This window comes from Leptosomus discolor, chromosome 17, assembly GCF_034619465.1.
Source record: "Leptosomus discolor isolate bLepDis1 chromosome 17, bLepDis1.hap2, whole genome shotgun sequence".
NCBI lineage: Eukaryota > Metazoa > Chordata > Aves > Leptosomiformes > Leptosomidae > Leptosomus > Leptosomus discolor.
The window spans coordinates 17,023,148-17,296,179 of NC_141407.1; the positions used below are offsets into that span (position 1 = coordinate 17,023,148).

Sequence of the window (273,032 nt, forward strand, 5' to 3'; positions counted from 1 at the left end):
ACCCACCTCCAAGCTGCCAGTTTTCGGTCTATTCATTACACTAGGGCTACGAGGAACCGCTCCCCCCCAAAAAAAAACGGAGTTCTCAGATGAATCCCACAGCAAAACCCAGAAGGCAGAGAGCAGGGGAAGCAATTTGTCGGTTTAACCCAGCACGAGCCTCTCCTGCCTCGCCGGGATGCGCTCAGGACCCTGCCTCCGCTCCTGCTCGGCAGCTGGCTGCCAGCACAAGCCGCAGCTGACGGCGGGATGTGGGGCTTTCGAAGCGCCCCCTCGGCTGGGTCGCAGCCAGCGGCGCTAGCCCCCGAGGGGCTACAGGCTCTGGACGGAGGTGCCACCGCAGCGACACGAGAGGAAAGAGGAGTGCAAGACAGCAGAGAATCGTATTTCTTGCAGCTAGTCCTTACACAAGGCTCAGGCTTGCTGAGGGCTGGATGGGGGCGTACTCCTCCCCGCTCCCAGCAGAGCTCAGAAGCATCAAGTTTTAGAAACTGCTGCTTTTCAGCCCAGTTTTCAGGCTGGGCAGCCTGAGGGCCGGAGGAGCAGGCTGGCTCTGAGGCCACGAGCACGGGGGCTGGCCGGAAGGCCAGTCGCTGCAGTCCAACGCCTTCCCCGGAGACTAGAACTCGGTCATCTTCTTGTGCGTGTCTGCCTTCTTCTGCTCCCGCTGCAGGCTGGCTTCCTGGGCCTGCAGCTGCCCCAGCTGTTTGTGGGCGTTCGCCAGCTTCTCCTCCAGCTGAGCTGCAGCCACGCTGTGCCTGAAAAGCAAAAGAGCATCACAGTAGTGTCACCCTGCACGAGAAGATCAAAGGCTGGTCGTCATCCCAGGAGGGTTTGCCTTTTCCTGGGGGATTAGTGCAAGGGACCTGCTGAAAGCCAGCAAGAGCCTGATGCTCGGCACAACCTGGGCTAGAAAACGTCCTCCCGTGATGCTCCACAGCAGGGCTGCGGAGAAGGACCCTGGCACCTTTCCTCAGAGAGCTCCCCTCTTCGTCACAGCCCGAATCCCAGCCAAAGGCCCCCCAGACACATCTGCCGGCGTCCAAGCTGGGCTGAAGCACACGCCAAAGCCCCTCTTCTCCCCCACCTCCCCCGAGGTCTCATCCAGACACCTTCCACTTGTTCCTCCCATACCTCACTTCAAGCCCACCCCTTCCCAGAAGCGCCAAGAACTCTCCGTTCATCCCGCCGTCCCAAAGAAAACGTTTTCCTACCGCCCCACGTTGCGCGCCAGGGCCTGCTGGATGCCCCTGATGTCCTTCTGCGTTTGCTCGATCTTCTCCATCGTCTGGAAGAGGCGGACGCTCAGGGCCTTCTTGGTGCTCTTGCTGGCGTGGTAGATCTCTTTGCTGTTCCTCTCGGGCAGCGCCACCCCTCCAGCCTTCTCCCCAGCGCTCTTCCCTCGCAGTTTCTCATTCAGGAAGTCAAACACGTTGCGGGGAGGCTGCCGGCCGCCCGCCGGGGACTGTCCAGAGCGGTTTCCCTTCGCTCGGCATTTCCTCGCTTTGCCTGGCTCCAGCTTCCCCTGCTGCTTCCTCTGAAGCACCTCAGCACACTGGTCGAGGGACTTCCCTCGGGGAAGGACCACAGCCTGCACCGGCTCCACTCGGCCCTCAGAATTCTTCCCTAACCCTGAGGAGAGAGACCCCAAGGGATCACCGCAAGCGAGGACAGCCCCTCTCGGGCCACCTCCCGCCACAAGCTCACGGTGACAGTCGCCAAGCTCGGCACGAGCCAACAGGCTCCTGAGGTACGAGAAGCCGTCCCTGCCACCCAGGTCGAGGGGAGCAGCCCAGGGGACGCTGCGACAGGAGCCTTCTGCGGCGGAAGACGGGCGACAAAAAGCCCGAGGGCATCCGTCAGGGCGGTGTCTGAGAAACTGGGCTGAGCCTCACGTTCTCAGCTTAAGCCAGGTTCCTCTTGAAACTGGTTTGGTTTCTCCAGGAGAACCAGAGAGATACCCAAGTACCAGACTGCCCTCCCAAAGCCCCCAAGGCTCCGCACAATTTGTGTAGGGAGAAGGTGGTTCAGCAGGCTTTGAAGTCTGCGTCTAGAGCCAGGAGATGCTTCCACACAGACATCAGAAGCTTCCTAGATCAGTTCCCTTCTCCCTAAAGCCTTTGAACATCTCGCACAACAGTTCTCACGGCTTTAATCATGAACTTGGCCGTGGTGCTACCACCATAGAGGGCTCGGAGCACACACATGCCTGCACTTCCATTCCATACGTTCTCCCTCCTCGCCTTCTAACAGAGCTGCGACTCATCACACAGCTTCAGCCTTATCTATCGGGCCCTTCAGTACCAAAGAGTTTGAGCTTCATCCAAATCCTTGTTCTTAACCAGCTCCAGGACCCACCGAGGCCGTTAGGCTCTCCCAGCACCACGACCGCCTCCTCCCCTTACCTTTTCCAAACTCGTATCCCATCTGAACGAGCAGTTTGGAGCCGATACCACGAGTGTGGGCTTCCCAGCCCCCAAAAGAGGAGCTGCACGCAGGCGTCCACGCCCCGTTCTCTGGAACTCCCGAGTCTATCACTGTGGCACAGAAGAGAAGAAGCAGTGAGACGCAGAAACAAAGCTGCTCTGCAAAAACCTTCGCCCGGGGCACCCACGCAGCAGGAAAACCCCTCACGAGGCAGCACGACAGACTTCTCCCACCCTAGAGCCATTCGGCCGCTCCTCCAGCCTTACTGGGCTCCCACTGAGCTGTCACCTTCTACGAGCACTGCAGAGCCGGTCACTTAAGCGAGAGATCTCACTCGATTTACTGCACATACCATCTCACAGTTCCAGGCAGGGTCATCCAGAAGTTTTTATGCTTCCTTTCCTTCCTCCTGCGGTGATACAGCCGGACATACAGACCATCAGGGTAAAATCTGACGCGATGGCACGCAGCACTTACTCTGTGCCTCCAGCTCATGTCTCTGGTATGAGGCTCCTCTAGGCCACCACGCTAATTTTGTGTTATTATGATCCAACAATCCCTATTAGGCTAAAGGTGAAGAGCTCTAGGACACGACTTTGTCCCTGTGGCACTGGCAGAGGGACAGTGCTGGCTGCATAACCTCAACAAAGTCACTCGGGCTCTGTCTGGGTCAGCTCTCAATAGCGGAACAGGGCACGGCTGCTCCTGCGACCTCACCGAGGCGCTGGAAGGATCAAACCCAAGGACTGGGGCCTCGTGCTCCTGCGTCGCGGAGCTCCCAGAGATGGGCAAGTCTCCCGATTCACTTACTAGCTCGGCTCAGCCAGCCACAGGAGGAACAGACTCAGAGCTTGGAACTCGGCTCTAATGAAATATCACACCCTCTTCCTTCACACGTTGGAAGTTCCTGCGGAAACCTCCAACCTTCATCAGCCCCGTAATTTGCAGAAAACACAGATTTCAGTTTGCAATTGTAACGCAAGAGCTAACGGCTGCTCTCTATCTTTCAGCAACGTACGAGGAGACCAGCTGCTCTTTCACCAGAGGGGAGACACTTCTGACGAAAGCCCCAGCAGAGCAATCCAGCAGGTCCCAGGGAAAGGCAGACCCGGATCACACGTCGCTTCTCCTCACGCCGTCCCCCCTCTCTCACCTTTCGCGTACCCAGAGTCATCCACGCTGTCTTCATCCGACTCGGCAGATTCGGCGCCATCTTCGCTCCGCAGCGGGGGGATGACGCTGTCTCCTTCCACCACGGCCTCCTTGAGCAGCAGGGAATCAAACTTCACCGTGTAGTAACCGCTGTCGATGTCTACAGAGGGACAAGCAAGGACAAGAGCTCCAGTAGGTCTCCAGTGCGCAACTGGCAGAGGGCTTCCTAAAACAGAGTCAGCTCCAGGGGAACGACAGGGGAGAGGTGCAAGGCCCAGGGAACACGCGCTTTTAAAAATCCTGGGTTTAATTTGTGCTTTGGGTCTCTGCCTGGGAGGCAGGAGCACCCACCGCAACGAAAAGCCATTTCCACAGCGCCTGCGCTGACACTTAAAGGTTTATTTCTAAAAATGAAGAAAGACGGGGCTGCTGAGAAATGGGATTAAAGGGAAGCGAGACTTGCTCCCCGTCACGGTCCAGGATCAGCAACTGCTGCTCAGGCAGGCCGCTGCAGACTCACATCAAGGCGTTCGCCCCACTTTCAGAGTCCATATTCCTGATGACAGGGGTGAGACAATGCTGTTTTCGGACCGACTCTTACACTGCCCCCCTGCCCCAGTACCAGACAAAGATGGAAAGAGAGACTAAACCCTCCTCCTCCCGGGGACTCCTGTCCCAGCAGCTGATGGGCAGGACCAGCTCCCCTTGGCTTTTGCTGCTTCACCAAGAGCGGATGATTCCCATTCTAACCTGCAACCCCTGCCTCTGCCCTTTCGGCGCAGGTAATGCCACCGTTCCCTTCCCACATTCCTGCCCTTCAGGTCTCCCTTTTGTCCAACGCTCTCCTGTTTCCCAGCCTATTCCCTTGCCAAGCCTGACAAAACCCAGAACCTTTCCCCAGGCACAGCAAGGTTTTCAGTTTAGGGCTGCAGCTAAAAACAACTCGTGTTTTTCTGCCGTTAGCCACAACAGTCAAGTTTTCGATTCACTCAAGCATCACCCTTCATCTTCCACACAGAAGCCCGGCAAAGCCCAAACCCACCGGTGATTTTGGCGGTGTACCATATCCCGTCGCTGTGTTTCGCCAGGCAGGCCGAGCCCACTCCCAGCGCGCTCAGGTCGGGCTCCTGGAACGGCTGAAGTTCTTCCACAGAGACCACCTGCCCGTGGGAAAACCTGCCAGGGAAGGTGGGAGAGGAGTTAGCTCCGCCTCAGCCGAGCAGGCTTTGCACCAAACCTGCCCCTCTCCGTAAAGGAAACGCCAACAGGTCGTCAGCGGGGATGAACCTTCACCGGTAACGACGGGACTTTGATGGTGCGTTCTTGCAGTTACACAACTGACTCATTTTTCATCTTAAACCTATTATTTATGTCACGTATCAAAGCACACATCAAGCCCCAGAGAACGAAGCTCTCCTGGCTAGTGGCACATCCAGTATAAAAGTTTACGGGTCCTTTGAGATTAAACAGGATCACCCAGGCACCAGGCTGGTCTCAAATCCAACCTCCTGCTCAAAGCACAACTTCAAAGCCCGACCAGGCTGCTCAAGGCCTTACCCAGCCCTGAAGATCTCCAAAGACAGAGGCTCTACAACCTCTCTGTGCATCTGGGACGTACTGTCGCTATCGACAGACCAGCTTGGGTGGGTTATTTCAAAACAATCCGGTTACTAATTTAGCCACTCGATGGATTATGTAAAACCTCTGCACCCTTTCCATGGGATTTTCCATTTCAGCTCTGCATTAGCTGAAGAGGCAAACTGCTGCCACTGCCTACCAGAACTCACTTTAAGAACATAAACAAAAAGGCAAAGTTTCATTGGGTAAAAAAGCCAAACATGGTACTTTCAGAGGAGGCTCGTCCCTCTGAAGGACAAGGCCGCTGGCTACACGAAGGACCTAAGCCCCCTCCCACCCCTTTTTGTTTTTATTTTACCGACAGTTCTCTTTAAATCTGCATTTATCATCCAAGAAGAACGGGCACGGCTTCAGAGACTTGTGGGTTGGGTAGAGATACAGCACTCTGACTCCTGCACTGCCGTCTTCCAAGTCCTCTGTCCCCACAATCATGGCGTTATGGTACTCCAGGGTCCCCCAAGAACTGTAGTAGGGGGCTTTAACCTTCATCCCACTCAATTCCTCTTCCTCCTCCTCTCTGTCAGACTCCTCCTCCTCTTCACTGTACTTGGATTCATTTTTGTCACCAGTTTCTTCATCTCTCTTCGACGATGTCTCATCGTGACCAGCTGAAGGCTTCTCGTCGGTTCCAAGCTCAGCAATGGCTTCCTTAAAAGCAGCGTACTCCTCATCTTGGGCAGAACCGTCCGGGTTGGTGTCCCGCTCCACCGGGGAGGGGGACGAGGAGGAAGCATTTGTATCTAAAGTAGCCAGAAGTTTGCTCTTTCTGACAGACACCAGGCTGGATTCAGTCAGTTCTATCAGCTGCTTTAAATCCTCCTGCAACTGAATCAAGTCCGACTGCTGCGACGGGTCCAGGCCCGCCCCTAACGCCAGCTCCACTTGCTGCAGCTGGGCGTTATAGGTCTGAATGGCTGCTTCCAGACTCTCTTCATCCATCATCAGCAAAACAAAGGTGTTTAACTGTCTCCTTGCCGGAACCTCAGAACATATTCAAAGCGTTTACTTAAGACGAGCAACGTCCCGGCTAACAAGCCCTTGCCCGCAGAAGCCACCATCTACCCCGCCGTCCCGCTTCTTCCCTCACAAGCAACCAGGCCGACGCTCCTGCAGCAAACAGGCGGCGAAAGGCGACGAGGGGCTCCGAGGAGAGGCCGGGCCCTGCCCTCCCCCGCCACACGGCGCCCGCTCGGGGCCCACGCGCGGCACCGCTCCTCCCGCGGCCTTGGGCGGAGCGCGGCGCGGCCCCTCCGCCACGGGGCTGGCGGCGGCCCCCCGCCCGCCCTGACCCTGCCTCGGCCGCCCCGCTCACCCCTCGGCTCCCCCTGCCCCTACGGCGCCGCCGCCATGACACCCCGCCAACTTCCGGCTCCACCGCACCCCCCACTTCCGGCTTCTCTCGCCAACGCGTTACGCCACTCAGCAGCGGGACCGCCCCCTCTCTACTGCGCTTGCGCACCGAGCGGAAAGGGGGGTCCTCCCAGAGGGCTGTTGCGCTGAGCATTCTGGGAGTTGTAGTCCACCGACCCCGCTTCACCCAGCCCCCGCCCAGGCGCCAGAACTACATTTCCCAGAGCGCCGCGCGGGGGGTGGCACCGGCGGCCGGTGCCGATGGGGAGCGTTGAGGAGCTGTGTGGCGGGAGGTGTCTCCGGTACCTGGTGAGGGGTCGCGGGCTTCGGGCGCTTTCCGCCGCCTTCCGCGCTTGGGGGACGGCAAGGGCCGCGGCGAGGGGCCCGCAGGGCACGGCTGGGCTTGGGGCGGGCCTGCGAGGCGCCGCCGGCCCGGCCCGGGACCTGGCCCCGGGCTGCGAGGGGGGGGAAATGGCGGGGAGGGTCGGTTTGGCCCCTTTCCCCTGTCAGGCTGATGCAGGGGAAGGAGCGGGGGCCGATTTCACAGGTTTAGGGGGAGCGGGCCGGTAGTTGGGCACGCCTAGGATTGCTGGCCGGCCCGAAAGGGGGGCGGGCCGGGGGGGTTTGTCCCCAGCCTGCGGCCTCGATGCCTTCCCGGGGGACGGCGTGAGCCTGCGCCTCTTGCAGAGCTGGAGGTGGAGGCTCCCCACTCCTGAGGCGCCCTGTCCTCACGCTGACCGGCCCAGCCTGAGAAATCCCTTGCTTCTGGTCTGGAGCGCTGGTTTTTTTTTTCCTTTAGGTAGTGTTGTTTGACTTCAAAGTGACTGTTTATCTGCCCGCTTGCTCAAAGCCAGTTGCCTCTTGAAGTTTTTGCCTTGAGGTTCCCTTTGTCTGTCTTTAAGCAGCAGAGCTGTTGTGGGGTTACGTGCGTCGGCCGTAGCACTCGGTACCGAGACTTCCTGCGTCTTCGCAAACCTCCTCTGCCTCGTTTGTGCCAAGCCAGCAACCCCAAAAGCGCGGGCTTCTGCAGGCATCACTGCCACTTTGACTGACTCTTTAAGTCTTGTGCTTTTGGCTCGTTAACTTACCTGCCTTGTCTTTGTGGCATTGTAAGATGACAAAATACTTGTATGGTGGATACCATAGCAGAAGATTGTTGCTGGATAGGGCTTAAATTCAGATAAGTAGGGTTTTTTTTTGTGCCTTGAAGATATATTGCACTCTGTTCAACTGTTAAAAGATCCCAGACTAGTGTTACGTATGTTGGGAACAAGGAGGGGAGGGCTGGCCTCTACATTCTTGCTCAAAATACCCGTTCTGTGTACCCTTATGAAGTTGACTTAGTTTTCTGTGGGTCTTACATGTACTGCAAAAGACATTCAAGCTCTTTGACTCTCCTTTAAGCCCCAGAGCGGACAGGGCGGCTCTCAAATGAGGGTTGAGTTTGCAGGGGACGCTGGGCACCATGTGCAGAAACAGAGGTTAAGCTCTTTGGAAGGTAATCCCTCACTTGTACGCGTTTGAAAATTAGACCTTGAGCTGTTTGCGTGGATCTGTGATTTGTCCTGGGATTGCCCAAATGTGAGAGTTACTGATAAAAGAATAACGTCATTTATTTATCTGCTGTTGGGAAAAACTTGCGCTGTGGCACGAGAGACCTTTGGAAATGACCCGTTTGTTAATGATTTCCTGGTACTTGTTGCAGGAGCAGGATGTATACGCTGCTGTCCGGCCTCTATAAATACATGTTCCAGAGGGATGAGTACTGCATCTTGATCCTTGGTTTGGACAATGCTGGTAAAACCGTAAGTGCTGTTTATCACTGATTGCGTGGAGGGCACACGCAATTCTAAACATCCCACCAGGCGGGTCAGTCTTCCTTCAGCTGTGTCACGAGTTGTTTTGGTGATGTCACAGCAAAGAATCGACTTTTCCCTCTTGCTTAAATTTAGCATAAGCTTTCAGAGATGTAGCTGAGGCTTTGGTAATCCAGTAATCACCTGTGATCCCTTCTTTCCTTGCTAAAACAGGGAACAAGAAGAGGGGTTTGTTCCAAGGTTAGGTAGGGCAATATCTGTCGGATCAGGACTCTGCAGAAATGAAAAGGCAGGTTTGGGTTGGGATTACCCCAGCCAGGAAAATACTGGAGAGTAAATACTACTTCTTGTTTCTTTCCAGACCTTCCTCGAACAGACTAAAACTCGATTTAACAAGAACTACAAAGGGATGAGTTTGTCCAAAATCACAACCACTGTGGGATTAAATAGTAAGTAAATCTGGGATTTTTTTCAGCTTTCCTGCACGGTTCGACAGCAGCTGGTTCTTGTTTGGAATATTTAAGAATTCACAAGTGCAAAACAGTTCCTGGAAGTAGAGATTGTGTCTCCCAACTCCCCATGTCTTTTTGTAAGGGAATAAAAGGGGCTTACGAGGGGAAAAAAAGCCCTGAAGCTTTAAAAAACCAAGTATCCCCTTTCAGTGCTGCGCTGAGGGGTTAAGCTAAATTTCACCAGTCATTGGCCTGATTCTGGTGTTACCTGCACTGGTACTGCTCTGCCTGATGTCACGGTCACTCTCTGCCAAAGTGGTGGTCTGTGGTTGAAAGTAGCCCCTGTATGGGATTTGCTCCGCTGGGAGGCTGTTCTGCCCCACGTTTCTCGCGGGGGGGCAGGGGATGGTGCTCGAGAGAACACCTCTGGTTGTCCTTGGTTTGTCTTGTCTTCTTCCCCTCTAGTTGGTACTATCGATGTTGGCAAAACTCGGCTGATGTTCTGGGATCTCGGCGGACAGGAGGAGCTGCAGTCTCTTTGGGACAAGGTTGGAGATGTTTTTTCTTGTTTTTTTTTTCTTTTAGAAGTGTTTTTGTCTCTTAGAATGGAAGCAGTGGGCTCATTTAGTAACCCTACAGGCTTACAGGTAACCCCAGTATTTAGCATCAACCCTTTTCCAGAGATCCAACTCTCTCTGCGCCAGATGAGCAAAGGTGATGCTTAAGATTTGCGTTGCTGTTCCCAGACAGCAGTTGCTTCACCAGCCCGTGCCCGAGGGTTGTGCCAGCAGAGAGGAGCTTTTTGGGCGGCCGGCTGCGCTTTCTCGCTGTGGTATTCGCCAGGCCTGCAGACGGGCCGGGCCCGTCTCTCCAGCCGTGTCCCACCGCAGCAGCTGGCTCCAGCTGGTTGATCTCTTCCACGTGGATCAAAATTTTACCCGATTTAAAAAAAATCAAGGAGAGTAACAAGTGGACAGGTACACTAATAGCTGTGTTTTCCTTTCAGTATTACGCCGAATCTCACGGGGTGATCTACGTCATTGACTCCACGGATGAGGAGCGGCTCTCGGAATCTAAAAGAGCTTTCGGTGAGTTCATCGTGTTTACCCACACTGTGATTTCGTGAGGTTGTGGCCCAGTTCTCCCCTCACTGTCGTGCCCGTTGCCGTGTCCTCACAGGTAAGCTGTGCGCCTGGTGACCACACGTCCGTAGTGCTTCTGCACGTTTTCGTTGAAGTCTGTCTTCTCTGTAACACAGGACTCGCTTTTGCTGCCTGCAATGACCTCGAGTCTCTTTCTGTGCTTGTGCTAATGACTTTGAAACTTTCATTCCTTCTTCTTTATTTACCACCTCATTAAATCTCAGTAACGTGCTTGTTGATCGGAATAAAATTTGGAGTTTGATCTGGAAATAAATTCTGTGAAACAGACCTGAAAGCTCGTATCAAGTGAAACCATAATGCAAGAAGGAGCCTCTTGCTTCATCCCTGTGCCCAGATAGTCCGTGCCCAGATAGTCCGTGCCCAGATAGTCCGTGCCCAGATAGTCCGTGCCCAGATAGTCCGTGCCCAGATAGTCCGTGCCCAGATAGTCCGTGCCCAGATAGTCCGTGCCCAGATAGTCCGTGCCCAGATAGTCCACACAACTTGATTTTCCGGGACTGGCTGAACCTGTTTGTGTTTCTGTGCTTTATAGAGAAGATGATCACCAGCGAAGCTCTGGAAGGGGTTCCCATTCTGGTGTTAGCGAACAAGCAGGACGTGGAGGTAAGGTGGTTGCACATTTACTTCTTAAGCGAGCCAGTAAGCCTTGGGAGGTGAGCTCTGTCTTCACGTTACGTTTGTTTCACGTCCCTGGACTGATCCTACGGCGCTTTCCCGCTGCTGGAAATAATTGCTTTGAATTTAGATTTTTTTCCTTTCTCCTCCAGCCCTTTCCCAGTGGCACAAACGAGCTCGCTGCAGGCACGTCCCCCTCGGCTGTTTTGAACTTGTTGTGTAAACAGGACGGACGACGTAGCTGACGCGGTTCTGTCTTGTGATGTGACTTGGTATCTTGATACTGTTTTTTCCTGTTTACTCAGCAAAAAAGTGCTCGGTGCCGTTTGTTTATGCTGCTCTACTATTACCTGGGAACAGCACGACAAATGGATGTGAAGCAATACCGTGTCCTTTCCCAGTAGCCAGATAAGATCTGTTCAGCAGAGCGTTCTGTTTGTCCTAGAGCTGTCCAGCAGGGACAGCAGCGGATGTCAGGGAATGCTTTTTCCTGATCTTATCCTTTGAATTCTCTCGAGGGTATCCAGAACCGCAAAACTCTTGGTTTGTGTTTGACAAGTGAGTGGGCACTGCAGCGTGGCCCTCCTCGTCTCCCTGGCGTGGAAAAGAGGAAAGAGAGGGCCTGAGGTCGTGGCATCTTCCCGTGTTTTCCTCCTCCTTTCGAGCATTATGCCTGGGATTCCAGTGCTGCAGTTCGAGTGGTTAATCTCTAGATGGAACCAGAGACTTGCAGTAGAGTTTGGAGCAGCAGCCCTGGCGGCTGTGAGCGGTAGCTGTTTCAAAGTATGCAAATCCTTCGCAGCTTCTCCCCCTGGACCTCAGGCCCGTCTCACTGAGTGTCCTTGTGGGATATACTCGGGAGTTCGTAGAAATCACTCTGGCTTTAAAGGAGGATTTAGTTACACTTCATGTGTACAACACAACAGGGTTTTGGGAGGATTGTATGATTATCTAGTCGTAGAAATAAAAGAAATGTAGTTCCCCTTGAAAGGCAGCGTGAGAGTGACACAAAACTCCTGATTTATGATCCTGACTTTGTGATCTCTGCTATGTGGGGAAACCAGAATATTGACTCTCGTGTTTCCGTGCAACACCACAGCTTTACAGCAGGGAGCAGGCTGCACTCTTGCCTTTAGCTGTTGAGAATTATAGTTCTAGTGACCTAGAAAGCTGTTCCAGCCTTCCTTTTGGCTGTGTGTGCGTGTTTTGTTGCGGGCCTGCTGCAGGCCCCAGCTGTTCTGGCACACTAGCCAGACTGAAGAAAAATGAGTGAACAAGTGGACTTCTTTATATGGCTAGAAAGAGGTATTTGGAACAGGCTCTTAAGAGAAAAGCTATGGCTAACTCCTCGCCCCTTCTGGAGGCTCCAAGACCAGCCCACAGCTTTAGAGCCTTTATGCAGCCCAGGAACTGTGGTGTGAGATTAGCAAACCTGTACCTAGCGTTAAGAAATACATAAGTTGTGTATTTTGAGGTCTGCTTCTAGTGTATGATCTTGGGTATGGACCCAGAGCAGAGACATCAATGCTATTAACAAAATATTAAAGGGACTGTAGTATAACTTATCTTTCAGTCATTGTTCCGGTTCACTTCAGCAAGGTTTAGAAAACTAGAAAGCCTGTTTCTCTTCCACTGATCTAGCGTAACTGGAAGAAAATTGATCACTACAGGATGATCATTGGTAGAGATTTTTCTGCTCTGGATCTCCAGACATACCACTGTAGTGGGGAATTCTCAGCGGCATCCCTCTGCCGTTAATGTGGGTCACGATGAGGGAGGGCGAGTGGTATCTTCACCTTGCTGGTATTTGTGGATGCGAGATAATTCGTGACGATTGCATCTTTAAAGGCCAGCAGAAGACTTGTGGTGAAATAGATCCAAAGTGGTACATCTGTCATAGATTACTCTTATTTATTTTTTTTTTTTAAGTTTACATTCCTCACAATAAGTTAACAGAAGTTCTGACTCAATGCCCGAAATGCCTGGAATTGCATAAACGGTAAGAAATTTTTGGTCCTGATGCTAAATTGCTTGTAGAAAAGAATTCTGCTGTTACCAGGCACCGCTGCCCTGGGGTGGATTGCACCCGCTCGGCACTGCCGAGCAGGAGCGGTGTCTGGCCGTATTGGGAGGCACAGTAGAGCCACAGGCTGCAAAGCACCAGGTCTGATACCGTGACGAGGCTGGGTGTGATTAGTTGGGTTTCGTAGCAGGAGAATGCTCTGTGTTTAGCGGGGCCTTCAAAACTGGATCATCTTGTAATTAATTAGAAGAATGTGTGTTGTGGGAGGGAGTTTGTTGGTTTTTTCTTTTTCAAAGGAACTGTTGCTTTGTAGGGGAATTAAATGTTTAATCTGTAATAATTCACGTAGACTTCCTTTCAGGTCAGAACGCCGCTTTTGAGAACATCAGGCAGTTTTGCTGACCCATTGTTTGCTGCAGAAAAAGCTGCAAAATTGCAAAATAAGTATTTATATTTGCCGTTTTGATGCAAATGCAGCTGTTTCAAGGTTTATAAAGCTCTATATTTCTGAGCTGTGCAGTGGACTGTTAAAACTTAGGGACAGATTGGCTCATTTTGGGACACTATTAAAAACACTGGAAAAACTGAGCTGAAAAAGGAGCATGTGAAAATAATCAGGTGTTGTATGATGTCTTTGGGAGGAAGATTTGCCTTCCTGATTGTAAGATAACTTTTGGAAATTTAATTTGAAATCTCCATGGTGTTGGAAAGCCTCCTCGTGTCTTTGGAAAATGAGAGGAGTCATGGTGAGTGGTTGTGTGTTTGAAGACTCACAGGGTTATCTGTTTTCCACACAGTTGTTAAAAAAAACCCTAGGCCTCCTGCATGACGGCCATTCTAGTTTCCAACTTAAGAAATATCACAGCTTCCCTGTAAAATTAGTTTCAGTTTAAATAAGTTTGTTTTCATTTAAACAAGCCCAAGTTTTGATTTAAAACAAGCTTGTCAAAAAAAAAAAAAAAGGATAGCACAGAGCATAGGTCAGGGTCGTTAGGCTTTTTTAGGCTGCCCGCCTTCCTGTCATTTCCAGTTTAGGTCCGTTCTGTCGACTGGTTTCTCCCGAGATGGCTGAAGAGCCTGAACTTCAGGCTTTATCCTGATGTGAGACCACGCAGCCGCGTTGTCTTTCCTGCGGTGGCAAACGGACGGAGAACTGTACAACACCACAGGTTTTTGCCTAAAACAGCCACTTGTGCATTACCACAGGTGACTCCAGAAATGGAGCCTGGCTGCTTGCTGTATTTGTAGGTGTGCTGTGCCCGAGCCTTAACCTGGTCCTGCTGGTCTGAACCCCTCATAAAAGGAATGGTGGTGTGGGCAGGCCAGTCCTGGCCAGACTGTGCCTTGAAGAGCCTTCGAGAAAGGATGGCTTGCAGTGCGTTCTTTTGGGGAAGTCGAGTTAGAAACATGACTCGTGCTGTTGTGTGAGTTTCCTCCGAAATGTATGGGAGATAACATCACTCCAGAAAGGTCAGCTGGTGGTTTTATTATTGTGATGGTGCTCTGTTTATGTGATCGCAAATCCAGCTTTCCTAGTTTGCCCTTGGTTTGTGTGGTTTCAGTTGAGAAACAAAATGCATCTGTAAACAAACACTTTGTCATGTAGAGAGGGAGGTGGAGAAGAGGGGAACTTGGAAGCCGCAGCTGACATTTTCTGCTGAGCACGAGATGCTCAAATGCCGCTCGTTGCAGTGGTGGGTGATCTGCCTCATCCTCTGCTGGCGGACGAGATTCCAGTTCATGGCTTCCCCTTGAGCACTAAACCAAGGCTTCTCTGAATCGATGGCTCAGGGGTGTTCTCCGCTCTGCTGTGTTACTGTGCTTCGTCCCACGGGGAAAAAGACGTTCCTCAAGGCAGGTGTAGTGCTGTGGTGCAGAGACATCCGACTGCCAACAGTGTAAGGAGTGCAAAAGCTCCTGGGAAGCAAAACTTTCCGACGCAGGTCCCTATGGAGAGCAATGGCTGGACAGCTTTGGGGGGGGTTAGGGCAGGCCATGATTATAGCAGAGGCCGAGAAGGGGAAAGGATTAGAAGGGGTTAAGCTGGGGGAAAAACCGGCTACAACAGTTGTGAGCTGCGCTGGGAAAAGTGGACTTCTCAAAGATGGACAAGGTGAGGGAGGTGGCTTCTCGGTGCCGCTGGGTACGTGCAGGGGTGCTGGTCTGCTGGCGGGTTTGGGGAAGTCCGTTGCCCGACTGCTTTGCACGGGCCTGTGCGAGTAGAAATAAAGGACCACGTGACTATGCTCTGCGCTGTTGTTTCCTACCTTGAGCACTTTCTCTCAGATTTTAAAAGATACCATCATCCAGACAAGGAGAAATTGTTATACGATGATATTAAACTGGGATAAGCTTGAAGTGTATTTCAGGAACCATTTGCTCAGTTCCGGCTGCCTTGGGGTTTAACCTTCCTGCTGCCAAGTCGTGTTGACTGAAAAAAAGCAGCAGCAGGAAAAACAGCTCATGAAAAATTACTGACATGAAGTGACATGAGAAAAGGGAGCAACAACATGGAAAAATGACTGACATGCAGCTCTGCTTCCTTCCCACTTGTTGAGTAATTGACTCTTCTAGAGCTTTGGCTTAAATCAAGAGGCAGTCGGACCTGCCTTTCTTATCTGACAGCAAATGTCGTACCGAAAGTGCAGTAGCCTCTTTTACAGACTGGTAGAGGATGGTCTGGTGGTAGTCATGCCTTGCCCATCTTCCAGACCTGCTCGTATGAATTCCAACTCCCAAGTCCGGTCTGACCCCCTCTAAAGTTGGTATTCGGTTTTTAAAAAGTTACTTGAGCTGTCATCCACAGGATTAATAGTTATCTTTATGAATTGCAATTTTTTCACCTGGCAGAAGTCCTGAAGTAAGTTGTTAGGGCTTTGGTCCAATGAAGTTAGTAACATTTCTGGATATAGTTTCCAGCTCATTGATTGAAACTGCACGTTTGAAATACAACTTGGGTCATAAGAAAGTACAGTCATCAAAGGTTGCACAACTACTGGATTCTAGGCCCTTCACAGTGGAAAATCACAAGTCTGGATTCAAGGGGACTGGGTGAATTGGGTGTCATTAATCTCCTCTCAAGCCATTTCTTAAGAACTCTTCTTATTTATAACCCCTGAAACCTGTTTTTTTTGTCATATGGTCATCTCCACGGTAGTTTCCTGTGTTTAAATTCTCCAGAAACAGTATTTTGCAAAATGGATAGCTGGTATCATTCATTTCCATCTTTCTGCTAAGGCCCAGACTTGTAGAAGCCTGAATCCCAGGTAGTCTGTTCTTTCAGCGTGTACATCCACTTGGACTAATCCTCAGGACTCGCACGGGTCCTGTTCGGCGTTTGAGTAAACACTTGCCCAAAACGTGTGTTTGAGCCTCGCTGAAGGTCCAAAGTGTCTTTGCAGAGAGTAGAAGAAAGCTGGGCCCGTGGCCAGCCACAGGGCTTAAACGGCTCGTCCGAGGCTTCTGAGGAAAGCGTGAGCCCGGGGTCAGGAAAGGATTTGAAGGCGGACGGCTTTTCTTGTACCTGCTTCCCGTGTGCAGGGAGGAAGATGCAAGCGTAGACTTCAGTAGGGCAGGTTTGCTTTTGTTCTGTTTGTCACTCCTAAGTATAAAATTTTGGGGATAACGCTGTGGTTTCTGTCAGGAAAGTAATCCACTGGTTTATCGGGAGGTTTATGCATTGGCGTGTTTTAAAACCACTTCCCAGCCATCTCCTAAGCAGCTTTACGGCTGTGCGAGACCCGACGGTGAGCAAGAACCAAGGGACACCGGGTGTCAGGAGATGGGCTGCGTCCAGCGCTGTCAGCGGTCACTCCTGCACACCAAACGCCAGCAAACGAGCCCGGGGCGGCGTTGCCTTTGGTGGCAAGGAGCGTGCCGAGAACGTAGGAAAAATCCAAGCCCTTCTCTTAGAGCGTGCGTGTAGGAAAAGGTGACCCAGACCTTTGTCAGAGAGTCAGCTACAGGAACTGATTTGTGGGGCTCTGGCGGGTACGCTGCTTCGAAAGGCTTTGTGAAGGGATGCGCTCGGGTCGCGTGCTGGAGACGGGACTCGTGTGTGAGGGTTGGGGCGGGTCGGAAGGCGCATCCCGAGGGTGCGCGGGTTGTGCTCGTTTTCGTTACTCTTCACTTGGAAGCGTACATCTTGAGGATCAGGGAGGTGCGGCAGTGTGTGTGTGTACTGCCTGAAAGTAGCCTTCTCTTTGGTGAAAAAAAGAATATGTTTGGGGTTTTTTGGAATGTAAAGAGGTGAATTTGGTGTTAGCGGGTGAGGGGGTTTACCCTAATGCTTACCCTGATTGTGCCATCCCGACTGAAGCAGAGCTGTGGATGTGGCAGGGTTCGTTTTGGAAGAAGGTCACAGTTTCATGTCGCTCTCCTGTGGTTTCCCTCGCAGGCTTGTCTGTCAATACCTGACATCAAGACAGCGTTTAGCGACTGCATTAACAAGATCGGGAAGAGAGACTGCCTGACACAGGCCTGCTCGGCTCTCACGGGGTGAGTACGAGGACGGATGGCGTGTGGGTTGACTGAGCAGCGGCAGGGTGTCACGTGCAGCCGATAGGATCTAGGATTTAATAACCTCCTGAAACGGAGGGACACCTTCCCAGCAGCCACAGATACTTGTTTGTGAACCTTGGCCTTGCCTCCAGGCCTGTAAATCCCACCTAGGAAATACGGTGAAAATGTGCCAGTGGCTGAGAGCAAGAGGACTTGGAGGCACGTGGAGCTGTTGATCCTTGTCCTCCATCATCCCTACTCCACACCCATAATCCTTGCAGTCAGCGGCTCGCTGCTCCTGGCTCTTCTGTAAGAAGTCGGTTGAAAATACAGCTGTTGATGACAGTGCCAGAGAAATGAGTGGTGATCCATTGTTGGCGGAGTAGTTGCGCTCTTGCTTTCATATTTTGAGGCATGCAGATGAGCTTTTTTATGATAGAACAGTCTCCAAGAGTGTTCTCACACTGGGGACACCTGTGGTTTTAAGATGCAATGACTAGGACAGACCAAAATCTGGGAGACTGTGATTCTTCTTCAGGCCTACACAGCTGCACGCCATGACTTTGGCCCAACCACTAGATTCTTGGTATCTTCTCATCGCTATTGCACGTGGGGTCTTGCAATGCTTTGGTTACGCTTTCAGTTCTTTGAATTAAGAGTGCTATTTGGCATAAGTCGAAAGTACTGTTCCAGATGGCTAGAAATGCTCCTGTCTGCGCTGAATCCAGAGCTTTGAGGTTTCTTCTTTTTTTTAAATCTAGCGGGAAAGCTGTACTATTATAGAAGCTACTGCAAATCAAAATCAAATGCCGTTGAGCAGCTGAATGACCACAAGCACAATGGTTAAGCAGTGACTGGAAGAGAAGTATTAGATAATAATCTTATGAAATGCAGCCTTTTCAGTTGCTGTGGGTTTTGTACGAATACTTCCAGTTTTGATCTGTGTGGAATTTCCTTTCCAAATTTCAGTTTGAGTTTGCCCTAAAAAAAAAAAAAAAAAAATAAAAAAAAAAATTGTGGAAGTTGTGGCTGGGAAGCCGTGCAGACCGGTGCGCTGGTGACTCGCTCGGCAGCCCCGGCACAGCTGCTGACACAAAGCTGGAGCCAGCCTTGGGAGATCTGATATGACTAGCCAGAGCCTGGTGGCAAAATAAGCCCAAACCCACTGTCTGTGGAAACCTCGGGGTGAACAAGCCTCAAACCCGCTGTCAAGTGCTTTGAGGCGCGTTCATCCCAAGGTTTCCACAGAGTTGGTGACTAACTTGGATGTAGGTTTGTACAGACACTAGGGAAATAAAGGCTGGAGTTTACTTACCGAGTTAAAATAAATCAGATCCCTGTTGTTTGCATGTGTGAGAAACCAACGTAGAGATGCCGATAAGTAACTGCAGGGCAGAGCCCTCGCCTTGCTCTTGTAAGGGCTCGGTTCGAGACTACGTGAGCCATGGGTTTGTTCTTGGTTGCTTGGGTTTTTGGTCTTTTTGTAATCTTGTCTGCTTACCTTATTTCTTTAGCAAAGGAGTGAACGAGGGAATTGAATGGATGGTGAAGTGCGTGGTGAGGAATATTCACCGGCCCCCAAGAAAGAAGGACATCACGTAAGAGATTCCAAGTCGGCCAAGGAACGGACAGTCTCTTTCCACACAGCTTTGTGTTCCCTTTAAAGAAGGTGGTCCACTGGATTCCTATTACACCTGATTCTTTCCTAAGTTTGGAGACAAACATGATCTTTCCGTGTCTAAAAAAAAAAACACTTGATCAACGGATTCCAACAGGGTGGGGGGTGGGAATCTCTTACGTTAAGTATTAAGCCGTTGGCCTGAGAGCATAGACCAAGTGGCAATCGACAATTTGTGGCAGATGCAAAGGACTTAATTTTCTACTGTATTACTTTGTGATTCTTGGTTTGTTAGTCTAACAAGCTGGAGGCCAGTGACATGAAGGAACTCCTGAAGGAACTGTGCACGTGAATATGAAAGGGGAGGGAGAGCCCGGGGCATGGCTGTCCCTCCTAACTGAGAAGACACTTTGCTGCTCCAGCCCCCTGGCTGCTACCGGTGGTGTTTCTGGCCCTGTTATGCTGCTGTTTGTGTAGTGGGGAGAGGCAGCGTTGGTTATAACTCCCTTTCCAGTCGGCGTGTTGATTCGTGACTTTGACCTGTGATACAGGCAGGTAGGGAAGCCAGCGGCGGCGCGGCGGTGCACTGTTGAAAGCGGGTGTTGTTGGTAGGGCACGAACTCCAGCAGCACTGCCTTGCTTGGACTGCCAGTCGCTCTGCTGTGCGTTCTCTAATCGTCACAATAGTTGGTATCTTCTGCTACCGGAATGAATTGAGGTCCTCTCTGTGATCTTTCCAGGCCAAAAGCGAGAAATCGGTATGCAATAAAGCTTCCTACTTCTTTGAACTTCTCTCGCTGACACAGCTGATGTTCGGAAGTCGCGGTACTTGCCCTCTAGTTCTTTGAAATGCGAGGAAGAGCAGGAGGCAGCTCTCGCGGTCAAGTGGGGCTCGCTTCTTCTGTAGCCTGCCCAGCTCGCAGTTCTGCTGAGGTGTCACTAACACGTCTCCAAAGATCCCATTTTACACGTGTTTCACAACGGTTTGGCGGTGGGGGTTGCTTTCTGCGTGTTTTAGTCACTCCTGGCACTCGTGACCATTCTGTGCTGTTCCCTCACATAACTAAGGGGACATTATTCAAGCTCTGTTTGAACAAGTGTGACAAGTATTTGTTTTAAAGATGTGCTATTTGGCATCTGTCGAAGAGCTTTCTGCTAAATGATGGCATGCAAGTCACTGCAGATATTTTAATGGGAGAACATAATTCATTCCCTTGCATTTGGGACAAAGCGTGAGGGCAGCTGGTCTGTGTCATTAAGCCCATGAAGTCGGTGGAAGCAATTGCACACTGGAAAGCAGAACCTTGCTTGTCAGTAACTAGGATCAGAGAAGGCCGGGCAAACTGTCAGGTCAGCTATCAAATCCCTTTCGGTTCCTCGCTGCTGTTGGAACAGGGGGTAGTTTGGATTTGAGCGGTGCCAATGCCACCACCATATCCCAGAGGAATTAAACTGCAGTAGTTTTAATTATTTATTTAAAAAATTAAACTCGGAGATGTCACGAGGCTCCTTAAGACCTAGTGACCCATCTCGGGGTTCTGGTGCACTCTGTGAGCGCAGAGGATCCCTGGAAGATCGCTCGCCTGCTGTAGGCAGTGGCACTTTCTCTGGGTGCTGCATGTGGTGTAGGGCTGAGAGTTTCAAGTGTGCAGAAGTATTGGTGACCCAGTGGCCAGTGATTATAATGGGAATCTCTCCACTTGGCCGTCTGAAAGCCTACGTATTTTTCAAGGTATCTTTGTGGTCCTGGCTCTTGTTTTGGTTGGCAGGGCTGGTGCCAACAAACTGAAGATGTAAAACAGTGACTGGTGGATGAAAGTGCCTTGCTGAGAGACAAAATACTTCAGTCAAGTAACTTGAAATGTCTGTTTTGTGGGACACCAGGGGTTTTCCAAGCTTTCCACATACTTGTCTCGGATCTCTCCTCTCCCTATTCTCTGGGAGGCCAGGAAGGAAAAAAACAGTTTGGAGCTCGAGGCCATGGCTGTTCTCACAAGTTTCTAGACACAAAGACAGCTTTGTGGCGCATAGCGGCAGGAGGTCTTAAATTAAAGCAAACCTTTCGATTTCAGAATTCCAGGTTCTCAAGCGTGGGAGAGTCACCCAGAAAGATGCATCAGCTGCGATACATAAGTATGAGCATGCTCTAATGGCCACAAAAATGAGGCAGGATTTCTCTGAAACCGGCAGTGAAAAGCTCGGTGTCATTCAGAGTTGGCTTCCAGGGTGGTAACGGCAGTCGCAGCTGCAGCTGCTTGGCTCCCGAAGCCTGTTTTGGGAAAGAGCTTCGCAATCTGGTTTTTCCACCATCTGTGATAAGGCGCCCTTACCTGATGCTGTCAGAAGATTTCCTGAGCGCTGGGGCAGCCCAGCAGGCACACGGGCCAGCCAGTTGTTGAATCGCTTCGGTGGGTCTTCCACGCCGCAGCACGACGGCAGTGGGGGAATTCAGCTCGATGGGCTGGTCGGTGTGAGAGGAAGATCTTGGCGGAGTGAGCGCAGCCTGGGCTTGGAGCTCACGGAGCAGGTACCCGGCGCGGTGACGTTACGTGAAGCACAAGGACAACAGGGTGCTGCTAAGGCAGCTGGGGGGTCTGGCTGCCTCTGCTCTGTAGGGTCGTAAATGGCTGCACAAGGGCATGACCGCTTCCTCCTGCGGTTGGTTTTATGGCACCTTCAGCCTCTGTAAGCAGGTCAGTTCTGCTGCTGCTGCCTCAGACCCATGGAATAGGACGGACTGACGTGGAAAAGCACTCTGAAAAGGGATGGTAGTCAGTGCATAAGCTCCACTGAAATAAAAAAAATCCCACTGGGACAGTCTAAGATGCTGGTAGCTGATCAGTGGTTTAATAATTTATCGTATTTTAGACTTGTGCGTTATTTAAGCCCTTCCAGGAAGCGCAGGCTTTTATTTAAAATGCTTTTGCATTGCCAGCGACCCCCCCTTCAAGCCCTCCAACCCAAGCAAGGACGTTTCTGTGTAGTTCGGACACCATCAGGTTTTCAGATCTTGGATACACGTGAGAAGGGCCTGGTGTGCCCAGGCCTTTTACAGCGGTTTGTCTCTCTGGAGAGGTGTTTTATCTTCCCAAGGTGAAACAGATGAACCATCTGTACTTGGTAACCGCTTCTTCCTTCAGCATGCTTTACACTGAGATAAAGCCAGGTGTCTAATAACCGTGGTAGTTTTTCTGCTTGCCTTGTTTTGAACAGTGGTGGGAGATTAACTTTGTCTCACCCATCTGGAATTCTGTGGTAAGCACGCTTTTATTAGCTGTTAGCAGCAGGAGGCAAGCACATTCCTTAAAAATAACACAACCCCCACTTCTGTGAATCACCGTGCTGTCCACGCGGTGGCGGTTTCACCTTCATCTGGAACTACAGAGAGACACAGAATAGCTTGAGTTACAGCACTGCTGCTGGTACGACCCAATCCCATCCCAGTGCGAGGCAACAGCGAGTTAGCCCCGCTGCAGCGGCCTGGTGGTCTGCTGCCCAGCGCTGTCGGTTCTTACCCCACCTGCTGTGACGTCCTGCCCACAGAACTGGGGAAATACCAGGGTAAACCAGACACGATTTGGCTAAGCCCAACATATTGAAGGCTCTGGGCAGCGCCGTCTCCTTCAGAGCAGGGTGAAGCACCCAGCCGAAGGCACGTATGGGGTGTATCCCAACATGTCCAGCGCATCTGTCAGCTCGTTTGAGGTAAGAATCTGCCCTGACGCACTACAGAGCAATCTCGAGGGAAAGGGCACTTTACTGCACGTCTGGAAGTTTGCTTCTCCTCAGCGATGATGTTTTAGCTGGGCATGAGACTGTTGGGTTAGTCATGATTTCCAGAAGTGTGTGATCATGAATAACGTAACTATGAGGTACCGTCGGGGGTTTGGAAAACGTAAGGTTACAAGAGTTCTCGGCTCAAAACCTGGAAGGTTTCTGGTTTGATTTATGCGTTTCTTTGTTTTTTCAAGTAGCGTCCTGGGACTTCTCTGCTGCAAGTGGTCTTAGTTCAAGGAGAGAACTTCTAGAGGGACCTGCAAAGGAAGGCAAAGAGTGGTCCTGTCACTGCTCTGGACCGTTACGCCTTTCAATTAAAAACCAAACCTCCAAACCCATCGGATTCACGTACATTGTAACTGCTTTCAGCAAAAGAAGCTCCATGGAGTTACTCTGCCTTTGGTCCTGGGACCATCTTCAGAGACTGTAAGAAGTTCCTCCCAAATGTGTGTTTGTCTATAGGTTCCCCAAAAGCCATTTGGACAATCCAGAAAACCAGGCTGAGCTGGCCCTGCCACGCAGATGGGTTCCAGGCTCGATGCCGTCTCAAACCCCTTTTGGCACAGTTTTCTATTAAAATTTGGCTCAACTCTGTCTCCAGAGGCAGTGGAGAGGTGGGAGCGGCCTTTGTCCTCTGCCAAGCTCTCCTCAGGACAAAGGATGACCAGAGAAACTAGAGCAGGTGCTTTTTCCCCACTGGAATTTTATACAAGTTGGAAATCCCACACGAGCCATTCCTGGTGTGTAACACAGATTGTTTGGTTTGCTGCACCACAGGCATTTCCTGCAGCGTTGCCCTTTGGTTTTTGGTTCTTGGGCTTCTGAAAGCCCTTAAAGAGTTGTTTTTCTGCTCCTCTGGTGAAAGCAGCTTCCATGACAACTACTGGGGGCTTTCCGTTAGTTTCTCTCTGCACGCTTACGTTTTTTATATCCCAAAGCACTTCCCAAGGCTCCAGTCCCAGCTACCAGCAGCGCCTGCTCTCCTACGACTGAAATCTGCTCACAGGCCTTCACCCCTGGCACTCCTCACCTCGGAAGGGGGGGCTGATGACATTTGCTGATGAAAGGGAGGAACGCGTTGGCGCTGAAAGCAGCCAGAACCTCGCGGAGGAAAATGACTGAGGAAACTTGAGGGCAGCCCAGCATCCCCATTGCCAGGGGAATAGTGACCTGCATCTCTTCCATAAACTAAGTGCTCATCAATTAGAAACAAGACGAGGAGGAGCATTTGCAGTGAATTACTCAGTTGTGGAATTCTGCCTGACATTTATTTTTAACCACATAAAATCACTTTCTGGAGGCAGGGAGCTCCTCATTCCTTCGCGCTTGCACTGTCTTTCCTCGCAGCTGCTGACTCCAAACGAGTTTCCGGGTTTCGGGTTTGTTAGCAGCGGCCTCTGTTGAATACCACGCTCCCCACGTCCTTTTGGGAGGGCGTCTTTGCCGCAGCCTCACCTTTCCCACCGCCGCGTTGTCACGCGCTGTCAGAAGTAGCTGTGGAGATGAGGCAGCAGCTGTATTTGCGGAGGAACTCGCAGGATGAAGCAGCCTTGCCTTGAAACAAAATCCTGGCTGGCCCAATGTGTGGTGAGCTTTACCAACGCTGCTCGCTCACGAGTAATGACTTCTTTTTGTGCCCCTCCAGGGGTAGTGCTGGCTTTTTGCCATCCACAAACTCACAGCTTGTGCTTCCTCCATCCAGTCCTCCCTGAACGGCCGTTCCCTGCCATTGTGGCGGCGACAGGAGCGAGCCCCCACCTCGGGGGACTCCGGCGCTCAAAGCCTTGTTGCTCACAGAGCTGTTGGCCGCCAGCCGGGCTGTGGAGCACGAGCAAGCGGCTCTGCTGCTCCGGGAAGGGCCCCGCGGCCGGGGGAGGCAGCTGGCAGCGTTATTTGGGGAAAAGCTTCATCGTTTGAAGTGCACAGCCCTCAGCTGCCGGACGGACGGCATGCAGGCCGGCTGGAGGAACTCATTCAAACCTCCGCTCCAGCGCAGCCCTGGGACATCTGTGTTCAGCACATACCCTAAGCACTGCTCTGAGGCTAAACGAAATTCCCTGTACAAGTCAGTGAGTCCTTGAATGCTTTCCTGAAACAGAAACCTACGGAGCTGTTTCTGTTGTGTTCCAGCTCGGTTCGCAGCCGGGAACTCCTCTGCTGGTTCTCAGAAGTCAAATAACTTGATACCGTCTTATCTGTAGATATCCCTTAGCAATTTTTTTTTTTTTTTTTTGTCACACTCCCACAAAAATATGAGGGTTCTATAGGACAGTCATAACGAGGAGCGAGGAATTTGTTGATTCCGGAAACTGGCATTGCAAATAACACCTCCTCCCGGCGTGCCCCTCCGAGCAGGAACGGTCGGACGAGCCCCCCAGGCAGCCCCTGTACTTCACTCCCAGCTTTCACTCCCCATTTTGTGACCAAAGCCCACTGCTCCTTCCCATGGTCGTTTCTTTTAGGGGAACAAGGTGACCCGTGAGACGCCAAGGTCATCCTGCCCTGTGGAAAGATTGTTTTTGCTCCTCTGACACCAGCAAAGCTGATCTTTACGTTTGAGATCCCACATAATGCCCACGTCTGTCTCGCACCGCGCTGCGAGCGGAAGGTCTTTGCCCTGGAGATGAAAGCAGCGGGAGCAACAGCCACCCACGGCAGCGGGGAAGGACAACCACTGCTCCCACGCAGCCCCAGCCTCTGCAGGGCTTCAGCTCTCCCAAGTCTGCGCCCACGTCTTCAGCGCGGTGGAAATTTTGACAGCTCATCCCCATGCCCTGAGAAGAGGTGGGATCACGGGATAGCCTACACCACACGCGGGGAAAGACCTAGTGAGTGCCCCGTGAGCACAGCGGCTGGATCACAGGGCAGGGGACCTCTGCGAACAAGAGGTGCTGAATCACGGGCTAGGTCGTTCCTGGGTGATGTCACGCCAGTGCGCAGCACGCGAAACTGGGTGAAAGAAGAACTGGGGCTTGGTCTTGTCAGAGCTGGCTTGTTCTTTCAGGTTCAGAGTCATGAGGTGGGGAATGTCCACTCCTATTCTTATCTTCCAAGTTTACCAACTAAAAAGTCCTCCTCTTAACTTCTGGGAAGATCAAGAGAAGTCCAATAAAATCACCTACCAAGCTCCCGCAGCACAGAAGGAAGTAGAGAGAGAGACACAAACAGAAACCAGCATCGGGGAATCTGTGCGATCTGGGTCTGAACAAGCACGTTGGAGCACATCCCTGAACTTTCCCGCCCTTTGTCTAATCCCTTGTGCTTCGTAGCCCTTAAACCCCTGTGCCCGAGACTCGGCGCCGCACCTGGACCACCCCATGCACGTCCTCGCTGAGCTCCCGCCCTCGTGGCACCAGCGTAGGGAAGGTGTCGTTCCCTGCACTTCCACGGAAAAAGGCTCAGGTCTCCCGGCTCCGCTCCCCCGTGTTACAGCACAGCTGGAGCCCCGCGATGCTCGGGGCAGCTGGGGAAAGCCCCAAACGGAGCTCGGGCCGCTGCTGGCGCTTGGCGCGTTGGAGGCCTGGTGCTCTTCCCGCGGGGAGCGGCGATGCGGGACAGCCCGTGCCACAACCGGCGCCTCGATCCTTCCCCGTGTCGATACGGCACCGCCAGGTCTCTGATCTCCAATCCTGCTGAGTCACTCGGGCACAGCAGGCTGGTCTAGCCCTCTCCCAAAACGTTGTGTAAGATGGAAAAAGCCGTTGCTTTTAAAGGGCAAGCAAACCGTTGCTTTGGGAAGGCTGATTTTATGCTGACCCGGATGATGCTACATAAAGAACTTGTGGTGCCGAGCAGTGAGGGTGTTGTGTAAGGCCATCGTAGCTGCAGTCGTTGCAAGCTTCCTGACCCCGTTTCCCAGAAAACTGATGTAAGCTGAAAGGCATCAGAAGGTTTACTGATATATTCTGGTTTTCTTCAAGCTAGGAGGAGGCAGTGCCCAGATCTGAGCGCTACAGGCTCAATACCTCGGGAGCACATTCAGGGGAGCCAAACCATGGCTGAACAAACAGAAGGCATGTGCTTCAGCTGAGTGCGACCCTGACGGGTGGATGAACTCCTGTGAGTGACCTTCTCAGTAAGTTTCGCAGGGCAAAAGCAAGCGTTTCTGTGAAGGACAGCTGTCCTCCGACACTTGCTTGGAAGCGAACGCTGGAAATAAGTGAAAACTGCAGCGGTGTGCTCTGGAACCACCACGAGATCCAAGGTTTTGTTAGACAATTCCATGCAAGCGTTTCTTTAGCTCCCTTTTTATCGACTGACTCGGTGCTACAGCCCCGTCTGAACAAGGCTGCTGGGTCCTAAATACTCCCAAATCATGGGATGGTTTGGGTTGGAAGGGACCTGGAAGATCATCCTAGTCCAACCCATGGGCAGGGTCACCTTCCACTAGACCAAGTTGCTCAAAGCCCCGTCCGATAACTGCATCTACGTGGGGAGGTGGTGGATGAAAGGTGCCGCCACCGGTTCTCGCCTTGCTCAGCGGCAGGCAGCAATAATTTGCTTTTTTGGAACACGCTTACTGCAAAGACCTCTGAACACCTCCGAAACGTGGAACCTAGAAAGCTTGTCACGTTTTACGAGGGGGAAAGAAGGGCCCTTCGGCTGGGCAGTGAGGGAAGGGGCCGGAGGGGGGGAAGCAACTGCACCCTGAGGCCAGACGTGGCTCTGAAGCGGGGACCCTTCGGCGACACTTGCAGGGTCAGCAGGCTGCCAAAGCCTTTACCAGGAATAATAGCGCCAAACCAAACGGTTTCCTTTCCATTAATGTTTTTCATTAAAAGGATTTATTGGTCAGATTCTGGTTTTGGTCAACACGAGGCAAAAATTAAAAGCAATAGGAGGAAAAGTGAGGAGGAGGCAGAGTTTCACCCAGCTCTGGCCGGCTGCAGGTCGGTGGTCATGAGTCGCGCTCGGCCCGAGAGCCCTCGGTCCATCTCCTCGCCGGACATGCCGAACCGACACCAACCCGCCGTGGGGCTGCCCGCTCCTCACCTCTCGGTTCCCCCCGCCCGCCCGGCCCAGGCTGGGAACGGGTCACACCGACTGCGCCTCCTCGTGCTTGCTCTTTGGGACGTCCCGCGCTCGGGAAGCTCCTTAAACACGGAAGGGAACAGAAACGATAAAGCGAGGAGGGGAAGAAAGGAAGGCAGGGGAAGGAGAGGAGACCCCCATGGGAGAAAAGCACTTTCCAGGTCCCACACGTGTGGCCAAGCCTGGTGGCACCGGAACCCGGCCATGGTGCTGCGAGAGGAGACCTCTGCGCAACGCCCCGGTGCGGCCAGCACCCTCGCCGGTGACGTGGAGCCGGTCGGTGCACCGCAGTCACCGTTTTCTGTAAAAAAAGGGATGAATTTCTTCTGCTCCTCCTGCCCGTTTTGAGCCTTCGCCCCCTGGGAGCCGATGGGAGGCTCAGACAGGAACAAACGTGTACGAGGACCTGCAGCAAAGGAGGACTGGGAAATAATAGCGGGGTGAGCGAAAGCTGGGGGACTGCGTCCAGCCCGGCAGCATCGCCACCGCTGCCGTACCGGGTGGGGCTGTGGCAATGGCTTTGTCCTGAGCACCACGGCCCCTGCCCGTGGCAGGGGACCTCTCTCAGGTCACATTCTCTGTCACCCCAGTTCGGGTCCCCCTGAGCTGAGCACAGCTCGGTTTGCCCTGCACCCTTCGGCTGTCGCTCAGCTCCCGCTCTTGGACGCGACCTCTGCGTCCCCGGCGCGGCTGGCACTCGCCGCCCGCAGCGCTGGCGCCGGGGCAGCTCGGTCCCATCGTCAGGTCACCGCAGGAATAGCACACGCGGCAGCCAGAGACGAGTCGCAGCAGGGAAAGCCTGGGCACGCAACACAGGGGATTAGTCAGAAGGGAAAAAAAAAAAACCCCAAACCCTACAATCAGAAGAAAATCGATGTATGTGTCAAAAGAAGATAAAATTGGTGCCTCTTTGGAATAGTGATGGGCGAATTCAAACACGTTCGGTGTGTGCTAGTGCTCCCCCAGTCCTCTCCCACAGCATCCGGAGGGCTCGGCCCCCTGGCAACCACCGAGCACCGCGGGAGGGCCGGCGGTGAAGAACCACTTCGAGCAAAACAGAAACGGGGGGAGGGGGACTCTTTTGACAAGCAGGATTACGCGTTTGCGCTGGGCACCGCCCCTCTGCACACCTCCAAAATTCCCCCCCTCGGCTTCCTCTAGCGATCCCGGCTCTCCTCCTTCGCGACGGCGAGGCGTGAGCCAGCTACGCGTGATCTCACCAGAAAAACTCCCGCTGACTCCTTCAATGACACCATTAGTCACTCACCTAGCCCCGTTTCAGACCCTCCAGCACTGGGCCGGCGCACGGGGTGTTCTCGCTGCATTGAAGCGTAACGTGCCCGAACCGCTCCTGCGGCGAGTGAGTCGGCTCCTGCCGGCAGCGGTTTCGTGGCTTTGCGGCGCCGCCGGCACCCTGAGTCATCGCCACACCTGGCTGCGGCGAGAGGCGCCGGAGTCAGCCCCTGGCACAGATGGAACACGCGGCCGTGCCTCAGCTGTTTAAATAAACTAGTGGTTTTGTGTTTTTTTGTGGTGGTGGTTTTTTTTTTTTTTTTCCTCCCCATTTCAAGTATTTAACAGCGTAGGGTGACAGGGAAGCCCGACTCAGAGACCAGCGTGGGCTTGGCCTTCTGACGTAGTGCTCATAGCACTTGGGAAGATTATCGTCTGTGTTCTAAACAGCTGAGTCATCCCCGGGAAAGAGCTACATCCACATTTAAATGTTACCGTGAACTTGTCCTCAGCTGCAGCTTAGAAGGAAAAAAGTCATTTAAATTGTTAGGAAGAAGCTCACGCTGCCGACAGTTCCTCTTCTCTCGCCGGGCTTTGGAAACTTCAGTGAAAACCAACTGGGGTTTTTATCCTTTTCAGTTCTTTCACCTTTTCAACTCATTAAACTCGTGATCAACGCAAGGTTGGTCTGTGACCCCCCCCCTCCGTGGCTGGGTGCGGGGAGAGCGGGGGGGTCAGCTCCGCTCGGTGCTCATGCAGGCTTTTGCAGCAAAGCTTTTCCTGGAAACCAAGCAGGACTCGTGTGCTGGGGTGTTGGACGCCGTTATAAAGGTCAATATTTACCAGAAAGATCCCCCACTGTCACATTATCCACGAGTCCCCGCGAGGAGAAGCTTCGCTGGGCAGAAATTCCAACTAACTCAGCACAAGGGGACCTGGGTTGGGGGGCAGCTGCGGCCAACGGCAGCTGAGGGACCTGGGGAGAGATAAACCGCCTGCAAACACACCGGTGCCCAAAACGTCACCTGCATGGGAAGGTCCCAAAGGGACGCTCCGACCTGCCGGCGCTGGGTTGTAGCAGACCGACAGCCACCGCCAGGTCCAAACCGCCTGGGCAGAGCAACGTAACGACACGTGGGTGCTCACGGGACGTCCTGGAAGAGCGAGTCACGCTGGTAGCTCTGAGCCGGGGAGCTGCCGGATGGCACAGGGCAGCACCGCCGGTCCCAGACCCTCCCTCCTGGTTGCTCCGGCCGACAGCGGTGGGAGCCCGGCAGCGCAGAGCTCGTCTGACACCGGCTGGGCCGTCCCCAGTTGTTCAACCGTCCTCTCCCGCTCCGGCGAGCTGAGGTCTGCAGCCCCCCGCTGCAGTCTGGCACGGCACGCGGGTGACGGACGCCCGTCGTCTCCCCTCCAAGGAGAAGTCGGACGCGGTTGACCCGCGCTGGGTGCCGGCAGGGCCATGGGGGCTCGGCAAGGCTTCGCTTCTCAGCGAGGGAGCCGGGCAGCTCCTCCCCCTCGCACCACCTACACGTGGGGGGTGTCGGACCCCCTGGGGTCACAGCGGTGGGACGCGAACCCTTGCAAACCTTTGGGTGGGGGCAAGCCTACGAAAGCATCCGCTGCGTTTGCTGTATCTGAATGGACAAAGGATCTGGGCAGGCTGATGTCCAGATGGGACAGAGCACTCATGATGTCGAATAAAACCCCCCAAACCCCCCTCCTCTGCACCGGCATTCATCAGGAAAGATGTTTCTTGGGGCTGTTCTCCAGGCCAGGGCTGGCCCAGCTGGGAGGACACGTGCTGGGGGAAGTGGGCGATCGCTGCCCAGGCCGTTTAGCAGCCGCGGGGCTCTGGCACCGCTCAGTGTGTTGACACGGGGAGATGAACTCGGCCAAACACGACTCTGCTTCGGCCCCTGCCAGTGCCTGGTCGGACCTGGACTCCCGTGGAGCCCCCAGCCACGGGAAGCTGCCGGTGAGCAGAGCCACAGCTCAGCCGGGAGCCCAGGGACCGGAGCTGGCTGCCTTCTGGCAGCTGATGGCAGCCTCCAGCCTCTGCCCTGGGTTTTGCTGGGCTGGTGAGGAGGGCAGCAAGCTCCGGGGGCAACAAGCTCCGAGGGCAGCACAGGGTGTCCCAAGACCCCGAGCTCAGCCACAGTGCCCCACGGGCACTTCCATCTCAGGACTGAGGTCTTTTATTACAAAAGAATACACAGAAAAGGCACCTCTTTCTCTGGAAAAATCACCCAACTAAACGAGCATCCAAGATAATGCTTATCAGCTTCTTGCCCATAATACTTACATTTTCCCTCCCCCTCCTGCCCGACTCTCATGGTCAATATGTATTTCAAGAAGCCAGGATGGTGTGGACAAAGAGCAGTTCCCACCCCAACAGCCCTCCGTTCCTGCTCTCCTTTAGCCCAAGGACACCGACTCCTTCGCGCTGAGTCAGGACCCGCCGCAATGCAGCAGGACGGGAATCCCTCCGGCTGCTCCAGCCATCACCCCATCAGCGCTGGGTGACCTGCCTTGCCCTCTGCCTCGGAGCAAAGCACCGCGCTGCAGCAGTACGGGGTTTCTCGCCGTGCTCCGATGGAAACCCTCCTCACCTCCTGCCCCGGCTGCTCTCGGACCGTGCCATCGGCACTTCTCTGCTGCCAAGGGACTGGGAGTAGGTCACGCCTGGGGATGGAGCTGCAGCTCTGTAGGGCAGAGATTAGACGTGGTGGTAGCCGAGCACTGGAAAGGGGAGTTACGGTCCCTTGCGCAGCCTCCTTTGTAGGACCGCAGGGCCGGGCTTGGCCAAGCCGCGAGGGGAGCGCCAGGCTCAGCCCTGGCTCGCTGCAGAGGTGCGAACGAGGGGTCCCCTCTGCTGCTTTTCAGCCGCTCGCTTCTCTTTGTCCCTGGCTCAAGTGACCCAGGGCGATGTCAGGATCTCTGAGCTGCTTCATCCCCCGAGCCCAACACCGGGGTGAGGCAGCTGCAAGCCTGGGATCCCCAGTCGCAAGCCTGCAGTGCCAGGCAGAAGCGAGCGGACACCCAGGGACTCTGGAGCAGTGAGGAGCAGCGAAAAGGCGAGTGCTGCCCCCAGGATCAGCCCCGTTCGTCCAGCCTGCCCTGGGTGAACAGCTTACTGCAGCAGGAAGAGCCCAGATGTGGCTGTGGGCGGCAAGGGGAGGGTAAATTCCCCTCTGGTACTGGGTTATGTCAGCCTTCCTCGCAGGGGGGGAAGTGTGGGCGCACTTCCACAGAGCACGTGTTTCAGAGTGCTTCCTAGCTGGGGGAAAATATTCTTCTTTTGAACCACAAACTATTTCTGGTAACTACTGAGCTAAAAAAGAGCTATAAAAATGTCAAGTTCATGCAAGTCAGAAGATGCAGGCTCTGTGTCATCATTGCCACAGGCTGGAAAATGCCCAAGGCGGTCACCCTTGTCCACTTCCCCAAGTGACATCTGCAAAGCCTAAACACCCCCCCGCCCCGCCCCGGGGCCTGCAGTCAGCACAAGCTCCCCGAGGCACGGCTCTGGGCTGCCTGTGCTCCCCTTCGCACGCCGCAGCATCCAGCCGGGTGTGGGGACAGACCTGGGGCTCAGGGTGACACGGTTGGGTCGACCCAAGAGACGGGAGGTTCACCCCGGCCGCACCGGCGGCAAATCCCACCGCAGCCGGGCTACGTCCCGCTCGCACGCGGCCTCGCCGTGGGTCACAGAGGCTGGTTTGGGGGGGCCACTGTGTCGTGTGGGTGGCTAATGCGGTGTGATCGTGGGGCGAAGCACTTGCCAAGAGCGGGCGAGGGTGAGTGGAGTCGGGAGATGATGGTCTGGGACTTGCACCCCCACCTTTCTCCTCCAAATGAGACCAGGAAAGGACTCTGGTGACAGAGAATCATGTAATAAAATAACTTCTTTGGTTTCTTTCTTTAGAAAACATCTCTCAAACACCGTATAAAAGGTGTTTCTAAACAGGTAGTTTAGAAATAAATTTAAAGCCGGCTGGACCAGCGACATCAGGGGCGCATCCTACACCCAACATGTCCCAGAAGCAATCAAAACAAATGCAAGTGAATCCTCTGTGGGAAATACTGTTAAGTAACTAAAAAAACCCCCACCAAACCCAAACCCACACAGTTTAAAACAAAGCCAGACAGTTTTCTAAAAAGGGGGAGCTGGGTTCTTCCCCAGAAAAAAAAAAAAGACCCTGGCTGCATGTTTCTCTTCTGGTAAAATATTGGCCCTTGCTGAGTGCTGGAGACCCAGCAGCCACCACCCAGGGAGCTCCCAGGAGCTGCACCGGCCATAGGGACGCTGCTGCTGACAGCATCCCATCCTGGAGACAGGGATGCACCCGCCCGCAGAGCGGCGCCCACCGCAGCTGCCGCAGCACGGCTTAGCCCTGCCCCACCGCTGCTCTCTAACGCTGCGTTTCGAGTTAGGTTTGGAAAGCTTAATAAATTAACGAAGCCTCAGGAGAAAAAAACAAAAACAAAACGAAAACCACAGGGAAAGTTCAGTTCGTGTTCTCAGTGCAGGTGGAAGCGCTTGCGGACCTTCTCCTCGATGGAGTGCAGCTTGGCAGTTCGCAGCGCATCCAGCAGCTCCTTGGTGAGCTCGTAGTGCCCCTCTTTGAGGTGGGTGAGGAAAGCCCTGAACTTCTCCTGGTTGGCCGCCCTGGTCCCCAGCGCCTGCTTCTTCGGTGAGTGCTCCAGGATTTGCTGCAGGCGCTTCAGCTTTCTGAGGGGGATGTTCTGGTAGGCCACGAAGTCTATCATGGCTTGCTCACAGTCGTCGTCTGCTAGAGCTGGTGGGAGAAAAACGCCCAGAGGTTAGAGGGAAGGTGACCATGACACCAGGAGAGCAGGTCACAGGCCTCCCGAGCTTCTCCATGGGACATCTGCCCAGCGAGGCGGTAAAGCCCCATCCCTGGGGACATTCAAGGTCAGGGTGGATGGGGCTCTGAGCAACCTCATCCAGCTAAAGATGTCCCTGCTGGCTGCAGGGGGTTGGACTAGATGCCCTTGGAAGGTCCCTTCCAGCCCAAACCATTCTGTGATCCCGTGACATTGTCCTCATTTGGGCATCGCTCTCCGGCCGTGGCTCAGACGAGGGGGCCCAGCCCAGCGAACCCTGCTGGGAAACCCATCGCCCAGGGTCGGGAGGGTGTTTTAGCTCACATGGCCACGTCCGTCCATGAGGACGAGCTGGGGACCTCCTGCCCCGCTCTGCCCACACACGCGGGCACCCGGCACATCCTTTGCCTAAGTCGGGGGGAAGCGGGAGGGCGGCCGGCTCCGGCGCCGGCACGGTGTGGTGGAACGAGCGGGTCAGAAGCAGCATTTTGCAAGTGGGAAAAAAAAAAAAAGCGTTTAGGAGGAAGAAGAAGGAGGAGGAAAGCATCAAATGCGGCATCGTTAACTGGCCAAAGCCCTTCTCTGCCAGCTGACTGCCCTGGAAGGCCGGGTCCAGCCCTCGCCGCAGGCTGGATTTCCCAGCAGCAGCCCATCCTATAAGGGGCAGTTAGAAAAACAACATGCAAAAGTTCCTGCAGCTGTGAAAAAAGTAAATATACCTTTCTCATGCTCCTCCCTGCCATGGAGTAGGGGAAGAGGGAAACTCCAGAAAAATCTGAAGTGATCGCAATAAGTATTTACTCATGTTGTTTTTCCTGAAAGTTTCTGTTTTCCCACACAGAGTTTTACATCTCAGGACAGGACCAGCCCCCAGGCACAGCCCGGGTCGGGGCTTTTGGACAGACCTAGTCCCAGCTGTTAAAGCGCTGCTGGAACGCAGCGTAAGGAGTGAAATCACAAAGAATTTTTCAAGAGCTCAAGGCCAAACGGTTACTCAATCCAGGAGAGACTAACCCAGTTTCATGCCATTGTAAACTGGGAATGGTTTCACTGGTTACAGTGGGCTGGGTCGGGCTCCTTTGCCCTGACTCTGCCCCTCCTGCAGACTCAGGATTTCTACCAAACTGCTCCTGCGCTCGCCACGCACATGCCCGTGCGCCTCCCACGTGAAATCATGACGAACCGGCCTTAAAAATGCCCCTCGGCTCCCGTTGCTCACCTGCCTCCTCTCGCCCTATAAATAGCTGAAAGGCCGGTCTGGCCGCGGGTGCCGTTGCCTAACGAGCGGCAGCACACGTGCTGCTGCTCTCACCTGACCTCCCCCGGTCCCCGGGACCGCGTCCCACTGATGACAGAGCTTTCCCTCTCCTCTCGCCGGCAGGATCACGCTCCTGGCAAGGAGCTCGTGGGGTGAGTCAGGCTCCGTCAGGAGGAATGTCCCGCGTTGGCGGTGCCCGGAGAGGATGGAAAGGCAAGAGCTCCACTCGCACGCTGCTGGGGGGAACAGCCTCCTTCCTCCGTCCCCACGGAGGAGAAGCTTTTATTGAAGCTCTTCTATCAACCTTCGTCTTGGTGGAAGGAAGACCTTTTTTTTTATACTGGAACAACCTCCCCAGGGACGCGGCGGAGTCCCCATCACTGAAGGTTTTCAGGACGTGGCTAGACATGGTCCTGGGTAATCTCATCCAGGCTCCCTCTCCCCTGAAAGGCTGGACCAGCTGAACTTTCCAAGTCCCTTCCAGCCTGGGCTGTTCTATGGCTCTACGGCTGACTTTTTTTTGGAAGCTCGAGGGTGCAGGTTCAGTGTCACCCCGATCAGTCTCGTTGAATTTGTCTCCCGTCTATCTTGGCTGGATGCTCAGGGTAGAGCGGGTGGTTCCAGTCAGCTGCCTGCCTCACCCCAGCCAACATCAGGCCCTTGAGATGGTTTTCGGTCCCTTTCTCATCCCCTGACTTGTTGGGGGACATGTCACAAAGCACTCCTGGCACCAGCCCATCGCTCTCCCCCGCTCCTCTGCCCTGTGCTTTTCCCAGGAAAGGTTGGACCAGATGATCCTTGAGGTCAAACGATCCTTGAGGTCGCTCCAACCTGCTATTCTGTACTCTACGACCTGTGCCCGCTGGCAGCTCCGGCCCAACCTTCAGCCTCCACCGAGGCTCAGCGCCACGTTTGCGCTGTCACGGTGACACGGTTGACACACGCCTCTACTCTTCACCTAACCCCGGGTCAGAGTCCACCCTACGCTCAGCTCCGACGCACCTTGGACTCTGCTCCGTCCAACCAGCACGAGACAAGGCTGCAGCCGTGCCAAAACCTTCCTGGAAAACAGGCTGGAAGCCCGGCAGAAGCGAGCGCAGGAGGCACAGCCCTTCCCACCGCGCCTGTGTACCTGACCGCCAGCCCTCGGTTATCGCTGCGAGCCGCCAGTGACAGCCGAACGGTTACCAAAACTGTCCTCGTGTCCCGGCATCCCCAGTTATCCCAGTCCCTGATAAGAACTGGCAGGATTTCACCGCCAGCTCTTTGTTCTTGCTGAGCAAGGAGCCTGCAGGGGCTCTGGCTGAGCAGCGGCCGTTGCTTAAGCCCTGCGCCCTGCCCTTGCCCTACGGGACCGACCCTGGAGGGAGAAGAAGGCAGATGGTCTCTATTTTATCCAGAACTACTACTAATTTTGGATCACTCCATGCTTTCACAAGCTATTTCACCTCATTTTGCACCTACGTAGAAAAAAAGTCGCCAGAAAGTTCACTCTCGCCCTGGCAGCATCACGGCCCTGGCATCCCCCCCGGCTCCGCCCGCAGAGCTGCGGCTCACCTGGTCCCTGCGTGCTGTTGCTGCTCCCCAGTCTGCAGGAGGTGCAGAGGGTGTCGTGGTACTGGTTGCCCTGCACGTTGGTCACCTTCCCCTGCTGCTCGCAGTCCTGGTGCGGCTGGCATGGCTTGGTGCTGGAGTTGGAGGAAGAGAAGAAGCCGCGGGGGCAGGCGCGGCACTGGGTGTCCTCGAAGGGGGTACCTGCGCGCGGGGAGGCAAGGGGACAGTCAGCCTGGGGTGACAAGGTGGCAAGGGAGCAGGGGATGATGTCAGCAAAGAGTGCCAGAAACCATTCGAGCACGAGGGTGACGTTTTGGAAGGGATTGTTGCCTGCAGCTCCCCTGGGAAGCGTGTGTCTTCTTGTAGGGCGAAGAGCGGCGCTTCCCCCAGCCATCTCCCAAGGCAAAGCATTTGGCACGTGCTGAGAAACTGCCACCAGCCTCCAGACCCAAGAGGAGATGTCACCTGCTGCTGAAAAAGGGCCACCTCCCAGGCAGGAGACACCAGCTGGGACGGCGGGTAAGCCGAGTGCCAAACCAGCCCTTTGATTCACAGCAGAGTCAAGTGAAAGTAAAAGTTGCCGAGAAGGTGAAAGCTCCGCTCACTTCTGCAGCGCTGCCGTTTCCCACCCAGGCTCCGGGCCAGACCCGCCGCTGCTTCCCCAGGACGGTGCCACGCGAGCAAGATTGCACCCGGGCGTCTTGCACATCCCCTGGGGAAGGGGGAACGGCCCTGCCGGGAGCAAATTTCAGACCCCTTTTCATCTCCTCTTCGCCTATCTAGTTAAGAACAAGGTTTCTACCCTGTTGCAACCCAGGCCGTTGCTTTGGCTTTACCAGGAGAAGCCCTGGCCAGCCCAGCCGAGCACCTCAACACCCGAGCCAGTGTTTGCAAATGGGAAACCCAAAAAAGCAGCCCGTGTCCCCAGAGGGGCCGCACACGGATCCAAAGCACCCGAAAGCCAGCGAGGTCTGCCCCCAGCCCTGCAGCCACCGGGTCCACATCGTCCCCGGCCGGACACAAGCGCTCCCAGCATCCGGGCTGGATGCTCGGTCCTTGCTGGAGGGTTCAGATGGCCGAGCTGGGGCGGCATCATTCCTCACACGAGAAGCTGTTTGTAAAAAATAAATAACAACAACAAAAAAATCAGCTTCCCCTCAAATGCCCCAGCTTGCTCGCGTGGCTCCTCAGTTCTCCAGCCAAATCAGATGTTTAATATCAAAGGGCTTCCCCGCGTTGTTTGCAGACCTAGGGCACCTTTGGTTGCGTTATCGCATCTTGTAAGTCACGCCCCCCTCCAAAAATTAAATCCCAAACCTCAACCATAAGCATCGGCTGAAGACAACAGGTATTTCACCCGGCCTGCGAGCCTGGAGCTCTTCTGTGCCGCACATGGAAGGACTTCAGAAGCCTCCACGCTTCAAGGCACGAAGCTGGTTTTGCGGATGCTGCCCCACACTGTTCTGTTCTACCCAGCTGCGGTTTCCAGACAGAGCCTGGTCCTCGGTGACTCAGGAGACAGCGAGAGAGAAACCCGCTCGTAGGCAACTTGTATTTTTAGAAAGTATATGCACATGCAAATGGGGGCAACCAAGGGACCAGGGAAATTTGTGCTGGGGAAACAACCGAAAAATAACCCCCGTAAAATCTCTCGTGACTTACATCTCACCAGGGGACGGAGTTTCGGACTCGTGAGTCTCCCCCAGGCGTGAGTCGAAACAAGGCTGATTCTGTTGGCTTGGAACCCGTCCCTGGGCTGAATACAGCCTCTCCAAATTGCTCAATAAACCCCACAAAATCCAGCCCCAGAGCTACACACCTTCACCAGCCCTACCCTTGCATCACAAGCAGCCTTCTTCAGTCCGGATAATTCACATTCCCTGCTCCTTGGCTCCCTGCCTGCAAGGGGAAGGGACCTGATGGAGGAGCAAGAGCCCCTCGGACCTTTCTGCCCACCGAGAGCCCCGGCAGGGCGAGCTGCTGCGGCTGCGGGGACGGGGGAACCACCGCCCGGCCCTGCCTGTCGCGGCAGGTGAAGCAGGGAACCAGGATGGCCACGTCCCATCCAAGCGTGGCGCTGGGGGAATTCGAAGGCTCTCAAAGCGAAAGCGGAGGGAAAACCCAAACAAATCCCTCCTTGGAAAAGACGCCAGGGGCAGTTTCACACGCCAGCAAGGACGGCGCTGCGCTGGTGAGCAAACAGGGAGTAGGTCAGGCCATGGGCAATCACCGACCGCTGTATTTCTCCCCGATTTTTAGCTCCAGAGGAGATTTCGGGACGCAACAGCAGCCTCACAAGCAGGCACACCGCTGCTGCAGCCGCCTGGCTAGGGGACTTACCTGGTTTCTCTACCCCGTGGCCCGGCGGACACTCGGAGTGCCTGATGCAGAACTCCAGCTCCGAGTAGTAGCCCTCCCGGCACTGACAGACGCGGTTGTGGGTGGAATTGCACTGCTGCACCTCCACCTGCTTCTCCTCGCAGATGACGTTACAGTACCGGCACTTCTCCAGGTAGTTCCAGTACTGCGTGTAGTGCAAATCCGGGCAGGGCTCGCACACCGTCTGCCTGTCCCTGGTGCAGTGCTGCGCCACGAAGGTCCCCGGCGGGCACTGCTGGCACGTGAGCTTCTCGCTCGTCGCAGCATCTTTCCATTGGTAAGTGGGTTGGGCGCCGCAGCCGAGCTCAGCCAGGAAAAGGAGGAGAGGGGCAAACATCCACTACGGCAAAGACAGCGCAAAGAGCCCTGAGCTCCTGCTGCCTGACAGGATTTGCAGCCGTCAGAGGCGCAAGAAATTATTCCCCCACCTCACGCTCTCCCCAGCCCCAGGGGTAAAACGACGGCGGCGGCGCCAGGGACCAGCCACTGCCCCCCACGTGCCTCCCCATTGCCCTCCGCTTGCCACCCCAGGTGACAAAGCATCCTTCCCAAACGGTGCTGCCCAAACCTGTTTTGGGGCACCTTCACAGCCCCCCGTTTCCCTCTTTCAGTGCTAAAAGCAGCTCCAACACATTCCCCTCCTCTTTCCACCCCAGGCAGCTCCCCACCACTTGGGGTGAGAAACAGAAGGGACATTTTCTAAACTAGCAAACACATAGCGTGCTCTGTAGGGACCCTAAACTTTATCTGGAACCCCCGATACTTGTTCTAGGAGCAGAGAATCCCGGAGTCCCATTTATCCTGCCTTTCCTTTTCAAAGCACACACGCCCAGCCCCTGAGCAGACAGTACGTTACCTTGGATGGATGCCTGAAACTCGGCACGTGGCAGGGCAGCATAGCACCGGGGGCTTCCGAGCGCCGTAGTTAGACGGGGGCTTCCGAGCGCCGTAGTTAGAAACCTGGGGGGACAGAGAGGGTTCCTCAGAGGCTGGTGTTGGCTCTGAGGAGAGTGGCTGGGTTGGAGCTCCTCTCTGTAGCAGCAGTCCCAGTCCAGCCTCCAACTTTAAAGCAAAGAGAGAGAGAAAGAGAGAAAGAGAGAAAGAGAGAGAGAGAGAAAGAGAGAGAGAGAGAGAGCACAGGTAAGGGCTGTTAGGAAAGGCTGAGTTTTCTCACGTGCTTTTCAGCCGGTCCTTCCTCCGAGGGAGATGCCGGCTCTCCCCAGCCCAGGGACAGAAGCAGAGCGCGGCAGAGAACCGGCTTCACCGCTGGAAAGCTGCGACCGTGCTCCCAGCGCACTCATCGCCCCGACACACGTAAGCGCTGGGAAAAGGAAAGTCACCCCCGGGAGGGACCCGCAGCAGCCGGGGAGGGAGCAGAAAGGGGAGAGGTGGCGGAGCAGCAGCGGGAGAGGTGGCGGAGCAGCAGACGAGGCCTCCATCCCTCCCCAACCCATCCCCATCCCTCCCCAGCCCATCCCCATCCCTCCCCAGCCCATCCCAGCCCCCGGGAGCGGCTCCTCCCCGGGAGCAGCTCCGCTCCCCACCCCGCAGCCCCGTACCGCTCCGCTCCACGCCGCTTCCCGCCGTCGCCACCAACTTTATAAGCCCCAGCTCGTTGGGAAAGACCCCTCTTGCGCAAGCCAAGCGCCGGGATCCCAGCCGGCCCGGCCCCCTCACCCCCTCCTGGGCTCCGCCAGCCCCGCAGCCCGGCGCTCGCTGGGCTCCCAGCGCGGCTTTCGCTGCTTTTGCAGAGAAAAAGTGGAGCTGCGGGGGCAATAGAGGGTATTTACCTGCGGGGAGGGAGGTGGGCTTTGCGCCACCGCGAGCCTTACAGGGGGATGTCGAGGATTTTTCGGCTGGGGAAATGCCCCCGCGCTCCGTTAGCTGTAAATGGTGAAGAATTTCCCCGGAGCAGCGTTTGTCTCTCGCTGCTGGGGGCACAGTTTGCCCCCCAAACGCAGCGTGGAGGTGCCGTTTCTCGCCGGGGCTGTAAGCAGCGAAGCTGGTGCTGTGGGGCTGTTCCAGCTGGGAACACGAGCAAACCCCCTCTGCCCCGTGAGCCCCCCTGAGACCCCGCGCGCTGCGAGGGCACCAGCCCCGCTAGAACAGCCCAGCTTTAGCAGGCAGGCAATTGAAACCGGCTCAGAGCGTCAACCTTCTCCTTGCAGGAGGACTGAGGACGACACTCTAACTCCAACTGTCACACTAAAACACTTCGGGTTTCCTTTGGTGGGATAAAAACACCTAGCGTTTAAATATCTTACAGAGGACACTTTGCCCTAAGCCTCGGACCCCAAGGATTTCAGGGGGAACCGAGCTCAGCCTTGCCAGCACAGCGCTCAGCAGAGCCACGCGGGAGCATTTACCCCTCGCTCTGCGCTGCCCCTGCTTAAATACCTCAGACTCGTCGTGTACCTCGTCCTTCCGCCTCATCTCACCAGATTCCCTCTGAAGGCAAGAAAAACCCAAGGGCACCTCTGCGAAGCGCTCTATGAGCCAGGAAGGCACTTGCTGGCTCTTTGCTCCAGCTGCACCCGCTCCGGTCCCCCCCCCTCCCCGTACCACAAGCACAAGGGGAAGGAGAACAAGCACAGAATTTCCTGCTTTTACACCAAAGAGCAGGTAGAGCTCCTCACCGAGCGCACGGAGAGCGCAGCATACTCTGTACCCAAAAACCTGCCTTTTCATTCCTTCCCAGACACCATCTCCCCTGGGAGCCACAAGGCAGAGAAGAAGGGTGAAGCTGCAACCGATTCCAAAGAGCTAGCTGAGAAAAAAGTTCAGCTTTTTTCTTGTTTTTAAACTTTAGAGTCAATGGAAGAGAGGCAAACGCACCTCCACCCACATCACACCCTAAGGCACGGAGCACGCAGCTGGGAAGTCTGATGGGTTTGCACTGCCCCTGTTAACGACACCTTTTGTCATCCTCAGCTGGGAAAAGGGCAACGGAGCGCCGTGACCTGTGCGCTGGGCTGCTGCCACTGCCTGGCACACAAACCCCGCCGGTTCCTGGGTCACAGACCCCTCACACAAACCCCGCTGGTTCCTGGGTCACAAACTCGTCGTGGCCTCTCCTGCTGGCACAGCCCAGGGTCCCCAGCCACCCCCTCGCCTCAGGCAGGGCTCTGCCACCCCTGGCTTGGCATGTCGAAGAGCAGGTTTGCAACCGGGGAAACCCCCCAGCTGGTAGGTTTTATACCAGCAGAGCACCACCACCACCCGGAGCATCTCTCAAGACAAAATCGGGATAAGAACCACCAGCCAGCAGAGCCTTGCTTGCTCAGAACAAAAGCCCAGGGTGCAAAGAGCAGGCAGCCCACAGACACGCTTGCTTAATACGTGCAACTTCTCAAGCATCACGTGTGGAGACGCCGAAGGGTCTCAAACATCCTCCCCCAAGGCATTTTCTGTGGAACTGCTGTTTACAGCCTCGCTGCTCTCAGGTCAGGCTTTGCTGTCTGCTCCGAAGACCTCCGAGGAAGAAGACACCCGCCGCCGCCTCTGCACACAGCAGCACTCGGTACCCTCGCCTGCCCCGCGCTGCGGCTCCCAACGAATTTCCCACCATTGTTTGAGCTGCAAGAAAGGAATTCCACTTGGGAATGCAGCTGCCCTAGAGGGATACAGACGGTTGTTACAAGCCAGACCAACATCCTCTGAATAGGCCCCTCTGGCAGCTGTCACCATTTGTGTTTTCTCAAGCATCTCCCATTCCCAGATCCACCCTCCTCTCCGTCGGGTAGCTCGGGCCACCGAGCGGTTCTGAGTATCAAACACCAAATACAGGATCGCAGAAAAATTTCATTGGGAAAATTTTACGCTCCGCTTTGTGTCGGGAGGCCCAACACCACAAGGAGAGGCGGTCTGTAGTTTTTAGAGTTGTTACACGTAGGACCCAGCTGTGGGTCTGAGCTGCCACCCTACAGAGCGGCATCTCTCTCTTTGGCAAGAGCTGGGCTCCTGCTGCCCTCATCTCTCAACACTCCGTGGCCCCAAATATTCTTTTCCCACTTGTTCCCTCTCTACAGAGCCACGTCTATCCCGTTATCATCACCCCACGTATACAGCCCAGGCACGAACACCGTGTTTACACCCAGACACTATCCAGGAGGTGCCCTGGAGAGTGACGTGTGGCTTACCTAGAGCTTGGGCACTTGTGCTTGGGGAAGGGGCAACAGAGCTCGTCCCTAACAGCCTCCCCTCACCCTCCATCAGCCCCCCAGGAGGAGGCAGCAGCTCAAAGAGACTCTGAACAGGAATTCGTGAAGAGTCAAGACCAGGCCCCACGCTCGAAAAGCAAAGGCAAAGTCTCTGGAAAGGTGAAGGAGCCACAGGGCGGTGGTGAGAGGACATGGAGGGTTTTCTCCTCAGTGGCCAAAGCCTTTTGTGTATCATTACAGAGAAGTAACATTTGAGCGTTTGTTTCCCTTCTGCACCACCCGAACGAGCCTCTCGCCTCCCGCTGCCAGTCACTGGCTCTGGGGATGGTGAAGCTCTCGGGCTTTATTCTTAATGCTGCCAAAGATCAAAACTACAAGAGCTAAACACCCAATTCCACGTTAGGAATTAGGTTCCACGTTAACATAAGAAAAAACTTTTTCACTGTGAGTGTGCCAGAGCCCTGGAACGGGCTGCCCAGAGAGGTTGTGGGGTCTCCTTCTCCGGAGACACTCAAAACCCGCCGGGGCACGATCCTGTGTGACCTGCTCTAGGTGGTCCTGCTCTGGCAGGCGCGTTGGACTGGATGGTCTTTCGAGGTCCTTCCAACCCCTGACATTCTGTGATTCACAAAGAAAATCGAACCCAGCTTTCTGCTACCCAGAAGGAGCAGCAACCCCCCCAGGGCCAGAAGGAATCCAAAGCTCCTGCCAGTAGGATCAGGCTAACTGACTCTAGCTGGAACCAAAGGGGCTCCGTGTTTTGGTCCAACAGCACAGCCTGGGCCGTGTGCGTTTGTGCTCCACACTCGAGCACGAAGCCCCACGCTGCAGCTTCCCCAGCAGGGAGGTCAGGTGAGACCTTTTTTCGCCGAGGTTTGCCCCGGCCGCCGGCAGCTCGGTTGTTTGGAGCAGCCTCAGCACAGCAGCAGCAGCGGTGCCTTTCCTTTCTGGCCGGCGGAAAGGCGGCCTCGATTTTCCTACCATGGATTTTCACGTGGTTCTTTAGCCCGTTACCAGCCCTCCTGCTGCCACGTCTAGACTTTGCCAAGAAGCTGCAACAGGAATCAGGTCATCCAGCCTTTTGCAAACCTGTGAGTCGGTCTCAGTGATCAACAGTCATGCTGCTTGTGAAAGGATTGCTCAGAAAGAGTTGACCTGAACGGCTTCAGTTCTCCTCTCTCTCCCTCGATGTTCTGCTTAGGTTGAAAGAAAAGCACCGAAGAAACCTGCTTGCACCTCTCAACGGCTGGAGGGACCCGCAGGATGTCCAGAGCCAACGCAGGTGGCACATCCTGGATGGCACCTCGTGGTGGGCCCTGTGTCCTGCCCAAGGCAACGGCTGGGGTGGCCGTGATACGCCAGGAAAGCCTCACCCTACCGCAACGTAATGTCATCAGTCAATTTTGTTCTCAATTTAGCAATGACAAAAATGAGTCAGATTTATAGTTAGAGAGTGAAACACCGTGGTAATGGGGCAGAAAGGGCTTCCCCAGGGAACCTCTATCTTTTAGGGAGATAAGAGTCTGGTAGAACAACGACCTTCCATCACTTCTTCTGTTCTTTTACTTCCCAACGAACCTCCCAGAGCAGGTTTGTGGGGTCATGGCCTGGAAAGCAACAACTCGACACACTGCTGACTTTCTGACCTGCGGAGGTAGCTTAGAAAAGGAATTTGGCATCATGGCTCTGATTTCACTTCCCCACTCAGGGCATCATCTCACACTTCTGAGAGCTTCACGGTGTCCAGCGGCACAGCTTTTTGAAACGATTCTTGCAAAACGAGGTTTCTCACCATCTCCTGAGAAAAGTCTGAGAAGCAAAGAAATCCCTCGCTCTCCATCAGCAGCCGCTTCTCCAAGCAAAGACACAGTTCAGCTTATTCCTGATAGAACAGTTGCTCTGTTATTTTTGGCCTCTTTCCCAAGTCCTTTCAGCTTTATTTGGGAAAAAACAGCGGGAAAAAGTTTTTTTCAGTGACACAGCACTAACACTGGAGACAATATTCCAGGTATAGTCATAGCACTGCAAGGCAGGGGCAATAGACATGAATATCTACTTCCTTCATGATCTGTAACTCATGTGTCATTTGCTTCCCAAAAATCAGCAAGGAGTGTCCACGATAAGCTTTCCTCTCCCTGAGCACCCGGGTTGGATCAGTTCCTCTAACCACTTAGAGCAGCAAAGACTTATTTTCTGAAACCATTCTTGTTTTCATTTTCTGTTTGCCACAGCGGATGTACCAACCTCTGTCCCTCCTTCTTGTAAATTCAGCAGCTGGTTCCTGGAGACCCTCTTCGAGGTTTCATTGGAAGCAGCTTCACGGCTGGGGCAGGGGCGGGAGGAAGCAGCCCTCCAAACACATCCAGGAGGACCACACCGAGGTCACGGCCGTTTCGGTGACACACGAGCCTCTGCACGTTTTGGAAGATGGGGAGTGGAGAGGCGTGCGCAGAGGAGCCCTTTGCGAGAGGGGATCCTCCAGCAGCCTGCCCCGGGGAACGGGCGGCGGGTGGGAAGGGCCAGAGCTCTGCTCGCAGCTCGGAGAACATCTCCCATCAGCAGGGAAGGGGCCCCCCGGGAGCCCCAGCCCAAACACCCTCCTAACAGGTCACGGGGTTACTATAAGGTGACGCCGGGTGATCTACAAGGGTAGAGACCTTGAGACCCACCCTTGAGTTCGGAATTGCGTTCTCCCCCAGGAGTCCCCCCTTTGGGTTTACAGCAAAACCCGGTGAAGGACACCACCACAGAAACGCCTGTTGGCTCATCCCTGCTCAGGGCTGCAGCAGCTTGCCCCCCTTCTTTTAATTGACAGGCGTAACTTTTGAGCAAACTTCTCCAAAATAGGTCAGGAACAACAGAATCATTGAATTCTGTTGGTTATTAAAACGGAACGAAGCGATGAGCAGATAAGCTGCAGACAAGGACAACCTCCTGCAGGCTGGATGCTCTCCCACCACGGCGACGCCTTCGCATCCATCCGTCCTGCCCGAGGCGCTGACGGGAGGGAACCAGACTTCCAGACCCGCCGCAGCGACACCCGCACTGCACCAGAAAGCAGCAACGAAACCAGCCCAAGTGCAAATCAATCCCATCTGCACGCGGCAGATCCCCTGGTGGGAACAGCGAAGGGTTCCAGGGCTCGTCGGGGCGGGCGCAGCTCGTGAAGGCACAGAACAGGAAAACTCCTCAGCAAGATGATCCAGCTGCTGAAGGGCACAAGGAGGAACGTGTGGATCTCTTGAAGGCACCGAGATATTTTTAAGGTAGTTCCTCTGCCCCATCTCGCTAACAACACAGCGTTCCCAGGTAGGAATGGTCTCCAGAGCTAAAAGAGCTCCAGGGACAAGGAAAACGCAGCTAGAAAACCATTTGAGTTGGGGGGGGGGAAACCAAGTGTAATCACTTCTGTCCCAGTGAATCACATGCAGCTTTGGAGTGCTTTGTTCCGTCTTGCTGGCTCTTACAGCACTTTTGCAGTGCACGGCTGATCCTTTCCAACAGGCAAACCCAAAGGCATCCCTTCACTGCCTCTCCAAGATGTTCAGACTCCTGTCCTGTGCTGTGGTTTCCCTCCAGTGGCACGAGCAGAAGCTGCAGTTCTCCCCGCGCAGCGGTCTCCCCAGAGCAGACAAGGCACTGAACCATCTTACCACCAAGTAGCACGCTCACTGCTCAGTGTTCCCGGCCTTTGCTCCCCTCTTCACCTTCCCATTCCACTCCCTGCCCAGGCCAGGAGGGAACGCACGGAGAACTCCAAAGGAGCACCCAACAGAAGCCGCAGGGTCCTGCTCAGGAGCCTTGTCCCACACGGGGAACTCGGATCAGCCCAAAACATCAGCACCAGCCTGACCCGCCTTCCCCTGAGAGCACCAGCTTTTTTTATTTATTTTTTTCTTTTTGAACTTCTAGTTATTGCTGTACGTGCTAAAAAAGCACAAGAGAACGAATGGTGATGAAGACAACTCGGGCACAACTTGTGAAGGTGCAACCTCAACAAAGAACCCTCGACCAACAAATAAAACTGAGCACGTTTCAGGTATGGAGTTGCTTTGGTTTCGGGAAACAAACGCTGTCGTCTTCCACATTTCTGACAAGATTCCAGCCCAGCAAAACGCGGCTTTTCCATCCTTACACACAATGCAGTCACCGCGCCAGAAAACTCGAGAGTCCTTTTGAAGGCCACGAGCTGAACACCACTGCCAAGAATGACACCATCCCTCCACACCTTCTGGTCATTTTTACAACGCACAGACACACGTTTTTCTGGAATTTTCCCCACCTACATTTCAAACACCTAGGGCCTCCTCTGCATTGTTTATTCTTGTTTTCAGAATCTAAACCGCCCCCAGTAGCGCACTGGGTACGTGAACAGAGAGAAGGCAAAACTCACTCACAGATTTAAGCACGTCAGAATACATGCTAGCCCCAAATTCCTGTCCAAATCTTCATTATTTCGAATTAGCAGCAAATGACGCCCAGGAAGTTCCCGTTTCGCTGCCACCGAAGAACGACAGCCTGACCACAGAGAACCCCGGCCCGAGCACACACGTTATTCGTGCACGGGAGGCACGGTACCGCACCCACGGTGCCAGGTTGTTCCTTATCTAAAGTGGATTCCAACCTGAAGAAAGGAATTTCTCAATGAGGACCAATATCCCAGTACCGATGAGATTTGAAGTGACACCTGTTTTGAATTCCATAACCGGGGGGAAATAAGAACCTTTGAAATTGTTGTTAAAACGCAGCTCACTTTTCAGTATTGAGTTATCCACTATTAACATAAAATTTTCCAGAATTCCATTGCTATGAAATCCACCTCCGGGCTGAGGAGAAACACATCGCTAAAACTGCTAAAGAATATATTCTCCCAGAAAATTCGGAAAACATACGCTATAGGAAGCATCTCTGTCATCACAGGAACCCCAAAACTAATTAGCAAGAGAGAATAGAGTCCTCTGCTCATTTTTGTCAAAGAAAACCCTTTCAGTGTCAAAAACCCCACAGTGTGAACCTTCCCACTGACTCCTACCAGGGCCATTAGGACTCAATACCTTTTTTTTTTAAAAAAAAAAAAAAATCAAAGAAAACCCAATTAAGACAAAAATTGTTTTATTTATAGTTTAATTTACAGCAGCTACCAAAGATTGAAAACTGATGCAATTTGTCAGGTTAATCACTGATATCCACTACTCACAGAGAGCGGAAGTATTAAGGAATATTTGTTTTAACCCACCTAACTTGATTTTAAAGTTTTACATCCATTTGTTCCTTTTTCTTCTTGGAAAGTAACCATCAGGTAACACAGGCACAACGGAAACATCAGGACTGAGCAGAAAACGAAGCCTCCTTAGAAGCACGTTTCAAAAAAATCCCAGCACGAGGGAAGGCATCGGGCTGGGGGGCGCCCAGCAGATCCAAGGGAGTGTTTACACTCTCTGTCCAACTGCTGGGATTTGTTTTGAAAGAAATCCTCCTTTCAGGATCTCCTGCTGCTGGAGACAGCAGCTGCTGCCAAACACCAGACAGCGAACGTGAATCACTTCTTCCAGGAACGCCAGCGCGGTGCGGATGGGCAGTCGGAGCCCACTCCTTGCGGAGCCAGCTCGGCTCCACCTCGGGCTGCCCCGGGGGCTCCGCCAGCAGCCGGTACTACCTGAAGGGCCCAGGAATGACGGCCGCCTCCAGGATATACAAGTTGGGCCACGGTAGAATTTACAGGCTAAAATAAGTCAGAAATTCACCTTCTCAGTTCCACCAGAGAACAATATCCTGCTTTGTCTCCGGCCAGCGGTTGAACAGGGACCTTTCAGACTTGATCACCTTTGTAGAAAGAAGTGACAGGTGGTGGTGCAGGGCACGTAACGCAGAGCCAAGGATCAGGGATATTTAAATGGCCCATCATCCCGCTTCCCTTCTGCTCAGGCGGTTCTTTCTGCTGCCACGACGTACTTGCCCCTTCTGTGGGCGAGATTACGACCAGAAGAAAACTTGGATCAACCGCTGCTTCTTCACATCACTGTGGCACCCTGGGCACTTCTTCACCACCTGCAGGAACGAACAGAACACATCAATCACGTATTACATCTCTCTTTCAAGTTTGCAGTTGTCCAATACAACCCAGAAGCCGCGCTGCTCATCCGAGCCCTCGAGGTATTCTATCGCCTGTTTTTAAACGCAGAGTTACTGGGCAGTCAGTTATTTAGCTGCTAGGAATACTGCTAGGAATACAAGGAGGAAAAAGCAAGCTTCCCAGTGAAGGAGCCACAAGCTTTGCAGCAGTTGTCTCAGGTTAACCACAGCTGTGACAGATCTGGAAGACAGGAACGAGGAAATCCAGAGCCTGCGAGAGCTGTGGTGAAGCACAGGCGTACTCGTTATTAGTAAAATCCCCTCAGACGGCTGACGAGTTCCCCGAACTCCTGCTTCCTCTTGCACAGATGAGAAGGAAGCAACCTCCTGGGCATACCAGGGCATCGGTGATACACGTGGTCATGACCAAGGGCCTTGTAGGGGAACCAAGGACATTTATTTCTTCATACCACCCCACACCTTTCTCGGTTAACAGCAGAAGGCTGGGTACACGAGGCAACCATTTCTCCACCCAGGTTTCAGTTTGTTTCTTCACTAATCTCAAATTTTGAAGTCTGGTCTTTAGCCATGTGACCTGTGGATGAACCCAAACTGTTCTTTTTATAGCTTGCAAATCGCAACTAAAACGCTCTGCTTATTTCGTAACTGAGAGAGTAAAAGTTTGTTGAAAAAATGAACCTTTGTGGTAAAACTGCCAGCTCAGGAGGCTAAAATGATGGTTACCTACTGCAGTGGCACTGTGCAGGCTGCCCTACAGCATGGAAGTCAGTCACTGCCACAAAAGGTGTAAGCTGCAGAGTAGGTTCGGGCATTAGTGCTTTGATTGTAGAAACATTAATTGAAATACCATAAATGGAAGGGGAGAGGAAAACTCATTTTGCCTCCCAGTAGACAGCAATTTGTCAAAGAGCTCTGCAAATGTGAAATGTAATACATAATTGTCAAATCTTAGATTATTTGCCCATTTTACAGACAGTCCAAATGAGAATAACTCGGTCTCTCTGGAAGACCTGCAAAAAGAGGATGAATAAACGAAGCATTTAAACCTTGAAAAGCAGCACCAGACCCCTGCACGGAAAACCAAAATCAAAAGCAGAGTGTCCCGGCACAGCCTCTGCGAGGCACCGGCACTAATCCCTCTGTTACCCCTCCAGCTGCGGGGAATTCTGTCTGCTCCTCCGAAAGCTTCTAAACCGTTCCAAAATTATTCACCACTTTTCCCCACCAAGCTATTTCAGTAAAACAAAACCAAAAAAAAAAATGGAAAGGACATGGCAATTTGCAAAACCCAAGTCATGGCATCTTGAATGACAGGCTGTTAGTCACTTCCTCATAGGACAACACGCACCGAAGTGCTTTTGAGCTGAAGAAACACAGTGAGTAACCTGTTAGTAAAGAAAAAAGATGAGTTTTCAAATCCAGCCTGGTCAGCGGTGACAAAGCCCGATGCCATCAGGCACAACGAGGGTGGTTGCTCATTTCCTGCTGGTAAGGGGACCTCCATCCCAAGCACAGCCCTTGCCATGAACGGAGCCAACGCACGGGCAGGAATATGGATGGAAGTGTTGGGAGACGGTTCCTCCGGGATTCATTTCGTTCGGAGAAACACGGAACAATAATCATCTTCCTGGTTGCAATCCTGTGCTCTCAACCGAGCTGTTCTTCCTCCTCATCTGCACGACTAGCAGGGAACAGCTCTGCCTCATCACTGGGGGGAGTATCTCTCTCACATTGTCCTTAAGTAACACCCCAGACTAGAAGAGATTTGACTTTTCACTACCCGAACCACAGGAGGAAGCTGACAGGACTGTACACTGAGAGCCATTCGTCACTAGAAAGGCATGCGCCAAGGAAGGTAAGAACAGGTGAGGAGACCACTTGGTTTCTGTTCCCCATAACAAAGGCTATAGAATGTCAGTCATGCTGAGCCTTGAGAGGTGCTTGAACAGCAGAGCCAAAGGTCTCAGCTGGTGAGAAGACGCCTCTTACATCCCCCACGCTCAACAGTTTGGTGTTCAAGAGAAGACAGGTTCTTAGCAAGAAGGATTTCGATGTACGTTGCCTATGGAGGAAGCGAATGGATCACACTTGGTGGTGTATGTAGGAGTCCAAAGGCGCGCTTATGAAGGACAGGGTACCCACCATGCCTTTTTTCTTGAGAACTGGAAGAATATTCTGTTTGTCCTCTTTAAATAAGCAGAGCATTCAGCTGAACTAGCAAGAAGCAGGTTCAGATGGACAACAAAAAATGAGACGGTTCTTCACACAACATCTGGCCAAGCTGTGGAAGTGCTTGTTGTGGGACGTGGGTGACAATTCATTTGTGTTCAAAGGGAATCAGACAACGTGCTGGAGATGCACCAGAGGTTTCTTAATGAACAGAAACAACCTTTGGCTCAATGGTTCTTGTGCTGCAAATAGGTTCGGGGCTGAGAGGTCACCTGCAAGAATCATCACTCACTCACGTTGGCCATGTTCTTTCACCCTTCCCTAGCCATCCTTTTTTGGCCACTGTTGGAGACAGAATGCTGGGCTGGATGAACCTTTACTCTGACTCAGTGTGTCTGCTATGACGGTCTGACTATTTGCTTCAAACTGTCTCTGTCCTTCCTGATCTTTACAAATCACAGGACTCTCTTCACCTCGCAGGGCTGTGGTATGCTACCACAGAGCAAAGCTCTGATTCACCTGGCTAAGGAAAACAGATACTTTCCTTCCCCTGCCATCACCTGGAACAACGTGGGATGAAGTTTCACTGTAACTAGAAAGATTATTCAGCGAAGTGGCAAATAGGGAAGTCATTAATAACAAATGACCCATGGGGAACGACTCACTTCCCCAAACATGGCTTTGTATTGGGTATCTGAGCAGAAAGAATTATTCCAGTTAGAAGGGACCTACAATGACCACCTAGTCCAACTGCCTGACCCCTTCAGGGCTGAAGAAAATTCGTCACTAGAAAGGTCAAAAGCATATTATTAAGGGCACTGGGGCACTGACCATCTCTCTAGGAAGCCTGTTCCAGTGTTTGACCACCCTCTGGGTATAGAAATGTTTCCCAATCCTTAGCCTGAACACCCCTGACACAGCTTTGAACTGCTCCCACACATCCTGCCCCTGGATCCCAGGGAGAAGAGCTCAGCACCTCCCTCTCCATGTCCCCTCCTTGCAAAGCTGTAGAGCAACGAGGTCACCCTCGGCCTCCTTTCTCCAAAGAAAACCCAGAGTCCTCAGCCGCTCCCCAAAGGACAATCCTTCCAGCCCTTCCACCAGCTTTGCTGCTCTCCTCTGGATGCATTCAAGTACTTGAATCCGAAATACAATCAAATCTGGTAGACCAGACTACTTTAATCCCCAGTTCAAGAGATGTGTAATCACATAAAGAAATGATTGAAAAAAAAAATAAATTTAGGCTGAGCAAGGTCTGTGGTTTATATACAAGCTACGAACATGTCCATTAACCGGGCGTCTAAGGAGAAAACCAGACCTCAGAATTACTAATTCAAGACAAAACCCACTGAACAGGGCAGTACAATTGCTCAATGTACAACAGTTCTAGTCTTGTGGATTCTCAAGCTGATGAAACAATTACAAGTTACATTTTACTGGCAAAAGGAGAGAGTTTTTCCCCATTTAGAAGATAAAAATTTATGGGCTGAAATAACATAACCTCCCTGTAGAATAATAAATGCTTGTCTAACCAAACCCAACAACTCCCCAGGGAGCTCCTCCTTTTCCTTAACCAATTAAAGTCTCAAGTAGCAGAGATTATACACACAGGCTAGTAAAATTCTTCTCATGACTTCCCTAGAGTCTTTCCTGGAGCGGAGTAAGCAGACTGCCAGATGCTCATCCCCATTATACTTCAGCATACGAGGAAAAACGGGGCACTCGGTGGTAATGCCTACTCAAGGTAATTGGTTTGACTGCCCAATCTGCGGCAAACGTGCGATGCCTTCCTTTGGCTTCCTTGTACTTTCTAACATATAAGCTTTATAATCCAATACTTTTGGATTTTAACATTTTTAAAGAAATATGGCATAGCAGACTGAGGGTGAAATGTAGCTGAACAGCTATTCTGAATCCCCTCCAGGAGATTCATGTCCGAGAGCAGCAGTCTGGACATTATTCCACATTCCTCTTGGACCAAGTCTGTCTCGGTCGTTAACATTTTATTTGGATGTTCGTATACCGTTTATTTTCTACATCCAGCTGACATATTTCCATGTCTTCTTCCTGAGAAAAAGGCCTTTCTCTGGAATTTGGAATGACTGCTTGTTTTGTACTTGCTTATAGAGTCACAGGTTGAAGAAATTTCTTTTCCTTCTGCAGCATTTTTATAGGTTCCTGCGCTCCATTGATCAGCCGCCTTCCTCACCTATGAAGGTTTAGAAGCCGCTCAACGCCTGTATCAGCCCTCCACACACAGGCTCACAGGTCAGTAACACCTGGCTGACGAATCAACCCTCGGGTAAGACGCTACCGAACACAGGCTCTGTGGGATCGGTTACAGCCTCTTACCTAAAGAATTTCAACCACCACTTTACTCAGCCAGGAAAACCAAAGGGCAGGATGACACAGGAGATACTTGAGCAGGAATTTAGGATCAGAGAGTCATAGAATTAGATAGGTTGGAAAAGACCCTCAAGACCATCAAGTCCAATGGTTAACCTGATACCACCAAGTCCACCAGTAAACCATATCCCTGAGCACCACAGCTACATGGCTTTTAACTGGAGAAAATACCTCCAGGGATGGTGACTCGAGCAGTGCCCTGGGCAGCCTGTTGCTGATTTGCCACATCTCATGCTAATGCTTTACGGCACGTTTTCAGACGGGGGAAAATGATGAAACTAAGCAAGAAAAAAAAAGTTCACATGTTAAAAAAAAAAAAAATTTCAAGTTGACTCCACAGCTTGTTGCCTGCGTAGCTCTAGATGGGAAAACGTGGCGGTAGCTCAGAAGGAGATGCAAAGGAGTGAAAACCACAGCGTAAGGCAGAGGTCTGCCTCCAAGCACACTGCGGAGCGCAGAAAATAGTGAAACAGGTGGTAAATCTTCCAGCGGGATTTGGGGGTTCTCTCTGTAAACAGAGAAATTCTGTCTCCAGGGCTGTCCATGTGGTTCTCCTGAAAAGTACAAAAGCCTTCCAGCAGTTTCAGGAAAAATCTGAACCAAATAAACAAGATGACCTTTAGGAACTGCTCCCAGCATGTTTTGCAGCAAGTGAAGTCACACAACGGACATTTAAAAGGCACATCATCCTCGGATCTGCAGTGAGAGCACTGGAACCTTCCTAGAGCAGAGGGGGGGCAGGGAGAGGGGACAGAGAAAGAGAAGGAGGAAATGACTAAATTCCAGTAAGCACCCGTGAAGTTTTCACACATACACGTTTCCAGTGCAGCCCAGAAAACAATGACCATGGGCTTTACGAGCCACCTCAACAGTGCAATACTGGCCCTGTTACGTTATTTCTTTCACGTGACCTCACTCAGTCTCCCTGTGCTCCAGATCCCCATTTAGAGAGGCTACATCCTCGCTTTACAAGGAAGTTGTCAAGAAAAATTCGTAAGTTCTCGGGAAACTATTACGCCATCGTGATAAAGACAACGAAGTACTTTGAGAGAACATATGCAAATGGCAGAAAGTACAAATTCTACTTCTCAAACCCCACTAATTGTTATTGCACCTGAGCAAATACAGGCATGAACCAGTCATCATTTAACAGACCATCATCACGATTCTCATTTCTGTAACTTTTTTTTTTTTCCAAGTAGTAGAGAATTACACCCAAAATCTCACCTATACCTACCACACTCTGGCTCCATCTCCAGTGGAAAGATAGGCACAGCTCCAGAGCCTGTGGGTGCTCTCACGTTACTGGGTTTTTTTGATACTTTGGTCTCTGGCAATTCACTGTTGCTCTTCTGGTTAAAGCAGAAGGAAGAAATCTTCCTCTGAATTTTCTCTGGCACCTCACCCTTAGAAGTGGCTGCATCTGGTTATAAAAAAATGAAACAAACAAACAAACACCACAACAGATTCAAAAGTTTAATGCAGAACACAATCCACAGACTCCACAAAACACAATTAGCAGCAAGTTCAGTGAGTTCTCATTGTATAAGAAAAACACCATTTGAATAACTGTTTTTTCATGCCATACTGCTTGGTAACAGAAGGTCCCGGTACCAACACACACGTGATTACTGAAAGGGACCCTTTAGATTGAAATAGTTCTGTGGAAATTCTTTCTAGACCGAGTGGATCTCGATCTGCTCCTGCTCCCACCCCACTTAGATGCAAAAATTCTGCCTGCACCCATAACGCGCTTCCCTGTTTAAAGAAGCTGGCACTATAACTACGTATTTTCTTGCTTGCTCGCACTGCCCCACCTCACGCTGCCTTCTACCTCAGCCCTGTTTCGTTTTGTTGTTTCAAACACAATTTGGACACGGCCAATTGCTCCCATCTTCCCTTCCACTCCTCGCGCAGGGAGGCCCTCGCCCACAGCGACGGCTGTCGGACACGACCCGCCACCATCATAAACGAGACTCTCAACTTCAGACAAACGTTCATTCCCAACCTTGTTGGTGGCCGTTTTCTCCTCCCGTGCACCAGCTCTCCAAACTCAGGGGGCTCCCTTCTCCTTCCACCTGCTGCTGCAGCCGCTTCTCTCCCTCACCGCAGAGCGCTCCAGTCAGGTCCCTGCACAGCTCTTTGAACCGCTCTTTGTGATGAGGGCGCACAAACATGTAAAACCCTGTCCAAAAGAAAGCACAGTCAAACGTGCAGGAAAATAAATGCCTGGCCACGGAAGACTCCTTGCTTTGGAGGGCAGAAATGCTTTGGAAGCTGAACAACACCAGCCGTATTCCTCAGAGTATCGTCAGGTTGACGGAACACTTGATGGTTTTGTTGATTTTGTACTTACGGGGTTTTCCTTGCCAGAAGACAGATGAATATTATTGAAAATAATCTCAACTGACCGCAAAATTCTTCAGTTCTGTACAGCTAAGCATAGATGCCTGATCCAGCCCTTCACCTGACAACTGATCTAGCAAAATCAGGTATGTACTCGATATCCGAAAAGGAAACCTCCTGTTACTGTTTGGTTGACAAGGATTCACAACACATATACAGAAATTCTAAAGCAATCGCAGCTATGACCTACTGCCAAGCACAGACAACTCTATTACAAGGTCCTCTGAGGTCAAAACATTCGCTCAGCAAAGAGCCTGACTCTGTGAGAAAGAACGCTCAGGGGGAGGTCACAACCCACAGTGCCGCCCAGTTCACCTCCCTCCCATTTTCACTGCGTCAAGACTAACCTGACTAGCTCGTGCACCAGAAAAGAATTATTTTCTAAAAATTTGGAGACTGACCTCTAAGGTCAACGGGATACTTATTGTCACTTCCTAAAGACAACAAACGAAATTACATCAGCGTTTCCCAGCATACACTGTGTGCCTCATTTCCTGCAGAGGCGTTCACACCAGCGCCATGGGAGAAGGTGGAACCGAGGTGTTACATAGCACAGGACAAGATGTCTCCAGCAAGGCAATCAAGACCAGCATATAATGCCTCTTCTTATTCTTTTTCTTTTTTTTTTTTTTTAAAGAAAAAAAAAAAAATAAAGCCTGATTTCAGACTTTGAAAACTTGTAGCTTCCTAAATCCTTTCATCATTAAACCCATGAAAGAAAAAAAAAACTCAAAGCAAACCACTTCTGAGAAAGTAAGTATCAGCTTGAAATTTCTAGATTGTTATGTATGATAAAGGTACTAAATGATGACACAGCTCCATAACCATTCCCAGGTAAAGCTCTGTAGGAGAACAGTGAATCCAAAGTGTGACTGCTTATCCCAAAACCTGGAAGTGACCCAAGAGCTTAGCACCTGTATAGCGGTCAGTGGTCATGAGACCAAAATTCCATAGTCAGCACTGGCTCTTCTAAAGAGCAATCACTTGTAGTAATTGAGGAGAAAAAAGGTAATGAAATCGTTTGACTGAAGTTAGCTTGACTGAAGGTTAGGAGTGGAATTATTTATCGGATGTTTTAAATGGACAATTTCTAACCGAACAGAGATAACATTCTATAACCTTGACATTTTTTGCTCTCTGAATGATACTCATTTAGCACATTGTCCCTGCTGCTCCACTTCTCTGGTTTGCTAAGCCAAAAGATGGGAGAGGTGAAGTTTACCAGCGCTAAAAGTTTTTCCTGAAAGTGGAGAATTTGCAAACTAACGACCGGTGAAAGGTTATTGCTCACATGAGACCACAGCACCTACATCTTTTCAACTAAATAAATATGATTTAAAAAAAGAAACCAACAAAACCCCTTTACTTTGTAGGAGATGAAAGTCTTCTGGCCTCTCAGTGGTGAGGGCTGCTATCACTGATATCATAGCGTCATAGTTATCTGTCTTCTTGTAAGCCAACAGCGCTTCATAGAAACGGCTGTACGTGCTTTTGCTCAAAGCCCTCTTCACGTCGTCGAGATAGGCAGCCCTGAGGACCTGGTGGTGATCCCTCCTGGAGCTTGAAGCTTTTTCGGTGTCTTTCCTTGGAGCTCGACTGGCAGCGTGTCCTGGGAGACAGAGACCACGTGTGAGCGGGGCTTGGGGAGGAACAGAGACAAAGGGGTCGCTCCTTTGTGTCGAATCCTCCCTTTTAAAGGGAGAAATGGGTCAGATGGTCACTAGGGAAGGAGAAAAAGGTGGCACAGAAGGTGCTGTGCAGGGAGCTCAGCAATAGGTCAGGTTTTGTGCTACACTGAAGGCGTAGAAGCTTTTTAAACCAATGGCTTGAGCACCTGTGCTGGCCTGACAGACGGTTGAGGGCAATTTTAAAATTTCTCCCTCCTTTTTCATAGAAGGAGAAGAGGCACGTGCGTGTGTGCGTTTCCCAGCAGGAAAACCTAATGTCAGAAAAGAATAACTAACCTGAAATAACACACAGGACAGCACAAGAGCAACGCAGGAGCACAACAGAAGGTAGGAGCAGCTGTGAACTTCCTGCTGAACTCCAAGTGGACCCTCATTCAAAACCTCAGTCTGTGGTTTCTGACATGTTTTAGAGGAAAAAGTTCTGGTTTGCATCTTGCAGGCATGCAACTATGGATGAAGTCTATGATAAGAAACTGATTTGAATGAACCAGCCACATCTTTTGGTATTTAGATCTTTATTGTCCACTAAAGAACATTTAAAGATAAAAGATGGGCTTAGTTCAGCTTCCTGAAAGGGGAAAAACATGGGTGTGAATTTTATAATCATTACCTTTTATTGTCACAGACTTTTCTGACACTTTCAGAGGAGCAGACTCAAGGAGTGAGTAACAGAAACACCACATGCAGTTATTGTTACTATTTTCTCAATTACTTTTAGTGGAAACAAGTTTCTGTGAAAAAAAAAAATCAATCTCACGGACGTCAGGACAAAATAATTACCAAAGACTCTGTTTTGTTCAAGTGTTCTTAAAATACAAAATAAAACTGGAAAGCAAATCAAAAGAAACCACATGGCTTCATACATGAAAAGCTTTAAAAGCCTTCCAGGAAACATCGGCTGGTTTTTTGTTTGGGTTTTTTTGTTGTTTGTTTGGTTGGTTTGTTTTGTTTTTCTAAGAAAGGATTAGCTTTTGACTATTCTTTACCCTCTAAAGAAAGCCTTCTAAGCTGCCCAGCTATCCTACTCATTTCCTTGTGAGAAACACAAAAAATTCCCCAGCTGTTCTCAGGAAGATCTGTAATCAACTCGTAACCGAGCCTTTGACTTCAAAAATAAATACTGGGCAGCGTGAGATTAGCGGGACGCACACAGAGAGCACGGGCAACTGTGAGGATACATTTGCTGGTCTCTCCTCCTGCAGAAAAAACAGACTGTCCACACGAGGAGCGTACGCATTACCAATAGCAAAGCAGGAACTGTTCTTCATACCTGGATTCACGTTGACATAGTCTAAAATTACCCTCCTTAAACAGCTCTTTCATGAGCCCTGGACAAACAGCAAGCCCAGCAGCTTTGGGCTCAACTCACCCCTTTCCCCCACTGACGCACGCCAGGTCAGCCTCTAGCGCAAACACCTTGCTTTAGCTGGTTTCTTTCGCAACCACCTCGTTTTAATTTATTGGCTTTTGTGTTTCATTTTGTACAATCCTTGACGAAAATTCTGAAATACCTACCTGCAGAGAGCGAGCCACTGTGCCAGGTGAACACAACCCCCACTGGTTCCCACCAGGAGAATTTACAGCCAGTGATGAAATGAAACATAAACACACGTTACCTTGGGACTGTGTTTTACTTAACACAAAGGGTACCTGCACTATTCAGTCCTGTTGCCAAGTGGGATCCTCCCCGGTTCAAGTGGAGCCCAGGGTTCAGCTGAGCACACGAGTCCTTCGAGAACACAGTTTTCTGCTGACTCTGGTTTTCTCCTGTAAAATCAAACCAGTCCATTAGAAGTGAACCCAGGGAAGAGTGAACACAGAACGGTGCAGTTCGAAGCAAGCCGTTCTGTGCTGAAACCAACCGAAGATGCAGATGCATTCCTCCGACAAGAGGGGACGAGCTAACACCCTGCTGGTTTTAGGACTTCACTGTCGCAGGGTTTCAAAGATTTCACGAGCTCTGTGAGGACACGATTACCCTCTATTCACAATTCTGGCGGCACTAGGTAGGTAGCAAAGATGACACACACAAAGTTTTTAAATCCACAGACTAGATTCACGATTTACGTAGAGCTGTAAAACCCCTTTTGAAATAAAATGGCATCATCACTAACCCTGCAGCAACCAGCGCTCGGGCATCTGCGCGTGCTCCTGGGAAGGCAGGCAAGAGCACCATGCAGAGTGGAGACTTGGCTCAGTACTGAGTGAACTAAAACTCCCTTCCATCCCTGCACTTCTACATGTTAGATGCATCTTGCTCTACGACTGAGTAACGTCCCTCAAAGGACACAACCGCCTGCACAGGGCCGAAACAAGCTCCTCACCCATCTTCTTGGCTAGTATCTCTCGCTCTTCCCGCAGGAGGCTGTGCTCAGGTTTGTAGCCACAGCCCACGCCCGTCAGATTGCAACATGCTTCGTCAAACTGTTTTTTATGTTGAGGTCGAACAAACTGGTAAAATTCTTTCAGAGAGAGGAAAAAGGAGAAAAAAGGAAATTAAAAAAAAAAAAAGGCAAAAAAATCAGTCCACAACAGGTAATAAAACGTACAATGGCAGGACTTCTAGGTTAGGTAACATGAAAATAAAACAGTGCAGCTAAATAACTCACAATCGAAATGTTATGTAATATTTATTCAAAAAGCACACTTATAAATTACACAAGGTCAGCCATCATGCAAACCTTCTGCCATATTATGACCAGTAGGTAATAACTGTAATTATCTCACTGCAAATACAAAGTAGCTTCTCTCTCAACAAAACAGGTACTTGCAGCAAAAGGTCAGGAGCTACCTCATAAAGCGTAGGGTCAAAGTATCTGTTCGGCTGATCCTTTGAATACCTGACACACTGTTAATTTTACACCTCATCCTGCTTTACTGACCATAAAATACTCTTTCTAGCGAAAACTAGACGAGGAAAAAGCCTCAGATAAACTCTAGGCTTCGGGTGCCTGCCACTTCTGAAAACTAGACTTGGGCCTTAATTTGATGAGCAAGTATTTTCTTATGTGTGTAGTAAGATGAGCAAATAGGGAAACAGACTGTGGCTACTATTAGTAATAAGTGCTCATACTGAGCTTCCCATTCCTTAACATTAAAATTAACCTTAAACAATTTACAAGACATGTAACTATGCTTTTTTATTTTAGTAGATCAAAAAAAACCCAAAATCACAGAAGAATCTGCCCATTTGCTCACAAGTTGAGAGAGAAACGAAAATTCACAGAGAAAACAGTGTTAAACTAGAATAAATGCTGGTGGGAGTCAAGTTCCTGTCAATGCAGTTGTTGAAAGCCAAGGAAACACCAGCTCCAGCAGTAAACTACTCACGCTTGCCCAGATCACTTGCTTTACACTCACCAGTATTTAAATAGAAAATTTCTCGAGATACTCTGTCTACTTTACTGCTTTAACACTGAACCCTTATGAACGCATCCATCCAACTCCCACAACCACACTCTTGATCTCACCTCCCAAATCACAGGAATAAGCTATACTAGTTTAGTTTAAAATAACACAAGCTTCCATGGAATGTGACTTCTTTTTTCCAGGCCTGATGCAAACTGACATATGATGATTAGACAGTGGAGATTTTCTGTGTGATCTGGGGATACAAAGTGATGAATGCTCATGACCATCATCCTGATTGATCTGTACTTCACAACTAAACCACTTAACCTCTGAAATACCCACGTCTATTTAAAAGACAAAGGTCACATCATATCAATATGCTGGGGAAGGCACCATACCTCGTAACAAGACATGCTTTTTTTCATCCTCTATAAAGAGAGAGCTCATTTGAGATAACATAGCATGGAAGTCATCTGTCTTCTTGTAGTGCTGAAGAGCCTTAGAGAAGAGCTCATAGTTCTGCTGGCTCAGGGTCTCCTTCACCGTTGCGATGTACAACGTAGCTCGGGCCTTCTTTGGCTCCGTCGGGTCTGCTTTCTTACCGGCTTGCTGCGGAGACAGGAAGACTTTTCAGTAAATCGTAGGACTTGAGGAGTTACTCTCGCATGAATTCAGATGGAAGCAACATTTACAATTCCACCAGCCCACAGAACACCGAATGCTTTCAACCAACAGGTTACTGTCTCTTGCAATTACGTCATCACACCCGTATCCACGTGTTATTCCCCCTTCCCCCCCACAAAAAAGCCCCAAACAGCTTCAGCGCCACAGAATAAACACAAACCTAACTAGCATACCTCCTGGAAATGTCCAATTAACTGAAAAACATAAATCTCTGAAGTGAGTGCTACAAAGAATGGAAGGTGTTCAAGCATTTTGGATCCTCTAAGACATTTCTTGAAGACACTACACACATGAACAAGCCAGAGTACTCTCTGGCGCTGGGAAACATTCTTCTTGTACAATCACAAGCAGAAGGGACTTGGAAAAGATTCAGAACAACCCTTCCTTTACGAAAGTGACTGTGCATTACAACATGCTCTCGCACTCGGAACATCTAAGCCGCTGGACTCTCGTCACGTGTCTTCAAGACAAAACCCAGCATCAGTGGGGCAGACCCCGAGGCACAAGCACATTGCTCAATTCCCCAGCTGATGATGATTCCTCAAACATCAACCCCGCCAACACCTGTGCATGTTCATTCCCTCACAGAAGAGCAGCGATGCTAGTCACCTTCTCCGCTGACAAGGCTGCTGCAGAGGAGTGTTCCTGGAGAAGGCAGCCAAGTCCCATTGCACAATCCTATTCTTAGGAGAAGGCCTAAGAGAAATGACATTGACTCCAAACCTGGAGGGCTAGGCTGACTCATCATGACATCAGTCAGCAACAAACTGCAAACACAACCTTCTGCAGTGAACCTGCTCCCTTCCTCACACCTTGGGTATCACGGCCTTCGGGATCTAGGACTGTTTTAGGAGTTTTGGTTGGTAGGTAACTGGGAGCCTGACAGACAGCACCCGGTTAGGACAGTACCTTGGACAACTACAGTCACCCAGGGGAGTCTCATTAATTTATCACGACTCTTAAGCAAGAAGTTGCACAATGAATTAACGGAGTCTGGAGACAGGGCAAAACAACAATGCCCAACCACAAAGGTAACACACAGCGATGACCCACCACCACAGGCGGGGTTAGGGTGTGATCCCTTGCCCAGAACTGGTCAGTTACACCACTTGAAGCTCTACCAGCAGGTGGACTAGACAATCGTTGGAGGTCCTTTCCAACCGAACTATTCTGTTCTAATCAAAAAGAACGAAACCACCCACCACCCCTCATCAATGGGAGAAGATGGTCACAAGGTAGTCCACGTCAGAGAAGAAATCTTTTCACCTATGGCCCTACCTGGACCTGTGCTTGATTGTGTCTGTGATGTCTGGATTTGAGAAAGAGCACGACAGAAAGCTGCGGGAAACTGTGTCAAAGGCTTTACTGAAGTCCAGCTAAACATCATCTACAACCTCTCCCTCACCCCGCTAAAGATTTCAGATGTGCATTGATGAATATTTACAGTTTGGAGAAAAACCATAATTGTTTTGGCATCAGTCATCTGTCCACCTGGAAATTTCCAATTCAAATTAAAGCAGACCACAGATCAAAGGGATGACACAGACACATGAAAACACATACTGTGTTGCTGACGAGCTTTATTTTCTTCCTTCCTCCTTTCTGCTCATCTGTTAACCTCTTCTCATACTGAAGGGAAAGTGTTGACAGACGTTGTGCCTGTGAAGATCAAAAGAAAAGAAAGGTCCAAAAAATGCTTTTCACACTTATTGTTCATTTAATTTAGTAATTTCCAGTAGTAAAGCTTGTTAACCCAGTTTGTGACACTGAAACAAGGCAACCTAAATTGTTGCAACAGAGCCTGGGACGTACACGTGTTTCTAGAAGGTAATCGCTTACTGGACAATTCAGAAAGAGAGACCAAAACAGAGGAAATGAGATAAAATTGGTCTTGAGGGTGCAGATTCCCAATTAGCAAAGCTGGACTTAGAGAGAACTGTTTCAGGGTAGCTCTGGGAGCTTACACATACCTGTGTGTACCTGACGCCTCGCATGCCCCTTCACTTCCCTGCCTGGAAGTACTGCTCTTCTGAAGAAAACCTATATCAGGCTTTTCTTGGGGTACTGAGAAGGGAAGCCTAAGCAGCCTTGTAGAAAATATCAGGGCAGATGGGATAAAATAGCAGACGCAAGCTCTTTAGCATCTCCCATTCCCAGTAACAAAGAATTGCGCTTGTACTGCAGCGACTGGGAATACTGGTATGTACAAAGCTCCAAAAGAGAAGTGGGCATAAGCAAGAGGAGTGGAATGGCTTAACAGCAGAGGCTCTAATATTAGAGCAAGCCGGTATCAACCACATTAAAAACAATCACCTAAGTAACAGAAGAAACCGGGGGACAGCCCCCTGCTGCCAGCTGGTTTCGACACACCTGCCGAGAGAGCAGATGTGTGATGTACTTCTTTGCTCTTGCCCAACGGAAGAATTTCATAGGAAGCATGTGACGATCAGTGCATTACGAATAGGGGGGTTCATTTGTGAGAGGAACCACTGAAACACAACAGCACCCCTGTATCCCACTGTGACTTCTAAATATGTCTATTCCGATCACCAAGCTTCAGAGTCAAGTTTAAACTAGCTACAACTAAAACACCACGGCTAAAAAGAAACAAACCCCTAAGCCAACCACCTCAGATCTGCCAGTTTGCAGAGTCAGTTGCTGATACGGAAAATACCACTTTCAGTGCACGCATAATACTGCAAAGATACAGAATTCCAGACAAGCCTGACCACGATTTAAGTGCACATTTGAATATATTTTCTTTAAGCATCATGTAACAAAATGGAAGAATTGGAATACAAGCAGCAAGTCAAACATTTATGATACACGCAGTCAGTCAGAAAAACAATCAAAATCATCTTCTTCCTCCTGGACTATGTCAAGGTGCCACCTTGAGTAGCATGATCCAGAAGAAATAAGGCTTCTGAAAGACAAGTTTCCATAAGGCGTATGTCACAAGGAAAACCGATCAAAGGGAGCTGTCAAATCAGTCTTTAAATGGATTGAGAGACAATTTCTTGTAGTTTGATTTTTTGAGATGAAAAGGCATCTTTTCTTCTTTTGCAAGCAAATTGTTTCAGAATGACAGCAGCTAAATCTCCATTATTTAGGGAACAAGGGTACAGTATAACCCTGACACAAGAAAAAATCGTGACACAGATGCTATGATGGATGGTGAAGAAAGATCTGAAAGCACAATGACCCCGTTACCAGTCCAAACCCAAAATCAGCTCAATACCAGACTCCGGGTGAAAGCTGGCTCCCTCAGAGAGGCCACATGTCTCAGGACTACGCTCCCCAGATCTCTGGTGCCAGAGGTCACCAGTTTAGCGGCAGCACAGGCCGACCTCACAGCTCCCTGCAAGCCACAGATGAGTCATGCCAACTACAGAAAGCGGACAGGAGCTGACCGACCGCCCAGCCATTGGGACCACCAGTTTCTCTGCCTCAAGGAAGCGCTGCACGCTGCCAAAGGCAGCACAGCTGTTTTCACAAGATTCTGCAGCCGAGTTACTGAGTCCCTAGAGATGCGCCAGGCGTTCCGAAGAATAAGTTCTGCTGTCTATGCCGTGGCGGCCCACGGGTGATGGAGCCAATTTCTCAATCAGCTGCACTTCAATGTTCTTTACCCCCCTTGTTCACTTCTCCAAGTTTGTACACTCCCTCTGCTCTGTACACATCTCCCTTAGGCCTCCTTAAATATTCCCCAGATTCTCCTTACACCTCCACACCTTCCCTCAGGCGTTCTTCCCCCCAAGCCAACCGCTCAGGTATGTTGCAACAGGCAGTGCTGGAGTCCACACGCGAGTCAACAGCCAAACCGAGCCTGCAAGCCAGCAGCCAAGTGCTCCTGGTGACGGTGGCCACGTAAGGGAGCCACCCCACCAGCAACTGCAAACAGGGATTTTTGGGAAAGCAAGAATGCCACGGTCTAATCACTGATGTATTAAAAATACCGACCCAAGAGGAAAGAAAATGAACAGCACAGAAGCAGCTTTGTTGATCTTCATGCACTAGTGGATGTTTGATTCGGGTAAAATATTCTGCATGTCCGCAATATTCGCTCTCAGAGGCAAGTCAAAGGTAGATTTTCATCTGAAAGTGCAATTTCTAATTCATAAACCCTTTTTTAATTCAATATCTGGTCACGTACCAAGCATCGACACCGATTCCACCCAGGAGGATCCATGTATCCACCAACCTCTTTGAGAGCTCTTTGCTCTCCAGAGGGCATGGTTAACTTCCAGGGACTCACGTGGTCAGCAGCTACGGAGCCCAGTGCAAGTATGAACCTGTTGGTCATCTAGTTGAACGTGGCAAGGAAAGCCTTTGATTAAGGTTAATTATGAGAACTTGCAGTTACCCTTGCCGACTATAGTGAGTTTTTCTTGAGCGAGGGTTGAACTGGTACTCTTAAATCAAGGCCAAACTCTTATTGCTGCAGAGCCTACAATTTTTACTTATAAGCAAGTGTTTTGCTACACCACTGCCATTACCTTTTCCTCTCCTGACATGTCGCTTTCCTCCTCTGCATCTTCATTGCTCTTCTCATTGCGCTCCAACGCATCCAAGAGCCCAACACATTGTCTTCTAGGTGAGGCGAGCTCTTGTTCATATTCCATGCACAGGCTGGACGCTCCCTCTCCATTTACTGGCATCACAGCATAACACAGATGACAAGTTAACAGTCCACATTATCTCTTGCATTTTCTTTGACTTAGTAATACCTCAAAATCTTACATAGCAATCCACAAACATGAGTGGGTTTATTTAATCTTCCAGATCTTGCACAACTGCATTATACAACTTAGTAAGAAGACTGCCTTGGTTAATCACTCCCAAAATTGCTCAAGCATTTGTTACCACAACCTGGTGGGCTTCTCACAAACTTTTCCTGAAGTGATGGTCATATTTAACCTCAAAATGGCTTAGGATCAATGGAAAAAAAGTCTTACTGCAACAGTTGTCTGTGTTTAACTACTTTAGCTTTAGGGGTTTCCCAAAAACTGAGTTCCTGTTTTTAAGAGATTCTGGCATGAAATATGATGTATTGTTTTTAAACAGAGTAAGTTTTTTTAAAGCCTACAATTTTCACAGTATCAATATCTCTAAGACACAGTTACCCTCAGGTCCCAAGAATATGCATTCTCACTAATCAGCATCCAGGTATACTTGGTTTTAAATAAAAGAATTTAGAGCTGTAGGTAGCGTTAAATTAGTGTCAGTTCACTAGTTCTAAAAGGCATCCTCTTCAAAATAGATTTCCACTATCTTGTGAAACTACTTCAACAGTCAGTTACTAAGAAAAGTCACTATTTTGAGAAGAATACAAGAATATTACGCTACAACTTAAAAAGTCAGTACAAGGCGCTCTTTAGCCAAAACTATGATCACAGCTGCAAATCTGACGTTACAGCTAATGCACCGCAACTGAAAATCAAGAGGCACAACGCAGCTTCTTCCCTTCACCTTCCGTTCCAGCCCACCCTGCGAGATGGATCTACCAGCCACGTGGCTGAAAGGTGAACTGGTTCAGAAAGCTCATCTGCAGTTGCACAACAGATGGATTCAAATCAAGGGCAGGAGCACATGTGCATGGTTGGAAATGCAGGGAGAAAAAAGTGGTGGCCAAGGTAACCCCTTCCAACAACCACCTGCCGTCACACTGGCTTAGATGTAATGAGACATTACCCTCATGCTCAGCCATAACTGTTTGGGAATCAGAGTTTTAACACAACTTCATCGGTCTGTCCCAAGCCAGCAAGCAACCTGGGAGTGGAACGTTCCAAAAGAATATCTGACATGAGAAACACTTTATCCTTTAGTAACCACAAATTGTAAAATACTATTTTGTTCCAAGGTCAATGCCCTCTTTCGGTTTTCTTAGTCAGATTACTGTGTAAGAGTCATTTATACAAGAGGATGGAAGGACATACGAAAGTCAGTGCTAGTCAGTTCCTATTTTTTAAACTATCTATGATATTCTACCAAAGTCCTCCTGTTCTGCAGGACACTTTTTCCAGGCCCCATCCACCTCTGCTCTGTCATTGCAAGTGGTTCTCCCATTTTCCAACACCGAGCTATGTCGCTTCTGATCAGACCTTTCCTTCAGTCTTTGAGCTCTCCTTGCTTTCTCTCCCATTCCAGTTTCTAGTCTCTTGCTTCTCCTTTTTTGGTTCAGCTTAAGTCAAAAAAGTGTACCTGTGAGGACCCAAACCTACCTTTTCTTTTCCTCTTCAAACTGGGAACGTGGTCATCCAAGTTTTTGGCTTTTTTCAGAGAGGGGATCTGCTCAGATGAAGTAGATGGCGCCGCATCACTTTCACTTAGGGAACCAGCAGAGCCAGAAGGGCGTTGTGGCAGGGGTGGGGGCATCTGCAAGCAGTTGACAAAACGTTACAGTAGGCAAAAGCTACTCTCTCACTCCGCTTCCCTTGCAACCAAAAATCTCAGCAACAACCCAAAGACATCTCCTTTTCCTCAAATAACCCCTGACAGCAAGACTGCTACGTATTCTGGGTTTATGTGCATGAAAAAAGGATCAAATCACTCGGAAGTGACGCAGACAGATGAAGTGTAGTAAGCTGGCTTAGCACTAAGTGAACTGCGCAACAGAAAAATGGTCACAACCCTGACAAAGAACAACTGCTTCCTAACGCTGTCCCTGCAACACTGCTCCTGCTGGCAAAGCACATCGGGTCGTGGCTCGGATTTACCATGAATCTTGCATTCACGATCAGGAAAGATCATCAAGTCATTCAGGATCTTCCATCTGTAGCTTCTTATTTTGAACAACTTGTATTTGGCTAAAGCACCTTCCAGGAAGACGTCGAAGTCTGTCTGTGAAATCGTGTTTACTTTAATCTTAATCTCCATTTTGGGGACAAAGAATTCCCCATTCAGGCTTCCAGCCCATTTCTTGCTATGACTTTCTCCAGTCAATTAGAAAGTCTTTTTACACTACTACCTTTTAAATCAAGGAACTATTCCTGAGAAAAAGAGCTTCCAAATGCTAAGAGAGAAGTCCTATTAGTAAAGATGACCCAGTGATGAACTCTAATAATAACTGATGGGTTTGTCTCACTCTTTATACCAGTCTGCTTCGATTTAAATTCAAGGGTTTGACCGAATCTTCCACCCATATGCCCTCTCCCTGAGGGTGAGGTAGAAAGGGTTTTGACGCTAACATCAGTTCCAGTATTTGCATCCCATCCCATGAAAGCTGTGTTTATTTAGGAGGAACCAGAAAAGGAAGTTATTTTTGTGATCTAACCTAATGAGCTGCCCAGCATGACTACACATCCTGTCCCAGCTCACTCTTGGGGAAAGATGAGGCATACCTCCCTTTTCTGTAAAACTTCCGATGTTCGGGAGTGACAAAACAAATGACTCTGTCACATCTCTCACCTGGTTTGGTGTTCCCAGTTTCCAACACTATCAATAAAACCAAAAAAACAACCCAAAGAAACTTTTAAGACACTTACAATTTCTTGAGCAACACGGAAGAAGAGGGAGACACTTCGGACTGCGTGCCCAAAGTTGTCATAAACATTCACGTACGGGCGGACCCACGAAGGCAGCTTGCCTCTCACATCGCCAGTGGTGAACCTGCGTAGGATTGGGAAAGGAGGGAATGATTTGCCAGGTTGGCCTGAAGGAATTAAAACAAACACCAGACCAGGGTCCCAAAGGCCAAGGGAGGAGCAGCAAGACAACAAAAGATGGAAATAGTGCCGTGAATATCACGGGGTGACGTCTTCTCTCAGGGGAAAAGGGCTCTGCCACTGTGCACCACACAATCAGCCAGTTCCTGTCCTTCATCCATGAAACCTTGCAACAGGATCAGCAGTGCTGAACAGTGCTGGGCTCGCTGTCCCCTGTCAAGCCTCAGCATTGAAGGCTATCAATTCAACTCTTGTTCCCTATTACATACATGTTACACTAATTAACATTAATGTAGTATATTATTATATTTATACAGACTATATTGTTTCAGCATATCATCTTCCCTCGTTTTCATCCTCCTTCTCTCAAAAAACTGCAGCGCTGGTGACTGCCTTCTCAAACGGGAGATGGAGAAAATGCAAAACCCCTAAGTTATCACCACAGAATTTCCAGCAGCGTTACAAACGTGAATTCAACAAATTGGCTTTTTTTGCATTAATACCATTAACCTCTTGTTCTGCAGTTCCAAGACAGTATATTTTGAAGATAACAGTCTACTTACTTTCTGAAACTAGTACAATATTTATATAACCTGCTACATCAAATAAGTAATTACGAACTGTAGCCTTCTCCAAACGCTAACACCAGCACAATTTTATATAAAATATAAATACCCATGTTGGGACATAAAGGTGTTGATGCACGTTCATGTTCTAGAGCCAAGGTTTCACCTGTGGTCACAGAGGAAGATAGCACCATAGTCTTGGCGATGTCTGATGACCCTGCCGATAGCCTGATTAACAGCCCGGGAAGCTTGCTGACTGTACCACTCACGCCCAGATAAATACTGCAAGAGGTGGGAGGAAGAAGTAACATTATTTACCAGGTAAAATGATTCTCTGTACAGTCACTGTTTCTTTCTAGAGAAACTAAAAAAAGTACCTAACAAGATCTACTGACAAATCCCTAAAATTCTGGGAAAACCAAGCACAGGTTGACTCAACTATCACACCTGGCTGATGGCGCACAGACAACTCAAGCCACAACATCCACCTCGAGGGGCTGCTTAGTACAGGGTGCACTGCCGGCCTTGGTAGTACAACAGACTCAGGATATTATTTAAGACCCAATAGCTGTCCTGCAGGACAATAAACTACACTTACAATGCCTTTCATCCTCAGGCCTGAAGCAACAGAAAGCCAAACCCAAAGCAAGCCAAAAAGCCCAAACCCACAGACATAGACACCACCCCACAAACCACCAAAACACAAATCCCCAAGTGAGCCAGCACAGGCAATTCTTCCTGCCCACCCCCTCTCTGGATGAAATTAATTCCCTCAGAAAGACAGATGGATAACATGCATACAAAGATTTTGACTGAAACTTTAATTACACCATCCTTTGATTGAGACCGTGCCACTGGAGACAGAATTTGGAGCCCTTACCATTATTAAAAAAAGGTGGCTGTATTTGTGACAAATTCCCGAGGCGGTTTTGATTTTTTGAAATTCATGGTGCCATGAGGCTGGGAGGATAACAAAAGCCAAAATCCAGAGAGACAAGAAGGAGAAACAATGATGTGAACCTGCAAACAGCGAAAGGTTGCCCAGTATTACCTGTGCACCCGCACCACTTCTTCGCATTTCATCCAGGAACTGCATCTTTAAAACGACTCTGGGCTCCATACGAGGAGGAAACGGAAGCCCAGTAATGATGACTCCCCGTCCATTTATGTCTGCGAAGTCCAAGCCTTCGCTGGCCTGAAGAGACAGTGTTTTCCATTATCAAGAGGATTTGAAGTGACATTTCAGAGCAATTCAGCAGTTATTGGCCTTTTTTTTTCTCCATTAAATTAAATCCCCAGCCAAGTGTAGCTTATGAATAGTTTCAACTAGAGTTTTTGCTTCTATTACCAGGACTTTAAAACGTAGGTTTTCCCTTTAGGCGGCCCTGGACAAAGCCTACATCAGCCACCACCATTCGTGTGTATGTCTTATTCCTGGATGAGCAGAACAGCCGTATTCAGAAGACAACTTAAATGCCAGTCAACACCTCTGTTTAAAACTTCCACACCCCGAATCGTTAACAAGACGCGGTAAGAACGCAGCAAACCTTCTCTGACATCAATAATGAAGACAATCATTTCAAAGCAATAACGGAAAGCTACCAGAAATCTGCTCAGAACCAGTGTCACATTCACCAGCTGCGCTGCTTGCAGCCCTCAAGCATTTGTCACTCCCGCCCCCGGTACACGCTCACGTCCCATGCTGTGCTGGCAAATCGCTTTGTGCAAAACCGGCGGGTTGAACAGACTGAAAAATAATTTGAGGGTGGGTGTGGGAAACTGGCTGGGTTTGCAGCTGAACCAGTTCTCCCCAGTCTCATTGACCACACCGCACGGGGAGCTGTGATGGAGTGTAACGTCAGGGATGGACGGAGGGGTGGGATGACCAACTCGACTCAGCTTAAGCCAGCCCCGCCACCAAGAGCGGCCGCAGCGTGCGCTGCAATCCCTCTGGAGCTGGTGATCACAGAGCTGTGCCTATGGACATTTCACCGCGGGCACAAAGGAAACCCCTCGGGCTACTAAAAGCCTGAGAAGACCAACCTTAGACAAAAAGAAAACAAACAACCAGAACAAGCCTGCCCTTCACCCCCCAAACAGGAAAGAAAATCCCAGTGAACTTCTAAAGACACCCCAGGGCTAGACACAGCTACCAAAAGAACTCCAGCAACTGGGACAGAATCTGCTCTTCACAAAAAGGACTGGGTTTCTGGGTTTCCTTCAGGGAAGAGAGAACACAAAAACCTTGCTAGAACCTATTGCCAACGTATAGGCTGAGCAACCACCTGGGAGGGAACCTTGAAGTGACGGCTGAGAAGAGAGCGAGTTTTAGAGTTTGACAACGGTTACGTTACCTTCCCCCGACACACTGCCAAAAAAGCAGCTCCGTTGGACTTAGGACAGACAACTTTATCATAGTAGGCATCCATTACCTAAAAGACAAACTAGTTTAAGCAAGAGCAGGAATTGCCCTTTGCAAAGGCACAAGTAGAAAGCCGTACCACCCAGATTCGACTTGCACAGCAAGAGCTGAAGTGCAATTCCTTTGGCTTAGTATAAATTTTCCTTACTTTTACTAATTGCAAACGTGAGAAACCATTTGCTTCGCAAAATCCTGATGTTACTGTGAAATCTAGAATACATCTGGGTAAGCATAAAAGATTAATGTCAGACACTTCTGATGAGAGGGTAGAACAGGGACTGTCCTGTGTTTCTGCAGATCCTCGAGCAAAACAGGCAAACCAGGAAAGCAACTCAAGGATATTATTTACTCTCCGAAGCAAACAGAGCGGCTATAAATAAACAAGATGACACTGCACAATTCCTTAACGCCCAAAGCACAACAAGCTGGGAGGAAACATCCCACAGAACGTTCAAAGATGGTGATTGCTGAAGGGACAGCTTTCCACCATCTCGGTTACTCAGTATGTACGGATGTCAGCCACTCAAACGAAGACTGTGCCCTGCACAACTGGCCAAAAGCATAAAGGACACAGAAGAACTACACTTTCAAGAAGCTCTCAGAGAGTTTTAGTTTTATCCTAGGATAAAATTCGGGCGTTTCACACCTTTTACACACAGCTTAGAGAAGGTGTTTAAACATTAAAACAGTTTCTGAAGACGTTACAGGTATGCAACGCAAATAGCCAACCTCTGCAAAGCTCCCTTTGCTCCGGGGTTCCACAAACATCGGCTTCACTTCTTCTATTCTTTTAGCAAAATCATGTTCCTGTTGAACAGATCATGGACGTGTCAGAAACGGGCACGTGAAAGTAAGCACAGACCAGAAGTGCCCGCCAGAAAGGAAATGCTCAGGAGGGGTCACCACAGGCTTTTGAGGGGTCACCACAGGCTTTTGAGGGGTCACCACAGGCTTCCCCAACACAGCCTGTTCCCCTCTGGCCAAACGGAGGAAGGGGGAAGCAGAACCACGCAATCCTAACCCCGCTAACAGCGGTTGGTGCAACTCGGGCATTATGCGGACGAGAGGTTCGTTTCTCTTCCTTCCGACTGGCAAGTTCCCGACATCCACCCGCTGGAGACGCCCTCCGTAGTGGGACCCACTGTCCCAGCACCCCCCTTTAAAGCAGAACTGTTCCACCAAGTCTCACCAGGGACACTCATGTCACCAGCGCAGCAGTTACAAGAGTTACAGTTGCAACCGTTACAAATTAAAAATAAAATGCTCATATTGGGATTTTTTCCCCCCCAGGAGCTGAAACACTTAGGCCAACTATAATTTGGAGGTTTAACAAAGAGAAGTGCCGTGAACTTAAAGGAACTCTGAGATCAGATCAGATGAGATAATGTATTAAGATTCTTTTGGCTTTGGTTTCTACAACACTGCGTTTCAGTGTATTGTAATCAAAATAAAAGAAGCCTAATCTGGGTTTTTACTTTCCAGATTTCATAATTTACTTATTAATAAAGAATTTTTCACGACCATGGTTAGGTAGCAGAACTACAGACTGTCTGACCTGTGTGACCCAACCACCTAATAAAGGCAGAGCAACTAACATACCCTCCAGTATTCCAGGCTCTTATCCATGACGGGATACGATGGGAAGAACACCAACAGTCCATGTGGCACGACTCGCACAAGGTTACCTGCAAGGAGACAGGCAAGTGTACAGCTGAGGGCATGTTCATCCTGGGAGGGAGTGCACAGACTGCAGAGGGAAAACAGCGCCATGGGCTCCTTCCAAACTCTCTTCTACTTTCTTGACACGAATGTTAGCGTTTAGAAGTTGTTTCAGTTTTCAAGTAAAGTTTATACCTTGATGACAAGGCACAGATGCCTAACTAGCCTTCTAAAGCGCGGTCTTAACAGGATGAAAGGTATTACGAGCTACACTGAACACTACAGATGAAAGAGATACAACATCATCTGCCATGTTTTCCCTTGTGACAGCAGGATCTGTTTTTAATCCTTTTCTCCACTCTGTCCACTGCAGTCTGAACATTCAGAGCAACCACAAGGTGGCTTTTGAGTTTTCTAGTCAAATAGTACACACTTTTCCAGTTGAACAGTACACACTTTACTGAAAAAACCCCAACCAACCAACCCACAAACATTAATCTGGTATTGTGTGAAACCATTTTCTTAATTTCACCTTTTAGGCCAAGCTGAACACCTCAGAGCACTCTCCTCCATTTCCTTCAAACATTTCTAGATCTAACAAATTCCTTTCAATCATATCTCAGCCCAGCCACACAAATGCTCTTCTTTTATCCTGTCCTTACGTGCTACAATTCTGTAGTTCTATTATATCTGTGGAGCATTACCAAAACAATAAATGCTGACTCAAGGCAGGCTCGACACAGTGCCTTTAAAAATATTACAAGACACTGCATTGGCTCCTTGTGATCCTTAACCGCTCTGCAAATGACACGTGGCTGCAGCCTCTCAGATTTTCCAGTTCGCGCCACTTTCTGACCCTGTTCAGGAACTACGTTTTTGACCCAAACAAACACCTGACAATAAAAGCAAACTCTTAACTTGGAAATACTAAACTGAAGACTCAAACTCCCCACTGTATGCAATGCCAGCGGCCAGCTGCCTGAGCAAACCAAAGCACACAAAACCAGAGGCCTTCAGGTACACAGTGCAATCCCTCACCGTTCTCGGTCTTATGTCTTCTTCAGTGTTGCTCCTTCTAGGACATTCCTAAAAATTCTGTGTAACAACCCATTTCCGATATCCACACACTTCACTTACCAATTGTTTTCCCCAGAGAAGATAAATAATCCTCTGAAAACCTACAGAGAAGAAAAAACAAGTAACATCATCGTATTTCCTTCTCCGGTTTTCATACTTAATCTTCCTCACCCAAACCAGCATATCCGTACTCCCAGCTGCTCTCCCTCCTGTGGCAAGCACCCACACCAAGGACACAGAATTAGTAATACCTTGACTACACATTACTATTGCTATTAAATATTCTTTATTGTTAGCACTGAAGATGATCTAAGCTTCAACATTACCAAAACCTAACACATGGAAAGGAGCAGCCATACGAGTTTTATGATTAATACTAACAATTTAAGGGGGAAGGTTTTGCCAGAAAAGTCTGCAGCTGCTGCTGAGCCTGACTAATGTTACAACTATTTAAAATAATTATCGATGAAATAGGTGTGGCGAGGCTGCAGGGCAGAAAGGGTGCATTTGGTTACTATGGTTATTATTTACTTGTGGCATAAGCCAAGTAAATCCCTTTTGCTTTGACTGAAAAAGTACTGCTCTACAGTGAGCAGTATTTAGGTTTCTTCCAGCCCTGACTGAAAAGTCACCTGCCCTCTCATGCCTTCATGTTCCTGTCTTTTTAGTGTCCCGTAGCTTTGCATACTGTTTTCCCAGGAAACGTACATATGCAGGGAAAAAAAACCTGAACATATTTATTTTTAAGACCTACAAATATCGATATTATCACGCAGACGTTGTCAAAACACTGTGAATTCCCTTCCTTCAGAAAAAGGGTTGGGGATCCCCTCCTTTGAAAGACAGTATCTTCAACAAGATACACTGAAATGCCACACTAAGTTTCTGAAAATGAAAAATACAGTCCGAGAGGGTTTTCCAGACTTCTCTGTAAAAATCGATTACAATTGCCAAGTCCCCTTCCAGCTCTGTGGAACATCTGGCATTGTGCCCTTTTTTTCCTCTCTCTTTTCTTCAGTACAAGCTCTTCAAGATCTATTTATTTTTTCATATTGCTAAAACCGAGGAAGTCAGGCCCGCAGCAGGCTAAATAATAATTCTCAGCCAGAGGTTTGCCTAGAACGTTGACACTGAAATAGATCTAGGAACGTGTCAATCCATAAAAATGTGAGTACTACAGGAAGGGAGTTAAATGGAGGACCACGTGTATCACACATGAAGAACTGATCCTCATTTCCAAATACCACAGAAGGATTATTACATCCCTGAACACAGTGCTAGCACCAACGCGATGCCACTCTTGAGGAACTTCAGGGAGCTGGCAAGCACAGAACCTTCTGCCATGTGCACCAAAGCATGAAACTGCCTTTCAAAACTACACGCAGAGATGCCAGACGTGTTGCCCAACAGAAGTCAGCACGCAATGAAATCAAGTTCTGCCCTTCCTCGCTGGCAGTATATTCCGCTGGCAGCAGACGCGGCGGCAGAAGCATCGACTACTCTGAGGAGCAGACACGGAGAAAATGATGAAAGACCAGAGGAAAGCAAGAAAAACAGTGACGAAAAACTTGACAAATATATTTTTCCTTAAGAAGGCAACAGAGAGGTAAAAGAGAGGCTGGTCATGGTGACAAGCTTTAAACATAAAAAGAGCTGTTGCAAAGGCCAGTCAGGTTTCAAATCCATTAAGCCTTCAGCAAAGAAATTCAGTATGGGGCTCCACACCCGCGAGTGGACTGCTCTGTAAGGGCCAGGGAGGTGGTACCTGAGCACGACGCGATGGCACGCAGGGCAGGGGTCTCGCCAGCCAGGGCCCAGACCCACGCTAACAGAGCAAGGCAAGCAGGAGAGACTCGGATGCAGTAGCTCGGCTCAATCACAAGTCCGGCTCATCAGGCAAAGTCACAGTGATGAGGAAGGGCCAGGGTCAAGCCAGGAATGCAAGTCAGCAAACCAGGAGCAGGGCCAGTGACAGTCAGGAATGTCCAGGGATGGCAGGTCCATAGACAGGCAGGCCCAAGGGCAAACCGGGAAGTCAATCAGGAGGTCAGGGTCTGATCGACAGGGTCCATGGTGGGGTTACGGTGGAGCTGGAGACAGATGGTCCTACAGCCTGGGCAGTGACTGAAGGCCTATGGCGGACCTCAAGTGGAGTTCCTGAGCAATGGGTGTGGGTGGAGGTCCCTGCTGAGGCTGGTCAGGGCCTTAAGGACTACTGGCACACTCCGTGCCCTGACAGCCGATTCCTTCCAGCCCTCCAGCTCTAAATTTTCAACAGTAGTGGCTAAAGGGTGTTGTTCAGCAAAGTGTTTATCCAAGAACTACAGAGACCACTTGTTTCACTAGCACCCTCCTGTAAGCAGAACCCAAAATGTCAGAACCCAAGACTTCAAAGCAGAATTCCACATGGAAGTTCATTACCTTCTTTCATAGGTAGAAGTAAGCACAGCTCCATCAGGTCCCTTAGGAATGATCCCAACCCAGAGCTGGTGCTTATCAATAACATGAGGATTCTCCAAGCAAACAGGAAAAGGGCTAAAGAAACACAAAAGTAAGATCCCAGTCATGCTCGTGATATGATTCCCTGCTGGCTACCAGGCCAGAACACTCAAAAATCCCAAGAGAACACCCAAAATCATAAGAGCAGATTGTGCATTTTCAGTAACGCTGCACTGTTCCCACATGTAGGCACTTACATCTGCATTTCCATCGTAAATGACGAGAGGGGAGAGAGAGTCCCACTAGTGAGGATAATTGTCCTGACTCCCTGTCGAACAAGCTCGTGCATGCTGTATCCAGGGCTGAAACACCAATAGCTTAAGGTCTTTCCTGTATCAAATAAAGAGAAAACACTAAGAAGCAAGTTTGTAAGTGGAAAAATTAGAATATGACTGGCACATAGCACATCGCATCTGAACTTCTCGGAGTGAAATGGCCAGCACCTGAAGCTGAAATTGGTGCGTTCAGCTTTGGTCCTTCCCCGATTTAATAACCGTGCCCATTCACAATATAGTTTAAGAGGTCATTGCTCCCTCACACCTTAAGCAGATCATACTTTTAATCAAAAGATGGTTATAGAAAAGACAGAACATCAAGTCTTTTTGTTGGCAAGTAACAGGCAGATGGAGCAGACAAAACTGCTCAGCCCTCCATCTACTGATTCACTCCTTAGTGTCAAGGACAACTGGAAGGGGAAGCACAGTAGGAGGACTGCAGAATACTGGGATGAATGAGAAACAACGGAAGTTACTAAAAAAAAAAATAAAGAAATAAATATCTCCACCCCTGCTCTTGCTTGAAAAGAGAAAAACCCCTTATCCATCAGGAATTTCCAACAGCTATAAACCTTTCACCTACACTTTCCCTTTTCCCCAGCTGCCAAACCTTTCAGCTTCTGCTCAAGTCTTTTGTGGGCTGTGGATACACAATGGCGTGACACTGGAAGTCTGGCATACTATAAATTATCAACAGAAAGGATATAAAGAAAAATGGATAAATCACACTAATCCTTTCTTTCATTGCTCAGGTTATAGTTGTACCACTGCTGGTCTTGCTGAAAACTTAGCATGAGCTTTTCAGAGACAGTCAAAGGAACGAGGGAATGAAACCATCACCCGTGTCAAGAACAAGCCCAATAAAACGTTAGCTGTTGTTTGCGATTCTGATTTTGGTCTGCATGATTAGTTTCAGTAAAAAAAAACAAAAAAAAAGTTAAAAATCTAGCATCCACCTATCACATCCATGTCTTAAATGTACAGGCTTCATTCAAAGACAGTATTTCCAAAAAGCAGCTGAGAGCTTCAGGAAATCCCCAACAATATGTGCCTAGTGAGTCACCGCTTAGAATTACAAGAACATTTATCTTAAGCTAAAGTTTTATCCTTCTGTTATTTTAGGCAAATCCATCCAGATGATGTCCCGACTCTAGAAAGCTCACATTCCAAAAGTTAGCAAATTCTGCACCTCTCTCATTCACACTCAGAACTGGTGCAAGTGACAGTCGGGAGCTGCATATGGACAGGCCATAAGTATCTACAACAAGAGCAAAGTCAGCAGCCCAAGAAATGCTGGTGTCAAAGCAAACGGTGCTGACACGGGATGGCCTAGAAAAGACCACTGACCCCTGACATCGGCCTCCCCGATGCTCAGTTTGAAACACGCTTCCCCGTAACCCTGTGGGACGACTGCCAGGCACCAGCTGTCCAGCTCCTGGAGAAGCTGGAATTGTAGTACCTTTTCAGCCTGGTGTCCTGCAATGACGTCTGTCAGCTTAACAATATTAAATCCGTTTGAAAGGTCCCATTCACCAGCAGGAACTGTTGGATGTTACACGAAGCAGCTCTCCGCAGCAGCTTTTTCCATTCCTGGTACAAGGACAGCTAATCCACGCAGAAATGGTTTGCTAATAGTTTACCACATGGTGATTTAGAGCAAACCAAGAGTGAGAGCACTTTATCTTAACATAAAACTGCATCAGTTTATATCGTATGTGGCATCTGTGCACAGAAGGGACAGCCAGGGCAGTCCCCTCATCAGCCATCCCAGGCTCTGCCACTTCTCCTCACAGTTTACAATTAGTTTGTAGAGAATTATGCTGGAGCAAACAATTCCCACAAAATCCTTTGTATAGAAATAACACACACCTTTTAAGAATAGCTGTTTTCAATCTGCTACCCCACTACAGGAAACTGGAGACTTGCTGAGTCTTGCCTGGCCTCTGCTAGGTTTGCACATAGTGTGAGTCTCAACAAATTGCTGGTCTCTTGCACAGGTACTTGCAAACACTGGATTTATTTGAAAAGCAAATATATCAGTATGGGTCTACTGAATCACAGAAGAATTCTGTGACTCCTTTGTATTGTTTTTGTACACAAATCCTCCAAATTATGCAATAAATCTGAAGTGTTTCTGTTAGTCTTTTCCTGCACACACATTTAACAAAATCTACTTAGAATTATTCCTGGAACTTCAAACTCCAATTGAGCAATATCTCAGGAAAACAGTATTTGCAGATTGCCAAACACCATGCTTCTGTTCATAAACAAAACAGAACTCACTTTGTGGAAACATTTAAGGGGACGTTATGTGGCAAACCCACTAAATTCATGGAAACCTGTTCTTCGAAAAATGTGACTTTTGTCCTTAAGGAGAGGACTTGTGTGAAACAAATAACTTGCATTCTCCAGAGGATTTAACCGAGTAATTAAGTACATAGTGGTAAGGCAAGGTATTTGCAAAGATCCTTGGAGAGTATTTTATTAAGAAGGCTTAGGTAAAGGGATCTGCATCTGTCTTCTCTAATCAGAAAATGTTTTATTTTCCACCTAATTGTATTTATTCAAAATAAATAAAAATATCAGAAAGAAGGAATGTTGAAGTTCAACAAAGCCAAGCTTGGTGCTGCTTTATAGGAGCCTTTGATTCAGAAGCCAAGCTTCTTTTATTCTAAATATGCTGGTTTGAAGCATGGTTATATCAAGGTAGTTTCAGATACCAAAGCATAAGGGACAAAATAGGTGGGAGAAGAGAGACAAGGAGAGAGAGAGAAATCTCAATGGAACAAGGAGGACTGAAAAGTATAGTTGAAGCTGAAACTATCAAGAAGCGACGTGTCCTGAAGAACTTCACAAGTTGCTCAAAAAAAGGTGGTAACTCCGAGAAGGTAACAGTGCCCCGAGGCTGTGAGCTGGCATGGCATTCTCTGGCTAAGCTTACTGCCCTGGCACATCACATGAACCCTCACTGCAGAGCTTCCCAATGACCCAAGCAATTATACCTCCTCCAGTACACATGAGTCATTTCAACAGAGATTAAGAACTTTCATGGAATTCACTCTTACAGTACTCTTGGCACACGTTTTCAGTATCATATCTATACATGAATCTCCTTCTTGTAAGAGGTAGTTACAGCCTTAGCAACACCAATTTTGTGTTTCATACAAGACAGTCATACAGAGAAACAGAGCTGATAGGATAATAGAACATCTCATAAACCTCAACATCAATCCTGAAGGAGGGTTTCGCATTCTTAGGCTGGTCTGAAGATCTTCTCTACACCGATACAAGCAACCATTCCATAAGGATGGCTTTTTTCCACTGGAATAATTGCACTAGAACTCCAGCAGTGCACAAAGCAGCACTGGCACAAGAATGTTTTAGGTTGAGATTGCTTAACTTGCCTCCCCTTTGACAGTATCTACAAAAGTGAAAAGCACCTCCTTGACTCATCCAATCCACAATGGAGCTGTACTTGGAAACATAAAACTGCACAGGGACACCCTCAAGCAATCCTAGAATTTTCCTAACTTTAAGTCCCAAAGACTCAAAAACCTACCCTGTTCCAGAGAAAGGGAGCTCTGGGGCAACACCAACTCTCTGAGTCTCTTCATCTCACAGAAAATGACCAAAAAGCCCTACCACCAAACCACCCGCCGGTTCTCTGCTAGCAAGGGGAGCAAAAAAACCCAATCTTTCCCAATCCCACATCTGCTGATGGTTTTAACTTCGACCATGGCAACAAGGCAGACTAATCACGCACATAAGACTTTCCAGCTCTGTGAGGAAGACTGCTACGCCCTTTGGGTTTAAAAAATTTTTTGCATAGAGACAGATCTGGAGCGGGCCCTCACTGAGGTATACTCTTCAGCCCTTTATTCCTCAGAACCATTCTTAACCTTCCAGATAACACAGGTGGTGTTTCACTCAAAAGTCCTACAATGACATTGCAAAATTTGCAGAGGACTCCCTGTCCACAACTGAAACCACGCACGCTGGGATGGCTTCAATCGTTTTCTCTCATTTGAATCCGAAAACAGCAGTCGAGTAGTTTTCAATCCAGCTTTTGCACGAGCCTCCCCAAGACCAAAGTCCTGTACCTCGTTTTTTGGCAGATGATGAATTCCAGAGATCTGTCCTTTGTTTCTTCTTATTATTACCGTTATCCAGATGAATATGTACCTGATGGAAAAGATCAGAAGCATTTCTAGAGAAGGCTACAGAAATGAACTTGCACCTCAGCTCTCAAAAAAGCTAGCCCCTATGAAGGGTAGTGAACGTAATTAGTGTCACTTTTATAGCGTTAGTCCGGTCGTGTTATTTCCTGCCTGTCTTTCTGCCTCTTCTATTTAGAGTCTTTCATAACGTATCTACAAGGAACAAAGAAGTGTATCACCATCTAACCAGCTGTTTTGAGTCAGTTTACGGGAGCAGCTTTTCATGGGTTGCCCTGAGGAAAGAACCCAACTATTTGGGTATTGTCCAACAGAATAAAACATGCAGACTAGAAAAAAAAAAAATACTGCATTAGAAAGACTTGCTTCATTCGACTACAAAAATAGTATCAAGTTTTAAACTTAATATGCAAGTTACCTTTTATCTAAAAAAAGATCTGTTCCTAAAATTCATTACAGCATCATAAATTCCAAACTCTAAGGACTTTGGGGGGGAGGTTCAGTGGCTTTACCGTGCTTGCTTGGCATAGGCTAAACTAAAGTCAAGAGAACACATTATTGGAAGAGCACATCCATTCCGGCATAACAACCGTAGCAAAGTTCTCAATAATTCATATTTGCTGCACTTCCCTCATTTAATTTAGAGTTTCCTTAAAAACTATTGTGTAACTCCCCTTTTTCCTTGGACCTGAAACCAACCACAGTTCCTTTGGTGGATTTCTGTTTTGATTTGGTTTTTGGGGGTTTTTTTTGGGTGGGATTTGGGGGGGGTGGAGGGCAGTGGGTTGGTGTGTGGTTTGGGTTTTTTACTGGTGGCAGGGTGGGGTGGGTTGTGGTTTTTTTTTTTTCCTGGAAGAACCAACATATCAACATTCTGAGTCTTGGATACACTAAGCACAGTCAAAAAATGCCAGCGAGGACAAACGTTGAACACAAAGCACCCCACACCTTGTAGTATTTGGATATCGACTGACGTGGCAGGAAACCTGTTGTGCCTTCTGGAGGATCGATGCTGAACACTGTCTGGAAAACAGATGTAAACAAATGCAAAGATTTGAACACTGCAAAATCCCTAATGCACCTTTGCACCGAGAAGCATCTCCACAAAAGTTACTGCTGCGATCACCTGACATCATCGCCTTGCTCCTGTCAGTAAATAACAGCAGGGAATCTTGAATAAATACATTTTTTACAGGCAATTCCTGCTAAACACATGGCTTTCTCATTGCTCCAAAAAATGCAAGTGAGTATCTAAATACATTCAAACTATATAAACGACACTATTATTAATCACACTGTTCATGACTTCTGGCTGTGGATAAACATAAACACACTACACGGTCATGAGATCAGAGACACCACCGAGTGCAAAAGAACCTCTTGAATTCCCTTAGTTTAAAATTTCAGCCTTGATACCCTACCCTAATAATACTCTGCTTAGGAAAAAAAAAAAAAAAAAAAAAAAAAATCAAGCTGTCATCATTTCTAGCTGTCCACATCTTAAATTAAAGGCTTCTGTCAACGCTCCTGCACAGAGTTCTGCTTCTTCCCCTTTCCTGTATGTGATGCCTTATGACTAAGGGTGATGCTCTTTCAAACACACAGCATTCCAGTGCAGCTTCAATGAAAACAGCTGTGATTTTCAAATATTTAGAACTTCTCTTAATTTTTATAAACAAAATTTCTTCAGACATTTAAAAGGAATTATCCAAGCTCATAAAAGTATCAGCTAGTTGCAATACGAAAGATGTTCTCCACCAGTCAAAAAAAAGTACAATTCCTGGAAATACTAACTTCTGGAAAACAGCCAAAGATAGCGTGCATGAAAAGGATTTTAGTAATTGTTCTTCTCAAAGGAGGAAAAAAAAGGTATTATCAATAAAACCAAGCTAGTCATAAATTAAGCCTTGAAGACAAGGCTCTGTAACAAGCAAGCCCTGCGTTTAACCAGCGAAGAGGCTGGGTGACCTAGTCCTACTTAACACCACCTCAAGGTAAGAACCTGCCACGTGGCAGATGACCTGCAGTCGCTGCCCACGTGCGTGTCCTCAGCAGCAGCAAAGGGAGCTTGGCTTTCGGCGAAAGACCGCTCTTCCAGTTCCAGCGACCCCTCGTCTCTCCAAGGCGAGCTGGGCGCACGCAGCCAGCTGGCCCCAGTCCTGCGGCGCACACCGAGCTGCGGGCTCCGGCCGCGGGGATCAGGAGACCTGGCTCCTGCTTCTGAATCTTCCCATCGCTCAGCGCTGAAACCCTGGGAAGCTAATTTAAATAAAGCGGGGCTTGCCCTTCCCACGGAGGGCAGCGACACTCGCCTCCCAGTACAACTCATTTCGGGATCAGCGTGCTCAGATCTGCTGTCTCGGAGCACACAGGTGGGTTTTGCTGAGCCACTGCTATAAAAACAAACCGCTGTGCTCGCCCCTGCCAATCCCCCCTCACCAACACCCGTGCGTTCGACGCGTTCAGTGGGGTGAACCTAGCAGGGCTGTTCAAAATACAGCCAGATAACTTGTCCTTACCATGCAAGTCTGCAAAGTGCGAATACATCTCTTAATTGTTCGTTTTACACAGGGTGTTATTCTGTGGTGCCCTTTTGGACGCCTACGCTGGTCTCCACCAGCGTAACAGGCACAACAGGATTTCATACACTACTACTGCACAAAGAAAACACAAAAAGTCTTATTAAATAACAAAAATTAATCATCTATAGGAATTACTGTGTTAACTGGAGCTGGCCATTCACCTACAAGCATCGAGCAATGTTTCTAAGGAAAATGTTAAATTCTAAAGATTATCCTTTTCTATTAAATTCCAATTCTAGAAGAAGAGGATTCACAGTCCAGCTAAAACAGTAAGTAAATCCTTAGGTGAAAAGCAAAAATACTGAACAACTCACACTTCCTCTTTGTAAGATCTAGCAAGCAGCAGGAAGACAACCTGAATGCTGCCAGGAGATTTTGGTACATGTGACAAAATAGTCCTGAGCAGCGTCATTCAAAATAAATAAAATCCAAGACTCAGGAGAGGACTCTTGGAGAGCACAGTTACATTCAAATCCAGATGATCTAATCCCTCCTAGTTTACTTAAAAGGGACACTAAAACCTATAATCATCTCAGGTAAAGGGAAAGGTAAGTGGGAACGTTACAAATCCTTCAGCAAAAAGGGAAAACTGAAGTACGCAGTCGGTACCACACCCACGCAGAAAAGAATTTCATTACAAATCTTCTAACAAGTGGCCTGGAAATACGCAAGAACAGCGAGGAAGGAAGGAAGAGTTAATTGGCTGCTGCCAAATGCAGAGCTGGACACAGAAGTCATTCACTTTCCAGACTAAATAAATTCCTGTGTTCTTCCTCATTTTTGTTCTTACATAGATTTTGCCTTCCTCCTGCCTGTGTTCTTGTTATTTTATCACCTTTTTTGACACTGCTGTGCTTCCTATAACCATAAGCTACACTTGTAAGCAGAATATTTTTCCAGAGGAATTGTCTACGATGTCAAGGATTTCTGAAAAAGCCTGGCAGCTAATCTGTTAGGCAGCTACCAGTGATAGAACAAAACCAGGAGATCTACAGAGAGACTGAACATTGCCAGCCACAACAGACTTTAACGTCATGGAATTTCTTGCATCAGTGGCTGAATAATAATTTTTAATTAAAAACCCAAATAATTAAACCAAGACAGAAATACAATTATTAACACGGACTACAATGTCATTATTATTATCACTCAGCAAATACAGATGGGGAGAAAAATATCTTTTTGATCCAAAACCCCCACAACTATTTGGGAAGCTCTTACTTTACCATCAGAAAAAGGTCTAATTCAACCTGACACCCAGTAACTCAGGTCAAGACGATGCTCTGACATCACCAAACTCTGGGAAAGCAGTGATCCTAACCCCAAGCATCAGCAGATTTTCAAACACCTAACACTACGGCTAAGATGCTGTTTTCTTTGAACTTGAAGCTGCCCAAACATTACCCTCTTTCAAGTATCACTCAAGAATATTAGAGCTTTGGTGACCTTCAGAGGGAAGCTAGAAATTTAATTGAAGGCCACTGGCCCGCTGTACCTTTGAATTTTATGGGGCCCAGGTTTTTCATAATCAGTGCTTTGTAAGTGCACAGCAGGGAGAGGACTGACAGCCCCGGACGGATACCCACGAGTGTCATACTCGGCTCCTGTGGCACTAAAGATTTTTACTTTACAGATCCCTCAATTTAATAATTAAATTTTTAAAACCCCAAACAGTTAAATTCTCCTTTGTTTACTTTTTTCCTTTATCCTGTCCTGTTCTTTCATAAGGAGATCTCATTCCCAAACATTGCTGCTAGCAAGTAAACCGCTCAAGAACCCAGCTCCACCTGCTGGAGGCTAAAACCAGACAAATTCACATCGAGCATCTCCAAAAAGGGCCATCAAAACTGTACGAGAACAACCTGGGTGAAAATCAACGTAGACCCATTAGACAGCAGCTTTCTCCTCAAAACCCACAGACTTCCATCACCGCACAAGGGCACATATGATCAAAAATAAAATGGAACCAACGTCTTCCCACGTTTTTTCAACCAATCTTTTCTTCCACCCTTCAGACATATATAGAAGCAGCGTTAATTACGTACCTGGATGATATCCAAGAGCTTATGCAAGCCAGAGGTATTGACAAATATCCCAGTACCTAGAGAGAACAACGCAGGATTACTTTTACAACACAAACACACATCTGCACCTTATCTGAACAGTACAACACTCTGAATACAACAACGTCAAAGTTTTATCTTAAACAAATAAATTATTTCAATTTTTTCACCGTTATTCAAGCTGCAAGGAGAAATGTAGAACTGGCATTCCTTGGTCTCATGATAAAAAAAAGAACAGAGAACTGTCTGACTACCCTGCTACGCGGCGAGACAACACCAACCTGTGCTGCAGCGATAAACAGCCCTTCACAGCCACCTCCAAGCTTGCAGAACGCTTAAACCAGTGACAACAGAGGAGCAGTTGAAAGAACATATGAAACACGGCAGTGAGGAGGATTTGACCATGGAAACGGTAAAGATACACCTGTTAAGCCAGATGCCAACAGCCTAAAAGCAGAAGAATGCTGGGGGGGGGGAAGGACAGATGTGGACAGAGATCTTCTCAAGGGGTGCACATGCAGGACTGACAGCCTCTCCTCAACGCTTTCACTGAAGAGCCTGCTACTAAGAACTACCAAAATCATTTTCTTAGCACATGTAGAAGCTGGAGATGTTTTTTCTTTGCAGAAGGGCAAATTAAGAACGAGCTGCTGACAGACAGAAGAACAGAGGCGTGCTAAATCAGGAAAACACAAACGCTCCTGTTATTCCCAACATTCAGGGAGAACTCAAGACACCAAAAGCGCCATCAGCAAAATGTCAGCAAGCTCCACCCCACGATCCTTCTGGTTTGGGAGACAAAAAGGTGGTGTGTGCAAGAATCCTCTATGCACACACATGCACGTGCACACACATGTTGGTGCGTGCTCAGGTTCTGACACAAAGCTAGTTCTGTGCACAGACAGACATAAAACGTGTTTCCCAGCAGAGGACCTTGCAGCAAGTCTTAATAAAAAGACACACGTCCTCAAGCTCAGATTTTAGCTTTTAAAAGCTTTGTAATTTAAATCTAAACAAAGAAGCCTTTCTCCTCCTTTCCCCAAGCAATACAAACTTCCAGTTACTTCCACGACAGAGAAAAGTCCAAGTGAAACAACCAACACATTTACACTTACGGCCTGAAAGAAATTGTAAAATCTGCTCCAGCGACTCCAAGAGGGAGGATTTGGTCTGGAATGTTATTTGGGCCTCTGCAAACAGATCAAAGATGTAGCTGCAATTTACAAAGAGAAAGCACAAATGGATAAACACTGTAAATCACCGCAGGGACACAGGACTGTTACTCTTTTATAACAACACCAGTTTCACTACCCAGTAGCAAAACATGTTCTTGTCTCCATGAGAAAGAAAAACATACAGGAATAAAAATGAGTATTTGGTTGTAAAGACAGCAGCCGATACAGATGCGACAGAAAGCATACTGACCTCGTCCTTCACGTTTTCCGTGATTTCTCTACAACAAACGTGCCAATTTAGAAACAGATTTGTACGCAAGTTCCATGGTTTTTTTACCACGTACAGTGCATTAGTTTAGCAATAGACTTAGAGAGCTCTGAGGCACCTCAAAGCAAACCACTGCAGCACCAGTACCTCTGTTTAAATCATGACACGAAATCGGAAGCAGCCCAGTGAGGAACTTCTTCCAGTTCAGAACACCCGACAGGCGTACACACGGCACGGGGTTTGCCACGCTTGAAACACTTCACAAGGGAGTTCCACCAGAAACAGCAATTACTACGAAAGGGGATTTAAGGAAACCCCAAACCTTGAAGCAATACTATTCCCAGGAAGCAGAACAGTGCTACCAAGCCCAACAGCTGAGGCAGCTTCCCACGGGTCTAGGATTTGCTGTGCTTTTAACATGTAAACATTCCAATGAGAAGAAATTTACCTTCCCTCTTTGGTGACTCCACTGTCATTCGGTGGCAGCTCCACTGCATCGATAGCACTTTCTAGCTGAAGAAGAATTTCTTTAAGAGAACCAAGAGGGAAAGAAGTGAGGGTTCACAGAAACTCACTTGTGGGACACATCTAAGCCTCTTTTTCAATGTACTTTATTACAAAGGCTGTTACCAAAGACAGCAACTAGCCATTTTCTTGATTCTGTGAACAAATCTAAATGATCAAAACCAAAGATGTCATCTCTAAATATTCGTATTCAACTTTAAGAACTTTATGACCTCAATTCTCAGATGAAGTTTAAGTTGGCAGATAAATGTTGAACTCTCCTCTACAGACAGGGGAGGCTGTTCTTCAAAATGCTTTGCAAACATGAGACATCTCAAGTTCTTGCTATTAGCTTTATGTCACATCATGTTCCTACAGCAGAATGATGCAACTAACACCATTCCAGCACAGTGAAAAGATTATAAAACATGGGAACTTCCGGCAAAGAAGGAAGCGACACATTCATCTGCCAAATCTCTCTTCTCAGAAAAAACTGTAACTAAACATTCCACAAAACTCTGAAAAAAGAGACAACTTAAACTTCCCTGAATTTCTCAGTTATGAGCAATGTCCATAGAAACACCACATGAACCAGATTTATACTTGTTGACCTTTTGAAACTGTTTCAACAATTTTCAACAACACAAAAAAAATAACCTTACTCTTTATCTTTGCTATATCTTCAAGTTCCATGTTCAGTCCTGTTGAAGAAAGGAAAGATTTCAAAGAGGATGTTTCATGCCTGTTTCATTCCTGGTTTCTTTATGCCTTTTCAGAAGCTACAGCTATGAAGGCTACAAATGTGTATACGGAAAGACATCTTCTGTACCCCACTTGCTGTTCTCTTTTATGGCCCCTCATGGCACATTGGTTTGGCCAAATCTTTTCATGTTTGTCTGGCAGCGATTACTAATGAACAATAATTTATCTACTAATGAGAGTAAATTTTCCAGAAACGGTTAGGAAAAGTTATTTTCCAGTTCTCTGTAGTGGCACCCTATAACCCCAATGAAACAGTTGTTTGGGGTTGTCAACACACCTGAACTGGCCAGCTCCATATTGAATTCAGCATTGATTTCGTTCTGTTGAACCACTTTGGCTTGTTCTTCCAGCACGACATTCACAGCATCCATTGCCGAAGCCAAATCGTAGGGTGTCAGGTCAAAAGAAGACGACTCCTCACACAACTTCTCCTAAAATGCCAAGGAACGGAGCATTACCCGGCCTGCCCAGCACGCTATTTGCCTCAGAGGTGACAAAGCCCAGGTGACCAGGCTGGGTTTCATTTCTAGCTCCAGCTCAGGCCAGAGATTTTACAAACACCTGAAGACTTTGACTATTCCCAGGCCTCCTTTTTCTCTGAAATGGAGAACAGATTTTGTCTCTCCCGCGTTATCAACATTCTGCCATCCCCATCCAGTAGCAAATCACCATCATCCTTAAGATCCCTTTTGGTTTTAATAGGTGTCACCTCCTCTGTGTTCTCAGTGTTGCTGCTAATTGATTTTTCCTGACATTCTTTTGTTTCTCCCAGCAGTGCCACATAGCTGGCCTTGCCGTCTGATGACAAACTGTCTCAGTAGCAAATGTCTTAGAGAACCAGTCTGGCCTTTCCAAGAGCTGCTTCCCTCTCACACTCTTAAGAATTACTCGTATCCCTACGTTCACTCATACGAGACACGGTCCTTGCCCCTTGCAGTCTGGCAGAGATGGGGACACAGAGAAAAAGGGAAGTGGGGCCATGAAAAAAAAACCCAAACAGTAGAATAAATATTATTCATACATAAAATTTGGGCCAAAATGTATGCCAAAACAAATATCACTATAGAGGAGGAAGGACACACACTAACTCTCTATTAAAAAAAAAAAATAATGGTTTGAACACTCACCAAATTCATAAGTTTGACAAAACCCTTTATGACCTTGAAAAATAAGTCACATATTGTTTTGTCACAAATTTTTCCATTCACAAAAAGAATCATTTTCCCTGAGGAACGAAGAGAAATAGCGAGGACTAACCTACACAACAACTTGACCACAACAACTATGAAGGGAGAAGTTATAAAGCCCAAACCACTGAACTAGCTGCATGCAGAAACAACCAAATCAGAAAGGAGTCAGTTTTATGTCAGAGCAATTACTAAGTTTCCACGTATTAACCTGGAACACCCAGTACCAGGGGGGAACTATTGCAAAAGGAGCAGTTCTGCAATAGCTGTTCCAGGTAATTTCTGCACGCAGGCGTCAGCTGATACTATTGAAACACGACAAATCAAACCCAACAAAACCCAAACAACTACCACTGGATTTCTACCCATTTTTCACCAGAAAAAAAGAGATGTTCCGACGAAAGGAGCACACACTGGACACAACTCTCTCTAGCCAAACACAGCACACCCGCCGGCGGCCTGTTTACTGGAAGAACACCACGCAACCAGAGAACACCCTCCGCAGCAGTTCAGGAGAAATCCCCCGGGAGGTTCTTCACGTGGGACATGTTTCCAATGTTCCTTCGCTTTTCATTATTTAGGGAAAGGGCTGCAGTTCTGAGCCAGCTAAGAGGAAGACCTCCTAATGCAGCACTTCCTTTTTTTTCTTTTCCTCTATGAGTGAAGACTCTGAAATATGACAAGAGTCGCATTTGCCAGCTACTGCGCTTGGACAGCTGGTGCAGCTGAGCTTCAAGAACGGATTGTTCATGATTTCTTACACCCTGGAACTCTCCAACCAAGAAAACGAGCACCCTCATCACTCCGGAGATCACCCTTCCAGAAGAAACTATCACCTTGTAGAAAATCACTGCAGTGTCCAAGGACTGTTAATTTAAACTCCAAAGCTTTAACTGTCACCGAAACCAGCAATGTTCGTGGTCACGGATATCAACAACTGAAACAGCCGAGTGCGGATCCTACGCTCGGTTTGTAACACGGCACGGGGCCGTTTCTCTCTTTGGAGGAAGTCTGAAAAATGGCAACAGCCCAGAAACAACTCACCACATTGTGAGCTTCGTCAAGGATCACCACAGTCCCCTTCAGGTCCAAGTTGTGCGCCCTCCGGCTCTAGAGACGAAAAAGAGAATGAGAGGACGCACAAAAAGGCCACAGAGAAACAGAGATTTCATCGACTGAGAAATCGGCTCATGAGGCACATTTGGGATTTCATGTATTGAGGGGTTTTTATTTATTATTTTTTTTTAGACTACAGCAAGGAACTGCTGTGCTACCTAATACAGAAGCCATAGAATTGTTTGCTCTGGAAATGAAAGGGCTGGAAAGCATCATGTAAAAGTCTCCAGAGGTTACAGCTGACACTGTAATAAAGAAGAAAACAGATGGACCATCCTGGGACACACAAGTTTCTCAGAATTTCAGTCACTGTTTTTGCCAACAGGGGTGCGGGAGGAGCGTGGTGCCAAGGAGGGGATTTGCCTTGTTTTGACAAATTTACGCTTGTGTCGTCTTTGCGAGAAGTGGATGCTCCGGAAAGAGCCCCAACAGCACCAGACACGTAACCTCAGTTCCCAACGCTTCTTTGCTTAAGGTGGTCAGAGATTTTGTCAAATTTTATTTTATTTTTTAAATTTATTAAGCATTTGGTCTGTTTGCCTCTTGCAGCAGCGGAATGTAATCTGGCTTTTACTATAATTCAGGAATTACTCCAAGTTGCAAGAAGCTGTCGGCAGATCCGTTTCCTCAAGAGAATTTTCAAAGGTTTCGTTCTCTATTCATGAAATATGGACAACTTACTGCAACAGCTTTTTTTACAAAGCCTGAAATTATTTTCAGGAGAGATGCCCAACCTCTACTGAAAAAGTTTCCTTATTCCAGCAATCGTGCAGCTGCCTGCAGAAACAAAAACGTCTCAGAACGCACGAAAAAATCCTGCGCAGCACTGACTGAAGGTTCGTATTCAGGAGGTGCATATCCCCAAACAACAAGGGCATCCCATTCTGCCCAGCTGATTCGGGAAAAATAGCAAGACCTCAAGCAAAAAGGGGAAAAAAAAAAAAAAACAAAAAAACTTTTCTTAACTGTGGGAAAGAACTTTACAAAGAAAAGAACACAACAGGGCATCCTCTAAGGTTCTGAATTTGAGCTGGGTTTTGGTTAGTTCTGAAGTAGAGCACACAATGCCTTCCCAGCAGCCAGTATAAGATAAATAGAAGAACAGTTGCATTTAAAAGCAAAGATATATGTTACCTTTGAGTCTAGCAAATAGTTGTAAGGCATAAAAATAATATCTGCTTGCTGCTTCAGGCTTCGAGAGAGATAATAAGGACAAGCTCTGTTTAAAAAAGAAAAAAAAAAAAAAAAAAGTAGTACAAACTACAAAGTAACACTTGCAGAAATATTAAGAGCACATCCAACATTCCAGTACCCCGTTTCACACAACTGGCATGTTTAACTGCAGGGCAGAAGGTCAGCTCTATCCACAGAAGACACGTAAAAAGAAGCGCAGAAAAATAACGCCTGGCTGTGCCACTCAACGAGGCAAAGTAAAAATAAATAAAAGGAGGGAGCGGCACTCCTCACTGCACGACCACTTCACCCGCTTAGGCTAGAAGTAACTGCAGCACTACATGTTTTATCTCAACAAATCAGCCACCTCATCCTCTTAGGGCTGAAACAACACTGCAATATCACTGGTCACGTCAGATGTCACTGGTAGCCTCTGCTCAAGCAAGCAAGAAAGGACTGGCGAGCCGGGCTCCGGTCGGATTCCCTCTTTACACAAGGAAGGACCGAAGTGAATTGCTGTCTGACGAACACCGCAGCGACAGCAGTGAGGGCTTTAGTGCACACAGGACTTTGTTGGCAGCTGTCTCTGCAACACCCTTAGCCACTCCACTTTGCTCTCATCATGGTTCTGCTTGAGTGTGTGTCAAGTTCATCCCAAGGTATTAATAAAAATGAGGAGAAAGAGTTTTTGCCGTTTTCACAAGTAAGGGGGGAGGAAGGTCAGCGGGGATCGTTTACCTGTGCTTGTTTCCGTTTTTAACCAAGTCTTCAATATCCATGATGGGTTCAATCAGCTCTTTCTCTGTGCTCTTTTCTGTGAAAAATGACATTACAACCCCAAGCTCAGGTAAAGGCGTCACACCAAGAGCTGTTGTCACCCTGACCACCACGCTCATCCGCCTCCCAGCGTTTCATTCTCGAAAGGCACCATCGCAGAGCAAAGCACACGCACAGGGGGATTCTGCCAACTCTTCCAAACTTCTTTGCCTCCCTAGCAAACCTCTCCCCTCTCCAAACCCCAGGGCTTTACTTCCACAGCCCAACTCACCTTCCACGTTGTTATAGAAGTGACAAGCACGAGCCATCACCTTCATTCGGCACATGTAGATCTGTAAGACACGGCACATTTCAGCCACGCGCTGAGAAGCTGCTGAGGGGTGCAGAGCTGTCAGGTTTCTGTAACGCCAGCCTAACGAACAAACGCTAATCGCCGTTCTTCACTTTCAAAATCACGTGTCCCTCTGTCCCCCTCAGCTGTCAGGCCCTCTTTTAGGCAGCACAGAACACTCAGATGCTCAGAGGAAATTTTGTTCTCGTTTGCCACTAACATTTTTCTTTGATAATCTTTGATATCAGGGGTAAAAATAACAGGTACGTCAAACACTGAAGCGTTATTTTGAAATTATTGTCACTCCTGAAATTCAAACACTTCAGCGGCAGATCAGAAAGGAAACTGCAAACTATTAACTCTCCTATTCCACACAGTTACATCCTTCCCCGGTGGAAAATGCTACCAGAGACTCAGAATTAAGTTTTGCACTTGCAAAACCAGAAACTAAAAGTTCCTCAAAACACATTTAGAAACACTGCTATCCTTCCCTACAGCCTCCAGCAGTTGAACACCCTCGGAGTTCAGAATTCCACCCCACACAGCAGAACACAGAACTGCCACCTTCCCCCCACGCCCGCCTTCGAGGCTCTGGGCTCACCTGCACGTGGTTGCTCTCCTGTCGCTTCACTTCAGGATGGATGCAAAGCTGCTCCCTGGAACCCAACACACACACCTTCGGCCTGTTCAAACAGAACACACAAACCTGACCTTACAAATAAGGCAAGAAAGAAGAACACAGCGGTACGTGCCTAGGTTGGGCACCAAAAGCAAAAGGTTCAGGAGAAATAGCTGAGCCCAAAATAAGGGTCGGGATTGGAACCAGCAGGTTCGTCTGTCTGCAACAGCTCTGTGTGTTATTTGACTTCGTGGTGCTGCATCTCTCCTGGGAGCAGCAGGTGACAAGCAGCGGGTGACAAGCAGCAGGTAATGAGCTGCAGCTCCATCATCCACTAGAATCTGGGTTGTGTTATGACAGTTCAGCCGAATAAGCTGGGGGCTGTCACCTATCACAAGGTGTTCCAAGCCCGCTGTGATCTTTTGAGTAAGGTTATGACAAGAGCTAATCACTACAAACACTCACAAGACTTTTTTTGCTCATTACAAGGCTGCACCTTCACAAGAAGCACATAAACAAACGATTACTGCCTGTCCAAAGAGCTCAGCCAACAGACTGGCACACCAGCAGCTGAAAACTGACAGCATTGGTAGAGCAAAACCACAAAGTTCTTCATAGATTTCCATCAGCCCAAGGACTTTACACTTGGCACGGCTTCCCACTGCCTCAAAGAAATGCCTCGGGGGTGGGGATAATAAAGAAAAGGTAATTTTAGAAGTAAATGTGTGAAGTAAAGAGCCAAAACCAAACCAAATTCAAGAAATTCTATGTTCGAAGGAGATAAGAGAAGCTATGAAGTGTGAAAAAACCCAACCCCAACCCAGCAACACAGAAATCCAGGCTCTATGTGCTACACAGAACTACGTTTCAGTGGATATCGGGGTTTTATATATTCATGAATTCAAGCAACAACTACATCCGACGGGTTTTCTTTGAACAGGAACATTATCCTAAGCCCCACTTACCTGTAGACTGTGTTCTTCAACTCGTTAATGACCTGTGTAAGTTGTGAGTGAGTTCTGGAGGCATAAATTATTTTAGGAATGTCAGTGTAATACGCTGCCAAATAGAGGAGAAAAAAGCAGAAAAACATTATTAGCATGGAAAGAAGAACGAGAGATATTATTAGCCTCCTTCCCCAGCTGGTACCATGGTAACAGTCTGCCTTGCAGAGACGGCAAGAACTTTTGTCATCCAACTAGTCACAGACACACAATGACCTAAATGAGTTTCCAATGTTCTAAGAAAAATTAAAAATACGTACAACACCTTTAAAAGCTATAAAGCGGTGAAACTGGGCTTCAGCTGCTCAACAACGGCTCTGTGACTCTTGACTCTTCCCATTCCACGCTCGTCACAAAAGATACAAGCCAGGGCTCATTCACCCTCCTGCGCTGGCCCCACTGAACACAAAACCCACCGGACTTACTCGAGAGATCAGCGTCGGTGGCAGCGTTGCCCCAGGCTGACAGGGGTCTCTCCGGGAAGAGCTCCACCCCGTTCACCCGCTGCGCAATTCTGCGGGCCGAGATGGTGTCTTTGAAGTGCTCCCGCCAAGCCAGAGTGGAACACAGCAGGCAGAGGGTCTTCCCTGTGCCCGTGGGGCTCTCCAAAATGCCATTTACCTTCTTTATGGAAGAGAAATAAAATAAGAAAAGGGAACAAATGAGCAATTTGGAGATTCAGCCCGAACAGGTGTTTGGGCAGTGAGGAGTTTCCTCGGTAAAAAACCAACCGCTGCCTCGTAAACTCAACCGCACGACAGAAACACACCTGGACCCCACGTAAAGAGGTGATAAATGCATGGCCCGTAGGAGCCTCTAATCAACTCAATGAGGCTCGATGTTAAACCCAGAGCCAGCTTTGTTTAGCAGAGGAATTCTCCACTCTCCGAGCAGCTAGCGCGCATCACACGTCAGCATAAAATACCCGAAAACATTAGAAGTTGTCGCAAAAAAAACCCGAAAGTGACCCTTAGATCACAGCCTGCCAGTTTCCCCTCAGAATTAAGACTATATCCCATGTCGTAGTTTAGACAGAAAATTTTACAACTGCTTTTAAATGCCCCATCCTACCGGATGCTACAATTTTATAGCGCAACAATACTACCAAGTTGTAGAAAAACTGGCAGCTGAGCTCGCACCCGCGACAAGTCGTGTTCAAGCGTATGAAAATCTGTACATGTAAAAGGCTTCCAACACTCTCACTTTAAAACAAGGAGGCAGCAAGCAGGAACCAAGCACTGCCCGCGGTGTGGAGGAATGCTGAGCCATGGAAAGCCAAAGCTTCCCCCATGAGGTTGCTGGATCTCCCAGAACAGACACTGTCAACATCTGTTAACCAACTCCAGAACAAAGGTAACTGCTGTCAAAAAACATTTTCTTATTTGACGTTCATCCCTATCGTAGATGAAACGACGAACTACACGAATAGCCCAAGGATTAACAACACAAACCCAACCCCCAGATGTTTAAGGACAGGCTATATGAACACCAGGACTTGCTCAGCTTTTCTCCCTTTCCCCACGTTCGGCAAGAACACCCCACCTACGGTTCTACCAACTGCTGCCTGCCCACTCCTGGGCTTTTAGTAACTATAGAATAAAATAAAAACACAAGTAAAAGGTCAGGGAAGGTTTGGGCAAGGCAGCACAAGGACAACAAAAAGTCAACTTGAATTTTTTTTTGGTGAGTCAGAAATGAAACACAGCAAAGGGCCCGAAACGCCTCCCGGGGCGGCACCCACCCACCTTCTGCAGGCACTCCAGCACCTTGGCCATGTAGGCCTCCTGGCACTCGTAGGGCTGGAAGGGGAAATCCACCGGGATGCCGTTCAGCGTCACCCTGGGCATGGTTCCCGTCACCGACCTGCAAGAGAGCGCAGCCCCGCCGTGAGGGGGCGGCACCGCCGGGGTCACCTACAGCCACGAACCGGACAGGCCCAAAGGCCCGATTTTGGCCTCGTTTGTCGGGAGGGGACGTTACCAGCACCGTAGCCCGGGCAGGAGGCTCACGGGCACTCGGGGACCGGCCGCGGTGAGGCGGAGGAACCGGCCCGGCCCGTGGCCTCGGACCTCCCGCTCCGGCCCGGCCCGCGTTCCCGGGACCCCCTCGCCCGCTCCGGCCCGCGTTCCCGGGACCCCCCCGCCCGCTCCGGCCCGTGTTCCCGGGACCCCCGGCCCGTTCCGGCCCTCCCTCCTCGGACCTCCCGCTCGCTCCGGCCCGCGTTCCCGGGACCCCCGGCCCGCTCCGGCCCGCGTTCCCGGGACTCCCGGGCCCGCGCACGGGATGGTTACCATGGGAACACGGGCAGCACAACTACACGGATCCCCCCCTCACCTCCCGCTCCGCCGTTCGGAATCCCCGCGCCTGTATCACGTGCCTCCCCCCCCCTCACGCGCGCTGCGTAACTTCCGCCGCACGCTCTCGCGAGAGCTGCGGCGTTGCCCGGGGAACGGGGCGGGGAGGCGGCTGCGGGCGGTGGGGCCTGGTCGTGGCGGCGGGGCCCGGCCCACTTCTGCGGGCCTTGGGGGGGGGCGAGCGGGGCTGGGGGGGCTGGTGCCGTCGGTGCCGTCGTGCCGTCCCCTGTGAGCTGCTGTGGAGGCCCGAGGGGCCCCGGGATGGAGGGGACCAAGTCCGGTGGGGTTTGGTCCCTCCTGGGCCTGGAGGAAAGCGGGACCCGGGCCTGGGGACAGGCCTCCCCCACTGCCAACGCGGGGGTGGGTCCCCCAGCGCTTCCTCCCGCGCTGTGCCTAGGGCGGAGGCCGAGGTTCGGCCCCGAAAAGACAGGAGGTTGGCTATTTGGTTGCTAAAAGTAGCAAAGCGGCCCCATTTTAAAGCCTGGCTTATGAGGAGCTGCTGAGGGGACTGGAGTTGTTTAGTCTGGAGAAAAGGGGGCTGAGGGGAGACCTTAGCGCTCTCTGCAACTGCCTGAAAGGAGGGTTGGACTCTTCTCCCAAGGAACAAGCGATAGGACGAGAGGAAATGGCCTCAAGTTGCGCCAGGGGAGATTTAGATTGGACATGAGGAAAAATTTCTTCACTGAAGGGGTTCAAGCATTGGAACAGGCTGCCCAGGGAAGTGGTGGAGTCACCATCCCTGGAGGTGTTCAAAAGACGTGTACATGTGGCACTCTGGGATGTAGTTTAGTGGGCGTGGTGGTGTTGGGTTGATGGTTGGACTTGATGATCTTAGAGGTCTTTTCCAACCTTAATGATTCTCTCAGCCCTGTTCAGATCCCCTGGAGCGTGTGAGCGCTCCTGGGTGAGGGCGGCCGGGACTGGCATGTCTCCCCTTCGTTAATGACTCGGGAGCTGCGTGATGAGCGATGCCCTTGACCAGAATTTGTCCCCACCACGGTGCTGTGCTCTGTGGTGCAACACTGCCGCCCTGCAGTGGTGCTGCATGTAGGAGAAGGCAGAATGTTGTGGGATTCTCTGTTGAAACTCTCAGCATTTAAGATCTGAGGGTTTCTGTGTCACCATGTTGAGGCTCGTTGCTTCTGCATTAGGAACAGGAATGAATTCTGACGGGGAGCTTTCGTTCGGGGTGGATGTGCTGCTCCTTCGTTCCCTGCTTCGCTTCAGCACGATTCTCTCAGCCTTCAGCCCCCTGGGCGCGTGGCCGTGTGCGTGGCCAGGATCGGCTCCATCGGCGCTTTGGTTGCTCAGGATCCACGGGTGGGTGACTGCAGGGAACCCCAGGCTGCTCTGGGGTGGTGGCTTGCTCGGTTTGTGAGACTCGAGCATTTTCATAAATGGATCGGTGTGGTTTACCTGGATCCCCAGATTTTGCAAAACCAGATTTTACGCAGTTACATGAGGAAGAAGGTAGGGAGAAGATTATTTTACTCGCATTTCTCCGTACTTTGTTGCTGCATCTCAGGCTGTTGGGTGGTTACTGCGTAGATGTGGAACAGGACAGGGCTGGTTTTATTTTAACGGTAAAAGGCCTTTGTTCCTGGCAAGCTGCACGGCTTGTTTATGTGTGGAAGTGTTCTGATACGTAAAGAAAAATAACTATTACGAGGAACAGACCTAAAACTTGAGTATATTTGTAGAATCACAGAATGTTATGTGATCGATCCTCTTCTCAAACTTCTGGTACATTCTGTGTCTCGCTGGTGTTCGGTGAGGGGAGCTTACGGGGTCGCTGTTTCAGTGCGAGCCTCTGAACTCCCTGAGCTGGACTCGCCTGGGCCGTGAACTGCCCTTAATTGTGGCAAAGGGGCTAGAGAGCGTTGGTTCCTCCTTCGGCTCTGCGCGGCACCACACACCCAGCCTAACAACTGGGTTTGTTCCTGCTTCCGACTCTGAACTCTTCAATTTGATAGCAGCCCTGCAAGATGAAGCTGCAGAAGAAATGACTTTATAAAGATTGTGACATGAGAGTGTGGGATCAGGTTTATAACAGAGAATAAAGGTCTAAAATCCATCGTAAGTACCTGGAACACTGTGTCGTTACTCTTAGTTCCTGTAACTCTGTCTTTCCTACGTTGAAGAATAACATCAATAGCGTATCAAATCAGATTATTTTAACTTATTTAAGTGCTGTCGATGGAAGCAGCGTTACCTTCTGTGATAAAAGAGCTGGAAGGTTACCAGCCCCAAAAAGGAGCGTGAGTCAGCAGATGCGCTGGTGTCCAGCGGCCAACATGAGTCAGCACCACTGCTCTGCCGCCTCCTGCGGGGCTGTTCCTCTGCACCACTTACCTCACTTGACCAAGGCTGCAGCGCCAGTGTTGGCGAGTCTGCCTTCAGCATCGCTGCGCCAGTTGCTTCTAAAAACAGAACAGAGAAAACAAGGTTTTGTGAGTTTAAAGAGAAAAAATTCTTTCTTATTAAGGTTGGAAAAGAGTTGTGAAGGTTTACTGGAGCTACAGCACTGGTTTGTGTCGCGATACAGACCTGATAAAGGCAGGCATCGGTCTTCCACCAGGGTTGTCATGCTGGTGGTTGGCTCCCTCGGGTAAACCCAGAGCCCTTACAAGGCAGGAGTTTGGAGCGGGAGGACGAGGCAGAAGAGGAGGCGTTAAAAAAATTAGTTGGAGCGGCACAGGGGGCCAGTTCCTTCCCCCTAATGGCATCTATGGGCTACCCAGGGAGCAGGAACCAGGGCGGCTGCCCTGCTCCCTCCTTAGTGGATGGTGAAGACCTTGGATGAACTATTTTTCATTTGAAGTGGTGCCTTCAAGGAAGAAAAATGTACAAAAGAGAAACCTTGGAAGAGGTCATCATTAAACTCTGTGGGGAGGTGAGGGTGTGAGTGGCTGAACCGAACTGCAGAGAAGCCAGCGAGCAGAGCGCCTGTGCCTACAGAAATCCAAAGTGAATAATCATCATTTCTGTTCAGAGGCCGCCTAGGCAGGATTTCTCTTCCCAGACAAGCGAGAATTGTGAGGAATGGGACAAAAGGGTTTGAAGAGCCCCAACGACTGGCCGTGAAACTTCCGCGGTTCACCTGAAGGTTGTTTTTCCCCTGCCAGATAGGAGAGGGTTAAGGTGCCAGTCACTGACTCTCTGAGGAGATGTGATGGTTCCCATAGCAACAGTCTAAAACTTTTGTTTGGCCACAAAATTATTTGATGCCTTTGAATCCAGCTACTGCAGAGCCTTTCTGTCTCTGCTGTTGGGAAGTAACAAACCAGCTCGCCACTTTCACCCTCCGGCTTTAGTCGCGGCCGCCCTGTTACCAGGAAGGTGAGGAAATACTGGTTTTACCGCTGAAGAAACCAAAGCCAATGGGTTTGTGGTGTGGTGGAGGCCGGAAGGAAACCACTAGAGTGGAGTTCAGAGCTTCACACGTTCGCTGCTCTTTACCCTTTGTAGTTGCTCGGCCATCCAGCTCGGCCCTGCCAGCTTTGCCTGCACGCCGTGCCTGTCGTAGCTGAGCCGACCTTCGGGTGACCTGAAGCCCCAGTTTACACCTCTACGTGCCCGAATTCATCCAGCTCTTCCTCTTCTTCCCGGTCCAGATCCTTCACACAACTTGGCCTCATTTCTCAAGTGCCCATGATCGATACCAAAGAGGAAACACCAGAACAACCCTCTTGTTTCTCTTGCCTCCAGGGAAGCACTTTCCTGGGTCGGTGCTGATGTTGCTGTCACTCCTTTCTCTCCCTCACTTCTTTTTCTCCTTTCTCTCCTATTATTGCACCCTTTCAGGGGGTGGGCTGCTGCCCTATGTGGAATTTTTATTATTACTATTTCACGCCAACTAAGGGAGTTTTTCCCGGTTTGAGGAATGGCACTGGAAGGTCTCACGCCGATGCTGTCCCCTGGGTACCGTGAGTTACAGCCTCTCGTGTCGCAGCCCCTGCTCCTCCTTTCAGACCAGGTGATTTTCATCTTTCAATATTATTTCATTAGTCACTAGATAAAATGGTTCTCCAGATATTTCTCTGCCAGGCTTGCAGCCACAAGTAGCGACACCAAGAGGGCTGAGCCTTTTGATAGCAACCACAACTTGCAAATCTTCCTCTCCAAACTGCCCCATATCGGAACAGGAGGATTGTTACGGGTCCCTGTTTTGGGACGTGTTGAAGAGCGAATCTTTTCTGCCAGTTTGGGAATTTTTCTTTTGTTTTCAGCTTTGTTGAAAGTACGAGTTATTGCAACAAGCCCTTCCTATGTTGAAGGACATCTAGGAATATTTAATTGTTAAAAATGTTGACAATACTTGCAATGAGATGGTGGTGGGAGAAGTGCATGCTACAAAACCAACTTCTTTGCTGATTCTCCGTGAAAATCTATTGTTTCCTGATGGTCTGCCTGGTTAGATACCACGTATGATGAAGGCGCAGGCCACATTAACCAAATACTCATCAATTTTCCCTAATCCCCATCTTGAAAAAAATACCCAGTGCCTTGAAGAACTTGAAAAGACAGTTACATGTCAGATACGGAAGATATATTGCCCAGTGTTACAGACGGCTCCGTTATCGACTCTATATGACGGGTTCTCTAGAGAGTATGAACAGTGTTGGAGCTAAAGCGTGTGACATGGCGTAGCCACATATACTGTTCATTCACCATGTCTAATCTGGGGCCTTGAAACCATTCTGTACCTTTTTTTTTTTTAAATAAAAGGAATAAAACATGTGGGATTTATGCCCAGAAGATCCAGAATGTTGCAAGAGGTAGCCAGACCCTCTCAGGTCTGTTGGGTCAGTCAAAGCCAGAGTTCCTCCTCAGCAGAGCGGGGAAGTTGTTGCAGCATTGGGGAGCCTGGGATAGTTGCCTTCGTCTGCTGACGGGGAGAGTGGTTTTGGAAGACACACTGTTCAGCCTGGTGGCTTCAAGGTAACCCAGAAAGTCTTAGAGATTCAACCCAGGGAGAAAGTAGAGGGACAAGCCTTGGACAGAACAGGCAGCTGTTAATGGTAATAAAAACGCTCCTGTTCCAAGCACGCATTGGAGATGTGTGGGTAGTGTTGGCATTCTTCTGAATTGGACTTATTTTTTAGGATTACTTTTTCATACAGTGTTGAAGGAATAGGACCCTTGGAGATTGGGGGGAAAAAAATGAGGAAAAAAAGAAAATCTCTGTCTTTTTAATTGAATTTAGCAGGCGCTGCCTGCGGCTTCTCCCCCGGCCAAGCCAGAGCACCAGCAGCTCCTCCAACAACCTGTAGTTCCCTGCAGCTGCTGGGATCGTTTGGGAGTGTCTGCATTGCAGCGTGCTGGGAGATTTGGGGGGGTTCAGCCAGGAGGGATGTGCAGCCGGCAGGATAACGCCTGGCACGCGAGGGCCAGAGGCTGGGAGGGTCGTGTGGGATCGCAACTGCAGGCCCTGGGGTGGGGTTTGTGCGGCCGCGGGCGGGTGGGTGCAGGTGGCGAGAGGGGCTGGGAAGATTCCTTGGTCCCAAATGTGGATGTGATACTCCCAAAGCGCAGATGCATCAGCCCCTAGCAAAAGCCACAAATGGAAAAGGTAGAAATGATAGAAAACAGAGCAGAAAAGGAAAAGAAAAGAGCTCCTGATGCCTGGCAAGGGGGGCAAAACCCCAGAGAAGTCCCCCTGAATTCTAAAGGCTCCATTCTGCTCTTCCTCCTTGACTTTTACAGCAGTTTCCCCCCTAAACTGCAGCCCCTTTTGTGCCCCAGTGCTGGGGCAAAACCCAACACACCTAAAAATGCCGAGCCTGGCTGGGATCCCTCCTCCCTTCGCCAAAACTGCCGCAAGGTTCGGGTTTGACACCTCAGCCTGGCTAAGCCAGACCCCAGACCTGGCCCTGCGGGTGGGCACCGCCTTGGAAGGGATGATTTGAAAGAAAAATAAACATCAATGAATGTGCTTATTCCTTCTTTCAGCAAGGGAAAAAGCAGTTTAGCCTGCCTAGAGCAGACAAGAAAGGGAGGAAGAGGAGGAAAAATCCTCTTTTTTGCCAGAGCCCAGCTGGGTGTGTCTCCTTGCCCCCCCCCTCTCCCCGCCGTGGGTCTGTGTTTCTGGCAGGCAGTCTTGCCTGGGAGGGATCTGCCGCCCAAGCCACCCAGGAAAGGAGGCCCGATACGCTAATTAATATTCTGAACTAGTGACCCTGCTTTTTCTTTCCACCCCTTCCCTTTCTCTGGGCTCTCCAGCCTCTCCCTGCCGCGGATGGCTGCAGCCCCCTCCAGCTGAGTCAGTCCTCCCTCCCCGCAGCATTGCAGCACCTCCGCAGCTCCCTGCGCTCCTGCAGCACCCGCTCCGCTCCCGCCGCAGCAGCATGGCCAGCACCGTCTCAGGTAGGACCGACATCTTTTGGAGGGGCTTGTCATCAGCCCCGCTTATAGATCCGCCAGGGTTTATTTCTTTTATCGTTATTCTGAGGGGTTTGGGGTGTTTTTTTTTTTTCCCGTGCGTTTCGGGGGAGTTCTGTGGTGAGGAGGCAGCTGGTATGGCAGCATTGTTCCCCTTCCTCCCCCATACGCACACCCCTCTGATGCAAGATAGCAGGTGGGCTTTTTATTTTAATATGAATACACATGTGATAAACTTACCAATTTAAAAGATTGCTGCCGTTACATCGTGCCGTGAGGAGATGCTGCTGCATGCCAATTAATTATTATTTTTGTAACGTGATACAGCTTCTTTTTTTTTTTTTTCCTAAGAAACATTTACATGCTGTGTGGCTGGATGCAGAGAAATCAGCAATTGCATTTTGTTTTGTGAAGATCATGTATTGCCTAAATGGGTAATGGAAAGAAAGACACGGACAAGAGGCTGACAGTAATGCCCTAGAAAATCCCCCAAACCCAACCAGAAAAACCTGGGTGGGTTTCTGTGTATTCTCAGGGCTTCCCATCCCTAGATTTCTTCCACAGCTCGCGTTTCTTCGTTAGAAGGTGCTACAGGGGAGCGGTCCTCTGATGGCGTTGAGTGAAATCAAATGCTGCAAGGGAAGCCCTTCCTCCCTCCTGCAGCAAGAACGGGAATCCCAGCGCTGCCGCCCAGGAGCCTGGCTCCGGGCTGGGGTTTGGCTGCAGGCTGGCAGGCTGCCCCGAGGACGCTCTGCTACTTCGGTCCAGCCGTTTCCTAAAGATGCGTCTTGGCCCTTTTAACTGGGGAGGAGGGATTCAAATGGCTGAAACTGGGAACATGGGTGAAGGAGAAGAAAAGCCTGGAATGGTACAATGAACAGCGGGTGGGTTTAGGGGGTCTTTTTCTTTAAAAAAGCCCAAGTTTTCTCGTGAAGTGGCTCTGAATTCTGCAGTCCACGAAGAGGGGCTTGGGCGGGGGCGGCTAAACCCTGGAGGGCTGGGACATAGGGCTGAACAGGGAGAGCAGACAAAAAGGAGACGTGGGCAGTGCTTTGTGCCCCCCACCCCCCAGCAGGGAGGAGACCAGGCCACGCTTCTTTCACTGGCCTTTGCCCGTGTCTCCTGCTGTGCGTTTTCTATCCCTTTTTCCTTTAAAAAGACCAGTAGATGCAGGGGAGAGAAGGACAGAGAGATGGAGGGGGAGGGGGGGGGGCTGTAAGGGCGCAGCTGATCCCGAGTGGGCTTTGCATGCAATTAAAGCTGCTAAAGCAGCGTTGCAAAAATGTGCCTTTACGAGAGAAAACCTCCAGCTATTGTATCTCTGTCCATATTTCTGCGACTCTCCCTGTCTCAATGAACGTGTGCGGCAGCGCACGCTCCGGAGGTCCCACCCATCCTCCTGCCTGCCCGACCAGCACAGGATTGGACCTCGTTTGCCGAGTGGGGGTGGGAGGGAGCGCTCAGACTTCCCAGCCATCTGAGCCAAGGTTGCATCGAACTTGAGATGGACGGGGTGGCAGCTGAAACACGCGTAGGCATAACGGGCGGTTTCCAGTTGGTGCATTCTCACCCTCCCAACCCACCACACGCCTATGGCGTATTCCCAGAGATGCAGTTTTGCTGTCAAAGGAGACTGAGGATCACGAAGAAGCGCGTGCTTCAGAGAAGCCGTGCATCCTGGTGGCTCAGATCAAGCAGGGAAACAATTTCAAGGAGTAGAAAGTCGCGGGAAACCAGGGCTGTGACAGGAGGAAAGAGCATAGGGCAAGGTTTGCCAAGGGAGCTGAGCCTCACCCAGCTCCCTTTGCAGGGAGCTGCTCCCCATCGCCTGCAGCACTTGGACAGGAATGGAGAGTAGCCTGGAGCGGCAGGAGAAAAAGGCGAGCAAATCCTTGATTTAAGGAAAGAGTCCTGCTGGCTTGCTTCATTATTTTCTTCTTTATCCGCAGCAAAAGCAAATCCGTGCAGAAGGGAGAGCAGCTGCAATTGTCTGCAGCTGGTGCCCAGGGGTTTATCCCCCGTGGGGAGATTGTCTTGGGTTTGTTTGAACAAACAAACAAATCCCTGGGATGAAGAGAAACGAGGCTTGCTTCCCCCAGCCCAGCCGTCCTCTCTCTTTTCTCCCCGCCAGCTCAGGCGTTTTCTCCTGGCCGTGGTGGTCGCTGTTGGTGCTCGAGCGAGCGGAATGGGCGGCACATGCTCAGTGCAGGCTCAGCTGCGGTGCTGGCCCTGCTGCCGGGCAGAGCTTGCAGGGGCAGAGCCCTCGCACCTCCTCCCCACGGCGTCTGCACAAGGCTTTGTGCCTTTGTGCGCCGCAGAAGGGGTGTCTGGCTGGACTCTGCAGGGCTACGGAGCTTTCCCCCGCCCCGTCTGTAGGCACCTGGGTTGAATAAAGAGATGGGAGATTATGAAATGATGCAGCAAGGTGACAGCCTCGTGGGCTTTTCTCCGACATTAGCGTGTCTGAGAAGGTGGAGCCAAGAGGAAACACTGGTTTGTCATTCCTGGCCTCCCGACTGGGCACGGTAAATGCACCTTGACAGATCCCGAGGTTTTCCCCTCCTACACTGAAATGTGGGAGTTGTGTGACTTCACATAGGTCTGGCTTGTCCCCTTAATCCTTTCTTTTGATGGGACTGGTGGACATCATGCGGTATTGCCCTGTCCTGACACTTCTGCTGCCCATGCGGGAGGGTCAGAGCCCTTTCTATCAAGCTCTCCACCTCTCTGTGTTCTCAGGAAATCACTGTTTTCTTCAGGTGTTCATGGGGTCTATAGGGCCTTAGAAATTTAGGGTACTTTTATTGGGACTTCAGTTTTACAAGCCAAAAGAATTTATTGTAGGCATTATATATATATTTACTGCTGTATCCAAACGAGGGATCTAAATCCTTGGAAAATATTTGTTCTTTCTAAAACATAAATGCTGTCTTCTTTGATGGCACCATGTAGACTCTATGAGGCTCCCTTAGATATCTCAAAAGAGCCCTTTCTGGGAGCCAATCAATGTTGGTTCAGATCTGGTGAGTGCATTGTTTCATCAGATGAACACGTTCTCCTTCTGCAAAGGAAAAGCTGAGGTTTGGTGGTCTGGTGTGGCAACTGGTGGGCTGCAAACGAGACCATTGTGACAGCAGGGTGAGCAGCAGGATGGATTGAAGTTTCAGGCTTTCTTAGGGTGAATGGGGCTGGCCATCCTTGATGACAACACTTGGAGGGACCTGAAGCTCACTAAAACTTCTATGCCCCTAAATTAGCTGGAAACAACGGGCCTGGCTAGTCCCACCCAGTTGCCCTACTGGTGTGGGCTTTACTCTTCCAGACGTAAGCTTATGTTTTCAAAAAAAGTCTCCTACCCAGTGGGGAGTTAAACCAGTGTCAAATCTTTGCCTGTGGTTTGAAATACCAAAGAGCTAGAGAGCAACCAAAGACCATGTGCACGTGCTGTGGCACTTTGACACATCCCCACCGGTGAAGAGCTGCTCGGCATGTTTCCAAACAATCCTTTTGTTCTTTCAAGGTACCTCTACGTGTTCAGTGCCGTACTAGAGAATCGTGTGTTCTCTGGATGTGTGTATACAAATAATACCGCTGTGTAATGGACAAGTACGATCATCCTCAGTTAGTGCAAAGGAACCCAAGATCTAAAGAGACCAAATGACTCTCTGTGGTCACACAGCGTGTCTGTACCTGACACATCATGGCATTGGCCTTCTGTCTTTGTGTCGTGAACTGCTGCCTTATCCAGCCCCCAGCTTCTTTGTAGCTCTTTGCCTCATCCAACCCTGACCATCTGAACCTACGTTTGCCCCAAATCCATGGACGCTCTGGGACAGCTGCCTCCAGTTGGCTCCTTCCTCTGCTTCATCAACCCAGGCCATGCCTCCCTCCTTCCCGCCCAGCCCCGGCTGCCGGGTCTCTGCTGCACAGCTTGGGCCCTTCTCTCTTGCTGAGCCAGCAGGAGAGGAGATTTCCCTGGTTATTTTCCTGCGGGCAGTCCAGATGTTCCAGTGCTAGAGCTTCAGTGACGTGCTAATCCATTGGCTGTGGATAACACGGGCTGATGTGGCGTTCATGAGCCCCAAATGAAACCGAGGGGGAAGTTCCTGGGTGATAGTTTAGCAGCTGTCCGGCAAAAGGCAGAGGCACCCTCACATCTGCCTGTTCTCATGGACGATTCCACAGGAGCCCACGGTAACTGCTGGGCCTCAGATCTCGTAGTGAGCAGCTGAGATGGTGTATGGGGTCAGTGTGGGGTACAACCACTGGTCTGAAAAAAACCCCAAACCCACTGGTGTTTTCTGGTTGTGTGAGTTCTCCTGCTGACCTGTTTTGGAAGTTGGGGAGCAAGAAGATGGAAGCGAGTTAGACTGAAGTGAAGGTCTGGCCATTATTTTTACGATAGGATTCATGGCAGGTGAGAATATCTGGGGTCTGTTGCACTCTCCAGGCTTATTGAGGACTGTGGTTGCTTTTGGCGTGTGCATGGCATTGCAGTCTTTGTGCTGAAGGACTCGTTCCCTGTCTCTCTAGCTTCTCTGCCTTCTGCTTGTGCTTTGGCTACATCTATAATGGGACTGTTGTCATGGTTTATGATATAATCTTCTTTATGGAAGCAATTCTTACTTCTCCAGTCATCGTCGCAAACCAAATTATTTTCTTGTAATAACCTTCCTTTGACCTTGCTATCAGACGTAGCACATCCAGTCTCATCCATTTAGCTTGCCTGAATTCACATAAATTAGTCTGGCTGTGCCTCTGGTTCATCATGACTGACTGTCTTGGTGTTGTGCCTAAATGCTGGGCCGTTTTGCTGGACGTGGTGAAACGCTGAGCAAGACCATAGGCTGCTCAAACAGCCTACAGTTTGATTTTATCTGGTTCGGAAGCAGAGAACACGACTTTTTAATGAATAATAGGTGGTGAGCCCCACAGTCCAGGCTCGTCGCGAGCGGGAAGATGGTTCCTGTTGCTCACGCACCACACCCGTCCCCAGCCGTTCCTCCATCTCCTGCACTGCAGCTGCTGGGGGAGCAGCTGGGTGCTGTCTCCGAGGGTTCACTTGGAGATAAACAGTTTACACGGATAAATGCCGGGTATCGCGCTCATGCGAAGCAGTAGGGCCGTGGAAGTGCAGTTTGTGTTGGACAGCACTAGAGGGAGCACGGGAAATGAGTCGCTAGAGAGAAAGCAAGCCGAGAGCACCCTGACCCTCTTGGTGGCTTGGTGAAGGCCCGGGATATCTGCCATCTTCTCCTGGCAATATATTCAGCGCAGAGCAAAGTGAGATGAAAACTTTTGATAAAGATGAATTGTTGCATGGGGGGTGCGATGGAAAATAAACAGGGCAGGATCAGACTGTGCTGATCACAGGGCATGAATATTCAGAAATGCTGAGGAACCGACTGCAGCTTTTTAGGCAGGATTGTAGCTTAATCACTACCCGGGGTCCTGTGAAGCCAACAAAACACAAGTTTACCCAACTTTACAGGATGGGCCTCGGATATATTTTCTGTAACTTCTACAGTTTATATTCACTTCACTTTATTCAGTTGTTTGCAATGTTTCACCCCAATTCTAATATGAAGGCACTGAAGTGTTGTGACTTATTGGCTCTATCCCAGCTGAAACCAGTGATGAAGACCATGCCAGAGTGAATGAACTTGCTACCGATCCTTCTATTGCAGTGTTTGCCTAAAAAGATATGTAAAATATCAGCAAATCACACCTGAGTAAGCAGCCTGTCCCAACCCCCTACCCGTCAGTGAGACACAGCTCTTGTTGCACCTCTGAGACCACAGTGATGCTTTGGTAGACAGTCCCTTAGGAGCTGTGTCAGGTAGCCCGGCCAATTCATACATGTACACAGCATCTGCTCTGTGTAAGCTGAATTTGGTTTTACTAACTTAGCAGAAGTAAAAAATGCAAATAGATGCTTACATTAGAAGTTCAGCATTTCCTATTTAGTTGTTCTTAAAACATGTACATTCGTGCACCGGACAACATGCAGTCTTTCCTCGAAGGGACTTGTTGGCCATGTCATATTCTGGCCAGCCAGCTGTCTTGTCTTGGTTCAAGGATTTTGTCCACTGGCATAAAAACGTTCCCAAAAATGTGAGCGTGGATACTTCTGAAGTACTGCTGAGCTTTGCAATGCTGATCTTTTACCCCTGAGAGTTTTAAGCGTGCCCTCTCTGATGCAGCTGTGACAGAGACATTGTCTTGCTTCAGGAGATCTCGGGTTTGATCTTCATTGACACAGTTCTGTAGATAGTGACGCCGAACTTGTCTTTTGTACTCTCATTTACTGAATCAGAGGCTCTGCCTCTCCTCACAGGGTGCCTTGTCTCATATGAGCCTGTTAACAGTGTGCTGGACACACGTACTGCCCGAACGTGCTGGATTGAAAGTGCTTGAGGACGAGGGCATCGCTGTGGGTGCTCCTGGGCCCCACGGGTGTCACCGCTGGCTGGGGGGGGGAGTGTCTGGGGGCTCCATTTCTTTCTCTCATTCATTTCACGGCGTGGTTCAGGGGTGATTTCTTCAGGGGTCGCTCCTTCCCCCTCTTCGTGCTGAAGCCCCCTGGCCTTGGCGCTGCTTGGGGGTGGCGTGGTGCTGAGTGAACGGCTCGGGGGGGGCTGAATGGACAGCTGGGGGGGTGTGAACGGACAGCTCGGGGGGGTGAACAAAGAGCTAGGGGGGTGAACGGACAGCTGGGGGGGCTGAACGGACGGCTTGAGGGGGGTGAACGGACAGCTGGGGGGGGTGAACGGACAGCTGGGGGGGCTGAACGGACAGCTGGGGGGGGAAGCGGACAGCTGGGGGGGGAACGGACAGCTGAGGGGGGTGAACGGACAGCTGGGGGGGGTGAACGGACAGCTGGGGGGGCTGAACGGACAGCTGGGGGGGGAACGGACAGCTGAGGGGGGTGAACGGACAGCTGAGGGGGGTGAACGGACAGCTGGGGGGGGGGTGTCGAACGGACGGCCCCCCCCATGGGTGGTGCTGAGCGGACAGTTCCCGGATGGTGCTGAACGGACAGCTCCCGGGTGGGCGGTGCTGAACGGACAGCTCCCGGGTGTGGTGCTGAACGGACAGCTCCCGGGCGGGGGTGCCGGCCCCGAGCGGACCCTCCCCGGTACCGGCCCGGGGGCCCTCGGGCCGCCGCCGCCCTTCGCGCCGCTTTCCCCGTCCCTCCCGCTCGCGGGTTCGCCCGGCGGCGAGGGCTGCCCGGCGGGGGGAGGCTCTGGGGGATCTTCTCCCGCCGGTGCCCCGGCAGCTCCCAGCCCCGCTGCCCCGAGCCGTGTGCCCGCAGGCCGCTCACCGGTTCCGAGGGCGGGCGCCGGGGGCAGCTGCAGGCTCCAGCGGCGGGAGGAGGAGGCCCAGCACCCTCCTGGCTCGTTAAAGCCCCGCCGCCGCTCGGCGAAGCGGTGTCCGTTTGTCCTCCCGCTCCCTTTCTTGTCATGGATGGAGAGGGACGGTCAGTTTGCTCTACAGACAGGAAAGGGGCACAGGGGAGACCCCAATGGAATGGGAAATTGTCGCGGTTAAGACGGACAAAGCGACAAGACAACAAATCTTTTTGAAAGCCTCTTAGTCCAAAAGCCTTTATTGCCTGTTCATTTATACTCTCTTTCCCCTTAGCTTTCCCAGATGTGTCTCTTTCTAATTGGTTCAGAATTGTTATACAATCTTATCATTTGTTATTTGCACTGTTCATTATAACTCAGCTCTTCTGCCAAAAGGACACGTACGCCTTGTCTTGTAGTCGACACTTTCTCAGGACTTGCTTATCTTGCAGCTGCAGCTCTTCTTGCTCCTGTCTGTTTTCTCACGGGTAGACTGGAATCCTCTCAAGGTCGAAGTCGTCCTGTCCAGGGGCCTCAGTCCAGCTGAGATCCCCCACAGGAAATCCCCACCACAGACTTCCTGAAGGGCGGGGGCTGCAGCATATGCTCATTGACATAGAGGGCTGAGAAACCAGTACTGGGCAGAACCACCGAAATTCGAGTGATGAAATGACACGGTGCTCTGCCACAAGTGCTAGGGGACATTTAAACGAGTGGGTCGGGGCGGGGCACATCTGCTTCATCTCTTGGTTTCACCCAAGGGCAGACATAACGGTGGAGCAACGGCCTCGGTGCGTGGTTTGTTTGCATGAACTGATAAGGTCCCTCATTTGGTCCAGGGGGCCCTCCTCGGGGCTCTTGGCAGCACATTATGAGATACGTTAGCTCGCTGCTGCATGCCACAACTCGTGGCTTTCCAAAGACTTTTTTCATTAAAAACAAAATCAAAGATGTCCTGCTCTGCGGCTGGCGCTGCTGATCTAAACCGTTCCTATTTACATATAGCAGCAGAACTGGGAAGGGTATTAAAATCAGAATGTGGAGAAAACGTTCAATAAAGATCTGAGCTTGAGTGACTGTTGGTTAGCAAAAGGAGGGTGTTCGTTAGGATGAAGTTCTACACCTAGGAAGAAAAATAAGTGCAAGTATGAAGTAGGCATATGCAACCACTCTTTTCCCACCTGAGTATCTGTGGGAAAGCAGAGAAGATCTGAAAGGTGTTCCTGCGGGCATATGGTACACAGGATGGGTGGGTTTTTTTCAAAATTTCTCTGCCTCTGATGCCTTTTCATATCACAAAAGTTTTGAGGATTTCCCTTTCCTGGCCCGGTGGAGGGTCTGGCTATGGAGGTGGCATTGGCAGCCAGGTTGCAGATCCTCTTCTGGCTGGAGGTCAAAACAGGAGCTCGGTAAGGAAGGGACAAACCAAGACCAGAAGCCCAAGGAAATCCAGAGGCAGAGCCAAGGCCCACATCAGGTTGCCTGTGCCCTGTGGTGGAGGCAGGAGGCAGGACAGCACAAGGAGGCTCAGGGCAGGTTTGGCAGGACACACAGCCATGAAGACTCTGTCCCCATGTGCCTGGATGTCCCCTGAGCAGCCGGTCCAGGGCAGAGCCTCACAGCATCTGTGAGACAGCAGCACCCACCACTGAGCCATCAGCTGCTGACCTGCGACATAGCAGTGATGCTGATGTGACAAAGGACTTTGGAGCACCTCTCCGCTTTCAGCTCCTTCTACTTTATGAGGTTCTTTGTCAAGTGTGTGCTGACAGTTCACTCTCTTAAATGTGCTAAACCCCAAAAATACAGGAGAGGATTGCCCCAGAAACAGACCCACTGCGAGCTGGGGGGGCGTTGCTGCCATTAGTGCAATCCCCAAGGGTGCTTGGTGTGTCCTCCAGTGAGGGGAGTGATGAGCACACTGGAGGGCTCCCAGCAGCGGAGCTTGGAGGGATTGTGTATTTCCCTGTCCTTCACAGGGACAGCACTTACTGTGACTGCAGACCGGTATCAACCTCCGCCTGCGTGGGCCGAGGTGATGACAGAATCCACTCACATCCTCCCTCAGCTGCTCCTGCAGGGAAGGCGGCACCCCGGGGAGTTACAGCCCTTCCCCCCGTTAGCAGCACCCTGAACCATTTCTTCACTCCATTTGTTCTCCGCATTGCTGACTGCAGCTTGCCTCTTGTTGTCAGAAATGCTGATTTGTGAAATATCAAGGTTGGGCAACGTCTCTGGGTGTTGATGGGCGTCATGGAACCTCTGAGCCTGGAAGCAGAATGGAGAAAGGGTCTGGGCAGCTGCCCGACGTGGTTGACTACACGGGCTGCAGCGTTTCAGCTCCTTTGGAGAGAAAATCCTGCAGAGAAACTTGTACCTCTAGATGTGGTAAATTTGTACTGTGTCTCTTCCCTGGCAGCTAATTTAGTCTGCTCTAGAACAGATGCTCCTTGGGGACCTTTTGGCAAGCTATGGCAGCCTGGAAAAGCCTCCGTAGAGTCCGGTAGCTACAAATGGGTTAACTTCTGTCTACCTGCTTCTTTTCTCCATGAAACAGAGCTGCCGCTGCTGTTAGATTCTCTTCTCATTGCTATTTCTTATTTTCCAGCCTACAAGGAGAAAATGAAGGAGCTCTCTCTGCTCTCCCTCATCTGCTCCTGTTTCCACACCCAGCCCCATCCTAACACCATCTACCAGTATGGAGGTACGTGACCTGCGCCCACCATTTCCACGACGCTTCTGCTGGCCACGTGGGAGCCCGTCGGCGCCCTGGGCTGTTGACCCCGGCGCAGCCATCCGTGTCTCAACCCCGGGTCTTTCTGTTTCGTCTCCTTTCATAGTTTATTTTATTAACATAACCCTGATTTTCCCAGCAAGGCCCTGCTGCTTTGGCCTGGGGCGGCACACGGGGGTGCTGACAGCAGTGCGGCCTTTCTGTCATGATGCTGTGAATTTAAATTGATTTGGGCGGCGGGGGGGTGTGAAGCTGATCAGGAGTGTGGAAATTTTGGAAATAGGACAAAATCACCCAGGTCAGGACGTGGGAACACCCTAATTCCTATGTGAAGAGCTCGGTGCTCTCAGGTGAACGCTCTCCTGAGTGTCACAGGTCCACAGAGCCTCTGTTGGTTTTTTTTTCCTCTCAAAGATATGGAGGTGAAGCAGCTGGATAAGAGGGCATCAGGCCAGAGCTTCGAAGTGATCCTGAAGTCCCCTTCAGATTTATCTCCCGAGAGCCCAATCCTTTCCTCCCCCCCTAAGAAGAAGGACCTGTCCCTGGAGGAGCTGCAGAGGAGGCTGGAGGCTGCAGAAGAGAGGAGGAAGGTAACGAGATGTCCTGCAGAAGCAGTGACTTTTCTGTGACGGGTACTAATTGCACCAAACCCTAAAACTGGCTTCGCAGGAGCAATCTAAAATGGCTGGAAATAGTGGTCTTACACTTGTTATATTCCACTGTGCATTGTCAGGTGAGACACGGGAGTCATGGAGTGAGGTTCTGCAGCCTGGTTTAGGCAGGGAATTGGCGATGATGATCATCATCGTCCTCCTGTTCTCAAAAGCACATGGTATGGGGTCCTCTTGGTCCCCTGCACGTGACCTGGCTGCGGAGGCAGTCCTCACCAGCTGTCACACAGAATCACAGAATGGCAGGGGTTGGAAGGGACCTCAAAAGACCATCTAGTCCAACCCCACTGCCAGAGCAGGACCACTTAGAGTAGGTCACACAGGAACGCGTCCAGGCGGGTTTTGAAAGTCTCCAGAGAAGGAGACTCCACACCCTCTCTGGGCAGCCTGTTCCAGGGCTCTGTCACCCTCACAGTGAAAAAGTTCTTCCTTATGTTCATGTGGAACCTCCTGTGCTCCAGTTTGCACCCATTGCCCCTTGTCCTGTCATTGGCCATCACCAAGAAGAGCCCGGCTCCATCCTCCTGACACTCGCCCTTTACGTATTTATAACCATTGAGGAGGTCACCCCTCAGTCTCTTCTCCAAGCTCAAGAGCCCCAGCTCCCTCAGCCTTTCATCATGAGGGAGATGTTCCACCCCCTTCATCACCTTTGTGGCTTTGTGCTGGACTCTTTCCAGCAGTTCCCCGTCCTTCTTGACCTGAGGGGCTCAGAACTGGACACACTATTCCAGATGGGGTCTCACCAGGGCAGAGCAGAGGGGGAGGAGAACCTCTCTCGACCTACTGACCCTCGCCCTTCTAATCCACCCCAGGGTGCCATTGGCCTTCTTGGCCACGAGGGCACCTTGCTGGCTCACGGGCATCCTGCTGCCCACCAGGACCCCCAGGTCCCTTTCCCCTGCGCTACTCTCCAACAGCTCAGTCCCCAGCCTAGACTGTGCTGCAGGAGAGGTGGCAGTTGGTCACCCACCAGACTTGAGCTCCAAACCTCAGCCCAGCCTGGCTGTGCCACGTTGCGTTGTCACTGCTGAATAAAATGTCTCCTGGTGAAAACGGTTGGAAAGGAGAAAAGCAGCACCGAAACAAGATGTTGGTAGGTACGGGGAGAGCGAGCTGAAATGATTCAAAGAATGAGGTGAAGCTCGGGGAGGGGACCCTGCACCCGCACACTGTCACCTCGGTTTTGCCGAGCCGGCGAGCGCAGCGTTGCATCCCCTCCACCAGACCCAGCAAACATTGCCCCAGAGCAGGACAAAGGGGTCGAAGAGTCTTCCAAGCAAGAACGTTATGGGATGGAGAGGGGTGGCAGAGGGGTTTTGAGCAGAGGAGATGGTCGGAAAGCCCCTCTGAGGGCCAGCAGAGCCTCTGCGGGCGCCTCACAGCCCTCCCGACCCCTTGCCTCGGCAGACCCAGGAGGCGCAGGTGCTGAAGCAGCTGGCGGAGAAGCGGGAACACGAGCGGGAGGTGCTGCACAAGGCGCTGGAGGAGAACAACAACTTCAGCCGCCTGGCCGAGGAGAAGCTCAACTACAAGATGGAGCTGAGCAGGGAGATCCGCGAAGCACATCTCGCCGCCTTGAGGGAGCGGCTCCGCGAGAAGGCGAGTGCGATGCCCCCGGGGGAGGGCTGGGCGCTGACACCCACAGAGGGGTTTGGGGTCTGGTCCCTGAGGGGTCATCCCAGAGCGATGGGCACAAGGGAGCGGGTGTTTTGTGGCTGGTGGCCAGCGGGCTGTGGAGCAGCTCCGCTCCGGAGCAGCACGAGGAGAGGGGGAATGTGTCCTTCAAGGTCAGTAGAGAAAATCCCCTCGGGCGGATCTCGATCAGCGCAAGCTCAAAGGCACAGGATCAGGCCCACTCCGTGGCCAGGGGCTGCGTGGCCGAGGGGCTTCGCAGCGAGGAGCCGTGGCCACGTTGGCTGTAGGTTTGCGTCGCCTCTGGGCTCCCGCGGGTGAGATGCTTCGCTCCCTGCAGGCGTAACCCACCGTCCTCGGGGGGTGTCGGGTGGGAAACTGGTCTTTTTTTGTTGGTTTTTTTCCGCTGCAAACCCGTGTGCAGGAGAGGAGGAAACCAGAGACTGCAGAAAGGGTGAGCCTGGTGTCGTCTCTCCCGTCTTTGCAGGAACTGCACGCAGCTGAAGTTCGCAGGAACAAGGAACAGCGGGAGGAGATCTCTGGATAAAGGGCTTTTCTACACCTCTAGCACCTGATTCCTGTTAACAAACCGACCAATCGACCAACCAACACATTTTATTTCGTTTGTCTAGATGCGACCTTCGGTTCTCCGTCCCGTCCCGTTCCCCCCCCCCTCCCTGGTGTTTGTCCCCCAGCTACACGCTTCTCTATCTCTGCATCCTTAATCGTCAGTACTCGTGGGGATTCACAGATCATAGGGATCTCTAAGCAGAATAGCGACTAGTTCACATGGAATAGAGAAACAATCGATCGATCAGTCAATCAAACAGCTTCTTTGGAGGGTTTTGTCCTTTTTTAAAACAAATATTTCTTAAACCGATGTAAAAAAATAATTAAGATATTAATAAATTCAACCAGCAGTGTCACGGAGATACGGATTTCTTATCCGGGGCTTTTACCCCTCTTGGTGTTTGCTCTGAGCCAAATATCAGTTTCAGAATGATGGGAAGTAAGTGATAATTTCTGTGTGTGGAGCGGAACAGGGAACAGCCCCAGGTTTGCCAGGAGAGAGGAATGAGAGAGGGACGGGATGGCTCAGGAGTCGTGGCGTGCAGACCCCCCCCCCCCCCTCTCGTGGCTCCCTCTGGAGCCAGCCCAGGCAGGCAGTGACCCAAAGTCCTCATCTTCGGGGGATCCTTTGATGGCCCGTGTGGACGCAGGCTGAGGGTCTCCACCCAGCGCTCGGCGCCGGGTGCCACCTCACGGGAGGTCCCCGTCACGGCAGGCACCGCCTGGCGCCCTGGTTGGAGGAGCCGGTAGACTTGAGCCGCCCTCTCCCCGGCAGAGCGGGGACCGAGAGGTCTTGGCCGGGAGAACCGCAGATGGCGACTGCGTCCCCAGCTCCGCGGGAGCCTTGGGAGAAGGCGCTGGCTCTGCGGGCTCTCCCGTGCTCCCGAAACACGAGATTTCACTCCAGTAGGAAAGCAAATCCAATAGAGGTGGTGCGTGGGTGTGAAATAGCCTTTTAGTGAACAGAATAACCATCCTTCCCCCTTCCCAAAGATGGATGTGTCTCTTTGGGGCCATTACAGGGCAGACACCGAGACCGAAGTTCGCCAGACGAGCCCCGGAGCTCTGGCTCGGCAGCAGCCCCCCGGGAGGCCGGGCACGCTGCCCGCTGCCTCCGGACCTGCGGCTTTGGGGGAGATGGAGCTGAGGGGGAGAAATTCTGCAGTAAGGGTGAAGAGATGGCCCCGTGCTCATTCCTTGTCGATCTTTAGCTTTTCAAGGCCTATTTTTAAGAAAAAATATTGTCTCTTGATAGAGGTAGGGAAGAGCAGAGAAGGCGCAAGCACGGCAGTAACGTCTGTTCTAAATAGGTGACTGCCGAAGCCCCTGGACCTCCTCATCTCCTAGTGCCACGGCTGACGGAGGCAGCCAAGGTCCCGGCAGCCTCTGGGCGCTGCGAGGGGCTGCCGTCCTCCCGCTGAGATCCACAGACCTGCTCACCTTGCCCCAGCTCTGCTTCTGCCTTGAAAACCCGAGTGGAAAGCGCTGGATGCGAAGAGCAGGGAACGGCCACCTCCCGGCAAGCGGGGCCGCCCGGGATGCGGCGCTGGGGACTCAGCCCTGCGGGAGCAGGGGGCTGCGGCAAGGTTTGGCAGAGGCGGCGGTGGGAGCTGCTTTCGCTTGAGGCAGAAGGTAACGAGAATTCCCCCCTGTCCGGCGCTTCGGGATTACCGGGTGGTGAGGGGTTTTTTTTAACAGCATTTTGGGGACACGGTGCAGGGTGCCTGGGGAGCTCCCCTCCTCCTCACGGTGGCCCCTCCGTCCTGGCTGCCCTCTCAGACCCCAGAATAAACCAAAGGGGCAGCCGAGATGTTTAATTGTCAGTAACCGGTGTCCTCGGCACGCCGGGCCTCCAAGGAGCCGCTCTGGCGGGGGGATGAGGGACGCCCGCGGTGCCCTTCGCAGGATCCCTGGGGAACACCCGAAGTGCAGAGGGGGTGCAGGCGCGGGCAGGGGCAGCGGGGCACAGGCACAGCCCAGCCCGGGGCTCCCCGGGGCCGCGCTCTGCACGGCGATGGCAGACAAGGAGCTAGAGCCGATGAGGGCTCTGCGCAGGGAACAAGGATCCCTTTGCCTCTCCTCCCCTCCGAAAAAGAAACCACCGCCCGGTCTTGTCAGCAGCTGAAGTTTTCTGTCTGCCCTGTGCTTTAATTAGGTAAAGAATTGATTACGGCCTGGGGTGAGCGTCAGGCGGTCGCAGAAACCCCACGGGAAGCCAAAGAGCAGCAGCTGCTGGAGATCAGAGCCCGGGGCTCTTTGCTCATCTCCCCACAAGCCCCAGTTGGAGTCGGGAGGGATCCCTCGATGGCCACGGTTTGACGTTAGGGGACTCTGCTCCGAAAAGGAAGGGCTACCTTACTCCCAGCCCCCTCCGCCTGGGCCAGGGGGAGGACAGGACTGTTAGAAAGCCCCCACACTGTCAGTGACAAAAATAAATAAATAAATATTTAGGGCAAAGAGGGGAAAGGGAAGGAAACTGAGGGTTGAATTTCTTAACAGTAGCTAATGATCAGTTTATAGTAGCAGCTGTCTTAGATAAGCATCTGTGTAGAGCGCGGCATCACCTCATTCATATAGTGACGAGAAATTTTAAAAAGTTTAAAAAAAAAAAAAAAGAATTTAAAAGTAATTTAAATGAAATGTTTGTGTGTAAGAAATGGTTGAAACCGTCAAATGTCTGTGTCCCACGTTGGTGGGATCTGAGAAGGTATCTGCGAGATATTAACCCTGTCCTACTCTCTGTGGTGCTGAGTGTTTGCTTGGTGTGTAATTCTGACCTGGAGCTTGTTGTAAATACTGTTTTTAGTACTATGATTATTATGATTATTATGATCAGAAATGTTGTACTCATGAGCAGGAGTTTAAAACAAGAGAAACGACCGTTTTCCCTCCCTCCCAGGGGCTCAGAAGGAGTCGGAGGCTGGGCCGGGTGAAGGCAGGGTGCCGGCGGGGTGGGATGCCGGACCAAAGAGCAGCTGGAAAACCTCAGAGTCGGGAGCTGGAGGCAGCTGAGTCCTGCGGGCAGGGCCGTGAGAGCGGGGCCGGGCTGCTCCTCGGGCTGGGAGGAGAAGGCAGGGCTGAGAGGTGGAATAGAGGTGATGCTTCAATTCTGCTCCATGTAATTTAGCGTTAACCCAAACCTCCCCCTGCGAGGGGGTCCGGGCTGTTCCCTGCAGCCCCGGGGGAAGCCGGAGGAGCCACGAGGTTTGGCGTGTGCCGAAGGAGGAGCGGCCGGCGGCAGGTTGTGCCGGGCAGAGCCGTCCTCCCCAAACAGCTCCCGAGTCTCTGGACTCGGTTCCTGCCTGGATCTTCCATCTCGGCCCTTTGTGCTGCCTCGTGTCCGCTCTCCCGGCCAGCCTGGATCTCAGGGAGGGACTTCTCCTGCAATAGCTTTGCCTGGCAAAAAAATCCCACGGGAGAGCGGCCCAGCACACGGTGCTCATGCAGGTGTGAGCACTGGGAATCCCATTTTTCTCGCCTCCGTCGGGTCGGTGCGGTGAGGGACAGTGGCCGCGGCTGGAAAACGTGTTGCTGCAGGGTAGGCTCCTGCGTCAGAGGAGCGGGGACGTGCAGGGAGAGTTTTGCCTCGGTGACGTCGGGTAACTGCTGCCGAGAGGCGTCGTGCCGAGGAAGCGACCTCCTCCGGAGGGGCTGGATGCTTGAGGTGTAGCCGAGCGATGTTTGCCCGGTGCAGATGAACGTGGTAGGGATGTGGGGGAGGTTGACGTTCGTCCGGTGCCGCTGGACGCTATCAGGGAAACGTGTGATTGCTTTGGCTGCCTGCACCGGCTCCCGCGGGTTCGGCTGGACGAGGGGCGTCCAGCGCCGGGGCACGGTCCGGGATGACGGTTATTTCATGCCTTTCCATCTCCCAGGGCTGCCAATGGTTGTGTGCAGCAGCATACTTCATGCCTCAGTTGAGGCTAATTAAGTAGCCTCATTAACACCCTTGCCATCCCAGCCTCCCTCATTCCCGGACCGCTCCCACGTACCGCGGTGGTGGACACGGCGTGCAGCCCCCCAGCTCCCAGCGCCACCTTCCTCACGGTAGGGCTCGAGGTTCTTCATCGATCCCCATCGATATTTATGAATCAAGCTGCGCCAGGACCGTTACCAGCCCCGTTTTGGCAGCGGCAGCACGTGAACATGAGGCAGGGAGAGCACCCCTGAGGCGGCCGGCAGCACCCCTGCCCGGAGCACGAACGTTTGCAGTCGGGTGAGGGAGGACAGACGAGACGGTGACGCTTCAGTGCGGGCGGGCGGGCGTGCACCCTCCCAAGAGCTCTCCCGACTCGAGCGAGACAGAGGAGCTGAAGCTCAGCGAGTTCCCAGCTGGCACCGACAGCCGGGCCGTGAGTGAGGCTGCGCCGGAGCTGGGACCGCCGGCCTCGTAGCCTGAGCTCTGCGCTCATGTTATCGCTCACAGCAAAGAGCTCAGCTCTGTCCGTAAGCGGGGGGTTTTCAGGGATGCTGGCCCCTCAGGCCGCTTCTGGACTGAGCCTATCCCTTGTCTTATTATTTCTGAGTCATTAAAAAAACCTTGCTCTCACCCAGACGCGGGGTTACCTTTGAGTTGACCTTCCGGGGGACGGTGGCAGTTCACGATTGCATGCATCCTACCGCGGGGGTAGGTCGGTGTGGCTGCTCCTTTTCAAATGTAAACTTCAGCTTGCTTGCTTTCGCTTAGCCCAGCGTGGCTCTCTGGCCCTGGCTCTGCAAAGCCTGTCTCCTGGGGTTCCTGTAATCCCCTCCCGCTGCATTACTGTCCTCCCTGGCAGTGGCCGTGCACTCGCCCGTGCACACGCGCACAGAAATGCGCACGTGGAAACGATATATGCACACACACCCCCTTATACCACTTGAAATGAGTCAGGGAATGGCTGTTTACGGTGCTAGAGATTTCTTACTCTCCATGCTAGGGACGAGAGGACGTAGTAAGACCAATAAACTCCACCTTTGTAGTCAGTTGTCTTTAGTACAGCAGAAGAGGGGCACTGGCCAACGCCTACGTTCGGGTGCTCCGTGGCCCCCGGGGTGCAGGGAGGCAGCTGCCCAGCCCCCCTCCCGCCGCTGGGACGGTGGGACCCCAGCGCAGGGGACAGCCGGGCACCCCAGCCCCGGCATCCCCCGTGCCTCAGCCCACCCCCCGCCACGGGGACACCGACGCTCCCCCCCCCCAAAGGGGACCGCGGGAGAGCCGAGGCAGCCCCGTCTCTCCAAGTGCTCTGAAAATGGAAAGGACCAAAGTGCCGAGTCGTGGGACGCCACTGGCCACCCTGGGAGGAGGAAACTGGCCCAGGGCTGCGGGCGGAGGTTTGGGAGGGGACGGCGTGGGCGTGGGGCTGAGCTGCAACCCCGGGGCTCAGCACCCCGGCTGCCCTCCCGGGCAGGATTCGCTCCTCCTGCCGCAGCCTGGGCCACCTTCGCTCGTGCCGGGTGGGCAGCCGGGGTGGGGGGAAGGTGGCGCGGTGTCGTGGAAGGACTTTCCATCACTAACAGAGCCTTGTCCGGTTCCCTTCGGTCTACCGCGTGCATTTCATTGTCAACTTGAGGTTGTTGTTGTGCAAAAGAAGTGATTATGAAAACAAAGAAAAAAAAAAGAAAAAAAAAAAGAAATAAACTTGGTATGAAACCATATGTGTCCGTCCCTCTCCATAAATGGATTGGTTTAGTTCCGAGGCTTCTCTTTGTATCGTGAGAATACTAATAAAACGCATTAAATGGAAAAGTGACCTAAAGATTTGACAAAATAGACTTTAAGCCTCTGTCTGCTAAACAAGTACTTCGCACCCAGCACAAAAGACGCAGAGACCCACAGTTTGTCGCCATCCTCAGAGGAAAAAAAAAACAATAAAATGCTTGAATGCGGGGGCTGCTGACATCCCTTGGGGCTGGGAAGGTGAGGGCAGGCAAAGTCTGTGCAGAGGAAGATTGAAAAAAGGTACAAGACAATTACAAACACAATAAATCCAGCTCTGGAAAACACCTGAGCTGCTTTTTGAAAAGAAACCCAGTGCTTGCTTGAAGAGAAACGATCCGGCCTTCCCCCGGGCTGGACACAGCGGGGATGGAGCAGGGCTGAGGTTCCCAAGGGGTCCCCAACCCCGGAGCCCTGACACAGCCAACGCTCCCAATGACACCCCCTGGGTCCAGCTCCACCGAAACGCCCCAAAAGCTGCGCCTGAACCCGGGGTGTCCCCGTGGGGAAGGTGCCCGGCCGCTTCCCCAGCCGCTGTGGGGAGGATCCCCCGCCTCGGGGGACGAGAAGCGAACCGGAGGGGAAGGCAGGAGCGGGGACGGTCCCACTCCCAGGGCAGCTCTTCGGTCAGGCGGGGCCGGGGCCGAGCAGCCCGTGCCCGACGCTCTTCCCGGGCGGGCGCAGGACGCTGCCGCCGCCCGCGCCCACAGGAATTCTATTTTTGCCGCGTGACCTTCCTGATGTCAGAGATAAGGACCTGACGGCCCAGGCAGAGCGGCTCCCTGTTCCTCCCGGGCCGGCTCCAGGCCACTAACCCGGCTCCTACCAAACGGGGAGGCGGCCCAGTGAGCCTCTGCCTCAGGGAAACGGGCCCAGTGCCTCGGTGCTGCAGCATTCGAGGTCTGTTAGAGAGACCAAGCGTGCACAGCCCTTAATTCAAGGCCGAGCCTTCATCTTCTGGTGATGTGAAGGACAAAAGGAGCTTCTTTTGGGGAGAGGGGGGACGGGAGGAGGCGCTGCCCAGAGGCTCCCACCGCCCTCGAGCCTCTGCCCACCAGCCCGGCGGGGCCGAGCGCTCGCAGGCAGCACCGAGGCGGCTTTAAGACACGATGCTGAAGCCTTGGACCAGATTGTAGCACCCACCAAAAGGCTTCTTCAGAGATCAAAACCAGGCCAACAAAGCGCAGTATCATCCAGGACGGATCCCGAAGTGCTCAAGCCGTGTCTGAGCGAGGGGGAGGGCTGAGGACGGCGGCTCTAGCAAGGTAAACGCCAATGCACACCTGGGCAGGCCAAAAAAAAAAAAAAAAAAGAGATTTTTTTGCAGAGTAATTTGCTAAAGGTTTGAAAAACAACAGGCTGCCCTTTCTCAGCCACCTCGCGGGCACCAAGGCTGTGAGCGGGGCTGCCAACCGATACAGGAGCCGAGCAGGAGGCAGGGAGCAGATAAGGTGCCAGGAGGCGAATTCCTCCCCCGCCGAGGGTGCTGGGGAGGAGCCCAGGGAGGTTCCCTGGGGTCTGACAGCAAAAGCAAGGTTTGGCTTTCCAAGAGGCCACCGGCTGCTGGGAAAACGGGAGCAGGGCAGCGTCGCTGTGGGTTTGCCGCCTCCCTACCATCTTCGTAACGTCCCTGCCTTTGGGAGCCGTGGGGAGCTGGTGACGGTGGCAGAGGGACCTTTTGTCTGCCCCGTCCAGCCCCACCGAGGTCCCGAGGACACGGCTGCCAGGGCTGGGTTGGCAGAATCACAGACAGGCTCCCGTGGAAAAGGGCGTCACCATGTCTAGCAGGTGAATGAGCATGGCTGGTTACCGCTGGTTATCTGGGAGAAGGGGAAGAACTACAGTTCCTTGTGAAATACCACCGGAACGGGCGTTCGCTTGGGTAAACCGGAACGCGAAAAGGAACACGAGGGAAACAGAGCTGGCAGCTGGTTATCGGGCAGGGTCGGTTTGGATGGGGAGGATGGAAAGAGAAAAGGAAGCGCCTTGGAGAAAACAGGCGCTAAATAAACCGCTACCAGATGAGTTCGTTAGAAATCCACGTCAAAAACCGCCGATAACCCGACCAAAGACGCGTGCGACGGGGCAGCCGCACCCGCGGCGGGAAAAGCCGCTCGCCCAGTAGCTGCGAAAAGCCGACGGAACTGAAACACATCGAGAGCGGGTTCAGAAAGGGATTCACGACTTTTCGGGGCCTCTGGTCTGGCTCTTCCTTGTTCTCAGAACGCGTCAAACCGCCCACCCGCAGAAAAAACCAGCGCGAAGCTGCCAGACCGCGTGAAAAGTCCTCCCTGAAAAAATCCCCACGCGCCTTTCCAGCCTCGGGAGCTCGTGGGCACAGCTTGCAGGGTGAGCCCAGAAACGGCAGAAATCACCCCAAAACCTGTGAGAGCTCGAGGCGGCTGGGGGAAAGCGGAGTCGCAGCGTGATATTTAGCGCTGCTCTGCAGCAGCACGTCCTGGGTGCGGCGGCTCGGGGACGGCTCCTGGGCTCTGCCAGGGGAAGGAAACCGCTGTGCCCGGGCACATCGCAGCCCCAGGCGCCGCGCAGGGTCCTTCCAGGGGCACTGCTCAGTCACTAAAGGGTCCTTGCAAGGACACCCTGGAGCCTGCAAGGCTCAGGAGGGCTGGCAGACACCGGGGAAGTGCCCACCGTGACGGAGCCGACCTGCAGAGCGTCCCCGAGCGGCACAAAAAACGGCCGCTGAACCGCAACGCCTGCACAGACGTGGCTACTTTCTCTTCCAGGTGCAAAACACACTTTTCTATCTCTCCTTTCATAATTCGTTGCTGATAAGGACGGTAAAAGAGCCCTCAGAGAGCGTCTTTATCTCTTTCGTTTTTATTAGGCCTTTGGAATCGGAGGCAAAGCGGCGCTGCGGAGCTCTCGCAGGGCTGCAGCGTGCCCTGCAAACCCGAGCGGAACCCGCGTTGGAAAGCAGATGCCTCAAGCTCTCCCTCGGGGCCAGTCCCAGCGCCGGGAGGGACAGGCTGGAAGGTCACTGCTGACACCTTGATGCCTCCTCTGAAACCTGGCGGCCTCCAGCCCTGCCCAGCCGCACGGGCAGGCAGCCACTGGGCAGAAGTGCCTTGGGCTGCGTGCGGGGGCCCCCCCCAAAACGCTGCGGGGACCGGTAGGTGCTGTGCCCCGAGGGCAAAAGCAGGTACCAAAAGTTCTCCAGCCCCGCTCTGCACCCCCGAACAGCACGTACACGCTTCCCATCCACACACACGCACCTGCAAGGAGGAAGAAACACACCCCCAGCACCCCCAGGGCGCTCGGCCTCAGGTGCACACACAGCCCCGGGGGGCAGGGGGGAGCCGGGTACACCCAAGGTGCACCCAGAGGCCTAGTGCAGCCATGCCCCGGGCTGGAGGGCGGGGGGGGGGTGTGTGTGCAAGCAGGAGCCCTGGGAGCATTTGGGGGCCCAGGGAGTACCCCCACACCGGGTGCAGGAGGGAGGAGAGCATCATGCACAGGCCCCCCCGGGGGGGGTGGGTCACGAAGAGCTGAGGGTGTGCGTGAACCCTGCGATGCCTGTGGGGAGCGAGGGGGGTTGCAGCGCCCCGGGGGGGGGGGAGGGGCACGCAGGGCCCGGGGACACACACGCAGGGCCCGGGAGGGACACAGGGCCCTGAAGGGGCGGGGGGGGGGACGGACGGGGGACAAACGGGACACGTAGAGCCCCGGGGGACACTCACGTAGGGCCCTGGGGGTGGGGACACAGGACATGTAGAGCCCCGGGGGACACTCACGCAGGGCCCGGAGGGGGGGGGGGGGGCGGGTGGACGGGGACACGCAGGGCCCGGGGACACACACACAGGGCCCGGGAGGGACACGACACACACGTAGAGCCCCGGGGGACACGCAGGGCCCAGGGATATTCCCCCCCCCCCCCCCGCCCCGGCGGTCAGCGCCTCAGCGAAGCCCCGGCGCCATGTCCCCCGCTCCCCGCCGCGTCCGCCCTTTTGTGCGCAGGCGCGCTGCGCCGTCCCGGCACCTATTTCACAGGCAGCTCGGGCCGCGGCGCCCCCGCCAAATAAGTCCCGGGAGCCAGGCCCGGCCTTGCGCCTGCGCGCGGGGAGGGGGGGGGCTGAGAGCCGTGCGCGGCGGAGCCCCGATTTCCCCCCCCCCCCCACCCCACTCCCCCCCCACCCCCCCCCCCCTCCCCTCCCTCCCCTGCCTCCCTTCCCTCCCCGCACCCACCGCCCAGCCGGAGCGCCCGCCAGCCGGAACCGGAGCGGGGGAGCGGGGACCCCGGCCTGAGGTAAGCGCCGGGCCCGGCGTCTCCCGCCGCGGGGGCCTCCGCACGCGCCGTCCGGCCGGCGGGTCCCTGCGGAGCGTCAGGACGTTACGGCAGCGGCAGGAGACGGCGGCAGCGCCCGGCCGCCCGCCCGCCCCGCGCCCCCCCCCCTCCTCCTCCTCCTCCTCCTCCTCCTCCTCCCCCTCCTCCTCCTCCTCCTCCTCCTCCTCCCTCCCTCCCTCCCGCGCGCCCGGCGCTGCCAGCGTGAGCGCGCCCACGCGCCCCCCCCCCCCCCCCTTTCCCCCCCACCCCCCCCTCCAACGCCCCGCCGGCCTCGCGCCCGGCGCCGCCGGCGGGAGCGCGCGCGCCGCCCCGCCGTGAGGGGGAGGGGGAGGGGGGGGGAAACGCACACAGGCCACGCGGAGCGCCGCGAGCCGCCACCCACCCTCCTCCCCCCCGCCTGAGGCGACACCCCCGTGCACCCCCCCCCGCACCCCTTTTCCGCCCCCCCCCCCCCCCCGTGCACCCCCCTCTCTGCAGCCACAACCCCCACTTGGGGCGCCCCCCCCCCCCCGCGCACCCCGGTGCTGCACCCCGTGTGCCCCCCCCCGCCCGCTGAAGCCCCCGCTCTGTGCACCCTCTTACAGCCCCCCCTGCACTCTGCGACCCCCTCCCTGCGGGTGAAGCCCCTGCACCCCTTCTCCCTGTGCTCTCCTGCCCCCCCCCCCCCGTGCACCCCCCCTCTCTGTGCACCCCTGTGCTCGCCCCCCCGCACGCTGCACCCTCACCTCCACCCCCGTCTCTGTGCCCCCCACCCCACCCCGCTCGCTGCCCCCATGCACCCAGGGCCCTCCCCCCCATGTACCCCCAGCAGTGTGTGTGTCCCCCTGCTCCACCAACCGCACCCCAAAAATCTCTCCCCCCTCTCCAAGTGGTGCAATGTTCTTTTTTTTTTATTATTATTATATTTCATTTCCTCCCACTCACCCCAAATCCTTCCCGCAGCCACCCGAGGTGCACCAGGAGGGACCCGCACGGGTGCACCGAGCCCTGGTAGAGCTGGGGGGCTCCCCCCCCCCCTCCTCCAGCCCCCCACCCCACTGCCGATGGTTACTGGGGTTCGCAGCCCGGTTTTCCTCCATCCCATGCTGGTTCCTGCCCGCAAGTACCTCAGCGACCCCCTGCTCCCGCCTTCCCGTGGTGCCGGGGCAGCCAGATCCTCCGTAAGCCCCGGCGGGATGTCCGGAGCATCCCAAAACCGGGCCAGAGACCACCGTGGGTGACGCTAATGATGCTGCAAGGAAGGGTTTTACCCCAAAATGAAAGCCGAGCGTAGGGATAAGAGCAATGTCAGACATGGCGGTCGTTCCACCGAACGGCGGCGCCTCTTCGGTCACCGACGCGCAGCACCCCGCGGGCTTCGCTCCCCGTCCTGGTGCGGGAGCGAGGGGGACGGGAAGCGGGGACCCCGCGTGCTCGTTAAAATGCCGCTTTGTAACGAACCCTCCCGTTTCGCTCGCCCTCGGCCCGGCCGCGCTCGCGGCTGCAAAGCCTGACCTGGTTCTGCGGGTGGCTTCGTGTCGTGGAGGGACCAGCTCAGCTGCCCATGGCCTCCGCGGAGGGGAAGGTCCCCTCGTGGGGTCCGCCTGGGTCCGGGCAGGAGTTTGTGGGCCCCAAATTGTGTCGGGAAGGCAGGTCGGACCCGTCGGGTCGGCGCACGGCTCCGGTGGTGGCTCGGGGAAGGCGGTGGCAGCCGAGCAGCTCCCGCACCGCTGCTCCGAAGGGCTCCAGAGGAGCCTGGGCTCGAAGGGCCAGAGCTCGCCGAGGGGAGCGCCGGCACAACCGTGCCCTCGCCTGTCTCCGTGGGGGCTGCGCCGGCGCTCCAGGTGCTGCAGGAGAGGCTTTGGGGTCACCTGCGTCTCGGTACTTGGGTGTCAGTTTGCAGGTGGGTGCCGCTCCGGGGGCAATGCAGGCGTGGGTCGCTCGTGGGACGGGGCTGAAGATCTCCTCAGAAACTGGTTTGCCGAGAGTTTTATGGCTCTAAATAGCATACGCTGATTTTATCACCCTGTCCTCGTAATGTCAGCGCTAACAGGGGTTTGGAGGGTGTTTAGCACGTGTTGGTGAAGGGTATGTGTTTCTCTTTCTGACCTCTCCTGTTGCTTAAAACTGCTTTTAATTCTCCAGTTACCTAAAATCCCCAGGAAAGCAGGCACGGGGTGTGAGCTGGCAGGAGAGGTGGGCAGTGGTGTCCCCGGGGGAACCGGGGCTTTCCCCCGTGAGTTACCTTGTGCTCGGGGTTTGGAGGCTGGAGCAGCTGGGGGGACGTAGTGCAACCGTGAGAGGGTGCGGACGCGCGGCTCCGCGTGTGCCTTTGGTTAACCAGGGTTTGGGGGTTTTCCCCGGGTTCCTCCTCACCTACGAAATCCCGGCTGCGCGGGGCCGGGCGCTGAGGTCGGCTTTGGGGTCCGTCTCAAATCTACCGCCGGTGTATTAGAAACGCGGGCTTTGAGGCGGTCGTCAGGTGTCGCGTGGTTTCTGCGGGCTTGAAGAGCTTTTGTTAATTCGATTTTTTTGTGTGTGTGACTTCGGAGGAGGGAGAGTCCCCCCTTCTGCCGGGGAGCGGACAGCGGCGAGCTCCTCCAGCAGCGTGAGCTCCTTCTGAGATAGTCTGAGTACGTTTGGAAACGCGCCTTCAAACTGTCTTCGCAGATTTTTTTTTTGGAGAACGCCAGGACCGTTGTTTTGCTTCCCCTCTGCTCCCATGCTCTGCCCCTCTCCACCCGTGCCTGTCACCCTCCCCCAGCCTGCAGAGCCTCTCCCCTCCTGGGACAGAGCGGTTGGGGCTTGGCTAACCCCCTCGCTTTCCCCGCAGCCCCCTCGCTCCCTCGGCACCGACTGGAGCAGGGAGACCTCTTGACGCGGGGCTTCCCCTCGTTTCTCCGCAGGCAGCCGGTGACCCAAAGGGTTCTCCCGCCTGGCTGCCCGTCGCTGCCCGCTCCTGCCTCGCCATGGCGACTCCGGACGTCAGCGTTCACATGGAGGAGGTGGTGGTGGTGACGACGCCCGACGGCGCGGTGGACGGAGGCGGCGTGGAGGAGGTGAAGACGGTGCTGGTCACCACCAACCTGTCCCAGCACGGGTAAGAGATGGCGTCGGCGTGCGCTGAGGTGACGCGCTGGAAAACCTCCCACCCGTGGTCGTAGTCAGCTGAGCTGGGTGGTTTGAATCAGCTGCGTCTTGCTCCTGCCTCGCTGGGGAGCTCAGCGGTGCCCGAGCAATCCCTGGTTCCTCGTTAGCTCCTCGCTGGTGCCCCTGGGACCGTACCCAGGGCCGTGGGCTCTGCAGCTCCGCGCAGGCTCCGCTCTCCTTGTGTTAATGCTGAGTTACCGCGGGTGGTTTTAAGCTGTTACCCGGAATAAAACGCAATGCAACAGTTTGTTTTGGAGAAAACAAGGAAAAAAAAAACCAACAACACCCAAAACCGAAACAAAATCCTTTTCCCAGTGGATGTGGATGTTGGAGTGGACACAAATCCAGCTGGAACAGGACAGCAGCAGCTAAATCAATGTCCTTCTGCTGTCTGTTTCACGATTGCCTCGCTGAGCTGCGTGCCTCTGAGAGATGAGCGTCTGCCCGCAGCGCGGTGAGCGCGGGGCGGCTGGGCTCCCCTTCCCGAGGGGGGGTTGGGGGCTGCGGGTTTCGGCGAAGCCCTGCAGGAACCTCTGCTGCTGGTGACAGAAGGGGCAGAGGCGTTGAATGGAGTGTTGGGTGGGGTGGCACCCCTCAAAAAACCGGGGGGAATAGGTGTGATTTCTCAAGTGCGTTTTCTTTGCCCGATTTCTGCGTTCTTGTTGGCCTCTCGGATCCGGGACTGCTGCTCGTGCAGGTCTGGTCTGTTTGGCTGCAGGTCGGTCGAGTCTTTGCCTCCGTGGCCAAAGTGCCTGGCTGGTACCTTCAGTGCCCGTGTCCCGATGGGCTCTTTGCTTTGTTTCTCTCCAGTCTTTCATGGGAGAGCGCCCAAGGCCCAGAGACGTTTTAGTGCTTTGCTCTTTTGGTGGGTAGAAAAATCCCAAGTTCACACCTTGAGCTGGATCCGAGCAGGTTTGTCTGATCCAGAAGTCCCTACGCTTGAAACAGCGAGCGGCTGTTGATTGCTCTCCACGAAAAACCAAGACTTTTGTCTCCTTTCCTCAAATATTCCCTGCTGTTTCTGTGTCAGTTCCCTGCGGCTCAGGGCCGGGCACAGCTTTTACATCACAGCGCGGGCGCTGTTCCCCTTGTGCTGCTGTAAACTGGTATAAAACACATCAACAGATGAACTTCTGGTAGGGAGCGGGCACCGTCGAGAGCCGGCAGCGCTGGGGCGGGCAGCGGGGATGCCACAGGCAGGAGCTGCCCCGCTCCTCCTCCGCATCCCGAATCTGTGAGCGCTTCTGAGCGCCTTTTTCCATTCCCAGAAGATGGTGGGAAAGGAAGGCTCCGCTCCTCTGCCTTCCTGGCCCACAGCGACTTCCTTCGCTCCCTCGGTGGAGAGGCAGCCAAGTGGGAAACTTGGGATGCGGCTTCTCTTGGATGCAGGACGGTTTCTGGTTTTAATGTGGCTCCGAGCCTTTGCCCACCCACGTGCAGCAGCGCAGCGTCGTCCGGGCACGTGGATCACGGCAGAGGCTGGCTCAATCAGTTTGCTTTCCTTTCGCTCTGATTTCCCCTCCTGTTTTCCTTCTTTCTCATCCTCCCGGTGTCGCCTGGATGGTCAGGAGCAGGACAGCTCTGCGCCGCAGAGAGGGGATGGTTTTTATTGCAGCCGCGAGCGGAGCATGTCTCCGCAGGCGTTAAGAGGTTCCCTGGGAGTTTCCCATGCAGCTCTCGGGAGAAGGGCAGGCTCCCCGCTCCCCCGCGCTCCGGGACAGCAGCGGGTTGATGGAAAGGACGTGGATCTCAGGCTTGTGGAGCAAAACCCGCCCGTCTCCCGCTGCGCCGGCTGCTGGGTCTCCCCGCGCCGAGCAGGGCTGCGGGGCTGGCGGTGGGCGGCAGCACGAGCCACCCACGGTCTCTCCGTAGCCTTGGACGGTTGCCTCCGGCGGGCTCCGCTCCTCCCGGGGAGACGCCGTCGCGGCGCTGGCTCCCTCTCCCTCTGTTTTCCCTTTGCAGCCCCAGCTGGCGTAAGGAAAGCGGCTCCAGGCAGGGGCTGGGATTCCTCGGCTTTGGCTCGGGCACCGCTCACGCGGGAAACGGGCTTTCGCCCTGTCTGAGGTGGCACTTAGGAGCCAAGCTCAGCTCGGGGGTCGGTGCCTTTTTCTAGCGCTCCTTTGGGTATCGTTCCACTATTTAAACAAAAAATGAATGATTCAACCAAGGGGTAAGAGCTTAATTAGTTGATGCGTTTTTGAGATTGACTGGAAAAGGCAGAAGGAAGTGGGAAAATAATAATAATCAGCTTTTGTCTGTGATTGGAAGGGATCCGTACGGGATGCTCTGAGGAGGTGCTTGTGTTTCCGATCAGCATCCCCAGGGCAGGTTTCTGGTGGAGACTTTTTCCCCTCTCAAGTTTCCAGGCGAGGCAGGAGCAGAGGAGCAAGGAGACACAAGCCTGCTGCTTTATCAGCACGCACTTTCTTCTCCTCCCATCTGGTTTGTGGATCCTCCTGGGGAGGAAGATGAGAACCATCCTCCCTGGCATCGTCACCGGTGAAGGCAGGACCAGCTTGGTGGGATGCACTGCGGGGGCTTGGATGGTGTTTGAGTTTTCTCCTGCATCTGCCTCCGTCCGTTCCTCTGGAGCGGGATGGGGGAAGCAGTGTGGACTCACCTTTTTGCGTGGTTTTCTCTCCCCGCCCCTCGTTACAGCTCCGTGGCAGACACGGACTTCAGTTGCTTGGATTTTTCACACAAGCTGTTGAAGTTGGTTTGTTTGGGTTTTTTTCCTCTGGAGGATGGGGTTTAAGATGTGGGCTGGGTTATTTCTCCCAAGCCGATCGTGCCTTTCAGTTGTTTTTTTGGAGCGAAGCTGACGGAGTCCTGAAGGAAGCTCTGTGTCAGGTGCTGACTTTCTGCCGGGCTGTTCCTTCTAGAGAACTCAGTGAAGGAGGTTGGTTTTTTTTTTTGGTCCGGTGGCAGGCGGAGGCAGATGAGAGTCAGGGCTGCAGTGCTGGGCTTGGCAGAGGTGGCTGCTGCTTCTCGCCGCCCTGGCGCCCCGCTGCAGCGGTACCGCTGGCTCCTCTCTGGCTGCGCCTGGAGAGACGCAAGAGCCCAGCAGGCAACTGGGGGGGAGAAAACCCGGGTGTCGATCCTCCCCTTGCTCTCGTGTCAAACCGCCGCTTCTGTAACACTCCCCTGGGCGCCGACACCTGAGCTCCGAGGTGATCTTTTCGGGTCCTTTAGTGTCACCCGTCGCCTTTCCCTCCCGGGGCGCTGGGTGGTTGGTCGCTGCGAGCCGCAGGGGCAGCGTGACGTCCTTTTCCACAACCAGGGCTGCCTTCAGCTCTCCTTTCCCCGCAGCAGCATCTCCCCAGTTACTCGCCCGGTGAGGCCGAGCTGCCGCCCACGCCGGGTCGGTTCCCTTATCTCGGTGCTGCTCCCCACCAGGTCCCTGCCCTGCGGCTGGCAGGGGGAGGGATGCTTTGAAGCTGGAGCCGTGCGTTAGGAGGCCGGGATGGAAAAACCAGTTGCTCTTGAATTCGCTTGTCCCCGTGACACCGCGGGTGGGAATTGTGGTTGCCAGTGAGTCACTAGGACCATTCTTTTAATTCACCCGTGGTACCAAACCGGGGTGGATTTGGGGTTTATTTTCTCCTTACAGCCTTCCTTAGGAGGTTTGTGTGCTGAAGTATGGGAAAAGCTTAAGTGGTTTTCCCCCCCGCCCCTGCGGGACAAGCTTGCTACAGTAATTAGACATCTTCAATAACAAAACCAAACGCCCATCTTAAAACCCGCTGGGGATGGTCCATGCTGAGAGCTGGCCGTGATGCACGGGTCAGATCCGTAAGGGTACCAGCACGGGCTTCCTCCCTCACACGGGACCCTCCCAGCCGAGGAGGGTCACGGCCCTCGATGCTTTTCCCACCTGAGCGGGCACCGAAGCTCCTTAGAGGGGCTTGGGGCTCTGTACGCCACAGCGAGAGCTGGAACGGGCGAGCAGAGAGGGTGGGGATGCTGTGCAGGACCGGCTCCATCGGCAAAGCACCAGGAGAAGCTGGAGATCTCCAGGGTGGGGAGGAGGAAAGCAGTCGGAGAGCCAGCTGTTAATTGCTGTCACGTGTATATTGAGTTGTAAGAGGCTCGGAGTTGGATCGTGAGGGTCTGTAGCTCCCGTTTTGTTATCTCTGCTCACGGATCCGCCGTTAGGGTTTGTCAAACTCCTTTATGGTGTTCGCAGCTCCTTGAGGTCCTGCTCCTGGGAGCCTCCCACGTACTGAGGGATTCAGCCAGTCCATCGCCCAGCCAGCAGCAGCATGTTTTGCACATGTTTTTCCCCGGGAAATCTTCTGAAGCGAAGCTGCCAGAGGCTGGCAGCGACTTCTGAGCCAGGGCCCGTGCTGACAGCATCCCTCCACGCCAGCTCCCCAGCATGGGCTGTGCCAGAGGCAGCTCCATGGGGCTGGGATGAAAAGGGAGGCGAGGCAGAGCCGGCCGGGCTGCTGGCAGCGGTCCTGCCTGCCTGCTGCGGGGCTCTTCATCTCCATGTGGAAAACTGGAGCTGAGCCTTTCAAAACCAGAGCCGACCTTTAGCTCTTTTGGGAAAACGTAGTCCGAGTGACTTTGGAAGCAGTGTTCTCCGTGGGGCATCAGGCGTGGGGGTGGTGGCACGTCCACGTGGCTTAACCCTGCCTCTCCGACTCTTTTACCAGCGGAGACCTAAACGAAGACACGCTGGAGACCGAAAATGCAGCTGCTGCGGCTGCTGCCGCCTTTACAGCCTCCACGCATCTGAAGGAAGCGGTCCTAGGTAGGTTCAGCCCGTGCCCTACCCCCTCGGTGGAGCTGTGCCGGTTCCACCACCCCGGGGTGACGCAACCCTGCGCTGGGGCTGGCTGAGAGGGTCTGGCCGCTGCTGTGCAGAGCTGCCGCCTGCCCCGGGGGGATGCCCTGCCCCGGGGGGATGCCCTGCCCCGGGGGGATGCCCTGCCCCGGGGGGAACCGGGGATGCTCTCCCCAGCATCCAGGGGAGCTGGGTGATGGGAAGGGAGCTGGTGGCTGGGCTGCTGCTGCCCTCTCCTGGTGCAGGATGAGACCCTGTGTCCGGCCACCGCTGGCTCCTGCCCTTGCAGCTTGCGATGGGGATGTCAGTTTGGCAGCGAGCTCGCTGGCTGAGTTAAAAGCGAAGTGAGCAAAGACTGTGACCAGCTGGGCTGGAGTTACTTAAAAACAGTTTTACTCTAAAACCCGGGGTGACTTTATAATTGCCCGAACAACATCGTTCCTTTCATTTTAATCAAGAATTGGATTTTTTTCAGCCCTGGCCGCTGACCTCTCCGATTTCACGCGCTCGGCCGCAGCCAGCTCGGTATAAATCTGCCTGCGCTGTTTTGCCTGACAAATGTGGGTGGTTGGGTGCTTTAGTAGCAAAGTGCAAGTGGTGGCCACAAACCCCGACACACCCCACCAGCCATCGTCTACGTGGTTTTGGGGTGGTTTTTTTTAACCCTGAGCTTCAAAACTGCTTTATCACTGTGTGGGTGCCTCGGGATGGTGAATCGGGGGCTGCGACTCATGTTTCTTTTTGATCTGTCCCTTGCTCTGTTCCCTGTGAGAAGTGAAGATGGCTGAAGATGAGGACACTTTGGAGGCAGAGATTGTCTACCCCATCACCTGCGGGGACAGCAAAGCCAACCTCATCTGGAGGAAGTTTGTGTGCCCTGGGATCAACGTGAAGTGCGTGCAGGTGAGAACAAAGGGCTCCGACTCGGGACTCTTGCCTTCCCCTGCCTGTGTCGCGGGCTCGCCTGGCTTGTCCTGGTTTCGGTGAGCTTTGGTAAGCTGCTTTGCCTCAGAACCACGTTGTGGTGGGAGAGGAGGGCATTTTTGGTGCTGTTGTACCTGGTGTTTGTCTTCTCAGCCGGGTTGAGCAGTCCCGGCTGGAGAGATGCTGCCTCAGTGTAACTGTGTTATTGGAGTTTGAGAAATTTGGGCACTTCCAGTGTCTGCTCAGTTTGAAAGCTGAGAATTTATTGAGAAGTTTATTGGTAGGGGACCTACTGAAGAGCTTCTGCTGTGTCCTGGGTGACTCATGGTTAAGATTGGCGTGAATTGAGGGACACACCATGAGCGATGCTGTTGGACTAAGCAATACCCTGCTGAGGGAGCGTCTCCTCTGGGCTCTGTTGCAAGAGGGCTTTCCAAAGGCTGGTCCTTGTCCTCCGTGGGAGAGATGGTCTTTGCCATCCCCGAGGCAGAGGACAGGTACAGCTGCAGGTAACGCTGCTGCCTAAAATCAGTCCCCTCCGATGCTCTCCGCTGCCTAAAATCAGCCCTGTCTTGCGCCAAAGCCCGTGTACTTGTTCAGAGAAGCAGCTTCTCGTGCAGTAACGGTGGGTGAGCTCTGTGCTGGTCAGCTGGAAAGAGGAGGCCTGGACTTGGGAAATCCTTTCTGACGTGGGCTGTAAAGCAGCTCCTTCGAGGGCTGCCTGACTCTGCAGGTTGCTTTGAGGTCAGCACGCGGGTTCAGGCACGGCTGGGGGTGTGGGGCAAGGCAAGAAGCGGGGAGAGGCGGCTGCTGGTGGTGTGTGCCGCCTCCCTGAGCTGGTTTTGGGGAGAAGCGGGTGTGCGCTGTCAGAGAGGCCAGAGGTTTCGCTGACATCGCTGGCTGGGCTCGGTAGCAGGAGGTCAAAGACCGAATGGGCTTCTCCTTCCCTCGCTGGCGCGGGGCGTAGCGTCCCCCTGGGCCCAAATTTCACCGGAGGCAGCCGGGCTTTGCTTGCGAGCCTGCTCCTTAGGGGCAGCGTGGGCAGCTCGCTGCTGTGAGTGACGCTGTGCACGAGCCACGGGGTTTTTCCCCGGTTGTCCTGCCTGGGCCGGGCATTTGGCAAACTCCTCCGGGCTGTGCACACCCCCCACCCTTGGCTTTGGTCCCTGACCATCCAGCAAAGCAATATTTGGCTGGAATTTTATTTTTGTTCAACCGGGTCAACGTTCTCTAAGTGTGCGTCAGCCGTGTGGGTCGGTGGTGTTATTCACGCTGCGCTTCTGCCCTTTGCAGTTTGACGATCACCTCATCAGTCCCAAGGAGTTTGTCCACTTGGCGGGCAAGTCGACCCTGAAGGATTGGAAGCGAGCGATCCGGATGAACGGGATCATGCTCCGGTGAGGCTCTTTGTATCTGCGGAGCAACAGCAGAGGCGACTTCTTTTGGGATGGGGGGGGATGACGTGGGGTGGAACAGAGCCTTTGGGACGGTCGTTTCGCTGCTGAGAGGCCGGATGCGCCACTGAACGTTGGTCTGGATAGCAGCCTGGCCCCAAGTGTGGTCTGTCCCGTGGCTTTGCTTGATCCTTGCGCCTAGGGAATAATTTGGGGCTGGAAATGTCTCTCTGGTGTTTTTAGGACTTGAACCACAGCGAGTTCCCAGCTGGCATAAGGTCATTGAAAATTTTAACGGCCACTGGTGGTCAGGCCACGCTGTCTGTGGGTTCTCAGCGTGACGTGCCGGGCAGAAGTCAGCCTGGTCATCAGCCAACGCTCCCACTGCAGCATGTCTGCTCTACGTGACTTTTTTTTCCTATCAAGGACTTATTTAAAGCTTATTTATGCAAACATTCCTCTTCTCTGGTCTTAACGACTGTAAGTTAATTCTTCTATGGTCTTCTTGAACACCAGCCTGAGACTGTGATTTAATTAAAGTCTGTCTCTGCCTGTAGGCAGGATAAAAAAGCCTCACCTCTTTCCCCGGGAGTTGTCAGTGGGTTCGTGCTCTTTTCGCAGGGTGACGTTGCCCTTGCCTGCTTTCTTCTGCTTCGATGCAGGCGCCTCCTGTATTCCTCCTAAGCAGCTTTTGCTCCGCGTAGATTTTGCATAATAGGCTTATATTTTGGCAAGGCAGGTCTTTCAAGGAAAAAAAAAAAAACCAAACCACTTCATGAGGAACGTGTGAAGGCGAGCCCAGCAGCCCCTGGGAGCAAATCTTGTTGTTGGCCAGCAGGGCCTGGGGATGCTTTGGCGACAACGTGCTCAGGCTGGGAGGATCCCATATGGCAATGTGGCAACCTCCTTTGCTTAAGCTGCGAGACCTTCTTTTAGCTCATAAACAGGGTTCTGCCCCATCTCTTTTGAGGTGTAGAATCAAAAAGGGAAGGGAAAAGGTTGCTGGTGTCTTACCCTGAACTGAGACTTCAGCCGACCCTTCTTGCAGGCACACATGAGGGTGGGGGCAGGTGCTGGTGGGACCAGACTGGGACCTTCTCTTCTTCCTCCCGCAAGGAACCAGGAGTTGATCAGTCCCACCAAGGGTTCCTCGGTGGAATTACAGACCCCCATGCAGAGAGCCTGCTCGGAGAGGTGGGACCAGCTCTGAAACCAGCTTGTTTGGAGGCCGAGTGTTGCCCTGCTGTTAGGGGGTGGGGGAGCAGCAGGACGGGGCGGCTCCGCCTCTGCCGTGGGGAGCCCCACGGACGCGTGGGCACGCTCAGGGTGGGTGTGAGTTGCTCCTACAAAGGTGAGGGATGTCCTCGGAGCCGGTGAGGAGATTCCAGGCAGGAGGACCCTGTTCAGCATCGCAGGGCAGGGATAAAACTGCATGGCCCAGGGTGATGGGGAAAAGCTCTTCCCACTTCACTGCCATTACAGGAATGACAGCGTTTGGGCTCTAAGTGGTACGTCTTCCCAGAAGGCTTCTAGGCAGCAGAAGATCTGCTGAGAGCAGTGTGGTTTGTCCCGATGCTTCTCAAGGTTCGTTTAGTTGTACGGGGATATCTCCTCAGGAAAAGCTCGTGTGTCTTTCGAGCCTCTCGGCCCGAGTTGGGTGCTTCAGTGGCGAAGGAAAGGACTTTCTTGGATGTCTTGGTTTGAAAGACAGGTGTCTGCGGAGGAAGGCAGGAGCCTCCCTTGAAATGGAAAGTGCAACCCCCTTCCCTCCAAATTATTATAATTTTGAAATTAAGGGGCCTTCAGGCAAAGATATGGAGAATAGGAATAACAGTTCTTTACTAATATATATATATATATATATAAGACAAGGCAGGGAAAAAACCCCAACCCCCTGATTTACACTGACAGAGTCAGGAATACAACCTGACCCCCTGTTAGGGGGGCAGTAGCAGTCCGATAAGATGCTGGCTGCAGTCCTCCTGAAGCGATGGGTGTAGTGCTGTGGAAGCAGCGATCAGGTAAAAGAGTCTGGTCTTCCTCCGAAGGCCCAGTGGTAGGTAGGTAGCTCCTGTCCTCTGGAACTCCAGTGGGGGGAAAACTCCTCTGGGAATCCAGTGGAAGAAGGCTGCTGGGGTGTTGGAGATCTCCGTTTTTATTTGGCATGGACTGCTTGGCTCCTTCCCCCCGGGCGGAGCATCTCACCATGGGATGGGGAGTCGGGAGGCAGTTCCTTGATGGGCCATGAACAGGAGATAGTCCAGGAGCGAGTTATCGATGGGTCAGGCGATAAGGCATTGTTGTGCCCAGTAACAGGAGATAGTCCAGAGGGGGGAGGCAGGGAGCACCGCTCCGCCTCGTCTGAACAGCTCCTGAAGATGGTGATAGAATACTTTTTTGGGCACATCTTACACTGTAACCTGGGACATTGGACTACGGAAATTCATCCTCTGGGTTGAACGTGGAGAGGGACCTTTTCAGAGGGCTGAAGTCCCGCCCCCCCTCTTCCACCCTGCGGGATGTGGCGGGGAAGCGGTCAGAAACCAAATCTGCCCCAGTCCTTTCCTGCAGCTGCCGCACGATGGGCTTTTTTCTCCCCATCCCAGCCTCCCCAAAAGGCTTTACCACCGCTGGAGTTGTGCGTTGTTGTTGGATCTGTGCGTGTGGCCGCTGCGGAGCAGGTCGTGGGTGCTGCTTTCATCAGCTCTTAGTTAACGCTGCCTCTCGGGTCAGGGCACAGGGGAACTGGTCAAGGGAAGTTCAGGCTGTTGCCTCTGGCTTTTGCTTTTCATCTGGGACTTGGGGAAGTTTGGGGGTGAAGGCTGCTAGCAGCTCTCTGCTCCCGCTGACGTGCCTGTCCCTGTGCTCGCTCCCTGCCATTCAGGAAGATCATGGACTCGGGAGAGCTGGATTTCTACCAGCACACAAAGGTCTGTTCCAACACCTGCCGGAGCACCAAAATCGACCTGACGGGAGCCAGGGTGTCCCTGACCAGCCAGACATCGGCGGAGTTCATCCCTCTGACTCCCGCTTCTGCAGATGGTACGTCCAGCCGTCCCTCGCACCCCGAGCTTGGCTCCTGACGCGTTAAAGCCCAACGAGCGCCGCGTAACCAGCGCCCCTGGCAGCTGCCCCTCTTTTTGGCTTTGTGGGTGGTTTTACCCTGCGCTTTCTCCCCCTGCTCTGTGCAGGATTCCCCGTAGCGGAGCTGGGCAGTCGTTAGAGGTGCAACAACTCACCTAGTTGCTCTGTAGCACTGCCGGACCCGCAGAGCCGCCCCTCTGGCCTCCTGCCTTACCCCAGGCTGCGCAGCTGAAGCAGAAGGCGGCAGTTTATCTGTCAGAAAGCAGTAGTTCCTGCTCGATGAAGTTCCCTTCTGTCCTTGCTGCTGGTCGGGCAGGGCGCCAGGGTAGGGGTCCTTCCTCCTGCCAGCTCTGACCTGGATTGATTTAGAGTTTTTCTTCTTGCAGAATAATTTAGGAGGTTTCATTTCAGGCTCCCTGCCTGAAGTATTATCAGGTTTGTCTGATGGAAGATTAAAGAGAATTAGGGGATAAAACAGATTTTCACCTGCACTTGTGTGTGGAGTTCATAAAACTGGATTTGAATAACGTTGTGGCTACGTAGCTGTAGCCCTGAACGTAATTTGACCAATAATTACAAGCGACTCTTTAATTAGAAAACTTTCTAAATTCTAAATGCTTCTTTATTTCTTAACTTCTTTTGCTTCTGAGAGTTAAGAACAGCCCCCAGAGCGCCCCACACACCGTGCTCCTGGTGGTGCCCGTGGGAGCAGAGCCAGGACAGGGTGAGGAGCCCCTTGGCCAGCGCCGCAGGGCGCCTCCGGCACCGCAGCCCGGTGTTGTGGCGGGGAAGCCGCTGCCCGGTGCAGCCTGTCCCGAGCCCTCCCGTGAACATGGACATCAGCTCCCGAACTGGGAGACGCTTCCCAGGCTGCTGGGAATAACCAGAGCCCCGCAGGCTGCAGAGGGCAGGAGCGGAGCGGCTGGATTTGACGGCGGGGGCTGAGCCTTGCGAACGCTCCGCGCAGCCCCGCGGGTCTCTGGCCGGATTCCCCTTCGTGTCCCGCTCCTGCACGCGGCTCGGATGAGGCCCCTTCCCCCGGCTCGATGGTAACAAACCCACTGAGATTTGGCAGAGCTGGAGGGAGGGAGGGGGAGCCCCCCTGCATCCCTGCGCAGCACGGGGGGGGCGGGATGCTCTCCCCTTGAAGGCTTTAGAAACCCTCCAGGCATCCCCGTCCTGCAAACCAGAAGCTGGGCAAAAAAAGGATTGCCAAGAAAAAAAATAAAAAATGGGATTCTCAATCTGTTTGACTTTTGCCCCGAGCAGTACTGGGGTGTGCGCAGGGGGGCACGGGAGGGCAGGGCTGCTCTCGGGCGTGTGTTGTTGTGCAAGGGCTGCAGAAGTAACTCCCGGGGGGTTGTGCTCCGGCGTGGAAAAATAAGTACTGCAGGCACAGCCACCGCGTGGGGCTTCTCCGTCTGCTGGGGCGTCTCTCCCCGTTCAGCCTGGGGAGCTGCGCTCCAGTAACAGCGTTCCTCCGCGGTGAAAAGGAGAAGTCACGGCAGTGCGGGAAGGGAGCGCTTCCCTCGGAAAGGGCCCGTGAAAAACACAGAGAAAAATCAGGATTTGGCTTTTTTTTTTTTCTCTTTTCTTTTTGCTGTTGGTTGCAGTGAACGGATCCCCAGCTACGATTACCATAGAAACCTGTGAGGATGCCAGCGAGTGGAGCAGCAGCGTTGGAGGTACGGCTTGGGATCCCAGTGGGGCTTGGGATCCCGGTGGGGCTTGGGATCCCGGTACGGCTTGGGGCTTGGGTTCCACCAGGCTCAGTGCCTCCAGGGCAGAGGGTGGGGGAGATGTAGGGAAGATGGAAACAGCGGGGATGAGGAGCAGGACCCTTCTTTCCGGAGCAGCCCTGCATGAGCCTCCACTGGGGTTATTCACTTGCCGCTTCCCGGCGCACGGCTCAGCCTTACCTCCCGCCCGGGTGCGCTCTGAGGGCAGCATCCTCTTGGGATGAAGTTGTTTCTGAGCACGAAGATGTCAAAGCAGAGGCCGAATGCTCGGTGTGGCTCTTGGGGGGAGAAGAAAAAATAATCAGAGGGGTCCTGAACTCATCCTTGCTCCTCTGGTGTGCTCTGAGCAACGGGCTTTTCTGTCAGTGTCCTGCTTGTGCGTGGCAGAGGATGGGGAAAGCGTGTCCTTCTCCAGCTGCCCCTCCTTCGGGTACGAGCTCAGGCTGGGCCGTGCCCCAGCGCCCTACAGCCTGGCAGGGCTTCTTCACCCCTGTAGGGACCAGAAGGGGAAGCCAGAGCAGATCACTATTTAAAAAATCCCCATTAAAGCCCCCTCTGAGGATTCTGAGGTTCTCCCTTGCTTTCTCTTTTTCCAGATGACACCTTTGCTTTCTGGCGAGGCCTGAAGGACACGGGTCTCCTGGAAGAAGTAATCCAGGAGTTCCAGCAGGAGCTGGTGGAGACCATGAAGGGCTTGCAGCAGCGAGCGCAGGATCCCCCGCTGCAGCTCGGTGGTGAGGACCCGGGCACGGGCGTTGGGAGGCATCTCAGGAGAGGGGCTTGTGGATTTTTATTTTTATTTTTTCTCCTTGGGGGTGTCTGGGTGGCGCTGCAGGGACTCAGCTCACCCTGCCTCGAGCCTGTTCCTGGCTGCTCCCCAGGCAGGCTCTCGGCTGCGCCTGGGCACGCTTCAGGTGGCCTCAGTTCTCCCATTCCTTGTGCCTGGGGCTTCCTGGCTGCTGACTCGGGGTCTGCACCAGCGGAACCGAGGTGGAATTTAGGTCATCGGAATAACGGTGCAGCATCCAGCTGCTGCGCCAGCAGATTTCTTACCACCCCTGCTAAGCAGGAGAGGCCTGTTTATGCGCTAGTGACCTCTTGCACTTTCTCATGACTTCTCCTGTCTTCTCCTCTTCCCCAGCCTCTTGCATGACCCCTCCCGCAGATTTTTGGCCTCTCAGCTGAACGTGTTCGCTGTCGTATGGCTTTTTACCGAGCCGTAAACACTTTGCGTAGAGAATTTTGCTTTCTTCAAAGATCTGTGTCTTGTTTTTAAGATGCTGTTTTACTCAACAACGTAGTCCAGAACTTTGGGATGCTGGATCTGGTCAAGAAGGTCCTGGCCAGCCACAAGTGTCAGATGGATCGCTCGAGGGAGCAGTACGCGCGGGATTTGGCAGGTAACGCCCCCCAGGACGCGCCGGTGCTCTGGCACTGGCCGTCACCGCCGGCGCCTTTTCTCTCTGTGTTAGAAAGTGGGGTTTGGGGTAAAGCTGGTGCGCGCTAAAGCAGCTTCAGGCCTTGCCGCGGTCGCTGGGAAGCTCGTGCCGGGGCTGAGCTGACCCTCCTCTCTCTGCAGCTCTGGAGCAGCAGTGCGACGAGCACCGCAAGCGAGCGAAGGAGCTGAAGCACAAATCGCAGCATCTCAACAACGTCCTGATGACCCTCACGCCCGTCTCTGTCCCCGCGCCTTTAAAACGTCCCAGGTTGACCAGGGCCACCTCCGGACCAGCTGCCATCACCTCCCAAGTCCTGTCCCAGCCGGCGCAGCTCGCCGTCACCCCCGGCGTGCCCGTCTCCCAGCTTGCCAGCCTCCCTCTCGGCAAAGTGGTCTCGACCCTCCCACCCTCGGTGCTGGGGAAGAGCCCGTCCCAGCCTCCCGCTGCCAGCTCGCCAGCCTCCCCGCTGCTGGGGGGCTACACGGTACTGGCCTCCGCCGGCTCCACCTTCCCCGGGACGGTGGAGATCCACCCGGACGCTTCCAACCTGACGGTGCTGAGCACGGCCGCGGTGCAAGACGGCAGCACGGTGGTGAAGGTGGTGAGCCCCTTCCAGCTGCTGACGCTGCCGGGACTCGGCACGACCATCCAGAACGTGACACAAATGGCTCCCGGCGGGAGCACGGTCGTGACCGTCCCACCCGGTGCCGCCGAGGCCGCCGGGGATGAGCACGCCGCCGCCGCCGCCATCGAGGTGACCGCAGTGGCCGAGGAGGCGGAGCAGAAGTGAAAAGACGGGGGGGACTCGCCTGGAGGGACGCTGGCCGTGCCGCTCTGGGTGGAACTGCCTTTTCTCCGGCTGCGCTGTGGGACGAGGAGGGGTGTAACGAGGGGCACGGGTTAACGAGACTCAGAGCGGCTCATGGCGGTAACGAGGAGGTTCAGGTCAGAGGGAAGGAGGAGGAGGAGGAAAGATGCCCGGAGAAGGGAAAGGCAAAAATGCTCTGCCCTGTTTGGAGGAGAGAAGAAAAAAAACAACAACAACAAAAAATCTTATTTTTTTTATAAAGCTTTCCTCCCCTGTTCTCTTGGAAGAGCGATTCTGTCCCAGCTCGACAGCCCGGCCTGGGCTGCAGGCGCAGCTGGAGCAGCGGCAGGAGCAGGGGCGCAGGGCAGGGAGAAGGTGGTGGCGAAAGGAGAAGCGGGCGAAGCGCTGAGCGGGCACCGACCCGGCTGCCGGGGGGTCGGCCCTGAACGGACGGGAGGTGTCAGGGAGCCGGCTGCTCCCCGTCCCCGGCGGGGGAGAGGGGACGCCGAGAGCGGGGTGTCCGTGGGCTGCGTGCGGCCGTCGGACCCGGGCAGAGGGGGAGGTTGGCTTCTGCGGGTGGTGCTGGCTTTGGGTGGCAGCAGCAAGCGGGAGCTCTCGTCCCAGTGGGGTGCCCAGGTCTGCTGGGGGAAGGAGCAGGGACAGGGAAACCCAGAGGGCTGGGAAGAGCTACAACTTCTGAGGATTTAGGGTGTCTTTCTAGTTTTCTCCCCCCCCCCAAAAAAAAAAAAAAAAAAAAAATCCATTCTTTGGGATTTTTTTTTGTTAAGCAACCAGCGATTTTTAAGCAAAGCCCTTTGGTTGTGACGACCACGCCGTAAGGCAGAGGCGTGGGGTTGACTGATGAGCTGACCAGCAGCGCTCCCAGGAGCTCGCGCTTCCCAACAAGGTGTGACCCTGGCGCAGGATCAGGCCGGTCCCCAGCGTCTCGCTGGGCGCTGCCGTTCCCTCCCCACCGGGTTCGAGCAGCCCAGAACTTTGGGATGCTGGATCTGCTCAAGAAGGTCCAGCAAGGTTCTGTAACGGGGTGGCCAACCCCCCTTCCCCGATTGCCCCAGTGCTCCTTCGGCCATCCAGCTCGCTGCGAGTCTCCTCTGGTCCCGGCGCGGCCGCTGACGCCGGCTGCGGCTCGGAGGAGTCGGGTGCTTGAAGTGTTGGGGTTGCTACAAACTGGATCTGGCAGCAGCAGCGCCGACAGGTCACTTTAACGAGCTAATAAATTTTTTTTTTTTTTTTGAAGGAGTGCTGCTGGTTTATTGTGTTTCTGCGCCTGGTTGCGACAGCCGGGGTTGCAAAGCGGGGCAAAAGTGGGACAGGAACACGCTTTTCATAAATATAAAGTTACACGTGCTCTGTGCTCGCTGCCTGCGGAGGGGCTGCGAGTCCTCTGAGGGCTGGGGGCACGTTGTGGTGCCCTCTTGACTCTGTCCTGGGTGTTGAAGGGGTGTCTGGGTTGGGGTGCGCCGCTGCCTTCGGGGGGTTTATTAACCCCAGGGAAGATAAGGGGGAGGGGGGGGTGTTTGTCTGATTCTGCGAGCTGTGTTTGGGGGTGCTGGTCTGGTGGAACACCAGGGGGAGTGAAACTTGAGGGTGAAAACCCTGGGGTTTGTTCAAGGAAGACACTGACAGAGTTTCGCGGTAGGAGAAGGCGATTTTTCCGCTGGAGGGAGAAGGAGAAACCTCTCGGCGCTGGTGCGGAGACACGTGAGTTCAAGCAGTTTTGGTGCCACCTCTGGGAGTGGGAGCAGTTTTATCCCAAACGTGTTCATGGACTAAAAGGATTTTTTTTTATTTATTTTTTTTTCCCCTTTGCATATGATTTTAATTTTGGGCACTGGAAAGGTCGATGCCACTCTTCGAGCCTGCAGGTGAAGCCCAGGGGTGGCCACGCTGCAGCTCCTCTTAAAGCGGCCGCTCGGCCCTCTCCCACGGCAGCAGACGGACAGGGGCCGTGTGTCTGCGCCGAGCCCCTTGGCAGAGTCCCTCTGCGTTGGCCACAGGGTCATTGCTCCGAAACCTTGAGCTCTGTGTGTCACAGCCCCAGCAAAACCATTAAATCAACCCAGTATTGGCTAATTCTGCCTCTCCTGCGGGCCGGGACTGTCGCTGACTTCCTCCTGGTAAATAGGCGTTAACTCCTTCCTCGCCCTGTGCGGGGCTGGGGGGTCTGCCCTGGTGCGGGGTCTGCCCTGGTGCGGGGTCTGCCCTGGTGCAGGGTCTGCCCTGTGGCCGCCTCAGCCGTGGGCGCTGGGGTGGGTGGGCGAGGACATGGCTCAGCGGCGCCGCCTGCTCCCCCAGTCCCTGCCGCGGGCACTGAGGTCCCTGGTGCTCCTGGAGGAGGTTTCGAGGGGGCTCTTCATGTGTCTGTGGTTGGGTGAAGGTTCCCGTATTCTCTCTTGAGGGCAGGAGCTTCAGTAACTTTGTATTTTCACAGCGTTTCAGCGATTTTCATGAATAATGGGTTTTCAAACCCAGCCCTGGTGGGACGGACGCGGCCATCGGGATGGGGGAGTGTTGCGAAGGGAGAACTTCGCAGGTGTGGGGAGGCAGAGCTGCCTCCAAAGGCTTTTTGAGTTTGAAAGGATGCTGGGGGGAGGTGGGCAAAGCAGGAGAGGGACGTCTGTCCTGCCCACCGGTGGGTGGGGGAGCCCTCAAACACCCACTGGTCCAGCCCGTGCGTCCCCAAGTCAGGGATGCTGTGAGCAGCCGCATCTTTCTGGGGGTAGTTTGGGTGCCTTTAAAAAAAAGTTGGGTTTTGTGGACTCTGTGCATCTGCTCTTGTTCAGGGATTGCTTTGTGTTGTTTTATTTTTCCACCCTTTGCCTGGGATTCGAATGTGGGTGGATGCAGCATCATCCTGGGAAAGATCTCCCTGCAGCCGTGCCTACGCCGAAATCCGCACCCTGAATTGGTGCAGGGTGGTGGGGCTGCCCCCCCTGAACGCCTGGGCTTGGCTCGTGGCACTCGCTGCCATCTCCATCTCTGCTGCCAGCAGCAATCGCGGCACCGGGCACCCGCTGCCCGTAACGGCCTGCTTGCGAAGCACCACTTTTATCTCGGAAAAGCACCTGGCGGTCGTGGAGCTGAGCCGAGCACTCTTTGGGGTGCTGGCGTGTCGCCACTGTGGGCAGGGTGTGCGCGGGGCTGGTGAGCCCGAAACACAGCCCCAAAGTCTGGTCATCCGTGGTGCGGCTGGGGCGGATCCGGCTGCACCCAGCGCTGATAACCCCCCGCTCCTCCGGCTGCCATTGCAGGAGTTACGACGCGCCGTCAGGAGGAAAAATTGATTTATTCCTCCAAGGCATTAGATTCAGTTTCGGTTTGGCCAAGCCTGACCCCAGGGCCGGAGCTGATTAGGAGGAGTCCTCCCTCATCAGAGGCTTTTCCCTCCCAGGCTGCCACCGTTAAGGTGTCCCGGCTGTTTCTTCCCTGCTGTACCCCTGTCCCTGGGACAGCTTTTGTACGTCAGACCAAGGGGACGGGAAGGGTTGCGATCACCGTGAGCCTGTTCTTGCCTCTCCAGCCTGAGCAGCGGTGCCGAGCTGGACCTGGGACTGCGTTTCTAGCCCAAAGCCCCTCGCTCCTGTGCTGTGACAGCGAGTGGAGGTCCCTCTGCGGCCGCAGGGACACCTTCCCCTACCAGTGCCAGGGGGCTGGAAAGCGTCGGTGCTGGAGAGCTGCAGGCTGAGCATCCTGCCCTGGTTGTCCGCGCTTTGGGCAAACCCACCCGGGTTATCTGGGGGGCTGCGGGCTGAGAGGGGGTGGCTGGAGGGACCTCCTGGCTCCTCTTGGAGGGTAGCCGAGAGGTGGCATCGGAGTGTGGGGCAGGGCAGGGTTTGTGGCGTCTCCACCTTGGGGTGGGCAGCGAGTGCTGGGGCAGAGCTGGCAGCGGGCAGGAGGCAGCAGCTCTTTCCCAGCTCCGTGCACCTTTGCCTGCCCCGGAGACTATAGGTGGCTTCGCTGGCAAAGCGTTCCCAGCGTGGGTGTACTCTGCCCTGCAAGGCGCCACCTCCTCGGGCTGGAAGCAGCTCCCCAAGCGATACAAGCTCTGCAGGCAGATTTTGGCTGGTGCAATCCTCCCCTCCCTTTGCAGCCGCTTTGGGGGCAGCCGGGCAGGGAGGTGCCGGTGGTCCAGCGCTGTCTCCCTAGACAGACTGGCTGGGATGCTCCGCTCCCAGCGCGGCTGTGCTGCTCCTGAGCCTGCCATGGTGCTTCCCCGCTCTGTGGAGGGCAGCTGGGTACTTGCAGGGATGTGAGTGACTCCTGGTAGGGCTGGGGCTGAGGCTTGAGAAGGAAAAGCAAGGGGAAGGCACCTACAGCAAGCTGCAAACAGAGATTATCAGTCAGCATGTGGGTAGCTGGCCTTGGGCAGCAAGGATGCAGCCATCGGGGCTTGAGCAAGATGCCCTGGCTGGGGGGGGAAAGTCCCGTGGTGCGTGTGGTTGGCTTGTCTCCCGGTTCTTCAGCCCTGGTTTCAGCAGTGGTGGCAAAGCATCGCTCCTGAGGAGCTCGTCCCCCGCTGCGGATCAGAGACAGGCTCTCCCTACAGCGCTGACAGCAGCACCCAGACCTGGGGCTCCACGCTGGGGAGCCCCCCAGCTCTGCCCTCCCCGGCGATGCTGCCCCCACGGGCTGTGGCTGCCACGGAGCCGGGGTGGGCTCCCAGGGTTGCAGCGGGTGTCGCGCACCCCACAGCTGGAGCATCGGGGTGAATCCCAGTGGGTCAACCCGCCATGTGAGCTTGGGGTCCCGGCAGAAGAGCTGGGGCTCTCACATGCCCACCAGTGCCCGCTCTGCCAGCCCGGCGCTGCCAGCAGCCGCCTTCCCGGGGGCCCCCCTGCGTGCTCAGCCGTGCTCCCCTCTCCTCCCCGGCACGGGGCCAGGCGGCGTCCCGCGGGGAGCCCAGGGCTGCTCTGCTCGCAGCCGGGCGGGGAGGACTCGCATGCGGAGACAAATTACATAAGGGCCGCAGATGAGTCATGCCAAGTCCCTGTTTTTCTCCAGATTGGGTGGTGACGGAGGCACAGGCACGGCCGCTTGCCTTCTCTCCTCCAGGCATCCGCGGGAGCAGCCTGCAGCATTTGGGAAAGACCCGCAAGAGGCTCCGGGCATCCAACCGGCGGCGTTGGGAGCAGAGCCGTGCCATGGTCCTGCCCGGCAGCTGCCTGCACTCCTGCCCGTGGGCTGCCGGGGAGTGGGAGGCTGCGAGAAATCACCAGTTCCTCAGTCACAGGGTTTCTCTGGGCTGGTTGGGGGTGTTGCCAGGGCAGGAGATGCTCCAGCATCTTCATGGGAAGGCCCTCCCAGGTCCCAGCTTGCCCTCGGAGAGTCGCTCAGCATGCCCGGGGTTGTGGGGGAGGGGGGGGGGGGGGCTGGGGGGCTGCAGCGATGGCTTCGTGGAGAAACCCCTCCGTGGCTGTCGGTCACGTCGCCGCAGGAATGGAAACTGAAACTCCGGGCTTTCAGCTGAGTGTTTGTTTATCTGTAAATCGGCAAATCCTGGGTTTCGGCTCTCCCCCACCCTGACGCTGTCGATGCGGTGACGCAGCTTTTGCCTCCTCCCTGCTCCTGCTGCGGCTGCCCAGCCCGGGCAGAGCCTTCCTCCGCTCTGCTGGCTGGAGATTAAGTAACAGCAGAGCCTGGCTTCTCCCTTGGGTTTTCTTCTCTGTTTCTGTTGCCTTTTGATGCACGCTGAGCAAGGCCAGAAGCTTTATAGAAGATCGTGAAAGCTGTTTTCTCCTGGGTCCTGGAGCTGGGGCTCTGGGGAAGATAAACCCACCTGTAAAATCCGAGTGAAACCTCTAACATCACCTGTAACATCAGAGCAAACCCTCGGTGCCAGGGCTGCTCTGCCCAGGTGAGCCTGGCACTGTCCGTCCTGGCTCTGGCATCCCGGGGGGGGGTTGTTCAAGGGTATTTTGTCTCTGGTTTTTACTGCCTGGGCTCTTACAGAGGCGTTTGCTGTTGTTTCGAGTCAGCGCTGTGGAGAGGGCGATTTCTGCCCACAGGCAACACAAACCAGGGCCGGGCTCCATCGCTGTTGCACGTCCCGGTGCCTGCAACTCGCTCCGTGCCGGGGCTGGGGCCCTGAGCTGACGCCTTCCCGAGCTCTTCAGCCTCGCTCAGCTCCGGGGCTGCATCTTGGCAGGGGAAGGGGCTGCTCCTTTCCTGGGATGGGGTCCCCACGCCACCCCAACCAGTGACGGTTCTCATGGCAGCTGCGAGGAAAAGGCCGGGAAGCTCCTTCCCGGGGGCTCCGCAGGGTCAGCTCCTGCTGCGGGGCTGAGCCGCCCGTTCGCTCCTCGCTGGCGAAAGGCAGAGCAGAGCAGAGCGCAGCCCTGTAGCCATGGCCCTGCTGCAGGTGGCCATTGTGGCCACGGGGCTGCTGGTGATGGGGCTTTGGTGCGCAGCCCAGGGTGGGTTCGCTGCCTGGGGAGGGCTGGTTCCCACGGCCGCCCACCGCCCCATCCAGCACCCACAGGCCTGCCCAGCACCCCTCCCTGGTGTGAAAGCCCCCTTCTCTCTGGGCTCCCTGGGGTGCTGCTGGGTGGGAGCTCCCTCTGAGGCACCCATGGGTGCACCCGCACAAAGCTGGAAGGTAAAAAAACCCATCGCTCCTCTTCCTCCTTTCTTCAGTGTTGACAAACATGCCAGAAGCTGGTCCCAGCCCCTCCTTCCTCCCCAGAAAGGCTGCCCGGCGGGCTGGCTCTCGGCATTTCCTCCTCCTGCTTGTTTGGAGGACGAGCTTTTCTTTCCCTCGCCAACGCTGGCTTTGTGTCGGGGCCCCCGTTTGGCATCACGGAGCACGGTGTGCCCAGCCCTCGACGGAGGGATTTCACGGTGTTGATGTCAGCAGGGCCACTTTGCCTCTGGTGCCTGCAAACTTTTACAGTCTCCCGTAGCTGGAGGTGTGGTGGTTTTCCTTGGTTGATCTCCAGGGCTTGCAGCTGGCCAGTGGCAGGCTGAAAATTTTATTAGGTGGGAAGGCTGGGGCCCGGCCGCATCGCTGTGTCGAGCACAGCATCCGCTCTGCACGTCGGTGCTTTCGGAAGCCTCTCGTGTCCGGGCTGGTGAGACGATGCGCTGCCACAGCCCCTGTGCTGTGGTGTGGTCCTGGGGCTGGGCTGGTCAGAGAGGAACCTCCTGGGGTTGGATGTGTGTGGTTTTGGTGGAGCGGGGGGGGAGGTTCTCGGGCAAACTGTGCCTGCTGCCCTCGACAGCACCAAACCACGGAGGGGGAAGATGCTGCCTTGTGCCGCGCTGGGGCTGTGCTGGGTTTGGCTCGGTGAGCTGGGAAGGGGCAGCGCCAGGGGGACCAGGAGCCCCCATGGTCAGGGTGCTGAGGAGTCTCCATGCCCTGGGTGCTGAGGAGCCCCCACAACCCGGGTGCTGAGGACCCCCTGGGTGCTGAGCATCAGGCAACAGTGCTCGTGGGGTGCCATGTGCCCGCAAACCAGGGTGCGGGCTCTTTCCACCCAGCGTGGGGGTGCTCCCACCCTGCACAAACCCCGACGCGGAGCTGGCTGCTGCTGCCGGGGGGTGGATTTGGGTTGGGTTGGGGTTGGTTTTGTTTGGGTTTCTTTTTTTGGCTGGAGGTTGAAGTTCCTGCCGTGGGGTGCACCTGGGTCGGGCGGAGGAAGGAATGGGAAACGAAAGCGATGCTGATGAGCAGAAAGGAAACCAGCGCGCTTCGCCCCTCCCGAAAGCGCTTTTTAAGCGGAGGCTGCTCGGCTGGCGGGGAACCGGTGCTGCCTCCGTCCCCGCTGAATCGTCGCTTTCTGACGGCCGGTACCGCCGCTCCAAGGGCGCTGAACCGAGGCTGAGCGCGGGAGAGCCCCGACCCTCCGCGGGTGAGCAGCGGGGAGCAGCGGCTCCGCGCCGGGGGGGGGCTGCGGGGCGGGGCGGGGGGCAGCACCGGGTGGGCGACTCGTTCGGCGATGCGGGCAACGGGACGGGACCGGGGTGGGAAGCCGCTACCCCCGGGGCCGGGGTGGGAGCGCCCGTCGCGTTGGCGGCGGGGTGCGGGCAGCGCTGCCCCCCCCCCCCGCCCCCCGCCCCCCGAGCCCTGCCCGGTGCCGGCTCCCCCCCCCCCCCCCCCCCCCCCCCCCGGTGCCGGTGCCGGCGGGCGGGGCGGGGCGGAGCCGCCGTGATGCAATTTCCGCGAAGTCCGGCCCCGGTTTGAATGCGGGGAGGCCCCAGAAACGAAACCACCGTCGGCGACGGCGACGAGTCCCCGGGTCCGTCCCGTCCGTCCGTCCGTCCGTTCGTCCGTCCGTCCGCCTCGCCCCGGCGGCGGCGGTGAGAGCGGCGGGGTGGGGGGGCTGCGGGGAGACGGGGGGGGGGGGGGGGGGGGAGGAGGCTGCAGGGCTCGGGGGGGCTGCAGGGCTCGGGGGGGCTGCCGGTAGCCCTGCAGCGCGTTTTGGGGGTGCGGGGGGGGCTCAGCCCCGCTGTGCACCCACCCCAGCTCACAGCATCCTTACCCGAGCTGGAGCCCCTTGGGGGGGGGGGGGGGGAGGAGCAGGGTGCAGGTTTTTAGGGTGTAAACCCCCCCCAGGGCTGGAGGGCAGGGAGCAGCCGGGCTGGCAGCAGCTCTTCCCTCTCTGCTGCTGCTTCTGAGCATCGGGGTTGTGGTCTGGGAGCTCCCAGTGAACTTTTTATAGTGGGATGAGGCAGTAGCTGGGGGTGCAGGTGCCGGGGGGGCTGTGCACAACCCGGGGGGTGCGGGGGTCGCGTCCGCCCCACCGCCTCGGGCCTCAGGAGCAGCCAGGACCGCGCTGGCTCTCCGGGTGGGACGTGGGGTGACCCGTCGTGTTGAAAAAGGCTGCGGGAAAGAGGAGCCCCAAGAACTTTCTCAGGGGGGTTTTGCCCAGGAGGGCAATAGGGGAGGGGGTGCGGGTTTGGTGCAGCCAGGAGGATAACTGCGGGTGATGGGGTGCCACGGGGCAGCGACTGCGGCGCAGCTCCTCTGCCACCGGAGCCAAACCCTTCCAGCCAGCCCGGCCGCACCGTTGGCTCGCGGGGTGCTGGGGGATGCTGGGCTGGGCTCGTACCGCTGCTCCGAGCGCTCACAGCTGAGAGGAACGTCTCCCTGGATGCCCAGCTCCGGTGCTGGGTCCGTCATCGGACCGATGGATCCAATGCTGAGACAATAACTGGGGTGTGGGGCTGCTGTCCCCCAAGGCGCCCGGTCCCCCGAGGGCGCCGCTGGCCTCTCCCCGTCCCCGCAGAGGGCTGTCCCGGCACTCTGACCCACGCCGTTTGCTCTGATCGAGGGGCACTTGGCTTACTCCAGCGTAGCGGGTTGCCTAACCTCCCGTCAATCATTAACTGACCTGACAAAAAGGCCAACCTTCCTCTGGGTGGGCCGGGGTGACAGAGGGGTGCGGAGCGGCAGGACTCGGGCGCGGTGAGCGTTTCCCTGCCGTGGCCGTGCTTCAACTCGCCATTTCCAGGGGAATGTGATTATCCCCGGCGTCAGCGCAGCCCCGCCAGGCGCCTGCTGGGGGATGATGCTCGGGCATAGCACGGCCCAGCCCTGACCCGAAGCGTCTTGCTGAGCACGGAGGAAACGCCGATAGCGAGGCGGTGGCGTGGTTTGGTTCGGTTTGGTTTGCAGCGAGGCTGTACCGGTGCCGAGCAGCGGGTACGTGTGTCCGTGTCCGTGCCTGGGGAGGGTGTATGCTATTGGAGAGGCAGATACTCACCCCGACGGGGCCGTGAGCCTCCGTGGGCGGGTGCGGAGCTGGGCATCCGATAAACCAGCCAGAGTGACTTGTTTCACCCGTCAGTGGGATGCGAGTGGCTTTAAACGCCAGGCTGGGCTTGCCAGCCCCAGTGTAAAGAAGGGCGTTTTTCTCAAAAACGTACAAAATTCAGCTTGCAAATCGTGCGCTGCAGCTTGCTGGTAAATATTGCTGTCGATCAGCTCCCAGCTTCCTCGGGACAATTGGATTTTGCCCTGTTGACATCAGAGTTTTATTATCGGTAGGACGGCTATCTTAAGGTGCACCTTCCCAAGCTTCCTCGTGCCCTGCATCTTTCCTCTGCCCGCGGTTGGGTTGCAAAAGCTCCCGTAGCTGTTTCCTTTATTTTCCTGTCTCTTCTGGTATAAGATGGTTGTAGAGAGGAAAAAGCTTTAATTTGGTTTCAGCACTGGTGCTGCGCGGAGACTTTAAGAGGAGTTTGCACTTCCCCTTCCTCTTCCCTCCCACCTCCAGACCCAGAGCATGTTCTGGCAGCTTGCTCAAAATCAAACGCTTTCTTAAAAAAATAAACAGCAAGGGAATTGACCCTTTAAAGGTGGAATATTCCCTCTTAGCTTTTTCAAACTGGGATGCCCTGCCTAGGCATGAATGCCAGTAACAACCCGGCTGTTCTGGGTGGTCTTTGTGGGTAGTTCTGAAAGGGTTTAACCGAGCAGGTCGGTGGCGTCGCTGCTGCAAGACCGTGGCTCTTCTGGGCTCTGCAGCTGTGGACGTGCTGGGACCGGGAGGTTCATCTCCCGCTGCCTGGAGCCGAGTGCCAGCGATCAGCTTTCGTCCTCTCTCGTGTGCGTTGCTGAGGTATTTTGGAGTTTCCAGCAGTGACGGCGTTGCACAAATGCTGCACAAATCCTGAACGTGAGCGCCTTTCCCAGGAGGGCTCGTCCTAAGGAGGAGAATTCCAGAGGAAGGAAGGTGAAGCTGCTATCGGAGGGAAACCGCAGCGTTCCCAAAGCCACAGATGTTGGCCCTGAAATAGCCTTGCAGGACCCCGTGTGGAGTTATGGCCCCAAGCTGAGCCTGCAGCACCGGGGGCCCGTGCCTCTGCCCTGGGGTCCGGGTTAGCTCCAGCCGATTCCTGACCTCCCGGGGAAAGCGGAGCGGGAACGCTCCCTCTGGGCATCGCGCTTCGGACGAGGGCAAACCGTCTCCCCAGGCTGGTGCAGGAGGGATATTTGCCCCCCCCACCCCCCTAAAAAAAAAAAAAAGGTGCAGGGGTTTCCCTCCTGCAACCCGGCACGGGGTCTCACAGAGCCATGCTTGGGGCAGAGCGTGTCCCCCCAAAACCCAAACCTGCTGCCTCGGTTCCCATGGCCGGGGGTTTTGCGGGTGTTCCTGACCCCGCGGCGGATCGGAAGGAGCGGCCCCGGGCGCAGGGTCTGCAGCCCCGGGCGCAGGGTCTGCAGCCCCACGCCAGCGCTGCGTTGCCTTCGTTGTCTCGCTGGGCATCAGCGGAGCATCCCTTGGTGCCCTGAGGCAGGAGACACAGCGTCCCGCTCCCGCTCTTCTGTTGTTTATAGGCGCTTGTCTCTATTTTTATTGTTTCCCAAGTTATTTCATTTCACTACAAACCATTTTCTCTGCATCAGGCAGCACCAAAACCTCTGCTGTGGCCCAAACCTTTTTACTTGGGGTAGAATCAGAGCAAAGACAGAGCTTTTGACCCCTCTGCAGCATCTGGGCTGCAGAAACTGTTTTCTTCCAATGACCAGGACCTTGTTACAGTCAGAGGATGGGGATACCCTGGCTCTCTGCTGGCCCCAGCCCCGCTCCGGCGTGGGGATGCTTTCCCTTAGCACTTGTGCTGCGTTCCCGTCCAGCAGCTCCGCTGGGGCTTTGGGCCTGCAGGATGCAGCACGTGGGCGATGCTGCCTGAGCAGGACCCCAGTGGTCCCGGCAGGTGCTGTAGGTTTGGGCAATTTAGAGATAAGAGGCCGGGCAGAGCCGGGGCAGGGCCGTGCTGCCCGGCCGGCTGGAAGCTCGTGCTGCAAGCGAGGGTTTGCACGGAGGGCGGCAAGTAAAGGGTTGGAAAGGAAGGTGCGGAGATGAGTTGGGGTGATTTAGCTCTCGGTGTGGAGAGCGGTGACCCGTGCCAGTGGGACTCCACCACGGAGTCTCGCAGCTTACCAAAACAGAAACCAGCCGTTCTGCCCGGCGCCAGGCTGGCTGCCAGCCCTTGAGGCATAAACAGGGCTGGTGTTTATCTACTGGACGCGTGTCCAACCTGATGCGTGGCACAGAAGTGGGATTAGGTGATTTCTTCCTAGCTCGGCAGCGGGCGGGTGCTGTGGCAGTGGGACGGGATGCGAGGAGCTGGCTAACGGTGAGCTGGGAGGGTGGGATATGCTCCGGCCTCTTCCCTCCTGTAGTCCCGGCTCAGTGTTTGCTGCCTGGAGCTTCAGCTGGAGCAGCAGCTTCAGCACCCCCCTGCCCAGCTCCCCCAGCACCCCATTTATCCCAGAGCTGGGGAAAGGAGCCCTAGTTAACAGTGAAAAGTATTTCTGCGGTGGCAGCGCAGAGTTTGCCCCCCAGCTCCGTTGTCCTTCGGACCGCAGCCGTAAATGCCGCTCTTCCCCTGCAGCTCTAGAGAGTTGGTCCTTCGTGGCTGCGGGACAGGAGCCCGAGGCGGACGGTCGGCACGAGGCTGGTGGCTTTGCTTGGCAGCGCAGCCTGCCCGCAGATCCGCCCCGGCACGTTCCCTTCGCCCGAGCCGCATGGCCCGGCCATGAAACCCTGCAGCATCACTCACAGGGATGCTCCTGGCCTCTGGTTACCCAGGAAACTGCTGGCAAATGCCGGAGCCGGTGGCCGGGGAGCTCAGGGAGCCGTGAGTCACCTTCCTCGCCACCGAGCAGGAGCTCTCCCAGCCGGATGTTTACCGAGCTGTCGGCCGGAGGAGAAGCCGTCAGGTCCCTGTTCCAGCGTGCCCGTCTGCCGGCCTCGGGTGCTTCATCCGAGCAGCAAAGAGGGCAGTTGCTTTGTTAATTCATCCTAATTAATCTTCCATGCCGTGAGGGCAGATGGGCTGGAAGGTCGGAGCTGGGTTTTTCCCGCTCGGCGTGGGGCTGCCCGGCCGGACCCAGGGGAGAGAACAGGAAAAAGAAAGAGAAAGCTTGCAGGAGGGAACCGAGGCGGGGGAGGCGCCGGCAGCGGGAAGAGGAAGTCTCATCGTCCGGCCACGGGTCGGCAGGAGATCGGTGGCCGCTGTGGGGACCGTGCCGGGCCCTCCAGGGCAGCCTCCGCTGCAGCCGTCTTCTCCCGCGTTGGGCGGTAAATGCCGATGAGCCGAGCCCTGCCGGAGCCCTCGCCGCTCGGCAGCCTGGTCCCTGCGGGACACGGTCCCTTGGGACTCAGCGAATGGAGGTGGGTGAGCAGGTGGAGGCAGACCCCGGGCGCTGGGGTGCTGAGGGAGAGGGTGTCTGGTGGGTTTGGGTGCTGGGTGAGGTTCCAGGCTGCTTGCTGGTGAGCGGGGCCAGGCTGTGCCGGTGCCTCGGCATGTGCCCAGCCAGGGACTGGCTGATGGTTCCTGCTAAGTCGCTTGTTCCTCCTTTCTTTGTCAGGCTTTGTGAACTCGCACCAATGGCTGGCAGGTACGTAGCGAGCTAGGACACAGCCGCTCCATGGCGCCTCCTCCCCCTGGCATCACCTTGTAGGAACTTCTCGCCGTTAATTTTGCTCCGCTCAAGCCGCTGCCAAGGATGCCGACGGCAAACGGCCCGGTGGTGCCGCTGGGCAGCCTCCAGCAGCAGCTGGAGCTGCGCTTGGTCTGCTCCAAGTGCAGCGTGAAGGAGAACGAGATCACTTACCAGCTGCAAGAGGTGGAGCACAAGTGCATGTACGAGATCCTCCTGGCCCGCTGCCGCAGCCGCTGGAGCACAGCCTGGAGGAAGGTGTTCAGACGGCCGGGCTTCCCCAACCCGGTCCGCTACGCCGTCTGCAGGTACTACGTGGTGGGGCTGGGCTGCAGCAAGCACAAGAGCCAGTGCACCTTCGCCTGGAGCCCGGAGGAGGCCATGGTCTGGAACTTTGAGAGGGAGCAGCAGCTGGAGCGGCGCTGGCTGAAGGCGGCGGTGCTGCAGGCGCAGCTGGGGGGTCACCCCGCCGCCATCCCCGCCGCCGCGGCCGGCATAGCCAGCGAGATCGCCAACGAGATCGCCAGCGAGTTCGGGGGGCACTTCCAGGAGATCTGCAGGCGTTGCTTCTTCGCCTGCCCCCAGCGCATCTCGGGGGGCGGCCAGGTGCAGCTCTGCGAGTCCCACCAGATCTGGGACCCCCTCCTGGTGCACGTGGTGTCAGACAGCCGGAGGAAGCAGCAGTACATCGCCATCCGGCCCTGCCCGGAGTTCATGCCGACCCTGAGCTACTGCCGGTTCGTCTCCAGGGGCCGGCCCTGCAAGCACAGCCCGCAGCGCTGCCAGTACGCGCACAGCGACGTGGAGATGGCCATCTGGGAGGCCGAGAGGGAGCACGGCTTGATTCGCTCCGACCTGCTGCCGGCCGCGGGGACCGGCTGCACCAACGGCGAGCTGGCGGCACCCGCACCGGTGCACTTCTACTGCCGGCTCTGCCTGGTGACCTTCAGCTCGCAGGAGAGCTTCGAGAGTCACTGCTCCTCCATCGAGCACGTGCAGATGCTCTCGGCCGACACCTCTGTCCAGTGGGTCCACCGTGCGCCGCCGCTCGGGATGACCAAGTTCTCGCTGTGTAGCAGGTAAGGCATCCACCCGGTGCAGCGGGGAAGAGGGCAGGGGCAGCTGTGGACCCCCAAAGGCGGGGGTGGCACCTGGGACACCTCTCTCCCGACAGAGCGGAGGTGTGCGAAATGGGGAAGAGCTGCACCAAGGCTCATTCCGCTGAGGAGCTGCAGGAGTGGATCCAGAGGGTGAAGGCTGACGTGAAGAAAAAGAAGCAAGCGCTGAAGGAAGGGCTCTTGTCCTACCAGGACCGGCTCATCGCTGAGTATCGGATGTGCTCCAACGAGGTGTTGATTGTGAGTGGCGGACAGCGGGGTGGGAGCGTGTTGGTCCGGCGCGTGGCGAGAGGCCTCTTGTGTAAGAGCTTGGGAACGGAGCCCCCCGCTCCCCGTCCTGACGGTGATGCAGAAAGGGATGTTGCATCCCTCTTCCTCCATCCCTTTCGAGGTGGGAACCCGAGAGCCCCCGCGGGGTGCCTGACCGTGCTGCTCTGCCGTGGGTCCTTTCGTTTCCCAGCGCTGCTGCGTGGGGAACGCTGAGCAGCGGTGGGTGAGGGCTGAGCAGGAGGATTTACTGATGGTCCCCTCTCGAGGGGATGGAGCGTGAAGGAAAGGATGAAGATGGCCCCGCAGAGGGCTCTGTGGTGTGTCCCTGGGATGGGGCACGCTTCAGTCCCGCTCCTCTCGTGCCTCCCCCACAGATGGCTGAGCACGTCGAGGGCGTCAGAGTTGTGTGTGAGCAGCCCCTGCACGTGCAGTCGGAGGACAGGAGGATGAAATACCGGTGGAAGTTCAAGGTCCACTCCCAGGTAAGCCCAGCTCTGTGCAGCGGGAGACTGTGAGCCGCTGGCAGCGCCTGTTGCTGTGCACAGTCCTTGTCCTTTGGGGGTTTTTTGCTTGGTTTTTTACTATTTTTTTATTGTTTCCCTAGAAGCGTAGGGATTTGGGGATGTCCGAATGAGGACGTGTGTAGGGTATTTGGGAGGAGCTCAAGCTCTGGTAGTGCGTGAAGGGTGCAGCCACTGTGTCTCTGGTCTCGTCTCGTGTGGTGGGGCTGGGGCGGACCCGGCTGCTCTCAGCACCTCCCACATACCGTCACAAATAACAAGATTCAGGTGCTGTCCTGCCCAGGATTTCCTGGGTGTTGGGGGCAAGAGGCTGGCTCGAATTGTCCTCTCCAACATTGGAGCTTTCCTGTTTACGGAGACTTGTTCAATTGCTATAAAACTGAAACCTGAGGTTCTTTAAGACCTTAAAATAACTGCTGTGGGGTTGCAGGAGGAGGAAGCTCCTTTAAGGAGAATTTCAGGTGCGCTGCATGGCGTCCGGTTCCTGCAGCAGCTTTCAGTGGGAAATGCCGCTGGGAGGACCCCCCCCACCGCTGGGCTCTTCCCATGGGCTGCCCTCACCGTGTCCCTGTCCTCTCCTCAACCGGCAGATGCCTCTGCAGCACGTGGCGCTGCTGAAGCGGGAACCTGGAGTCAACTTCTACTTCTCGGGGAATGGACTTTCCCGGGGCCTCCACTACCTTCGGGGAGAGAACGTGGCCACCCTGCCCTCCTCCCCACCCACCGCGCTGCTGGAGGTCTCCATGGAGTGCTGCGCGCTGGGCGTCTTCGAGCAGTGGGTGGTGTTCGACTTCGGCAAACGCCCCGTGCTCATGCAGAAGATCAAGGTGAAGGTGGGCCGGCGGGAGACCCCCCAGCACGTCCCCGGCAGCAGGGAGAACAGCCGCCCCGTCAACTTTGTGCGATGGGATCGAGGTAACCGGATCATCGTTCCCAGCGTGCAAAGGACCAGTGAAGATGTGGATCTGCTGGCCAAGTACAAGCCTCCTGCTCTTGCACTGGACTACCAGCGGGAGGGTGGTGTGGCCACTCCCATCACCCGTCTCAACTATCGCGAGAGGATGCACAGCTTCCTCTTCCGCGAGGAAGAAGCCGAACAGGCTCTGATTGCCAAGTAAGTGCCAGTTGTGGATCCAGAGGGGCTCGTCCTCGCTGTGGACCAGGGGCCTGTTGCTAATCCTTGGGGCCGTGCTGCTACTGAAGTTTCTGTCCCTTCCGGGTTGGGTCCTGGGGCGCCTTCCTAGAAAAAGGGAAACCTGCCAAGAAAGATGGTTTGTTGGGTGCTGATAGGAGGGGAAGGGCTGGGTCTTGTCCTGCGGCCGTGGATTAGCTAGAAGCACGGTTTTTGTCTCTGTGTGCTCAGGGGGTTGGCAGACCTGGTGGCAATCCCCTCTCTGCAGTGGGGAGGGTGGTTGCTGATGAACCGATGGGCCGGTTCTCTGCTCTTCATTCGGGTGTTTCCTCCTTTCAGACTCAACCTGCGAGTCCTCATCTCGCTGACCCCCATGCTGCAAAGCTTCTCCATGGGGATGAAGTTTGCCCTCTCTGGTGAGCTGTTTGCTGAAGTGCCTACCCCTTACAACCTCTCGCCGGACACAGATGAGGGGTATCTGCTGAGCAGGTCTGTGCCCACTGCTTTCCTGGCACTTGACCCACCTGTAGACAATCGGGTTTACGAGGTTAGTGTGGAGCATAAAGCCACCACGGAGAAGACCATCTGGCTACAGATACCAAAGAGGTGCTGCTCAGAGCTGAACTTCGAGCCAAACACTTCCCACAAGGTGGAGATCCAGTTCCAAATCGACCAGCTGCTGTTCCGGCAGTGGCACCAGGCTGTGGACCGCCTGTTGGATGAGAAGCTGGTCCTACCAGATGTTGCCAGCTGCTCTGTCCCTTACTCTCTTGGGTCACCACAGAAAGGGAATAGCAAGCAGAAACAAGCCATCTCCTTCATCACGGGCCAGGCAACCACCAGCCGGCAGGTCCCACCTCTTCTCATCTACGGGCCTTTCGGCACAGGGAAGACATTCACCTTGGCCATGGCCACCATGGAGATCCTCAGGCAGCCCAACACGCGGGTGCTGATCTGTACTCACACCAACAGGTTAGCAGGGGGCGAGGGAAGAGGCAACTAGAGTTGTCAGCTGGGTGCAAGCAAGCTGGCGCATTCCTTGCCTGGTGGGATGAGGAGGAGCCAGGGTGTATGAGATGGAGCTGAGCTGCCCTTTTCTTAGTATGCATTTCAATTAGTTGTTCAGAAATTCATTTATGTTTAATATGCGTTAAACTGCTCTAGCACTTCCTGCTAGGAAGCAGCCTGGCATGGGTGGAAGCCTTTGTGGAAGAGGCAGCATATTCCTGCCTCGTTATAAAATGGGGGTGGGGTTGGAGAGACAGTTAGTTCCTTCCAGCCTTTGCTGTGTGCTGGAGGAAGTAGAAATCTGTTGCCTGACCTTGCTGGGATAAGACTGTGCTCTACTTGCCCTTGAAGACCGTACCGTGCTCTGTGCAGTTGCCAATTTTTTGACTTTTGCAGAGCGAGTTTGGGGAAGAGGAAATGCAGATCTGGTCTGACTGCCATTGAATCTGCCTGCGGAGAAACCAGGCCAGGATTGTTAAAATTAGAGCAGTTACCCTGAAAAGAGTGTCCACATCCGATCCTGCAGGCTGTTGCTGCCTTAGTTTTTAATGTATAATAGATGGGCGACTGCTAATCTTAGCCTGTTTCAGGCTGCCTGCTTGCACTGAAGCTCCTTCTGCAGATCTTGTGTCGCCCACCCGGGCGGGGGACGGTTAGCTGGCAGAGGAGAGGTGTGCTGGGTCACGTCTGTGTGACTGGGCCCTAGAGAGCAGCAGGGCCACAGATTTTGTTGAGCACGTTGCGTTTTTCCAGATGAGCACTGAGAGATGCCCTAGTCTCGAGTATCAACGCCTCCTATTTTAAGCCATACTCTCAAAATAGGCTTGGAATTGGTGGCTGCAGAAACACCGGCTTCTTTGCGCATGTGTGACTATCTCCTGTGACAAGGGTGTTGTCAGCCAAAGCTGGGGGAGAGCTTGGGTGTGTGTCGGTGAATGATCAGATGGGGATGACGGTCACCCCTCTTGTTCCCCTCCAGTGCTGCTGACATCTACATCCGGGAGTATTTCCATAACTACGTGACCAGCGGGCATCCGTGGGCTGTTCCCTTGAGGATTATATCCACTGAACGTCCCATCAACCTGACAGACCCTATCACTCAGATGTACTGCTGCCTCTCGCCAGACCAGCGCTCCTTCCGGCACCCCACATGGGCAGAGATCGACAGGCACCGCATCGTTATTACCACCTCCATGTTATCCAAGAACTTGAAGGTTGCCCCAGGCTACTTCACCCACCTCATGATCGATGAGGCTGCTCAGATGCTGGAGTGTGAAGCTTTGGTTCCGCTCTCCTACGCCACTTTTGAGACCAGGATTGTCCTCGCTGGGGACCACATGCAGATAACCCCAAAGCTGTTCTGTGTTGGGGATGGACAATCTGCCGATCACACCCTGTTAAACCGACTCTTTCAGTTTTACCAGAAAGAGAAGCATGAAGTGGCCACGAAGAGCAGGATCATCTTCAATGAGAATTATCGTTCCACCGCAGGCATAATTGAGTTTGTCTCCAAGCACTTCTACATTGGCAAAGGCAATGCTATCCAAGCCAGTGGGAACATCCCACCCCATCCCGAAATCTACCCACTCATGTTCTGCCACGTCTCTGGCGTGGCTGAAAGGGATATGTCCATGATTTCTTGGCACAACACCTCCGAGATAATACAAGTGATTGAGAAAGTGAAGGAGATCTATCAGAGGTGGCCGGATGAGTGGGGTGTCCAAGATCTGAAGAGGATCTGTGTGGTCTCCCATGGGAAGCAGGTATGTAGGAGAACTGCGCGTTCCCCACCTGAAGGGGTTATGCATGCACTGCTGACTGATCTCTAGGCGCTCCCTAGTAAATGCTGGACTCTATTTATGATAAATCTGTCTCTTGTGCTAGGAAAAATAGGGAATCCAGGGTCTTGCATGCCGTCAGTGTTTTTTCTAAGGCACTCTCCATTTGGGTAGTCTTGTCATGGGTGGTCAGAGCAGCGATGCCTCCCGGTGGGATGGTTTAGCTGAAGATGTCTTTCAGCATCTTCTAGGCAGGTTAACTATGGGGCAGACTGGGAGCACTGGCTGAAGTCGGCCCAGGATGTGTGGCTGCTGTTGAGCAGCTGACTTTCTTGGGGAACCTGCAGCTGAGAAGTGGCTTGGTGTTGGGTGGGGGGGACGTTTCTGAGCTGACGCTGTATTCAGTTGCGCCTATTTCTTTCTGACCAGGTTTCTGCAACAAGGCAAGAGCTGAGGAAGAAGCAGCTACAAGACGTGGTGGTAGAAAACTATGAAAACTTGCCAGGTTTGTGTCTTGTGCAATAGTTAGTCATGCCTGGCTGCGTTTTGACGTCGTCTGTGTGCCAGGGAGAACTTTCCCACTCACGCTGGTGGACAGGAGAATCTATTGCAGCTACAGCCACTGTGTAACTAGCAGGGGGAAGAGATGCTGGGTTGTTAGCAGAGGTCTTTCTGGCATCTTAACGTTGTCCTGCTTACTAAAATGCAAAATACTGGCTGATCTCATGGCAAAACGTCTCTCTGGGAGGGTGCGTGCGGTGCTGAGCTCCCCTGCCCTTCCCGGTGGCTCTGCTGCTGCCATAGCACGTGGCCACAGCCCACGAAGTGCTGATTAAGAGGGAGTGCCTGGAAATCCTTTGGCTGATTTCCATCCCCTTCTGGTTGGTAATTCTTTGATTTTGTCTTTTCCTTGGTGAATAAGATTTCACACTGAATTAAATCTGCACCCAGCTGTCAACTCATTTCAAATATATGGCCGTTGCTTTGTAGGAGGGTGAAAACCCTGTAAGTGTGATCCCAGGGACTTGAGCATGTGTGAATCATGTGAAGCCCCAAGCATCAGCAGGGGAGGCTAGTAATAGCAGGGAATTGAAACCAGGATGGCCTGCGGGTACCAGTCACAGCAAAAATCGCAGAACAGCTCGCTGAAGGAGGAGTCTGTTGCTCTGGATGACGAGGGGGGGATAGGGCTGGTTTTGTCCTCAAGGACTTAGTTTATGACTCATTCATGTTTTTATTTTATTTTATTTTTTTTTATTGTGCAGCTGGGACTCCTCATGGTGAGAATAACTGACCCCTGGGGTGTGTTTCTGATCTCCACACCCTTTCTTTGCAGTTTCTTCCCAGCTCTGAAATCACCAGGGTGCCTCTTGCTGTTTGTTATTTGTGGTGCGACCAGCAGAGCTGTCCTTGAGGGGAGAGGGATTCTTGTGAACGGTCACTGCTCTCGTTCCTGCAAGACCCTCGGTTCCCCGAGGACTCAGATTCACAGAAAACTCTACCTGTGTTTGCGAGGAGTGGCTGGCGGGTGCTGCTGGTGGCACTGGGCACGCAGGGCTGCTCCATGGTGCTCACGGCTGCACCGGTCCAGCGCCCTGCCTTTCTCTCGTCTCCACACTGCCCTTCCCTCCCTGGTGCATGGGTGGTGGTGGCCTTGTGGTGTCCATCCTGGTTCACGCCTGGAGGCCCTCACAATCCCCAAGAGCTGCTTTGTTTGCATCGGGTGACTCCCATGATTCAGCCAAGCGTGGTTACATCAGCCCACGGCCACGCAGAGCACCAGGCAGCAGCCAGACAGGGTCTTCCCCGTTGGGTTCCCGTGAGTGATTTCTCCCTTGTCCCCTCCGGTGCAGGGCGGGAGTTCCGGGTCATCATCATCAGCACGGTCCACACCAGCGAGAGCCTGCGCGTCTCGGCCTCCCACCACCTCGAGTTCTTCAACGAAGCCAGAGTGCTCAACACGATCATGACCCGGGCTCAGTCACTGGTGGTTGCGGTGGGGGATGCCGTGGCCTTGTGCTCCCACGGCCAGTGCAGCAAGGTGTGGAAGCGCTTCATCCAGCAGTGCATCGAGAAGGGGAGCGTCTTCCCGGAGAACCTGACGATGGCCCAAATCAAACAGGCTGCGTGCGATAAGGAGAGCTGGAGCAGGAGGAGCCCGGAGAGGGACGAGGAGGATAGCGACACGGATTCGTGGAGCTCTGAGGCTGAGAGCATGAATCTCGACGATCCCATCCTCCAGGAGCTCTTAGATGAGAGTAAAAATGTGCTGGTGACGGTGTCTGAAGAAGGGCTGCTGAATGTGAAGTCCGAGGCTTCAAACCTGTGGGAAGACAGGCAGGAATACGTCAACTTCAGTTCTCAGATGATGCAGGAGTATCTGCACATGCACCCCAAAATGTACAAGAGATGCGAGCTGATCAAAGAAAGGTTCGACAGAGCTTCTGCCTTCACCCTCAACGACTCCCCTGCCATGACCATTCAGATCAAAGGCAGAGTTCACTGCGGGACAGCCTTCACTGGGGACGAGGTGCTCGTGGAAGTCCTGCAGAGCAGCACAGCTGACAGCAGCGGCCACCACCCTCAGGGGAAAGTGGTGGGCATCTTCAAGCGCGCCGAGAGAGAACGGACCTTCATCTGCATGATGGACGAATTTGATCCTCGGGTGATGATACCCATCGATCCCACTGTCACCAAAATATTCGTCCCGGGGCTGAAAGAGAAACCTAACGTCATTCCCATCCGCAGGCTTGTGAATGGGAAGTACAGGGTGGTCAGCTGCGAGAAGATCAGCCAGGAGACAAGGAGATGCCAGTTCTTCTGCGTCCAGATTATCTCCTGGAGGGAAGGGTTTTACTACCCTTTGGGGATAATAACGGAGATTCTTCATGCAGCGTTGACTTTGGAAGAAGGCTTAAAGATCCTTGAACTGGAGTATGGTTTAGAGAAGAAATACCCAGCTGCTGTCACCAAGGAGTCAGCCAAATACAGCTCCAGCAGCAAACTAAACCTCACCAAGGAAAATCTGAAGGACTGTCGGAGTTACTTGACCTTCACTGTCGACCCCCAAGGTGCCAGGGACTTGGACGACGCTGTCAGCGTTAGGGATCTTGGGCGTCACTATGAGATTGGGATCCACATTGCAGACGTGGCTGGCATCATTCCCAAAGGCAGTGCCCTGGACCTGGAAGCAAAGAAGCGGGGTGTCACCTACTACGCTCCCAACCAGGAGCCTCTGTGCATGTTCCCACCCCGCATTAGCAACAACGTCTGCAGCCTCCTGCCACAGAAGGATCGTCGGGTGATCTCCTTGTTTGTCACCATAGAAAAGCAGACTGACGAGATGTTAAAGGGAGTCTTCACCATCTCTGTGATCCGCTCGGACAGGCAGCTGTCCTATGAAGAGGCAGAGTTCCACATTAAGGAACACTACAGGGGAACGGCGGGGGCCCTTCGTTTCGATACCCTGGAGGACTGCATAGCTGTGGCTTATCACTTCTCCAAGATCCATCGGAAGTTTCGGCTGCAGGAGGACTGTTTCTATGACCGGCTGGATGAGGAAAGCTCCCCAGGTAACAGGGGGTCCCATCAGATGATCGAGGAGTTAATGATCATGTTCAACAGTTTCGTGGCCGAGTTCCTCACCAACCAGGAGGACACCAGAAATGTCACTCCTCTCCGGTGTCAGTGTGAGCCAAGCCCGCAACAGTTATCGCTCATGAAAAACAAATACAGCCACATTCTTCCTTTGTCCATCCATCTCTCACATCACCTGGGAGAGGCGCCTCCTGGACAAGACTCCTCTAAAGATGTGGAGTTCAGTCTCCTGGCCCCCATCTGGGAGGACCTGCAGTCAGCCGCTCGTGTCCATGACTTCAATAAGATGCTAGACCTTGTCGCTACTGATGACATCCACCCGAAGCTGGCCCCTGTGGCCCTGGAGTTCAGGAGACTGCTCAGCCGCTCCTATTTCAGTCGCTCCAACTCCACTGTCCAGTCGAAAGCGGGCCATTACTCCCTGCACGTTGACTCGTATACCTGGGCTTCCTCTCCCATCCGCCGGTACGTGGATGTCGTGGTCCAGCGGCACCTTCATTCCGTGCTCCGCAAGAAGCCCATCATCTATTCTTCGGACGACATTGAGCTTCTCTGTCATGACTTCAACAGGAAGAATTCCCAGGCGATGATGTACGAGAGGAGAGCCCGCTGCCTGCAGATGGCCACCCAGCTGAAGGGCCAAGTCCTGCAGAAGGTCGCTTTTGTAGTGGATATCGAAGGGATGAACAAGTATTTTAAAGTCCTGTTTCCACTGAACAAAGAGAGTCTTCCAGATCCCCAGATAATTAATTACAGAGCTCTTCAACTGATAGAGCAGCCCGTGTTCATCCAGCTGCGGAACAGCATCAGGCTGACGTGGAAGAAGAGGGTGTACTCCGTGGAGATGCTGAAGGACCACCACCTGCAGGAAGGACCTCTCCGCGACCTCAGCATCACCCTCGTTGGCACCCAGACTTGGCAAGAGGTGCTCACAGCCATCAGGAGCGAGGAGTTTAAGACCGCTGCCTCCCTCCTTCAGAAGAGCAAGGAGGTCTACTGGCGGCACATGGGCTGGGTAAGGAAGAGCCGGTGCTCGCACTACGTGGAGCTCTCCCTGGAGCTGAGCGCCGGCGACACGCTGCAGTTGCAGCTCACCACGGACGTCTACCGGGGCTTCCTGGTGCCCTTTGTGCAGCTGTGGTGCGTGACGCCGGGTTTCGACATCTGCCTAGAGCACACGGAAAAGCCGATTGATTGCTTCTCTGCCTACGCCACCCTGCCCTCCAAAGACAAGTACAAGCACGCCATGGAGTATTACAAGATATGGATGCCGATGAGCACCATGGAGTCCGCTTTGTGCGCGGTGGCCGAGAACGACTCGATTGTCATCCATGACGTCGAAATAACCTGGGCAAAGCAAAGGACAAGCAAAGGACAGCTGCAAGGCAGTTTCCTCCTAAACAAGTCCTTCCTGCAGGAGTGCTCCATTGAAGTGGACTTCAACCACTGTTACTTGTGCATTCGCTTAAGCGGGCTGAAGGTTGGGAGCCTTCAGAGTGATGAGGAATGCCTTAGCCGCAGCCTCCAGAATCTGACTTTGCTTCACAAGGACAGGCCAGACAGCAAACTTGTGGTTGATCCAGATACCTACACCTGGGTGGCTCACGGGGTCACTGAGGAGTTCAGCGATGACGGGAAGTCAGACAGGACTAGTCAGCAGACTATGAACTTCTACATCCACTATATGTCTATGGAGAACATCCCCGTGGAAATCTCACAGGCCTCTGCCAGGTTCACGGTGGAGCTCATACCAAAGATGCTGCCCGACGTGTAAGTGTGCTTTGCGGGCGTGCTCGGGTTCACCCGTCCATGCAGACCAACTGCTTCCCCACGGGACTCCTTTGCTGCACCCAAACGGGCTTTGCTCGCTGGTGCGGCTGATCCCCTGAAAAGTCTGCCTTAGCCCAGCCCCAGCTGGCCGTGCCGTGGGGCTGTTGATGTTGGGTGGGGGTGGCAGCATTTCTCAGACCTGTTCTCCAGATGGCCTCTTGCTCTTCTGGTTGACCTTGGGAATGGGGCGATAGGGGAAGGTGCTGTGCTGAAATTTCCCTGGGCATCTGTTTCTTACGTTACCGAATTGCTGCAGTATGTGTCATAAAAGGCAGCGTGAAGCACTGGATAAGGGTTTGCTTAGCAGAAGCGCTCCCTGATTTCCCAATCATTCCCCTTTGTTGTTGCTGTGAAGCAAGATCTGTTCTTACTAAAGCGGAGCTGGTGTCTAGCTTGTCCTTCTTTGTACACAGCGTGGACTGCTACGCACCCACGATTGCTGTAGCTTTTCCAGGGCAGAATGTGCTTCCTTTTGTACGGTCAATTTTAGGAAAAAATTGGAAGCTAATCCAATAAGGTGGGGTGGGCTGTAATAAAATGGAGTTGGGACAGGGATTGTGCTCCTTGCTCTCAACATCTTTGCAGGCTCAGCTCTTCAGACAGTTGAGAAACAGTCCCAGATGCAAAAGAGCAGAATAAGAGTTGTTCAAGTTCTTTGTGGAAGGATTTAATGCAACACCAAAGCAGAGATAAAGCATAAACAAGACAGTTGTACAAAGCTGTATTAAAATTTTAGTTATTTTATGCTAAATTCCATTCATTCTTATTTTTCCCTGTCTGTCAGGAGGAAAGAAGAGGCAATTTGGAAGCTCAGGTATGCCTCTGAGCTTGCTGGAAGCATCATCCTCGGCCATGAACGTCCTAAAACAGGTAGGTGCAAATATTCACCTTTGTTACCTTGTGGCTGCTTGCTCCTGGCCAGGCAGGTGCCCTGGCAGCGTCCGTGGGTCCTTGCCGTAGGGGTTACGCTCCCAGACCAGGAGGCTCCTCTGCCAAGGGGAGGAGAGGGGCTGCTAGCCTGGCGGAGTGTACATAGTATGGGATGACCCGCTGGAGAGTGGCAGGGGTGATGTTTTAATCCCCAGGACTCTGAGAGAAAGCTCGTGGGCAGGACATCTTGGCACAGGACAAGGGTTACTTCTAGGTGGTCTTGTAAACGGGCTGCGATTGCTCGGTACCTGCTGTTGAATCACCTGTGGGCTGTCCTCAGTCACCTTCTTTAAACTTGTTTTCTTGGCTCTTTGCCGTAACAGTGACAACGTCTAAAATCCTGCAGGAAAAGTCCTTTGATCTCCCTGGCAGCAACAGGAAGCTTAACCAGAGTCAGAACCAGGCTATTCTAAATGCTCTGAGAAAATCCTTCTCGCTCATCCAAGGCCCACCAGGTAAGGCCAGGGGGGACAGCACGGGTACATGCCTACTTTGTCCTGAAAGGCAGGTTAGAGCGAATCTGTTCCTTTCTGTAGGACCCTTGGGGAGACAGGAGAAGGTGGCGTGGGTTGGCATCACCCACAGCTGTTCAAGACAGTCCCCTCAGTTTATGATTTTATTTCATGGCTGATCATCCAGATGCTGATCTAGAGCATGGGGGTCCCGGTTAAAGCGTTCTCAGCATCCTCCTTGTATTTCTAGGCACAGGGAAAACCGTCGTTGGAACTCACATTGTCTACTGGTTCCATAAGCTGAATGCGGAGAGCGTGGAGAAGGAGCAAACACCATCCTCTGAGGAAGAGATGTCCAAGCGGAGAAAGTGCATCTTGTACTGTGGCCCATCCAACAAGTCTGTTGATGTTGTTGCTGGTAACTATCGGTTTTAAGGCCCTGAAGTGGCTGCTACTGGTGGGAGGGTGAACATGTGGCTGTGAACAGGAGGGGCAGAAAGCCGGGCTGGTCCTTGCAGAAAACCCCTCGCTGCAGGGCAAGACTGGTGAAGGCTGATGAGCAAGGGGTGGGAAGAAGAAGTGAGTGTACAGCAAACGCTGGGCACCTCGCAGGCCATGAGCTTCTCGGCGTTGCCGGTGCCTGGTGCTGTCTAAGCAGACCTGTTCTCCTTCCCCAGAGATGCTGCTGAAGATGAAGAACCTGAAACCACTGAGGGTTTACGGGGAGGCCATAGAGACGATAGAATTCCCATACCCGGGGAGCAACCGGCACCTCTACCGCAGAGCCTTGCGGGATGCGAAACCAAAGCGTGAGCTCAGGTAGGACCACATGGCCCTGCAGGCTGCAAGAGTGCTGGGGAGCGATGTTTTCGGCACTGGTAAAGCTTGTTCAGCAAATGCATTTTCCACTCTGCTGCTGTGGAGCAGTGCTATTAACCTGCTTTGTAATTAATTTTCTCAAGTCAAGGTGTATAGTCCGATGTAGCAGCTAGTCAGGAAACCCAGGTTGTTGGAAAGATTCTAGGTGCTTTCATGAACGGCTCTGAAAGTCTCTGACTTCATTCCTGCTTGCAACCACTGATGAAAAGTGGTTGCATTTTGTGCCCTCGAGGGTGAACTAAGTGTTAGGTCTGTAAAGATGGAACAGTCCAGCTATGACTTCTTTAGCTGGTGGGGTTTCTCCACACAGGCAGGTGTGGTCTGCTTCAGTGTAGAAGAAATCACTTGGGTCTGTGTTGGCGGAGAATATTGATATATTGACTCTTTATTCAGCGAAATAATCCTGCATCATCGCATCCGTCGGCCACCCAACCCTTACTGCGAGGCGATCTGTGCATTTGATGCTCGCGTGAAGAAAGGAGAGCACATAACAGAAGAACAAATAAAGAAGTGAGTAGAAAGAGACCCTGGTGAGAGAGGGCTGACTTTGGCCGTGTGCCACCTCCGAAGCACTGCCCGAGGGAGCGCAGCGCAGCAATCTCCTCCCGCTGCGAGGAGGTGTTTGGGCTGTGCTTGCTCGGTTGCAGCTGACACAAACTCATCGACCGGGTGAAAGTCAGTGCATTTGTCCTGGCTCACGCAAGCCAAGGGACTAGGTGAAAGTATCGCTACAGATTAATAAACTGTGTGTTTGGAATGATGATAAAAAGCGATTAGCTGGGGGTTAGTGGTAGAGTGCAGAGCCTCAGCATCACTTCTGCTCTGGTGCTGTTGTCCGTCTGGACCAAAAGTCGTATTATGCGACACTTGCATCCTCCACCCTGAGCCCCTGCCTTGTGGAGTTCAGGACAAAGTACATTTCCTACAGTGTCCACCCAAAGCCCTTTTCTGGGAACACCAGCTCATCCTGGGGAGGGAGATGGAGCCATAAGCATTTGGGAGAGTGTAGCTTCTGCCTGGTTCTGGCATGAGGCACCTGGAGATGTTTCCTTTGTGCATAACCTGGTGTCTTCTGCGTCGACCACCAGGTACAAAAAAAAGTTGTCTGATGCTCGTGCGTATGAACTGGCACTCCACGATGTCATCCTGTGCACATGCTCTGCCGCGTCTGCCCACGCCCTGGTGCAGCTCAACGTCAAGCAGATAATCATCGACGAGTGTGCCATGTCCACGGAGCCCGAGACCCTCATCCCCTTGGTCAGCCACCGCCATGCTGAGAAGGTAAGTCCCTTCCAAAGATATGTCTCGAGGATGGCTGCTCAGGGCTCTCAAACCTCTGCGCGTCTTCCACCCCTTACCGTGCTGCTCTTCCACATTTTACCAGGTTTTAAGGTTGTTCTTTGTAGTATCTGTGATGGTTTATCAGTGTTTCAGCCTTCAGGGAGTCGTTTCCTCTGAGGTATAACTCTACTGACTATAATTAAAATCTTGAGGTGCAGAGGTACATGCAGTACATAAGTATTCTCCCTAGATGCATGAGCTGTGCGTTATCTGTTCATATCACATGAAGCAGAGCCGTAGGACCTGCTGTAGGCCTCAGCGCGGTGGTGGGGAACGATTGCATCTGCTCGCCTCTCTGCGGCGTGTATCTGTCTTCAGGCAGGGACACCCGTACGGTCTCCTCTAAACCTGCCCTTGGCTTTTTGCAAGAGAAGAGTGCTTGCGCAGCTGTGGTTTTGGTGCTTCTTTACAGGGTGGGTGTCACTGCCACCAGAAAAATGTGCTAATCCAGGTATAAAATATTACCATAACAAGAAGCACGGGGCAGATCTCAGTAGACTTACTACATGATGCCTTTCTCCTATCAGATGGGAACGAGGCTCCGGATTATCTGGGCCAGGATCTTTATATAATGCCCAACGTGGTCCTTGATTGAGTTTGCTGTAACCGTAACATAAATAACGTCTGTGCGCAAACAGCCTTTCGCAGAGCTGGTTGCCTTCACCGGTGCCACCGCCCCCGTAGCTGAGGTGTCCGCTCTTTGTTCCAGGTGGTTTTGCTTGGGGATCACAAACAGCTACGGCCTGTGGTCAACAGTGACTTCTGCAAGAGTCTCGGCATGGAGACGTCCCTCTTTGAGCGCTACCGGAAGCAGGCGTGGATGCTGGATACGCAGTACCGCATGGTGAGGCCTTCCTCAAGCGGAGTGTCTGTATCGCAGAAAATGCTGCGATTCAGGGCTTGCTTCAAGCCGCTGGAAAACGGACATTCTCCGTTAGTGCTTTCCCCTCCTACAGTAATGAATAATGCACTCCCCTGCAGCCAGCCATAGCACGATGGCGCTGCGGGTGAAGGCTGCCCAGAAGGTGCTGCCGGTTGAGAAGTTCCTTGGGTTTTGTTCACCTCCGTTTCTCCCCTTTTCTCTGCCAGCACAAAAGCATTTGTGAGTTCCCGTCCCAGGAGTTCTATGAAATGCGGCTAAAAACATGCCCCCAGCTTTTTCGCAGAGCCAGCGTCTTCTACCACAGAGATAACAGCTGCTGCCCTATCATCTTCGGGCACATAGAGGGGAAGGAGCAGAGCCTCATGATTTCTACTGAGGAAGGAAACGAGAACTCCAAAGCCAACCCAGAAGAAGTGGAGCAGGCGGTGAGGGGGGTTCCTGGGGAATTGCTGGAGATGCAAAGGGGAGGGTGTCATGCAGGGTGGCTCTGGGGATCATGGAGGGATGATGGGTAGTGATATAAGATGAAGATCAGTGGGGTGCAGCATCTGCCTGGCATCTCCTCTGGTCCGGAGCACGCCACGATGCCCCTGGGCAGAGGCAGCTGTAGGGAAGCGTGACCCAGAGCAGGGGGAGCAGCACAGCCAGGCACCATCGCTGCCCTGGGGACAGGGTGGCTGGAGGGCCACCACTCCCAGGTGAGCAGGACCCTGGTCTCCCCAGGTGAGGCTGGCGAAGCAGCTGACACTAGATGGCACCATCCGACCGGAGAGCATCGCCATCCTGAGCCCCTACAACGCCCAGGTGTCCGAGATCAGCAAGGGCCTCCTGAGAGAGGGCGTCTGCGGGGTCACCGTCTGCACCATCATGAAGAGTCAAGGTGAGGCTGGCGGGAGAGGGGACGGTTGGTTCTGTTCTCTCCTGCCTTCCCGAGGACTGAAGCAACTTCTCACAGAGACAGTCTTCGAGCAAATCCTACACCGGGGGTGTTTCAGCCATGGAGGCGGCATCCCTGGACCAGATTTGTGGGTGATTTGTAATGATAATAAATCCTTCAGGAATCTCTGGAGTGAATCATAGAATCATTAAGGTTGGAAAAGACCTCTAAGATCATCAAGTCCAACCATCAACCCAACCCCACCATGCCCACTAAATCATGTCCCAGAGCGCCACAGCTACATGTTTTTTAAACACTTCCAGGGACGGTGACTCCACCACTTCCCTGGGCAGCCTGTTCCAATCTTTGACCACTCTTTCAGTAAAGAAATTTTTCCTAATGTCCAATCTAAACCTCCCCTGTGCAACTTGAGGCCATTTCCTTTCATCCAGCTTGTTCCTTGGGAGAACGACCTCCACCTCACTACGGCCTCCTTTCAGGCAGTTACAGAGAGCGATAAGGTCTTCCGTCAGCCTCCTCCAGGCTAAACACCCCCAGTTCCCTCAGCTGCTCCTCACCAGACCTGCTCTCCAGACCCTTCACCAGCTTCGTTGCCCTTCTCTGGACACGCTCCAGCACCTCTGTGTCCTTCTTGCAGTGAGAGCCTAGGCAGGGTGAGACAGCTGAAGATAGGAAGGTGGAGGATGTCTGAAGGGGGTGTTAAAGAACTGCCATAACATCTGCTCTTTGGAGAGCAATGACCAGGAGTCTGACAGCCTCCAAAGCTGGAGAAACCCCAACGGTGGCTGCAGCGTTGTGGGTCTTGCTGTAAAGAAATGAGTGTCTTGTGGGGTGGAGGAGTGGCCAGATGCTTCCTTCTAAAAAAAAATCTGGTTCCATTCCGCTTTCTAGGAAGTGAGTGGAGATACGTGATCCTGTCAACTGTACGCTCCTGCTCCCGATCAGAGATCGATAGGAAGCCCACGAAGAGCTGGCAGAAGAAGTACCTGGGGTTTGTTACGGACCCAAACCAGGTCAACGTCGGCATCACGCGAGCTCAGGAAGGACTCTGCATTATAGGTGGGTCTCCTGGGAGCGTGCACAGGCCTTCAGGGGGACAGGATGCTTGGATAAAGGGATGGGGATCCAAACTAGTACAACCGATGGTCTTGCTTTATTCTTCTGCTCTTTAGACTGTGGTTTTGAAACTGGGCGATCTGGGCACAGCAGAGATCGTGCATGGCTCATAGGCAGCGTGTATAACCAGTTTTTCTCACCCTCTGGTTCAGACCACGTTGTTTCTGTCACTTGCGTGCTGGAGCTCTCTCCGAACAGAATCTGGCTGCTTATTTTCCTCCTAATCACGCGGGCGTGGGCTGTGCTGTGTAGGGAAGCTGCTTGCAGGGATGACAGCACTGAAAAGGGAGCTGGGATTTCACAGAGTTCTGGCTAAAGGAAATGTCCCTGCAAGTTATCCAGCACCCTTAGGCTAGAAACGTTAGGGAAAAGTTTCTGTGACTGCCTCGTCCGAGCCTCTTCTGGCCACTAACCCGCTGCCCCCATCCCCATGCCCACAGGGAACCGGTACCTCCTGGAGTGCAACCCGTTGTGGAGGAGACTGCTGCAGCATTACAGACAGCACAACTCCTACACTGCAGCCCAGGGGATTTTTGTCAGGAGGACTTCAGCCTTGCGCCGATGAGGATGGGTTGTCCCTCGATGAGCTCGTCCCTCTCTACCTGACCTGCGTTACGTGTGCCTTGGGAAGGACGCAATCTTTCCATTATTTAATGACCCGGGGAGCCAAATGCAGTGGGGGAGCCGGGATCTCCCCCTGCACGGTGGCAGCTCAGCTTCAGTGCGTGCTTTGGCATCTTGGGTTTTTAATCGGTGCAACCTTGGACAGGAACTTTCAGCTCTAGCAAACCAAAAAGCATTGGAAATGGATGGAGGGGTGTGTGGCTTGACTGATGACAATACTGTTTTATTAACTGTAAGAGGCTCAGCAGAGCCCCCGTCCTATCTGCCAGCGCAGCTGCGCTTTGGGGACCAAGCAGTCCATTCGTCGAGGGTGGAACGACCGTGCGCGACGGCGCGGCGCGGCAAGCTGCGATTTGCCGTAGAGGACCAAAGCTTCTGAGTGCTACCACTCATTTTAAAACTAAGGCCAGGGAATTTTTAAAGCTTCTCATTTCTCAAAGCAGAAAACCAATTTTTTTCGGTTCGTTGTTGTTCGTGGGGTTTTTTTTTTTTAATGAAGGAAGAAAGCAAAGAGAGACCCATGGACCACTCTTTGTCTGGCCAGAATGCTCTTCTCTGAACATGTAAATAGCACAGAGCCAAGGCCAAGTTGATTTTTGTAAGTAGATTTACTTATCCTTTGTACAAAGGAGGTTGTTCTCACCAGTATAAAGTTAACGAAAAGTGAGGACCACTCCTACTGGGAAACGTTGGAATTTGTAAGCGTATTTTAAACTGTTGTGAGTTTTATTTGAAGTGCCCTCCTGTAAGAGTCCCCTTTCCGACCCCGTATTTTTTTAAAGCTGCTTCTAATTTATTAACTTTTAACTCTGTGAATTTGTTTCACAGTCTTACAGCCTGAGTTTTTAAGAGCAGTGATGGAAGTTTGAGAAATGTACCACAGCACATATGTGTATAATGTATTTTTTTATTTTAAGTAGCCAAACTGCTGTGAACTGGAAGCTGTGATTCAGTAGAGGAGGCTGCTTTTGCCCAGGAACGTATGGCTGATCCAGGTGTCTAGCAGTGAAGGGGTGCTCTCTGCTGAATCACGGAGTTGCTTTTTAAAGCATGGTATTTTTGAGGGAGGGGTGTCTTTTTATCTCATTTCAGTTCTGAATGTATGAAGTGCCTGCCTCAGCTCTCCCCAAGACCACACGCTTGGCTGTCTCTAGGTATTCACGTGGGATGGAGCCAAGATGCAATCGCGGTGGATTTTGCACCGAGTATATACTGTGCTGGGACACGAGTCCTCCTTGGCGTAGGTGAAGGGTCCCCGTGACTTCACAGCGCTATGGCAGGGATGAATTTTGTCCTGTGTTTGCAGCTGAAAATGCAGCATGGCTCTTTCCAGCGTGGAGGAATGTGCAATAAGAAAGCCTTGTGTCTGGAAAAGTCCTTATTTAACGCTGTGTTTCTTCTTGTGACTCTGTATTAGACTTGACTCGAGAACCTATGGAGAAATTTTGTTGTTCTCTTCCTTAGTTTAAACTACCTTCCTGCACTTCTGCATTTGGTGGGTTTGATCTGTGTGCTAGAGACCACCCAGGCTTGCTCTTGTCTTGCACAAGAACGGGCACATGGCTGGCGGTTCCGTGAGGGACAAAAGCCCATAGGAAGTTCCTCCTGCTGGTTCTAAAGATGCTTGATAAACGCTGGTACGATGTGAAGTTCATTGTTCCTCTTTGAAGTCACCCCACCTCGGATCTTAAAAGGTTCTGCGCCAGCCTGATTTTGCAAATGTTATTGCAATTCCCAAGTAAGCTTGTATGGGAATAATTCTGTGGACTACTGAAAGGCCATCATGTATCTCCAAGGTGATGCGGAGAATTGCAAAAGATGCTGGAATTGTCGGGATAAAGACTTCGGCATGGTGCCAGCATCATTCTAACAAAGTCATCTTGGTCCCTTTAGAACCAGCGGGTCTCACTTTCATCATCTGATGTAAGTGAAGAGCCTCTCCCCTGTTTGTGGGGCTTTTTGCTGGTTATTTCATGATGTGTAACACTAATGAGGGGGCTCACCCTAAGTGTAGTGGCTTAGTCCAATGCTCTCGTGGGGGGTTTGGCCATATGCTTGTTTAGCCCGAGAAAGAAACCCCGCAAAGCATCTCCCTTTGCCCTCAGCATGGAAAAAATGATTCCAGCTACTCCTCGGAGGGTAAAGCCGAGTCAGAAGCGCTTTGCTTGGTCACCTCTCTGTTGCAAGGCGATATATGTATTTTTTTTTTCCTCTGAAGATGCATTTTGTAACCGGTGTTTAGGAAATGCTGCCCTAGCCCACCCGAGCAGCAGTAACAGCCAGCTGGACTCTTGGGCTGTTTGGGCTGAGAGCAGGTACCTGTAGAGGTGGTCAGACAGCTGCAATAGTCAGGGATAGCAGAAAGTGCAATTAATCAAACTTTTTATAGACTGTTAGTGACAGTTGAGTATCGTGTTCTTGTCCTTATGCTCGTGGGTAGAGAGAATTGTAGAAATTATAGAGGAAAAAAAAGCTCAAAGTAGTAATCCAGTTTCATTTGCACACAGAGCTTTGAATTTACTTTCAAAAGAATTTTATGTTCAGGCACATATTCTTAAAATACGTATAAAAAAAGCCCAAACCACCAAACCTTTGGTGATTCCAGCAGGAAACCACTGGCAGCGCGGCGCACAGGATATCTGTCCGATCGCAGTCTCTACGTTTTCCGCAGCTCACAGACAGAAGGACGTTGTTGCAGGACACAAACGTCAGCTCATCCAAGAGGATAACTTCATTTCCTCGGCCCAAGCCAGAGTTTGAGCCCAAGTTGGACAAGGGGAACCTGCGCACGCAGCGAGCGGCGTGACGGGCGTCAGCCTGGGGTGGCCCATGCGGTGGCAGCCATCGCCCTGCACCCTGCTCGGAGGGGCAGTGAAATGGCCAGAACGGGGAGACCTCTCCTTGGCTCCAGCTGGCATGGGAGAAGCCCCACTGGACTGTTTCTGAGGACTTGGACAGATCTGTGTAGGACAATCAATTCACTGCAATAAATCGTTGGGGTTTTTTAAAATAGAAATAAAATGTTGAGTGTCGGGAAGTGTCAATTAAGGAGCTTTAAATGTGGCAAGTTTTTATCTTTTGTATGTCTGTGACTTGCAGCAAACCTCAAATGACGTTTTGGATACAAATATTTTTACCTGCTTCTACCGTTTATAAGAATTAACCTCAACATTCCTTTTTTTTTTTTTTTGATATTTAAGCCATAAAAATGATATGAATTTATTTAAATAATAAATTTTATTACTAAAAGTCCTGTTTATGTGATGGTTTGACTGGAATCTGTGTGGGGACAGCTATATTTGGACTGAACCAAATGGTAAAAGAGAAAATGAGCACTAAGTGCAGTACCCGGCAGAAAAGATCGTGTTCTGTGTGTTGGTCGTGTGGAGGTATTGCCCTTCCCTCTTTGTTGTGGGGGTTTGGGGGGGTGGTCGGGGGTTTTTTGTTGGTGTGTTGGGTTTTTTTGTCAGAGTGATCTTTTCACACACTGTTTAGGGGTGAGCATGAAATCGTGCTTGGGTACCTCCAAGGCCCAGCATGTAGAGGGTCAGAGGAAGCAGGGATGGAGATAAGTCAGGGTGAATGATTTGAAGAGCTTAGGATTCACTGCTGGTGTTTTGGAGGAAGGATGTGGGGAAAAAGATAATTTGGGGTAAAAAAAAAAAACCCTAAAACAAGATCATTGCAAGAAGGTGGCACAGGGCATCTTTCGGTGGATGGAAAGCACTGGATGATGGAGATGCTTCTGTCTCCCGTGCTTTGCATCCGAGGTGTCCTGCAAGGCTGCCTGCTGCTAGCTGCTCCCCCCGCGAGCTCTGCAGTGGGAAGCGAGTGTTGAGTCCCGCGTGCTGCCTGAGGGTGTTAGTTTGTGTGAGAAATTTGGAGTGGGTTACTGTTAACCTGGGAAGGTTTGGGGAAGGTGCTTGTAAAATTGTTGAAAACAGAGTGAGTTCAGTTTTACACCAAACGCTGAAAATGAGGGTTTACCTTTAATTTTTCTCATTTGTCTTTTTCAAACGCACAGAATGAGAAGGTTCTTGTCTGCCACCTCATCCTTCTGGGGCAAAAGCGCTGCTGCCTGCGTCTTCAAGGCTGTGAGCTTCTGACGTCAGCGTAATGCTGTCGTGCCACTTTTGAAAGACGAGCATGTTGGTGGCTGACCTTCTAACTATGAATTCGTATGATCTGCCGGGCTGCAGGCCCTGGACTACCACTGTGTTGGAGAGGACTGTCTGAATCCTGCTGTATCCCACTTCTCTCGGGTTCCCGTTTGTCAGCAACTGAATGTGCAGTTCATACTGTTCCAGGTCTGACTCTTGGTTGTTGGTGAACCACTTGAGCTTGGCCCAGCCCGTGCGTGCAAATGATTCTTCTCGATCAAAAATCGGTGGCACCTTTGCACAGAGAGAAACCCTAATTTCGGGGAGTCTGGTATCTCCATGATCCGTGAAGACCGACAGTAAATGGTGCTTGACATAGAGTTTTCCTGGCACTTCCAAGGAAAAGAGTTTTGCCATAAACTCTGAGAGCTTGGATAGTCTCTGCATAATGAAGTTCCACTGGGAGAGGAAAGTCGTCATGTCACAGGTCTCTATGTAACGGCTCAGCTCCTCCTGACCTCGTTCCAGCTGTTCTAAGAGGTCAGTTAACAGGGACAGCTGGATTTCAGTCTGGGTTTTTCCCACCTTCTTTATCCTCTGGAATCGGCAGGGCTCTATCAGTTGCAAGATGTCAACGTAATGCATCACTTGGTTCTGGTCTCTCACGTTCACGTGTTTGGGCTCAATCTCCAAGTAAAAGTAACACTTCTTCAGAAGCTCAACTCTGTCCCGGTGGTGCTGGAGGTGGTAGGGGCTCAGGCTGGAGTTCAGGAACTGCAGAACAAGGTTTCTCCATTCCAGGTACCGCTCCCAACTGGCCCTGTCTTGTTCTTCTTTGCTGTGCGCAGTACTCTCCGCGCTGGTTTCAAATTCATTCGCAGCCATGATTCCAAGGCTCAGTTGCTGTGTAAGAAAGGAGCAATAATAACATTAAGAACCAAAGGAAAAGCAGCTGTGAGGGAGTATAATCGTGGCTGTGACTCTCCTCTCTTAATTAAAAGCTTAGCTTATACATTTATAGATGGGAAAGAACTGTTAGTCCAGCTGTAGTTCCAGAGGAATTTTCCTTTACAGCTATATGTTTCTAATGTTTTGTATAGTCTACTTTTCTATATTCCAACCAATGGTCTCCTTCTACCACCCCTTGGGAGGTTCTACCTCTGCTTAATAGATTCACTGTTAGGAACTTTTCCCTGATATATTCTGACAAAATTTCTCCCTATCTTATTATCTTGTTTCATTCTAATTAGATGCCTTTGTACTCCTGTAAGCAATTTCTTTCCATTCTTCTACATCTCTGGAGATGACTATTTTTCTCTCTTCGTAATCTGCCAGGCTGTTGAGGTTTGAGACCCATCTTCTAAGCCAATTCCTACCGCTACATAATCACCTTGGTGATTCAAATTAACCCTCTGCCCCCTCGGGCGAGCTGGTTGCAGCAGGCAGAACCGTGCAAAGCGCTGAGTGCTGCCTCACAACAGCTTTCAAGAGGCGTGCTAGCGTTTGTCCTTGCACCTCTGCCTTCCACAGCGGCTTGACAGTCGTAACCTGACAGCGCTTTCGTGGTGTATTGCTTTCCCTTTCTTTTTAGTTTATACATCATCGCCTTGGCCCATGAGATCTACTTGTTTTCTTGTAGAAGAACGCTGTTAGTCCATAAACAATGTACAGCAGGAAAATGAAACACATGTAAAGCACTTGTGAGCAGATAATGGTTCTCCGTTAAGAAGGTGTTTAGGTAGTGATCCCTTGTGAGGCCGTATCTGCTGTCTTAGTCTTAGCTGTTTCCTTTACCGGCAAAGATGTGCCCTGGCCGGTGGTGCCTGCTGAGCCAAGATGGAAGGTGTTTCTCTGTTGTGCTTTAGCTGAAGTACCCGAGGCTCACACAGCTTAGGTACCATCAGCAGAAATTAGTTAAATAAATACCTGTGTCCTCGTTGTTGGTGATACTGTAACCCCGCTTGGCGTGGAGAACGCGGCTTTCACAAGCTGAACACACTTGATTTGAAAAAGAAATAAATACAGACTTCTGAGCGTAAGATTTTGTGCGATGATACGATCTAGCAACAGGTAACTTTCTTCATTCTATGTACTTTTCTGGTTATAATTATTTAAGTTCTTGTAGTGTCTTACTGGGATATTTTCATTCTTACATGTCTTGTAAAAGCGAGATGGTGATATCTAGTTGACAAAGCAATTTTTCTTAGCCTCATTTTCACTAAATACATAACAGAGCTAATAATACTTCCCTGTCGGAATTTCAAGCGTTTGCAAACCTTTCAGATGCCTGGCCCCTCTCTGTGCTACAATTTATACTAATTCACTCATTTTGTTTCCAAGAGAGCTGTCAATTTAAAAAACAAGCAGTGTTTCCATTTCACTTTTTTCTTTCCAAAAAAAAAAAAAAAACCCCCCACAAAAAAAAAACCACCACCCCAAAACAAACCAAAACCCCTAACCCAAAGCAGTGCCAGTTCCTGGCATCTCCCCGTATGGAGCGCCACGGGGACAGCACATGCACCAGGTTACATTACCCCGCTTTCAGAGCGATTTGGCTCTCTCGAGCAGTCTGTTTGCCCACAGACAGAGCTGTGATTGTGCTTGTTTTCCCTTTCTGTTTTTATACCCCGTCTTTTCTTGACAGAAACAGCTGTTTCCCCCGTAGCGCCGCTATGTTTGCAGCCTGGGAGGCTGCAGTCACCCACGCCGGGGGCTGCGTGGCCCTGGGCTCCCCCAGGTCAGGGTTTGCAGGGGGTGGAAGGGGGCACCCATGGGAGCCGGAGCCACCCCAACACCTCGCCCACGGCTCAAACCCGGCCACCCCCATCCCAGGGCTTCGGCCTCCTCACGCTGCTCCGGGCTGGGGGGCCAAGCCGTGGCCCCTCCGGCAAGGGCCAAGCCCGGGAAGGCCCAAGCCTGCCTTACCCAGCCCCGACCTGCCTTGTCGGGCCCCGAGGAGCTGCATCCAGTGGCCCTTGGCCTGGCCTGGCCCAGCCCAGTTCTGTCCGTGGCCTGGCCTGGTCGCCACAGCCCCGCAGGCCGCGGCGGTTGCCATGGCGACGCATTGTGGTGGCCAGGACCAGGGCTGGGACCATGGCCGGGAGGGGCCCTGCCTGCCGTTACCACCGCCCAAGGACGAGGCTCCATCGCCTTGGGTGGATGTGGGTGCTGTTCCTTCTCCCTGCAGCTGGTTTCCCCCACCCGGTCATGCTGACCCCCCTGGCACCCACGGACTTATTCCCCCCCCCGAGCCTCTGCTTTTCCCCGTGACCCTTTTTCGTAGAATACCGAGCTGGAAGGGACCTCCAGGATCGTCTGGTCCAACCTTTCTTGGCAAAAGCATGGCCTAGACCAGATGGCCCAGCACCCTGCCCAGCTGAATCTTAAAGGTTTTCAGTGTTGGGGAATCCACCACTTCCCTGGGGACGTTATTCTAACGGGTGATTGTTCTCCTTGTGAAAAATTTTCCTCTTGTGTCCAATTGGAACCTCCCCAGGAGTAACTTGTACCCATTGTGGCTCCTTATAAAAAAAAAAAAAAAAAAGGAGTCTCCATCTTCTTTGTAGCCACCCTTTAAATACTGGAACATGGCGATAAGGTCTCCCCTAAGCCTTCTTTTCTCCAGACTGAACAAACCCAGCTCTTGTTTGCTCTTGGCAGTGGTTTGTGGGGACGTAACCCGATTGTCAGTGGGACTGTAGGCTCCAAAATCATTTGTACCTTCCCCTCCATAAAGCTCAGTAATCCCCTTCTCAGCCTCTCCCCCACCCTTCGCCCTCCCGTCCGTGGGGAAACGTGGTACCTTGGGCCCCCCGCGGGTTTGGTGACACGAGGCCGGTGTCCCCAAAGGGGGGTGGCCACGTGCGTGGGGAGAGGAGCGCAGCCGCGCTCTCCTCTGCCGGCTCAATTAGCAGCGGCTGGTTTTGCACCGAAAGCGGTGACTCAGGTCGCTTCCAGCGAGCCAGCGCACAACGTCTGCCTGTTGTAACCACGGTGCGATGCATCTGCTGGTGCTGGGCACGGGGCGAGGGGCCAGGGCGACCCTTGGGCTGGGCATCGTGCACTCTGAGGTGTGAGAAGGCTCCGTCTGCCACCCCAGGGCTGTCCCCGGGCAGTTGATCATCGTACCAAAGGGCACAGAGAAGAGCAGAGGGCCCGAGGGCTTTGTGCTTCCCCTTTAGCAGGCACGTTTTGTTTCACCCCCGTCTCGTGCCCTTGCCGTTGCAACGGGGCTGTGGGAGCGCTAAGCTGACAAAAGGACCGTGCTCTGAGGACTGCGGGGTTTGTGGTCATTGGGGTATCCAAAACACGATTTCTGAAGCTTCGTTTCCCTGCTGAAGATGTTGCTATTGCTCCTCCAGTGTTTCGCCTCTGCTCCATGGGGCTGAGCAGCGTCTTCAGTGTTTTATGAGCCCTAGCTCGAAGGCCAAGGAGCCTAACGGAGCTGCTTCGCTGTGGGCCGCTTTAAAGCTCTGTTCTCTCTGCAGAGCCCAGATCTCAGCGGTGAACTGCGGGGACACGGCCTTGAGCCAAGGGTCCCTGCAGACAGAGATGAAGTAGCTAAGGCAGGACGGCCAGAAATGGTAAATGCCAGCTCAGGGTGAGGTGTAAAGCCCACAGCGCTGAGCAGACAAGCTGGCTCCATCCTGGGAAGCCTTAAGGTCGTGCCAGTGGCACCCTGCTCCCTGCGAGGTGGCCGCGGTGAAGCGCCGTGCGGGCACACAGGCACCTCGCTGGGGCTTTGAGTCGCCGGCTGTGGGTACACCTCTGCCTCTGGGGCTGGGGAATCCTCGCAGCCCCGGGTATCCAGGCTGCTCCAAACAACTGCACTGTTGGTGGCATTTCTGGGAGAAGGAGTGTGAATGACCCTGCCCTGAGTGCCTGAGAATTAGGACACCATCGTCAGCACCCCACTGCTGCTCTGGGCCTCGCGTGGGGCGGGCCTGGGATACCCACAGCCGGCCTCCAGCTGCTCTTTGCTGCTTTGCAGATGTTAATATTCGCCCAGGAAAACACGGGTGGTTCTGGGGTACTAATGGGCTCTGCTGGGCTTTATGGCATGCTGTGGAGTGCACGTGTTTTTGAGGGTGAATCTTGCGGTCTTTACATCTGAGGCCAGACACACTCCAGCGCTTTGCTCTCCGCAGCCAGACTGAGGCTGTTTCACAAAGTGTCAGGAGTTTTGTTAACTTAAACACATAATCTGTATTAAAGAGGTGTGCTGAAACAGGATATAAACTGCTCCATTAAGTGCAGCAAACTTCCTTGGGGGAAGGAAGGGATTTTCCTGCTCTGCTTTGCTGCGGAACCCGACTGGCCAGTCAGCTGTTTTATTGTGGAGACGAGACTGGCTTGTCTGGTTCACAGTGGCAAGCTCAATACCGTGACCGGAGTGTTCATCAGCAAACCGGACAGGCGTCCTGCGTCTGAAGGTGCCTTCGTACTCCCTGCGATTAAACCGTTGGGTCAGGGCTTAGACTTAATGCTGTCTCGTACGCTTAGCTGCTGCATCTCTGCTAAGCTTTTTTAATTGAATGGCGGGCAAGATCCATAGCACCAGCCCTGAGCCTCTACTTGACCATCAAGGGAGGAGGCGATCTGTCATTTTAAGAAATCAATGCGTCTTCTCAAGGTGGCGGAGCTTACCATTTCATTTCACAACTGCCAAGAGATTAACTATACAACTGTCAGGTGTGATTCTCTAAAAGACAAGGAAGATCACAAATGGGAGTGCAAGAAGGTTGAGAGCCTCGCTGGGGGCGGGGAGGGCTGGCAGAGCTCGGTGTCTGGTAATAACACCGAGTTTCTGCAGGAAATACGTGTTTGCGCCGATGTCCTGGATCCCAATGCTGTCGTTCGGGCTGTGTGTGCTGGGAACCGGCCCTGTCCTTTTCCCTCAGCCTTGGTGGTCTGAGGCCTTAAGGACGTACGAAGAGTCCTGTGGGGGTCCAGCTAATCTCCCGTCCCGTCCCAGCCGTGGCCTAGGCCCAGCGAGGCGTTTAAAGCAAGGCTTGAGCTTTGTGCCCGTTTCCTTGGCACCCTCCCGGCCCGTGATTTCTGAAGGCGAGACGGCGTCTTTCTGTTGAACAGCTCTCGATGGAGACACGTCTGCCTTCTCGCTGGCGAGGCCAGGGTGCTCCTGCGCCCCAGAACTGACCTGGAAAAGGTGGAGGCAGTAGAGGAAAGTATTGCACGGCTGTTAGTGGCTGAGCTTCTCGCCCAGCCAAGGAAGCCCTGGGCTTAGCACGCGTCGGCCCTCGTTTTGGCAGGGTTAGGATGTCTCCTGGGCACTTGTGATGAGCAGAGCGTGGTGCGGGTTTGAAACAGGGTTTATTGCTGGAGTTGGGCAGAGACTTTTGCACTGAGCTTGCTTGTACTTCTCATGGTCATAAATGCTAAGCTTCAGCCCAAATTTAGCACGGAAAAATGGAATCCCTTTGGCTGCCCCTATCCTGAACAGCTGGCCGAGCTGCTGGCGCTTGATTTTAAGAATATGAGCATAAACCTGCTTATAGTCTGCAGCTGAAATTGTACTGGTTTTGGTAGTCTTGCATCAGGGATCAATTCAACTACAGGATTTTACAGCGCTCTAGGAATCTCTTTGCATTAATACGAATGGCTTTGAAGCATTCAAACACCATGTGCCCCCTTTCCCCCCTCTCTCATCAGCTGAGCTCTCTCTGTGGCAGAACTGGCAGCCGGCGTCTGCCACGTTTGTCACTCTGCCCTGTCCTCCTGCCCGCGGCGTCAAAATAAAGAACTTGTTAGTCCTGTCTTTGAGATCAAGATATAAGCAGCCAATCGATTTTCCTCCCTCTTCTCATTAGTGAGCTCTGACACTTAATAAAACATATATTTCCACTCTCGGGGCAAGCAAAACACCCAGATAGTGCCTGTCAGAGTGAGCCGGGAGCGGGGATTCATCTTTATGGAAAATCAATAGCTGGAACAGAGAAATTGGCAGAACCCAAATTAAAAGTCGCTGGCAATTTCTGTCTTCGTATTTCATGTCTACTGCGTTTCTGAGACAGTAATTTGCTGCAGAGGAAACCACCACAGGGACAGGGGGGGAAGATGGACATTTTGTGCCTGGTTCTGCTGCTGCTGCTTCCAGATGGGACCCGGTGGGTGAAGGTGGGTGTCAGGCAGGCACAGGTTTGGAGCAGCCCTTTGGGCAGTGCCTGCTTCAAGGTGATCCCTGTCCCGGGGACACGGGGCTGTCCAACACAGGCCTTTCTCCTAGAGGTTGTGTCACCACGGCCGTTGCTGGCAGCACTGTCATAAAAGTGTCCCAGTGAAGTGTCCCCATAAACGTGTCACTGCCTCCTCCGGGGTCCCTGACTGTGTCCCTGCATCCCCAGATGGTTCTCCGCAACTCGTGGCGATTGCCTGGCCCCACGAGAGCGGGACTTTCCGAGCAGGGCTGCCTGTCAGCCGGCTGCGCTGAGCCGCTTCGAACCCCGTCAGCACGAGGCTGGGACTGCTCTGCTCACCGCTCGCTCCCAGTTTCACCGATGCCTCATGTACCTGGAATAAATGGTACACTCCAGGTAGATCCCAAATCTAAGTCATCGCCACACATCAGTGAACTCGCTTTGCTCATCGGGCTGTGATTCAGAAGGCTCACTTTGAGAAGGAAGAGGGATGTGAGTTTTCTAAGGAACCTGGGCGGGGTGGAACCGCTCTCCTGGGATGCAAAATCCCCAGCTGGACCAGGCCAGGAAGGAGTTAATTGTGTCCCCGAGGCAGCAATTATCTCCAGCTCATTACTCCCACTAATGACACCCCGGGAGGGAGCCCCATAGTCTGGCCTCCTTGGCGTTTGGGGTAGCTCTTTGCCTACAGAAGGCCAAGAAGTTTGGGGGTTGGTTTGGGGCAAAAAATCTTCCCCGGGCTGTGCCCAGCCCTGAGATCTGCTCCGTGCAGGGCTGCCTGCTCGGGATTTCCTCCGGTGAGGGAAAGGGAGCCTTTGCCTGTCAGCTCTCCTTGCCTCCCCTGCTGAGTGTTCGGTGGTTGGACAGCCTGGACAGGGCTGGGCACCGAAGGGGAGTCCGAGGGTGGGCAGACCCTCCTTTCTCCAGCGGTGACGTTAAGTACCCCGAGATGTGTCCGGGGTGTGAGAGCTGAGAGCTCGCCTGAGCTGCAGGCTACAGCAGCGGTTGCTTGACTGATGATGTAGCTCAGGAAGATGGAGTGGGGTCATGGAAGCTCCTTTTTCTTGCTGGAAGCTCGTCGAAAGGCCGTTCAGATACTCTTGTGCTGCGCTTTGCAGACAGCCGTCCTTCAGCGCGGGTTCAAGGCAGGCTGTCGCGTCCCAGATCCCATGAGACAGCCCTTGCTGGCAGGCTCATCCAAGCAGCGAGCATATATCCCCCTTTTTTCCAGGAAAACTTCCAGGGGGTCACGTTTGCTTGAACGTGGGACAAAAAGCAAAGACGGGAAGGGGGAAACTCGCTGAGCCTGCAGCCTTGTCCCCTGCGGGCCCTCCCTGCTCGGGGCTGGGGCTGGTGGGGAGCACAGTCGGGCTGGCGGCGGGACGCAGCACTCCCAGGGAGCCGGGTGGCCACCCTCCGCACGCCGTGGGGCACGAAAGCAGCTCCGAGGCTTGAGCATTCATCCCGCTGGGAACGCAGTGACCAGCACCTTCAGTACCAGCGGGCAGAGCACGGCAGGCGGAGCTGGAGCCTGCGATTTATCGCCCGCCGGGCTGGCTCACGCTCCCTCCCAGCTCTCAGGGCTGGCGCCTTAATCTGTGCCAGGTAAATCAGCCCAAAGCGTTTATTGCCTCCAGGCAAGGGGGGAGCTGCAAACCCCCAGGGTATGAGCAAGGCAGGGGCGTTTCATTCCTGCCCTTGAAGGCTGTGGTGGTTTGGGGAACATTTGTCTGTTTTCCACGAACACAGGGCCAGCACTGGGGCATTTCTGTGTTATGAGGAGGAATCGAGGCTCACGGTAACAACCTGCTTGGGGTTATAGAAGAGGGGAGGTGAACCCTGGGCGGCCAGTTTGGTGCCCCTCACTGATTTCCAGAAGCCTTTCCTTTCACAAGACCACATTCGCCGGCCCTTCCTGGGTTAAAACAGGGTTGGCCGTGGGGCTGGATCCGTGCGGAGGGAGCGGAGGTGGAGCAGTGAGCTGCTGGGTCACGCTCTGCTGCTGCTGGCAGGGATGCTTGCCCCAGGGGCCTCATCCAGCCCTGATGCTGGGGCGGGGGGCTGCGGCACCGCACGGCAGAGGTCCAGGTGGTTGAACCGCGGGGCCACAAGGCAGGGCCAGAGCAGGGGGGTCCCTCTGGGAACACCAACAGCCCCCGGCTCCGGCGGCAGGACGGCAGGGGTGAAGTCATGCCCATGGCAGCTCATCCATCGCCGCCGCTCGCAGGCTGGTCCCGGGGGAAGCGCAGGCTTTGGCAGCTCTAAGTGGGGTTGGAGGCGGATGCAATTCTGGAGAACAAGATTCCCTTGCAGAACTTGTTAAAAAAAAAAAACAAAATAAAAATTAAAGCTCTTGGCTGAGGAGCTTGTTTAAAGATCTTATCTCTGGTGAAGGAAATAAGGTCTTAATTCCCTCGCTCACTGCTCGCCTCCCAGCGTGTCTTCGCAAGTGCTGGGTCCCCAGAGGAGCGCAGGCCACCACCTCTGCCAGGAAACCGGCTGGTGACGAGAAGTGGCTTTTGTCGGTGGAGCTGAGACTGACCTGAAGGGGTGAAGCTGCTGCCTCTGCCACACACGGTCCCCGCTGTGGAGAGAGGCAGGTGGGGCGGCACCCTGCGCCCTGGGCCACGCCACAAACCTGCATTCGAGGCAAGTAGCAGGTAAAGAATAGATTTGGTTTCCTGGCTTGGCCAGGCTTTCTTTTCTGAAGCCTTGGTTGGAATCAGGAGGTGGTTTGGGTGATGATGCTTCCCCCTGCTCCATCCCCTGGGCCCCCCCAGGCAGGGCCGGCATCCCTGGGCTTTCTGCAGGAGGAAGGACGGGGTGGTCATGGCCATCCCACATGCACTGGGGGCTGCACTGGAGCACCAGCAGCACTGGAGCTGTTGGGACACTGTTTGATGGGGTAAAAGGTCTTTAATAAGTGACACCTTGATGCCATCCACGGCAGAGCACCGGGGCTGGGCGGTCCCTGTGATGGGGCCCCCCCCGTGACCGTCCTGCAGCCGAACAGGAGGACAGAGGGTGAGGAGGGTCGAGCCTCCGGCCTCGCAGCACGGCGGCCGGTGGGGTGAGCAGAGCCCCCGTCAGCTTTTGTACCCTCGTGTTTCATCGTCACCTCCGCCCGCGCGAAGAGCCTCATCTGAGTCATCTCCCGGCTAAATGGAGCGTGTGGGCTTACCGCAGCTTTAGCTGTTCATCCTCTGCTTTGCTGGAGCCTGACACGGGGTAAAATAGAGCTATTCATCAAGGTGGAGATGTGGCAGATGAATGTCCTGTACCAATAAAACAGGCCTCGCTCTCCTCCTACCAGCTTGGGCAGCGGGTGTCTCTCTGTGGTCCAGCGAGGGCCGCTTAAGTGGCTGCTGCTTGAGGAGCTCAAGAGATCTTAAAAAGAAACATGGACTGATGTTCTGCACTGAATGACTTAGTGCTCCAGCTGTAAAACACGGCGCGGGAGAGGAGGCACTTGACAATGTTCCTGCCGTGTGTCGGAGCAGGGAGCGGGCGAGCGAAGCCGATGGCGGCAGCGTCGCACCTCCGCTCCCTGACGCTAAATCCCGCCGGGGTGAGGTCGGTGCTCGCCCAGCTGGCACTGGGGACCGTGACTGGCCTCATGGTCGTGGTGGCTGCCACGGGTTTCCTTGCCTGTCCCGCCCTCGCCCTGCTGCCTGCCTGGCTGTGGCCTTTGCCACGTGCAGCTCTACCCCAGCACGTGTCCTCTCCTGGTCCCCAAGGAGCCGCAGGGCAGGGGATGGCTGGTGCTGGGGTACTTTTGTCAGCTCTCAAGTACTTGAAGCTCCTTCGCAGAGATCAGCAGCCCTCTTTGCATACAAAATAGCGGGTCTCCAGAGAGCAAATCCGGAGGGAAACATTTCTCCTGGTGACTGACACCAACCTCTCTCTGCTAATGGTGTTAAAAGCTTTTTGGCTGTCAGCTCTGCTCTGCGGTCACCTGCTCTTACCGGCTTCTCACGTGCGAGGTGACCCAGGCTCCCACCCCAAGCTCCTCTGGATTTCACTTTCATCATATTTGGAGGGGCTGAGCTAATGAGAGCGGGGGGCCCAGGGGCTGTGGGGGCTCATGGAGCACGTTAGATGTCCGGTCACAGAGGAGCGCATGATGCCATGAACCCGGAGTTGGCAAACTGCTCCTTGTCACTGGGGTGGCTTAAACCAGAGAGAAGTCACGAGAGCGAAAGGAGCCTTCTTGGAGGTGCAGCAGCATTTCTGCTGGGGGGGGGGCGCATGTGGTGGGGGACAGCGGTGTGGCACAGCCGCTCTCTGCGGCTGCACTGATCACCAGGACAGGGACAGTCTCAGGGCTTGTCCCACACCCGCTCCCAGTGCAACCAGAGCCGACCCAGCCCCTTCGCTGCTTGCAGGCAGGATGATCCAGGCAGGACCGGGGGGGATGTTTGAGCACCCGGGGCTGCCCTCGCAGTGGGTGCCACGCAGCCAATGCCCCTCGGCCCTGAGATAATCCAGCTGGCAGCTGGGGCAGGGGGCCAGGGCAGACGTGGCTTGTCCCCCCCCTTGCTTGCCTGCCAGTGAGTGGGGCAGCTCTGGCCCCTCGGCATCGCTCCTGCCGGAGCCGCCCAGCCCCACTGCAGCCCCACTGGGCTGGAAGCATCCGTTCCAGGTCGCTGTCAGGAGCGATCAGGGAGCACAATGCTGATGGCCGTGCGGGGGGGAGCCCACGGCCACATGGCCGCTGGGGCTGGGGCTGCCAGAGGGGGAGGACTGGCCGCCGAGCACGTCCCAGCGCTGGCACGACAGGCGGCCCGGGTCGCACGAGGCTGCGGGGCTGTTACGGCAGGGCCGGGGAGCCGCGGTGCGCGGACACCCCGTGGCCCACGCTGGCTCGGGGTGGCCCCAAGCTGCGGGAAATGGCTGGCTGCTGTTCCCTGCCCGAAGGACAACTTCTCGTCGCTGCAGGCTGCGGCTCAGCCTCGCTGTGCTTTTCCCATCGTGGTTGTCAGCTGGAGAACTCGGGGGCCTGACTGGAAACGGGGCTACAGGGGCTCCCGCCTGCCGTGACTGGGCTTGGTTTTGATCTGGGAGTTGGGACAGAGGATCTGTGCAAAGGGAGGAAATATTCGTGGCTACTCAAGCGACTATTCTGCAGGGCTGGGTTTGCAGCCACCTCTGGAGCAGGTGGCCGGTCGGACAAGTGGCTGCTCGTCCTCTTTGGCTCCCAAACCATGCGGCTGCCGGGGAGGGGGCAGTTCTGCCAGCAGCATGGGGGCTGAGGCCAAGCCTGCGAATCTCTGGGGCCTTCCTGGCGTCTGCAGCAAGAACGGGGCTAATCCTAATCCGGGGCGAGGATAAACGGCTGCAGGTGCCGTGTGCCAGGGAGCCACGTTCTGGTTGGCACTGGCCACCGTGCCTTGGTTTAGTGCCCTAAGCCCAGGGTCAGAGCAGCTAGCCAAGCCTGGGCTTCGCTAGACCTGCCCTCTGGGATGGAGCTTCAGGGCCTTGGGCTGCCCCACGGCTGCTCCGGGGCTCCCCTTCCTGACAAACCCACCGCTGGCAGCGTGGCTCAAGACAAACGCACGAAGCTCGTGGTTCAAGTTGTGTGTGGCTTTTCAACCCCATCAAATAGCTTTATTCACACAAACGTCTCTTAATTTACAAAGCCTCTGCCATTCATACACATCAGGGTATCCACAGTGTTCAAAGAACTTAAATAGAACGTCTCATACCAACCCGAGTAAACCAAGTACAAAAAATATTTATATAAAGTTGTTCACACATAGGTCCTAGATTACCAGCTTCTGTGCAAAGAAAAAAAAAAAAAAGAAAAAAATACAGATTCATTTACTAGTATCATTATCTTTAGTTTGGAGTCTGGGTTTAAGCCTTCTACTCTCACTAGCTCAGCACAGGGGCCGCAGGGAGCAGGGGGAGCCCAGAGCAGGGCTGGGCCAGGCCACCCCTGTCCTGGGGCTCACCCAGTGCTGCTGGGGCCCTGGCACCTGCCTGGCACGGGAGGGAAGCAGCTCACCTCGGCAAAGCTGCTGGGTCTTGCTGGATGAGTGAGCTGAAGGCCCAGGGTGGGGAAAAAAAAGACGCCAGGATGGGGACATGGGGCCTTTAGCCCCTGCGAGCTTTTCCTGCAGCCTGGACATCCCCCTCGGAGTTAAAAAGCACTTGGGCAGACTGCAGAGAGACAGGATTTGTCCCCCCGCAGCTGGAAGGGAGCAGCTCCCCTCCCTGTGCTTCCCTTCCAGCTGCGCCCCCCCACCCCCAAGCCCCACTCCGAGGTGTGAAACGCTTTTGGACACAAAGGGCCACACGCTGGGACGTGCCCCGTAACCGGCCGAGCGGCAGACGAGCCACCGGCACAGCTCTCCCCGCCACCAGCGCCCCGGCGAGGGAACCAGCAGCACCGAGCATCGGCCTCATCCTGCTGCCGGGGGAGCCAGGGGCTCCGCTTTCCCGATGCCGCCCTTCTGCTGAGCCTCGGCCGAGGGGCTGGGAGGCTGCGAGCAGCCGGGGCGAAGCACCCAGCCCGCTCCTGCCGAGGGGGCACGGGGCTCAGCACCGCCTGCCCCTCCTGCAGCAGCGGGGCCGAACAGGGACGAGGAGCCCCCCCTCGCCCCGGCAGCTGCAGCGTGAGGCTGGGGCAGCGCACGCCTGGGGTGCCGAGGGAAAGCGGCGGCGCGTTTCCCTGCGCTCGTGACCCGCAGAAAGCCCAGGGAAACGTGTCCCAGTTTGGGCCCTGAAGCTGTTGCCCCACGACCTTGGGGAGGCTTAAACCCAGACTCGGTACTGCATACGGAGGAGACATACAACGCACACAACGGAGGATTTCCACAATGATGGTAACGCTTGTTTTAAGTCTTATTGCTCCAGAAAGGCTCTGGGAGCCTCTGATATGTGAAGCAGCTGGGTCCTGAGGAGTAAAGGAAGACCACAGGGGTAACTCTTATCTGTCACTAGCACTGCTGAACCTCAAACACAGCAGCAAGGGGACACGAGGGAGCTAATCTAACCCCTCTAGGCTAGAGCCACCTCTGCTCTCTCCTCCCCACGGACCGAAGCTGGCCAGGAGATACCTGCGACGCCCGCACGATGCCGGCGGTGTCGGCCTTGCTGCAGGCTGGTGCAGATAACACGTTTCCCAATCCTCCTGAGGCTTGGCTTGTTCCCCCACCCACCCACCCCACCTCCCTCTTGTAAACAGCATAGTCAGAAGTAAACAATTTCATACAATCGCTCCCTGCCCTCCCCCCCCCCCCCCCCCCACCCCGGCACAGGCACTAGCTGGGCCCTGCAAGCCCAGAGGGCAGCAGGGTTTCACAAGCAAGTTCTTGGCTCCCCCCCTGCCACTGACCAGCCCCTGCTGGCACCGGGATGCTCAGCCTCACCGCGGCCAGGAAGAGATGGAGACAGCCTGGCCCTGGGCTGGGCAATGGGCTTGGCGCTGCTTTCTGGAGCTTGAGTTTTCCCAGCGGCGCATCCTAATGCCAAAACCACAGCTACAGCGGAGGGAGGAGTTCAGCCTGCAGGAGCTGGGCAGGAGATGCCCGAGAGACCCACGTGGGGAAGAGAAGCCTAAACGTCCTCCATCCCACAGCACGTGCAGGTTTGAGCTGTTCCCCATTCCCACCTTGTTCTAGAGGGAGTGCTGGTCTGGGTCAAAGTAACTGGGAGGGAAGATGCTGGGAGCTGTAAACACAAGGCAGGTTCCTGTATTGTCTGGGGAGTCGAGCACAAACAGCAGCAAAATCATCAGGGAGAAATTGCTCCTAAAAGGACAAACTAATCAGGGAAACATCCACGTTGGCCAAAGGCTAGCAGCCCTAGGACTCGTCCTTGGAAGTGTTTGCTAAATCCTAAGTAAGGCACTACGGTCTAGCTCACTAACATCAAGCTGCTTTAAAAACACATCTGCAATGCAAAAGCTGAGGTGGACACGTGTGGTTTGAAGAGGGCCTGAAACAGCGGTGGACCAAGAGGGCTGACCCTCCCAGGGCTTGCCTGGACGCTGCCCACCAGGCTCGCTCCTGCCCCCAGTGAGGAGCAGGGTGCTGGCAGCTGGCTGGAGGCGGTGGTGCCGGTGAGGAACCCACTCGCCACCTTCCACCTCCACCTCCTGCGCTGCAGGCTTGGTTTCCACACGTGGAAACCTCCTGCTAGGAAGCTCCCTTCAACTGAGGGGCCCTTCCAGCAGGGAAAGCCACGTGAGCAGGGCTGGGAGGGTGAAGCCCTCTTAGCGCACCCCTTCAAGCCAGGGGTAGGTTCTAACAGTCAGGAGGCAAAGGCTCTTGTCAAGTGGAGGAAGGATGGTCCAGTGACCAGGGCCCTAACACTGTACTTGTGAACTCGGCTCTCGCCTCGCCGCAGCCCTCCTGAGGGACGTGGGGCTCTGCAAGCCCTCCCCGGGCGCTGGGGGGGAAGAACCTCACCTGCAGGGACCTGCTGCTGGTCAGAGAGAAACGAGAGCAGCCACAGCGCCCTTCCAAACCCCCGGGGGTGCTCTGCAGCCAGGGCCGAGCACAGCGCCTGCTGACCCACCCCAAACCACTCAAACCCCAGTAACCAGCCCAGAAGGAGCCCGTACAGTGATGATCTGGCTGTGGCTGGCCACAGCCCACAGAAGCATCCCTAGGAACAAACCCAAGAGCAGCGTGGGAACGGGGGGCTTGGCGCCGAAATGTGTGCTGTCCGAACCTTCACAAGTCACAGACAGATGGTCTGGAGCCTCCTGGCATCGTCCTCCTAAGAGAGACCTGGCCTTCCTGCAGCGACAGCCTTAGCTTTGTGTCCTGGAATAGATGGAAGAATAAAAACAAACCCCTCCCTCCTTTCCCTGCCTTTAGCTCTGCCTTGGCCCACGTGAATCGCCTGCATTTCCATTCATTCCCATGAGGTCAGCAAAGCCCACTGAGCGGATACAAGGAGGTGCTGCCACTTCAGGAACCTTCCAGTAACGACACAGGGAAGCTGGAGCCCGCAGGCAGGCAAGGAGCGGTTCCCACAGGCAGGGACAAGGGGGTTGGAGGGGCCCTCCTCTGCCCGTGGCCCTGGGCAGCTCGGGAGCGACGCTGGGTCAGGCCAGCCCGCTCCCCCAGCCGCTGCTGGGTGATTTAGCCTGGCGAGAAATGGTTTAGTCTGTTCAGAACCCGCAGGGTGGAGAAGAGGTGGTGCTTTACATTGCGTTTACAGTGAGTGAAGTCTAAAGACCATCAATGCAGGGTCAGCCCCAGAATATTAGTGTTGCTCTAAATATAGGTGAGGAAATAGAGTATTAACTGCTCAGCCTGAGGTTCCAATCTCCTTACCTGAGCTGTACTGTAACCAAACCTAAACAGCAGCATCGCCTTTTGCTTCCTAGAGAGAGTTATCTAGCAGGGAAAAGCGTTTTCTGAGAGGCTAGAATCCAGCCCGCGAGCCATTTAGGCCAAACCTCCTCCTCTCCCAAGTATTGTTCCTAACAACCGGAGTTTGGCAGCAGATGGTTCAGAGCAGCGGGCTGCCTTCTGTCGCTCTTGTACGCGGACGACACCCTCCTGAGAACGTACCTACGGGCTCCCCGCTGCACAGAAAGACCACAACGAACATCGCTGGTGAAATCCAGCTCGGGGAGAAGGCTGCCCGTGGCAGCAGCAGACCTCCCTTGCCAAAGCCTTTCCAGCTTGTTGACGCTGCCCTATCCTACTGTCAACTGCTCCCGGCCTGGGCAGCACCCCCCTAGGCAGAAGCTGCCTGGCTATGAAACGATTTAGCTGCTTGCACCACATGGCCCGAGATACTTCTTCTCAAGCACGGCACCCCCGGTGCAAACCTAGCAATCGCTTTGTTCCCGTTTCCCCCAGGCAAAAGCAACAGCTTTAAACCCAAAGTTGTGCCCAGCCGGACTCAGAGCACACCTTGCTGCTGGTTCCCACCTCCTGACGGAGCCAGATCTTCTCCAGAAATATCTACTGAGTCAACGGCAGCACAGGGGACACGGGGAGGGCTGGGCAAGGGCAGCTCTACTCTCTGGATCTTGTTGGAAATAGTCTCATGAGCGCGGTAGTTGCCAGCTTGTGCTCTTCCACAGGCCTCTGCAGCCCCCTCCCACACCCCCCAGAACACCTCTCCCCAACAAAACGAAGTAACACCCCAAGTTTTCACATTGCCAGAGATCCTGCAGACCAGGGATCTTCTGCAGCGTCTTCTTCCCTTATCTTTGACTTCCCTCGTTGCACGTAAATAATGGAGATTATGGGTCCCTGGTAAATAAACCTGCAGGAAAAACCAGAAAGGAGAAAGAGAGGTCAGGTGCGTCAGTGGTTTTGTCCCAGTCGCTACGTTGTGATGACACCCTGCCAGCCCTCCCGCTGCCACCCGCCCCAGACTGCAGGTAGGTAAAGGATTGCTGGGTCACTGTGCTCGTTTTCATCCCCAGGCCTTAATTAAAGCATCATTTGAGGGTCCGGGAGAACGCGAGGTGAGCGCAGACCTTCCCGTCACACAGCCCCAGACCACGACTGCCATCAGCCGTGCCTGCACACCGCTGCACCAGGTGGAAGGGGCACTGGGAACCGGATTGGTGCTGGAAGGGCTGGAGGACACCGCTGGGGAGGGGGCACGCACTCCCACAGCCTTCCCACTGGTCCCAGTTAGTCCTAGATGGGCATTTCCACGTCTCCACACAGCAACAGCAGCGCGAAGGACGCGGACGCTGCGGGTCTGGGCTCTGCTCAGGGCCACGTCTTTCTCGGGAGCGATTCAGACGGAATCGGGCAGAGAGCACGCTGCCAAGGTCGGTACGCACCCAGCTGCCCCAGTGCACGGGCTGAGCTGGGATGGGTCAGCGGGGGGCTGAGCATCGCCCCGCAAACCCGTAACACAGCCCCATCCCACCGGGCTCATCGTGGTGAGAGCCCGGCGGGGAGAAGGACGAGCGTCACCGCGGCAGAGCCCGGCCTTGAGGCTCCACGGGCTGCGCTCGCAAGCGCCGGCTCCCGGTTCTCCCCCGGGAAAGGTGGAACAAGCTGTGACGGGGGGTGGGGGGGGAGGGGACACCCTGCGCCGCTCGCCCCCTGCGTCAGCAGCAGCTCGGGCTTCTCGAGTGGCTCTGCAAGAGGTGGTTAAAATCCATTTCGATGGGATTTTGTGCAAGCGAAAGCGGAGCAGGACGGGTTCACAGCGCGGCTCTGCCGCATCCTGCGCTCACGACGAGGATGCTCAGTGCCAGGGATTGCAGGGAAGGCTGGGGCAGATCCTTGCTGCACCAGTCCCTGCTCTGGCCAAAGCCCCAAGGCACAGCGTCCCCCCACGGCCCCTGTAGCACCAAGGGTGCCCTGGAGCCGCACCCTCCCGTCCTCCGAGCTCAGGGACGCAGAAACGCTCGACTCCGCACAAAAGCCACCAGCATTTTCCACCCAGTTGGTTCGCAACCCAGCAAATTCCCTGTGGACATCCCAGCCAGCGGCAGGGCTGGACACAACGTCACCTCTGTCTGGGAAACCTGTCATTCAGGGGGGGTCACAATCGTCAGAGGAGGGAGCAGCAGGGCTGAGGCCAGGGGTTGCGGTGACGGTTTGATGAAAGCTGGGACCCACCTGCCCGATGGAGGGACCTGGGGGTCTCCCCACTGCTCTCAGCTCTGCCCGCTGGCACCTCGAGGGCTTCCTGCAGTAGGGGACAGGGCTGGAAGTCACCGAAACACAGGCAAACCTTCCACCCAAGGGGAGGGCCCTGCTTCGCCTCGTCACTGCTCCTGCTACGCACGGCTGGTAATTTTCTAGCAGCTCAATTTTCCCCCCAAGCTTAAGCTCTGAGCTCAGCTATGTGGAAAAAAAAAAAAAATCAAGGAGGGGTGGGTGGATTTAGCTCCCTCCCTCGCCTTCAGCAGGGCGAGATCCATACTGGGGGGGTCCTCTCCCACTGGGAATGAGCGAGGGGCTCTGCAGAGACACCGAGCGACAGCGACGGAGCAGCGGGAGAGACCTGCTGAAGAAAAACCACCACTGCCCAGCAAATGACTCAAATCCCTTCGGCCTGGGAAATCTCATTAAAGAAATCCGTGCCCGAGGACCACACTCCTAAAGGCAGAGGCTGCCTCTGCCGCTCCGAGCAGAAGCCAGGGCCGGGGGCGCGCTGCCGGGCGGGAGAGGTTAACCAGGAGGTGCCGCCTTTGCCGGGCGCCATCGGCAAGAACAAAAAGACTTTCTGTTTGAGCAGGCTGGCTTGCGAGAGGCACCCGGCCATCAGGTCAGGGGCAATCGCGCGAGGAATTTTCTGGAAGATTTCTCCTGTGGTGCAGCTTCATTAGCAAGTAGGGCAGCGTTTCTGCTCGCGCTTCCCTGGAGTAGGAGCGATTTCAGGGAAGGCGGTTGCTTGAGCAGCCCCGAGCTCACAGCTCTGAGACAGGAGAGCTCACTCCACTGACGCACGTTGCTGCAGGGGCTTGTTCAAGAGCTTTTAATCCCTCCACTGATGCCACTTATAGTTTTAATCAGCTCGAACGTTCATTCGGCATCAGCAGGATATGAACCAGCAGCCCATGGAGTCCTAAGGAAGACGGCATGAACACGTGGGTCACGGCAGAGAAGGGAGGTGGCAACGCCGTCTATGTGGCATCGGAGGGCTCAGCGCAGGGGAGAGAGAGATAACCCAACACCTTGCTTCGGAAATCACATTATCTACCCCTGTGTGGGAACAGAGGGTAGAAGGGAAGGGGGCAGAGAGCCTGATTTATCTCCCAAGTTCTTCCTCATGCTCTGTACGGGTATTTGTGACGCACTCCTTGGGAGCTTCCTGAAATCCAGCCGCAGCAGCCTCCCCCAGAAGGGCGAGCAGGGGTGACAATGAGCAAACACGAACCCATCTGGCCCAAGGTGACGTGGCCCAGTTCATCCTCAGGGCTTTGCTTCTCCCCAGGTAGAACCAACGCTGCCCAGAAAGATGTCACCACTCCGCCGGGTGGCCCGGCCATGCTGTACCTGCTGCTACGGCCAAGAAGAGGAACCGACCTTGCTTTTACCATCCCACGGCTCTTGTCCCTGCCAAGATTCACAAACCACACTGAAAACAGCCTGAAGTCAAACCCAATGCTGTTCCAGAAATGAAACCATTGTCCTTTTCCTCGACTTGCTCACCCGGTCCTGGCCAGCAGGGTCAGGGCACTTCTACCGCGTGGTACAACGGGAGTTGAGCGGTACCAACAGGCAAGCCCTAACGGGATGCAACTCGCCGACAGCTCGCAGAGGTGCTGCCGATGCACATCCCTGCCCTCCAGGTCTGACATTCCGCAGGGCAGCAGTTTATTAGTGGTGCTCGGGAGCGGCTGGGCACGGCACCAGAGAGCTCTCGCTGGGGACAGGCGCCGCCACGCAGGGAGAGCAGATGAGCTTGTTCAGCATCAGGTCCCGTTGCATTTTGAAAATGCAAAGAGGAGAACAATGCAAATGCAAACAGTTACTTTCAGCTGAAACCAGAATGATCAAAACCAGCGAGAGAGGAGGAGGAGTGCTGGAGGGAACCGGGCCGGCCTCGGCTGCCAGGCGCCTTCCTGCTGAAGGCAGCCCACGAGATGCTGCAGGCTGCCCCACGCACAGGCTCCTTGGGCGTCCAACCCCAAAATCAGACCTACTGCTTCATCCACAGTGAAAATATCACAGACTACGATCTACCACAACAAGCTGCCTTCTGCACCGATCACACCCATCGGGGGTTTATGTCCTACACGAATGAAAACTACAGAGTTTCCTAAACGTCTAACCGTAGGCGGTGGGTGATGCTGCCACTCGCTCCCCCTGTTTCTGTGGCCCAGACCATTGGTGCCACTCCAGCCAGCAGCCACCAGCCACGTGCTCTCGCTGTACCTCGCTCCTCAGCAGCTTGCCTAAAGGGTTGCTCAATCCACACCGCACAAACCCACAACGTCAGAGGGTCCCACTGAAGTTCCCTGCCATGGGGAACTCTGAGGGCAGCTACAAGACACGAAGAAAAAGACGTTCACGTGGCAGGAAAGGAGGAGAGAGGAGAGTTGTCCCAACCTTCCAGTACGGACAAAGAGGGGTGAAATACTCCTCTGTGTGAGGTGCAGTGCCAGCACTGGGCTATCACAGGGCAACCCAGCAGGTACCCAGCACAACCCAGCTGCTCCCCAATCGGACCAGAAAGGCTTTTGTCCTCTTTGCCCAAAAGGCACGCTGTTGGGAACAGCGATCTCAGGCTTTAGATAACCTCCTTCTGCAGAAGGTGGGGGAAGCAGAGCGTCCAAATAAGAGAACACCTTTGTTTTGCCTGGGGAATGCTGCCCACCTCTGCTGGAGCTACCGCCCCGGGGCCACCAGCAGCGCTGGTGAGGGGAGCCAGGAGCTATGCAGGTTGATCTGCGACAACCGGGCTCATCTCCACCCCAGACACCCTGGTGGCCAACAAAAGCCAAGCCAGAAACACTTTTGGGGCCGAGAACTGACACTGAATACCTGCATTTTGGAAGGGGAACACAGCACAAAGCCTGACGACCGGCAGGTACCTGCAGCACCCGTAGCAGAACTAAAGGCAAAGCTGCTGGGACACGAAGCGAAATCGGAAGAGGTCAGTGGCATCCCAGAGAACAAGCAAAAATCAGGGTCAGGGAGGGATACAGTTTTCCAGGTTACGACAGGAACCGAGGCTGAGCAGGGTCTGAAGCCGTCCTGGGGAAGAACAACTCGCTGCATGACCCAGCAGCACGACAGGCTACGCACCAGTGCCACAAGCAAGTTGTAAGAGATTACTCGAATTTCTCGGTCAACTTCAAATTACCTGAGAGCAGAATTCAGGCCCTGCTCTAAATCCCATTTTAAGCTTCTCAAGCGGGTTTCCAATTTAAGATTTGCATTTAATCACCACCAGAGGTAGGCTGCTTTGAGCGCACAACCACACCAGGCGTTAGGAAAACCCCACGGGAAAGCACACCACGTATCCTGCCGCCCCATACCCGAGCCGGAGGAAAGCTCCCCACAGCACAACGCCCCGGCTTGGCGGTGAACATCTGGCTGATGCCCGGCTCCCATCTGGCCCAAGCGGCCACGTTCCACGCGCCGGGCCGCGTGACATAAACGCATCCATCTCGCCGGAGCCCATCGGTGCGGAGTCACGGCTGGTTCTGGCCCTGGATGGAGCTGGGGTGGGGTGGCGGGGGGGTGGGATGTGGCAGAAGGCAGCTGGGTTTTAAGCAAACAGCCCCGGGGTAGGACTGTCCCCTCGGTGTTTGTTATCCCTGCGTGTCCTATTCTGCAGATATGCGCAGGATGAATTTTCCCCCCGAGGGAACGGGCCGGTTGCATAACTCGGCAGCATCGTGTCGGCGCAGAGCGGTCGCAGACGGCAACGGGCACCGCGGCGGCAAATCCCCACCCGACCCTTCCCCGGGCAGCAGAGCTGCTCCCTGAAAGAGCCCGATTTGCCCCACGCCTCGCCCCGGGGGGGCGCCAAGGCGGGGCACCACGCTCCTGGCCCCCCGCGGCGTCATCACACCCATTTTCAGGGCTCAGAGTTCTGCAGATTCACTCCCCCACCCTAATCCCCAGCCTGCACTTGCACTGGGACCAGTACCGAGCCCCAGCCCCGGGGCACGAGCAGTCGCATCAATTTACTTGCACTGAAGATCTTAAGGGCGTTAAATATTTGGTGCCGGGGCGCGGAGGGGACGGTCTGCGGACCAGTTTGCACAAACCAGCCGTGACAGAACTAGACCCACCCCACGGGCCTTTCCCTTTCTACATCCCTGTTTCTCTGCAAAGAGCACGAAGCTTATGTAAGCTCAGGAACCCTCCGGTGGGCAGCAGAGTGGGGACGAGCAGCGCGTCGCTTTACAGAAGCTCAGGAACCCTCCGGTGGGCGAAAATGAGGGTTTTTAGCAAAACCGGCCAAAATACCCCCCCCCCCCCCCGCCCTTCCCCACCGCCCTGCTGGTGGAGGCTCGCTCTGGGGAGCGGGGCAGGCACACAGCCAGGGGCTGCAGGGCTGAAGGGCGGGTGTTTGCTGGCCTGGGCAGCCTTTCCATCCCTCTTATCTGCTGTGGTCCGGCAGGATCCGGGCGGTTTCAGGGTGAGGTAAGGGCTGGGAGCCCAAGCTGCAGCGCCAGCACCTGAGGCAGGCGGGTTGTCAGTGGTCTCCTGGGACCAGCAGTGGTCAGGGAGCTCTGCAGGAGCTCGAGAAAGAACCTGGGCTGGGCAGACACCAGCCTCGCCCCTTGTAATCCGCAATTTTTCAGTTTCCTTGAAGTGTTTGGCCAGCAGAATCCCTAGTAACAGCTCCTGTTTACAGACAGCTCTGCCATACAGGCAACACCTCCCAGTCCTTCGGGGTCACTGGTTAATGATGACACCAGCTACACCACGTCCCTGGGGGTCCTTCCAGATCATGCGTGACCACTCAGGACCAGGACCTCTGAGCTTGGGACTTCTTAGGAACCAAGCTGGGGGAAGAAGGGAGGGGACTCTGCTTGAACAGAGATGAGCTCAGTCGGGGCACAACGGTTTTGTAACCTTCCTTCCTGAGCAGATGCAGGTCTCCAAACTCGGATGCTGGAGACCAAAGCGTCCTACTGGGTCTGGGCAGCTGCAGTTCACAGCAAAGGGAAGTCCTGCCTTGAGCAAGGAAACGAAACGAGACAGACCCACGTGCCTCAGAGGTGAAAGCAAAGGGAACGGCTCTGTCCATGCCAAGAAGGACCTGCCCCTCAGTGGGGCGGCTCACCGAGCCAGCCGAGCCCCAAGGTGTCCTGTCTGAGTCTCAGCGTGTGCCAGACAGCGAGGTGCTCCCAGCGCTGACCGCAGAAATTACCCCACACAGCACAGGAGGCCAAACTGGCCGCTCCTTCCCTGCCCCTGAGAGAGACAGACATACCCAAAGCTGGTGTCAGGGGGTGCTCACAGGGCTCTCTGGCGTGCACTGGCCAAGACCTCTGAAGAGCAAGGCTCCTTGCCCAGCCCTGCAAGCTCTGCTGGGCCTTGGGGCAGTTGCTAATTCTGTTTCTCACCTCTATTTTTGCAGTAGAATAGGTGAGAAAAAAACCCTCAGAAGCAGTGCTCTGATGAGTCACTATAGAAATAGCTCTGGGAACATAAAAGACTCCTTTGTGTCACTATAAAGTACATTATCAGGCTGGTACAGCAGGCAAAAACACAAAAACTATGGATCACTTACCCAGTTGCAAAGCACAGCGGTGCCCTGCCCTGAATTTAAGCAGCACATGTAACCTGGTCCATTCTGGTTTCAAGCTCAAAGGCATCAGGTCGATCCTGCGGGTTAGCAGCCAACATGTCTTTCAAGAGCTGCTTGATCCCCTCAGACATGGAAGTCCTGCGTTTCTGAGGGATGTGCAGCTCCATCTTTGGGTTTTCTAGCAGCGCTTCCCCAACGGGCACAATCTCAGTCCCCTGCTTGATGTAGGTCCCCAGCAGCTCCTTCTTGGTCTCCGCATCGATGAACGTTATCCTCTCAATCATGGCCCAGATGATGATGCCGAGGGCGAAGATGTCAGCCTTGGCGGTGTAGTGTCCCTCCCAGACCTCGGGCGCCATGTAGAAGTCGGAGCCACAAGCCGAAGACAGCCAGTACTTGTTCACATTCACATTTTTGTTCTCATGCCCGCCCTCCTTGCCCCGAGCGGTCAGGCCAGCGCAGACCTTACTCAGCCCGAAGTCGGCCACCTTGAGAACGGGGGTGCCGGATTTCTCGGTGATCAGGATGTTGTCTGGTTTCAGGTCCCGGTGGACGATGTGGTTCTTGTGCAGGAAGGCGATGGCGCTGGTCAGCTGGAGCATGAAGCTCTTGTTCGTCGCCGGGTCGGGTCTTCGCGAGAGCACGTACTGGTTGAGGTCTCCCCCTTCGCAGAACTCCATGACAAACCACAGGTAACAAGGCTCCTCCGCGTAGCCCAGGATCCTCTCACCTAACCCAAAGGGACAGAAGCAAGAGTGGGTTTTTCAGGCACGTTACAAAACTTCCACACACGCTCAGCGCGGGCAAGGAACAGGTCTGGTTTATGCAAAACTTGCGGAACGGGACCAGGACCTACGGCACCGCAGGGTACCAGCAGCCACGCTGGCCCTGCCGCGGCTTCGAGTGCCTTTAGGATGCTGCAGAGTGCCACGCACCAGCACCACGTTGATCCGAGGCCGCTGCCTGGAAGCCAGCTTCTGCCCCGGGAAGGGCAGGCGTGCGAGCGAGACCGAGCACGCGCCTTCTCGGGTGCTTGGCAGGGCACTTGGAAGCGGAGGGTTATTTTCCTGCGCTGCTGTCGGGCGATTCTCCCCAGGCTCTGACAGCCAAAGCAGCAGAGACTAAAAGCACAATTAGCAGGAGTCTACAGGTGGGGGGAGGAAAATTAGCTCTACGCAAACGTCAGCTCTCCCACCCGAGCTCTGCTGCAGGAGGCAAAGGCTGGCTCATACCTCACGCTTTACCAGTACTAGTGGGGAGTAAATCTGCCCCTTCACACAGCTTTAAGTGCCAACAAGTCTTTAAAGAGAAGCAACCGGAGGTCCAAGCAGCAAACTACAGCTAAGCGCAACCTCAACCGCCCTCAGAACTGTTGCCTCGCTCGTTACTGCTGCTACTCGATAATTACGCCCCGAATTCTTCCTTCACCGGACAATTCGTTGAGCTCAGAGCATCTCAGGTCCAACTCACTGCATCTGGGTTGTGCTTCACCACCTCCCTGCCAAGGCAAACCACTCTCTGGCACATAAACTAGACACGTGGGGAAATGAAACAGCATCATATCAGTTAACGGGGCTGGGTTTGCCGTCGGCGCTCCCCAGGGCATCCTGGCATCACTCCGTGATGCCAGGATGCCCTGGGGAGCGCCGACGGCAAACCCAGCCCCGTTAACTGATGCCAGGATGCAAACTCCACTGCCAGACCCCACATCACCTGCACACACCACCAGGGCATTGTTTTGCTGCAGGAACGAGGGGTTGGTTTGGGTTTCTTCCACCCTCAAGCACCATAAGCAAGAAGCTGGAGGACACCACTCACCTCTGCCACAGTTAACGAGTCACACAGACGAACCGGAGTGTTTTGAAAGCAGTTAAGTAACTCCACCCGTTCGACAAAGTTGGGTTTTGTTTTAGCAAAGCCCTAGAGAGCATCTGGGAAAGCCAACTTCCAGCAGCAGGTAAAGCCAAGGGCTACCAGGGACACCAAGCCCTTTGGCTGCCCGGCACCCGTGCCTGCAGTGGTCAGCGATCGGTGTGGGTGGGAATATTGGTTATTTGCACAAACAGTCTGTATCCATGGCTACTGCTATGGAAATGGAAGTCTGCACAACAGAAGGATTTGGCTGCACCTCCCTGCCCTCAGCAGAAGATGAGGGTTAGGTCTGGGGGATGGGAAGGACCGTGAACAGGCTGGGTGTACTTTGAAGGGCCAAACGAGACCCCCAAAGTGCTGGAGGGGGGAAGCTCAGCACACAAACCCGTGGGAGCAGCACAGGACAGCTCAGCTCTGGCGACCTAAACGCTGACCAGGAAAAGCAGCCTCTCTGGCATGAGGCGAGCGTGACAGCACAGAAACTGAGGCAGAGGCTGCTCGTCCCGGGAGCGGAGACCTTGGCACAGCCGGGGCAGCCCCGGCTCACGCCGCTGCCATCCCCTCGGGTTGGCTAAAGCCCAGCGATGCCGCAGCGGGGCACAGCGCTGCGCTTCCCTGCTCCCCTCGGCACCCACATAGCCCTGTCACGGGGAGCACGAGGGGTTGGCTCTTCTCAGCCGGCAACCTCACCACGCTGGTGAGCACGGCGAAGAGCCCCGCGCTGGCCGCGCGGGGCCCGGAGCATCAGGCCAGGGCAGGGAGGTGGGAGGGCGAGAGCCTTCCCACGGCAGCGCCGCCGACAGCCCCTGTCCGCAGGGAAGCGGCTCGAGCACCAGCTCACCAGCAGCCAGGGCCTGCCGGCTCCAGCGAGCCGAGGTTTGTTTCCAGCACAACGAAGGCTTCGATTTAAAACTTGGTCCCCGAACCCCGGCAAGCTGCAGGGAGGACGCTGCTGACCCAGCAGTAGCTGCAAGCCCCGTGCACTTCACTTTGGGTGGAGCAGTGCTAGGAGAGGCTTAAGCCAAAGAGTAATTTCTCCTCGGGTTTTTTTTTTTTTTTTTCTATAATCTGAAAGTGTTTTCGTTGTTAAATCATCTTCCTGCCTTCAAAACAAACAGCTTTAAACATAAAGAGCTGGCAAAGCCGCTCTCTGAGGATGAGACGTTAAACCGAAGTGAAGCAGCCAAGAGCTGAAGAGATGCAGACGACAGGCCAGACCTGTTCCCCAGCCCAGAGCGAGCATCCCCACACGGCTCCCTGCCCCAGCCCACGGCAGCACACTCTAACCCCTCCATCCTCACAGCAGCTCTCCCGTGGCCCATCCTGGGAGCTCATTAACAGCTCGCTAATTTGCTTAGCGTCCCGGGGGGGGGGGGGGGGGAATAAAAAAAAATAAACCTAATGACAGCAGAACCAGCACCTCGCTCCCACGTGTAACCTCTGACTCCCTCCGCGCAAAGAGGCTGCGCTGGAGAGACGAGAGGCGGCAACACGAAGCCTGGGGGCTTGGACAGCCCACGAGCGATGGCTGAGCAGCGGTGGCAAGTTGGTGGCCCCGCAGGTGACAGGCTAGGAAGCCACTTTCCACCTGTTGGCTTAAAGCAGCTCTGTCCCTGCTACGGGCTGGGAGCGACGAGAGGGGCACGTGGCCGTGCACAAGCCCTGAAGATGCACGTGTATCGGGGCACCGAGCACGTTGCTCAAGTACGTGCCTCCCCTCCAGGCTCAGCGCTGGGCTTCCAGCGCCCTTTCCGCGCTCTGCCCCGCGAATTTCTTTATTCCACATCTCGTTAAAACGATGAAGGCGCAGGGCTCCGCGCTGGAGCCGAGCCCCGACAGCGCCGGGTACCCTGACAGTTGTGCTCCCGATGCAGAAAAGTCTCCGACTAATCCCCCCACCCCACCCCCACCCTCCCCCCCGCCCCTGCAGCTCCGTGCCCTGAGCCCCGGCGCGTTGGCACAGCATCTGTGCAGGCCCGTAAATAGCCCAGCTGCGGTCGTGCAGAATGGCACGGCGGCACGGCTACGTGCCGGCTACCTCGGCCGGAGCGGCAGCACGGGCAGGGAAGGAGAGCCAGGAGACCTGGGAGGCTCATCTAGCTCCAGCTTTTGTTCGGAAAAAACATTCCTTGGTGCCATACCAGAGGCAAAGCTGGGGAAGGCAGCGAGCGCAGCCTCTGCCCCAGCCCGCGGCCAGCACAACGCAGCCCAGCGGGCGGGCAGATGGCAGGGAGAATGAATGCTCTCTGGTTTGGGGAGTCAAACTGCTGCTCTCCAGCCTCGGGATGGAGAGCCCAGCTCTGCTCCCCTCTTCAGAGGGCTGCAGCAGGACCGGGGCAGGCAAAGCCCTCCCCACAGCAGGGAAGTCAGGGGGCTCTCTACCCCCACTTCCCAAGCATCCAAGAGCTTTCCCTGAGCCATGTCACCTCTTCTCGGGGGGCACAACACGACAAAGGGGGGCAGGGAATCTTCTGTACCTGCCTGAAAGAGCTTGACTTGCTACAGCTGGACACACACGCGAGGGGAAGAGTGGGCTCCTCTCCCAGGAGCCGTGCCCATGAGAGCACGTAAAGGAAGCACCCAAGCTACACAGAAATTAGGACACTGCCCTTCCTGGGGACACTCCCTTGGGTGGCTGGGTGTGGAGTGGGAAAGGAGAGCAGGATCAGGTCTGCGTGGGGACAGCCAAGCAGGTCCGGACACGCTTCCCCCAGGAGTGCAGAGGGGACAGGGGCAGCCTGAGAGCCAGAGGTTTGCTCAGAGGATGGGTCTCAGTAGCCTTGAACGACGCCCGTGCCTGGCACAGGGTCTGGAGGCTGCCTACACCGGGGGGACATGGGGAGACTGGCTCCCCAAGGGGTGTATGGGAGTCCTGGCACACAAGTTCGGGAAGGAGGGGGGTTTGGGCGAGCTGGCTCTGGCTGCGGCAGCCTGCGGGGCACAGGGGCATCGAGGATACAGGGCTCTGGTATTTTTCCACATCTTCACTGCACGTTGGCAGAGCTGGGTCTGACAGGCAGCCAAGGGAGCAGAGGGAGGGAGCATTTTGGAGATGTCACCGTCACAGTTATCGACGGTGACAGGAGGTGACCCCTAACAGCCCCATGACGCTGCTGAGGGACCCCAGGGGAAGATGGGGGTGCGTCAGTCCAGGCTACAGGCACCGGTGCTTCCAGAGCTGCCCCCAAAGAGCTAGCACTGGTGGGGGGAACTGGGGACAGGAGAGGACAAAGAACGGTCCCAAAGCTGCAAGAGCTCGAGGGAGCAGGCAGGGCACCGTGACGGTGCTCAGAGGAGAGAGGACTGTGCGTCAGGCGGGGAGATGTCCCCTTGGTGTGACTGGGGCAGAGACCAGTGACGGTCCCCGAGGGACGCGTGTGGGCTGTGGCGCAGGTCAGGGTAGCGGAGGGAGCCTCAGGAGGGGAGAGTGAAATGGAGGAGAGGGTAAGCACCGGCAGGGGGTGCAGGGAAGGGCTGAGGGCAGCTCCCCAGGGCTGGGTCTGAGCCTGGAGGTGACAAAAAGGGTCCCTCAGGAGGAGGGGCCTGGGCTAGGGTGCTACAGAGGTGCAGGGCACAAGGAGGGACCCCCGGGGCAGGGCACAGGGTGGGGGTTTAGGGAGGGGCGTCCCTGGGAGCAGCACACAGAGGAAGGGGAGAGAGCAGAGGGGACACACAGGCAGAGCCCAAGGGCACAGCACGGGGCAGGGCGCAGGACAAATGATGCTGTGCGGGGGTCCCAGGGCGTGCTTGGGGTGGGTGGCAGCAAAGGGGAGTGCTGGGGGCAGCAGAGGGACCCAGGGTGAGGGGCAAGCCCTGCAGGGACAGGACCAAGGGGGGTGCTGGGAGCAGAGGGGAGCATGCCTGGGGCCGGTACCACTGAAGTCCAGAGGGACCCCAGGGCTGGCACGGGTGACACAGGGGATGGACAACCTGGGTGCAGTGGGGTGAGCCCAGGGGGAGCATATATACTAGCAAAGCAGTGAGTTAAGGTGGAGGGAGGGGTGTTGCGAGAGATGGGGGGGGGAGCTTTGGGTGCTCCTCTGAGGGCTGGTGATGCCCAGGAGGGATTTGAGCAACGGGGCGATGCTGGGGGACAAGGGGGCTGCCCAGGGTGGGGGTGCCCCAGGAGCTGGAGATCAGGGTGCCCCAGGGGAAGGGGGGGGGGGGGGGGTGGTGACAGCAGGGTGGTGGCAGCAGGGTATGTCCCAGAGGTCCCCTAGCGCAGGGGCATTGATGACAGCGGGGAGGTGGCAGCTCCAGGGTGGATAACGCGGGGGTGAAGGTGACACCGGGGTGGGCAGGAGGCCCTGGGGATGGAGGGTGGGTGCCGAGGAGGGTGCTGGGGCGGGGGGAGGCGGGTCACTCCTCGGTGTAGCAGCAGTACCGGGGTGCCCCGGTGGGGGGGGTGTCGGGTACCTTTGAGGGAGGTCTCGACGAGGCGCAGGTAGAGCTGGCTGCGCTTGTTGCCGTGGCTCATGCGCTGCCCCAGGCCGTGCCGCTGCAGGACGCACTCCTCGAAGCGCACCACGTTGGGGTGCTGCCGCCGGAGGCTGGTCAAGGCCCAGAACTCCGCCAACGCCAGCTCCACGTTCTCGGGAGCGTCGCAACGGATCCGTTTCACCGCCAAACGGGCGCCGCTGCGGCCCGACACCGCTTCGTACACCACGCCGTAGGCCCCGCGGCCGATCTCCGCCACCAGGCTGTACCGCGGAGGCCCTCCTCCTCCACCACCACCACCACCACCTGGGCCGGGCACCACCGCCGCCACCGCCGCCGCCATGGGGCCCCGCCGCGCCGCCCGCCGCCGCCGCGCCGCCCTTTGTGTCCCTCGGCGGCCGCCGTCCGCCGCCTCCATGGCGCCGCCGCGGGGGGGCCGCGCACCCGCCGCCGCCGCCGCTGCCGCCGCGCCCCCCCCCGCCCCGCGCGCCGGGGAGCGCCGCGCCGGGGAGCGCCGCGCGGGCGAGGGGGCACGCGCCGCCGCGTCGGAGGGCGGAAAAGCGCGCCCTGCCTGCCCCTTTAAGCGCTCGGCCAATGGCGGCGGAGCGGGACGAACCACGGCGGGGGCGGGGGGGGGTCGCCGGGACCGCGTCGGGATCCCGTTGCCCCTCAGCGGTGGGGTGGGCCTCGGTGGCGGCGGCCTGGCCCCCCCCCGCCGTGGTCGGTAACCGGGGCGACGCCCCGCCAGGGCGGCTCAACGCGGTGGGGGCTCAGCGCGGCGGCCGGTCCTCCCTCCCCCCCGCCGTCTTGGTAGATGCCTCCCCGGTGTAAACAGGCCGGTCATCGGGGCGGCGGCGCCCGGCGGCCGCCCCGGCCTGGCTTGGTCTCCCCTCCCCGCCGGGCACGGCTCGGCTCGGGGGAGGCGGTGCGGCGCGGAACTGGCCCACGGGGCTCACCTGGGGCCTGGCGGCGGCGGGTGGCTCCGGGCCGGGCGGCTCCGGGCCGGGCGCTGCGCAGCGGCGTGTGAACGGGCGGGGTGGGGTGGCGGCGGCGGCGGCGGGATAAGAGCGGGGCTGCGTGCCCTGACGTAACCCCTTATGTAACGGCCGGGGGTGACCCGCCCCGTTCCCCGTCCCCTCCCACCGCACCGAGACGGTCGGTGACACCGGGCAGGGGGATCGGTGCACCGGGGAGAGGGGTGACGCCGCGGGGGCCGTGCAGAGGGAGAAGGGAGCAGGTGCACGGGTGGGGGTCGGTGCACCGGCGCTTTGCGGCCGCACCGGGAAGGGTGAGCGCGGGGCTCGGCGGCGGTTTGGGAACCCCGGCGGTATTGGGGGACCCCTCCCGGGCGCCGCCCTCGCCTCTACCCCGGGGACGGTGCGACCCGGCTCACCGGGGAGTTTCCAGCTGGAAGTTCCCCGGGAAAGTCGCTGAGATCCCGGGGGGCATCGCCCCGTTTCCCCGGGGGCCGGGTGGGTGCGGGTGTAACGGGGGGTTTGGGGGTTCCCGTGGGACGGGAAATAGCGGGACACAGCGACTGCCCGACACCGGGACCCTGAGGGGCGGCGGGGGCTGGGTGGGAGCCCCGGGGCTGCAGGGGGTCCCCCCGGGATGGCCGCCTCCCCCCGTGACTTGGGTCCTGGCTCCGCGCGAGGCTGGTTTGGCCCCCGTTGCTCCGGCGGGCAGGGGGTGTGGGACAGCCACGTCCCCACGCAGAGGTGCCTGTCCCACACACCGTCCCCAAACTGCTTTTCACCCCCCCCACCCCCCCACCCCCCCGGCCGGGGCTTTCACAACCATCCGTTCCACCCCGGGCGGGTCTAATCCTGCACCTGGGCCTGGTGCAGCCGGTGGCCCCCGGGGTTCGGGGCTTCACACGCCGCCGTGCAGCTCCCCGTGGGCTTGGGGCGGGGGGGGGGGGGGGGGGATGGTGATCGACCCCCGTAACGGGTTGGGGTTTTTGTTTTTCCTAGCTGTTTTTCCCCACGTTTTCCTGCCGGTGACGTTCGCTGCGGACGGTCAAGGAGAGCATCTGCAGAGCCAGTTTACAGAAAGCTTTAAAAAATCACCCGTTTCTTGACTCATTTCTGAGGCGTGGGCCGCTGCGACCGCGCAACCCGCAGCAGCTCTGGGCTGTGTCACGCTGGGCCCACCCCACCCCCCCCCAACCCCCCACCGTGGGTGGACAGAGACCCCCCCGGAGCCACCAGCACCCAGGGCCCGGCGTGTGGGGTGGGCGATGGCTCCCACGGCAGGGCTGAGCCTCTGCGAGGGGTTTGAGCTCCATTTGCTTTTAAACGGAGCCGCTTCACCTCCCGGGCTGGGGGGGGCACGAGGGGGCCACGCCGCAGCCCCCCGTGCCGCTCGGCAGCCCGGCACGGCGCGTGCCGGCCGCGGGGACGATGGCGGCGGCGTGACTCGCCGCGTTCGCGTGGGCCCCGCTTTTTGTGCGGCCGTGGAGTGGCCACTTGTGGCTCCTGCCCACGCAGGGAGGTCGCCGTGTGCCCGCAACCTGTGCCCACCTGGGCTGCGCGGTGACCTTGAGTGTGACGCAAACAGGGGGGTGAACCAGCTCCCCGTCCCACGGTGCCATTCAACCGGCTGCCGTGTCCCCCCTCCCCGCAGCGGTGACCTCTCCCTGCTCCGTGCCGCCTGGCTGCCATCTGCCTCCAGATCGCACCGGAGGTTCGCTCCGGTGCTGTCGCGGTCGAGCGGAGACCGCACGGCTCCCGCGGGCGGCCGGCAGCAGGACCCCGGGCTTAGCCCACCCCCACCCCGCCGCGGTTCTCCCCACGTTGCTGTCGGGGCCGTTTGTCACCCACAAAATGCAGCCGGGGTGTCGCTTGCCCCGCAGCAGCCGCTGGTAGCCCTTGCTGCCCTGGGCCTGCATCTACCTGCGAAAAGGCCACCTCCCGCCCTGCCTGCAGCAGCCCGGGACCCTCCACTGGGCACCCAGTAGCCACGGCTGGGTGAGCAGGGCCGCCCGTGGTCGCCCGTCCCTCCACGAGCACCCATGTTTGGGGTGCCAGGCCCTGCTCCCCAGAAAGCACGCGGGACCCCGCTGGGAGGTGGGTTTTAGCCACTGCAGGACCGGGGGGGTGGGTGAGCCGTGGAGCTGTTACTAGAAAAGCCCCGTCCCACCGAACTGGATAAAACTGGTGGTGCTGGAGGAGCCGCAGCCGAGCGACTGCCTCCCCACGGGACGCTCCCACCGGCAGCGCTGGGTCACGGTCCCACTGCTGGGGGACAGACCGGGCATCCAGGCAGAGCTTGTCCCACCCGCGGGGATGATTTACCCCATCCCAGGGGGGCCCTGTCTGGTCTGGGGGTGAGTCCCCAGGGAGGGGCTGGGGGCGTCGGGGCAGAGCGGCAGCGCTGGGTGACGTGAGCTGCCATTAACTCCCACTTGCTTTTCGCGGTACGCACGCTCGTCCCCCTCCTCGCCGAACCCGCTTTTCACTCGTGGAGTTCAGAAAACTTAACTTTTCTATTACCGCACATTTCTCTTACCCAGGTGCTTAATTACCATTGTCCCAGGGAAATGTCAGTGTGACTCAGAGACAGTTTCCCATTAGGAAGCGGCAGCTGAATATTAATTAAACTTGCTGGTGGGTGGGCTTGCTCCCAGCTCCTTTCCAGGGGGACTCTGTCACCCCCCATGCCTGCCCGGACCGCAACTGGCCGTGGGGAGGACGCTCTCACCCAGCTCAGCACATGCAGAAAATCAGCCAGCGACCACTCCGGGCGCAGGAGTGACTCGACCTCCCTCCGGGAGCAAAGGGACCCAGCTCCGAGGGAGGAACCTTATTACGAACCGTTTTTCTCTCTGTGCCCCCAGGATTTGCTCCGTTTCCAGCAGCGCGTCTCCCTCGGGTGCAATTACCCTGCGCGGGGAGGCGGCTGTACCCCCTGTCGTTGGGCTCGGGGGGGTGGGGGGGGTTGCTGCAAGCTCTGCTTTTGGGGCGGGGAGCAGCCGTGGCCACGCTGCTCCCTGCCACGCTCCGTGGTCCTCGGGCAGGCGCCGGCCTTTGGGCCGATGCTTTTGCTCTCACCTGCAGATGTGGCTCCCGAATGGAACCATTTGCCTGCGGTAACGGCTGGAAGCGGGGAGGCCAGGCTTTAGGGATGGGCTTCGTGGGTTTGGGGGGGGCTAGTTGACAGAAATAATGGTTTTGGTGTAAGAAATGCTTGTCCCCGCCGCGCCTGCGGTGCCCGCAGGACCCCTAGTCCAGGCAGCAAGGGTTAAACCTGCCCGGGGGGTGCCCGCAGCCCCTGGCCGAGGGGGTCTGGGGTGGTCTGCAGCTGCGTTTTGTTCTTCTCACCTTCGTTCCGTGCCAGCGCAGCCCAGCACGCCGCAGCGAGGTGGGGACCATCACCCCCTTGCCGCAGCGCTGCCACCTCCCGGGGTGGGTCCCGCAAGGGACGTCTGCTCCGCCGGCCCTGGGGAGATGCAGGATGCTCTGCCCTTGCCTTGTGCCCCCTCCCTGTCCCCTGTTCCCTTGGTCCCTCGGTGCTGGCACAGCCCCAACCCGGGTGAGCTAAAACCCATCTCCCAGCGGGGTCCCGTGTGCTTTCTGGGGAGCAGGGCCTGGCAACCCAAACATGGGTGCTCGTGGAAGGATGGGCAACCACGGGTGGCCCTGCTCACCCAGCCGTGGCTACTGGGTGCCCAGTGGAGGGTCCCAGCTATGCCGATGGTCCTCACGCCCCTCACCAGCACCAGGAGGGCTGAGCAGGGGGCACCGGGTCTGGCGGCTGGTGTTTGAGCTGGGGAGAAAGGCAGGTTGCTGGGAAACATCCCTCTTGAGCGCCGATAAAAATAGCTCCGTCTTCAAGGCGAGAGGACGGGCTGCGCTGGCAGCGGCGTGTGGGATGGGCTCGCACCCACCGGGGCTGCAGGGGACGGGACGGGCTGGCCTGGCCCCGCGGGGGCTGCACCCCGGACCCCCCCCCCCCCCCGGCTCCGCACCTCTGCCGTGACACAGTGCAGGGGGACGGTGGTGGATGGGCTTGGGGGGGTGCCCTGGCGTTACCCAGCGCTGCCCTACACCCCCAAACTGGGCTCGGAAATGGGTGAACAGGAATGGGGGCTGAGCAGGGAAGGTGGGGGTGGGTGTCTCTGCGTGCCCCCCCCCCCCCCAGCTCCCCCTGCCCCTTTGGCTCAGCTTGTCGGGTTTGTCCCCAGAGGCGAGGGGAGGGGGAAGCCCAGTGGGTTTGAGCCCCGTTGGTGCGGAGGTGGGGGGGGGTTTTCCCTGAGAGGGTTTTGCTGCCCAACCGCAGCCAGGCTGGGTGGGTCGCAGCGGGGGGAACGCACACACCAGCCTTTCCCGGGGTGTGAAGACCCTCTCGCCCTTCCCAGCAGCTTCGAATGGGCTCAATCTGCTCCCCGGCGTCGCCACGAGGACGGTGCCTCTCCCCAGCCTGGGGGGTGTCAGGGCTTCACCCTCCCCTCCTTCTTGGGCAGCGCTTGAATTTGGTGCCCAGGTACGGAGCTGCAGGGGGAGACGGACCCCATCCTGGTGCCCTGCCACCGTTTGGGGCACGCGTTTGGGCCCCGAGGAGCGAGGCTGGCCCCGCTGGGGATCCCCGAGGGACGCGTCCGGCGGCGGTGCAGCCGTGGGACACGCACCCCTGTCCCTGGGGCAGCCGGGGGGCTGCGAGGAGACCCCGGCACAGCGGGAGAGCCTGCTCGGGAGGTGGCGAGGATGCTGCGGGGCTGATTATTCACAGCTTCCCTCACCCCGATTGGCTCCGCGGCGCCGAGCGCAGCCGGGCCCCGCTGCAGGAGGAGACTCGGTGGCCATAAAAGCGAGGTGGGAGCCGGCGGGAGGCGAGTCCGGTGGGCACCCTGGGCACCGCCGCGGGGCCGCCAGCCAGCGTGGCCTTGCCACCGCCACCGCCGCCGATGACCGGTTCAGCCTGACGCCCGTGGAGGGACACCCACCACCCACGACTCGGCGAAGCGGGTGCTCGGCGGGACGGGGAGCAGCGGCAGGTAGGGCTGCCGGGGTCGCCGTCCTGCTCCCGTCGCACGGGCGCCGCTGGGGTATCGGTCCTGCTCGCCGAAGAGTGACTAAAACCAGCCCCCCAAGGTGAGAGCTGCTCACGGTTGGGCTTGTGGCGTTATTTCGAGGGGCTCCCGCCTGGCCGCGGGGGCTGCTCCTGTCCCTCGAGCAGTTTCACAGCCCATGAACCGCTGTCCAGAGCTTCGCTGGGGTTCGTTTCGATGCGAAGTCACGTCTGCCACCCCGGCAGCGGGGACAGCTGGGGCTTGGAGGGGCAAAGGGAGCTGGGGGGGGAGAGGATGGGGGAGGTTTCAGTCTCCCCCCGACTTGGCTCAACCAGCAGCGGCAGCCGCAGTGCTGGGTTTTGCTGTGATCCTGTTCCAAAATTCATTGGCTTTTTTTTGGGAACCTTTGTCCTGAAGGCGTTTCCAGGTCATTTTTAAAGGTGAGGAAAGAAATTGCTGGAAGGTGATTCTTCTTCTCCACCAGAAATACCTGCAGGGTCCTGACCTGCCTGAGTTAGACCTGTGTGGGAGGAGAGAGCTGCTCAGCCTGGGAGAGCCGTTCACGTCCCTCACTAGAAATAATCACAGGCTAATCATGACGGGGGGCTCGATCTCCGTGCTGCCTGGCACACACAGTCCCCGTTCCCCAGCCCTCCTCGGGTCACTGAGCCCGTAACTGGCCCCTGGAGCGCACGGACACAGCTCGGGACTTTTCCACACGAGAGCAGAGCCTGGGCACCCAACGCTGGTTGGGACAGGGGAGGAAGGGACCCCGGCAGATGCCTGACACAGGTAGGACGTGCCGAGGGCAGCCGCAGCAGCCAGCACCCACCGCTGGCATTGCCAAACACTGCCCCGATCCTGTTGAGGCGTTTCTGCGGGAGGGACGGCTCCAGAGCCTCCGGGCTCCTCCAGGTAATGCAGGATCGAGCTCTAACTCTGCTTTTTTTTCATCCTCCCTTTGTGTGCTGCTTCTTTTTGCTTTTATCCAAAGCCCTTTGCTTTCATCCCCTTTTCCTGCCCCAGTTTTGCCAGCGTGTGTGTCCCCCGGCCGCAGGAGCAGGCAGAGCGCTGCGGGGGCATTCGTGGCACCGCCTGGACAAGGTAGGTTCACAGCAGGGGGGTCCCAGGGTGCCCGGGCATGGAGGGTCCACGCTGTGTCCTGGAGAGCTGCAGCTCCCCTGAGTGCCCTGAAGTCCTCCAGCTGCAGCAGGGCCGGGGGCCGGGTGACAGGGATGGGACACACCATGTCCGAAATGGCAGGGGACCGAGCTGTGGGGTGCCGGTGAACATTCCCGGTACGGTCCCTGCACGCTGCTCCGGCAGCACGAGGAGCAAGGGAGGGAAAACGGGGGGGGGGGGGGAAACTCACCTACCTGTGCCACTGGTGCGTCCTCGCTCATCGGTGGCGGTGAAGCAACAAGGGGCCGTCACCGTGTCCCAGCGGCGAGGGCTGGCTGAGGTCCCGCCGTGCCCATCCTGGGCATCTGCCTGCCCCGGTGCCTGCTGCTCTGCCAGGGCGAGTTGAGGTGATGCACTTCGGGCTGTACGGAGCCGGTGCAGCCGAGGAATGCAGGCAGCTTGATACACGATGGTGCAGATAATTCAAATTAAATTTTAATCTAGCATGAATTAATACTGTGGCATTAACATTTCTTCATCAGTACCAATTACAGTACATTAGCAGATACTGCTGGAGAATACAATAGTCTCTGATATGCGTCAGTAATGGGTAACAGATCCCTCTGGGTCATGCCTTTCCACCCCAGATAAAAGCAGCCAGGGAGGCAGGCAGGTGCTTGCTGCCAGCGCACCCCTTTGGGGTCAGCTCTTGCTCCCAGGGCCGTTGTGGTCCCGGTGGCACCGCCGCCCCGTGGCACTGCAGCCGGGGCTGGCACCGACCCCTCCAGCCTCACCTGGGGGGTTCTGGAGGGGTGCCGGGTGCTGCCGCCGGCACAGCCCCTCTCCCAACCGTTGCAAGGTGTGTTCAGCTCTCCCTGGCCTTGTCCGAGGAGCTCCTGGCAGGCTGAAGGACGGTGATCGTGGCTTTCAGGTAGGCTTGAACCTGAAATCTGGCTTTTTCCCCCTCCCTCCCGCTCCACCAGCCTAGCAGAAGCGGCGGGTGGGAGGGAGGGGAGCTGGAGCTGCCCCGGCGTGGGGTGCAGCAACCCGGGGTGAGTCCGTACCGGGGGATGGCATCCCCCCATCCCCTTCCTGCTGGTAGCTCCCATCGCGGTGCTTTTCTTCCCCAAGGCCAAGGGGGAGAGCCGGTGATTCATCCCCTCGGCGCCGCGCAAACGCGGCGATCGCAATATTGCAGAGAAACTCAAAGCTAAAGGAAAAAAAAAAAAAAGGGGCTTTTATTTCTAACGGTACAGAAGGAGCGGTGGAGGGAATGGGATGGGATGGGATGGGATGGGATGGGATGGGATGGGATGGGATGGGATGGGATGGGATGGGATGGGATGGGATGGTGGTCCCTGCCCCGGGGACCTCGGTGGCCCTGGGGGGCCTGGCTGTGGCTCAGGGCTTGCGCCAAGGATCAAGCTGCAGCCGGGGTAAGGGGTTGCACCCCGTGGCGTCCCCACCGATCGCTCCTGTCCCCTTCTCTCCCACCGCCTGGGACCCAGGAGCAGCACCCAGAGGTGAGTCGCTGGGGCACGTCCCCAGAGCAGCGGCGCAGGTGGAGGCGGTAGGTGCCCCGCACCGAGGGTGCCAGCGGGGCGGCGGCGATGGGCTCCCCGGCTCCGGCGCGGGGTGGGTGATGGGCTCTGTGCTGTCTCGCCCTCCCCAGGCAGCGGCTGCGGGGTGCGATGGCACGGTGGGCGCTGGCGCTGGCGCTCTGCCTCTCCCTGGCCACGGCGGCGGCCGCCGACTGCGTGACCCAGTGCTCCCTCTGCGCGGCCCAGACCCGCGGCACCGAGAGCCGCGTCCAGCCCCTGGTGAGTGCCAGCCCGGCGCAGCCCGTGGGTCACAGCAGCGGGGGTGTCGTGGGTGCTGGCGCGCGGTCGGCAGAGCTGGGTGCTGCCGGGGTGGCGGTCGTGGGCGCCGCAGGGCGCAGGGGATGGGCGAGCTTTGGCTCCTCGCTGAGCTCGGCAGCACGGTGGGCACGGACCCGTGGGCTTGGGGTGGGGGCAACCCCGGGGTGGCGTGGGAGGAAGGCAGGGGGGTCACTCCGAGCAGCAGGGTGATGCCGGCGGGCGCCCTGGGGCCGCTGTCTTGCAGATGTGCCTGCGGGAATGCCAGGGCTCCTCGCCGCCCGGCCCCGAGTGGGAGACGTGCAGGAAGGCGCTGGTGCTCCTGGCCCCACTGGTGGCCCTGGCCGAAGGGACAGACCCGTCCCCTTGGGAGGCGGAGGGGGACGAGGCAGAGCTGGAGCAGGAGCTGGGTCCCGGGGAGCTGCCGCCGGTGCCGGCCAAGCGCTACGGAGGCTTCATGAAGAAGATGGCCAAGGGGAAGCTGCTGTCCCTGCTGCGCGAGAACGCCCACAGCAAGGGCGGCCTCAGCAAGAAGTTCGGGGGCTTCGGCCGCAAGCCGGGGGAGCGGGCGGCCCCTGAGGACTACCCGGGGCCAGGGCCAGCAGGCGATGGGGGTGAGGAGCCCACGGGTGCCGGGGCCGAGGGGCAGGAGCTGGCGGAGCTGCACAAGCGTTACGGGGGTTTCATGCGCCGGATCCGGCCCAAGCTCAAGTGGGACAATCAGAAGCGCTACGGGGGCTTCCTGCGGCGGCAGTTCAAGGTGACCACGCGGTCGGACGAGGACCCCAGCGCCTACTCAGGGGAGGTCTTGGACCTATAGAGCCAGGCGTGGGACGGGCAGCACCACGGTCCCCGTGCTGCCAGCCCGGACTGCGCCCTCACCCCCAGCCCCATCCCCTGCCCAGCCCGGTGTGGCCGGCGTCATCCCTGCCTCGTCCCCCCAGGGAACCATAGGTCCCCATCCCTGGTTCTCCCTCTCTGATTCACCTGCCCATCCCTTAGCGGGGACCCCTGTGCATCGAGGGGACAGTGCCACCCCTCCAGCTGCTGGCAGCGTGGCTGCGGGTCCAGCCCCAGGGCTCCTGGGGGCAAATGGAGGCGGGGGGACACACACACACATATCGTCCACCCTCCCGTGGCTGCAGAAGCACAGCAGGGTCTGGAAACCATCGCAGCTGATGTACAGGGCAATGGCCTCTGAGTGCGGGGAAGGATGAGCTGGGGCAGGATCAGGCCCTCTGGGCTGGTAGATGGTTCACGCAGCCAGGACGGCTGTGGGGAGAGGTGGCTGGGCAGGGCTGGCACTGCGGCACCACCACCGGGGCAGGCAGCCGTCCGAGCACGAACCCAACTCCCCTCCCCGAGCCGCTCGCTGCGTCCCACCCCTCCCAGCACCCGCCCGGTGCCCCTGGGCTCCCCCCTCCAAAAACAACCCCCGGAGGCAGGGATGGACCCGCACCCCGGTCCCTGCTCCCCCCACCCCACCCCACCCCCCCACCCCGCAGCCAATAAAAGGCAGATGCCAACGAAGCCGAAGCTGTGCCGGGTGCTGAGCATCCTCCGCGGGGCCGACCAAACCCTCAGCATGAGGGGAACCACGCACCCCAAGCTGGGGCCTGGAGTGGGGGGCATGTGTGCCCAGGGCTGGGGTACCAGGGGTACCAGCTGTGGTACCCTCCCTGCACCATGGGGGCCAAGGGGGATGTGGGAACCCACGCACCCCATTGCTGCTGCCCCTGGAGCCATGCCCCGGGGTGGCGAGCAAGGGCAGGGATGCTCAGCCCAGCCTGGGTGTGGGTAGGGTGCTGGCTGGGGACCACCCGCTCGCCCCCAGCAGCGCCCAGGGGAGGCTCCCTCGGGAACCGCAGCCGCTGGGAAGGGGCAGCCACGCCGAGGGCAGCGGCCAAGCTGTCCCCTTCCCGCTCGCACTTCAAGGACGGCGTCACCCCGCCGGCAGCAGCTCAGTGCTGACAAAGCCCAGCCTGGGCAGCAACTTCTCTTGCAAACTTCTCCATGGCATCACCCTCCACGCAGCTCAGCGCTGGGAGACGCCTCACGCTGCCGTTCCCGGCCCTGGTGACACACAGCTTGTGTGCCAGACACGGCCGAGCCACCAGCTCTTGGGGGGGGCGGGGGGAAACTGTCACTGCAGAGCACTGGCACACTCAGGTCACCCACAGCACAGGCTGCAGCCAGCACCCCTGTTTGGGCACCCCAGCTCCAGCTCCCCTCCCAGGGAATGGGTGCACCTAGAGACGCAGCTGGACTGCACGGGGAAGAGGGGCCAGACCTGGGTCTGTCCTCACTGTTGGGGTGGGGGGGGGGGGCTGCTCCCCTCCCTCACACCACCCAGGGGGAGCAGCAGCACAGCCCCCATCCCAGCCTCAACCTCCTGCTGCCTCCCCCTGTACCACACCAGAGCAGGAACCTCAACCTTCCTCCTCCTCCTCCCGCTGGAGCACACCGCAGGGCTGTGCAGGATGAGGCCACCCCCTCCTCACTGCAGGCCATGCGGTCCCCCACCCCACCACGCACCTCCAGGGCAGGTGACAAGGTGACCGCCCTGAGCACGGGCACAGGCTGATGTGCAGAAGCAGCACAGGACTTTTCACTTTTATTATAAAAATATCTTGCAAGCAAAAAGAAAAAAAAAAAAAAAAAAAAAGGTCTGTACAAGCAGTCACATCATCCTCAAAGCATCACCAACCCACCCCCCCCCCCCCCCCAGCAGCCGTGGGGGGCCAGCCCCATGCAAGGGGTGCTGCAGGAACCAACGCGGGGTGCTGGCCCTGCACAGTGGCCCAGGGAGGGGGCACATGGAAGACACTTGGCCCCCCGGGTGGGCTGGAGGGGGGAGCCTGCCTGGCCCCCATGGCAGAGCTGGGGGGAGGTCGTGTAAGTCTCTTTTAATCTCTACGGGGTTTGGGGCTCTTTAGTGAGGCCTCGGTCTTCATTTTGCACATCTTATTCTAGTGTTAAGTACACAGCAGTACACCCACGTACAACACGAAACATTGGGTTTTAGCTCTAAAAATTAATAGTTACATGTCAAACAGTCAAAACATGTTACACGGTACCTGCGGGGAGCTCCTGGGAGGGGGAACCAGGCTGGTGGGGGCACCCACAGCCCGGCCAGCACGGAGCTGCACGCTTTGTACAAGCCTGGGGCAGCGCTGGTGGGTCCCGGTGCAGGGCAAGGCTGTGCAGAGGAGGAGGAGGAGGAGGAGGATGCTCGGTGCCAGGGAGCTGTACCTGGAGTCTCCCTGGGCAGCAGGATGGGAGAAAGCCCGCAGCAGGGGGGGGGGGGGGGGCTTGGCTTGCTGGCCCTCCCAGCCTCATTGGCCTTGGTGCAGGACCGAGGTCCCGCAGAAGGGACACTTGGGAAGAGAGAGGAGGACACCACGGTCCATCCTTTAAAGCCAGAGTTTGTTTTCCAGGCGCCGGTGGCAGAGAGCCCCAGAAGGCAGCGCAGGGGTCGCAGCCGGTCCCTGCGGGGTCGGGGCGGCTGGGGGAAGCTCTGTGAGCCTGGCCAGGCAGCGGCACCCCCGTGGGAGCCGGCGTGGAGGCACTGTCCCAGCCCCCTCAGCCTGGCTGGAGCTTCCCGAGGAGCCGCTGCTCCGCTGGCTTAACCCGCTTGAGGGGAAACCCGGGAAACCCCGGCCCCTGTGGTCCACGGCGGGATCCCAAAAGGATGGAGCCGGCAGCCCTGGGACCAAGCTGCCCCCAAAAATCGTGTCTCTGACCAGGAGCCGACCCCCACAGTATTGCAGGCTCCATTTCCACCCCAAAACGCGGGTACCGCAGGGCATCTTCGCATCACTCCCAGGGCTTCCAAGAAAAACCCTCCCGGGGTGAAGCAGGGCGGCTCCCCGCGAGGCTGGGGGTCCCGGCAGCCGCTGCAGCCCCGCTCACTTCCTCGGGATCTGGACGCTGGCGTACTCAGAGCTGGACTCCTCGGGTTGCGGGGCCGTTCGCCTGGGCGCCTTGCTGAGGTGCACCATGTCCAGGTCGGCGTAGGTGAGGTTGTCGTCGCCGGCGGGGGCCTGGTTGGTCTGGATGCAGGCGTACTCCGACTGCTGGCTCATCTCCACCATCCGGCGGATGGTCTTCCTCTCTCTGTCGAAGTTCAGGTCCGCGTAGGTCAGGTTGTTGGGGTCGGATTCCTGCAGGAGACGCCAAGAATTCCTCCTCTGGGAGGACAGGCGAGGAGCCCCCCCCCCCCCTCCGTGCCCACCAACCCAAATTCCCCCTGGCTGAAGCCAACCCCACTGCAGCTCGACCTGGGACAACTCGGTCTCTGCTTGCCCGGGGGGTAACGATGCCGGCAGCCGGCTGGGACGATCCCACAGCAAGGCTTTACCCCGTGCTACGTCTGCAACCACCGCTGCCACTGACAGGCTTCAGAGCCACCCCTGCGATTCAAGAGCCACCACTGCAGCCACCCCATCGTCCCGTCCCGGCAGGGACGGGCAGGGGCCAGCCTGCCCAGGGATGCCCACGCAGGAGCTGGCAGAGGCTGGGTGGGACGGACAGATTGCTGCTGATCACGACTTTGCTCGTAACTGCGTCACCAAATGCAAAACAACTCCGCAAATAGCCTGGCTGGCCATCGCACAGCTGGTTCTCCAAGCAGCACAAATCCAGACTTTCCTGGGAGGAGGAGGAGGAGGAGGAGGAGGAGGAGGAGAGAAGGCCAAGGCAGAAGAGATGCTGAGAAGTGGCTGCCCCATCCCTGGGGCAGCTTCTCTTTCCCTCTCCAGCCACAGCGTGGAGACACTGAGACGTTTCACAGGGGAACCACCACCCTCCACTGGAAGCACCGAGGTGTTTCATGAGGGTGAACCACCACCCTCCACCACTCCTGCCTCCGGTGCCTCCTGCCTGCTCCCCCTTCCCCAGCCCCCAGGGGCTGAGCAACACACCTGGGTAGTGGCCTCGCTGCTCTTCTCCGGCTCGTGTAACCTGAAAGGGGGGAACAAAAGAAGTGAGACGGACCGAGTGCCCTTTGTTGCCTCCGCCCTAGTGACGGAGCAGCTGGGAGGTTCAGACGCAAAGCAAGGTCCGTGCAGCAGCACCCAGCAGGATGAGTTCTCAACCAGAGAGCGTTGGCTCACGTGCTGGTCCAGCTACATCTCTGCGGGCTGGAGACCCGGCTCCCACCCGCTCGTTCAGCCTCACCAAAAGCCAAGTGTTTGGGTACAAGATCACCGCGGGGGGCAAAACCACCACCAGAGGGGTCGGCAGAGCCTGCGCTCCTGCCCGTCGCTGTCACGACAAGCTTTTGGGGATACAGCTCCACCCCGACCCCAGGGGACCCCATTTGCAGGCTAGAGGCGTCAGAGCTCAGAGTGCCCGTGGGTTACTCCGTGACTCGAGAAGATTGGCACTTACCTAGCAGATGGCGAGCTTTTACCTGCTGGAAAAGAAATAGTTTAGGGAAGAAATAGTTCAGGAAACAACAAAATCCCCCCCCCCCCCCCCCCCCCGCCTCTTCCCTGGACATGTGAGCCCGCGTGCAGGGACTGCTGCGAGCGCAGGTACGCGTCCTTTCCCAGAGGCAAGTGCCTGCAGTTTTCTGGAGTTTCACTCCATTCCCTGCAGGACTGTTCCTGGCAGAGGGCAGGAGGTACAGGGGGTGTCAGACATTTTAGGTACAAGGAACAAGCAGCACGTTTGACTCTGCTCCTGGCAGGCACTGGCACGTAGCAGCAACCAGGCAGAGCTTTCCCTGCAGCCTGCAAACAACCCGGTCAGCCCTGCTGTCCCCTCCCCTTCGGGCAGGAGCTGCAGCAGCCCGGCCGCGGATGCAGCAGGCGAGCACTAACGCTTGAGAGAGATGGAGAAGGGGGTCGGGAGCTGCTGCTTCCCTGCCGTGCCCTTGGTTTCCTCACCCTTGCTCTGCTTCGCCCGGATGAGGTAAAGAATTGCAGCCACCAGCAGCGCCAGCACAGTGCAGACAACTCCCACCACGACATAGATGACGAGCAAATTGCCTGAAACATGAAGGAAAAAGGTCACCACGGGCCTGAAAACACCGTTACTGGCTGAGCCCCTGCAGCCCTATGGCTGGGGTGGGTCTGGTGACACCTGAAGCACCGAGGACAACAGCTTGGTACCTGCCAGCAACCCCACCCCCACCCCCAAATCCCCAATATGGGGATTTTGTGGCCTTGAAAGAGATTCTGGTGGGACTTTGAGCTTTCTTGGGGTGGGGGCACCCTACGGCCTCCCCGGCAGGGACCACATCCCAAGCAGCTCTCACCCACCGTTATCTGTCAGGGGCCAGTTGCTCGGTCCCTCCCTGTCTGGGGCAGAGATCTGCAGGGTGGCCGTCCTGCTGACGGGCTCCTGGGCATCGTGCACCACTCGGCAGGTGAACACGGACCCGTTCTTCTCCTCCGTCGCTTGGACCTTCACCAGGCTCTTCAGCTCGAACAAGCCCTGGCGGGTCTCCACCGGCTGGGAGATGTTCTCCACCTTGATCTCCATCCCGTTCTCCAGCCAGGTGACGGCCACTTCTCCTGGATAAAACCTCTCCACGTGGCAGGTGAAGTTCACGGTCTTGTTCACCTCAATGCGGCTCGGCGGGTCAGTGACCACACGGACACTGGGAGAAACTGGGAAGAGAGGCACTGCCTGGTGCCTGGCGACCCCCGGCTCCGCTGCCCGCAGGGTGCCCTGTCCCTGCCCCAGGACCCCCTGCCCCGCAAGAGATGGACACCCCGAGTGCTGGTGCCCCCCCAGCCCTCACCTCGCAGGGCTTCGCTGAGCCGGTACGTCCCCATCAGCGGGGCCGCCAGCGTGGCGTGCCGCACCTCGCAGGAGAGCCGTGAGCGGACGTTTTCCTCATGCAGCGTCAACACCATGGTGCTGGACATGTTGTAGGAGGATTTTGTCCGCTCAGGGGTGATCTGGGGCTGCTGAGCTGCGATCGGGACTCTGTCCTTGAGCCATTTCACATTGATGTCTTTGGGGAAGAAGCCTCTGGCCGTGCAGGTGAAAGGCACCAATTGCCCTGGCCTTGCTCTGCGGACGGGCCCAGACACGACTGGGGGGGTGGGCTTGGCTGTGGGGAGAAGCGTGGGGCCGTCACACTGGGCTCTGCCACCCCAGCCCGGCCCCGGGGCCGCAGGGAGTGGGGTCTCCCACAGGGGTACGGGTGCTCCCAGGGATGGCCCATGGGACCCTCTCCTGGGACCGGCCCCCGAGCCCCTTCCCCATCCCCACTTGCCCCGAGCGGTGCCCACCGGGCTGGGATGGGCTGTGCCAGGGGCTGCGCCCGGCAGGGCTGGTTCCCACTGGGAGCCCCACTCACCGTGGACGGACACCTCTGTGCCCCCTCCACGCCGAAACACCTCATCGCCACCGACCAGCAATTTGCGGAACTTCACGCAGTAATAGGTGCCGGCGTCCTCGGGCTGAGCATCCCTGATGTGGATGGTGAAGTCCGTGTCGGACCCACTTGCTGCCCTCGTCACGCGGGGGAAGGAGACTGTCTGGTCATAAACGGTCTCGTTCCCACTGCCCCAGCCCTTCAGCCACTTCACAGCACCAGCGGGACCCTCTCCAGACGTGGTGCAGTTCAGGTTGATCGTCTCCCCCGCTGTCACCAACACCTTCTCCTGGGGCTGGTGCAGCTCGAAGCCCTGACCCACCTGGGCACCTGCACCTGGGGGGAAGAAAAAAAGCAGACCGAGTTTCATCTGGCACCGCACACCCGGCCAGGTTCCCCACCCGCCCTCCCTGGCCACGGCACGGACTGAGCACCAGCTCCGGCAGCAGGGACCACGGGCGACGCGGCTGTGCCAGCACCGGGGAGCCCAGGGAAGAGGCTGCGCTTACGGCAGCGGGCACAGACCTCTGCCCGCAGGTCTCAGCGGCAGAGCCGGACGGAGCTGCGCTAGCTGACCGCGCGTCGTGCTCTGCGCAGCTGAAACATCGAGCAAATCCCAGCTGCCCACGCCTGCCGGCACGCCGTGCTGCCTCCCCTGGCCGCCCGGCTTTGTCAGCCGGGAGGGAACAAGGGCACAAAATACACGACACTCCAAAAAGCGGCAAGCTCCCCTCGCAGCTGCAGGTGCGATACCATGTTTTCTGCACTGAACCCGTCCCCTTTCTGCATGGAACCCAAGCCCCGATTCGTTCCAGCAGGGCACAGCCATTAGCTGAAGCCCGCGCCAGTCAGGCAGACACCATTCCTGCTCGTCACCGACAGAGGAGAGCAGTCGCCTTCCAAGCGCCTCAGCAGCGAGGATCCCTAATCCACCCGACCGCGTCGCACCTCGCCGCACAAACAGAGAGCCCCCGCCCTGAGTGACCCCCCCCCCCCACGCACCCACGGGTGCCAACACCTTCCTGCACCCACGGTCAGGTAGGGGGAAACTCTTGAGGTCTCCAGGAAGAACCGCCGGGGCTCTGCTCTCCCTGCGGGCAGGCGATAACGAAATCCACCTCGGGCGGATCTTGCAGCGGGAGCCGGCAGGGACGGGGGCGCCGAGCTCGCTGCCGTGCGGGTGTGATGCACCAGCCCCACGGGAACCGGCGCCGCCGCTGCTCCCCGCTCCCTAAAAACTGCTGCAGCAGCAGTGAGCCACCCCGTAGCCCGCGCGGCTCCTCCAGGGGTTAATTTCGGCAACGCTTGCCAGGCCAACACAGTCACCGCGGCTGAACTGGGTGAGATTTCAATACAGGTCGCTGCTGACAGGAACGTTGTGGAGCGCCGCGGGAGAACCGGTTCAATCCACCTGCGGGTGACAGGGGCAGAGCGCTGCCATCCCGGAACCGGCGTCACGGTCACGCAGAGGCCGTCACGTTCCAGCAGGTAACTCCTGCTGCAGCTGAGCGGCGCTGGGAGCGCTGGGACCAGCATCCCGGGGGGGGGTGGGAGCTACAGCAGCACCGCTGGCTCTTCACCCTTGCTGGCCGGAGCGCTGCGGCTGCACCCCACATCTCTCGCACCACGAAACTCCAGCGCTCCCTGGGCAAACGCTGCCCTTGGTACCCCCGCAGATGTCCCCGAGATGGGACAAAATCCTCGGCTGACTGCTCCCAGGAGGACTCGCTGTAGGACTCGCTGCTCTGGCCACCACAGCTGGCTCCCACAGAGACCGGAGAGGATTTTTGGCAGCTGTTAATCCCTCCTGACTTCCAGCGGTATTGGACGGACCCACGGATGTTCTCGCTGTCTGCGCAATTCCTCCATCCCGATGGCCGGAGTTACCAGGAGCACCGTTTCTCCAGACTCCCCAGGTTTAGGCCACTGCTTCCCCAGCACAGGCTGACGCTCGCAGCCGAAACCTTCAGCCCTCGGTGCTTCCCTTCGAAGCCACGTCAAGGCCGACGCCGTAGCAGCGCTCGACACCAGAACAAGTTCGTTGCAGAAGACAAGCGTGAAGGACGGAAACCTGCGTTTGGTCACGGCGGTCCGGGCTTCTGCGCTGCGAGCCTGTGTTTCTCAGGCGAGACCCAAACTGGGAGGAGGGGAGGGAGCAGCCCCTGAGCAGAGCCCCTGCCCTCAGCGAGGGCTCGTGCCCCCCACGTGCAGAGCGCGGCGGTGACACGTGGCACGCGCCACCAGCCCCGCGATCCCCTGAGCTTCTCCACCGCCTGCCGCCGCCGGACCTTTCGCAAGAAACAGTTGAGAAACGCGCAGAGGAAGTTCGAGAGCCCAAAAACATCATCTGCCTCTCGCCGAGCCCCCGCACAGCGATGTGACACGGGTGGGGGACTGGGCTGCTCTGGGCATGGGGACCAGCACCGCCAGCTCCTCACCACACAGACCCCCGCAGCCCCTTCGCATGCCCTGTTGCTAATCGCTCGCTCTGACGAAGCCCACGCGGCCTCAGCGCTCATTAGCGGGCGGCATCGCAGCGAGGGAAGCGGGGGGCCGGGAGCCAGGCCCCCTCCCCGCTGCGGGGGCTCTGTGTCCTGTGATGAACGTGTCACTTGCTGCTCCCCTCTGTGCAAACGCGACTGCTGTGGGGTGGCGAGCCCCCACGTCCCCTCTCGAGGGTCCCCTGCGCTGGGGGGGGGGAGCCGCCCTGCTCGGAGGGGCCAGCCCAGCCCAGCCTGCAGCGAGTCGAGTTCTTCCTCTTCATCCTCCCTCTCTCCATCTGGCTGTCTCCCCACCAGGCACACGCCGTGCCGGAGGGGAGAGAGCTGGGGGGGGGGGGGGGGGGGGGGAAGTGGCTGCTTTGGGGTCCCGGAGCTGACCCCCAACGCCAGCATACATACAGTCAGGGTGAGCAGCACGGCCAGCGCTTCAGCCCCAAAGCGCATCTCTTGGCTGCGGCGATGGGGTCTCAGAGCAACACCCACTCAAAACCCCGGGCGGTTACGCCGAGCGTGGCTGGGTGCCGCCATACCCGGCGCGCGGCAGGGGCTGCAGCTCACCACCACCTCGGCACAAGGCTCCCGCCTTCCTGGGGTCCCAGGGATTTACCTTCGCAGGCAGCTGGGCTGCAGACGGCCTGTGGGCAGCTCACACCCCCCCATCACCTCCTCGCCGGGCAGCGGCGTGCGGGCGCCCTGCCTGCTCCCTGCACCCAGGGACCTGCGAGCAGGGCACGTGCTGTCGTCCAGGGACGGGCTGCCAGAGGGGCTGCTGCCGTGTGGGGCTCTTCTGGTGGTGCTGCTGCTGCTCCCAGAGAGCAGGCAGGGAACAAAGGGCTTCGTGGTGCCGCCTGCCAGGAGGCTCCGCTGGCAGCTCTCGGTCCCTCGGTCACTGCTCTCGGTAGCTTCCCAGGTAGGACTAAAACGCGGCTTTCGGGTGTTCTGCCCCGCGTTCTGCTGCGAGCCACCGCGCTACCTTAGAGACTTTCCCACACGGCTCTGCTCGGCCGGCGCTCTTCAGACAGATCACCCCGTTCAGGAGATCCATTGCACATGAGCTTCAGCCACGACAGGCCACGGTAACGCCACGCCGCCTCAACGAGACCCGCTCGTGCCGCGCGGCCGAGGAGCACGAGTCCCAGTCGGGCCACTCGACCTCTCCGCCTGCCTTCCCTGTGCCCAACAGCCCTGCGCCAGGACCATCCTGACCCACTCAGAAACGCCTTCAAACTTCAAGCGTGCAGAGCGACGTCCCCACCCCCGCTGCGATGGGAAAACACAAAGGGGAAGTTGATAGAAAACCCCAGAATACACAAGTTAGAAAATGCAGTTTCCACTGAAGCTCCTTCTCCTCCCTCCCCCTGAATGCAGCTTCTCCTTGCACCCAGCAGCAGAGGTCTCTCCTCCTTCCCCTTTCTGGATGCTCGTCCCAGGAGCAGTGAGGCCAGGAGCCCGCCCGAGCCCCCTCCCAGCCGGTATTTGCCAGCAGCGAGCCCTGCACGCTCACGACGTGCTTGTGCACCAGGAGCGGGATGTGGGGGGGGTCCTTCGTGCTGCAAACGCAGGGGACGCATCACGATTTCTCACCACGAGCACCAGTTCAGTGCAAACCTGCTTCCCTCCTGCACGCTCACGGTGCCACCCGACGCCACTTATTTTCTCCGACTTTGATTTCAAACCACCTAGATCCGGAGCAGAATCCTTTCACCACAGAGATCCAGAGGAGTTTAAGTGCTCTGACCTCGTAATCTGCTCTGTCCTACTCTCCAGAATTAGCAAAGGGGTTTAGAGCCCTGAAAATCACCACCTGACAGTTCCCACGTAGGTGGGAGCACCCTCGCAACGCAGACCCGGAGCGCTCCCAGCCCGAAGACGAGGCACGAGCCCAGGCGTCGTGCTGCGCCTGGTCTGGCGGAGCCTCCCTCCTGGTAGCCAATTTAAGTTGAGAGCAAAATAACCCCCAGCCTTCCCGCTGCGCTGCAAGTTTTCCATCTCAGTGACACATTTTTTTCCCCCTGTATCCCACCTTTTGAAGTATTTGATACCGAACAGATTGCAAGAGGCCAGGGTTTAATTCAGGAGAGGCTGCTTGGCTGCTTCTTGATAAAAATAGACCATTTTTTTTTCCTTCCAAAGGAGCTGGGGAAGGAGCTCTAGGAGGGCTGCACGCTCCAGAAGCAACACGCAGCTGGTCACCGGCATCCCGAACCCCACGGTCACTCGCTGAAGGAATGGGCCGATGGGCGAGAGAAGCCCCAAAATAATCCGGCTGGAATTTCACCTGCAGCAGGGCTGCCCGCGGGGGAAAAGAACAGGTGCTGCCTCTAAAAAGGGCCTGGAATCTGCAGTTCGGGGGGGAAGACAAGAAGGGAGACCCGGGGAGAGCTGCCGAGCACTGTGCAGGTCCCAGCGCGGCTCGGGGACGGTTCCAGTCAAGGCTATATTTTACATATGTGACATCAGAGGAAGCCTCAGATCACACACAGCCACCATTTGCAAGCTTCCCTCCTCCAGCATTAGCAGAAATTCAGCTTGAAAGCCAGAGCCCCACAACCAAACAGATTTCCTCCGTAGGGGAGGCTTTGGAAAGCGCAGCAAAACCCTCCGTGGATAAACCCCTGCACAGGAGGGCTCGGCACGGCGCGGGTTTTGCAACGGGGCTTTGCCATTTGGCTTCCCAGCACCTCGCTCCCCTTTGCCCTGCAGGAAGATCTCCTGCAGGGCCTCCCCTTTTCCCTCTGCAGAAGCAGCTGCCCTCCGGCAGCAGGAGCCCGGGCCAGCTCTTCTGGAGTTCAGGCTTAGTGGGAGCCATGGCCCAGGAGGGCTTCACTGCAGGGTCTCCACCATATGGGGAAAAAAATAAAAAGAAAAAGAAAAATCTGCATGCCTGCACCTGAAATCAGGGACACACACCACCTCGCTACCCAGGGCTTTCTGCCCCAGGATGGTTCTTTCCCTATGGCTGGCTTGGGGGAAAAAAAAAATAGGGTTCTTACTCCAAGGCCATGTTTAATTAAACTCAAGAGCTTCGCTCAAGCCATTCTTTCACGGCAGGAAATCGCAGCAGTTCGCGGAGAAGCTGCGCTCGCCACCAAAGCCTTCTTGGCTTTCAGCAACTGGGAGTTTTCAGCTTGGGGCCAACACTTCTCAGTTGTGATTAGGCAACTCAAAGCAAGGAGTGTTGTGCTGAAAGCATTTGCTTTCCGCTCAAGTTTGTGCTCAACTCTCTGCCCAAGTAAAGCTTCGACGGTAAATACTTCCAACGGGCCTGGGAGGGAGCGGTTTCCCCCAACAGGGGATGGTGTCTTACCAGCGTGGGAGCCTGGGCTGGGCTATTTCTCATGGGAATCCAGCTGGAAGGTGTGAAATTTGGACAGACCAGGCAAAAAAAGCTCAGCAGCAAGATGCTCATGGCTATCGCCCCAGGAGGTTCGCGCAAAAAAAGCCCCGTCCCCCCCCAGGAGGTGCAGACAGCGCTGGGCAGGAAGGGGAGCAATTCCTTCGTAATATCACCCCGAGACGAAGAGCACCGAAACGAAACATCCTAGAAAGGAAACATCCTTGAAAGCAGCCGCCGCACGGCTTCGTTCCTGGTGGGGCGAGAAACTTCCCACTGCGAGCGAGAGAAGGGAAACAGCCAGGGAGCGGCACATGCGCCGGTCGTGCCTTCATCATGCTGCATCCCCCAGCTTTTATAAGGGACCAGCAGAGCCCCAGGGCCCCCAGGAGGGCCGGGGCAAGGCCAGCAGCAAGAGCCCGAGGTGACCCAGGGCTGGTGCTTGCAGCAGGGCTGGATGGTACAAGGTGCCTGGGGGGGGGATGGTGCAATCCCACCGCTTTGGTGCTCAACAGTTGGGGAGAGCAGCACGAACCGCGTCAGGGGGTAAAGCCAGGGGGTAGCAAGAAAAAAAAACAAGTTCTTGGCCGAGGAAGGCTGGCAGCCCTCGCTGGAGCCTCCCTGCCAGGCTGCCCTCAGCCGCTCCACCATCCTCCCCATCTCCAGGCAGCCTCCAAGTGGGAATCTGGGCTGCTCGCAGAGATTTGCCTCTCCCGTAGCTGGCAGGGGCTGCCAGCAAATGGGTGGAAACAACATGCCTCTTCACGTCCCTGCCTAATTCCCTCGTCTGGCTGCGAAGGGGAATGTCTGCCTTGGAAGTTTGCTTCCAGAGGAGCAGCCAGCTCCCCTCCGCCATCGCCGCGCTCTAGGTCATCCCATGGAAAGGTCAAACCAAACCGAGCGTCACGTCGCGGAGGGGACTGCAGGAAGGAGAGATAAGGATGGGGGGGGGGGGGGGAAGGAAAGGAAAGGAAAGGAGGAGGAAAAAAATAAACCCCAAACCAGGAGAGAAGAGCGGGGGGGCAGGAGCAGGAGAGCCCGTCGCAGCCGTGGCTTACCTGGCCAGCCCCGCAGGGAGAGCAGCACCAGGCAGGTCAGCGCCCAGGCGGCCCGGCCGGGGCTGCGGGGAAGCGGCTCCATCCTCGGCTGTTTCTGGGAAGCAGAGATTAGAGTGGCTTCAGAGCGCGGCTCCGGGCTTGGCTTTATTTTTTTATTTTTTTTTTTTTCCCCCCTAAAAAAAAAAAAAAAACACCACCCAAACCAAAAGACGAAAAAGCAGAATTGCAGCTGGAGAAGGAAATCGCTCTTCTCAGCCCCAAAATGAGGAAGGAGCGCTGGGCTCCCGCCTCCCCCCCGACTGCGGGCGGGGAGCACACGTACCCTCCCTCCCTCCCGCCCCCCCCCCCCCCCCACCCCCCCCACGCGGCCCCGCTGCCACCCGTGGGCACCGACCCCCGCGCTCGGGCTCCGCCGCCGGGCGCTCACGGGGCCGCCGCGGCGGGGCCCCGGGCGGGCGCATGCCCCGGTGCCGAGCCGAGCCGAGCCGAGCCGTGCCGTGCCGAGCCGAGCCTGCCTCCCCGCCGCCGCACCGCCCCCGTTGCCTTGGTACCGGGGCGGGATGGGCCCGGGCCCCGGCTCGGAGACCCCCCCACACACACACACACACACCCCCCTCCTCCTCCTCCTCATCCCCCGGTTTAAGGTCGCTCCCCCCCGCGGTGGGGGGGGCAAAGCCAGCACCGCCCGCCCCGGAGCAAACTTGCTTTTGGAAGGTCGTCGCTGCTGCCTTAAGGGGGGGCTGGGGGAGAGCCCCCACGCCGGGACCCCCGGGGCTGGGAAAAGGGGGCTGCGGGGGAGAGCCCCCGCGCCGGGACCCCCGGGGCTGGGAAAAGGGGGCTGCGGGGGAGAGCCCCCGCGCCGGGACCCCCGGGGCTGGGAAAAGGGGGCTGCGGGGGAGAGCCCCCGCGCCGGGACCCCCGGGGCTGGGAAAAGGGGGCTGCGGGGGAGAGCCCCCGCGCCGGGACCCCCGGGGCTGGGAAAAGGGGGCTGCGGGGGGGTGCCGCAGTCCCCCGGGTGGAGCAGGAAGCCCCCATGGGCTGGCAGGACGCGGGCCTTGGGCAGAGGAAGCAGCTGGGGCAGAGGAAGGATGGTTCAGTGGCCCCAGTGCTCGCCCAGGGCTGCGAGGAGGGCGGCTGGGGTCCCCACCGCTCGCCACGGGCTTCCTGCGCCAGGGCCAGGGCGGCCACCGCTTTGGCACGGCCGCGGCATGCAGCCTGGGGTGCCACGGGGGTGGGGGGGTGATCACACAGCCTTGAGGGTCCTGAACATGCACAAGGGTGTTTTGGGCCACCCAAGGGACTACGCAAGGCCAGCGGCTGAGGTGGGACAGCCCGCGGCAGAGGCACAAGCAGCATTTTGGAGGTGCCGCAAGGACAGGCCAGCTCAGCCCCCGGAGGCCAGGGCAAGGAGGGGGGACTGTGGGGCAGCTCAGATGGGGAGGGAGAAGAGATAACTGCACCCCTCTCCGCAAGGGGTGCTGGAGACGCACCCCAGGAGCATGGGGACATCCCAGTGGTGTCCCCTCAGCAGGACAGGGTTAGCAGGACCCCACAGCAGGGAGCGGTGAGAGCCTGAGGACGAGGCACCTGGGATGGGAGACAGGGTGCAGAGGAGGAGGAAGAGGGCATCTGGACGTGGGCATCTATGGGATACCTGTCCTAGCACTGCCCTGCTTCTCCCCAACCCAGAGTCCTGCCCAGGGGAGGCACAAAGACACCCTCTCCCACCACCCGTGGGCACTTCAGCAAGGCCAGACCAGCTTGTCCCCCCATGCCCTGCACGGACACGGTCCCCTGCAGCCAGACATGATCCTGGCAGCTCCCAACAGGAGCTCCAGCAGGTCCCCAAAACACCCCACTTTCCCCACTGCCCACCCAGGGACGGGGTAGATGCTCTGCAGACCAGGTCGCTCCCAGTCCCAGCACGCCCAGGTAGCACCCAGCACCCACCCCGCAGCATCCCAGATCACACCCAACTGCTCTCCCACGCCAGGCTGGGCCCCGAGGGCAGCGCTGGGTGCTACAGGGTGCCGGGGAAGGGGGGGGGGGGAACGACACACCGGCTGCCAGCTCCCTCCTCCCTCCCCAGGCAGCCGCTGGGGCTGTCGGCTTTATTTAGAGCTTCACACAAACAAACAGCAAAGATATCTGAAGTGACTTGGCACCGTCAATCTGTGCACGGCGTCAGCCTGCGCACGTTCCCATCCCCGCCAGCCTCCCCCTCGGCCCCAGCAACGCCCCTGTGCTCCATCCAGCCCTAATTTAGCTCACTTTGCTGCTGGGAGCCCGGACCGACCTTCCCAGGCATCTGCACTGCATCTCCCTCCGGGACCCCCCCTCGGGGAGCTGGAGGCTGCACTCAAGCGCTGCAGCCGGTGCTACTCCTACTGTAAAATAATTCGTGGCCAGCGCTGCTCCTGAGGAGCCCAGTGCAGCCGTTGTTTCTATTTTCCCTCCGCGCAGCTGGCGGGGGCACGAGCAGGGACCCAGAGGAGCGGTTGGGTTTGGCCTTTGGCCTTTGGCACACGCAGCCCAGCGAGAAATAATCGCTTCGCACAGGGACGGGACACGGGATTCACGGTGGTTTGTGGAAACCTCGCGGCTACGCTGCCACGGGCGGCGCATCCCACCCAGCCCCAGCCTGGGAGCGGGCACCCTCGGGGCAAAGCGGGTGCGCGGCAAGAGGGGAGGTGCTGGGGACGCGCTGCAGCCATCCACTGCCACTTTGCTGGTTATTTTTAAAGGTTAGCACAGTTCCTGGAGGCCTGGCTGACTGCAGCCCGTCTGGGCTGTTCTCCTGCTCGGCGCTGAAGGTTCAGACAACCTGTTTCGAGGCGATTACGAAGCGGAGACAGCCCGTACGCGAGCAGCCGCCGCAGAGCGCTTGGGAAGGAAAGTTAGAGCTTAAAAAAGCTCTGCAAGAGAAGGTACCGCGGCAGAGCAGATGGTGCAGCGTGAGCTTCCCGGGAAGAGCTGCTATTGCTCCCCATTAGGAAGCATATGGGCAGGCTCAGCTGCCTCCCCTCCTGCCCACGGCCCTTCCACTCCGCATCGCAGGGGCCCGCTCCAACACGGGGGGTTTGGAGGATCCACCCTGGCAGGGCAGCCCCTGCCCCACAGGCTGGCAACGACCCCGGCGGGGAGAGGAGCCCTCTGCTCCTTTGCATGCCCGAGATGGAGCAAGGGTGCAGCGTTTTGGGAGGTACAACACCGTCATTAGCAGCTCCCTTCTGCACCAAACACCCACGGCGAGCAGGAGGCTGCTGCGCCGCTTGGCAGGGCGGGCAGCGCTGCCAGACTCCCCGTGCTGCCAGCGGGCAGCCCTCGCTTTTGCAGCATCTTCAGGCTTCAGCTCCAAACCACCGCTCCCAGGGATTCTTTGGAGCATGGGGCTCCACAGCCCCGGGAGCCGGGCAGCAGCCGGCACAGGGGGCTGGAGCAGCGTTTCAGGAAAAGCTTTTCAAGAATAGGTTGATTTTCACAGCTTGGAGGCACAGCGAGGAACATGCATCACGCTGCCAGCACCCTTTCAGGGAAGGCACGTGCTCCAGCCATGCTGGGACAGGCTGGTTTGGGTGCGGGAGGGAGGCTGGGTCCTCTTTCTGGGGCAGAAGCTCCAGCCAGAGCTGTCACAGCTCCGGGCAGGGACCAGGGGCCAAATGTGCTTTTGCATTTCCCCATTTTCAGCTGGGCAGCTCTGCATGGGCAGCAGGACCGGCTGCGCGAGTGGCTTCCTCCCCAGGAGGAGGTGGGGATCCTTTCCTGCCACAGGGACCCCTGACCAGGGCAGCACCACCCTGGGAAGTCCCCCCCCCAAAAAAAGACCCTTTTGTCTGAGCCCAGCAGCATCCAACAGGGGCAATTACAGCCTCGTCACCAGGGCGATCCCAGCTGAAAGTCTGGCAGCACTGGTTTTGCCCAGACTGCTCTTTCATCCCCTAATTAGCAGCCTGTCTGATCCCCTCCCAGCACCGACAGCCCACAGGGACAGCGGTGGCTCACTGCAGGGGGATTCACAAGCGATGGAGATGGGAGAGGTTTCAGTTCCCACCCTGCAGTGCCAAACCTGGGCCTGTTAATGAGCCCCATTTCACTAACGATGGAGGCGGCTGCGGTTCTTTCCCTGCCCAGGACTTTCCCCTCCAGATCCCTGCTCCCCAGCCCAGCCCAGCGCAGTAGGAAGGTTCCCTATAGCCTGACCAACTGGCCACATCCCAGCAGGACACAGCAGCTAGCCTGGAGGGTTTGTGGGCTCGGTTCAGCCTCAAAACCCAAACCAGCAAGGGAAAGTTTAGAGATAATCATCATAAAAACACCAGTACCTCGGACATCAGCCTAGAAAACGCTCCAAAACTAGCATCCAGCAGTGGCGGTTTGGGGCCGTGGGTGCAGAACTGTACCCAAGCACCAGCGAGCAGCCAGCACCCAGGGGAGCCCACCGCAATAAGCCCCAATAACGCCTCGCACGCCCCCACTGAGGCACTCGGGCTTGCAGGGACTCGCTGCCCCGGGGAAGCTCAGAGTCACCCGGTTGTATCCTGGCCCAGGCTCAGCCCCAAACCCAACCCAGCCCAGTCCCAGCACCCCAAGAGATGCCGCTTTCGTAGCTCCCCGCCACAAAACGAGGTGTGCGACCGCATCAGAGCGCCAAGCCCGGCCCCAGCAGACCCAGCGAGGTCTGCCCCAGCGCACACAAACCAACGCAGCCTCCCTGCAGCCGGAGAGCGACACGTGCACGGGGCTGGGCACGCTCACCCAGTCTGTTCTCCAGCTCCAAAGCCAAATTTTAAGACCCTTCCAACCTACGGGCCAGGTGAACGCATCCTACAGCCCCCCTGCCTCTCCTCACAACCTCTCAGCCTTCAGCGTCAGCGCCCTCGCAGGGCTTTCAGCGGCAAGAAAAGCACACAAGCATCTTCTAAAGGAGGCAGCACCAATTACACTGCTGATATTTAGGGCTTCCAGCACAACAAATGGAGCTTCAGCTTCATTAGGTACCATGCCAATTTGATCCAAGACATCCAGTACAGAAGGAGCTTAAATTAGTTTAACTGATGTTGACTTACAACAAGCAATATGGTAGTGAGGCTGGAAAGAAGTGACCTGCAGCCTGCCTGCGGGGAGCAGCACACAGGGGTGGCCAAGCCAGACTGTGACCCAGGGAAGGGGCAAAGGCAGCAGGCACCCACAGCAGAGCCCCCCAAGCACCCACCTAAAAAAAGAGAGGTGTGCATCCTACCTGTCTGCTCACCACACAGCTCCTGCTGCAGCACCCACCACCGCCTTGCAGCTGGAGATGGGGGGCACCCACCCCCCCCCCTTATGTGGGAGAGGCCCTGGCAGGGATGAACGAGCTGCAGATGCCTCGTTAAGGCTGCGAGCGCCAGAAGAAAGGCCGGGGTGGGCTGTGGAGGCCGCTGCGTGAGCAGCCCGCGCCCAGGCTTTGCCCCTTCCCTTTTGGGGGGCTCACGGGAACTGTCGGGAATGGCTTTGGTCAAGTTTTTGTTGTGTGACTTAGAGCTGAGGTGTCTCAGGTCCTCGTCCGAGCCCTCGAGCCCCGGCGGTGCTGGGGGTGAGCAGCGAGAAGACGCTCCCCTGTGCGGGGGCTTTACCGAGGGGGTCACCTCCGCACACACCAGCGAGACCCGCCGCCTGTAACCGCAGCCTCCTTGGGGCGCCGGGCTCCTGCTCGCCGCCCACTTCATTTCAGAGGCACTTGAGTGGGATCAGCTGGTCCCCTCCAAGTCCCGAAAATGACTTTCAGTGCCTTCACCGGGGTGCTCCGAGTGCCCTCACCACCTTCATGCCCCATCACCCTGGGCTTTGCCGGCGGCGGCAGAGCCCGGCCGGCATCGGAGCGTCCGCCACCATCCACCGAGCAAGAGGAGAAGCCTGGGGGCTGCAGCGGGGACCGTCCCCGTGCCGCAGCTCGCCCGTCCCCGGGCTGTGCCATGCTCCCAGGGTGCTGCACACCGGGTGACTTGGCCAGGCTTCCGTAACGCAGCCCTGCACGCTTCCGACTGGGGGGGAATTCCTCCTGGCCGTGTCAGAGCAGGAAAGGTGGTTTATATCCTGCGCCTGGCCTGGAAGTGGCCCTGGCTGACCTGGAGGCGATGGGCAGAGGGGATGGGGGGGGGGGGGGGGGATTTGAGGGTGAAACTGCTGACTGGCTGGGAAAAACCAGCTGCGGGGAGCAGCTCGGAAGGACAGGAGGTGGCAGGGCCGGTTGGCTGCCGTAAGCGCCGGGAGCGCTGCGGTGACCTTTGTTGGCAAGCAGGAGCCCGCCCCGCGCTCTGGAGGAGGATCTGCTCGCTGGCTGTGGGTGCAACAGGGGAGCGAAGCCCGAGCAGCCCCCCGCTGCAGCCTCCCGGGTCGGCAGCACAGGCAGAGCGCAGGGACGGGGACCACCCCGGGCACCCCACGGCAGCTCCCACCCAGCGCGGGTCCCAGCGGGCCACGGGTCCCAGTCCTGCACCCCTCGCGCCAGTGGTTGCAAAGCTCAGGGGCTGGGGAGGGGGGAATGTCCACACTGGCTGGGGGGCATGGCCAGGGCTCACCCCAGCTCTCGTGAGCTCCAGAGCTGCAGGCAGCCCCGGTGCCTGGGACCCTTCCCCACCCCGGGCTGGGCATGGGAGGGATGCTCAGCCCCGGGAGCAGCGGTGCTGTGGAGGAGAAAGCGGTGGGGAGGGGAGGGGAGGGCAGGGAAGGGGAGGGCAGGCAGGGAGCTCCAGCCGTGCAGGGGACATTTCAGAGCTGGGTGTTGATCGTTGAAGGGCTCCTGGGAGCTGTTTGAGCCGAAGCCTCCATCCCCGCTCCGGAGGGGGATGCTTTGCCCCAGCAGGGACACAGTGGCAGTGCCGGTACCCAGATCCCCACACGCACAGGCAGCCCCACCCCAGGCCATGGCCAAATTCATGTACTGGGGGCTAATGGGGCGCCTCGTCACGCCGACGCCAGACGAATTTGCTTCGCCCTCTCAAGCCCCTGCTGCTGTGGCTCTCTCTGACGGGTCAGGTCCCTCCCAGAGCTGCTGGTGGTTCCCCGTGTCAGACGCAGCCCATCCTCCTCCAGCTGCCCCCTCCTCTTAACTTGGGGGCTCCCAGTGCCGTGCCGGTGCCCAGGGCCAGCCGGGGACCATGCCTGGAGGCTGAGGGCTGCCAGGGTGCTGCGGGCGGATGGACGGGGTGCAGGCTGTGGGGATGCACGTGGGGACTGCGGGTGCCTTTGAGCCTACGGCCCCACGGAGCGACGCTAGAGAAGACCTTGGTCTCCCCTTGGCGGTGCCGCCAGGACCATGGCAGGGTGAGCAGCCTGGCCGAGAGAGGAGTGATATCATCTCAGTTTTCTTCTGCCCTTTTTTTTTTTTTTTTCCCTTCTGCATCCTCTCAAAGTTCTTTGTTGATTGCAAATTGTTATCGTGAAAGCGCATCCAACGCTGCAATAGCAGATAATGCTCCGCGCGCTCCCGGGCACGGCGGCTGTAGCTCGTTGCAGGCTGGGCTGCCTGATAAAGTCCCGCGGCAGCTGCAGATGGAAATAAAAATGCTAACGCGGGGGGATTTGTCGTGGTGAGCTATCTCAGCCCATCGCTTCCTGCTCGTCAGAGCTCTCGCTGGAGGCGCCGGGATGGTTGTGGGACTTTGAAGCCCAGGCTTGGCGGGAGGATTTGTGCCATTGGACCTTGGCGGGATGAGCACTCGCACCTCTGGAGCCGGGGGGGGGGATGTCCCGGCGGAGGGCTGAGCGTGGAGTGCGGGACACCCGGTGTGACCCCACGTCACCCTTTACCGGGTGCTGTTAACGGGGTGCCGCGAGATAACCGCGGGGCTGGCAGCGAGGGCTTTCACCGAGATCGTTTGTGAAAGCGCCGTATGCAGCGCATCACGGTGGAAACGGCGGCTGGGATGCAGGGGGGAGGCACCCCCCCGAAACGGCCGGACCCAGCCCTGGGGGGGCGGGGGGTGCTGCTGTCTTGACCAGCCCCCAGCACCACCAGCTCCATCCCCAGCCCTGACACCCGGCTCTCCCTGGGGTGGCCATCCCCACGCTGTCCCCGCAGCAGCCTCGCAGCTCGGGGGCTGGGGGCTCTTGGCTTTGGCCCTCGTTGAGGCCGGGCACATCCACGCTGCCTGACCCAGCGCTCCCAGCTCCGTGAGGCCGGGGCCACGCTGGTCCTGCTGCTGGGACCTTGAGGAAAATGCTTCTGCGAGGGATTTGTGTTAGTTTGGCTTTTTTTGATTTGGTTGGGTTTTATTTTTTGAAGCTCAAGGGCGACAGAAAGCAGGAGGATTAATTCCATCTCTGCAAGATCCCCGATGCTCCTGGCGACTGCATCGGTCCCGAGGGTCTGGTCCCTGATAAGGAGCTGCAAATCAGAGCTACGAAATGCTGCCGTCCTGCCCCGGAGCGTGGCCTGCGGGAGCCGCGGAGGGGGATGAGGGGTTTCGAGGGTCTGTGCGAGGTTTAGAAAATATCGCCTGGGATTATCGACGAGCAGCGGCGACCGGAGATGTCTGAGCCGAGCCACACGTCGGCACCAGCTGACGTCTGCCGGGGTGGGGGGGGGGTGCGCGCACACGGGCAGCCCGTTCTGCGTGTGTACACGCGTGTGCGGGTGCTTGCGTGTGTGTGTGTGTGCGCGCACACGTGGGTGCCTGTGCGGCGGCGACGGGGCTGCAGGTGTGAGCGGGGCTGTTGGCCCCCGTGGGGCTGCCGGGTCCGAGCCGTGCGTGGCCCCCCGCGGCTGCCAGCCCCGCGCCGGCTCTCGGGTGCCAGGAGGGAACCCGGCGAACCGGTGGCAAAGCACCTGCCCTGCGACGCGCCCGAGGGATGCTCCAGCCCGTTGACAGCGGCTCCTGGCCGCCGGCATTAATGATATCCACCCAATTAGCGTCGGCGAGCTCTGCCGAGCCCGAAGGATTAGCAAACGAAATCACCCTCCCAAGGCGTAAGCGGTTAACACCGCTAGTTAGTCACCGCGTGAATCCCAACCCGAGCGCTAGGCCGGCCGCGGGCAGGGGGCTGCTGCTGCCCACCGGGGAGCTGGGAGCTGTTTATGGAGAATTCGGCGGGCTCGGGGAGACGTTCTTTTCCGCACGTTGCCATAGTTACCGATGCCATTATAAAATTAAGCCTGAACCTTGCGGAAGAAACGGATCTGTCAGGAGCAATTATTTTAGCGAGCGCGCTGTTGACCCCCCCCTCCTGCGCTGCCCACCCCCCGCCGGGGTGACGGGGAGCTCCTCGCCGAAGGCTCTGCGAGGGCCGCATCCTGCTGGCGGGTGCATCGCCGGGCCGAGGCGCCGGGCAGGCTGCCGGAGCACCGGGCTCGCCTGGCTGCACCACGCCGGGAGCCGCCGGCGCCGGCACAGCCCCTCCATGTTGGCAGCACCGTTGGGCACGTCCAGGGCGAACAAAAGCCCGCTGAGAGCACGCTTTCAGCCCGCTCCGTGGCTCCCTCCCGCAGCGCCTGCTTTCCCCCTGCTCCTGCCTCTCTAAATATTTTTTCCTCTCCCTGCACTTCTCCTCGGAGGGACGTTCGTGCCAGGCTCGGGGCGCTGCCAGCGCCGGGGCTGCTGCCAAGGGCAGCCAAGCTTTAAGGTCGCTCTGCGCCGGGAGGAGCGGGGAGCCCCGGGGACCCCCGCGGCATCCTGCCCTCGCTGGCTACCCTCGGGCAGGGGAGCCCCCCAAAGGGTTTCCCCACCCCAAGCAGAAGTCCCCAGCTCTTTTCCCCGGACAGAACCCCCCAGAGCATCCCCAGGAGCGTGCGTGGCTCACTCTGGGTCCGAGGCACATGTGGGTGTCGGGGGGACCAGGACCACCCCAATGTGCCACCAACACTTGATCCAACGTGAAGAGCCCCGGGCATCCCCAGAAGACCCCTCCTGCCCACCTGGGACCTTCTCTGAGGCGCTGGCAGGACCAAGCACTGCTGGATCTCCCCTCCCCGTGCCGGCTCTGGAGGGTGATTGTCTCTGAGCAATGTCCCGTCAAACACCGAAAGCACAAAGTGAGTCTTTCTTAAGCACTGGATGTTCCCGTTCGTCCCACGGTCCTGGAAATCCCTCTTTAATCATTGCCAGAGCCTCGGTCTCCATGACATCCTGTGGCAAAGGACCACACGAGCCAAAGGAGTGTTGGGCTCAAAGGGCTTCCTTTGAAACGTGTTCGACACTTTCATTTTCACTGCCTGCCCCCTCCGGCTGCGATAGAAGAGATGGAGAATGGCCAGAGGGCAGCCCCCCCCCATCTGCCCCACGCCCCGTCAGCTCCCAGGATTTAATGAAAATGATTCCAGGTTGGGCAGAGAGGTCCCCCAGAGCAAGAGCTGCAGTAGCACCACCTCAGACACCAGAGAATCCACACAGACAAGCAGCATCCACCAAGCACTTCCACCTCTCCTCAGCTTAAAGCCCTGGACTGCGGCCCGGGGGTCCTGGTTGCCTTCCCCGTGGAGGGGCCAGGCTGCGGCGTGGGCAGAGCTGTGCCTGGGAGCCCACCTCCTCCCCGAACACCCAGGGGGCGTCCCGTAACGAGGCTTGCGCTGTGTTGGGGGCTGGAGCAATCTCTGCTGTGCTGGTGAGAGCCCTCACTACATCAGGAACCCGGGGAGAGGATGAGGCTGGCAGCGAGGCTGCGGCACCGAAACAGTTCCTATGACAACCCCAAATCCCAGACCTGTTTATCCCCTTTAATAAAAATCCACAATAACCGTGAAACCGGGGAATGAGATTCAATAATAAGACGTAAAATAAATCAGAAACAGCGTAAAGCTTGTCACCGTTTTACGTCGGCTTCGTTCCTTGCTTTCCAAGGAAAAGCCTGAGAAATGGGGAGCTGCGAAGGGGCGAGCTGGAGGATTTGGAGCTGGTGGGATCAGGGTCCGGCCATGCAGCATCCCAGGGTTTCTCCCTCCAGTTCCCTCCCCCGGCAGGAGCGCAGCCCGGGGTGGTCAGCGGGCACAGGGAAGACCCACGTGGCATTTCTTGGGGACAATCGAAACGTCTCTGAGACCCTCTCGCCCTTTCCAACCCCCTCAAAGCACCCCAGCCCTTCCTCCAGCTCCTCATGCTGCTCCCCTTCGGTGTCCTGGCACGGCATCCCCATGGCATTGCCTGGTCCCTAATGCCATCACGCGGTCCACGAGGCATCGTGGGGTCCCCATAGCATCACCGGGAGCCTGTGGCACCGCGGGGGCCCTGTGGGGTCCTGGGGCATCGGATGCTCTTGGATCCGTGGCTGTTTGGCTAATGCTGGTGTGCAAAGGGACCAGCCTGTCCCTCCCTGGGGATGGGCTTGTGGCCACCACGCTCTCACAGTGGCAAGGACAGGGATGGGGACAGGGATGGGGATGGAGCAGGAGAACAAGAGCGTCTCGGACGGAGACAGCCGCAAACCAGGGCCTTGGCTGGAGCCGCTGCCCCGTCAGCCGCTGGAGGGGACAAGCGGGAGCAACGTTGGCTCCTGGGAGACACGATGGCCCCTGGGCACCCATCCCTGCGAGAGGCGCTGCCAGTGGGGGGGGGTCTCTGCTTCTCGCCAAGGAGCTGGACCATCCCGGGGCAGGGCACGAGGCATTTATCCCCGTCTCTCTCCTTTTCTCCGGGCTCAGCCCTGGCTCCAGCACAAGCTCAGCTTTGTCCCGCTCCCCCGTGAGCGCGGCCAGCTCTCTCCTGTCCCCCAGGACACCAGGGAGGTGCCCACATCCCCCCGCTTCAGCCAGCCCCATGTGCTGGCTGAGACCACGCTCTTCCTCGGCGTTAATTAAATCATTGCTCCCCCTCCCCTCGCTGCCGGGGCCAGCCTCCTCCGTCAGTCACGCTCTCCGGACTAATTGCTTTCTGTTATTCCATGTTTTCCATCGGAGGCTCGTGCCCCCCGTTGGCTCTTGGCACAGCCCACGCCTCCCACGCTGGCTCCCCGGCACGGCACAGCACGGCATGCATCGCTGCCCCGGCCGGCCCTGCCAGCCCGCTGGCCTCGGCCCCTCCGGGAGCCATTTCCCATCTCCCGGGGCCGGGAGCGGAGCAGATGCTGGGGCAGCCCCTGAACACCCCCCTGGCCCTTCCCCAGCTCCTGCTTACTCCCTCTCCCCAGGGTGGGGGTCCATGCAGACACACCCCCCCCCCCAACCTTTACGCTTGGCTTTGCCATCCCACGAGGTCCCGGCGCTGGGCTCACATGCCACGCGGAGGAAAAGCCCAGCTAACCCCCCCCACGCCACCCAGACACCGGGAGCTTCTCGCCGTGGCGGGGGCCGCTGCCAGGCCCGTTTGCCGGGACACGCCGCCACGGCCTCACCCGCCCCGCTGCACCCTCGCCCCGGCACGGCGCTGCCCTGGGGTGTCCGTGCACGGGGTCCGGTGCTGCGCCATAGCCCGAATCCCGGCTGGAAGTGGCGTGTCCCCTCCCCAGCTGGGACACCGAGCCTCTCCCCGCCACCCATCCAGCCACCAGCTCCGCATCGCAGCGAAACCGCCTTTGCTCAGCCCGGCCGCGGGCAGGAGGAGCCCGGTGGGTGCCGTCCCCAGCACCGTCCGCCCCAGCCCCGGCAGCTCTGGCCCCGCCACAAGCGCCCACCCTTCTCACTCGAGCGCCCAGCGGGTGACTCAGGGGGACGTGTCACCCGGCGGCACCAGGAAACCACCACGGGGGAGCAGTAACTCCCCGACCCCAGCGTCGCCCAGTGTTGCCCCCCAAGCGAGGCGCTGCCCCCCCCAGGCGAGGCGCTCCCCGGCTCGCTCCTTACCTTGTGCCTCCGCTCGGGTGCTTGTTTGTGCTTTCACTGCCGGCACACCCCGGGCTGGTGGCTTAAAGGATTTTCCTATAATAACTCCCAAATCCCTCCCCTGGGCACTAAGCTGCAGACCTGGGCCTTTTCCTAGGTGCCAGAGCGCTCCACGGTGCTCTGCTCGCTCGCTGCTTTGCATATGCTTGTATCAAACTGGATTTCCCCCCTTCTTAGACCCATTCCGGTGCTTCAAAAGCCCTAAATCCCCTTGAATGTCGTTTCCCCTTGTCTGCGAGGTCTATCCCCGCTTTCGGTCTCACCCACATATTTTACATACTCCTGCTCGTAATCCTGACGTGAGCTTTCTGCCAGCTCCGGCGTCCTCCCTGCTCCGAGGTTGAGCAACCCCGTGTCCTGCTCAGAGCGGCCGCTGCCTCAGCCCGGCGATGAGCCGCTGCCCGGCGCGGCCGTGGCTTCGCTCCGGCGCTGCTGGAGGCTTCACCCCAGCACCCTCACGCCACGGCCCCTCGCTGCCGCCGCTGCAGAGGGGGCCAGGCTGGGGATGGGTGCTGGTGGGGACGGGCCCCTGCCCTGGCAAACTCAGGGTGCTGAGTTCCCCTTGAGAAAGAAATGACCCAAAACTGTCCCCAGGGCACGTTCCCGTGAACAGGGGATGCTTATTCAGTCATGCAGCAGAATTTCAGTGTTGGCTTCTCTCCCCCCCCCCCTAACAATTCTCTCCCCGAGAGGATCTCTGCTGGCAGGCGAGGCTCCCCTGGGTACGCACACGTTGCTATTTCACGTTGTCTTGTTTCACTTCTCTATTCTGATTTCACAGTAAAAAGTAGATAAAGTTGGAAACTGGCAACTGCAGCAGCTTTCAAGGCTACAGGCAGCAGCAGCGGCAGAAACAGCAGCTTTCTCTGCCTGAAAAGTGGGTTTCGCCCTTAGCCCGTGCCGCGAAGGGGGGTGTTTGCTTGTGGCAGCACACGGGGCGGTGGGAGCAGCCGCTGCCACGGGTGGGTGCGTGTGTGCACGTCGTGCTGGGGAGCACCCGGGCGCTGCAGCGGTGCCTGGCGTGGAGCGAGCACCCCGCAGCTTCCTGCAACCACCGCGCTCCGGGCTCGGGCGCCGGCCTGCTCCCCTCGGAGGTGGGCACCCAGCACGCGTGCAGGGAGCAGGAGATGTGCGTGAAGCAGATGTGGACGGAGCAGGAGATGGGCACGGAGCTCATGTGGACGGAGCAGCCGTGGGTGGAGCAGGGGGTGAGCCCAAAGCAGATGTGCCCGAAACAGATGTGCCCAGAGCAGATGTGCACGGAGCAGGAGATGAGCACGGAGCAGGAGATGTGCATGGAGCAGGAGATGTGCACGGAGCAGGAGATGTGCACGGAGCAGGAGATGAGCACGGAGCAGGAGATGTGCACGGAGCAGGACACTTGCAGAGCAGGGGCTGTGCGTGCAGCAGATGTGCACGGACTGGGGCTGGAGCAGATGTGCACGGGATCAGGGGGGTGGAAGGGCTGGCTGGTGCCAGCTGCTCTGATTTTAACACAGCGTCAGGAGCCCCGTTCCCAAACACCGGCTCCTTCGGGAGGGCAGGGAGAGGCGGGCAAGGGCTGGGCCTCAGCCCAGGAGCTGCAGCGAAGCGTCACCAAGGGCCGTTCCCGAGAGCTGCCCCACGCGGGGTCAGAAGACGCAGGTTTCGGGGGAGCCGGGCAGCCGCCCTGCCCGGGGGAGCTGCGTGGGGACAGGGTGGGAGGTGGCAGCTGCCCGTGGGGTAACCGGCACAGAGCTGCGGAGGCCGCACGTCTCCCAGGACCTCACGGGACTGGGACTCTTGCTCTGAACACAGCGGGACCGGGCGGCACGGCTGTCTGCTGGCTTTAATGAGGGGTGACAAGGTAACACAAATCATGGACCTGCTGAGCCAGGAAAGTGCCGGTGGTGGCACGTGCTGGTGCAGACAGGCGTGAGTGAAGTCCTCCGGGGGTGATCACCAAAGAGCTCGCACAGGGCAGAGGTGCTGGGCTTCACAGCCCGATCCTGCGTTCGAGAGGGCTGCTGGGTCCTGGGAGAGCTGCTGCCCAGCCCCGGCACGGCGAGTCCAGCTCTGAGCCTCACCGGCACCGCTGCCGAGGCGGCAGTGAAGCAGGGGAGCTCCGCCAGCTCCGAGCGCGGCGTGCCGAGCTTCGACCAGGGCGCGCCCTGCAAACGGACCCGCTTTCTCGTGCCCCGCAGAAACGTCCCCGCTTCCTCCCCTCGAAAACAGGCTCTCGGGCCTTGCAGGCTGCGGTGCCGCACGTCACTTGGCAGCTACCCTGACGCTGGCGTACTCGGAGGGGGCTGCGCCGGAGCTCCTGCCGCGCCACGGGGCCGCGGGCAGGGGCTGGAGGTCGGCGTAGTGGATGTCATGGTCCTCTTTGCCGCCTCGCTGCAGAAGGGCACACACATGGTTAATGCTGCGACTAGATAAACCTTGCAAAAATGACCCTAAGGGCAGGTTCCAGACGGGATGGTGGTGCCACCGCTGCAGGGGTGGCCCTGTGCCATGGTGGGGAGCATGCCGGGACACCCGTGCAGGTGGCTGCTGCTCACCCCACGCCCACCTTGGCCCCAGAGCCTTGCAGAGTCCCTGCAAGCCGGGGCATCGGCGTGGGATGCTCTTGCCCGTACTCACAGCTCGCTCTTACCTTGCTGGGCAGATGTGAGGTCTCTGCATCCAGGACTTCACTGCTGCGGGGGAAGGAAGAGCCATTAGAGCTGAAGGAAGCCGGGTGCCCTCCCCACCCCACCCAGCACAGCACCCCACGATTCCCCTCCCAAATTTCAGCCGGGCTCCGTGGCACGTGGCTGCACGATGCCCACGCTGAAGGCAATGGAGAGGGACAACATGCTGTCTGTGTGCCTGGGCCAGGCTCAGACACCACGGTGAGGGGCTGCAGGGAGCTCCCCGGTGCTGGGTGCTCCCCACCACACGCTCCCGTGAAACTCAGAGAGCAGCAGTGCAGCGATACGCCTGGGAGTAAAGGACCCTGTCTGGGGCAAATCACTGCTCCAGAGGGAGAGGAAAGCGGGATAAGGCAGGTGGATAAGGCGGTTCACTCATCTCAGGGTGCAGAAGGAAGAGGCGGTGGGTACAAACCTGGGGGTGCTGGGGGTCCCCGCACAGCACCGCAGAGGGATGGGCGAGAAGCTGCCCACGGCCGCCGGCCTGGCCAGGCACTGACCCTCCGCCTCGCCTCTGCGCTTCCTCCTGTAGAGGTAAAGGGCGAGGAAGAGGCCGAGGAGGAGGAGGCAGAGCACTACAGCTGCAGCCACCACACTGGGAACCAGGGATGTCTCTGTGGGTACAAGGCAGAGCGGGGAGAGGGTGGTGGGTGCGAGGCAGTGCGGGACCTCACCGCGGGCAGGGTGGGGGCCACGGAACGGGTCCCCGGGAGCGGCATCTCGCTGGGTTGTGCTCACCATGCAGGGACACCTCCGTGCCCCCTCCATGCCGAAACACCTCATCGCCACCGACCAGCAATCTGCGGAACTTCACGCAGTAATAGGTGCCGGCGTCCTCGGGCTGAGCATCCCTGATGTGGATGGTGAAGTCCGTGTCGGACCCACTCGCTGCCCTCGTCACGCGGGGGAAGGAGACTGTCTGGTCATAAACGGTCTCGTTCCCACTGCCCCAGCCCTTCAGCCACTTCACAGCACCAGCGGGACCCTCTCCAGACGTGGTGCAGGTCAGGGTGAACATGTCCCCCGCTGTCACCCACACCTTCTCCTGGGGCTGGTGCAGCTCGAAGCCCTGACCCGCCTGGGCACCCGCACCTGGGCACAGCGACAGGAGGGTTCGGGGCTGAGCGACGGAGCAAGGCGAGGGCTTGCTCCCCTCACCACGAGCGGCCCGGGCAGAGCGGCCCCATCTCGCCCCGAGTTTGCAGCCAGCCAGCTGAGGAATATCCCTGGGTATGGCAGAGACAAACCGCAGGCACTGGGAGCGGAGGAAGCCGGGCTCAAAACGAACAAGAAGCAAATTTGCATTCCCTGTCGTGCACTTAACAGGAGGTGCTGCGGAGGCTTGGAGTCCGGAGAGGTACAGAGGCAGCCAAGGGGAATTCCTGGCAGGAAAAACTCCCGAGTGTTGTTAAACATTAACTCTGTGCAACACGAGCCAGGATTACTGGGGCTCTGCGAGGAAACGGGGTGCAGAGCCCAGGGCTGTGCGCAGCCGGCCAGGAGCCAGCTCTGAGCAGGGATGTGCAGTCCCGGAGATGACCGCAGCCCTCAAATCCCTCCTTCCCCCAAACTCCTCCTGTCCCCAAACCTCTCCTGCCCAAAGCCCCCTGTTACCTTCGGCACCGGCTCGGCGGGCCTCGGCTCCGCACCCCCACGGGGCTGGGCGCTGCACCCCGGGGGCTCGGCTCCGCACCTTCCCGGGGCTCGGCGCTGCACCCCTGGGGGCTCGGCTCCGCACCCCCCCGGGGCTGGGCGCTGCACCCCTGGGGGCTCGGCTCCGCACCCCCTCGGGGCTCGGCGCTGCACCCCCGGAGCCCGCCTTGCCCCCGCCCCCCCCCGAGCCCAAAAAAGGCGGTCGGAGGAGAAAAACACCCCCCCCGGCCCGGTGTTTATCTCCGCCGGCCTCCCCCCCCTTCGCGCCCCCCTCCCCGCCCCCCGGGCAGCAGCAGCCGCCGCCGGGGCAGGGAAGCGGCGGAGCGGGCTGGGGGCTGCCGCCGCCGCCGTCCCCCGGCCCGGACTCACCCGGGAGCCGCAGGGGGAGGAGGCTGAGCTGCCCGAGCAGGAGCTGAGCGGCCGCAGCGGCTCGCCAAGCCATGGGCACTGCCCGAACTTTGGGCTCGGGCTCCGGGAGAAGGAAAAGGAGAAGCTGCAGCGGAAACGGAGGCGAGCGGCCGCGGGCGGTTAACGCTTTTGGTGCCACCCCGGCCTCTGGAAGCGGCCGGGAGCTCCCCCGGGCTTCACCCGCCCGAGGGCATCGCCCGAGGGTGAAGCAGCCCCGGGTTCTTCCCGACCCCGAGGGGATGCGCTGCTCCGCCGTCCCGTCCCGTCCCTGTCGCCGTCCCCGGGTCGGCAAAAGCCGGCCGGAGCGCTGGCTGCAGGGGGGGCTGGGGAGAAGCCCCGGGTGAGCTCTGCACCACGGGCCCGGCAGGGATGCCAGCCCGTGGGCCGGTCCTGCTGGCAAGGGGTGGGTGTCCCCTCGATGCCCCCAGGATGGCTGGCCACGCGTGGGGGAGCGAGCTGGATCAGGACTGCTCGCTTTGGGGGAGCGAGCTGGATCGGGGCCCCTCGCTTTGGGGGAGCGAGCTGGATCAGGACCGCTCGCTTTGGGGGAGCGAGCTGGATCGGGGCCCCTCACTTTGGGGGAGCGAGCTGGATCGGGGCCCCTCGCTTTGGCTGCTCGGCGTCGGTGGCCGTGGCCGTGACACAGGTCCGTGGGCAGAGCGGGACTGACGTCGCCGGCGAGGTCCGGCCTGGTGACACGAGATGGTGTGAACACTGTGGGGAGCGGGTGGGACTTGTGCAAGGGGTCAGTGGAGGAACTTGGGGCGTGGTGAGCCCCTTCCTTCCCCTTTCTGGACAGAGAGGCCAGCACCCCGCCGAGCTGAGCGGAGCCCAGTTGAGCCGAGTGGAGCCCAGTCGAGCCAAGCAGAGCCCAATCGAGCTGAGCGGAGCCCAGTCGAGCCAAGCAGAGCCCAATCGAGCTGAGCTGAGCCAAGTGGAGTCAAACTGAGCTGAGCCGAATCAAGCTGAACCGAGCTGAGTCAAGCCGGATCGAGCTGAGCCGTCGGGGAGCAGGACGTGGGAATGACCACGGCTCCGGTGATGCAGGCGCTGCCTCTCAGCTGCCTGATGCTGCTCCTGCTCCGGAGAGCCCCGGGTGAGTGGGGGCCCCGCACAGCCCCAGCACCTTTCCCCCGCTCCCCCTCACCGCTGGCAGGGCAGCCGTTCCCTGTGCCCGCGGGTATCTGGGGCTCCTCTCTCACTCCCTCCCTCCCAGCTTGCTTTTGTCCCCAGCTGAAGAGTTTGTTTTACTCCAGCACATACTGGGGGCCCTGGGCCCTCCCTGTCCCACAGTCCCGGCTGCCCCAGGGGGGCAAGGGATGGGGAGGTCTCTCTGTCCCCTGCTCTGGGCTTGGGGCTGGGGGTCTAGCAATGCCCCACGCTGTGCCCCAGCTCTGGGGCCCCTTGTCAGCCCTGAACCCTCCTGTCGCTGTGCCCAGGTGCAGGTGCCCAGGTGGGTCAGGGCTTCGAGCTGCACCAGCCCCAGGAGAAGGTGTTGGTGACAGCGGGGGAGACGATCAACCTGAACTGCACCACGTCTGGAGAGGGTCCCGCTGGTGCTGTGAAGTGGCTGAAGGGCTGGGGCAGTGGGAACGAGACCGTTTATGACCAGACAGTCTCCTTCCCCCGCGTGACGAGGGCAGCAAGTGGGTCCGACACGGACTTCACCATCCACATCAGGGATGCTCAGCCCGAGGACGCCGGCACCTATTACTGCGTGAAGTTCCGCAGATTGCTGGTCGGTGGCAATGAGGTGTTTCGGCGTGGAGGGGGCACGGAGGTGTCCGTCCACGGTGAGTGGGGCTCCCAGTGGGAACCAGCCCTGCCGGGCGCAGCCCCTGGCACAGCCCATCCCAGCCCGGTGGGCACCGCTCGGGGCGAGTGGGGATGGGGAAGGGGCTCGGGGGCCGGTCCCAGGAGAGGGTCCCATGGGCCATCCCTGGGAGCACCCGTACCCCTGTGGGAGACCCCACTCCCTGCGGCCCCGGGGCCGGGCTGGGGTGGCAGAGCCCAGTGTGACAGCCCCACGCTTCTCCCCACAGCCAAGCCCACCCCCCCAGTCGTGTCTGGGCCCGTCCGCAGAGCAAGGCCAGGGCAATTGGTGCCTTTCACCTGCACGGCCAGAGGCTTCTTCCCCAAAGACATCAATGTGAAATGGCTCAAGGACAGAGTCCCGATTGCAGCTCAGCAGCCCCAGATCACCCCTGAGCGGACAAAATCCTCCTACAACATGTCCAGCACCGTGGAGTTGATACTGCGTGAGGAAAACGTCCGCTCACAGCTCTCCTGCGAGGTGCGGCACGCCACGCTGGCGGCCCCGCTGACGGGGACGTACCGGCTCAGCGAAGCCCTGCGAGGTGAGGGCTGGGGGGGCACCGGCACTCGGGGTGTCCATCTCTTGCGGGGCAGGGGGTCCTGGGGCAGGGACAGGGCACCCTGCGGGCAGCGGAGCCGGGGGTCGCCAGGCACCAGGCAGTGCCTCTCTTCCCAGTTTCTCCCAGTGTCCGTGTGGTCACTGACCCGCCGAGCCGCATTGAGGTGAACAAGACCGTGAACTTCACCTGCCACGTGGAGAGGTTTTATCCAGGAGAAGTGGCCGTCACCTGGCTGGAGAACAGGATGGAGATCAAGGTGGAGAACATCTCCCAGCCAGTGGAGACCCGCCAGGGCTTGTTCGAGCTGAAGAGCCTGGTGAAGGTCCAAGCGACGGAGGAGAAGAACGGGTCCGTGTTCACCTGCCGAGTGGTGCACGATGCCCAGGAGCCCGTCAGCAGGACGGCCACCCTGCAGATCTCTGCCCCAGACAGGGAGGGACCGAGCAACTGGTCCCCAACAGATAACGATGGTGCGTGGGAGCTGCTGGTCCCCACGGCAGTGGGGGCCTGCGGGATGCCTGTCCTCAAGCCTGGGCCGCTCACATCCACTGTCCCCACTGCAGGTGTGAACCTCCTGTTCAGCCCTGGCTTGTGGCTCGGCATCCTGCTGGAGAAGGGGCTCCTCGGCGGCCTCCTCATCTTCCTCTTCAAACGTGGGAGGGCATGAGGAAGGAAATGTCACGGCTGCCACCCCGTCCCGCTCTCTGTCGGTTTCTCATGTTGCGGTGCCAGGAGCTGGTCCGGGGGCTCGGTCACCGCCAACTTTGTCGTGTGTAACTGGAAATAAAGGGGCCGGGATGCAGAGGCTGCGCTGGGCTGCTCGGTGCTGCATCCCCGGGGCTCCGCTCTGCCCATCCTCGGTGCTGCACCCCCGGGGCTCAGCTCCGCACCCCCGGCGCTCGGCGCCGCTCATTCGCGGTGCTCGGCGCTGCATCCCCGGTGCTCGGCTCCGCACCCCCGGGGCTCGGCGCTGCCCATCCCCGGGGCTCGGCGCTGCCCATCCCCGGTGCTCGGTGCTGCCCATTCGCGGTGCTCGGCTCCGCACCCCCGGGGCTCGGCGCGGCGCACGGCACCGCCGGGCCGCCAGGGGCCGCTGTGCTGGGGGCAGGGCGGAGCGCGCCGCTCGGGGGCGGGGCGGGTGTGCGTTGTTTCCACCCGGGAGGGTTTGGCGGCGCAACGCGGGGCGGGGCCGAGCGAGGCGGGGCCGGCGCGGGCCCCGGCGGGGTTTGGGCGCTGCACCGCGGCAAGATGGCGGACAGGGAGGAGGCGCTGAGGGAGTTCGTGGCCGTGACCGGCGTCGAGGAGGAGCGAGCGCGGTTCTTCCTGGAGTCCGCCGGGTGGGATCTCCAGGTAGCCCCGGCGCCGTCCCGGCCCGCTGGGAGAGGGGGGGGGGGCTCGGGGGCGCGGCCGAGGCCAGCGCCGGGCGGGGGACGGCGGCCCTGGAGGGCGTCGCGGTGGAGGAGGAGGAGGAGGAGGAAGAGGAGGAGGAGGGAGGGGGAAGCGCTGGGCCGGGAGCTCGGTCTCCTGCAGGCCCAAGCCTCGTCCTCCGGTCTTTCCCGAGTCCCCGGCCCGGCGCTGGGCTGCGAGGGTCGGGCTCAGCTGCGGGGGCTGGTTGCGGCCGAAGCCCGTCCCGGTTTTCTCGTTAATTTGAAGGCGGCGAATTTCTAGCACGGGGCGAGGAACTGGGGGGGGGTTGCGGGTTTTACTGGGTTTGCGTTTTCCTTGAAGGCTGGCGAGGCTGTTAGTGCTTCTCTGCGCGGTGCCGGCACCCCCCGGTTAAGGGGGAGGGCGGCCGCTGCCCTGAGCCGCTCCCGCCCCGCCTCGGACGATCCGGCGGTGTGAAACGGCGGCTCTGCTGGCGGGTGTCGCAGAAGTGGCTGTTCCAGAGCAGCGGTTTTAGCGGAACCCCTGTAGAAATGCCGCGGGTGAGGTCGGGGCGCACCTGGGGTGGTGAGGTAACGAGGCCAGACGTGGGAGCTGGCGAAGCCTCGGCTTTGCTCGGGCCCCCGACGGGGGAAATTCCATGAAATGTCTTTAGTGTGGATGGGCCTTAAGAGGTCCAGCGTGAGAGAAGCTCCAGCTGCATTGTCTGTGTGTGTTTTTTTCCCTTGTTCTGGAGTGTTTGCTCTCATCCTGACGAGCTCCCGCCCTGTTGCCTTCCAGATTGCGCTTGCCAGTTTCTACGAGGACGGGGGTGACGAGGACATTCTGACTCTCCCCCAGCCGACACCCAGCTCTATATCCAGAGGCACCGCGGCCAGGTGAGGAGAGAGGTTCAGCTCAGGCCGGTCTGTTTATCGGCAGCTTGTAAACCTGGTGGTGAAGCTGTTTGTGTAAAAACACAAGCTCTGTGCAAAGCACTGATGTATGTTCATCTTCAGGAGAGATAGCTCTCCGTTTAGAGCTGCTTCACCTCGTGTGGCTCTCGAGAAGTGGTGAAAACCTCAGCGTTTACACACCGCAGGCGCGGGTGTTATTGCACAACTGATCCAAAGAGCAGTTAGCACAACCTGCCTCATGGCTCAGGAAAAACTTGATTTGGCTTTTGAGGTTAGAGGACGATCGGTTGGTGACGCTTTCATTTGGGCAGATTGTATCTCCACAGGAAAAATATTTTCTAATTTTGTGTGACACCTGATCTGATCAAGTCGGGGGGTTACAAAAAGAGGTTAGTTTTGCCTGTGCAGTGGGGAAATACTGCCCAGTTTTAGAGAGGAGGAGTTACTGCCTGTGTCTTGCAGGAAAAGGGCTGTTGGTTCAGGCTTTGGTGTAGAAGACCAGGGTCGTAGAAGACCCGTGTTTCAGTTTGGATCACGGCTGACAGCCTGGGCAGAAACAACGAGAGGGGAAGGGCGTGGGGGCAGGTCCTGGCGGAGAAACCCGCGCTTGTGCGGGTTCGGAAGCGGTGGCTCTTTGGAAAAGGCAGCGCAATCCAGGGCAGGAGCAGGGAAGGTGACTCAGGACTCGCCGCTTTTCCTGTGGCTGCAGCCGCTGCCTGGGCCTCCTCCAGCGCGCCCGCTCCGGTTTTCTGCCGGTGCAGCTGGCAGAGAGGCCCGAGAGCTCGGTTCGCCGCTCGGTTGCGTCAGTGCTGACCTGGCGTTTCGTAGAGTCACGAATCGGAGCCTAAAAGCAGAGCAGGGTCCAGCTCGCTGCCGTGCGCGGGAGCTTTTGTGGCTCAAACGTGTCATGAGGCTGATGGGCTTCTCCGCTTGGCTTCTGCAGTGACCACAGAGTGACATCGTTTCGAGACCTTGTTCATGCGCAGGAGGATGATGATGAAGAGGAGGAGGGACAGCGGTAAGTTTGCAGTTAAGGACTTAAAACCCGGGCGTTTGTCCGCGTGCTTTTGTGACAGCTTGCTGCTGGCGTAGGGTTTTGTTGTTTTTTTTTTTAAAAAGGGGATTTAAGTCAATATGAAATTGCTGCCGTGAAAAATCTGGGGTTCGAGTTTGGTCAGTGCAAACCCTGCGCACAAGCGCGTGCTCAGCACGGCTGCGTAAGCACCAGAGTTCATCGCTGGATTGTGCTGTGGAAAGAAAGCCTAAGGCAGGCTGGGGAGGCCCTAAGCTAAGAATAGAAAGCAAAAAAAAAGCCCAGATCATCATTTGTGCCCGTAGAGAATGGAAATGTGGGAATAATGCAGGGATGGGTTTGCTTTCTGCTTGGGGTTGGGTTTTTTTGGTTGGGGGTTTGGGGTTTGGTGTTCTGGTTTGGAGGTTTTTTTTTTGGTTTTGAAGTGCTGCCTAAGGGTACTGTGGGGGAGTGCGGAGGTGGAAGGAAAAATGTAGGTCCCCTTTCGATGGGAACGTGGCGCACTATGGGAAAGTCAGCTACTATGTCAGCTGTAAGCAGTTAAATACCCTGAAGGTTAACAGGGGAGGTAAATTGGAGGGAACTGGTGTCCCTTAAGGTGGCTCAACCTCTTCTGCAGCCAGATGCGAGCTTGCTCTGTGCATGTGATGAGCCGTCTGGAAGCTAATGAGCCCAGTCTTCCAGGAGCACTTCATGGCACGTCAGTGACGGGGTGTTTGTTGCTTTGAGAGTTTGGATCCGTCCTGTCTGTGGTGATGTTTGTGGGGCAGGAACGTGCGCCTGCCCTCAAAATAACCAGTTAGAGGTTGCCCATCATCTTCCACCTGCCAGGTCACAGGCGTGCTGGAAGCCTTGTTCAGCTTGGTCATACGGCTGGAGCTGGCGCTGGAAGCTGAGCCTTGTCGGTCTGGAGTGTTTCTGCTGCTAGACCTGAGAGACTTACCGCTTTATTGCTATTGATCGAGGGATAATTTTACAGTAACTGACATAAAAAGAAAGTTTCTGCAGTACAGGAACCAGTAAGGGGCTGCAGTAGGAGACCTGCTGGTAGCAGCTAATATTTGTTGATCCAAGCTGTACAAAAACGAGCGGAATCCCGATATAACACTGCTGGGTCCTGTCCCATGGCTCTCCCAGGGCAGCCGCGCTCCAGTCTTACCCAGAAGCCTTGTGCTTTCTGTTAGGTTTTATGCCGGCGGCTCGGAGCGAAGCGGGCAGCAGATCGTGGGCCCTCCGAGGAAGAAGAGTCCCAATGAGCTGGTGGAGGATCTGTTCAAAGGAGCGAAGGAGCACGGCGCAGTGGCGGTTGATCGGACGGCCAAGAGCGGTGGCGAGACTAGCAAGCCTAAAGTGAGGAGTGAGGAGTTCTTCTTCCTTCCATTCCCCGTTTCAGTTAAGGCTCCCGCTGGGACAGCGTTTGGAACTGGAGTCCTGGAGTTACCTTAACAGGAGAGCTAAGCCTGGACTCCTCTCCTAGCACAGCTCCAATTTGTGTGTCACAGGGGCAAGAAAAGCCACTTTCTTGTCCCATATTTCTTAACTTGTTCAAGCTGGTCACTGCACCTGCAGGGCGATAGATGTTGCTGATGCCACGGAGCCCCCCCGGTTCATCCGTGACGGCACTGGGGAAGGGGAAGCTGTCGGGGGTTTGTGTCGTTCTGTAGCCTCTTTTTCTGCCCCTCTCTCTTGCAGCCTTTCGCAGGGGGAGGGTATCGCCTCGGGGCTACTCCAGAGGAGGAGTCGGCTTATGTGGCGGGAGAGAGGAGACAGAACTCCGCTCAGGATGTGAGTATCGCTCCGTTCTGGTTTGTAGATGTCACCCCAGGGATTTCTCCGCTGTAGCAACGCAGCTTGTGAGCCCAGAGGGTTAGAAAGCTTGATAGAAATTCAGGAGGATAGAAGTATGGTAAATCCTGCTTCTCGCGGGATTTCTGATTAGAAAAGAATAGATGCTTGGGTCTTGCGTAAGCACTTTGCTAATGAACTTTTAATTAAGAATCTGAGTGTTCCTTAGAAGTGCGGATGGTGAAAAATGGTGCACAAAGAGCGCTGGGTGATTAACTCTTCTTTCTCCGTTGAAGAGATGTGGAGCTGACAGCATCAATGCAAGCTTCTCTCGTGCTTGGTTTGTGGCCAGCTACACCTGTAGGCCTTGGTGGGAGCTTGGTTTAGGCTCCTCGCCCAGCAAACTCTTGGCTCTTCAACCATGTTTATCAACAAGGGGTCTGTGGTGACACGCAGTGCTTTGGGGTTTTCTCTCAACCCAGAGGAACCTGGCTGGGATGTTTTGTGCACTTTGAAATTCCTCTGCCAGTCAGGAGCTTGTAATGCTTGAGCTTGAGGTTATTGTTCTCGCTAAGATGCTTCCGTGAGGCTGATGGTTGTTTGGGGGCTGCTGCAGGTGCACGTTGTACTGAAGCTCTGGAAGAGCGGATTCAGTCTGGACAGCGGAGAACTGAGGAGCTACCAGGATCCGTCCAATGCCCAGTTTCTGGATGATATCCGCAGAGGGTACGGAGCGAGAGGGGAGAGAAAGAACAGCTGTTTTCTGAACCGCGAGGGTTTGTGGGATTCAGGATGTGGACTCAATGGCACATTTCACCTGAGCTTTCTTAGAAAAGCGAGATTTCTTTCTGGGGAAGCTCTGGGAGGGCAGGCTTGAACATTGACTTCGGATAAGTGGGAAGTGGCTTTGGTTTGTGTGGGGCCTTGAGAGTTGAAGTGAACAAACAGACTTTCATATTTGGGCTGAGAATTTCTCATGTATTGTGTAACTCCAGGGAAAAGTAACCTTTAACTTGTGTCGGGTAGCGGGGAGGTGTGCATCTGACCTGTTAGTTCAAAAAGGGCTCGCTGTGGGTCCTGGAATTGCAGACGTCTGTGGCTGGTGCTTTTTCTCTGCGCTTTCCTGACTTGCTGCTCCAGGCAGCTGCCTTACTTGGGGTGTTCTCTTTGCAGGGAGGTCCCGGCAGAGCTGCGCAGGTTAGCGCGGGGCGGACAAGTGAACCTGGATATGGAGGATCACCGCGATGAGGAGTATGTGAAACCTAAAAGTGTCTTCAAAGCTTTTACTGGAGAAGGACAGAAGCTGGGCAGGTGAGAAGACAGCAGTGCTGGTTTGCCGTGTGTGTGACGTGAGTCACCCGAGAGTTTTGCTAGGTTGAGCCTTTTGATTCATCGTTCTGAAGTAAAGGCGCTCGGTGCCTGAGGTGTGTGAGGTGTTCCCCTAAGAGAGGAAACGAGGCTTCGTGGCGTGTGCTGTGGGATGGCTCGGCCTTTCCGTGGCAGGAGGTGGATCCCTGGTTTGGAACCACCATGGTACCTCATGTAGAAGCAGTATTTCCAAGTTATGCTGCCCCTGTCCCCGTGGGGGTGTGAAGACCCATGATGTGGTGCTCCAAAGGGAGATGGTAGAGGTGAAGTTCTAGACACTGACTCCTAAGTTCTTCCTTCCAATTTGCACTGGTGTCTCTTGACTGGGAACGCTGGGAGTTGGGCCCAGCAGGCGGTAAGCTCACCGCCTGGCACCCTGCAGCCGGGGGGAGTCGTTCGGTTTTTAACAGCTCGCCTTGTGTCTCCCGGTTCTCAGCACCGTGCCCCAGGTGATGGGCACCAGCTCACCAGCCCAGCAGGCAGAGAACGAAGCCAAAGCCAGTTCGGCCATCAGCATTGATGAGTCGGAGCCCATCACCAACATCCAAATACGGCTCGCTGACGGTGGGCGACTGGTCCAGAAGTTTAACCACAATCACAGGTACGAAGGCGACCGGGAACGCGGGTTACTGACTGGGAAGGCCTGAATAACACTGCAGACTGATGGAGCAGATGTTAAAGTCCTGGCTAGCCCTCTAAAGGATCCCTGGGGATCCTTCTGAATATGTGAATAGGGATAAAATTACTGTGGGGTTTTAAGGCAGTCGTTAACCGTCGGATAAGATTTGCTTTCCGAACAGTGGTGGGTTTTAGTCAGTGACACTGCACCTGGGAGCTTCGGTATTATCAGCAGAACTTTCCTTTATGTCACCTATAAAAACCTGAATCTCTTCTAAGGGCTCTAGAAGCTGTTGGATAGCTAGGAACTTGGTTCAGGTGTTCTGACTCTCAGTTCAGACTTTTCTGCTGGGCTGAAGGGAGCACCACAGGATGCTCTTACAGCAGTTCAGCTCCCTTGGATGAGCAAAGCTGCCTTATATACCCTGCTGCTTCATTAAGACTTCTCTCCTGAAGTCCTTCTCACCTACCTGGGCTTGGTGGCCATTTATTCATACTCATTCATCCAGTTTCTAGAAGACAATCGAGCCAAAAGTTACAAAAACCTTCTAATATCAGGTGCAGGAAATAGATCGAGTGTCACTGTTGCGGCTGCTCTGGGGAGTTGAGATCACATAGGTGATGCTGGGTGTGATGAGCTCAGTCACTTAGAGCAGCTGGTGTCAAGCAAGTTGTTAATCTGTGCATCTTGAAGGGTTCAGAAGCTTTCCATGTCAAATAGCTGCCTGACAGCACAGGCGTTCCTGTCGGGCAGCGTGACAGAACGTTGAGCTCTGGGAAGCAGCTTGTGTTACTGCACTGAACGGGAGCCTGCGGAGGAGCAGGTTAAATCAGAGTCATCCAGCTGCAGCCCCTGCTGTTAGCTCAGGACCAGGCGCAGTGGCTGCAGGGTTGCATGCTCTGGAAAGCGGGAGTTGAGGCTGTTGCCGTGGGTTTTTACAGGATGCTCAGTAACGGCATCACCCTTGTGTGTTTGATCCCTTCGGACAGGATCCGTGACATCCGGCTCTTCATAGTAGATGCCCGGCCAGCGATGGCTGCCACCAGCTTTGTCCTCATGACCACCTTCCCAAATAAAGAGCTGACTGACGAGAACCAAACCCTGAAGGAAGCCAACCTGCTCAATGCTGTCATTGTTCAGCGGTTAACATAAGGAGCCCACCTCTCGCCACACGCCTGCCCGCAGCGCGCATGTGTCGTCTCGTCCCGCGCCGCGCTGTGCCGGCTCACATCTACTCGTAGCTCTGGGTTCTTAGGTCTTGATTGGACTTTTTTTTTTCCTCTTTAGTTTCATTTCCCATGGGTTTTGTTTTGGTTTTGTTTTTTTTTTTTTTCGTGATGATGATGATCAGTGGACTTTAAAATAAATAAACGAAACGAATCCGTTTTGAAAGGAGCTGCAGCCTATTGTGCCACAAATTCTCCCACAAGAGTTCAGTTACCTCTGTGGATTGCGTTACTGTGCTCTTTAGAGGGGAGGAAGGTAAGAGGGAAGGGAGCTCCCAGGCAGCGCTTTCCACCTATGCCAATTGATTGCTCATCACAGCCTTTTTACTCTTCCCTCTCCTCCAGGGACTGCTGCAAAGTACTCCCGTTATTTTGGCACATTAAATATAAACTAGGCGAGCATGGGTGATGTGGTTGTCGGGAGAATGGTTACGCTGCTGTAAGAGCATTGTGGGGGAAGGCTTTGTGAGACAGCTGTTGCTCCGTGTGGGGAAAACTCCAAGGGATGTGGCAGGTGCGAGGTTTAATGCTGCTCTTGGGTTTTTCTGGAGAGAAAGTCCTGACTTTCCTTCCGTCGGCAGAACTCTTAGGGGCGTTCATTGCAGTACCCGCCTGCTCTGCCTGCACTTGCTCCAGCAGTCCAGACTGGTGGCAGCTTTTAACTGGCTGTATCGCATCTCTCTGAGAAACCCTGCTGCTGACTTTTTCTTGCCAAGAAGGCACAAAGCTGAGTCAGCTTGAAGTGACTGATAGTAAAGGGCAAACAGGGTTTATCTTACTGGAAAGCAAGTTTTATGTTGAGGTGAATTACTGAGATGATGGAAACAGCTCAGGTGGAACAACTCAAGGCTGTAGTACCCTTTGATTTATTTCCTCTCCTCGCTGAGGACTAACGTAGCTGAACACCTGGAGTCCTCCAGCTTTAGGTCTGTCCCGCTGTTTATGTTTCGGGCTCGGGTCTCCATAGCTTTCTTTCCTTTGAACAGAATCCTGCGGGTGAATTCGTTACGCCTAGACACGAGGGACTGGTAGCGCTGGTCTAGCGTCGGCATTGCCATCTAGCCTCGTGCCAGGGCACTTTGCAGCGACCCGCAGCACGCTTGCTGTCCTAGCCCTGGGCTTCGGAGCAGAACTCGGAGCTGTGCGGCACCGGGCGCCTCCAGGCGTCGGCTGAGTGGGAGCTGCGCAGCACCCAGCGCCATCCCCCTGGGAGAGGCTGGATCGGTGCCCTGCGAAGGGTCGGAGCGTGCCGAAGGGTGGGAGCGTGCCGTCCGCGTCCTGCCTTAGTCACGCTGGAGCCCTGCGGCTGCTGCGCTGTCAGCCAACCCCCCCTCAGCGCTCTGAAGCTTCCAGGTCCTCACCTTGGCGCTGGAGGGAGGTGCCGGCTGGGGGAGGGCCAGCAGGTCGGGCAGGTTCAGCATGAGAAACTCGCTTGGCTGGCTGCGCTCCCGCAAAGCTGCGGAGGTAGATACCAGGCAAGGGCACTTTTACAGCAGTTTCTCAGCTCGGAGCTGAATTAACTTACATTTTTCATTACTGAATGGATCTATAATGTGCGTAACAACAAATTTGTAAATTATTGTAGAAGTTACCATTAAAAGCCCGCAAAATAGGAAAACGGCGTTTGACCCTTTCTAGTGACGGCTGCCGTCTCCTCTCAGATTTTGGAGGATGGGCACGTGGGTGTCTGCTCTTACCGCTTCGGGTTGCTCTGCGAGCGGGCTTCCCAGTGCTGAGCTGTCCTCAGCTAAATGAGATTTAAAAATCTCAGCAGCGTTTTTAAAGTTGGTTGTTTTTTTTTCTGACAGGTGAGCTTGGGGTTTGCCTGCCTGCGTCACTCGACGTTGTGCGTTATGACCACTTAGTAATCGGCGTGAACCAGTACAGAGGGAATTCAGAAAGGGGATTTCCCTCGGAGCTAAATATAGTCCCAGCTGCCTTGTGGGAAGTCAGTCATTTTTATTAGTTCATCGGAGGAGTTCTTGTATCCTGAGCTTCTCCCCACCCGCCGTTTTGGGGACCTGGGACAAGATCTTCCAGACCACTGGACAGGATGTGCCCCTAGAGCCAGAAAGCAAGTTCATCTAACAGAGAGAGCACAAACTACTTGTCCCCTGCTTCTGCCTTGCTTAGCCAGCGGCATCAGAGGACTGAGGGGAAGAGCTGGTGTCCCCGGTCTTTGGCTGGATGGGCTGGCCCCGCTGGTTCCCCCAAATGAAAGGGAGGGTTGGCAGGTAGACAGCAGCTCGTCTCGCTGCCGACCTCAAGGATTTTCTCGCGCAGATTCCACTCACCAGTGGGAAGTTTCACACCCAGGTTTCCTCCCAGCGCTCTCCTTGCCAGTGGGATGGAAAGGGGATCAATTCAGGGGGGGCTCTGGGCTTGCAGATGCTTCTCTCGCAAGAAAAGCGCCTTTTCCGCCCGCGCCGGAGGGTGGCAGTGCTGCAGAGAAGCTGCTCTCCACCTTGAAGGCTCCTGCTGAGAAACTGCCCGCTCCCGGCTGCCTGCGGGGACCTGCACCCTGGGCTCCTGTGTGTCCGTGAGCCCCTCTGGGACGCCGCTGCCGACTCCTTCTTCCTCTGATTCTTCTCTTGGGTTTTGTTTTTGTAAGTAACGAGCGGTCCTTATCTCCTGGCGAGCAGGACCAGCTCTGCCCTGCCACCGGGCTATCGGAAGCGTGCCGGAGCGGAGCGCTGAAGCGGTATCAGTAACCGAGATAGGCGTATCTTCTGCCAGAGCTGGCAAAAGAGCCTGTGGAACCAACTGGAAGCCACGTCCCTGCAACCTCCTATATTAAACCATCTCCTTCGGTGAGCTGGTGGAACGTTTCACTACAAAATAAACTACACAGGAAAAATGACAGCCGGGCTAACTAATGGGGAAGGGGTGATAATACCAGCGTGGGAAAAAGGGAGGTGGGGGAAAGAGACAGCTTGATTTTGTAAAGAAAATAACCTTCCTTGTCATTGGTGCAGCTCTTCGGTGTTTGATGGGCCCCTGCAGGAAGGTAAACGCTCATTTCTGACACTCCTGTAGTTTGCGATGGCTGTTAGTAAGTTTATTTGACTTTTTTTTTTTCCTAGTAAAATCTCCTTCCTTTATCATTTCCTTTTCTTTGTCCTGACAGAGTCATCAGCTGAGATTTTCGAAAACCGACATTTATGCTCGCAAAATAACATCTTTTTCTCCTTCTTTGCCCAGAGAAGTGTTTCGCTTTGAATTTTTCCTTTTTTCTCTCCCTCACAGGGGAGTCTTGCCTGTCTTCCTGGTCTTCCACACGCTGGTGCTAAGACAGTGCTCCACCTCTCGCGTGAAAACTCACTTCTTTTCAATTTCTGTGTGATAAGATACAGCCCAGTTTTACGACTGTGCTGGGGCTGATGTCTTTCGCTGTATCCGAGTGTTTTTCTCCAAGTGCTGTATTTTAACAGTTTTCTCTTCCTCAGACGGGTAATTGTAGGACTTCCTTGGATTTTTTTCCTTTGTACACAGTTCGTTGTTTCCTCCTCTTCCTTTTCACGTGTCTTTGTTGCTCAGATTTAGTTCCTGTGTTTTCTGATAGCGCTTTGCACCGTTTCCTGGGAACTTTACCTCCCCTCTGTAATGCTGCTTTTGCCGTGGGATGTTTCCCAGCCCATGTTTCTCGCATGGTCAGTGGTCTGCCTACCTCAGGAGGTTCTGCTATCCCCATGCCTTTGGTCAAGTAGGTTTTCAGTGATCCTGGTGTAGGAACGTCTGTTTCTAGGTGGAGCTGTACTTTCAGCTGTCTGCTCAGGTCAAACGACATTAACAGCACAAAGCAGCCAGTTGGGTGGCTTGTTTTTGGCACAAAACTCAGGCAGCCCAGCTGGCAGATAAATGGAAACAGTGAGATGGGGAGCAAGAAATCTCAGTGGGCACACGTGCAGCTACAAGAGGATGACTGTAAACCTTAGCCTATTTTTTTTTCTTGTTGCCTTTGGTTATCATCACTTACATTTAATTTAGTCTTTGCTCCCCATTGCTGAACAACCCTAAACCTTTCCCGAAGGAGAAAGTGACCTTCATGCCATGGCTTCTTCTTGGTTGGGTCTTCAGCTCCCTGCTGTCTTTATGTAGAGGAGTGATTTAGAAGGATGTCAGTTTGCTCCTGGGATGTTCTTCAGAAGTTCAGTCAGGAGGGTTTTCTTTTGAAAGCAGCACTGCTTTACAGATCCTGGGATATCAAGAAAAAGGACCTTGAGTTGATGTTTCTTCTGACTCTGTAGTTACAGCGGAAAACTGGCTTGGGGGATTGGTGTCATAGTCACGTAAAACAAGATGTTTATGGGTTTCTTCAAAGCCCACCACGACGAGGGGAGGACCTGCTATATCTGCGTGAATCCTTGGGCAGGAGCCGGTGCCTGTTCAGGAGTTTGCTGTTCCAGGTAGGCCTGTGTGAAGAATTGCTAGACTGAAAGCAAGACAGTGCTACCCCCTTACCGCTTCTAAATGGTCTTGTGCCTGTGGTGAACCCGAATGTTAATAGATGGAGACTGGTAACTTTAAATGACAGATTTAATGAAACAACAAAGTTGTCTTTCTTACCAGGTTGTGGGTTTCCATTGGTGCTTGTATGGTAAAAACCTGGTATCACCCAAGGAAAGGTGTCTTCACCCTTCAGGCACAGCGGCAACAAACGCACGCATTGGTGCTCTGCCTGGAGCGGAGGGAATTAGCCGTTGTACACACACTCGCTTGCTGAGTCGTGCAGAGCTGGGTCTCCTCACCTACAGTCCTCACTAACCAGGTATGATGGCCCTGCCCGCTTTCCTGGTGTGTTTTAGGCAGCTTCACTTTACTCGAGGAAGGCAAAAAGCCTCAAGGTGGTTGATGTCTGCGGGGAGTTCAGCTGCAAGTCTCCTTCTTGCTCTGCGAGTAACGCACAGGCTGTGCCACATGGCACACGCACGGCAGGCAGGGTGGCGGTGAGTGGCTCTGGGGGCTGCTGGAGTGTGTGTCGCTCCAAACTGCTTGGGGACTTGCGTATGTTGGCTGCCACCAAGGTGCCAACTGGGCTCCTGTGGCAGCGATGGGGGAACAAGTAAGCGAGTGCGCGCTGCCGGAGCGAAGGGAGCTGCTTCTCGCCGCTGCCGGCCAGGTGAGCGGGCTGGCTGTCGGCAGGGGTCCTGCGGAGCTCAACAGGAGCGGGAAGAGAAATCCTTTCTAGAGACTTCTTAGCAAAAGGTTTTCCAAACGAGTCCCACATTTCCCAGTTACGCCCTTCTACAGAGAGTAGTATAATCCTAATTACGCATCAGGCCCCCATCTTTGGCAGTTGAACAGCTCCTGTGTCAAGCACCTCTCAATTTACTAATTTATCATTTTCTGTCTTATTTACTACATTCCTAAATGCTTATCGTACTTGCTGTTCTGTCTTGCCTGCACTGAGCCTGTCTTTCCCAGCGCTGGGAGTTCCTGAATAGATTCCAGATGTTCTTATTTACTCAGGTACATTTCAAGACTCTTCATTAAATTAACTCTTTATTGGCTTACAGGGCCTACGGTAGCAACAGCCCTGTCTCTCCCATCTCATCCATCACGACTCCCCTTCCACCAAGAGAAGGCAGCTGTGCGAAGGGGAACACGAGAGCTGCTGGCCGTCCTTAGAGCAGTCAAGGAGGGGTGAACCTTAAGAGGACACGCTAGTGGAACGTATCCAAATGCTGCCACTTGCTTCTATGCCAAAAAAATCCCATTTGCTGGCTTTAGACTTTATTTTTTTTTTCCAACGGGGCTCCCTTGCCTGCGCAGCCCGTCTCTAGGTCATAGTACCCTGAGAAAAGCTGTTCAGCGAGCGTGGCTTGGATTGGAGGCGTTTGCATCACACATTCCTGGGCCCTGGGCTGCCTTGAGAGATAAGATCTCATACTTCTGCAGTGGAGAAGGGGGTTCTGGGGAAAGGACCTTTCCTTTGCAGTCAGTAAACTCCGGCAGGACCTTGTTTCTTCAACTGCACGGTTTGGGCTGCTTCTGAGCCTTTCGCTGAGTATTTGTGCAACAGAAATGGGTGTAGCTGCAGCGTTGCTGAGCGCTTTCCCTATTCTTTCAAAACCGATTTCCAAGCAACTGAGAGGAACAGTTCAGCATAGCCATGGGAGAGGCGTCGTCCTCTTGCTCCAGACCCTTGGAGGGTACGGCGAGCTGGTTTGGTTAGATTCCAGGCCTTGGCACATGGCGTTATTAGAAAGCTTGTTGCTTGCAGCAAGTAACCCAGCGTATAGCAGTGATGAACAGCGAGACTGGTGCTTTTCACCAAAATCTGCCTTTCCAGCAGCAAGCTGAACCCCGCTGTTGTGCAGAGGCGGGCTGAGAGCTCGCCATGCCGCAGTAGCAGGCGTGACATCCCGGCTAGACCCCACGGGTGATGCTGTCTCCTGTAAGGCACTGAGCAACGTGACACAAGGCTTCGGGAGGATCCGAGCAGAGCAGAAATAAAGCTCTCCTGCGTTGAAGATGATTGTGCACTGAACTAGCCAGGGAGCGAGAGCTACACAGCTACTCAGGGAGGTAACTGTTGGTCATCTGTTGGCGCTCTAGTCTGTGAGCAGAAAGTGCAGCTATTTGCACCTGCAGAGTAAATGAGTGCCAAAGAGCCAGAGGATTAAGTGCCGAGTACAATTTCCAAAGGTGCCTTGTGTCTGTCCAAGCGGGTGAGCGGGTACAAAATGGCCCAGGCAAAAAAATAAAAATCGGCTTTTTATATTTCCTTTTGATTTTCCTCTTTCCTCTTGGGTGGGGAGAGATGCATTTTGCTTTCTGATAGGGATGTACGTTTAGATATGCTGGTGGGAGACAGGGATTTGGCTCCCACTGCACTGGCTGTGGTCCAGCGTGAGTGATATTTGTTATCTGGGATGTCAGTAAAATAGCAGCAAAGAGAGATGCCGCTGACTCAGTTGTACTGTGGCTTATTAACCAAGTTCTGACTCAGCCTGGGAGTTTTTTTAGATTAACCCCCACTGGACAAGGCAAGGCTGAGCTGAAGATGACGCATTTTTCTAACAGCGTTGTGATGAACCTTGCAGAACGGGCGCTTGCGTTCTCCTTGGCTGGGGGTGGTGGCGCAGGGGACACTAACACGGATTTAACACTCCCAGTGGCTCTTGGTCACCTGGGAGGAGAGCAGGGAGAGGCCTTTGCCTGTGTTGTTCTGCCCTGGCTGCTGCATATAAGCTCAGTCTTGGAGACTGAGTTCGACCTAGCTGGAGAAGCCTGGTTTTGAAGAGGCGCCTGATCTGTGCCAAATGGATGAGTTGCGGTCAGAGTCGGGTGTGACCCCTTTCCCGCCAGCCTTTTGCTGTGTGCCTTCTGGCCTCTGAAGGCGATTTCTCCCTCTGCTTTTGCTTTGCCAAGCGCTCTTAACGGTGACGGGCTGCGTGCTGTGAGCACCGCTGCCTTGGGAACTCGGCTGCTCCCACACAGCCAGCGCTGAGTAACTGGGCTCCTACTGCTCTTAACGTAGGAGTAATTTTTGGTTTGTGATACTGAGACTGCTGGGCAATATCGGCAACGAAGGGTCTGTGAAAGGGGACTAAGAAAAGCACGTTTCTTGTCACCACGCTAAAACATACTGGGGGGGGGGTGGGGGGGGTGGTTCTGCATTGCTGTGGGAGATCTCTCAGGAGCTCACAGACTGAAAGAGGTTGATAATTGCAGATCTCGCTGAACAGAGAAAGGAAAATGCATCCCACGCCTCCTGCTCTCAGTGACTTTGTCCTGGGCTAGGGCAGTGCCAATGCCTTGCACCCATTAAGGAGAAGGCAAAGCAAAGGGGCGGGGGGGGGTCCGCAGCCCCGAATAAGCAGACAGAACTTGGCTCCTGGTCCTCCTGGATTGCCTGGGGACAGAAGGGCTTTGTTGGGGAGTGACCCGGGACAAGAACCCGCCTGCTCCTGCTGCCCTCTCCCCGGCTGCTCCAGCCACTTTGGGTTTTTTTGGGTTTCACCTGCTGGTTCTTTGCAGGTGGTGGTTGCTGGTGCTGAGGCAGGAGTCCTGGGGTGGCTCAAGTGTGTTCGCGGAGCGGTCTGGAGCTCAGGCAAAGGACTTCTCCGCACCCCTGAGATCTCAGTGTGGCAGCAGCCCTGGGGAGGGGTGGAAGTACTGGAGCCAATTTGAGCTTGGAAGAGTGCTGGGTTTCTCCACTTGACTGCAGAGAGCCTGGAAACTACTGGGCCAAGTACATGCCGCACTGTGAGCCCTGCCAGGTTTCCTGCCTTCATGGGCAGGGTCTGGCCACGCTCCTCCCTCAGGCCCAGTCATTTCCCCTCCATCAGCTCCCCATGGGGCCTCACAGATGTTGTATCTTCACTTGTCAAATCTCCATCTAGCTCTGGTCCCTGCCTGCAGTGCGCTCTTTGACGTGCGAGGCAACTTCTTCTTCCCCCTGGGCGCGGAAGCTTCTGCTTCCCCACCACATGCCGCTGAAGGACGGTCACGAAGTCATGCTTCCAGGTGGTCACGAAGATGCTGAGCTGCACAGGTCAGCCCAAGAAGGAGCTCTCCCACAGAGGAGAGCGGTCTGCAACGAGGTAAGATCAGTGTCCCAGGGTGCTGCTTTCCCGCACGCAGAAATGGGTTTCACACGTGCACGCTAACCCTCGCGAGTGCGCACACCCACGCAGAGCCTACCCGGACGGAGCAGCCACGGGCTGTGGGGGTGTTTCGCCGCGTTTATGACTCAAGCTCGAGCACACATTGTGAAAGCAAGGCTCTGCGTTTTGTTGTTGTCGCTGACTTTCAAGTGAAATGGGCAGAGCCGTGCAGAGCGCTGTCGTACCTGCTGAGAGCATAAAGGGAACAAAAGCTGCCACAGAACCTTACAGCCTTTGTAATTTTAGAAACAGAACTGCTGTGGAAACAAGATGTTGTATGAATAAGTGCTTCTCGGTGGTGGTGCGAGCCTAATACTTCTGCCATCCCTGTGGGACAAGGTTGGTCTGCAATTTGAAATGCGAGGGACCTGCCTCTCGCTGTGTGTGCTGTAAAAGGCAGAAAGTAAACTGGGACCAGCAGCTGAGAGGCACGAGCGTGCTGCTGAGGTCACCTGGCACGGAGAAAGCAGGCGCTCGGCTCCCCTGGGTGTGCAGGGAGAGGCTGGGCCCTCCAGCCTGGTGGGCACAGCGGGGTCAGTGCTTTTTTCCATGGCATTGCCTGCGGAGGGGTTATCGCTAATGGCTGCACGAGGGAGATGCGCTCCGTGCCTTCTGGAATGCTGCTTTTGGGGATTGCGCCTGTGTTTTCGGGAGCTGCTCTCTAGTACCGTTACAAGGAAGGTCCCTCAAAGGTGGCCGTCAGCTTGACTGCCGTTAGCAGCACAGCGAGCCACCTCCAGCCCAAACAGGCTGGGGACCCGGCAGATTGCCCCCTCATCCCACGAGAGACGGGGGCAAGTGGGAATTCAAAGTGATCCCTGACTCGATTTCCCTGTTACCCAGCTGTCAACATGACCCTGCACTCTGTCCCTCAGCCCAGCCTCTGTGCCAAGTGTTCATCCCTCCTCCCTCGCCGCTCTCCTGCAGAGCTCTTGCTGGAGGAGCTCAAAGTCTTTTGGAGCCACGTCTGGACCAGGCCTGTCGCCTGGGATGGCCGTCTGCCCCGCGTGAGCCAGGGGAGCCTTCCGCAGCTTTCCAGAAAGGCCTGTGTGGTTTTGGGGGGCAGGAGAGCGACCCACCTGCCGCACTCTGAGCGGCGCTGGAGCTGCTCGGTGATCGGGAAGGCCGAAACGTGGCGTAGACCAGGAACCCGAGTCCCTGCCGAGTGTGTCAGCCCTGAGCGTCCTCCGAGGCAGCCTGTGCTGAGACGGGAGGTCAGCCTCGGTCTCCAGGGGTCTGCGCTGCGACCCCACCGCGGCTCGCCCTGTCCCACCAGAACGGCCTCTAGCAACGGTCTGCTCGTAGGAGAGCCGAGCTTCAGCCACGTGGGAAGCCGAGCCCGGACGGGCCGTCTGCTTTTTATATGGTCTCGCCCTGTATCCTGCAGCGTACTCCTGGTCTTGTGAGATGTAGAGGTGTATCACGCTAGACAGCGAGTTCAGTTTGGGGCTGGGAGGAAATCAGTGCTGTAGGTTGCCTCTGGGAACTTTGCCAGATACTTGAGGCTTGGTACAGTGTTTACTGAAGCTAACCACATCCAAATAAAATAGAGGCTTTGCCATCAGCCCTTTTCCTGCACGCTGAAACGGTCCTTGTGCTTTCCCTGTTGATCTATAGAAGTCCCCTGGGCTCCGGCCTTTGCAGTCTCTCTGCCTCCGTTAGAGTCCCTTTAAGCCTGATGCAATTTGTGTTTTTTAATATTAAAGAACTTGAACCACTGGATTGTGGCTCATTAGAATAGGAGAGGACAACGTTAGACCAGCTTAGCAGATAGCACCGTGTCTGGCATTAGG

At 55.6% G+C, this 273,032-nt stretch overlaps 14 protein-coding genes and 1 long non-coding RNA gene across 24 annotated transcripts; 8 read left to right on the forward strand and 7 right to left on the reverse strand.

Annotated features, from left to right (window-relative positions):
- Positions 1 to 364: 364 nt before the first annotated feature.
- Positions 365 to 6,369, reverse strand: ZGPAT (zinc finger CCCH-type and G-patch domain containing). Of its 3 annotated transcripts, none has more exons than XM_086474578.1 (6): positions 5,516 to 6,369; positions 4,622 to 4,755; positions 3,608 to 3,739; positions 2,406 to 2,537; positions 1,215 to 1,632; positions 365 to 758 (listed from the first exon to the last, which is right to left on the reverse strand). In XM_086474578.1, the coding sequence occupies exons 1-6, from the start codon at positions 6,157 to 6,159 to the stop codon at positions 620 to 622; spliced, it is 1,599 nt and encodes a 532-aa protein (XP_086330704.1). In that variant the 5' UTR covers positions 6,160 to 6,369; the 3' UTR covers positions 365 to 619. The 3 variants fall into 3 exon arrangements, with proteins under 3 accessions (XP_086330704.1, XP_086330703.1, XP_009944942.2); XM_086474577.1 differs by having other exon boundaries at positions 2,406 to 2,522; positions 3,581 to 3,739; XM_009946640.2 differs by having other exon boundaries at positions 3,581 to 3,739.
- Positions 6,370 to 6,847: 478 nt separating this feature from the next.
- On the forward strand, positions 6,848 to 19,543 carry ARFRP1 (ARF related protein 1). The gene is made up of 8 exons (XM_086474599.1): positions 6,848 to 6,876; positions 8,273 to 8,372; positions 8,746 to 8,833; positions 9,302 to 9,384; positions 9,843 to 9,924; positions 10,532 to 10,602; positions 17,034 to 17,134; positions 18,652 to 19,543. Exons 2-8 carry the CDS (start codon positions 8,280 to 8,282, stop codon positions 18,737 to 18,739), a joined length of 606 nt encoding a protein of 201 aa, XP_086330725.1. The 5' UTR covers positions 6,848 to 6,876; positions 8,273 to 8,279; the 3' UTR covers positions 18,740 to 19,543.
- A 13,777-nt stretch (positions 19,544 to 33,320) lies between these two features.
- TNFRSF6B (TNF receptor superfamily member 6b) lies at positions 33,321 to 39,854 on the reverse strand. 2 transcript variants are annotated; one of them, XM_086474588.1, is made up of 5 exons: positions 39,802 to 39,854; positions 39,695 to 39,761; positions 38,800 to 39,178; positions 36,463 to 36,660; positions 33,321 to 33,598 (listed from the first exon to the last, which is right to left on the reverse strand). In XM_086474588.1, the coding sequence occupies exons 2-5, from the start codon at positions 39,734 to 39,736 to the stop codon at positions 33,321 to 33,323; spliced, it is 897 nt and encodes a 298-aa protein (XP_086330714.1). In that variant the 5' UTR covers positions 39,737 to 39,761; positions 39,802 to 39,854. The 2 variants fall into 2 exon arrangements, with proteins under 2 accessions (XP_086330714.1, XP_009944925.2); XM_009946623.2 differs by lacking the exon at positions 39,802 to 39,854 and having other exon boundaries at positions 39,695 to 39,736.
- Positions 39,855 to 48,751: 8,897 nt separating this feature from the next.
- RTEL1 (regulator of telomere elongation helicase 1) lies at positions 48,752 to 97,540 on the reverse strand. Of its 2 annotated transcripts, XM_086474570.1 has the most exons (36): positions 97,439 to 97,540; positions 96,119 to 96,317; positions 95,655 to 95,748; positions 94,672 to 94,753; positions 94,011 to 94,071; positions 93,701 to 93,776; positions 92,924 to 93,008; positions 91,718 to 91,783; positions 89,764 to 89,917; positions 89,387 to 89,425; positions 88,669 to 88,747; positions 87,893 to 87,990; positions 86,760 to 86,815; positions 83,081 to 83,155; positions 82,058 to 82,139; positions 77,880 to 78,012; positions 77,605 to 77,718; positions 75,244 to 75,284; positions 74,047 to 74,132; positions 73,177 to 73,254; positions 72,380 to 72,457; positions 71,077 to 71,220; positions 70,192 to 70,307; positions 69,280 to 69,403; positions 68,017 to 68,170; positions 66,292 to 66,446; positions 63,359 to 63,454; positions 61,510 to 61,720; positions 60,085 to 60,222; positions 59,716 to 59,718; positions 59,411 to 59,527; positions 57,439 to 57,681; positions 55,675 to 55,851; positions 54,904 to 55,089; positions 54,284 to 54,387; positions 48,752 to 49,046 (listed from the first exon to the last, which is right to left on the reverse strand). In XM_086474570.1, the coding sequence occupies exons 1-36, from the start codon at positions 97,538 to 97,540 to the stop codon at positions 48,972 to 48,974; spliced, it is 3,921 nt and encodes a 1,306-aa protein (XP_086330696.1). In that variant the 3' UTR covers positions 48,752 to 48,971. The 2 variants fall into 2 exon arrangements, with proteins under 2 accessions (XP_086330696.1, XP_086330695.1); XM_086474569.1 differs by lacking the exon at positions 59,716 to 59,718 and having other exon boundaries at positions 54,904 to 55,094; positions 55,674 to 55,851.
- A 6,854-nt stretch (positions 97,541 to 104,394) lies between these two features.
- STMN3 (stathmin 3) lies at positions 104,395 to 117,364 on the forward strand. Its single transcript, XM_086474603.1, has 5 exons — positions 104,395 to 104,413; positions 114,386 to 114,481; positions 114,926 to 115,101; positions 116,593 to 116,784; positions 117,305 to 117,364. The coding sequence occupies exons 1-5, from the start codon at positions 104,395 to 104,397 to the stop codon at positions 117,362 to 117,364; spliced, it is 543 nt and encodes a 180-aa protein (XP_086330729.1).
- A 12,942-nt stretch (positions 117,365 to 130,306) lies between these two features.
- On the forward strand, positions 130,307 to 144,922 carry GMEB2 (glucocorticoid modulatory element binding protein 2). Of its 2 annotated transcripts, none has more exons than XM_086474579.1 (9): positions 130,307 to 130,470; positions 135,179 to 135,276; positions 136,082 to 136,212; positions 137,527 to 137,630; positions 140,512 to 140,669; positions 142,325 to 142,396; positions 143,047 to 143,184; positions 143,728 to 143,850; positions 144,030 to 144,922. In XM_086474579.1, exons 1-9 carry the CDS (start codon positions 130,340 to 130,342, stop codon positions 144,677 to 144,679), a joined length of 1,605 nt encoding a protein of 534 aa, XP_086330705.1. In that variant the 5' UTR covers positions 130,307 to 130,339; the 3' UTR covers positions 144,680 to 144,922. The 2 variants fall into 2 exon arrangements, with proteins under 2 accessions (XP_086330705.1, XP_086330706.1); XM_086474580.1 differs by having other exon boundaries at positions 136,085 to 136,212.
- Positions 144,923 to 158,174: 13,252 nt separating this feature from the next.
- On the forward strand, positions 158,175 to 179,614 carry HELZ2 (helicase with zinc finger 2). Its single transcript, XM_009959034.2, has 19 exons — positions 158,175 to 159,187; positions 159,283 to 159,466; positions 159,871 to 159,978; positions 160,608 to 161,131; positions 161,489 to 162,121; positions 163,137 to 163,920; positions 164,365 to 164,440; positions 165,789 to 169,302; positions 170,147 to 170,232; positions 170,616 to 170,747; positions 170,995 to 171,162; positions 171,422 to 171,563; positions 172,017 to 172,133; positions 172,712 to 172,904; positions 173,674 to 173,808; positions 174,054 to 174,272; positions 174,571 to 174,727; positions 175,637 to 175,804; positions 176,302 to 179,614. The coding sequence occupies exons 1-19, from the start codon at positions 158,175 to 158,177 to the stop codon at positions 176,424 to 176,426; spliced, it is 8,478 nt and encodes a 2,825-aa protein (XP_009957336.2). The 3' UTR covers positions 176,427 to 179,614.
- Positions 179,615 to 180,534: 920 nt separating this feature from the next.
- Positions 180,535 to 181,470, reverse strand: FNDC11 (fibronectin type III domain containing 11). The gene has a single exon (XM_009959035.1). It carries the CDS (start codon positions 181,468 to 181,470, stop codon positions 180,535 to 180,537), a length of 936 nt encoding a protein of 311 aa, XP_009957337.1.
- Positions 181,471 to 197,855: 16,385 nt separating this feature from the next.
- Positions 197,856 to 211,641, reverse strand: STK35 (serine/threonine kinase 35). Its single transcript, XM_086474776.1, has 3 exons — positions 211,188 to 211,641; positions 204,882 to 205,629; positions 197,856 to 197,975 (listed from the first exon to the last, which is right to left on the reverse strand). Exons 1-2 carry the CDS (start codon positions 211,624 to 211,626, stop codon positions 204,917 to 204,919), a joined length of 1,152 nt encoding a protein of 383 aa, XP_086330902.1. The 5' UTR covers positions 211,627 to 211,641; the 3' UTR covers positions 197,856 to 197,975; positions 204,882 to 204,916.
- Positions 211,642 to 220,031: 8,390 nt separating this feature from the next.
- PDYN (prodynorphin) lies at positions 220,032 to 221,016 on the forward strand. The gene is made up of 2 exons (XM_086474905.1): positions 220,032 to 220,160; positions 220,444 to 221,016. Exons 1-2 carry the CDS (start codon positions 220,032 to 220,034, stop codon positions 221,014 to 221,016), a joined length of 702 nt encoding a protein of 233 aa, XP_086331031.1.
- Positions 221,017 to 223,887: 2,871 nt separating this feature from the next.
- Positions 223,888 to 234,504, reverse strand: LOC147414233 (tyrosine-protein phosphatase non-receptor type substrate 1-like). Of its 2 annotated transcripts, none has more exons than XM_086474866.1 (8): positions 234,423 to 234,504; positions 227,512 to 227,865; positions 226,948 to 227,262; positions 226,487 to 226,813; positions 226,088 to 226,240; positions 225,588 to 225,612; positions 225,119 to 225,158; positions 223,888 to 224,359 (listed from the first exon to the last, which is right to left on the reverse strand). In XM_086474866.1, exons 1-8 carry the CDS (start codon positions 234,502 to 234,504, stop codon positions 224,105 to 224,107), a joined length of 1,551 nt encoding a protein of 516 aa, XP_086330992.1. In that variant the 3' UTR covers positions 223,888 to 224,104. The 2 variants fall into 2 exon arrangements, with proteins under 2 accessions (XP_086330992.1, XP_086330993.1); XM_086474867.1 differs by having other exon boundaries at positions 225,588 to 225,609; positions 226,088 to 226,189; positions 226,463 to 226,813.
- A 14,952-nt stretch (positions 234,505 to 249,456) lies between these two features.
- LOC147414234 (signal-regulatory protein beta-1-like) lies at positions 249,457 to 251,976 on the reverse strand. Its single transcript, XM_086474872.1, has 5 exons — positions 251,904 to 251,976; positions 250,620 to 250,973; positions 250,297 to 250,495; positions 249,845 to 249,887; positions 249,457 to 249,585 (listed from the first exon to the last, which is right to left on the reverse strand). The coding sequence occupies exons 1-5, from the start codon at positions 251,974 to 251,976 to the stop codon at positions 249,457 to 249,459; spliced, it is 798 nt and encodes a 265-aa protein (XP_086330998.1).
- A 921-nt stretch (positions 251,977 to 252,897) lies between these two features.
- LOC104353645 (tyrosine-protein phosphatase non-receptor type substrate 1-like) lies at positions 252,898 to 255,121 on the forward strand. The gene is made up of 5 exons (XM_086474868.1): positions 252,898 to 253,038; positions 253,382 to 253,735; positions 253,985 to 254,299; positions 254,434 to 254,787; positions 254,881 to 255,121. Exons 1-5 carry the CDS (start codon positions 252,966 to 252,968, stop codon positions 254,982 to 254,984), a joined length of 1,200 nt encoding a protein of 399 aa, XP_086330994.1. The 5' UTR covers positions 252,898 to 252,965; the 3' UTR covers positions 254,985 to 255,121.
- A 423-nt stretch (positions 255,122 to 255,544) lies between these two features.
- NSFL1C (NSFL1 cofactor) lies at positions 255,545 to 262,796 on the forward strand. 3 transcript variants are annotated; one of them, XM_086474871.1, is made up of 9 exons: positions 255,545 to 255,667; positions 256,481 to 256,578; positions 257,540 to 257,614; positions 258,814 to 258,979; positions 259,322 to 259,414; positions 260,031 to 260,140; positions 260,588 to 260,725; positions 261,219 to 261,383; positions 262,391 to 262,796. In XM_086474871.1, exons 1-9 carry the CDS (start codon positions 255,566 to 255,568, stop codon positions 262,551 to 262,553), a joined length of 1,110 nt encoding a protein of 369 aa, XP_086330997.1. In that variant the 5' UTR covers positions 255,545 to 255,565; the 3' UTR covers positions 262,554 to 262,796. The 3 variants fall into 3 exon arrangements, with proteins under 3 accessions (XP_086330997.1, XP_086330995.1, XP_086330996.1); XM_086474869.1 differs by having other exon boundaries at positions 255,552 to 255,667; positions 258,793 to 258,979; XM_086474870.1 differs by lacking the exon at positions 259,322 to 259,414 and having other exon boundaries at positions 255,552 to 255,667.
- A 2,551-nt stretch (positions 262,797 to 265,347) lies between these two features.
- On the forward strand, positions 265,348 to 269,350 carry LOC147414235 (uncharacterized). Of its 2 annotated transcripts, XR_015183937.1 has the most exons (4): positions 265,348 to 265,634; positions 266,949 to 267,033; positions 267,197 to 267,395; positions 268,144 to 269,350. It is a non-coding gene; the product is annotated as an uncharacterized LOC147414235 (long non-coding RNA). The 2 variants fall into 2 exon arrangements; XR_015183936.1 differs by lacking the exon at positions 265,348 to 265,634 and having other exon boundaries at positions 266,687 to 267,033.
- Positions 269,351 to 273,032: the final 3,682 nt, after the last annotated feature.

Bases quoted from the DNA above. Each gene is read 5' to 3' on its own strand.
- ZGPAT (XM_009946640.2), bottom strand. From the start codon at position 6,159: ATGATGGATGAAGAGAGTCTGGAAGCAGCCATTCAGACCTATAACGCC. The intron at 3,740-4,621 runs GTGGGTTTGGGC...GTCCCTCTGTAG, and splicing joins GTACACCGCCAAAATCACCG to ACATCGACAGCGGTTACTAC. The intron at 759-1,214 runs GTAGGAAAACGT...TTTGCTTTTCAG, and splicing joins CTGGCGCGCAACGTGGGGCG to GCACAGCGTGGCTGCAGCTC.
- ARFRP1 (XM_086474599.1), top strand. From the start codon at position 8,280: ATGTATACGCTGCTGTCCGGCCTCTATAAATACATGTTCCAGAGGGAT. The intron at 8,834-9,301 runs GTAAGTAAATCT...CTTCCCCTCTAG, and splicing joins AACCACTGTGGGATTAAATA to TTGGTACTATCGATGTTGGC. The intron at 17,135-18,651 runs GTGAGTACGAGG...TTATTTCTTTAG, and splicing joins GCCTGCTCGGCTCTCACGGG to CAAAGGAGTGAACGAGGGAA.
- TNFRSF6B (XM_086474588.1), bottom strand. From the start codon at position 39,736: ATGCTGCCCTGCCACGTGCCGAGTTTCAGGCATCCATCCAAG. The intron at 39,179-39,694 runs GTAACGTACTGT...TCTTTGCCGTAG, and splicing joins GTTTCAGGCATCCATCCAAG to TGGATGTTTGCCCCTCTCCT. The intron at 33,599-36,462 runs GTGAGCCGCAGC...TTCTCCCACCAG, and splicing joins CAACAGCACGCAGGGACCAG to CTCTAGCAGACGACGACTGT.
- RTEL1 (XM_086474569.1), bottom strand. From the start codon at position 97,540: ATGCCCAGGGTGACGCTGAACGGCATCCCGGTGGATTTCCCCTTCCAG. The intron at 61,721-63,358 runs GTATGTGTTTTC...CTGTCTCCGCAG, and splicing joins TAAAGCTCGTCAGCAACACA to CAAGCCGGTAAGAAAGCAGA. The intron at 54,388-54,903 runs GTAGGTATAGGT...CCTCTGCTCTAG, and splicing joins GGAGATGGAGCCAGAGTGTG to GAAGGTTCCAGTGCTCTCAC.
- STMN3 (XM_086474603.1), top strand. The intron at 115,102-116,592 runs GTAACGAGATGT...TTGCCTCGGCAG, and splicing joins CTGCAGAAGAGAGGAGGAAG to ACCCAGGAGGCGCAGGTGCT. The intron at 116,785-117,304 runs GCGAGTGCGATG...CCGTCTTTGCAG, and splicing joins GGGAGCGGCTCCGCGAGAAG to GAACTGCACGCAGCTGAAGT.
- GMEB2 (XM_086474579.1), top strand. From the start codon at position 130,340: ATGGCGACTCCGGACGTCAGCGTTCACATGGAGGAGGTGGTGGTGGTG. The intron at 137,631-140,511 runs GTGAGGCTCTTT...CCTGCCATTCAG, and splicing joins ATGAACGGGATCATGCTCCG to GAAGATCATGGACTCGGGAG. The intron at 142,397-143,046 runs GTACGGCTTGGG...CTCTTTTTCCAG, and splicing joins GTGGAGCAGCAGCGTTGGAG to ATGACACCTTTGCTTTCTGG.
- HELZ2 (XM_009959034.2), top strand. From the start codon at position 158,175: ATGCCGACGGCAAACGGCCCGGTGGTGCCGCTGGGCAGCCTCCAGCAG. The intron at 163,921-164,364 runs GTATGTAGGAGA...CTTTCTGACCAG, and splicing joins TGGTCTCCCATGGGAAGCAG to GTTTCTGCAACAAGGCAAGA. The intron at 171,564-172,016 runs GTAGGACCACAT...CTCTTTATTCAG, and splicing joins AAACCAAAGCGTGAGCTCAG to CGAAATAATCCTGCATCATC.
- FNDC11 (XM_009959035.1), bottom strand. From the start codon at position 181,470: ATGGCTGCGAATGAATTTGAAACCAGCGCGGAGAGTACTGCGCACAGC.
- STK35 (XM_086474776.1), bottom strand. From the start codon at position 211,626: ATGGAGGCGGCGGACGGCGGCCGCCGAGGGACACAAAGGGCGGCGCGG. The intron at 205,630-211,187 runs GTACCCGACACC...CCTTTGGGTTAG, and splicing joins CGTCGAGACCTCCCTCAAAG to GTGAGAGGATCCTGGGCTAC.
- PDYN (XM_086474905.1), top strand. From the start codon at position 220,032: ATGGCACGGTGGGCGCTGGCGCTGGCGCTCTGCCTCTCCCTGGCCACG. The intron at 220,161-220,443 runs GTGAGTGCCAGC...GCTGTCTTGCAG, and splicing joins AGAGCCGCGTCCAGCCCCTG to ATGTGCCTGCGGGAATGCCA.
- LOC147414233 (XM_086474866.1), bottom strand. From the start codon at position 234,504: ATGGAGCCGCTTCCCCGCAGCCCCGGCCGGGCCGCCTGGGCGCTGACC. The intron at 226,241-226,486 runs GCAACTGGCCCC...GCAGGGGCTCAG, and splicing joins CCCAGACAGGGAGGGACCGA to CCAGTAACGGTGTTTTCAGG. The intron at 224,360-225,118 runs GTGTGTTGCTCA...CGTCTCCTGCAG, and splicing joins GCAGCGAGGCCACTACCCAG to GAATCCGACCCCAACAACCT.
- LOC147414234 (XM_086474872.1), bottom strand. From the start codon at position 251,976: ATGGCTTGGCGAGCCGCTGCGGCCGCTCAGCTCCTGCTCGGGCAGCTC. The intron at 250,974-251,903 runs GTGAGTCCGGGC...CGCTGTGCCCAG, and splicing joins CCTCCCCCTGCGGCTCCCGG to GTGCGGGTGCCCAGGCGGGT. The intron at 250,496-250,619 runs GTGAGCACAACC...TTGTACCCACAG, and splicing joins CACGGAGGTGTCCCTGCATG to AGACATCCCTGGTTCCCAGT.
- LOC104353645 (XM_086474868.1), top strand. From the start codon at position 252,966: ATGACCACGGCTCCGGTGATGCAGGCGCTGCCTCTCAGCTGCCTGATG. The intron at 253,736-253,984 runs GTGAGTGGGGCT...TTCTCCCCACAG, and splicing joins CACGGAGGTGTCCGTCCACG to CCAAGCCCACCCCCCCAGTC. The intron at 254,300-254,433 runs GTGAGGGCTGGG...CTCTCTTCCCAG, and splicing joins GCTCAGCGAAGCCCTGCGAG to TTTCTCCCAGTGTCCGTGTG.
- NSFL1C (XM_086474869.1), top strand. From the start codon at position 255,566: ATGGCGGACAGGGAGGAGGCGCTGAGGGAGTTCGTGGCCGTGACCGGC. The intron at 255,668-256,480 runs GTAGCCCCGGCG...GTTGCCTTCCAG, and splicing joins CCGCCGGGTGGGATCTCCAG to ATTGCGCTTGCCAGTTTCTA. The intron at 257,615-258,792 runs GTAAGTTTGCAG...AGTCTTACCCAG, and splicing joins GAAGAGGAGGAGGGACAGCG to AAGCCTTGTGCTTTCTGTTA.